Source organism: Chiloscyllium plagiosum, unplaced genomic scaffold (genome assembly GCF_037043375.1).
Source record: "Chiloscyllium plagiosum isolate Xiang-an unplaced genomic scaffold, Cpla_swu_hap1 HiC_scaffold_46, whole genome shotgun sequence".
NCBI lineage: Eukaryota > Metazoa > Chordata > Chondrichthyes > Orectolobiformes > Hemiscylliidae > Chiloscyllium > Chiloscyllium plagiosum.
The window spans coordinates 5,918,570-6,172,972 of NW_028270184.1; the positions used below are offsets into that span (position 1 = coordinate 5,918,570).

Below are 254,403 nucleotides of genomic sequence, written 5' to 3' on the forward strand. Positions count from 1 at the left end.
AACACAAGAACATTTCTTCCAATCATGTGGCTTGCGAACATAAGTTAGCCAATTTTTTTGTCCTCCATCATCTGCTCTTGCTGAAGATCCTAACGAGCATAAGTTCCGTTTTGGAACCCGATCCTTAACATTTAACAGTTGGGTTAACCTAGAAGTTTGAAGGAAGAATCTTGACTCCAGATGAACTCCGTTGCTCTTTTAATCTGGGCGATGCCAGTGCTTTATCAGAGATGACTGCACTGACACACGTACGGTTCTTCCTGTTTGACCTCTTAGGTGGACGTCTGCTGAAAATACCTGAATAGAGTGGATTTGGAAAGAGTTTTTTTTTACACCATTGGAGACTCGAGGACCTGAGGGCACATACTCAGGGTGAAGGGGCAACCCTGTAGATCTGACATGAAGATGCCGGGATTGGACCGGGTGGACAAAATCAGAAGTCATAGGACATACAGTCCAACAGGATTATTTAAAATCGCATGCTTTCGGAGTGCTGCTCTTTCCTCAGGTGAAGACCTGGTGTCATGTGACTTTTGACTTTAGAACTGAGTTGAGGAGGAATTCCTTAGGTCAGAGGATGGCGAAGCTGTGGAACTCATTGCTAGAAGGTTGTGGAGGCCACGTCATTGAGCATATTTAAGACAAACATAAAAAGGTTCTTGATTAGTAAAGGGATCAAAGGTTATGGGGAGAAGGCAGGGAATCAGGTCCAGAAATATATCTGCCATGATGGAATGGTGGAATAGGTTCAATATGCCAAATGGCCTAATTCTGCCCCACATTTATGGATTTATGATAAACTGAGCAGGATAGAGCGGAATTCTAAAAGGACTTAGATAAACTGGTGGAGTTGGTAGATAGTGAGCAGATGGTGTTCAATGAGTGAGGTCATAGAATTAACAGAGCATAGAAACAGACCCTTTGGTCCAACACATCTGCACCAACCAGGTATCCTAAACTAATCTAGTCCCATTTGTCAGCATTTGGCCTGTGTTCCTCTAAATCCTTCTCATCCAGATGCCTTTTAAATAGTGTAATTGTAGGTAATACAAATCAGTAGAAAGAACATTGAAAGACATAATAAAAGGATACTATTCTAAAGGGTGTGCATGAGCAGAGAGAACTGGATGTATATTTGCATATGCCATTAAAGGTTGCAGGACAGCGGAGAGAGCTGTAATGAAGCATATGGCATTCTAGACTGCTTTCATAGGAACATAGGAATTAGAAGCAGGAGTAGGCAATCAGTCCTTTGAGCCCACTCCACCATTTATCATGATCATGGTTGATCTTATCCTGGTCTCAACTTCGCTTTCCTGCCTGTTCCCCATAGTCCTTTATCCTGCTTTTCATCAGAAACATATCTATTTCTTTCTTGAATCATAGGTGCACAGTGTACAAAAGCAAGAGATAATGCTGAATATATGTAAGACACCAGTTAAACCTTAGCAGGAGTATTGTGTACAATTCTGGGTGGCATACTTTAGGAAAGATGTGAAAATATTGGAGAAAGTACAAAAGAGATTTACAAGAATGGATGTGGGGATGAGAAACTGCAGTTATAAGGATAGATTTGAGAAGTTGAGACTGTTTTCTTCAGAGAGGAGGAAACGCCTAATGAGAAGAAACTTCTTAACCCAGCGTGGCGAGCCCGTGGAATTCTCTGCCACAGAAAGCAACTGAGGTCAAAACATTGAATGCTTTCAAGAAGGAGTTAAATATAGTTCTTAGGGCTAAGGAGATCAAAGGATATGGGAGAAAGCAGAGACAGGGTACTGAGTTAGCTGTTAAGGCATGATCAAATTGAATGGCAGAGCATGCTCAAAGGGCCTAATGGTCTACTCTTGCTCATATTTCTATGTTTTCTATGCTAAAAGGAGACTTAATATTTTTGAGGAAATGACAAAGATGATTGATGGGAGTAGGGCAGTGGGTATTATTTACATGAACTTTATTAAAGCACTTGTCCCTTATTATCGGTGGTCCAGAATAAGTCATAAGGGGATCTATGGTGAGTTGGTAAGTTGGATACAAAATTGGCTTGGTCATAGAAGACAGAAGGTAGTTGTGGAGGGGTGTTTTTTCGACTGGAAGTCTGTGACCAGTGGTGTTCTGCAAGGATCAGTGCTGGGACCCATGTTGTTTGTTTTATAAATAAATAATTTGGATGAAAATGTAGTTGGTCTGATTAGAAAGTTTGCAGACAACATGAAAATTGATGGAGTTGTGGATAGTGAGGAATTTGTCAAATGATACAGCAGATATAGATCAGTAGGAAAGTTGGGCAGAGAAATGGCTGATGGAGTATAATCTGGACAAGTGCGAAGTGATGCACTTTGGGAGGTTAAGTTCAAGAGGAAAATATATAATAAATGGCTGGACCATTGATATACCGAGGGATCATGGGGTGCAAGTTCACAGCTCCCTGAAAGTGACCACAAGTTCACTTTCATAGGGTAAGGGTAAAGAAGGCATGCTTGCCTTCATCGGTCAGGACACTGAGTATAAAAGTTGGCAAATCATGTTACAGGAGAAAGCGAGGACTGCAGATGCTGGAGATCAGAGCTGAAAAATGTGTTGCTGGAAAAGCGCAGCAGGTCAGGTAGCATCCAAGGAGCAGGAGAATCGACGTTTCGGGCATAAGCCCTTCTTCAGGAATGAGGAGGGTGTGCCAAGCAGGCTAAGATAAAAGGAAGAGAGGAGGGACTTGGGGGAGGGGCGTTGGGAATGCGATAGGTGGAAGGAGTTAAGGTGAGGGTGATAGGCCGGAGAGGGGGTGGGGGCGGAGAGGTCGGGAAGAAGATTGCAGGTCAAGAAGGCGGTACTGAGTCCAAGGGTTGGGACAGAGATAAGGCGGGGGGAGGGGAAATGAGGAAGCTGGAAAAACCTGCATTCATCCCTTGTGGTTGGAGGGTTCCAAGGCGGAAGATGAGGCACTCTTCCCCCAGGCGTCGTGTTGCCATGGTCTGGTGATGGAGGAGGCCAAGGACCTGCATGTCCTTGACGGAGTGGGAGGGGGAGTTAAAGTGTTCAGCCATGGGGCAGTCCGGGTGTCCCAGAGGTGTTCTCTGAAACGGTTCTGCAAGTAGGCGGCCTGTCTCCCCAATATAGAGAAGGCCACATCGGGTGCAGCGGATGCAGTAAATGATGTGTGTGGAAATGCAGGTGAATTTGTGGCGGATATGGAAGGAACCCTTGGGGCCTTGGAGGGAAGTGAGGGGGGAGGTGTGGGCGCAAGTTTTGCATTTTTTGCAGTTGCACGGGAAGGTGCCGGGAGTGGAGGTTGGGTTGGTGGGGGGTGTGTACCTGACGAGGGAGTCGCGGAGGGAGTGGTCTTTCCGGAACGCTGATAGGGGAGGGGAGGAAAATATATCCCTGGTGGTGGGGTCTGTTTGGAGGTGGCGGAAATGACGGAGGATGATACGATACATTTGGAGGTTGGTGGGGTGGTAGGTGAGGACCAGTGGGGTTCTGTCCTGGTGGCGATTGGAGGGGCGGGGTTCAAGGGCGGAGGAGCGGGAAGTGGAGGAGATGCGGTGGAGAGCAACCACGGAGCATGAGGTAGCGCTGGACTACATCGATGTCTGTATTGGCGCTACCTCGTGCTCCCACGAGGAGGTTGAACAGTTCATCCACTTTACTAACACCTTCCACCCTGACCTCAAATTTACCTGGACCGTCTCACACTCCTCCCTCCCCTTCCTAGACCTCTCCATTCCTATCTCGGACGACTGACTCAACACGGATGTTTACTATAAACTGACTGACTCCCACAGCTACCTAGATTACACCTCCTCCCACCCTTCCCCCTGTAAAAACACCATCCCATATTCCCAATTCCTTCGCCTCCGCTGCATCTGCTCCCAGGAGGACCAATTCCAATACCGAACAACCCAGATGGCCTCCTTCTTCAAAGACCGCAAATTCCCCTCAGACGTGGTTGACAATGCTCTTCACCGCATCTCCTCCACTTCCTGCTCCTCCGCACTTGAACCCCGCCCCTCCAATCGCCACCAGCACAGAACCCCACTGGTCCTCACCTACCACCCCACCAACCTCCAGATACATCGTATCATCCTCCGTCATTTCCGCCACCTCCAAACAGACCGCACCACCAAGGACAAATTTCCCTCCCCTCCCCTATCAGCGTTCCGGAAAGACCACTCCCTCCGCGACTCCCTCGTCAGGTACACACCCCCCACCAACCCAACCTCCACTCCCGGCACCTTCCCGTGCAACCACAAGAAATGCAAAACTTGCGCCACACCTCCCCCCTCACTTCCCTCCAAGGCCCCAAGGGATCCTTCCATATCCATCACAAATTCACCTGCAAATTCACCACAAATTCACCTCCACACACATCATTTACTGCATCCGCTGCACCCGATCTGGCCTCCTATACATTGGGGAGACAGGCTGCCTACTTGCAGAACGTTTCAGAGAACACCTCTGGGATACCCGCACAAACTAACCCAACCGCCCTGTGGCTGAATACTTTAACTCCCCCTCCCACTCCCACAAGGACATGCAGGTCCTTGGCCTCCTCCATCATTAGACCATGGCAACACGACGCCTGGAGGAAGAATGCCTCATCTTCCACCTAGGAACCCTCCAACCACAAGGGATGAATGCAGATTTCTCCAGCTTCCTCATTTCCCCTCCCTCCACCTTATCTCAGTCCCAACCCTCGGACTCAGCACCGCCTTCTTGACCTGCAATCTTCTTCCCGACCTCTCCGCCCCCGCCCCCACCCCTTCTCCGGCCTATCACCCTTACCTTAACCTCCTTCCACCTATCGCATTCCCAACGCCCCTCCCCCAAGTCCCTCCTCCCTACCTTTTACCTTAGCCTGCTTGGCACACCCTCCTCATTCCTGAAGAAGGGCTTATGCCCGAAACGTCGATTCTCCTGCACCTTTGATGCTGCCTGACCTGCTGCGCTTTTCCAGCAACACATTTTTCAAATCATGTTACAGCTGTACAAAATTAGTTTGTAGTATTGTGTGTGGTTCTGGTTGCCACATTATAGGAAAGGTGTGGAGACTTTGGAGAGGTTGCAGAAAGGTTTACCAGGATGTTGACTTGATTGGAGTATATTAACAATAAGGAGAGGTTGGATAAACTTGAATTGTTATTTTTTGGAGACCGAGGGGCAATCTGACAGAAGTATATAAAACCAGGACATGGCTGAATAGGGTTGATAGTCACAGTAATTTTCCCAGGGTGGAACTGTCAAATACCCATGGTGGATAGGGTTAAGATGAGAGGTGGCAATTTAAAGGAGTTGTGGGAGACAAGTCTTTTACATAGAAGGTGATAGGTGCCTGGAACGCACTGTCAGGGGAGGTAATACGATAGCAACTTTTAAGAGGAGGTGTTTAGGCAGACACATGAATAGGCAGGGAATAGAAAGATACAAACCATGTGGAGGCAAATTGGATTAGTTTAGAATGACATCATGGTCAGTGCAGATATACTGGACCAAAGGACTTGTTTCTGTCCTGTACTGTTCAAAGTTCTAAGATAGAAGATTTTAAAATTATGACTAGCCTAGACGGAGTATGGAGAAACTATTAGCACTGACGAAACGATTGAGAACTGGGGGCATGGGTTTAAAGTATTTTGGAATAGAAGCAAATGCAAGGTAAGGTAAACTTATTTGTGCAAGTCGTTAGGGTCTGGAATGAACTGCCTGGTGGTGTAGTGGAGGCAGGTTCAATTCAGGCATTCAAGAAAACACCAGATGATTATTACTTCAATTTAAATGTGCAGGGTTACATGGAAAAGGCAGAAGGTTGGCAATAAGTCAAAATGTTCAGAGCCAGTGTGGACACAACAGTCCAAAAGATCTCCTTCTGCATTGTAACAATCCTGTGCCTGGATTTCAAAAACAATCAAAAGGACTGCTGTTGAGGAAATTATTCCACATGTTCTGCGATTGCCTCCATAAATCTCCATGTCTCTACCTCCTTTTGAGATGTTCCTTTAAAAAACCTGTCTGACAGGCTTTTGGCCAAGTGTCCTGATATCTCCTGAAACGCCTTAGAATATGTTTAATAGCATTGTGTAAAAATACCTGTTGTTGAGAATGGGGATTCAGGGCAAAGATAAAACGCTTTCCCTCTTCATCCTCTCCTGACCTGACTCTGTCTTGAGCCTGTTTGCAAAGCTTAGCAATAGGTACAGACTCATTATAGAGGCTGTGCTGTGTAGATTTAATTTTCATTGGCACCGAACGACAGGCTCTGGGATATCGAACGAGTAAAAAGGAGAGGCAGGCTTCACTTCAGATGAGAAATGTAAAGCACTCAGAAGTCATTGTGTGACTCGATTGGATACTTGGCAGTTTTACAACAAGCGGTGGGGGTTTAAGACTAATGGATGTATCTGAAGCCTTCATCCATCTCCCATCCCCCCCAGCTTCTCGGTTAAAAGGAGTTGCCCCCTTTGTTGGGGAGGCTCAGTAACAGACTGCAGGCTGCCAAGCCTCTGGGGAGATGAGCCACACGCGGGGTCGCCTCCCTGGAGGACGCGCTCATTCACTCGCCACAGTTATTGCCACACTTCAGGCTCTGACCTGTGACCCGGCAGCGTGTGCCGGTCTGGGCTGGACCCTCCCCCTCCTACTAACAATTACCAGCAGACGGTGTGAGCAAAACGGACAGCAAGCCGGCCAAACTGCAGATGGAAGTGGTTGCTGTGGGGGAGGGGCGACTGTGCTAATTAAAGGGGACGGTACGAGCTTTTGTTCAAATCCGCTTTGCTGCTGCACTCAATTTCTGTCTTTGGCGAAGCTCTCATTTTGTCTACCCCTAATTCCAACTGTGCAGGAAAATTAATTTATGTTTGGCTGACCATATTTACATCAACGTTTCTAACTAATCTCACCCATTCTCCCCACTGCTCCCTTCCCTTAGTTTTGTGTTACGCTGGCTTAGTCCCTTCAAAAGGTATTCTTAAATTAACCTCTTCAGACATTTCACAAAACTTGTGGACTCGAAAACAAACATTCTGGCACAGATAGAGTCACTACCATCACACCACAGGACCTAGTCACTTAATGCCTCCAAATTTATTTTCTTAATTTTGCACTTAAATCCCTCGAACTTCGCCCTTTTACCCTTTTCTGCAAACTGTTCCTGTCCCACTACTCTTCTTGCATCTCCCTGCTTCTTCTTTTTTCTTATGCATCCCTGGTTTTCGTTGTTCATACCTCTTAGCCATGACTCAGTGGGTTGCGTTCTCTCATCTCTTAAATGGTTGTGGATTCAAACTCTACCCCAGAGTCTATAATCCATATTGACACTTCCACAGTAGTATTAAGGAACTACTACATTGTTGGAGGTACTGCCTTTTGGATAAGGACTGAAACTGTAGACCCACCTGTTCTCTCTAATGGACATAAACAAATTCCATGCCTCCTTGGAATATTCCTTGGCACCTTGAGGCTCAACCAACATTACTTTAAAACAAGACTGTTATATTTCTTGTCATACAACAGTTCATGAAGTACTTCATTGCCTGCAGAGTACTTTGGAATGCCCTGAGCACATGAATTACACTGTACTTATAAAGATGTCTTTCATTGCTTTTTAACAATACTTGGGGAAAAGCTTACTTCAAATCACAACACAGTCACTATTCTGTAGGTGTACCTGCAGCCACCAGTTTATGGATTGATGATAAAGTTTCCCTTTAAATTGCCTGTCAATACACTCAGGTTAGGTTTACCTGGTTGAGGTGCAAGAGGACATGGTACGATGGCAAAAAATGGAAAGGTTGAGAACTGAATTTTGGGTATCACATCACTCTGCGACATACATAAAAGGATAACATTACCATTTGGGGCTTTAAGCTCAGGCACAAGCATCCTGGGTGTTGGGAGCTGGGGGAGAGAGTAGGAATTGCTGACAAGTCAACAATGAGGACAATCATGACTTAGTTCTAATCTGGTCCTCATTCAGCATTGGTGAACACCCTGTCAAATATAGCCATTAAAAAGAAGTTGGAAGTATGAATCCTGACTATTTTACCTTGCCGCTACACCGCAACCTAACTTAGGTGTACCACAGCCAATTCACAGCCTGAGGGAACCCCTTCCTTCTTTTGAGATGCATGTTATCCTACATCCCACAATCCTGCTCGAAGCATGAAAAGCTAATGTCAGTAAAGAGCAAACCAGATCAGTCCATTTATATCTGACATTTCTACATTATTCTTATTTGAAAATTGTCATGGATATTGTGCCAACCATCACTGAATACAAAGCACATTTCTTGAGCTGAATGGCACAGGTTAGCTGGCCTGCATAAGTGGTGACAGTGATGAGGCCTGCAAACATGAACCTTGCTGCTATGCCTGTTAAACCTTCTAGCATTCTGCAGACCAAGGCTGATGCTCACCTGGGTCTCATTTCCAGTGACCTCCCCTCACTTCATGTCTGTATAGCATAGAACAATATAACACAGGAACAGACACTTGTGTGCCAATGAGGATACCATTTCAAACTAAACCTAAAATAATCCTAATCCTGTAGTAAATGAAGCATTGTTGGACTGTAGCCAAAAGCAGATCAATAAGAACAGAGAGTGAGGAGTGAAAAGCACTTAATCCAGGTTAGGATACAGGACAAAGTGAGGACTGCAGATGCTGGAGATCAGAGCTGAAAAATGTGTTGCTGGAAAAGCGCAGCAGGTCAGGCAGCATCCAAGGAGCAGGAGAATCGACGTTTCGGGCATAAGCCCTTCTTCAGGAATGAGGAGGGTGTGCCAAGCAGGCTAAGATAAAAGGTAGGGAGGAGTGACTTGGGGGAGAGGCATTGGGAATACGATAGGTAGAAGGAGGTTAAGGTGAGGGTGATAGGCCGGAGAGGGGGTGGGGGTGGAGAGGTCAGGAAGAAGATTGCAGGTCAAGAAGGCAGTGCTGAGTTCGAGGGTTGGGACTGAGATAAGGTGGAGGGAGGGGAAATAAGGAAGCTGGAGAAATCTGCATTCATCCCTTGTGGTTGGAGGGTGTGGTGTAAAATTCCAAGCAGTGGAATGTGGTGAAACGGTTAAAAATTATGTCCCAATACATGTGTGAATCTAACCGGAATGGAGGTGTTGCTTAGTCCCGTGTGAATCTTATTACACACCTCCCCGTGTGAATCTTCTTATCTGTATGTAACCAGAATGGAATGTGTTTTTTAGCCTTGCTCTGCTGTTCACATGAATGTTTATATCTGGAAAAGAGTATATCAGCTGGAAAAGTCTCCAGTTCGGTGAGTCTGCTCCGGGGTTGCGTTTAACCGCCGAGCGTGGGTTGTTGGCAACCGCTCTACGAGAACTGACGGCTCCCAGTTCCGGTAACACGTAGAGTGAGTATAAACCAGACCCGTTGTAAGTACGAGACTGGTTGTGGCGACGCTGCAGGGAATAAAACACTTATATTCTAGCAGACTCGCCTCTTGGCTGTTTGTTCTGTGTCAGACTACTTTCCTGCGAGCCTGGTCCTTGACCTTGAGAATTTTTTAAAACAGAGGGTTCCAAGGCAGAAGATGAGGCGCTCTTCCTCCAGGCGTCGTGTTGCCATGGTCTGGCGATGGAGGAGGCCAAGGACCTGCATGTCCTTGGCAGAGTGGGAGGGGGAGTTAAAGTGTTCAGCCATGGGATGGTTGGGTTGGTTGGTGCGGGTGTCCCAGAGGTGTTCTCTGAAACGTTCTGCAAGAGGAGGCCACATCGGGTGCAGCGGATGCAGTAAATGATATGTGTGGAGGTGTAGGTAAATTTGTGACGGATATGGAAGGATCCCTTGGGGCCTTGGAGGGAAGTGAGGGGGGAGGATACAGGACAGCTGAGTTTTCAGAACAACTGAAGGTTACAGATGGTAGGAGCTAGCCAGTCATGCCTAGGGGCAACCAAGGCAGAGGTGAAAGGTTGACAGCAGAATATAGATTGAGGAGGAGGCCACTGGCTACGTTCGGTGTTCCCCACTGGCAAAGTTCTAGAATCATAGAATCTCTGAAGTATGGAAACAGGCCATTTGGCCCAACAAGTCCACATCGGCCCTCCAAAGAGTATCCCACCCAGACACATTCCCCTATCTTATTTAAAAAAAAAATTTCCCCTGACTAATGCACCTAACCTACACATTCCTGAACACTACGGTCAATTTAGCATGGCCAATTCACCTAACCTGCACATCTTTGGACTGTGGTAGGAAACTGGAGCACCCGGAGTAAACACAGGGAGAATGTGCAAACTCCACACAATCACCAGAGGCTGGAATTGAACTTGGGTCCCTGGTGCTGTGAGGCAGTGGCGCTGACCACTGAGCCACTGTACCCCCCAACTGTGTTTCCTTCCCTCCCCCCGCCCCCCAACACACTACTGCCTAACAGCAGTAGTAGTAGTGCTTATTTTTCCCAGGCACTCATGTCGTGTGTGCAGGTGTTGAACACAGTGAAGAACTAAAGGGTGTAAATCTTTGTTTATACTCCCCCACCAGGAAGAAAGGAAACACCAGTGTGGCCAGTGACGAGCAGTGCCCTTCTCGACAAAGGGAAATTCCGCGTGATCAAAAAGTGAAGGGGAGGGCAGGGATTAAATCAAAATAGAGTTGGAGGGGGAAATAAAACACTCCAATCCCTGTGGTGCCCACCTCTCCCTGAACAACTCAAGAGTGTTGATGGACAACGCGTGCTCCTTCTCCAGGGACACCTGGGCTTGAACATAACCACGGAAGCGGGGCAGGCAATCAGTCCCCACCCAACTGTGATGAAACAGCTGATAATGCTAGTGACAAATGAAGCCAGAAAGGGTCAGCCTATGGGAAAAGGCAAAAATAATTGGAGTCAAAATGGAAGGGGGGTGGGAATATCTAAAACTCTAGCTTTTGGACAGGATTGAAGACTTCAGTGAACGGTCATACTACAACAATATCCTGTGCTCTAGTACCAGGGCTCCCCCTAGGGTTGATATAAAACATTACCCACAAGCATGTGAAGGGAGTGAGCACATCAACAAACTATATTTATGTAGCATATTTAGTATATCAATACATTCCAAGGCACTTTACAAAACAAAGAATGACACTAAGCCAGACAAGGATATATATATATATATATATATATATATATATGGCCCCAACCTTAGTCAAAGTGGTAGGTTTCAAGGAATTTATTAAAGGAGAAATGAGAGATAGAGGGGCAAAAGGTGTAGGAAGGGAATTCCAGAGTTGGGACACAAAGAACTGAAGGCATGGTTAATTATGACCTCTTGCACATCTTTGATTTTAATTGTTGGAGCAATGAAAATCAGGGTTGCAGAAGAGGCCATAATTAGAAGAGTTCAAAGATCTTGGAAGATTCTGGGATTGGAGGAGATTGCAGAGATAAAGAGAGGTGAGACCATGGACTCCTTTGGAATTTTAAAGTCAAGACTTTGCTTGACAAAGAGTCTATGTAGGTCAATGTGCACAGGATTGATAGGGAACAGGATTTGGTGCAAGTTAGGACACAGCTAAGATTTGGATGACCTCAAGGTTGGAGAGTAGAATAAGGGACTTCAGCCAGGATTGCATTGAAATAGTAACTCGTGTATGATACAATAAGGTTGAGTGCGAAAGTCAATGCCTTTTGAACATTTACAGTAGGTGATTTCTGGTCTCTAGTCCTTTTAGTAACATCTCTCCTCTGCCTTGCTTCCTTTGCAATAATCAAATTCTTCAACCTGTACAATTTAATTACGAATCAATTAATGATGCGGTTTGTGGTTTTTGAAGGGGTTACTTGCTGCAGTCAACTAACAACCACCACAGAAGGTTGTTGGTTGACTCCAAGTTTTGAGTTCATAATTTGGGACTGATTCCCAATGCAGGGTATATTTTTCAGATGATATATTAAACCAAAGCTCCATCTACCAGGTCAGGTATATAATAATGATTCCACAGGTCCTACTGGAAGAGGAGCCTGGAAGATTTCCTTGATGCTCTGGGACTAATGTTCCTCTCTCAACAAACAGTGCTAAGAAACAAATTAACGGATTCTCTCTGTTGTTACTGTTTTGTGTAGAAAGGCTACTGCGTTTGCTTACACAGCAGCACATAAACTCAATTATTAAAAATTCATTCATGGGATGTGGGCATTGCTGACAAGGCTGGCATTTATTGCCCATCCTCAATTGCAGTTGAGAAGGCAGGTGAGCAGCCTTCTGAAAAATATTGCAGTGATGAGGATGTAGGTAATATATAGATAGTTCCAAGTCAGTTCCAGTGAAAGTTAGAAGAGAAATTGAAGTGGTGGTATTCCTACGTGCCTGCCGTCCTTGCTGTTCTAGGTGGGGGAGGCACTGAGTTTGGAAGTTGCTGTCAAATAGCCTTAACAAGCTTCTTGAGTGCTTCTGATCGATGGTACACTCCTGCCACTATGCATTAGTGATGGAGGAAGTGAACATTGAATGTATTAGATGGGGTATTAACCAAGTGACTTGCTCTGTTCTGGACGGTATAGAGCTTCTTGAATGTTTTTAAAGCTGCACCTGTCCAGACAGGTTGAGCGTATTCTTGATGGTGGAGATTCACAGGGTGAGCTCCTCGCCACATAGCTTCTGATCTGCTGTGTAGCCACAATATTTGTGTACTGGTCCAGTAAAGTTTCTGATCAACAGTAGCCCCTAGGATGTTGCCACTGAGGGCTTTAACAGTACAGAATGCTTTGGGATATCTCCGAGAGGCACAATCCTTTCCTTTCCTAAATTCTTCCTCCTGCCTTCCCTCATTCCTGTCTTCTATCTCTAATGTTCACGCAATCCTGCTTTCCAAAGATTTAAGTAGATAGTTGTCCACATTCAATTGCAATGATCCAACGCATAGTTAACTCACCTCACAGTTTGACCTGGTGACCCTCTGGGAAATATGGGTTAGCACTCTTGGTCTAACTAAACTTGTCAATCATGGTTCAATGTGGCAGCATCCCCATCTCTGAATCAGAAGATTATGTGGCTCAGTCATTCAATAAAACCAGATTAGACATATGTTGATTCATAAGGGAGTCAAGGGGTATAGAGAGACTGGCAATAATGCGGAGTTGCATTTCAATTGAATTTGTCATGATCTTAACAAATGAAGGAGTAGCCTGAAGGGATCAAACCTATTTCAGCTACTAATTATTATGTTCCAGGGAGTGGAGCATATACCCTAGCTTGATATTCCCATTAATAGCACTGAGGATGTGTGCACTGTTGGCAGAGGTGTTACCTTTCACACAATACATTAAACCAGAGTCCTCTTATATTGAATGTAAACAATCCCACGGCCTCTGTATCAAAGAGGCACAAGAAAGCTTACTGTGATATCCTGGACGAACATTAATTCTCACCAACTTCACCATAAACGGATTAGTTAATCATTATGTCACAGCTGTTTGTGGGGATCTTGCTGTGTGTAAATTAATTGCTGTATTTCCTACGTTACAACAGTGATCACAAATCAAAAGGACCTTCTTGGTGGGAAAGTATTTTGGTATGTCCTGAGTAGTGAAAGATCTTACAAAAATCGGTATCTTTCTTTTACTTCACGCAGTAGTTAACATCTAATGAACCTTCTTCCAGATGCTGCTTATCTCTGTTCACATGCCCTGTATTATTTCTACTTGGTCAAAGATGAGGTGCAAATAGCAAAATAAAACATCCAGAGCTTGACCTCTCACCTGCCAGGTAAGCAAAGGTCTCTCTTTTTAAAACTGATAACACCACTCAAAACACCATGAGATATTTGGGGAAAGTGGGTGGCATGCTGTTGAGGTAGAGGACAGAAGTGGGAGTATTACAGGATCGAGCCTCAAGTCTAATTACTCAGCTATTTCAGCAGCTGGAATTCCTCATTCTCTCTCTATAGAGATACATCCCATTGAGAAAAAAGGGGGAGAAGGAGAGAGGAAACACGTGGAGGCTTCACGGTGGCCATGGATACAATACAGTTGCATTGAAGCATGTGCCCCTTCAACTTTCCTTCTCTTTTCTTGCAACTGTCTAGAGTTCCTTTGCATTTGGATTGCAAGCATTCACAGCATCACTCAAGTGCTAATGAAAGTTCAGTGCCTCATTCTCCAGCTGTCCTGTGTGAGTATGTATAAGGACATCTATCTCCTTAACCCTTCAAAGACTAGCTATGGTAATAAAGCCCAGGTCTGTAATTGTGAGGGAAGTATAATCATTTCCTTCACACAGAGCACAGCAACAGACCCTTTGATTCAACCAGTCCATGCTGGACATAATCGTAAACAAGGGTCTAGATTAGAGTGGTGCTGGAAAATCCGAAACAAAACTAGTCCCATCTGTCTACTCCTGACTCTCCAAACCTTTCCTATTTCCTTACCTAAGTGTCTTTTAAACCATGTAACTGTACCCACCTCCACCACTTCCTTAGGAAATGCATTCCACACGCGAATCACCCTCAATGTAAAAAATTTGCACCTTGTCCTTTTTAAATGTCTCTTCTCTTAAAAATGTGCCCACTAGTCTTGACATCATCCATCCTGGGGAAAATACACCTACCATTAATTCTATCTATACCCCTCATGATTTTATAAACCTCAATAAGGTCACCTCTCAACCTCCTATGCTCCACTGAAAAAAGGCCCAGCCTTTCTTTATAACTCAAACCTTCCATTCCTGGCAACATCCTGGTAAATCTCTGCTGAACCTTCTCTAGCTTAATAATACTCGCCCTGTTCTTTATCGTCACTCTTTGCTGGTCCCTCAAATTTGTCCAATCTTCTGACTTACCACTAACCTTCATAAATTTGTACAGTGTTCTTCTCAATTTGATAGTGTTCTTAACTTATATAGTCACTTTCTAAGTGGGATATATTGTTGCTAAGATTTATTAAATATCTTAAGGGTCTGTCACTATACCACTACTGTCGAACCTGGTTTTTCAATTTGTTTTATCTAGTTCTGTCTTTATATTGTCATATTTACCTGTATTTAGATTTAAAATGCTCTTAGAAATGTAAGAAAATCCCCTAATCTGCCTCACGTGCAGTCACCCGTTCATGTCCCTGACCATGGATCAAATAAGAGCATACTCTATGAGATGTGACTGTCACCTGGAACAAACTGTCCAGTTAACCTTGTCCCTGATGTATTGCAGTGCTTGTACCACGGTCTCCAGTTCATGATAGGCCTTGGACCTCACAGTCTCTCGTCGAAATATTATCTTACTGTTAACTAAGCCCCAAAACATAATAAATATCTGCAGCAGTAAGTGGCAGGTCAAAACCCAAACCAATTTTCTTGCAAATTGTTGCATACCTGACATTGAGATCATGTTCATCAGAGCTCAACTTTGATGGTTCGGCCATGTGGTCCACATGTAGAATTTCCACATATCAAAGGTGATATTCTGCAGTCAACATGATTATGGGAACCCATACTATAGGATGTTCCAAACTTAAAAAGCAAGACTTTTCGAAAGCTAATCTCATAAATTGTAAATTGGATACCATTTCTTGGGGAAAATGAGTTTGGGCACATCTGAATGGAGATGTCTCTGTCATCAAGCAATCTAACATTTGAGGAGAATTGAGTCAAATCCTTACAAGAACAACCAAGCACATGGCAAAGCTACACCCTCAACACATCTCACAGTGACTCCACCTATAATATTTATGGTTGAATGTGCAAATGAAGATTTGTTTTAAAGTCACATATGAGATGGCATCAATCTAGATGGTTTACAGTTGATTTCCAACTGAACACCTATCTATCCAAATGATAGGATAATCTATCAACATCATCTCAACATATTTTCTCACACACTTTTTCCCCTTTACAAAATAAGATGGAAGTGGTGAAAAATTTTGCAAGTCAATCAGCCTGTTGGATTGGATCATGTAAGTGGCCGTCAGGTACAGAAGGAGACTTGAAACTGACGTGGAGGTAGGGACACCACACTCGCCAGAAGATCCCCACACTATGACCAACATCTTCCTCTTTAGTAAACGCCCCTCTATATTTGAAACAACCCTAATAAGACCTCTAGTCTTCTCTGGTGAAAAGAAATGGATGTCTTGGAAGTTATCAAGGATGCTGCTAAGTTACATTGTGAGAAGCATATGTTTCACAGGCTTTTAAGTTGAACAGGTCTTTTGGATTCAATGTAATTCTTGTCAGCAGTCCTGTATAACTGTCCTTATACACCCACATCAGAAGGCATTTTGGCTGGTCGGGTAATCTTATCTTTCTGCATTCACAGCACAATAACTATTAGGTAATTGAGCGATTAGAAGATTACTTTTCTAGTGGAAACATTGAAACCTGTTAGTGTGCAGACACAAAACCAAGTTCAAGTTCCCATTGCAGTAAAGTATTTAAGGTTGTGATAAAGCATTAGAAAAGTTAGTTTGAGATCAATTTAATTGAAACCTTGCTGGTGTTTAAAGATTGCATCTATTTTATCAGTCAAAGCGGTAAGTGTGATTTTTTTGTATTTTAATTCTTTATTTTTTGTATTGGATCAGTTTTCACTGTCCCCTGCTGGCACCTTGCCTTCCAATTCAAATTGGAACCCTGCATGTCCTGGGGTTAACATTCATACCAAAATCACAAAGTTATAATAAAAACCATGAGATCGTTATTTGCATTTCCATTTGCAGCAGCTTTCCATACACAAATTTTCTATTTTTACAACAGTGACTATATTTCAAAATAAAACAAAGAATGGTGGATGCTGGAGATCTGAAACAAAACAAAAACTGAAATTACTCGAGAAACACAGCAGGTCTGGCAGCATCTGTGGACAGAAAACAGAGTTGAAGTTTCCAGTACAGTGGACTCTTAAGGTTAACTCTGGTTTCTCTTCACAGATTTTGGCAGAACTTGCTGAGTTTCCCCAGTAATATCATCAAGAAACAAAAGCAGAAATTGCTGGAAAGGCTCAGCAAGTCTGGCAATGTCAGTGGAGAGAAATCATATTTTCTCCAGCAGATTTTCTAATTTTATTTCTGATTTCCAGCATCAAATTCTTTCAGTTTTTACTTAATATCTTTAAGGCTTTAATCAGATTGTCCCCTAACCCAACATCTATAGAAAACAGGTCTAATTTTATAATCTCTGCTCATAACTTTAACCTCTGAAGTCAAGGTATCATTAGGCCCAATATATCATTCCAGAGGTGTGGTTTCTTGTAGATTCACCAAGTCAGGCACTGCCAGGGACCCGAATTCGATTTGACCTTCGGGCGACTGACTGTGTGAGGTCTGCACCTTCTCCCCTGTCTATGTGAGTTTCCTCCCACCTCTGCAGGTTGGGCGGGATTGGCCGTGCTAAATTGCCCCATTGTGTCCAAGAATGGGTCGGCCAGGCAGATTCGCGATGGGAAAGGCAGGGTTATAGGGACGGGGGATGTGTCTGGGTGGGATGCTCTTCGATCGGAGGGCTGGTGTGGGCCGAATAGCCTGTTTACACACCGGAAATAAAAATGCTGGAGATCACGCAGCGTCAGTGCGATGAAGTGTCATTTCGACACGTTACCTTGCTCTCCTTTTCTTTCTCTCTCTCTCTCTATGGGTACTGCCTGACCCGCTATAATCTCCAGCATTTTTTTGTTTGTTTTCAGTACAAATTCCAGCATCCCCAATCCTATTGGGATTCGGAGTGCTGCAAGTCCTCTCCAGCAACCAGCCTCCCTGCCGATAGATGGCAGTGGCTTCTCGCCGAGGAGCGCGGGTGGGGGGGCAAAAGCGTAACATCTTGAGCCGTGGCCCCGCCTTATCCTCTCGCCCCGCCCAACCCCGCACACGGACACCGCTGAATAAAGACAGATCAGGTCGGCCCGCCTCCTTACCCAGTCCGACTCTCCGATTGGCCGGAACGGCCCGCCTCCTTACCAGGTCCGACCCTCCGGTTGGTCAGAACGGCCGTCCATCAATCGGTTAGTCGACGGGCCTCCTCGGTCGACGCATTTCCTGTTCTAAAAGTTCCTGCAAAGCTCCCAGAGAGAAAGAAACACAGCCTTTCCCCAACTGCTCTCCCCACCAAAACAAAACCACCCCGGACGCGGAATGAGATGAAATAAATACTTTTAAAACGTGCAAGTGAACCCAGCCCACAAGCGACGCACCACCCTGTCCCTCCGAACGCCACTGGGCGACTGGCGGCCGGGCGCCCGCGAGCGCGAGCCAACAACCTCCTGGAACCTTCCAGAGTCCGGTGACCGTTACTATTAAAGCGAGGCTGCATTGGCCGTTTTATTTTCAAAATAAATTAAAAAATAAAACACGTCTACGGGGGCCAAACAACTGTCAAGAAAAAAAAAAGAACCACTACGTTTTCTCTTCACCGTTTTTACCCCTTTCCCTGGTTAGAAACTGGACCCATTGAGGAGCCTGGCGCGGAGCGAGCTTGGAGCGGTGAGTGTCTTCTTTCGCTTTCAAATTAGGTTTGATGTTTTTCCTTCAAAAAACTATGTAGTTAAGTGCGTTTGAAATCCTGGTAACCACCCGTTTTCGGTTTCCAGGTAACTCATGTCGCGTTTGTTTTGATGAAAACCGAAAGAACTGCGGATGCTGCAAATCGAGTTTACCTTGTTTTTGGTGCATACACATCCAGTCGTTTTCAAATTTATTTTGTATTTCTTTCAGTTCGCTTTTTTTAAATCTGGAATTGCCATTCTTGTGTTTTTTTTTGAAAAAATTGAATAATTGCACTCTAAACTTAAAGCATCAGCTTTTTCTTTGGCAATGTGTTAATTCTTATTTTGAAAGTTTTGTGTGTTTATGTGATGTTTGTTTGCATGTATTTAGAAGTTCACTTGGCGTTATTTTAATTTGTTTTTAAACTTTTAAAATGTTGACATTTGATTTTACACAAGTTTTACATTTAGAAAAGTCGTATATTTTAAGATAACAATATTGAATTTACTATTTATAAATTGTGTACACTTTACAATTTTCTTACCAATTTTTAAAAGTCTTGCTTCAGATTATTAAGAATTACTGTGTTTGCAGCATGGTATCAGGCCATTCAGCCCATCGGGGACATACCCATGTTTATTCCCTAAAAAAGCCTTCTCCGCACCTTCACCTTGTCTCTAAAACACATTCTTCTATTCTTTCTCCCTCATCCAGCTCCCCCTTTAAATTCATCCATTATGTTTGCCTCAATCTCATCTCACCGTAGCAAAGTTCACATTCTGACCGCTCTCTAGGAACAGAAATTTCTCTTTCCTTCCCCTGTTGAGTTTACCAGTTTTATATGTTGATGTGATGGATATTTTCTTTTTCAAAATTTATTTGAGTTCAAAAGTTCACTAGGTGTTATTTTACTTTGTTTTTAAATTTTTAAAATGTTTACATTTGATTTTACACACATTTTACATTTAGAAAAGTCATGTACTTTGAGATGACCATATTGAATTTCCTGTTTGTAAACTGTGTATATTTTCAAATTACCTTCCAATTTTTTAAAAGTCTTGCTTCAGATTATTAAGAATTACTGGGTCTGTAGCGTGGCTCCAGACTGTTCAGCCCATTGAGGCCATAAAATAACCTTCTTCACTCCTCCTTTATCTCACCCCCAAAAACACATTTTTCTATTCCTTTCTCCCTAATCCAACCCCCCCACTTTAAATTCATCCACGGGGGTGGTAAGGTGGCACAGTGGTTAGCATTGCTGCCTCACAGCACCAGGGTCCCAGGTTTGATTCCAGCCTCAGGCAGCCATCTGTGTGGAGTTTGCACATTCTCCCCGTGTCTGCGTGGATTTCTTCTGGGTACTCTGGTTACCTCCCACAGTCCAAAGATGTGCAGGTCAGGTGAATTGGCCATGGTAAATTGCCCATAGTGTTAGGTGCATTAGTCAGAGGGAAGTGGGCCTGGGTGGGTTACTCTTCGGAGGGTTGATGTGGACTGGTTGGGCCGAAGGGCCTGTTTCCACATTGTAGGGAATCTAATCTAATCACTATATTTGCCTCAACCACATCTTGCAGTAGCAAATTTCATATTCTCATCACACTCTGGATGAAAAGGCTTCTTATCCTTGTTGAACTTAGTAGTAACTATTTTGCCTTGATCAACCCTGATTCTGGTCTCACCTGCAACTGAAAACACATGGATAAAGCCTTTCCAAATCCTAAGCACCTCATTGAGGTTGTCCCTTAGGCTTGCTCCTCATTTCCTGATGGGCATAGTTCCTCTATTCTGGTATAATTGTAAAATATTTAATTTTCCAATCAACTTTGAAATGTACATTATGTTCAAAATTTTTCCCTTTAAAACATATTGAAAAAGCAGATGTACATCCCTGAATCAGCTCATGTCATTTTACAATATTTCATAGATGCACAAATAGGAATAGTTTGAAGGGATATGGGCCAGGAACAGGCAAGTGGGATTGGTTTAGTTTGGGATTATGTTTGGCATGGACAGATTGGACTGAAGAGTCTGTTTCCATGCTGTTTGACTCTAAGCATTTTTATAATGCAAGTTAGGCATTTAAAATTAATTAATTTTTTCCCATTTAAAATTCCAGTTTTTTTCTTTTAAGTAGTTTGATTTTACATGCATTACAAGAGTTTTACTCTGCTCTTACAGGAGGCCATTTGGCCCATTGTACATCTACTGGGTCTCTAAGACTAATGCACCCAGTGCTGCTCCTTTACCTTCTCCCATAGCTTTGTTCATCCTTTTTGATTAATAATCATATTCTCTCTTGAGAATAAACCTACCTCCACTACATTTTCAGGCAGTGTAGTCCAAATCTTTAACCACTTGCTGTGTGAAAAATGTCTCCTCCTGCCACCGTTTCATTTTTTTGTTAGTTACCTCAAACTGTACCTGATCCTTCCACTCATTGGGATCTTCAATTTAGGCTATTTAATTATAAATCCATTTCAATTCTCAGTTGAACTGACATAAACTGCTTTCAATTTTACATCAGTTATTTTAATACAGAATGTTTCCTTTCGTCAAACAAAATCATGTTGCAGCTTTATAGCAAATATTGCTTTTAAACTGAGTTCTGACTTCTGACAATATGGAAGTTGTACCGGGATTTCAATATTCCATAATGGTGCTTGGGTAAAGATTACAAGCTTAAGCTGTGAAGGACATCCTTCACATTGTGTCTTCTGTTGGGACAGAAATTTGTAATCAGACACTATTAATTCATAGCAGTGGAATTGTAACATTTGTAACTGGGGATAGGGTGGCATAATGGTAATGTCACTGAACTAGTAAATTGGAAGTTCAGGGTTATGCTTTGCAGATATGGGTTCAGATCTTACTCAGGCAGTAATAGTGATGATGAAACAACAAACAATTGTCATAAAAAGCTGCCTGATCTCCTGACGTTGTTTAGGGAGGGAAATCCACCATCCTAAACCAATTTGACCTTCTTGCAGCCTACACCAACAGCAATGTGGATAACTCCTAACGCGTCTCTGAAATGGCCTAACAAACCATCTTTTAAAAGGTGAATAGGGAAGGATAACAAATGCTGACCCTGCAAATGATGACTGCATCTCACTAAATAATAAAGTTATGCAGGTCTGACTATAGTTGTAAATTCTATACTTCCAAATGTGTGGAAGTATTTCAATTCATTGCAAAATTAACATACCAGGACTGGAGGATACAGATCTGTCACTGTATGGCACTGGCATACAGCGCTGCTGGGTACAATATTTGGAAGCAGAGGACAAGTTACACATGTGTTATTATATAACTGTATAATCATACTGGTTGGACCCAGACTGTCATTGTGCAGTTATTTTAACTACCTGTTTGGACATGTTATGACATCTCTGGGGCAGATGGGACTTGAACCTGGACCTACTGGCCAGGGTCAGGAGTCACAGGACACCAGGTTATAGTCCAACAGGTTTATTTGAAATCACAAGCTTTTGGAGCACTACCCCTTTATCAGGTGCACACTTCACCTGATGAAGCGGCAGTGCTCCAAAAGCTTGAGATTTCAAATAAACCTGTTGGACTATAACTTGGTATCATGTGATCTCTGATCTTGTCCACGCCAGTCCAACACCAGCACCTCTACACTATTGGCCAGAGGTAGAGGCACTACCACTGTGCAACAAGATCCTTCTCTCATATTGTGTAAACCTAAGATTCAGTATTAGTGAGCATAGATTTGTTTTGTACAACTGTTTGGTGCAAGTGCTTATGGATCGGTTCTGTGTGACTGGTGTAGAGTATTGATGGATGTTTGCTCTGTATAATGGGTATAGTGCTCAAAGTTTGGGAGAAGATTCATCTTCTGGCTGCTGGGTGCAGATTCATCCTTGTATGATCTGGGGTCGTAATACTGGTGGATACAAGTCTGTTCCTGTGCAGTGCTGGTTATGGTGGTTGGTGGAAATAGGCCTAGAGGGTGGAGATCATGGTGCTGGTGAATGCAAGTCTATTGCTGCATGATGGGGTATATGCTGCTGGTGAATACTAGTTTATCCCTGTGTTATGGGGTCACAGTATTGGTGAGTGCAGCAATGTTTCTGTACAATGGTATTGGTGCTGATGGTGCAGGTCCCTCCCTGTGTGAGGGGATCGCATTGCTTATGAGTGCAGGCCTGCCCTATGTGATGGGCATCACATTCTGGTAGATACAGCTCTGTCTCATTACCATGAGGGTACGAACACAGTGCTGGTGAGTACAGGTCTATCCCATTTTGTGTGTGGCTACATTGACCTCTTCAGAAAACTCAGATCTTTGCAGGATTGAGAACTAAAATCCATTTTCTTCCACTTAAGAATCTAATGATAATAACACTTTGAACCTCCATCTTATTGAGTACAGGTATTTCTATATAACAGATGTACATCTTTTGTATTGTGGGTGCACATTTGTATTGTATGACCTAGTGGGCACACATTTGTTCCAGTATGACTGGTGGTGGTGGTGGGGCAGGGGGAAGAGTGCAGTGCTGATGGGCATGTACATGCTCAATATAACTGGGTTGGGTAGTCATGGTGCTGGTGTGTACAAGTCTATCACTATATTATAAGTGGTTACAATGCAGGTGGGAACAGGTCTGTCATTGCATTACACTAGGTGCAGTATAGGTGGATACAGACTGCCATTGTATATTGTTGGAGTATGTTTGTTTTCTATATCTAATGTATGGATACAAATGTATTGATTTTATTTTGACCTTGCAATGATAATTGCACTTTATTTTGAAGGACAATGCCTGGGCAGCAGCCACAGAAAGACAAAGAAAAGGAAGAGGAGAAGGCTGATGAGGAAATGGAGCAGGATTCTCCAGAGAATGAGGAGAGCTCGGATGAGGAGAGCGGCAGTACTTCTGCATCTGAGGAGGAGGGCGAAGACAGCTCAGGTTGGCAAAAGATCTGATTTCAGCCACTTTTTTAAGTACCTTTATTTGAATGTGTGTGGGCGTACACATGTTCAAGATTTTGAATTTCACTACGTATTGTGAATAGAGTCATAGAGATATACAGCATGGAAACAGACCCTTCGGTCCAACCCGTTCACGCCGACCAGACATCCCAACCCAATCTAGTCCCACATGCCAGCACCCAGCCCATATCCCTCCAAACCCTTCCTATTCATATACCCATCCAAATGCCTCTTAAATGTTGCAATTGTACCAGCCTCCACCACATCCTCTGGCAGCTCATTCCATACATGTACCACGCGTGAAAAAGTTGTCCCTTTATGTCTCTTTTATATCTTGCCCCTCTCACCCTAAACCTATGCCCTCTAGTTCTGAACTCCCCCACCCCAGGGAAAAGACTGTCTATTTATCCTATCCATGCCTCTCATAATTTTAAAAACCTCTATAAGGTCACCCCTCAGCCTCCGACGCTCCAGGGAAAACAGCCTCAGCCTGTTCAGCCTCTCCCTTAGCTCAGATCCTCCAACCCTGGCAACATCCTTGTAAATCTTTTCTGAACCCTTTCAAGTTTCACAACATCTTTCTGATAGGAAGGAGACCAGAATTGCACGCAATATTCCAACAGTAGCCTAACCAATGTCCTGTACAGCCGCAACATGACCTCCCAACTCCTGTACTCAATACTCTGACCAATAAAGGAAAGCATACCAAACGCCGCCTTCACTATTCTATCTACGTGCGACTCCACTTTCAAGGAGCTAAGAGTCTGCACTCCAAGGTCTCTTTGTTCAGCAACACTCCCTGGGACCTTACCATTAAGTGTATAAATCCTGCTAAATAATGAACTATTACTGTTGAGGTTGCACAAATTCTGCATTCATACTATATGCTATTCTTTTAATTTACTCATTAATGAAAGGTTCAAATTCCAGATAATTTAATTCATTTAATGAAGCAGTTCAGAGTAAGAAGGGATTTGGATGGTCAGTAGTAGATATTTGAAGATAAAAGGGAAATTTGAATTGCAAGCTGTCACTAAAGGATATCAGAATGGACACTGTAATCAGGCTGAAGAGACTTTTGGATATGGTAGCATCTTTCCTACTGATGGAATTGTATGCCAGCTTTTTTCTTTCACACTCCTCTCATAGTCAGAACATTGTGTTTGAGCTCCACTTCAGGGGATGAACAAATTTGTGTTGACATTCCAATGTTATACGGAGGGAATGCAGTTCTTTCAGAAATTAGATGTTAAGCCAAGTCCCTGCTTTCCTGATATTAAAGTTCCATTGCTCCCTCAACCAAATCCATTCAAAACAGAATAACTGATGCTGCTGGCTCACAATTAGTGTAAATGTAACAGTAACTACATTAGTTCATTTTATTAAACATCTTGAGACTTTGAGAAGCTAGATACATGAAGGAGAAAGGGATAGAGTGGTAGTGCCTGATATGGTATGATGAAGTGAGGCAGGAGAGACTCTGATAACAAGCACTGACAAACCTTGATTCGGTTGTAAGTCACAAGTCTGTGCTGTAAATTCTGTGATTGCGGTAAGGTGATAAAATGAACAAATATAGGACTTTTATCTGGAGTTATTTGGATTGATCTGACCACATATATGTTCCTTTTTGCAGAAATGGACGATGAGGACTGTGAGCGGCGCCGCACAGCGTGTCTGGATGAAATGTCGGATTTGGAGAAGCAATTCACGGATCTGAAAGAACAGTATGCTGATAGCCTCTTTTGAATATATTGCTCCGGTATTGTCCTCTCCTGAAGGTGCTGCTTCCTACTAAGCATGGGCTTCACAATGCTGTCTTGCTCATCACCCACGGGACTATTCTTGACTTGTGAGGCAAGGGTGCAACATGCGTGTGTAACAGTCACTGGATCACAATTTAAGATTGGAAAATCCCTTTAGATATTGGGTGTGGACAAAGTCAGATTGGGCCCTGATGCTGCCCACAGTTGAATAGCCACCCAGCACTATCTAAGTTCCCACGCAAAGACTGGCCATTTGGTTGAGGTGCTGGAGGGTAGAACTCTCACCCCACCAAGAATCAGCATCTTTATGAAAGGAGGGTGAAAACCAGCAGAGATACTTGCTACAGTTTGAAAATTTGGTTGGTAAAAGTTGGGCAGAGGATTTACTCTGAGAAGGTAAATAGAAAATGGAGGATAAAACTGGCAGCTTCTCTTTTGCAGACTGTACAAAGAGAGATTGAGTCAGGTTGAAGCCAAACTGGATGAGGTGATCGCAGGGAAAGCAACTGAGTACTTGGAGCCCCTGGCTGTCCTGCAGAAGAACATGAAAATCAGAACGGAGGTGGCAGGTAATGTTTGCATCACTGACATCCCCAAGCTGTTGGACATGGAAGTCAGCCGCTGTGGGAGAGGGAGGGTATTTTAGAACTATGCTTAGTTGACAAATATTCATTTTAATATCTGTGGAGACATGGCAGTGACAGATTGTGTAAGAGAGATTACAGAAGTACTCAGCACGGAACCATCTTGGAGCCAGAGTCTGTAACTGTACCACAGCACTTGATAACAATTGAATGATCACTGCAGAGAGACATGTATCCAACAATTGTGACAACAGGAAGTTTGTGTTTCTAATGTATAGATATGATGGGAAAGTTGTGTTTGGGAGAGGTGCAAAAGTGAAGGATAGTGTAAGTATCATGCTGATTTCCACTGTGCCCTGAATTCAACCTATCCTCCAGTAAAGCCCAGTAAATTGCAACTACTTAAAGTGTGGACTGGAAGCTTTGCAGCATGTGGTGATGTTTATTTCAGGTGAAATGCTGCTGCTCAAGTTCGAGGCAGGGCTGGATGGTATGCTATGAGATTAGCTATGTCAGATACTGATTTGGTGTTATTGTACATGCTGAAATTATCGCTCATTGGTAAGTTTGATCTTGTCCCAATTCTGCATCTGACAGGAGTATATAAAGATTTGTGTTTGGAAGTAATCAGAAACAGGTATGAGTGTGAACTGCAGGGAGCTCGACAACATCTGGAGGTAAGGACAGGAGGGAAAGCGGGACAACAAAACTGAATCCTCTAATATTTTATTCTAATTTTGCCTTGTGATCATGAGAGCAGTTTGTCAAACTAATCCAAAATCTTGGGCACAGCTGAGAATTGCTTTGATAGTTTCTACTCTTCAATTGCCTTGCTGGAAAACAGTTCCACAAGTGCTTACTACTATCTGGTACATAAGCACTTTGCATTTCTGATTTTTGTCATTCTTTAACAAACAGGAAATTCTAACAAAGTGCTTTAGAGAAGCACAATGGGTCAGGGCCATTGATTCAATGTACATGTACGCGAAGAAAGGACAGATACAGCAAAGATTCAGTAATTTTCAATGCCTGAAATCAACCCATTGCATCACCTTGTCTTGACACCCACATATTTTCACATGGGATATGGACCATCCAAAACATATGGTTCATATAATGTGTTAGTTCATTTGAGGCATATGTTCATATTTCTGTAAGCAGAAACATTTGGAGGTTGTTTGCAGACAGTTTGCCTCTTAAAGGCTAATTTCTCCCCATTCTGTTTTGGTTGTGGGTTCAGAGTGAGAAGCTGTTACTGTTCGATAACATGCGGAATGAGCTATTGGAGCGAATTCAGCGATTGGAGGAGGACAAGCAAAGTATAGACATAACCTCTGGTAAGTATTCCGCAGCTTATTACTTCCTAGTCTACATGAATTTCTACTGCTATCCTGAAGATGTTGGTAGTTGTTGGGATATGGTTTCCATGTCCACTGAGCACCCTCTGGTACCTCACATATGTAAGAAACAGAGAAGACTGTGAAGCTGAACCCTAGGGACTGAATTCTGTGTAAGGTGGTAGAAACATTGTCACTTCAATCTTCATCAGGTGAATTAGAGCTAATCTTGTGGAAGTAACTAAAATACTATCAGAAAGGGTGTTCTGAGTCACCACCAGTTCAACTCCAAACTTTGGGGTAGAAATGCAAAGACACAGACTTTTGACACATTACTGCAGCACTGTTAGAAACTGATATTAAGTTGAGGTTAAAATACAGAGCTAAAAGGGACACTTAACAGGTGGCAGAGCTGCAGGTTTCATGACGAATGAGTGAAATGGGTTGAATGGCTGCTACCTTCAGCACTTACCTGTTGAACATACTGAGCTGATTTAGATAATTGCATTCAATTTAATAATTTTCTTTCTTTGTCAGAATGGTGGAATGAGGAGGTCCGTGGGAAACGGAACAAGAAGAAATGTGACACCTTTAAACCAGAAAAAAAGAAGAAGGCAGCGACTGTGTCTGATATCCTTACATTTTATTTTAATGCCTATTGTTTGGTTACACCATGTTGCTACATAAGGATCATTTTATGATGTTTGATATATGTGCCAGAACCTTCCTGTCAATGAGCGTGTCTATAGGTTCAGGGTAGAGGTATGATTCCCTCTTGTGACCTACCCTCCCTGTGAATCTTGATACCATAAGGTGTGGTTGAGGCAAACACCATAGTGCCTTTAAAGGGAAACTAGATAAACATGAGGAATTAGTAATTAATGAGGTACAGAGAAGGCACAGCAGAATATGAAGGTTTTTTTGTGAAGCTTGAGCACCAGAGTGTGGTCCAGTTGATATGATTCTGTGTTGCACACTCCTATCTCATAGCATTGTTGTTTATATTTTGGAAAATTCCTGTATGCTATTTTTCTTTCTTCCCCTCACCATTTCTCTCTCTTTCTCACTCTTGACTTTTCAGTCCTCTTAGTTTACTTCTCTGCCAGGTATCTATCCAGCTCCATGTTGTTGTCCCTCTCCATTGTGTCCCTTTAATCGATGCTGTTTTTTCTCTATCCACTGCATAAAGTGGTTAATTGAAAACTTACTGTCCCCTGTAGCCACCTTCCTTACCATACAGTGAACTCTCACCAAACTGCTGTGATTATATTGAACATATTAAGTATGAGTTTAATGCCTGATACTTCTGTATTCTTACAGAGAGAAAGACTCTACCCAGTCTCACCTAGAAAGTGTTACCATTTCATCTGGACAGTGAGGACAGATCAATTATTGGATAGCTTAGTATTAGAGGTACTCACGTGCCCAGGATTCACAATTTAACCATGACTAAGACCATAGAGAAGTACGCCATTCAGCCCATTGAGTCTGCTTCACTATGCATTGAGGTTATGGCTAATCTGATATTCCTGAACTTCACTTTCCTGGGCCTTTACCCATAAATGTTGATTCCCTTACTAATTAAAAAAATTCCTCTATCTCAGTCTTGAATATATTTAACAGCACAGTGTTGACAGCTTTGCATGGTAAAGAATTCCACAGATTCGCTACCCTCTGAGAGATTCCTCCTCATCTCTGACTTAAACGTGCAACCCCTTATTCTGTATTTATATCCTCTGGAACTTGACTCTCCCACAAGTGGTAATAACCTTCCTGCAATTATCTTGTCAAATCCTCTAAGAATCTTGTGCTGTATGTTTCAATAAAGTTGCCCCTCATTCTCCTAAATTCCAATGAATACAGGCTTAACCTACCAACCTCTCCTCATAAGACATTCCCTCTGTATCTGGTATCAGTTTAGTGAACATTTTCTGGACTGCCTCCAATGCCAGCGCATCTTTCTCTAGATAAGGGACCTAAAACTGTTCACAGAATTCCAGTTGTGGTCTGTATAGTTGTGGTAAATCCTCCCTAATTTTATATCCCTTACCCTTTGAAATAGAGTCCAGTATTTCACATGCCTTCCCTATTACTACTGAGTTTGGATGCTAGCTTTTTATGATTCATGAACCAGGACCCAAATTCCTCTGCCCACTTGCTTAACCTTGTCTGTGCCCCATTACAAACTCTTTCATGTCATCCTAATCACCTGCCGTCCCACCTATTTTTCCATGATCAGCCAACTTTTCATAGAATCATACAGCACGGAAACAGACCCTTCAGTCCAACCAGTCTGTGTCAAACATAATCCCAAACTAAACTAGTCCCATCTGCCTGCTCCTAGCCTGTATCTCTCGAACCCTTACAATATTCATGTATTTATCTAAATGTCTTTAAAATGCAGTAATTGTGTCCACATCTGCCACTTCCTCCAGAAGTTCACCCCACAAGTGAGCCACCCTCAGTGTAAAAAAGAAAATTGCCCCTCATGTTTTTAAAATCTCTCACCTTAAAAATGTGCTCCTGAGTGTTGAACCCCCTCACCCTAGGGAAAAGGCACCTACCATTAAGCCTATCTATACCACTCATGATTTTATCAACTTCCTACGCTTCAGTGAAAATAGTTCCAGCCTTTCTTTACTCTCAAACCTTCCATACCCAGCAACATCCTGATAAAACTTTTCTGATCCCTCTCCAGCTTAAAGTTCATTCCTAAAACAGGGCGATCAGAACTGGACACAGTATTCCAGAAGAGGATGCACCATTGTCATGTAAAACCTCAACATGGCATCTCAATTCCTATACTCAAAGGTCTGAATAATGAAGACAAATGTGCTAAATGCCTTTTTAACCATCCCATCTATATGTGAAGCAAACTTCAAAGAATTATGTGCCTGAACCCCTAGGTCTTTTTGCTCTACAACACTGCCCAAGGCCCTACCATTTCCTTTAGCACATGCACTTTCCTGATCTAAGTTGTTAATATATTTTATAAATAATTGTGACCTGAGCACTGATCCATGTGGCACTTCACTACTTAGATTTCCAATCACAAAATACCCTGCATATCCCAACTCTTGTCTATTAGCTAGCCAGTCTTCTATTTATGCTAATATACCACCCCCAATGCCATGGGATCTTAAGTAGCCTATTGGCCAGTACTCTATGAAATGACTTTTACATCCACCACTTCCTCCTTTATCTCCTTAAAGAATTCTAGTAAATTTCTTGAGCATAATTTACCCTTCATAAAGCTATGCTGACGGTTTGATTATATTATGTATTTCTAAATTCTCTGTCATTTCATCCTTTATGACATTCCTTAATGTTTTCCCAGTGTCAGATGGTAAGCTGTCTGGCCTGGAGTTACCTGAGTTTTTTTTTGTTTCACATTGTTAAATAAAAGTGTAACAGTTTTCCAATCCTCTGGGACTTTTCTAGGATCCAAGGATTCCTGGAAAATTACTTCCATCGCTATCTTTGTTGCTATTTCCTGTATGCAAGATGCATCCAATCAGCTTCTGGGAACTTGGCAATCTTTAGCCCTGTTAGTTTTTTTGTTTACTTCTGGGACATGGCGTTGCTGGCTGAAGCAGCATTTATTACCCATTCCTAGAAGCCCTTGAGAGGATAGTGGTGAACTGCCTTCTTGCACTGATGCAGTCGGCACGGTGGCACAGTGGTTAGCACTGCTGCCTCACAGTGCCAGAGACCCGGGTTCAATTCCCGACTCAGGCGACTGACTGTGTGGAGTTTGCACATTCTCCCCGTGTCTGCGTGGGTTTCCTCCGGGTGCTCCGGTTTCCTCCCACAGTCCAAAGATGTGCAGGTCAGGTGAATTGGCCATGCTAAATTGCCCGTAGTGTTAGGTAATAAGGGGTAAATGTAGGGGTATGGGTGGGTTGCGCATCGGCGGGTCGGTGTGGACTTGTTGGGCCGAAGGGCCTGTTTCCACACTGTAATGTAATGTAATCAGTCCATTTGCTGTAGGTAGACTCTCATTGCCACCACAGGGGGAATTTCAGTACTTTGACCCAGTGACAGTGAAGTCAGGATAAAAAGTCATCAACTTTTTATGCTGTTCGAATTGTTGTTCTCTTTGATGTTTATTCCAGTTGACACCTTCTATTCTTTTCACTCTGATTTGTATCTCACTTCTGTTGCTCCAGTATCAAGGTGAAGGCTGTCGTTCTCCCTCCAACTTGCTTGATTCCCCCTTCCAAAAGTAGATTAACTAGTTATTCATCAGAATGCCGATAGTAGAATGGCATAATAACTATTACTGTACATCTGATTCTTGTATAAGAAGAGTTTTAAGGTATTTCTGAGATGCAAGGCGCTGTAAAAATGTCCCTGTCGCTGGTGAGTGACTTGGAAGGGAACTTGCAGGGGATAGTGTTCCTGTGTTCTGCTACCCTTGTCCTTCAGCTGGATGTGGTTATGTATTTAGAAGATTCTGGAAGTGCTAGTTTCCCTCACGCTCAAGTGATAGTTATTATATTTATTTCCTTCGATTAGTTTGTAATTTTGGAATGCTGTTAGTATCTTTGTAAATACTGATGCAAAGTATTAATCAAATCCTCAGCCGTTTCCTGGTTCTGCATTATTATTTCTCTGTGAACATTCTCTGCGAGGCCAATGTTCTTTGGCTTCCCACTTTTTATATATCTAATGAAGCTCTTGCTGTCCATTGTGATACTAAATACTGACATGCCAATCTACTTATACGCTTCAGATATTAGTTATGGTGTCATTCTGGTATCAGAAGGCTGAAAATTCAAACTGCAGTACAGGACAATACTGAAGGAGCACTGCACTTTTGGATGTACTGCAATTCAGTTGAGGTGTTAAACTCTGTCTGCTTTCTTGAGTGAATGTGACATTTAAGCTCTCTAGTGGCAGTAGTAATTTTTTTAACATTTAACTTGCGTTGTCTTGTACTTCAGAGTCAGATGTTTCCTAACGGATTTAAGTTGAAGCTAACAGACCACCAACTTTTTATGCTGTTCAAATTGTTGTTCTCTTTGATGTTTATTCCAGCTGACACCTTCCATTCTTTTCACTCTGATTTGCTCCTCACTTCTGTATCAAAATTAAGGCTATTAAGTCATCCTCCAAATTGATTGATTCCCCCTTCCAAAACTAGATTAATTAGATTATGCGCTAGAATGCCAATAGTAGAATGGCATAACAACTGTCACTGTACATCTGATTCTTGAATAAGAAAAGGCTTAAGATGTTTCTAAGATGGAAAGCTGCTGTAAAAATTTCCCCGGAGCTGGTGTTCTTGAGGGACAATTATGACCCTTTAACAGGACAGCTATTCCCCTTTTTCTGAATGTGGTAAGGTATGGAATGGGAATTATAAGTAGCGTCGGCATTAAATGGTTAACATTCTCTGGTCTTAATTCCTTAACATCATTGCACGGCCATACATTGTCTACATGTTGCGAGACATTGATATCTTGGAGGACTGGACTGCAATTAAAAAGGTAAACTCTGCTGTGGATCACTGTACCTATATGTCAATTGTCTGCAATACTTTGGCACTCTCTCCACTCACTTCCCTTTCTCTGCAGTTGCTCCCATTTCCTTTTGCATGTTTCCTTTTCTGTTATGCTTTCAATTGCCTGGACTTTGTTATTTCACATTTCCAGCTATCCTCAGCAGCTTTTTAATCTGTACGTTTTTCATTCCCTTCATGCTTCAAGTTTGCTGTACTCTCCCTGGCAACTTACCTCATCCATTTTGTGCTTACCAAGTTTTGATGTCCTCACTTTCCCATCCCTCTCTAGTTCCTAGCCCTCTGCGCTCCTAAATCTTCGCATTCTCTGTTCCAGCCCAGGTCTTGAAGAGTTCTGCGCGATTTATGCGTTAAGTGGGCAGGACCAGGGTCTGTCTTTGTTTGGAGGGCGTGTGGTGTAGTTCAGCAGTGCGGGAGACTATACAGAATCACTGGGTGAGGTGGGTTTTACAAGACTGTTCCACTGATAGGGAGTCTCCCTTGCTATAACACCTGTTATGAATTTGATTCTGCCCTACCTGTGATAATCCAAATAGATTTCCAGCAATTGCTGCAAGATCATGAAATGTGCATATTCTTCACTGGTGTTGAGAGGAGCTGGGACATTTTGGATTCCACCGTAGTCCCATTGCAGTTCCTGATCAGTTATCTCAGTGATGCTTTTTCCACATGTACAGAGATGCTGAGTTTGCCATCCTGCTGCAGGATGTTGTGTAAAACCAGCAATAAAGCTTACTGCGACTCGTTTGCCCTCTTCAAGTGGTGTGGAGTTCACATTTGCGAAGCATGTGACTAAGTGTGCTGACATTGCAATGCAGCAGAAATTGTAGTCCTAGTTTTGAAGTTGTTAAGGTTTATTGGAAACCTTTACTGCCCTGATGAGTTCCAGAAAAACCATGTCACCATTGTGTCTTTCTGTTCTCTCTTGCGCCGAGCTAGACAACCTAATAAAGATACTTTTGTGCAATCAGTTTACTTGTGCGTTGCTAACTGCATTTTTATAGTTGGAGGTGTTTTTGACTGTGGGTGGGCCCGTGTCTTGATGTTGCTGGTAGAAGCAGTTGAGGTTATGCATTGAGTAGCCTGTCAGTGTTGATGAGTAGAAAGATATGGCAGGTATATGATAAATCTTTATTTTCTTTTAGGCAAAAGCAGTTGTCGCCCAGCAAAAGAGAAAATCAGATGGTAAGTGAGGCAATTTCATTGGGCCTTGCCAAATATGTGCAGTAAGTCCTTCACAAAACTCAACATCAGAGACTGTGAAATTGGGAAAGTCCAAGCTTCTACAGGCTGCATAGAGGAAAGATGACTATGCATAAATCTCACTCTACTATTTCGCTCCCCAGGTACAGGTACTGAAGCAGCCCATGGTAAGAAGGCAAAGACCTCATCTCAAGTGCTAAATGACACAGGTGAGTAGAAATATTGGGCTTTTTCCTCAATCTTCACCTTGCACTTGCTTTCTGTCTCCCTTTTCTTGAACTCAATGTTCTCCTTGCTCTTCAGTCTACCTCTTTCCTCTCTTCCAGCATTATTTTTCTTTCCCTAGTCTCAAAGTACTCCTAAATAAGCATTCATATAGGGCAAAAGTCCCATATGTCTGTATCTTTTTGAGTGAATTGACCCTGCCCTACTTGATTCCTCATTGCAAGGCCCAACCCTACCTTCTTTCTTGGTCACACAACTCTTTTAGTCCAGTTAGCCCTGGCTGTGCCTATTTTGTGTACAGTTCAGAATTGAATGTGACACTCCTGTGATGTTTTGAGATGTGGTAAACATATTCCTTATTGCAAGTTGTAGTCATGTAGTCCAGAAAACATTTTGTTACTTTCTTGATCCCATTGTTACCATCTCCTTCAGTGTTCTTGTGTCTTTTCCTGGAAACTTATTCCACAATTTTTTCCCCCCTTTAATTAGAAATACAGTTGTGAAACCTGATTGGGCCCACCCCTGTCTGACCTGATTTCGTTTTCCCTGTCAAGCATCTCTCTTTTAAGATTGGCAATGTTGTGTGGAATTAAGGGCAGATTGTCTTCCTAATTTTCCATCGTGCCAACCCTGTTGATAATCCTGTGTCCATTTTGCAATGCTGGCACCACAGTGGACAACCTCCAAGTTAGCACAAACTTATTCTGTATTAGGGATCAGAGCTGAATGAGACTCAATTTCTACCTAATGTCCGAAAAACAGAGGAGTCCTCTCTCCCTATCAATACTGCTCTCTGTGTGTCACAGTTAATACAAACTATTTTTCAAAGTAGAGTTTGTGGTAATCTGTCAGTCATAATAAAAATCTTTCGCAAAGATCTTTCACAGCTTAAGAGTATGCAGAAAGTGTGCCAAGGAATTTCTTGTCTGATTTCGAAATGCTGTCCTGTTAAAAAATTGACAGAGCCATAGCCAATGAACCAGACAGGCTGTAATGGTTACTAAAGCATTGATTTCTGGCTGTCATTCATTTTGCTTGGTAACCAAAATTAACCCTGTAGCAAAAATGAGAAAAGAGACTCTGAGGAAATACAGACAGAGAGGGAGAGAATAGAAGAATTTAGAGTCTGTTCTCTCCACAGCTCTACCTAAACAGGAAAAACATTTGTACTTGGCCAAGTGTGAAGATGGAAGATTATTCTATGAGGGAGACTGGTACAGCAAGGGGCAGAGCATCATACTGGAGATAAAGGATGAAGCACCCTCACAGTAAGCACTTTTGCATTCTATATCTCTGTTTGTTTTTCTCACTTTCTTCTCATCCCTCACAGGTTGCTTAATTCTACATGTGTGAAGCTGAACACTGTCAGCAAACGTATTCATGAGGAGAGGGAGCTGAGAGTGATCCTGTCCATACTCCTGACTGATTTCACCCATCACTAACCCAGAGCCCACTGAGGGCAGTTGTAATGGAGATCAGCTAACTTGACACAAGTTTTGTTTCCACATTTGACACTGCAGTTCCCAGCTGCTTTGCTGAGACAGAAGAAGTTGTCTTCAGTAATCAAATATGTTATTTGGTGCTTTACGAATTTGCTGTTTGTCAGTATAAAACCTCTTTCATCTCAGGGGATTGAATCTTAGAGCAACACTTATGACATTTTACCCACTGAACACACCTCTACATGCATTATTTACAGCACAGGTTGATGGGCCTTCAAGAGAACCAGATACTTGTGTTTTTGTTTCCTGGGTCTGAAAGTCCCAGCTTCGATAGCCCTGCAGTTGGATGCAACCCACCTGGCTAAGGCTAAAATCAGCCATGACTTTTGTTCCTGATCCCTGACCAACCTCTGGAAGATTCATGTGAATTGTGGCTGAGGGAGAGGATAAGGGTGGACTGAGATGCTCTCCATAGTGGCAATACCTGCTGATACTCCTTGTGTGCGTTATGGTTCTGGAGGATTGATTGCTGTTTTTGTAGAGCTGTAACCCACCATATAAACCAGAGGCCTTCCTGGCTGATGTGAACCAAACCTGATAGGACAGTTCAGGTATTGGATTGGGTTGATGGAAAGTCTTCTGCCCCACTAGGGTTAGGGCATAGCCACCACTTAGAGTCATAGAGATGTACAGCATGGAAACAGACCCTTCGGTCCAACCCGTCCATGCTGACCAGACATCCCAACCCAATCTAGTCCCACCTGCCAGCACCCGGCCCATATCCCTCCAAACCCTTCCTATTCATATACCCATCCAAATGCCTCTTAAATGTTGCAATTGTACCAGCCTTCACCACATCCTCTGGCAGCTCATTCCATACACTTACCACCCTCTGCGTGAAAAAGTTGCCCCTTAGGTCTCTTTTATATCTTTCCCCTCTCACCTTAAACCTATGCCTTCTAGTTCTGGATTCCCCCACCCCAGGGAAAAGACTTTGTCTATTTACCCTATCCATGCCCCTCATAATTTTGTAAACTTCTATAAGGTCACCCTTCAGCCTCCGACGCTCCAGGGAAAACAGCCCCAGCTTGTTCAGCCTCTCCCTGTAGCTCAAATCCTCCAACCCTGGCAACATCCTTGTAAATCTTTTCTGAACTCTTTCAAGTTTCACAACATCTTTCCGATAAAAAGGAGACCAGAATTGCACGCAATATTCCAACAGTGGCCTAACCAATGTCCTGTACAGCCGCAACATGACCTCCCAACTCCTGTACTCAATACTCTGACCAATAAAGGAAAGCATACCAAATGCCGCCTTCACTATTCTATCTACCTGCGACTCTGCTTTCAAGGAGCTATGAACCTGCACTCTAAGGTCTCTTTGTTCAGCAACATTCCCTAGGACCTTACCATTAAGTGTAGAAATCCTGCTAAGATTTGCTTTCCCAAAATGCAGTACGTCGCATTTATCTGAATTAAACTCCATCTGCCACTTCTCAGCCCATTGGCCCATCTGGTCCAGATCCTGTTGTAATCTGAGGTAACCCTCTTCGCTGTCCACTACACCTCCAATTTTGGTGTCATCTGCAAACTTACTAACTGTACCTCTTATACTCGCATCCAAATCATTTATATAAATGACAAAAAGTAGAGGTCCCAGCACCGATCCTAGTGGCACTCAACTGTTCACAGGCCTCCAGTCTGAAAAACAACCCTCCATCACTTATGCTATATTTTGTGTATTGCAATCAATCCTAAAGCCTGTTAACTGACCTGATCATCTTTGTTGAATCTTAATGACAAATGTAATTCTTTTCTCCATTAGTGCAACAATTACGGCTGTCAGCACAGGAGAGGTCTGGCTCCGCAGGTTAGATGGCAGCAAAACCAAATTGTACGTCAGCCAGCTTCAGAAAGGGAAATATTCTATCCACAAGGCATGACCTTTGACAGGGACCCTCTACCATCGAGGAAAAGCTTATACCTGCAAAAACAGATTATATAAAACGAAAAAGTACTTTTTGATTAGCAGCCTTCTACCTGGGGTATACGTGGAAGACTGGCACTAAGGAAACTCAGTGCAACTTCGTTATGGAGCTTGGCAAAATGATTGCCAAAGTTTAAAGACCATGAGCAAATCAGATTCCCACTTGTGCTTCTAGAGGGAACAAAGTTTGGCAAAACAACCAGCTTTGCAGAGGCTGGTTAAACAGAAGACCCACCCCCCCAACATCCCATGCCTCCTTTCCAGATTGCTCATAAAATTCATGAGTGGTGAAACCAAGAGAATATCTTAGCACTTTCTCTTATCTTTTCTTTTGGTGACCTACTCTGCACTAAGACTCAAATCTGTGTGTGGCATGAACTACAGAGTAATTAAAAATACTAGTTGGAGCCTGTATCCAAATGGTGCTTTATGAATTTGAGTTACATGGCAAAGCTCAACTGTGGATACTGCTTGCAATTGTACAGCACTTTTTAAAAACCGGACCGACTCTGAACTGGAGTCCTAAGCACTAAACCATGGAGATTGTGTAGAATAAAAAGTTTATTTCAAATCTGTTGAAGCTTTAAAAAATAAGACATCTATGAAAATAAATATTTGACACGAAGGCTGCTCTCAGTTCTTATTTCAGTTGAATTACCTCTCTTGAAGTGCACAGTCTCTTTTGCTATATATTCCCTCACTCTTCCAATGTTCCAGGCTAGGGATAGGGCAATCACCTAATATTCCTGTTTCCTGTCTCAGTCAGTGACTCCTGCTTAATATGTGCAGATATCACTTGAGAATAGATGTGGCTGTGGTGTCCTCACCATTGAATAGCCTGCAAAGATGCACAGCAAATCACGTGAAGAATTGACTTGGGTGAGGCATGCACCTTTAAAGCTGTCAGCAACTTCATAATGGGAGGTCAAAGAAAGGAAGTGATATTCCCTTGGTGCAGTGACATTCAGCACCACGGAGAGGGCATGGTGCAGATTAATTCTGCATCAAGAACTGCTGTAATTCTCAGCTGGTGTTCAGATAAGGATGTTCACAGCATGTGGAATCCAGTTGTCATAGACTAATCTGGGAGCAGAGAAACTTCCTGTAGACTGTACTTGCACTGTTAATTCTGATGAGTTATCTAGACTCGACATTAACTTGCTTTCTTTCCATGGATGCTGCCTGACCTACTTTGATCTCCAACATTTAATTGTTTTCAGTATGGATTCAAGTGTCTGTAGTAATTTGTTCTTAAAACAGAAGTGACTTGGTACATTGGAATTGTGTACAGTAGGAGTAAGTGGAAAGGTCGATCCATATCAGTATGGGAAAAGGGAATGGGGATGGCTTGGATTTATTCTGACTTTGACCAACATGGTTCATAATCATTGGCATTCTTTCAATTAGTTTAGATTACTTATAGTGTGGAAACAGGCTCTTCGGCCCAACAAGTCCACACCGAAGCGCAACCCACCCAGGCCCGTTCCCCTACATTTACCCCCTCACCTAATACTATGGGCAATTTTGCATGGCCAATTCACTTAACCTGCACATTTTTGGATTGTGGGAGGAAACCCGGAGTTATTTAGGTGAGTTTGATAATAGCGGGGTTATAGCATCTGCAGATCTAAAAATTACAAGGACGGTAGGAAAGCTTTTCTCTTTTTAGGGAAAGATGCATCTAAAAGGACGGTAGGAATTTCAAATCCATCCTTTCCAATGCAATAGATGTGTCAAAGTATTTTAAGAAAGGGAGCTCTCTCACTGAGTTTACTTTAATGTCTTTTTTAGGCAGGGTATTAACAAGAGATGAGTGAATAACTTTTCTTGCCTCCAGTATTTCTCTCTCCTTTGCACCTTTTTAATTACCTTCTTGATCTATGGATCCCCTTGAAACTGTTGTTTATTTTACTGTTGTGCCTTATCTTTGTCAAACTGTGCTGGCAACTGTCCAGAGAACTTTGGGGTAGACTTAATGGAGCATGCATGCGTGTGCACACAGTGCCTCCCTGTGTGATGTTACAATTCCGTATTCTTTGCCATATCCTACTTTGTGTTCCTCTTAACTGTGCTTTAGACCATGCACTGGCACTGTAGGGAACAATTAAACTTGGCAGATGAAATCTTAAATTGATACTAGGTTTTGGGGTTAATTTTGTGTGAATCCCAATATACTTGGGAGGCTGAATGCCAAATGAAATAAAAAAACTTGGCCTTGATTGAGGTGACTCGCCATTTTGCCAATTCTCTCAATTGTTCTCGGACACATCATGTCTGATAGCTTTCTAAAGGATTCAGTTCACCTAGTGCCACTTCCTATAGCCCTGCAATTCTTTCCTTTCCAAATAATTATTCAGTTCTCTCCTGAAGGCTTTAATTGAACCTTCACCACTCTGTGTATTCCAGATCCTAATTGCACGTAAAGTTTTTTTTCTCGTCACCATTATTTCTTTTGCCTGTCACATTAAATATGTACCCTCATGTTCTTGATCCTACCTCCAATGCAAACTGATTTTCCCTTCTACTATGTCCAGACCTCTGACATCTACTAAACCTAAATTAATTTCTACTTTGCGCGCCAAACTTTGTTGAGGAAGTGCCTTCTTGCTGCACATCAACTGGTTGGCTGGTAAGTTCATTTCTTTTTATTAATTATCTACATCACAGTTCAGTCTGAAGTGGTGGCTTCCAGGCAGATCCCACTCCAGCTCTACCATTTCAATAGCTGTTGGTACACTCAATATGGCAGTTGATGTAAGTACATCTGCTGCCACATACTGAAGTTGCCAGTCTTGAATTCTCTTTCTGGTTGATGAGTGCCTGCATATTTAAATCTCCTCGAGATAAAGATACATGTCACCACATTGAGTGTCCTGCAGTTCTTTGGTTTATCCTATAAACAATAGTGTCCATGTTTTCTAAGTAGCCGCCATATTGAGTGTGTCAAATCCCACTTTTCTTTTAGAAAACACAATCAATATAAAAGACAAATTGGACAAATAAACTCCACGAACTGTGGGTATGAAATGGGATAACAGTAAAATTAGGTGTCTTTCCCATTTTTTTTCAAAATATTAAATGGTGTTTCCAAAAATTAAAACAGGTATTTTCAATGTTAATATTTGATAAGTATTTCCTTTTGAGGATTGGCAGGCCAAAATATGGACGACGAGGATAATCTTTTGTTGATGCGTTGCCCGCCCTGCGGCCTAACTCATCTTCCGGCGTATGCAGATGTTGTGGCGCCTCGTAGGCACAAAGCCCTGATAGCAGGTACACCGGTACGATCCAATGGTATTTATGCAACGTGCATTCTTGCAGAGGAACCGCTTGCGATGTAACTCACGACATTCATTGATATCTGGCAGTCAAAGAGCAATTAAGTCAGTGACTAAGTGTCAAGGACTACACTCTGTCAATGGTACTGTACAAACACTAAATAAATTCCCTCCAGCTGATAATCTTTTAAAACCGGAGGCCAGTGGTCCTGTATACCCTGTTTAGTGTAGGATTGGTGGAGTAGGAAGCCTTACTTTTACCAAGTCCTAGTAGACAGTCAGTTATTGAGTATTCCAGTGTCGTTTTCCATATCCAGAACTGCTTTTTTTACACGATTGAATGGTTACCGGGGTGATTTAGTGATGGGTAGAACAATGTGGTTTTAAATCCCATAAAATATTAGCAATGCTGGATGGGAAAACCTGTTTGTACTCTGATCAGAATTTGAACAACTAGGACATGTGGGAGTGGTGGTGGTGTGGGGGTTTCATCTCAGAAAGACCCCTCTACTGCCTTGAAGGATTCGATGTGAAATGGTGTCCCAGGCTGTGTTAATCTAATCATTCTTCGGGGCACTCTCATCTGGAATTGGCAATTATTAAACATTATTGTGATGCACTCAAACATAAGCATTCGGAACAGGAGTAGGCCACTCGCCTCTTCAGGTCATTTAGTAGTGTCAAGGTTAATCTGATTTTAATCTCAATTTCACATTCCTACAACATCCAACCTTTCATCTCTTGATTATCAAGTGTCTGTATACCTCTGCTTTTAAAATATTCAAAGATTCTGCATCTTGAGGAAGAGAGAGTTCTAAAGATTCTTATCTCTGTCTTTAAATGGGTGGCCCTCTGATTCTACACTCTCCTACCATCTCTTTCCACAGCAATTTTGCTCTCCTAAACTTGAAATAGTTATAAGTTTGTCTAACCTTGTCTCACAAGATAACCTGCTCAATCCAGTTATTAGTCTAGTGGATTAAAGTTTGCAGGAACACAGAGTAATAGATAATCTAACAATATTATTGTCTATTGGGAGGAGAAACTGGGGTATTCTTGAGTATTATGACATAGTATTGGTCTCCTTATTTAAGAAAGAATGCAAATGTACTGGAAGCAATTCAGAGGTTTAGTAGACTAGTATCTGGAATGAAAACAGGAGTTGCTGGAAAAGCTTAGTAAGTCTGGCAACATCTGTGCAGAGAAATACGTTAACATTTAGGGTCGTCAGAACTGGACCCGAAACATTAACTCTAATTTCTCTTCATGGATGCTGCCAGACATGCTGAGTATTTCCATCAACTTCTGCTTTTGTTTCCAATTTACAGTATCTGCCATTCTTTTGGTTTTTATTTATTTAGTATCTGGAATGGGTAGGTTGTCTTACGTGGAAAAGTTAGACAGACTAGGCTCGTATCCTTGAATTTAGAAGAGGAGGAGGTGATTTGATTGAAGCATGCAAGATGCTGAAGGGTTCTGATAAAGTGGATGTGGAGAGGATGTTTCACCTTGTGGGTTGCCCGAGTTCTCCCATGATTCCTAAACACCAACCCCATTTTAAAGTAGAGATGGATGAGGAGAATTGTTTTTTCTGAAGATCGTGAATCTTCGGAACTTTCCTCCTTAAAAGGGCATGTAAGCAGAATCTATGAATATTTTTAAGACAGGTAGATAGATTATTGATAAAAGGGTGGGCATAAATATGAAATCAAATCAGCCATGATCTTATTGAATAACCTATCAACCTCCAAGGGCCAAGTGACCTACTTCTCCCAATCCTAATATTTAGCAGGAGCTTTATTTTTTATCTCACATTGCTACCCCCCGTAGTGGGTTAGTTTAATAGAGTGGTGTATTATGCATTCAGGTATTTTAATAGTTTCACTTGATGCTTGAGTCTGAAAAGCATGCTATATCCCGTGTAAACTTAGATAAAACAGGAAACGATCACTATTTTTACAAGTATTGTTATGCATCCGTGTTATACAGACCTCTGCATTTCCCACTGCTGTCCAGCTGGAAGCCTTTGTAGCATTCACACCTGTTTCGTCCCCGGACACATCTTCCATGCCTGCAGGAACATTCCTCGGAGTCATCATCAGAACTGTTATCTGTAGAGGAAAATAAATCAGAGAAACCCCACACAGCCATGGTTGTGGCTGAATGTACTTTAGTGCCACAGATAATTACTGGGAATCACATTTTCCTAACTACCGTTAGTTCTGAGGAAGGGTCACTCAACCCAAAATGTTAACTTTGATTTCTCTTCAGCAGTTCTAGCAGCATCTTTGAACTTTTCCAGCAACTTCTGTTTTTGTTACTGGGAGTCGTGGGGTTGGGGAGGATGTTTTTGGACGTTACAATGGAAGTTTTCCTTGGGAAGGAAGTTATCAGCATGCATCACTCTCCATCCCGGATCCTTAATGCTAAGGGTGAGGACTGCTGAATAGAGAACACCCCACTATGCGCCTTTGCCAACTGTGGAGGTGGAACTCCAAAAGTGACCCAATGGCAAATGAAGGCAAAGGCATACAGCAACAGCCCATTCAGGAAAGCAGTGTTCTGTCAAAGCTGTGCAGCCATACAGTCACTCCGAGGGTTTTTGCACGTTGATCGGCGTGTTAGCATACGAGCCTCCAGTTTTGAAAGTTGCTGCCATATCTGGACCTTGGATGTCCACATATTGGAATATTACAGGAAACCCCTTTGTGCTGACTGGAAGGACATAAAGGAACTTCCCAAGGTAGCTCAAGTCCCTGAGTGTGCCTCAGGTTCCCCAATGTGAAATTCTATCCAAATGGAATTGCGCTCAGACGGAAGGCCACTGGAAAATTAAGGTACCAGGACTGAATGCTGTTTTAAGTTTCTGGGTGACTTTGGTCATGTTCTGGACACAAATTGATGTTCACCCAGTAAGTTCCTGAAGCATCATCCAGCCTGCTTCTCTGCCACCCAGCACCTTTCTCCAGGACTGGTCACGTGAGCTTGGGCCTGTCCACTTTAAAGAGCTCAGTTGCACATGGAGTCAATGAGATATTGAAATCACTTTGACCCCATGAGAGTGTTGGGGTGTTGGTACACTGGTAGAGCTAATTTGTTGGATGCTCTACAAGGTTCACTGAAATTGGATTATTTAATTATGGGACAAATGGAATGACTGAAGGGTTGCAATGCATAGTCAGCCAAGTCTATAATAAGTTTAGTGTATAACTTACTCCAGCCTTTCAACTTCCTGAGATCTCTGCACTCCTTTGATTCTGGCTACTTGAGCTTTCCTAACTTTCACTGCATTATTACTGGCCATGCCTTCAATTGCCTGGGTACTCGTCCTTTAGAATACCCTCCCTAAACCTCTCTGCTTCTCTTTCCCCTCGTTCTGTGATCCTTCTTAAAACCAACTCTTTGACTAAACTTTTGATCAGCAGTTTTCATCCCTACACTTAGCTCGGATTCAAGTTCTATTTGATCAAGTCCAGTGAGGCACTTTAAGAGGTTTTTCTAAATTGATGGCGCTAGTTAAATGCAAGTTGTTTAATGCGATTGTCGAGGGGCAGAGACTCACCATCGCTACTCTGTGAAACGTCCATCTGTTCATTCTGTCTCGGATCCACCCCTCGGCCTGGCCGCACATTCGGAACCCATCGTGTTATGTTGCACAGGTGAGAGAAGCTGGCTGCAAAGGACAAAAGCTGGTGTTAATGGAGTGAACACCTCCCTTGAATAACCACTGAAAACCTTCCCCATTGTGTGTTGGCAGGAGGTGGCTGATTAGTTCAGGGCCTGAATGTGTAGTGGGGACAGTTCCCAAAAACCAAGCCTGTGATTGGTCGTCACAGGTTTATTTGGAAGCACTAGCTTTCAGAGCCTTGCTCCTTCATCAGGTGGTTGTGGAGCATAAGACGCAGAATTTATAGCAAAGGATTACAATGTCATGCAACTGAAATGACATATTGAAAGTCTTTCATTTTTTAGAATGGGTTGCAGGTTTCAGTTCATTAATATGTAAATCCCAGAACTTCTTTTAAGTCACCTTCTCAAGATAACTTAAGGTTTTATAACAAAAGATGACATCTCCGCTCAAACAACGCATTAAAGGTGTGAGGTTAGAGTGTCTGTATCCCCGTCTTGAGTCAGACTGGCTCTACTTCCAAAGTGGAATTTACAAAATATTTCATGTATTGACTGCCTGAAAGTTGTGCATTTTTTGAGCAAAATCAAATGTATCTGCAAATATAATTCTGCAAATACAAATTCACTTCATAGACTTGTGTTTGCATGTGCATGAGAGAGAGTGTGTGTGCATGTGAGAGAGCGTGTTTGCATTTGTGAAAGCTTGGTAAAGTGTGTCTGTGTGTGTGATGGAGTATAAGCCTGAGAGAGGGTGGGTGGGTATGTATGTGTGGGGGGGGAGGGTGGTTTTGTGTGTGTGTGTGTATAAGAGAGGATCTGCGTGAGTGTGTGAGTATATGTGAGTGTGAGAGAGCATGTATAGTGTAGTGGGGTCACTTGTAGTGTGGCATGAGCAAAAGGTCTTGGTTGAGGCCATCATGGATACCAAACTTAGCGACCAGCCTCCGCTTGACAATGCAAAGTGGCCGAGCAAAGGCTGATAGTCAAATTTGGTACCTATGAGGATAGACTCAACTGGAACCTTAGGTTTATGTCATACAACAGGTGACCCCACTACGTGATACACTCTCTCGTGCACACACACTCTAACATACTCATGCAGACCCTCTTTCATACAAATGCGCTCTCTCAGACACAACCCCCCACACTCCCACCCACACACACACACTTTACCAAGCTTTCACACACACAAACACACACTGTCTCAAGTGCACTCATATGCGCAAACACACATTCAGTCACACTCTCTCTCGGATGAATTAACATTGGCAGAATTAATTTTGCAGATACATTCTATTTTGCTCAAAAATGCACAATCTGCAGGCAGTCAATCCATGAAATATTTTGTAAATTCCACTTTGAAAATAGAACCAGTCTGACTCAAGACTGGGATACAGACAGACTCTGACCTCACAGTTTTAATGCATTGTTTGAGGTGAGGTGTCATCTTTTGTTATAAAACCTTAAGTTATCTTGAGAAGGTGACTTAAAAGAAGTTCTGGGATTTACATATTAATGAACTGAAACCTGCAACTCATTCTAAAAAATGAAATACTTTCAATATATCATTTTAGCTGCATGACACTGTAATCTTTTGCTATAAATTCTGTGACTTATGGTCTTATGCTCCACAACCACCTGATGAAGGAGCAGGGCTCTGAAAGCTAGTGCTTCCAAATAAACCTGTCAGACTAAAACCTGGTGTTGTGTGATTTTTAACTTTGTCCACCCTGGTCCAACACCGCTCCTCCGCATCATGCTGTGAGGGAAAGCCGACCCCCTGTTAGATATCTATCTGATAGGGTGGCGTGAAGAATCCCATACGGTGGCCCATCCCATAAGTGTGCAAGTGTGGATAGGGGAGAACAGATACAAACCCCCTGTCTCATTGTTGAGTGAATGAAACACTGGCAGAGACCTGCATTCCATCGCAGCATATAGAGGATGTACTGTCAGAGAGCCCCATCCAATCATTGCCTCAGGAAGAGATTTGCAAAGGAAGAGCCCAGTCCTAACACCGTGAGGGATTTTGCAGAGGAAGAGGCCAGTCTCATCACTATCTGTGCGAGGGATTGACACAGGAAAAGTCCACTCCCATAAATGTTGGTGTGATAGATGGGCAGAGGAAGAGCCAGTTCCATCGCAGTCTGGGTGAGAGATGGGAAGAGGGAGAGGCCAGTCCCGTCGCTATCGGGGCGAGGGAGAGGCCAGTCCCATCGCTATCTCTATGGCGGTGGGGGTTTGCAGACCCAGGGTGCTGTTTTGACTGTTTTACCACGGTGTGCATGTCAATCTAGGAGGTATCGCAGACACGGAACCCTATCCCACCATTCCTGAAATGACCCTTGAGCGAGGTGTAGGTGAGGGTCTGCTCCCATCAACAGGAAATGCGGTGTGCCCCCTTCTCACCTGACATTCTCATGGGGCACATGCGACAGTCCATTCCCCAGGCCTGCCCGTGCTGGCAGCAACACTCCGAGAAAGTGGTCTGGTACAGAGGTTGACTACATGTGTAATCCTTGCTGATATGCTTCCAGCAGAGGTCGCGGTCCGTGTCTGCCCGGTCTGTAAGCGCATGAGGCAAAACGAAAGAAGAGAGATCTGTTAATGTTTTTCTATTCAAAATCCTTCTCCCCCCCCCCCGCCCATTCTCCCGCTCTGTCTTTACTACATGAGGGCCCTCCTCTCCCTCCCAGCTGACACCTAGAATGCAAACACAGGAGAATAAGCATGTGATTCCTGAGAAATATTGAATATGGGAGGGATGGAGGCAAGATGCTGTTGCAGAAAAGGAATTAATGATTTGACAGTCAAAAATCATTCAATTGTACAATTATCATCTTGTTTTCCTCATTGAAAGAACATCTGGTAATTGATACATTGGATGAATGTGGGATTGGGATAACTGGCAACGGGATTAGATTACATTACAGTGTGGAAACAGGCCCTTCGGCCCAACAAGTCCACACCGCCCCGCCAAAGCGAAACCCACCCATACATTTACCCCTTACCTAACACTACAGGCAATTTAGCATAGCCAATTCACCTGACCCTGCACATCTTTGGACTGTGGGAGGAAACCGGAACACCCGGAGGAAACCCACGCAGACACAGGGAGAACGTGCAAACTCCACACAGTCAGTCGCCTGAGGCGGGAATTGAACCCGGGTCTCTGGCGCTGTGAGGCAGCAGTGCTAACCACTGTGCCACCGTGCCGCCCACACGATGTTTTAACTAGAGTTGATATGGAGGTGTCGGTGTTGCACGAGGAGTGGACAAAGTTAAAAATCACACAACACCAGGTTATAGTCCAACAGGTTTATGTGAATGTACAAACTTTTGGAGCGCCGCTCCTTTGTCAGCTAACTACATGACAAAGCAGCAGCACTCTAAAAGCTTGTACTTTCAAATAAACCTGTTGGAGTATAACCTGGTGTTGTGTGATTTTTTAACTTTAAGTGGAGTTGACAAATGTGATCTCTTTGCCCTCTAACTACTCCAATTCAGCTACAACCTGTAAAGTGGATTGTGATAACTTAGCAGCATTATTTCTAGAGTATTAATCGGGGCACCTGCCTAATGTTCTGGGAGAACCGGGCTTCAAATCCCACCATGGCAGATGGTGGAATTTGAATTCAATACAAATCTGGAATTAAGAGTCTGAAGCGGAGCATGAAATCATTATGAATTGTCACAGAAAAACCTATCTGAAGCACTGCTGCATCACAGCACCAGGGACCCAGGTTTGATTCCAGCCTTGGGTGACTGTGTGGAATTTGCACATCTTCCCTGTGTCTGTGTGGGGTTTCCTCGCTTAGTCCAATGATGTGCAGGTTCGGGTGGGTTGGCTGTGCTAAATTGCTCTATAGTGCCCAGGCATGTGCAGGTTAGGGTGGATTGGCTGTGCTAAATTGCCCATAGCCTGGACATGTGGATTAGACATGGGGAAATGCAGAGTTTTGGGGAGAGGGGGTGAGTCTGGGACGGTCAGTGCAGACTTGATGGGCCAAATGGCCTGTCTCCACAGGGATTCTACGATTCATGTCCTCTTTGGAAAGAAAAATGTTATCCTTCGCCTGGTCTGGCCTACATGTGACTCCTGACCCAAAGCAATATGGTCGACTTTTAACTGCCCTCTGAAATAGCCTGAGGTGAAGACACTCTGTTGTAACAATCACCACGTAGCCTAAAAAGAAGTGAAACCAGACGGACCACCTGGCAATGACCTAGGCACAGGAAACAACCCTGCAATGTTGTGGGTCTACCTACAGCACATGGGATGCAGCAGTTCAAGAAGGCAGCTCACCATCACCTGCTCAAGTGTGACTAGGGATGGGTGATACATGCTAGCCCAGCCAGCAATGCCCATGTCTCTAAAAAATAAAAAAAAAATGTTATGCCCTCTGTATGAGCAAAGGTCAAAACAAGAGTTGGGGGTCATCTAATGAAAGTTCTAGGAGAGCATCAGACCCTGAGTTGGCAACCTTACTGTTGGGTGGCTGCAGTCAGCACCTACCGATAAGGACCACTGGCTGCACGCAACGCCTCTTCACCTTGTCAAAGGTCATTGGTGGAGGGCAGTGGCAGGTGAAGGACCCCTTGGTGTTGATGCATCTTCCGCTGGGGCAGCTCTGAACGTCTTGGCACTCATCCACATCTGAGGGGGCACATGAAAACCGTTCGGACAGGCAAGAACAATTCCAATCCAACAGTCTGGGCATGACTCACTCGCTGAGTGGGCAGTTTAGTGCCTAGCTTCATCAACCGGAACCAGGCCAGAAATGGAAACCACATGACTAGTCATTTACTCTGGACATGTTAATTGGTTGATTGCACTTCCAAGTCATTGACGTTTTTGAGATGTTTTGGAAAAGAAATTCATTCATGAAGACTGAATTCCTGGATCTCTCTCTCATTCAGATGTAAAGTGCTCAGTGGTCTATTTGTCTCATTCTTAGGACATTAGTCAATGTAAAGAAACCCTTGCTTCCTTCGAAAGGAGCACACATATTTGGGAATACTGCCTGTGCTACTCCCCATTGTTTAACCTGTACAGAGTCTTCCACTCCCACTTGTTTACACGATGATGGACTAATGGTTTAATCCAGTGACTCATGTAATGTTCCGGGTCACTTTCGAATCTAACTGTGGAAAATGGTGGAATTTGAATTCAATAATAGATCGGGAATTAAGCGTCTCGTGATGACCGTGCAACTGGTGTCGATTGTTGGGGGAAAGAAAAAGGAATTCCACTGTCTTTACCTGGTCAGGCCCACATGTGACTGCAGACCCACTGTGACCCTTAATGGACAGTTAGGGCTGGGCAATAAATTTGCCTATCCAGTGATGCCAACATTCCGTAAGTGAATTTAAAAACAGTTAATGAAAACAGGGTGCCATGGCAAGAAGTGATTACTGTGGGATTTCAGAATTCTTCCTCACCCAAACACTGAAACAGGGCCCCATCGTAGTAGAAGCCTTGCTTGCAGTAGCACTCAAAGCCAGGCTGGGTATTCATGCAGAATCCTTCCTTGCAGATCTCCTGGCCGAACAGCGTGCACTCGTCAATGTCTGGAGTTGGAAGCAATTGGAACATGATTAAGCTCTTGCTCTCTTAAGCCCGTCCCGATAGAGTACACGAGGTGTCATAATGAAGTGTTGGAAAATGGGATTGGCGTAGAGAAGTCAGTGCAGACTCAATGGGCTGAAAGGTTAAAAAGACTAGATTTGTTTTCACTGGAAAGATGGCGGCTGACAGGAGACTTGATAGAAGTCTACAAAACTATGAGAGGTGTGTTTGGGGTGGATAGTCAGCTGCTTTTCCCCAGGGTAGATGTTTTAATTACAAGGGGGCAACAGGTTCAAGGCGAGAAGGGGAAAGTTTAAGCAAGATGTGTAAGGGAAGTTTTTCACAGAGAAAGTGGTAGGAGCCTGGAACACACTGCCAGAAGAGGTGGGGCAAGTAGGCACATTGGCAACAGTGAAGAGGCATCTGGATGGTTACATGAATAGGGAGGGAATACACACAGACACACCGAATAAGGGCAGAAGGCTAAAATAGAATAGAATCCCTACAGTATGGAAACAGGCCATTTGGCCCAATAAGTCCACATCAACCCTCTGAAGAGTAACCCACCCCCTACCGCTCTACATTTTTCTCTGACTAATGCATCAAACCTACACATCCCTGAACACTATGGGCAATTTACCATAGCCAATTCACCTAACCTGCACATCTTTGGATTGTGGGATGAAACCCACACACTCACGGGGAGAATGTGCAAACTCTCCATTGAACCAGGGTCCCTGGTGCTGTGAGGCAGCAGTGCTAACCACTGAGCCACCGTGTTTTTTAGTTTAGTTAGGGCATGATGATCCACACAGGCTTGGAGGGCTGAAGGGCCTGTTCCTGTGCTATACTTCTATTTTGTTTTTTTTGTTGTTGTGCTGTGTGTCTCTGGGACAGTTCCTGAGGGCAAACATACACCAAGAGTGATAGGCCACAGGGTCAGAACAGCAGGGGGCTGACACAGAACTTCCCCTTTGGTCCCAGTTTAGCAATCCCAGGTAAAGAAGCAAATTGAAAACCCTGCCTCCCCCTCCCTACATACTGATCCCTATGAGAAAGGACTGTGAGCAATTCTCATCCCTTATATATTGACATTGGAGGGCAGTCCACAGGAGGGTCACTAGGCTTAGCCTGGGTGTGGAGGGTTTGGGCTGTACTCATTGGAGTTTAGAGGAATGCAAGGTGTTACTGGAATGTACAAGATTTTTTAGGGGGCTTGACAGGGTACATGGGGACAGGATGAGAGTCGGAGGGCATAGTCTCAGAATAATGGTGACCCATATTAGGCAGAAATGAGGAGGAATTTCTTCCGTCAGAGGGTAGTGAATCTGTGAAATTCTTAACCACAGAGAGCTATCAAGTCTGGGATGATTAAGAATTTTCAAGGCTGAGAACTGGGTTATGGGGAAAAGGCAGGAAAGTGGAGTTGAAAATAATTGGATCACCATGATCGCATTGAATGGCAGAGTAGACCTGAGGGGCTGAATGGCCTACTTTTGCTCCTATGTAGAGTCATAGAAGATTACAGCATGGAAACAGGCCCTTCAGCCCAACTTGTTCATGCCGCCCAGTTTTCACAATTAATCTAGTCCCATTTGCCTGTGTTTGGTCCATATCTCTTCATACCTATCCCATCCTTGTACCTGTTGAAATTTTTCTTAAATGACAAAACTGTACTCACCTCCACTACTACCTCTGGCAGCCTGTTCCAGACACTCACCACCCTCTGTGTGAAGAAATTGCTCCTTTGGACCCTTTCGTATCTCTCCCTTCTCACCTTAAACCCATGCTCTCTAGTTTTAGACTCCTCTACCTTGGCTATCTACCTTATAAAGTCAGAGGTGGACAGCATGGAAACAGACTCTTCGGAACAACTTGTGCTTTCCAACTAGATATCCTAAATTAATGTAGCCCCATTTGCCGGCATTTGGTCCATATCCCTCTAAACCCTTCCTATTCATGTAGCCATCCAGATGACCTTTACATGTTGTACCTGCCTCCAATACTTCTGCTGGCAGTTCATTCCATACAGGTACCACCCTTTGCCTGAAAATCTATGCCTCTCATGATCTCTACAAGGTTGCCCCCTCAGTTTCCTACGCTCCAGGGGAAAAAGTCCCAACTTCTCCTTATAACTCAAACCTTCCATTCAAGGTGGCATTCTAGTTAATCTTGTCTGCACTTTTTCTAGTTTAATAACAGCCTTTCTGTAGTAGGGTGCCCAGAACTGCATGCAGTCCTCCAAATGTGGCCTTACTCGTCCAATGAGTATTCATGAATGTGGGTGTCAAGTGAGGACTGGAACTGGATGTAAAATCCTTTGCAATCAAGCAGCCTGCCCACATCAGAACCATGCCCGAGAAGAGATGGGTAATGACCAGGAAGTGGGCGCAGTATGGAATCAGTGTGGGATTGCAGGAATTCAACTCACGAACCAGATTAACATGCAGTTGAGATCCTCTTCAGTCGAGATTGGCCCTGATCTTACAAAATGGCAGAGTGTGCTCAAGGGGCAGAATGGCTTAACACTTAATTTGTAGATTCATGTACATATTCAACATGCTATAGTTGAAGGAAGATAGGAAGCCCAGTCTCTAAGTTTGCTGAAATTTAAGAAAACAAAGTGTGTAGGACTAAGTTCATGGTAGGTGTACTTCAGTGTGGGAAATCACGGTGTTTTCCACTTCAAACCCAAGAAAGGTAGGGGTGAAAAGCCAAAAGCTATGGACAGACAGAAAGATACGAGTACAGCACAACAACAAGTCACACTTAAATAGCACCTTGTCCTTCATAGGAGCGAAAGCTGGACAGAATGGACAGAGCCCCACCCACAACTGAACGTTTGGCCATAGAAGCTTTGAGGAGGTATCTTCAAGGAGCAAAGGAGAGGTTTGGGGAGAGAATTCTAGAGAGTCTAGGTGGCCGAAGGTGTGACTGGAATGGTACAAGACCAGAAATGGTGGCTCAGTAGTTAGCACTGCTGCCTCATGGTGCCATGGATCTGGGTTTGATTCCAGTCTCAGGTGACTGTGTGTGGAGTTTGCACATTCTCCCTATATCTGTATGGGTTTCCCCCTAGTGCTCTAGTTTCCTCCCACAGTCCAAAGATGCGCAGGTTTGGGTGGATTGGCCACGGGAAGTTGACACAGAGTGTCCAGGGATGTGCAGGTGAGACGGATTATCCATGGGAAATGCAGAGTTACAGGGATAGCGTAGGAAGGTGTCAGTTTGCATAGGATACTCCTCTGGAGGGCAGGTGTGGTCTCGATGGGCTGAATGGCCTACTTCCACACTGCAGGGATTGGATAAAATCAGGAAATGTACAAGAGGCCTGAATTGGACGAGGCTCAGAGATGTGGGATAGTTGCAAGGAGGAAAGAGGTTACTGAGACAGGGAGTGGGAGGGGAAGGGGAGATTACAGAGGGACTTGAAACCAAGAAGGAGAATTTTTAAAACTGAGAGTTTATGGGGCCGGGAACCAATGTAGCTCAGTGAGCCTGGTGGGGTCAGGGACGGGTGAACAGGATTTGGCATGAGATAGGATGCAGGCAGTTCTGGATGGAATTCACAAAATTGTCAAAAAGCTAGAACTCTCTCCGCCCAAACAGAGCTGTTCAGGCCGGGGGTTAATTGAATATTCCAGCCTGTTAAGGTGAGACTTGAGTCCAGGCACACTTGGACCTGAGTGTACTGCGGCACAACAGCCTCATGAAGAAATTGACCAACGCGCCACACTATTAGAGATTGAAACTGTTGGAAGAAGGTTGAAAGGTAGAGTTAAGATAAGTGTGATGGAAGTGAATGGCAGAACAGGCACAAGGAGGTGAATGGCTTCCTGTGCCTGAGGCAGCCTCTACAGGGAATCAAAGTGGCGGCTGACTGTACTCACCTCTGTATGATGGAAGCCCCACTCCAAACAGATTGTCGTCGGTCACCAGGAATCCCTCCCCGTCTGGACAGAGAGACTGAAATTCAGCTGAAAGGAGAGAAAATCGGGAATAGGTGGACAGATTACTAAAGAGCACACAGACTGTAGTTTCTCTGAACCTGGGGAGGCAAGGCTCACAGAACTTCAATCTGGAAAACGTGGGCCTGAGCAAATATCCATCAGTGCAGGAAATAGACAAATCTTTAAAGAGGCTTTTCAAAAGCGGAGGGAACTGTGTCTGTTATGGACCAGACTATATCCTCTCAGAGTATTCTGAGAAGGTAGCCTAGACCCTACCTTTTTCTTAGTTTTGAAGGCAAATATGAAGTCATAGAGACGTGCAACACAGAAACAGATCCTTCAGTCCAACTATTCCATGCCGGCCAGATATCCTAAATTAATCTAGTCCCATTTGCCAGCATTTGACCCATATCCCTTGAAACCCTTCCTATTCAAGTACCCATCCAGATGCCTTTTAAATGTTGTAATTGTACCAGCCTCTATCACTTTCTCTGGCAGCTTGTTCCACACACGCGTGGAACATTTGCATGAAAAAGTAGCCCCTTAAGACCCTTTTAAATTTTGCCCTCTCTTTGTAAACCTATGCCCTTTAGTTTTGGATTCTCCTCCCTGGGGAAAACAGCTTGGCTATTCACCCTATCCATGCTCCGCATGATTTTATAATCCTCTATAAGTTCACCCCTCAACCTCCAACACTCCAGGGAAAATTCAGCCTCTCCCTATAGCTCAAACCCTCCAACCCTGGCAACATCCTTGTAAATCTTTTCTGAACCCTTTCAAGTTTCACAACATCCTTCCTATAGCAGGGAGACCAGAATTGAACGCAGTATTTCAAAAGTGGCCTGACCAATGTTCTGTACAGCTGTAACATGACCTCCGAACTCCTGTACTCAATGCGCTGACCAACAAAGGAAAGCATACCAAACGCCACCTTCACTATCCTATCTACCTGCGACTCCACTTTCAAGGAGTTATGAACCTGCACCTCAAGGTCTCTGTTCAGTAACACTCCCCAGGATCTTACCATTAAGCATATAAGTCCTGCCCTGATTTGCCTTTCCAAAATGCAGCTCCTTGGCCCATTGGCCCATCTCATCAAAGTCTGATGTAACCGTCTTCACTGTCCACTACACTTCCAATTCTGGTGTCATCCATAAACTTACTAACTATACCTCCAATATTCACATCTAAATCATTTACATACAGAACAACCTTGATTATCGGAACGAGGTGGGCGGGAAGTATTTTGTTCAGAAAACTGATTGTTCAGATATCGTTTTTACGGGACCTTGAGATCTTGTTCTGATAACCCAAAATTCGGATAATTGATGTTCGGATAACCAAGTTTGTTCTGTAAATGATGAAAAGCGCCACGTTCCAAATGTGCTGCAACTGGTCAAACTACTCGACGTTAAGCAAAACATAATTTATTTAAATGCTGTAGTTAAAGTACAACCAAAGTGCCGAGCATAGCTGTTCTGCATTTTGTGTTTTTTTTGGGGTTTTTTTTGCTTTTTTTTGGTGTTGCTTTGCACAGTGTTAGGGTTTGTTTTGTATTAGAGGGTAAGTTAATAGTTAGGAGATAGTAGTATTGTAATTTCTGTTTTTCTTTTTATTATACTGATATTTGTTAACGATTGTATTTTTCAATAAATTTATATGTTTGTAAAGTTAAAAAAAATTTGCTAATAAATATATTTACAAATAAAAAGTACATCCAAAGAAAGAGGAGTTTAGAATAACAACTGTATTGGAAAACTTAACAGAATATTAGATATTACTAATTAACTGTTCCAATATGCCAACATATAAATACACCCTTGACAAAAAATGGGAAAATTCAGATACAGATTCTCATATGCAGTTCTCCAACCAGGAGGAAAAATATGAGTAGATTCAGAGAGAGTAGCAGCCAAGAGACATTCACTGAAGCTTCCAACTCTGTTGAGACCCCAATAGCTTCTTATGGTTCTGATAAAACTGAAACCCAGAAATCTAGATTTGAGAGAGCTGGCCACACCCATTCAGATTGTTAAACAAAATCCTCTAGTGGCCTTATTCTAGTGGGATTAACTAGCCAGCTCAGTACCTCTTGTTCAATCTCTCTCTTAAAAGAAACCTGGATGAAATAACCTCTTAAAGCTATAGCATTGTCACAAGCCAGAGATAAATCAAATTCAGCGCAAGTGTAAGGTTCACATGGAGCTGAGGTCACCACCAGGTCAGCCATGGGATCTTACTGAAGGACTAAAATAATGCACTTGGAAATCAGAAATGAGCCATTTAAGGTTGAGATCAGGAAGTACAGTTTTCACTCAAAGGGGTGGTTGAAATTTACAAGACTTGTCCACAAAAGGCCATCAGTTTGTATCATCCTGCTCAGGCATGCCGTGACACACCTCTGAGCCAAGTAGGACTTGAACTTGGATCTTCTGCCTCAGAGGTACGGACACCTACCACTGCCCCATGAAGGCACTTACCCCATCCCACCCCCACAACAGATGGTGGGGATCAATTGAACATGTCAAGATTGATAGACTTTTGTTGGGTAAGTATATTAAGAGATATGGAGTCTAGATGTGTAGATTGAGCTGAGATAAATGATTTGGATGAGAGTATAGAAGGAATGGTTAGTAAGTTTGCGGACGACATCAAAATTAGTGGCATTGCAGACAGTGAAGAAGGTTTTCTAAGATTACAAAGGGACCTTGATCAAATGGGTCAATCGACTGAAAAGTGGCAGATGGAGTTCAATCTGGATAAATGTGAGGTATTGCATTTGGTTCAACAAACGGGCGCAGGACATATACAGTTAATGATAGGGCCTTGGGCAGTGTTGTATAACAGAGGGAACCTAGGGTTCTGTATTTAACTTTTTGAAGTTTGCATCACACATAGACAGGGGGGGTTAAGAAGGTGTTTAGCATGCTTGCCGTCATTGCTCAGACGTTTGAGTATCGGTGCTGGGACATCATGCTGTGGTCGTACAGAGTGTTAGTGAGGCATCTTCTGGAGTACTGTGTCCAGTTATAGTCTCCTCCCTTAAAATAGAGACACATTGTGCTCATCTGAGGGGCAAACAGGGCCTCAGAATGACATCTCCTCTGAAAGACGGCAGTGTCAACAGTGCAGCCCTCCCTCAGCGCTGGTCTCTTCGGAATCCTCTCCAGCTTAATAATATCCTTCCAGCTTCTTAAGATCAAGTCCCACTCCCAGAAACCGGAGCACAAAACGCAGACTTACTCATCAGGTGCTGGTGCTGAAGGAGGGCTGCACTGTTGGCGGTGCAGAGGACATGACAATCTGTTTGCACCTCAGATGAGCACAAAGGGTTCCTATTTTAAGAAGAACAGGGTAGCTCTCCTCCGTCAATAAGTAATGATGCACAAACTCAGGTTGCTAGACTGTGTGTAAAATTGGTCGCCAAGGTTCCTGGCTGCCCTTCAAAAAGTCGGCGTCTGCTGTGGGATGCTCTGAAAAGTCAGAAGAAGTGCAATTCTTTCTTACGTCCTTATTAACCGAGTTGCAAAGGAAGGAGATTTGCCTAGTGCCCATGGCAAAGGTGGGATAGAGTGCCAATGAACTCCTCCAACCCCATCCCCGGCTCTCTCTCTCTCTCTCCAGCCAGAGCCTCACATGCAAAGAGTGGAAGAGCCTCACATTTGCTTATCCCGATATTTGTTGGAATTAGATGAAAGAACGCCCTGAATCTCTTACCTGTGCTGTGCACAGGGCAGGGATAGATCTCACAGTGGTCGCCCCAGCCTGCCCCTAGGGAGCAGCAGCACTCCTCCTTTGTGATGTTGGTTGCAAGGACGCTGTCGCAGAAGATCGTGTCATCGAGGCTGAGGTAACACTCCTTCTTGTCTTCGGGCCTCTCAGGCTCTGTGAGTGGACACAGGAAACTCCAGATGTTAAAAAAACAATTAAATACACCGCTAATTGACCTCTTTTGTAACAATTCTGAACTATCTTCCCCCTTTCCTTAGGAGTAACTGCTTCACAACTCCAGTTTCAGCAAATTGTCCTGCAAAATCGCCCCAAACTCAAATGGTTTTCCTGAGGGATGTTTACCCTAATCCCCCCAAAAATTCAGAATCTTCTACCTGAAGCTATAATGCACTGCAAAATTTACTTAGCATGCTCATAGATTCCTGATGAAGGGCTTTTGCCCGAAACATTGATTTTCCTGCTCTTCGGATGCTACATGACCTGCTGTGCTTTTCCAGCACCACTCTGATCTATGCTCATAGATCTCCCTGTGTAAATAAATTCCCATTAGTCTTCAAAACTATCTATCTCAAACAGTTTTAAAAATACATCACCATGGATACAAAAAATACTTACAAGTTAATCATTAAACCCCTTAAGGCACAGAGAAAACTCATATACCACTAGTTATAGAGTCATAGAAATGTACAACAAGGAAACAGATCCTTCAGTGCAACTCATCCAAGCCGATCAGATATCTGGATAAATCTAGTCCCATTTGCCAGCATTTGGGCCATATTCCTCTAAACGTTCCCTATTCATAATCCCATCCAGATATCTTTTAAATGTTGTAATTGTACCAGCCTCCACCACTTCCTCTGGTAGCTCATTCCATACACACACCACCCTCTGCATGAAAATGTTGCCCCTCAGATCCTTTTAAATTTTTCCCCTCTCACCTTAAACCTATGTCCTCTAGTTCTGGACTCCCCCACCCCAAGGAAAAGACTTTGTCTATTCACCCTATCCACGCCCCTCATGATTTTATAAACCTCTATAAGGTCACGCCTCAGCCTCTGACGCTCCAGGGAAAACAGCCCCAGCCCATTCAGCCTCTCCCAATAGCTCAAACCCTCCAACCCTGGCAACATCCTTGTAAATCTTTTCTGCACCTTTTCAAGTTTCACAACATCCTTCCAATTGCAGGGAGACCAGAACTGAACACAGTATTCCAAAAGTGGCCGAACCAATATCCTATACAGCTGCAACATGACCTCCCAACTCCTATACTCAATGCGCTGACCAATAAAGTGTACCAAATGCCCTCTTCACTATCCTATCTACCTCCAACTCCACATTCAAGGAACTATGAACCTGCACTCCAAGGTCTGTTTGTTCAGCAACACTCCTAGGGACCTTCCAAATTCAAAAAGTTAAGATTAGATTCCCTACAGTGTGGAAACAGGCCCTTTGGCTCAACAAGAGCACACCACCCTCCGAAGAGTAACCCACCCAGACCCAGTTCCCTCTGAATAATGCACCTAACACTATGGGCAATTTAACATGGCCAATCCACCGGACCTGCACATCTTTGGATTGTGGGAGGAAACCAGACCACTGAGAGGAAACCCATGAAAACACGGGGAGAATGTGCAAACTCCACAGAGAGAGTTGCCTGAGGCTGGAATTGAACCCGGGTCCCTGGCACTGTGAGGCTGCAGTGCTAACCACTGAGCCACTGTGCTGCCCCCTAATTCAAAAATAAATGACATTGAAATGTATATAAGTCACACTTACATGACACTTACTAATGCCTTTTCTCCCTTGACACGTTCAGTTGCCACCATTGTCCATACCTACCTTCGCAAGTGTATGTGTCCAGCGACAGGATGAAGCCAGTGTCACAAACGCAGGAGAATGAGCCCTCTGTGTTCTGACAGGCGCCGTTCGGCATGCATAGCGAGCGGTTCAAGGCACACTCATCGATATCTGTGTACATCAGAGTAAGACTGAACTCAGGAGAAACATCATTGCCCAGAGCACAGTGAGAATGGTGAAATCAGTACCACAGGGAGGCGTGCCCCTAATGATTGGGATAAGGTGTGTTGCTAAATTCACAGATAGATTGGAAAGCAGGTTGTGAAGAAGACAAGGATTTTGAATATAAACGTAGATTAATCGAGTGAGTGTGTGTAAAATCTGGCAGGTGGAGCATAACGTGGGCAGATGGGGCAGGCACGGGAGCTATGTATCTGCTTTTGGAAAAGCCCAAATGGTGAGTATTACAGTTTGGGATATATCAGAGCGACACATTGAAGGGTGTGGGGTATATCAGAGAGTGTTACAGTGAGGGGTGTGGGATATATCAGAGTGTTACAGTGAGGGGTATGGTATATCAGAGAGTGTTACAGTGAGGGGTGTGGAGTATATCAGAGAGTGTTACAGTGAGGGGTGTGGGGTATATCAGAGAGTGTCACACTGAGGGGTGTGGGGTATATCGGAGAGTGTCACACTGAGGGGCGTGGGGTATATCAGAGAGTGTTACAGTGAGGGGTGTGGGGTATATCAGAGAGAGTTACAGTGAGGGATGTGGTGCATATCAGAGAGAGTTAAAGTGAAGGATGCAGTGTGTATCAGTGTGTTTACAGTGAGGATTGCGGAGTACAGTCATAGGGTCATAGAGCACAGAAACAGGCCATTCAGTCCACTATATCTATGCTGACCAACAAACCCCAAACTGCACTAATCCCAATTAACTGCACTTGGCCTGTAGCCTGCAATGCCTTGTCACTTTAAGTCCTCATCCAGATGCTTATTAAATGCTGTGGCAGTACCTGCCTCTACCACCTCCTCAGGCACTGCTTTCCATAGTTCTACCACCCCTCTGGGTGAGGGCAATTCACATCCTTCCAATTGTGTGGTGACCGGAACTGCACACAATATTCCATCTGTGGCCTAACCAATGTTCTATAAAGTTGTAACAAGAATTCCCTGCTCCTATACTCTACACCCTACCTAATGAAGGCAAGCATCCTGTGTGCCCTCTACGCCACCCTGTCTACCTTTGCAGACACCTTCAGGGATCTATGGACATATTCCTTTTGGTCCTCAGTACTCCCCAGGAACCTAACATTCATTGTGTAAATCCTTCCTTGACTAGACTTCCCAAAAATGCCTCACCTCGTTATCAGGATTAAATTCCATCTGGGAGAAAGTGAGGACTGCAGATGCTGGAGATCAGAGTCGAGAGTGTGGTGCTGGAAAAGCACAGCAGGTCAGGCAGCATCCGAGGAGCAGCAGGGTTGACGTTTCAGGCATCCCTGATGAAGGGTTTATGCCTGAAACGTCGATGCTGCCTGACCTGCTGTGCTTTTCCAGCACCACACCCTCGACTTAAATTCCAGCTGCCATTGCTCTGCCCAAGTTACCAGCTGATCAATATCAGACTGTAGCCTGGGACCATTCTCCTCACTAGCAACCACACCACCAGTTTATATCAGGCATTGTCACACCATGAGGCATGGGGTATATTGGAGAATGTTACAGTGAGGGGTATGGAGAATGTTAATGTGCTACAGTGAGGGTTGAGGGGTAGATATAACATAGAACGTTACAGCACAGAACAGGCCCTTCGGCCCTCGATGCTGCGCCGACCTGTGAAATTAACCATCTAACCTACACCGTTCCATTACTATCCATATGAATGTCCAATGCCCATTTAGATGCCCTTAATGTCGGTAAGGCTACTACTAGATTTTAGATTTAGATTTAGATTACTTAGAGTGTGGAAACAGGCCCTTCGGCCCAACAAGTCCGCACCGACCCGCAGAAGCGTAACCCACCCAGACCCATTCCCCTACATTTACCACTTCACCTAACACCACAGGCAATTTAGCATGGCCAGTCCACCTGACCTGCACATTTTTGGACTGTGGGAGGAAACCAGAGCACCCGGAGGAAACCCATGCAGATACAGGGAGAATGTGCAAACTCCACACAGAGAGTCGCCTGAGGCTGGAATTGAACCCGGATCTCTGGCGCTGTGAGGCAGCAGTGCTAACCACCGTGCCACCGTGCCTACTGTTGCAGGCAGGCTGTTCCACACCCCTTCTACTCTCTGAGTAAAGAAACTACTCCTGATATCTGTCCTAAATCTATCACCCCTTAATTTAAAGCTACAACCACTCGTGTTAACCTTCACTATCCGAGGAAAAAGACTCTCAGTGTCCATGCTATCTAACCCTCTGATTATCTTATATGTCTCGATTAAGTCACCTCTCAACCTCCTTCTCTCCAATGAAAACAGCCTCAGTTCCCTCAGCCTTTCCTCGTAAGACCTTCCTTCCATACCAGACAACATCCTGGTAAATCTCCTCTGAACCCATTCCAAAGCTTTCACATGTTTCATACAATGTGGTGACCAGAACTACACGCAATACTCCAGGTGCGGCCTTACCACTGTCTTGTACAGCTGAAGCATGACCTCGTGGCTCCAAAATTCAATCCCCCTACTCATAAACGGCAACACATCCTATGCCTTCTTAACAACCATGTCAACCTGGGTGGAAAATTTCAGGGATTTATGCACCTGGACACCGAGGTCTCTCTGTTCATCTACACTGCCAAGGATTTTACCATTAGCCCAGTACTCTGCATTCCTGTTACTTCTTCTGAAGTGAACCACCTTACACCTGTCTGCATTAAACACCATTTGCCACTTCTCTGCCCAGCTCTCCATCTTCTCTATGTCACTCTGTAACTCACAACATCTTTCAGCACTATCCACAACTCTGCCTACCTTAGTGTCAACTGCAAATTTACTAACCCATCCTTCTTCGTTCATATCCAGATCATTTATAAAAATGACAAACAGCAGTGGCCCCAAAACAGATCCTTGCGGCATACCACTGGTAACTGAGCCCCAGGATGAACATTTCCCACCAACTATCACCTTCTTATCTTCTTTCAGCTAGCCGATTTCTGAACCAATTTGCTAAATCACCTTCAGTCCCAAAACTCCGTATTTTGTGTGATAGTCTACTGTGTGAAACCTTATTAAATGCCTTACTGAAGTCCATATACACTACATCAACTGCTTTACCTTCATCCACCTGTTTTGTCACCTTCTCAAAGAACTCAATAATTGATTAGTTAGGCATGACCAACCCTTCATAAAACCATGTTGACTATCTCTAAGCAAATTATTCCTTTCCAGATGATTATAAATCCTATCTCTTATAACCATTTCGAACACCTTACCTTCCAACCGAAGTAATGCTCACTGGCCTATAATTACCAGGGTTGTCTCGACACCCCTTCTTAAACAAGGGAACAACATTTGCTATCCTCCAGTCTTTTGGAACAGTCCTGCCGACAATGATGACATAAAAATCAAAGCCAAAGACTCTGCAATATCCTCCCTGGCTTCCCAGAGAATCCGAGGATAAATCCTATCCGGCCCAAGGTTTTATCTATTTTCAGATTTTCCAAAACCTTTTGCTAAAACATCCTCTTTGTCAACCGCAATCCCACCTAATCTAGTAGCCTATATCTCTGTATTCTCACTAATATTGCCCTTTTCCAACGTGAATACTGACGAAAAGTATTCATTAAGCAGTTGCCCTAGGTCCTCAAATTCCACACACAATTTTCGACTACTATCTTTGATTGGCCCTAATCTTACACTAGTCATTCTTTTATTCCTGATATACCTATATTCCCTTGATCCTATCCGCCAACAACTTCTTATGTCCCCTCCTGGCTCTTCTTTGACCTCTTTTTAGATCTTTTCTGGCTAACTTATAACTCGCAAGCCTCCTAACTGAGTCTTCACGCTTCATCCTCACATAAGCCTTATTCTTCCTCTTGACAAGGGCTTCAACTTCTTTAGTAAACCATGGCTCCCTCTCTCGACAACTACCTCCCTGCCTGATAGGTATATACTTATCTAGGACCTGCAGTAGCTGTTCCTTGAATAAGCTCCACATATCAAATGTGTCCATCCTCTGCAGTTTTCTTCCCCATCCTATGTATCCTAAATCTTGCCTAACCGCATCATAATTGCCTTTCCCCCAGTTATACCTCTTTCCCTGCAGTATATACCAATCCTTGCCCATTGCTATTGTAAACATAACTGAATTGTGGTCACTATCGCCAAAGTGCTCACCTACCTCCAAATCTAACACCCAGCCAGGTTCATTCCCCAGTACCAAATCCAATATGGCACCGTCCCTTGTTGGACTGTGTCAGAAAACTCCCCTGCAAACATTGAACAAAAACTGATCCATCTAAACTACTTGAACTATAGTATTCCCAGCCAACATTGGGGAAATTAAAGTTCCCAATTAACAACTACCCTGTCACTCTCGCTCCTATTGAGAATCATCTTTGCTATCTTTTCCTCTACATCCCTGGGACAATTTGGAGGCCTTTGAAAACTCCCAACGGGGTGACCTCTCTTCTCTTGTTTCTAACCTCAGCCCAAACTACTTTAGTGGATGAGTCCTCAAATGTTCTCTCAGCTGCTGTAATACTACCCTTGATTAACAATGCCACACCCCCACCCTTTTACCATCTTCTCTGTTCTTACTGAAACATCTAAATCCCAGAATCTGCAACAACCATTCCTGTCCCTCCTCCAGCCATGTCTCTGAAAAGGCCACAACACTGAAATCCCATATCAGTGTGTAATGGTAAGGACAACTTATCAGATTGTCTTACGAAGGCAGCCAACATAATCAGATACCCCTCCTACCCTGGTTATAATCTCTGCCAATCACTTCCATCAGGCAGGAGATACAAAAGCTTAAACACATAGAACATAGAACATAGAAGAATACAGCGCAGTACAGGCCCTTTGGCCCTCGATGTTGCGCCGATCCAAGCCCACCTAACCTATACTAACCCACTATCCTCCATATACCTATCCAATGCCCGCTTAAATGCCCATAAAGAGGGAGAGTCCACCACTGCTACTGGCAGGGCATTCCATGAACTTACGACTCGCTGAGTGAAGAACCTACCCCTAACTTCAGTCCTATATCTACCCCCCCTTAATTTAAAGCTATGCCCCCTTGTAATACCCGACTCCATACGCGGGAAAAGGTTCACACTGTCAACCCTATCTAACCCCCTAATCATCTTGTACACCTCAATAAAGTCACCCCTAAACCTTCTTTTCTCTAATGAAAACAGCCCCAAGTGTCTCAGTCTTTCCTCATACGATCTTCCTTCCATACCAGGCAACATCCTGGTAAACCTCCTCTTCACCCGTTCCAGTGCCTCCACGTCCTTCCTATAGTATTGCGACCAAAACTGCACACAATATTCCAGATGCGGCCGCACCAGAGTCTTATACAACTGCATCATGACCTCAGGACTCCGGAACTCAATTCCTCTACCAATAAAAGCCAGTACGCCATATGCCTTCCTCACCGCACTATTTACCTGGGTGGCAACTTTCAGAGATCTGTGTACATGGACACCAAGATCCCTCTGCTCATCCACACTACCAAGTATCCGACCATTAGCCCAGTACCCCATCTTTTTGTTATTCTTCCCAAAGTGAATCACCTCACACTTAGCTACATTGAATTCCATTTGCCACCTTTCTGCCCAGCTCTGCAGCTTCTCTATATCCTGCTGTAACCTGCCACATCCTTCCTCACTGTCAACAACTCCTCCGACTTTCGTATCATCCGCAAACTTGCTCACCCAACCTTCTAACCCCTCTTCCAGGTCATTTATAAAAATGACAAACAGCAATGGTCCCAAAACAGATCCTTGTGGAACACCGCTAGTGACGGCACTCCATGAAGAAACTTTGCCATCAACTACTACCCTCTGTCTTCTTCCATCCAGCCAATTCCTAATCCAAACCTCCAACTCACCCTCAATGCCATATCTCCGTATTTTCTGCAGTAGCCTACCATGGGGAACCTTATCAAACGCCTTACTAAAATCCATATATACCACATCTACCGCTTTCCCCTCATCAACCTCCTTCGTCACCTTTTCAAAGAATTCAATAAGGTTTGTGAGGCACGACCTGCCCTTCACAAAACCATGCTGACTATCCTTGATCACATTATTCCTATCCAGATGTGCATAAATCCTATCCCTTACAATTCTCTCTAAGACTTTGCCCACAACAGAAGTGAGACTCACCGGCCTATAGTTACTAGGGTTATCCCTACTCCCCTTTTTGAACAAGGGAACCACATTTGCTATCCTCCAGTCTTCTGGCACTACTCCTGTAGACAAAGAGGACATAAAAATCAAGGCCAATGGCTCTGCAATCTCCTCCATTGCTTCCCAGAGAATCCTAGGATAAATGCCATCAGGCCCAGGGGACTTATCTATTTTCACCTTTTCCAGGATTTCCAACACCTCTTCTCTACATACCTCAAAGCCATCCATTCTACTTATTTGTGACTCAGTATTCGCATCAACGACAATGCCCTGTTCCTGAGTAAATACTGAAGAAAAGTATTCATTCAGTGTCTCCCCAATCTCTTCCGCCTCCACACGCAACTTCCCACTACTATCCTTGACTGGACCTATTCCTACCCTAGTCATTCTTTTATTCCTAACATACCTATAGAAAGCCTTAGGGTTTTCCCTAATCCTACCGACTAAGGACCTTTCATGTCCCCTCCTTGCTGCTCTTAGCTCTCTCTTCAGGTCCTTCCTGGCTACCCTATAACTCTCAATCGCCCCAATTGAACCTTCACGTCTCATCTTAAGATAGGCCGCCCTCTTACATTTAACAAGGGATTCCAATTCCTTATTAAACCACGGCTCCCTCGCACGACCCTTTCCTCCCTGCCTGACAGGTACATAATTATCAAGGACACTCAATAGTTGCTCCTTGAACAAGCTCCACATATCATTTACACTCTTGCCTTGGAGTCTACTTTTCCAAGCCACATCTACCAACAGATTCAAGAACAGCTTCTTCCCTGCTATTATTAGACTTTTGAATGGATCTCTCAACTATAATGTTGATCGTACTCTCTGTGCACCTTCTCTGCAGCCATAACATGATATTCCCCGCTCTGTTCTATTACCCTAATGCACTTTATATGGTACGAATCATAGAATTCCTACAGCGTGGAAGCAGCCCATTCAGCCCACTGAGTCCACACTGACCCTCTCAAGAGCATCCCACCTGACCCTATCTCTGTAACCCTGCATTTCCCATGGCTAACCCACCTAGCCTGCACACTATGGGGCAATCTAGCACGGCCAATCCACCCTAAACTGCACGTCTTTGGACTATGGGAGGAAACTGGAGCACCCGGAGGAAATCCACGCAGACAGGAAGAGTGTGCAAACTCCATTCAGAAAGTCACCCGAGGGTGGAATCGAATCCAGGTCCCTGGCGCTGTGAGGCAGCGGTGCTAACCACTGAGCCACTGTGCTGCCCCTTAGACTTCTGAATGGACCTTTCAAACTTTAAAGCTAATGTTGATCTCGCTTTTTGTGCACCGTCTCTGCAACTGTATTCCTCGCTCTGTTCTATCATCCTGATACAATTTCTATGGTACGATCTGTTTGTATTGCATGCAAAACAAAACTTTTCACTGTACCTCGGTACAGGTGACAATAATAAATTTTTAAAAATGAGGGATATGGAGGCAGAAGTTCCGGGAACCCTTGGTAGCTCCTTGCTCATGTTGAACTGCTCTAGCCCTCAATTATTACCTTTACACCTTGTGTCATCAAACAGTTGGAAACCCAGATGACATTGGCACGTATAGGATCCTGGCATGTTGACACACTCTCCATTGTTGCAGACTCCTGCTACCTCCAAGCACTCGTTGATATCTGTGTGAGAGGGCAAAACATGAGAAATGAAAACTAAAAGAACTGCGGATGCTGTAAAGCAGAAACAAACACAGAAATTGATGGAAGAGCTCAGCAGGTCTGGCAGCATGTGTGAAGAGAAGTCAGGGTTAATGTTTCGGGTCCAGTGACCCTTCCGGTCAGCAGAGATAGAGAAGAAATTATTTATTCCCTGATTCTCTGTAGTGAAGGATACGAGGACAGGAAAGTATAAGCTTTTATTTGCAGAGATATAAATTACAAGCTTCTAGTTGTTTCTGGTTATAGAAGCAAAATTGAATCCCACAGTTAATGCTCACCATAGACTCATACAGCACGGAAACAGACCCTTCGGTACAACTAGTCCATACCAACCACGTTCCCAAACTAAAGTAGTCCCACTTGCTTGCATTTGGTCCATATCCCTCCAAACAAACAAGGAACGGGAACATAACAGCACAGAAACAGGCCCTTCGGCCCTCCAAGCCTGCACTGACACATTTTGCCCCTCCATACTAAAACTAAAACCGCTCCTATTCATGTACTCATCCAAATGTCTTTTAAACAGTGTAACTGTAGCTACAACCACCACTTCATGTGGAAGTTCATTCCACATGTGAACTCCTGTCCTTGTAAAAAAAAATTGCCCTTGTACCTTTTTTAAAATCTTTCTACTCTCACCTTAGAAATATGCCCCCTACTTTTGAACTCCCCCACCCTAGGGAAAAGACCTTTGCTATCACCATATCCATACCCCTCATGATTTTATAAACTTCCATAAAAAGGTGCTTACAATTAAATTGTGATGAGGATTGGGGGAGGCTAACACAGAGGAAATTAGAATAATTGAATTCCTACAATTCAATTATATAGGCCACTCAGCCCATTGGGTCAGCACCAACCCTCCCACCCAGACCCCTACCCTATCCTTGCAATGGATACCCATGGCTAACCCACCTAGCCTGCACATCCCAGGACAATTTAGCATAGCCAATTCACATAACCTGCACATCTTTGGATTGTGGGAGGAAACTAGAGCACTCAAAGGAAACCCACACAGACATGGGGAGAGCGTGCAAACCTCTACACAGACATCGCCCGAGGGTGAAATTGAACCCTGGTGCTGTGAGGCAGCAGTGCTAACAACTGAGCTACCGTACAGCCCAAAGTAAGCACACAATTCATGTACAAATTAACAACCTAACTTGCCACACCTCTCCTCCTACACTCTGCCCATCCATTTAATTCTGTCTCGCAGCCAGTGTGCAATTCACCCAGAAATTAAACAAAAACAGAAGTGGAGGCAAGTTACCTTCGCAGGAAGTCTGATGGTTAGACAGGCGATAGCCAGGGCGACAGCGACATTGGAAGGACCCCTCTGTGTTCAAGCAGCGGCCATTGGCGCAGAGCTGCCCATCACTGCACTCATTAATGTCTAAAACAAGGTGAACAAAACAAATCAGGACTGGGATGGAGAATGAAAACAAAGTGGGAACAATGCTGGACACAGAGCGTGTCTGTTACTGGAAGGGAAAGGCCTCAGAGTGAAGCCAAATACTGAAGGGACCAAACACAGGCCCCACAGTGAGATGTTTGAGAGATTTACAGAATGGAAGACTGGTGGGGTACTGCAGAAATAATCCCTGGTGGACTCGACATGTTCACCTTCCATATTGCCCTTGACAATCTGATTTGTCCAGTCAAGGTGAAGATCAAAGCAACCCATGATAATTCTAGTGCCCTTTTAATACACCTCCATTATTGCACACTTACACTTTGCGAGGAAACTCTTTGGCCTATAAGTGGCTACCAGCTGTGACTCATTTACTTTGCTCTTCCTTATTTGTAACTAAAGTATAAGACCATAAGATATAGGAGCAGATGTAGGTTAATCAGCCATCGAGTCTTCTCCATTTGATGAGATCATACGTGCTCTGTTAATCCTTAATTCTACTTTCTTGCCTTTTCCCCATCCTAATACTATCCCATTCCGTTCTAACTTCATGTCACAATCTCCTACACCCATGTCACTACTCACCGCTGTACCAATAACATCCTTCATTAACTAAACCACCCTATCTCCTTTACCTTTTTGCCTGTTCCTCTAGTGCATCAAATATCCTTGAACATATCCAAACATATAAATAGAAAGCAGGAATCAGCAGCAGTGCTTCACCTGGAGGTCCACTGAAGATGTTACCTAGCAGGGTGACGAAACGTCTGGAAATGAACCTTCCAGCGCAGCGAGCAAACCTACATTTAAAATATCCTTGAATATTGAGTTTCCCAGAATTGGTAACCCCTAAACCCCTGTAATAGCTACTATCAGGTATTATTAACTTATTTCTGTTTGTACTATCTATCTTGGAAGAAATGTGCGTGCTTACAGACAAAAGAGCTTCAGCTTTGCATCTTTCTGTTTCTGCGTACTTTGGCTGTAATATCCGTTGCATTCCCCTGTGCTGTAACTAACTCCTTTTCCTGTCTAATTCTACGGGCTTGAGATCTAGTCACAACACAGTCAATAAATAATCCAAATGCTCTGGAATGTAACATCAGTTTCTTTTACCTCCACTTATTTTTATGCCACCTACTGAGACTGAGTTTTGAACCAGCAAGACCAGTTCCACAAATAAACTCAATTCCTTTTATAAGGGTTTGTTTCACTGTTCCGGCTACAACCTCTCTAAAGAGTGTTTGCTGTGTCACTCTTTAGTCCAACTCTGCACAATAGGATTGATTTGTAATCTCCAAATATACCTCCAATTATTACAGTATATTCTCCTCCTGGAAGATAGAGAATTACCAGTCAGCATTCGTGACTAACCTGCTCCAGTGTTCCTCAATAACTTTATTGGTGTATTTCTCCAAACACTTCTCCTCTTGAAATAAATTATTCTGAACCTCTAGCGATCTGACTCTAATGAACCGAGGAAGGATTTTCTTTACTGTCCTGAGAAATTTCTCCTTTTTCAGAAGATTATATGTTCTCTTTGTAAAACAACTGCAGTTTCAATACCCATTTCCTTTCCTCGTGTCCTCTTTTCTGAGGATTCCTTGAACTTTGTTGCAAATGCAACTGTTGTCCCATTGAGCACCTAGCAATTGGCTTTGGTACGTCCGGTCTCATTGCAATGGAAACATTATATTTTTTTTGTTTCTAGCCTTTTTGCTTTATTGACTAAAGCCCATTTCTTTATTGACTAAAACTAGCACCTGTTCCACCTCCAGGTTTTCTATTTGTTCAATCTCCTTGTGGACTCCCAAATGATTACCTCCCTGCCTGTTACTGTCTGGGTTGAATATCGAAGGTTTCTGCATCTTAGACACTTAATGCTCAACTAAATAATGTTTAAGGTTTGCAGGAATGCTATTTCTGAATTATTCGATAGTTATGATAAGTGCTTGCTTCGAGTGGAATGGGGATCAAGAGTTTAGCAAAACAGGCAGATGAGGAACGGGTGACAAATATTTTTTAAAAATAGTTAGCTATTCACAAGGATTCCAGGAAGGAGAGAAACCAAACCAAGGAAATTAAGGATGGTATCAGTTGAAAGGACAAAGATTAGGGGTAACGCAGAGGATTGGGCAAGTTTCGAAACCAACAAAAGATGCTGATAAAAAAGACCTTTGAGGGCAAATGAAGAAGTAATGTCAATATGGACATCCAGACCTCCTTCATATATACACACAGGGAGAGAGAGGTTTCAGTGGGCAGAGGCCCTTTGGAGTATGAGGTGCAGTAAATAGCAATACAGAACCTGAAGATGGCAGAGGAGTTGAATAAACATTTTTCATCACAGTGGAAGACACTAATAACATTCCAAAAATGCTAAATAATCAAGGGGCAAAAGTGGGACAGGAAATAAATGCAATTTATTTGATTTGCATTGATCCTGCTAAGCTATATGGCTGTGCAACCATTCAGAGATCCTGTGCATGTCAAGACATTAGCACCCAGTTGCGGAAGTCATTGCTACACATCGATGTCCACACAGTGGGAACAGAGATTACAGTGAGCATAAATGAATATCACGAGAGAAAACGTATCATGGAAACTAAAAGGGCTAGAGGCTGATAAGCCCTCGTTGGGTTGCATCCTAGGATATTAATGGAAATACCCACCAAAATAGTGAAGCTGCTGGTAGTAATGCCCCCATTCAATTCTGGGAAAATCCCTTAGGATTTGAAAATGCTAATGTAATGCATCTATTGAAAAATGGAGCAAGACAGAAAACACAGATAATTATAGGCCAGTTTGATTCACACCTTTCCTGGGAAATGTTAGTATATATTATAAAAGATCCAAGAGCATTTATAAATACATAAAATAATCAAGCAGGATTAGCACAGCTTCATGAAGGGGGAATCATGCCTGACAAATTCATTAGAATTTTTTGAGGAGGCAACAAATAGGATAGATAAAGGAGAACCAATGGATGCAATATATTTGGATTTCCAAAAGGTGCTTGATAAGGTATTGTATTTTAAACTCAGAGCTTATGGTGTTGGGGCTATTATATAAGCATGGAAGGATCAGCTAACAAATAGAAGACAAGATTTGGGATAAGTGGGAGCATTGTCAGGATGGCAATCTGTAATTAGTATGGTGCCACATGGCTACATTTATTTGCTTTCTATTTACATTTGTGACTTGGATAAGGAAAATTAATGGAGCAAGTTTGCAGATGATACAAAAATAGGTGAGAAGACAGTTGATGAGGCTAACACAGAGTCAATGGAAGGATGTAGATGGGTTAAGGGAGTGGGCAAGATCTTGGAAGATGGCAGATAATATGGGAAAATGTGAGGTTAAGCAGTCTGGCAGCAAGGATAGAGGAGTGAAGTTTTATTTAAATGGAGCAAGACTGCAGAAAGCTATAGCACATAAGGATATGGAAGTCCATGTGAGCCAGTCAGAAAAAAACTAGCATCCAAGTTCAGCAGGTAATAGGACAGACAAATGATTATTGGGCTTTATTTTAAAGAAAAAAGCATATAAATAGGGAAGTTATGTAGAAGGCGCTATTTAGACAGATCTAAAATACCGTGAACAGTTTTGGTCCTATTAGCTAAGGTGGTAGTAGATGGAAAATATTCAACCTGGAGCTCAGTGACCAATGGTGTTCTGCAGTGATCTGTTCTGGGACCTCTGCTCTTTATGATTTTTATAAATGACTTGGATGAGGAAGTGGAAGGGTGGGTTAGTAAGTTTGCCAATAACACAAAGGTTGGTGGAGTGGTAGATAGTGTGGAGGGCTGTTGTAGTCGCAACAGGACATTGACAGGACCCAGAGCTGGGCTGAGAAGTGGTAGATGGAGTTCAACTTGGAAAAGTGTGAAGTGATTCATTTTTAAAGGTCAAATTTGAATACAGATTACAGGGTTAAAGGCAGTGTGGAGGAACAGAAGGATCTTGGGGTCCACGTGCATAGATCCCTCAAAGTGTCAAGTTGATAGGGTTGTTAAGAAGGAGTATGGTATGTTGGCTTTCATTAGCAGGGGGATTGAGTTTAAGAGCCTCGAGGTTATACTGCAGCTCTATAAAGCCCTGGTTAGACCACACTTGGAATATTGTGTTCAGTTCTGGTCGTCTCATGATATGGAGGATGTGTAAGTATTAGAGAGGGTGCAGAGGAGATTTACCAGGATGCTGTCTGGACTGGAGGGGCATGTCTTATGAAGAAAAGTTGAGCGAGTTAGGGCTTTTCTCACTGGAGCAAAGAAAGATGAGAGGTGACTTGTTAGAGGTGTACAAGATGATGAGAGACTTAGATAAAGTGGATAGCCAGAGACTCTTTCCCAGGGTGGTAATGGTTATCATGAGGGGGCATAATTTTAAGATGATTGGTGGAAGGTTTGAGGAGATGGAGAGGTAGGTTCTTTACACTGAGAGTGGTGGGTACATAGTATGCACTGCCAGCAGTGGTAGTACAGTCAGATAAATTCAGGACATTTAAGCCAATCTTGGATAGGCACATGGATGATAGTAAAATGAAGGATATGTAGGTTAGTTTGATCATAGTGTAGGATAAAAGGTTGGCACAACATTGAGGGCCGAAGGGCCTGTACTGTGCTGTACTGTTCTATCATCAGTGCTTGGGTCCCAGCTATTCACAATATACATTAACACACTAAACGAGGGATGCAAAACTTTGTCCTGAATTTTGCTGGTGCAGTAACTATAACAAGGTCAGCCAGGTGGACCTCACAGAATAGGAGTTCCCTGACTGGGGTCGTTAACCTCGTCCAATCAGGGAGCCATGGCTGACAAAGATCAACAGGAGCGTTAGGGGGTAAACAAAACCAGATGTTGCTGGAAAAGCTCAGCCACATCTGGCAGCATTTGTGAAAAGAAATCAGCATTTACATTTCGGGTCTGGTGACCCTCCCTCAGAACAGCGTCAGGGGTTCTGTGCACTCTGTGAGCTGGTTCTTAGGAAGCCAGATCTGCATCAATGACAATGCACTTGAGGGTGACAGGATACTAGTTTCTGTGGAGTTATTTCAGCTGACAACACCAAACCCCAGGAGACTGAGAGTAGTTAGTTTGCGTGTAAAGAGTATTCAAGGCAATTTAGACAGTATGAAGTTAGTGGGCAAATGCAGTATTACATGGATAAGGGTGAAGTTATCCAATTTTGTGGGAAAAGCACACTGGCTGAGGATTACTTTAATGGTGATAGATTGAGAAACGTCGACGTACACAAGAATCTGTGTGTCCTTGCACGTCAGTCACTGAAAGCAAACACATCAGTGCAACAAGCTGTTAGGAAGGTACATGGCATGTTAATCTTAATTACAAGAAAATCTGGATACAGAAGCAAGGAACTCTTACCACAGGGCTTTGGTGAGGGCATACCTGGAGTATTATATGCAGTTTTGGTCTCCTTAGCTAAGAAAAGGTAAACTTGCATCAAGGGAATGCAAGTTCATTGAACTGAATCCTGAGATGGTAGGTTTGCAATACTGAGAGAGATTGACCCCAACATTGGACAGTAAAAACGTCTTGGCCGAAAACAACAAATGCTGGAGATCACAGCGGGTCAGACAACCACACTCTCCATGGACAGACAGCAAGCCAACGTTTCAAACCTAGATGACTCTATATCAGAGCTGATGTGAAGTCTGGAGGGGACAATATCTTTGCAATAGTGCTGGGAGGTGGAGTGCTGGGGAAGAAAGGATGCTGATAGTTCAGATGAAGTGATCGGAGCATGAGGATGGCAGAACAATGATGTGTCTAACTGCCAGACTGGAGAGAACACACAGGGAGGGGAGAGAGAACATGGTGACAGAGAATGTAACAAGCAAAACTAAAAGAAATGGAAGGAATAGGTTCAAAATCTGAAGGTGTTAAAGTCCATATTGAGCCCAGAAGGTTGTAAAGAGCCTAGTTTAAAGATGAGATGTTGCTCCTCACTCTGCACTGTGATTCGCTGGAGCATCGCAGAGGTCAGACATATGAGAACGTGAGCAGGATACTGTGTTAAAAGTGGTCACCCAGTCCATATTTGGTTTCTCTAACGTAGGGTAGGCCACACTGGGTGCGAATGCAGTACACAAGATAGGAGGAAATCCAGGTGAAATGCTGCTTCACCTGGAAAGACTGTTTAGGCCCTTGGAGAGTGAGCAGGGAGGCGGTGAAAGGGCACTCATGGAGTGGGCCCCTTGTGCAGTTCTCTACCATGTAAGGCAATGGAGGCCTATGGGAACATAGTGGGAGCATGGCGCTGAAATAGAGGATAGTATTGAATGGTGGAACTGACCTGATGGGCCAAATGGACTGCTCCTACTCCTATTTTCTACATTTCCATATACACAGGTGCCACAGTGAGAGAGTTAATCAGAAATGAACACTACAGGCCCACACTGAGACTTAATATATTGTGAGGCAAACGCAGCAGGTCGCAATGTGAGGCCTGTTACTCAGAAAGAAAAGATAAGCCTCACAGAGGGGAATAAAACAATTAACAAAAAAGTAGCAATGTTTGTACCGATGGTTCATTTCAAAACATAAGACAAGTCAGACCAGTGTGTCACATTTACATTACTGGCTTTTCCTACATGGAGACCAGTTTAGAGATATACCCAGGCCCCATAGAGAGGCCTATTAGTGAGGACAGCTCCGAAGGTTATAATTACCTTGGCAGCTCTTTCCATCAGGTGCAGGTTTAAATCCTTTGCTACAGGTACAGCTGTATGATCCCTTTGTGTTGACACATTTTCCGTTTAAGCAGAAGGATCGGTCAAGGCACTCATCAACATCTGTGATCGAGGAGAGACCAAGAGTATCAGTGACCGCACTGAACATAAACAAAGGCAGCAAAAAGAAAAGAAATGAACTGCGACGCTATGCCTGACCTGGGACATGCAAATGGAGCTTTACTCTGTGTCTAACCCCGTGCTGTCCCTCTCCTGAGGAGTGTTTGATGGGGGTCAGTGTAGAGGGAGCTTTACTCTGTATCTAACCCCGTGCTGTCCCTGTCCTAGGGTGTGTTTGATGGGGGATAGTGTAGAGGGAGCTTTACTCTGTATCTAACCCCGTGCTGTCCCTGTCCTGGGGAGTGTTTGATGGGGGGCAGTGTAGAAGGAGCTTTACTCTGTATCTAACCCCGTGCTGTCCCTGTCCTGGGGAGTGTTTGATGGGGTACAGTATAGAGCGAGCTTTACTCTGTATCCAACCCTGTGCTATCCCTGTCCCTGGGAGTGTTTGATGGGGGACAGTGTAGAGAGGTAGCTTTACTCTGTATCTAACCCCGTGCTGTCCCTGTCCTGGGGAGTGTTTGATGGGGACAGTGTAGAGAGAGCTTTACTTTGTATCTAACCCTGTGCTGTCCCTGTCCTGGGGAGTGTTTGATGGGGTACAGAATAGAGCGAGCTTTACTCTGTGTCTAACCCCGTGCTGTCCCTGTCCTGGGAGTGTTTGATAGGGACAGTGTAGAGAGAGCTTTACTCTGTATCTAACCCTGTGTTGTCCTTGTCCTGGGAGTGTTTGATGGGGGACAACGTAGACTGAGCTTTACTCTGTATCTAACCCCATGCTGTCCCTGTCCTGGGAGTGTTTGTTAGGGACAGTGTAGAGAGGGAGCTTTACTCTGTATCTAACCCCGTGTTGTCCCTGTCCTGGGAGTGTTTGATGGGGGACAATGTACAGGGAACTTTGCTCTGTATCTAACCACGTGCTGTCCCTGTCCTGGGGAGTGTTTGATGGGGATAGTGTAGAGGAAACTTTACTCTGTACCTAACCCTGTGCTTTCCTCTCCTTGGAATGCTTGATGAGGACCATGTAAAGGGAGCTTTACTTTCTGTTTAAAGGTGTAGAGGGAGAATTATTTTCTGTTTAAAAGTATAAAGAGAGCTTTACACTACACCTAGCCCATCTTGTGTGAGAATGGTTCAGTGGCCAGTATGAAAGTGGGATTCCCTCAATCCTAAAACCATCCTATGGTTCTGAACCGTCTCCACCCACTGAAAAGACACACCCTTTTCACCTCGCCCAAGTGATTTTCCCTTGCCTCACGTTAATGAATCCACCTCCACCTCCTTCTCTTCACTGATTGGTCATTGGAGGGGCCAGTACTCACCGTAACACTCTCCAGCCTGACTCCGGTATCCCTCTGGACAGGGAACGCACTCATACGTTCCAGGTTTATTCTTGCATTTGCCCCGTGGACAGGTATTCGGATTGTTGCATTCATTAATATCTAGGATAAAGATCAGAGAACGTAGAGCAGTACAGCACAGAAACGGGCCCTCTGACCCTCAGTGTTGTGCCAAACATGACACCAAATTAAACTAGTCCCTCTGCCAGTCCTTGGTCCTTATCCTTCCATCCCTTGCATGTTTATCTAAATGTCCCTTAAACACCTCTATCATATCTGCCTCCAACACCATGCCCAGCAGTGCGTTCCAGACTCCTACCACTCTCTGTGTAAAAAACTTGCCCCTCACACCCTCTTTAATCTCCCCCCCCGCTCTCCCCCACCTTAAATGCATGCTCCCTAGTTTTAGACATTACAACTCTGGGGGAGAACAATCCTGACTGTCAACCTTATCTATGCATCTCATAATTTGATAGCCTTCTATCAAGTCTCCCCACAGCCTCTGCCGCTCCAGAGAAAACAACCTGAGTTTTTCCAGCCTCCCCTTATAGCTCCTACCCTCTAATTCAGGCAACATCCTGGTAAAACTCTTCTGCACGCTCTCCAAAACCTCCATATCCTTCCTGGAATGTGGAGACCAGAATTGAACACAATACTCGAAGTGCAGCCTCACCAAAGTCTTTGACAATTTGGAATCAGTCAGATGCAAGCAAACCACTGAAATCTTTGAAAGAATCTCAATCCCACATGAAACAGGCAAGTTACTTCCTCATCCTTTTGCTCACAGTGCTTTTATGAAATCTGACACTGAGTAACTCGGTGTTGGACTGGGGTGGACAAAGTTAAAAATCACACAACACCAGGTTATAATCCAACAAGTTTATTTGGAAGCACTAGCTTTTGAGGCGCTGTCTCTTAATGACTATAACCTGGTGTTATGTGATTGTTAACAAACTCTATAATAGCAGGCATAACTGAATCATTCTCTCTAACACCACCCCCCTCCTCGCAGTGTGTACTGTTCATTTACACTGTCATTTATTCATTTCCGTGATAGGTCATCCATTTCTAATTGACCTTGAACTAAGCAGATTGGTAGACAATTGCAGAGGGCAGTTCAGAGTCAACCACATCGCTGTGGGGGTCTGGTGTAGGCCAGGTTAGGTAAGTAGGGCAGATTTCCCTCCTTCAGCACATCAGTGAACCCAGAAGGTTTTGTGATTGCCATCCCAGAGACTAGATTTTAATTCCAGAATTTAATTAATTGAGTGTAAATATTGACTGAAATCATTAGCCTGGGACTGTCGTCCTCAAGTCCAGTGACACTATCACTGTGCCAGAGTCTCCCGCAAAAGAAATCCATTCATGGATACATCATCCATTCCTGAAGTGAGTTTACTAATAACCACTGTGTTCGGCTCATGTACAGGCACTGACGGGGTGTGTGTAGTGTACTGTTTTTGTACAGGCGCTGACAGTGGGTGTGTGTTATGTATTGAAGGGAGTTGGAGGTGAGTTGGGTAAGGTTGCAACTAGTGTTACCTTCGCAGGCTGTCTGATGGCTGACTGGGCGATACCCGGATTGGCAGTGACAGTAGAAGGAGCCTTCGGTGTTCAGACATCGTCCGTTGGTGCATAAGCGACCATCCGCACACTCGTTGACATCTGAAACAGAGCGAGAGGAGTCAACAGGCTGATGGGAACACATGCTGGGTGAGAATGGTACCGGGGTGCACATCCTGGAGGTGGCCACGTGCTGCGGGGGCGCCACTTAGTCATAACGCTTGCCGGAGTAACTCACCGACACAGATGCTGCCCTCCGGGAGTTCCTGTAACTGGTAACCTCGGTAACAGCGGCAGCTGTAGGTACCGACGTAGTTGATGCACTCGCCTTTTCTGGCCCCACAGGGATTGTCCTCACACTCGTTCACATCTGGATGGGAAAGCACAGCAACTTTGCATTTACGTGGTGAGGTGCGGAAAGGCACCTCATCAGGAGCCTTGATCCCCCCACAATTGCAGGTGTGACACTCGCCTGTTTACCTCCTCACTATCCAAGACCCCAGACACATCTTCCAGGTGAAGCAGCAATCCATCTGCACTTCCCCCCGTCTAGTCTACCACATTTGGGAAGATGATAACAGGCAAGAACACCTACGTTCTGTCTCCAAAAATGACCCAGAGTTTCCAGTTACCTGCCACTTCAATACACCACCCTATTCCCTGGCCAACATCTCTGTCCCTGTCTAGTGAAGCTGGAAGAACAACATACAGTCAAACAGTCACAGAGTCATATAACATGGAAACTGACCCTTCGGTCCAACCATGCCAACCCTCCGAAGCACAGGTAGAGACTTCATTCCCCGTTCCTCGACACCATCATGAACCCTCTCAGGGACCCCCGAGTTTACAATCTCAAAGCAGGCTGGGTTGGGGGGTGGGGGTGAGTTCTCCCTGGGCCAACATTAGCCGTTCAAACAATTTCACTGAAGACAGACTGATCTCAACATTTGCCCTTTGAGTGGCAGATTGCCATGTGCACAAAAAATGGCTCTTTCCTTCACTGTGCCAGCTCGCTGCACTCCGAGAGAGCGCTCAGCAGCTGAGCTTGTGAAAGCCTCCACGCAAACACAGGTCTGTCGAGCATTCTCTTACCCACGCAGTGTTTGATATGGGTATGAAGCTGGTAGCCAGTGTGGCAGACGCAGGTGTACCCGGACGGGTCATAGACACACACTCCATGCCCGCAGATCCCCTGATCCACTTTACACGTGTCCATTTCTGAAAGGCAAGAGAGGAGAACGTGACAAAAATGAGACTAAAACAAACAAAAATGCAATCAATTGTCAGCAAGGCTCTCCAGTTTAACTGATCGCTTACATGCTGGTGCCCTGTTCGATTTCTGCACTCTTCTGGGTTTAGATTAGATTCCCTACAGTATGGAAACAGGCCCACTGGGCCAACCAATACACACCAACCCTCCAAAGAGTAACCCACCCAGACCCATTCCCTACATTGTACCCCTGACTAATGCACCTATCACTATGGGCAATTTAGCATGGTCAATCCACCTAACCTGCACATCTTTGGACTGTGGGAGGAAACCAACGCAGACACGGGGATAACGTGCAAACTCCACACAGACAGTCACCCGAGGTGGGAATCGAACCCGAGTCCCTGGTGCTGTGAGGCAGCAGGGCTAACCACTGAGCCATCCTGGGTTTAGGCAAATTCATTTGCAAACACACACCCTTGCCATTCCCATCACTCCACCAGCAGCCTCTGTAGTTCTGCAGTGACACTCCCTTGGATGCACGGGTCCTTCAGTCTCTGGAATTCCTTCTCTAAATCTCTGTGCCTCTCTCTACTCCTTGAAACCAATCCCTCCACCTGAGCATTTGGTTACCTAATGTGGAAATCAGGTGCAGCGGTAGGCCATTCGGCCCTTTAAGTCTGCTCCAATACCATCATCCAACTCAGTCCCTGTTCCTGCTTTCTCCCCCTCCCTCGAGCCCCAAGAACTAGATCCAACTCCTTCTTGGAAACATTTAATGTTTTGGCCCCAACCCCATTCTGTGACAGAGAATCCCACAGGCTCCCCCACTCTCTGGGTGAAGACATTTCTCCCTATCTCAGTCCGAAATGGCTCACCCTGCCTCCTTCTCCTGTGACCCCCTGGTTCTGGACTCGCCCATCATTTTTGTTCATTCAGTCCCCGGACGAGGGTGTCACTGGGTAAGGGTAGCATTTAACGTCCATCCCTAATTGCCCAGAGGTTAGTTAAGAGTTAACCACGTTGCTGTGGGTCTGGTGTCACATGTAGACCTGACTGGGTAAGGATGGCAGTACCCCTCCCCCTAAAGGACACTGGTGAACCCACATGGATTTTCCTGACAATCAACAATTAATCCACGGTCATCATTAGACTCTTAATTCCAGATTTATTTTTTGATTTCACTGTCTGCAATGGTGGGATTTAAACCTAGGTCCCCAGAACATTACCTGGGGTTCTGGATTAACAGTCGAGAGTGTGTTGCTGGAAAAGCACGGCAGGTCAGGCAGCATCCGAGGAGCAGGAGAATCAACGTTTCGGGCCAGAGCTCTTCATCAGGAATACTGATGAAGGGCTCTGGCCCGAAACGTCGATTCTCCTGCTCCTTGGATGCTGCCCGACCGGCTGTGCTTTTCCAGCTCCACACTCTCGACTCTGATCTCCAGCATCCGCAGTCCTCACTTCCCGCTCTGGATTAACAGTCCAGCGGTAATGTCACAGGGCCACAACATCGCTTGGGGTCAAATTTTGTCTGATTTACTCTCCAAATGAAATGCTTCACTGAATCAGAGACAATATACAAATCCAACTTGCTGTTGTTGTGGGTGGCAGTCATTATTATTTGGTTCTTGCCGGTCTGGAATTCTCATCTCCTGGTTTCTATTCCATTCAATGGGACTGAAACTCCACCAACACGGGTTAGAGGTGACTCAGACACTAGAGGCAAGGGAAGGGTTTTCCAGAGATCCATTCAGACACCCCGGGGTGAATCTGGCTGTTCATTGAGAACAGAGTGAGTCTCAGCCCGTGAACTTTTCTGGGCAATCTCATTGAGGTCTATGAGACGATGGAAGTTCTGCGATCCAGGGTGATGGGTCCACTGCCTTTTTGTCATTTATAAAAATGAGTTGGATGTGAATAGAGGAGGAATGGTTGGTGAGTTTGCAGATGACACTAACATTGGTTGGTGCAATGGACGGTGAAGAAGGATACCTCAGAGTAACAATGGGACCCCAATCAGATGGAGTTTAATTTAGATAAATGTGAGGCATTGCATTTTGGTAAAGGCAAATCAGGGCAAGTCTTACACATTAATGGTAGGAGTATTGCCGAACAAAGAGCCTGGGGTGCAGGTTCATGTAGAGTCGCAGTTGGACAGGACTGTGAAGAAGGTGTTTGGTATGCTTGCCTTCATTGGTCAATGCATTGAATATAGGAGTTGGGAGGTCATGTTGTGGCTGTACAGGACATTGGTTAGGCTACTTTTGGAATACCACGTTCAATTCTGGTCTCCCTGCTATAGGAAGGATGTTGTTAAACTTGAAAGGGTGCATAAAAGATTTATAAGAATGTTGCCAGGGTTGGACGATTTGAGCTGTAGGGAGAGGCTGAATAGGCTGGGACTATTTTCCCTGGAGCATTGGAGGCTAAGGGGTGACTTCATAGAAGTTTATAAAATCATGGGGGGCATGGATAGGTTCAAGGTCTTTTCCCCAGGGTAGGGGAGTCCAAAACTAGAGGGCACAAGTTTAGGGTGAGAGAGGAAAGATGTAAAAGGGACCTGAGGGGCAACTTTTTCACACAGAGGGTTGTGCATGTGTGGAATGAGCTACCAGAGGAGGTGCTGGAGGCTGGTACAATGACAACATTTAAGAGGCATCTGGAATAGGAAGGGTTTAGAGGGAGATGGGCCAAATGCTGGCAAATGGGAGTAGATTAATTTAGGATATCTGGTCAGCATGCTCGAGATGGACCGAAGGGTTTGCTTCTGTGCTGTACATTTCTGACTCAAATATTCGCATCCCTGGCTCTGGCCACCAGAGGGCAATGATGCACACAATATGAAGTGCAGCCACTCGATCACAATCCCTATTTGTAATCAGAGCTGTCTGTGATTCAGAGTTGAACATTGAACTTCCCTTTGTTGGAGCAAAACAAGTGAGGTCATAATCCCTTCATTTATGGGAAGGAACTGGAGCACAAGCCCTGAACCTGTGAGAACAGATCCCGAAGCCATACTCACTGATCGTAACATGGCCCAGTAACTAAGCTACGTGACTCCTGTCTTGTCCATTAGATTCCGTGGGTCACCCTCCCATACTTGGCTCAGAATTCAAACCAGCATTCGACTTTCTTCACTGTAACATAGCAGGGTCAGAGGTGACCTGCTAGAATAATGAGGGGTACAGATCGAGTTGATGGTAATTGTCTTTTCCACAGAATGGGAGATTTCAAAACTTGTAGGGCATACTTTTAAGGTGAGAGGAAAGAGATTTAAAAAAGACATGAGGGAAATTTTTTACACAGAGAGTGGCTCATGTGCGGAATGAACTTTCAGAGGAAGTAGTGGACGCGGGTAGTTACAATGTTTAAAAGACATTTGGATAAGGACATGAATAGGAAAGGGTTTGGAGGGATATGGGCCAGGAGCAGGCAGGTGGGACTAGTTTATTTTGGGATTATGGTCAACATGGACTGGTTGGACCAAAGGGTTTGTTTCCATGCTGTACGACGCTATGATTCTATATTTGGATCTCAAAGCGAGTCACTAATGGTTCGGTAATATCCTTTTAGGGAAGGAAATCGGCCATCCTTACCTGGTCTGGCCTACACGTGACTCCAGACCCAATTGCATTGTGATTGGCTCTTAACTGCCTTCCAGACTATAAGTACTAGCCTAGCCTGTGATGTTCACAGCCCATGAATTAATATATACATAAAAAGACAGAGGGAGAATATAATGATTGGACCCAGAGGGATCTCAGTGACTACGAGATCCTCGATTGGGGTTGTTAATCTGGGTCTATCAGGGTGCCCTGGCTGACAGATATAAACTGAGATTTCAGAGTCTCCTCACTTCAGGACACTGACTTAGCTGACTGGTCACAGCCAGTGCACTGTGCTCAAATAAAAAAAGGGTGACCTGGTGACGGGATACCGACCTCTGTGCAGTTATTTCAGAGAATAAATGCTTTCTTTTTGCTACAGTGGAACTTATCTGGATTCCACCTGAACTGGAAAATGTCAAAAAAAATCTCTACCTCTTCCACGGGTTCATGGTATATTATTTCAGAATTTGGGTTGTAAAGTGAAAGAGAATGGATTTTGGTTTTCCAGTTCTGTGAAGGTCTAAGTTTGTTTTAAGAGTTGAAAAGTCATTTATTGAATTTACTTTGTTTCCAATGTTTCACCAGAAGTGTTTGGGGTGAAACTGCAGCCTCACATCACCAGGGACCTGGGTTCGATTCCACCCTCAGGCGACTGTCGGTGTGGAGTTTGCACATTCTCCCTGTGCCTGTGTGGGGGTTCCTCCGGGTGCTCCGGTTTCCTCCCACAGTCCAAAGATGTGCAGGTTAGGGTGGATTGGCCGTCCTAAATTGTCCCATAGTGCCCAGGGATGTGCAGGTTAGGGTGGATTGGCTGTGCTAAATTGCCCCATAGTGTCCAGGGATGTGCAGGTTAGGGTGGATTGGCCGTGCTAAATTGTCCCATAGTGTCCAGGGATGTGCAGGTTAGGGTGGATTGTCCGTGCTAAATTGTCCCATAGTGTCCAGGGATGTGCAGGTTAGGGTGGATTGTCCGTGTTAAATTGCCCCATAGTGCCCAGGGATGCGTAGGTTACGAGGATTAGCCATGGGAAATGCAGTGTGATAGGGGATGTGGGGATTCTATGATTCCTGTGATTTCAGCTAAATGACTAGCAAGATAGTGTTGTAGAATAGTGGGCCCTAGAGGTTCAGGTACATAACGCTTTGAAGTTTGCATCACAAATAGACGGTTAAGAAGGTGTTTAGCACGCTTGACTTCATTGCTCAGTTCTTTGGGTATAGGAGTTGGGATTTTATGTTGAGGATGTACAGGATGTTGGTGAGGCCTCGTCTGGAGTACTGTGTCCAGTTCTGGTCACCCTTTTATGGGAAGGATGTTGATAAGCTGGAGAGGGTTCAGAAGAGATTTACCAGGATGTTGCTGGGAATGGAGGGTTTGGGTTACAAGGGGAGGCTGGGACTTTTTTCACTGGAGCGTAGGAGGTTGAGGGGTGACCTTAAAGACGTTTATAAAATCATGAGGGGAATATATAAGGTGAATAGCAGGTGTCTTTTCCCTAGAGTGGGGGGGTTTCAAGACTAGGGAGCATATTTTTAAGGTGAGAGGAGAAAGATGTAAAAAGGTCAGGGGGGCAATGTTCTTACAGAGCGTGGTTAGTGTGTGTAATGAATGTAGGTATAGCTCCAACATTTAAAAACATTTAGGTAAGTTCATGAATAGGAAAGGGTTTAGAGGGATATGGGCCGGGAGCAGGCAGGTGGGACTGGTGTAGTTTGAGATTACGGTTGGCATGGAACTGGTTGGGCCGAAGAGTCTGTGTCCATGCTGTATGATTCTATACCTGAGCTAAGATATTAGCTCATTTATCTTTTACGACAACCATACAGGGGAAGGATCCAGGTGCAGGGTCATACAGAGAGAAGAGGCCCATAGCAGCAGAGGAAGTGTCCCTAGCTGTGTCCAACACCTTCCAAACACATAACAGCTCTCACCGAGAAGGACATAGGCAGCAAATGCATGAATACATCACTCCCTGCAAATTCCCTGACAAGACACTCACCATCTTGACTTGGAGCTCCATCACCATTCCTCCACTATCATCGAGTCAAAAATCTTGGAACTCTTTTCATACCGACATTATGGGTGTCCCTACCTCCTGCAGGATTGCAACGGTTCAAGAGGGCAGCTCAACACAGCCTTCTCTAGGGCTATCAGGGCTGGGTGATAAATATTGGCCAGGCCAGCAACGCCCCCTACCCCACAAACAAATAATGAGAGTGAGGAGAAAGCAGAAGGACGAGGTGGTGTCAGAGAGGAAAACGTGATACAAGGCTGTTGACAACATGAAGTTAAGGAACCCAAATTAAGCAATAAGTGAGCTAGGTCAGCACTTAAGATCTTAAGGTTCTTAGAATGAGACATGAACAGAAGAAAATAGCATTGGGTAAAAGCATGGACATTTGACAAAAGGAGATTGATAACAGCCATGCCAACGAGACAAGACCCCCTCAAAATATTTTAAGAAGGTAGCCTAGACCCTAATTTTCTCTTGTTTTGAAGGAACATGTAAAGTGTCAACATGACAGGTCAAACTATTTGATGTTAAGCAAAACACAATTTATTTAAACACTGTAGTTAAAATACAACCAAAGAAAGGGGAACTTAAAATAACAACTGTAGTCACTTCTTCTATAACGCGATGGGTACGTTCTCATGCAACCCTGCATTATAGAAAAATCGTGCTTTAGAAACAGCGCTTAAAGTGTTGGTGATGTAATCGCGTTACAGCCAATACATGTTTTATAAGTTCACACTGTAGAAAAACCACCCCCAATTCATCAACCGTGTTGATGAAATGAGTGTTATAACGGAACGACCTGTATTGGAAAATTTAACAGAATAATAGATACAGTAACTAATACTAATTAACTGTTCCAATATAGTAACATCCCATTAACACACCCTTTGGCAAAAAAAGGAAAATTCAGACACAGAATCTCACATGCAGTTCTCCAATCCAGGTGGAAAAAAACATCAAGAGAAAGTTCAGAGGGGGAAGCAGCCTGGAGAAATTCACTGAAGCTTCTCGCTCTGTTGAGACCCAATAGCTTCTGCTTAAAGCTAAACCTAAAACCTAAAACAAACCTGGAGAGCTGGCCACATCCAGGCTACTTCTATTGTCCCAACTTTTAAAAAAACCTAAAGGTCTCACAAGTTGTTTACGTTCTTATAGACAGCTCAGTAACTCTGCCTTACAGCCTCTCTTCAAAAAAACCAAGACAAAGTAACCTCTTGAAAGTCTGACCAAGAGGTTTTAGCATGGATTTCACTGAGGACTGAGTTACCGTTAGGACATTTTTGGGACAAAGGAGTTCAGTCTTTCTTTCTTTGTGTTGTGATTGTTCCATTAGTTTTTATCTCCGATAATGTAGCCTGTGTTTTTCTTTTGAGTTTTATGATCTTTTGTTAACTGTACATTGGCAGTCTCCTGCAAATATGGTCCGTGACTGCTCGCCACAAGAAACAAAAAGGATAATTAAAACTTATGGTCTCTCAGGCCAAATCTCTCTCTGACCTGTCCTGTGTTACCATCAGGAGGATCATACCAAATTGCTGCATTTTTCAGGTTTCAGCCTCTCAATTTGAATTTATTAAGAAACAAGATTGTACAGAAGTTAAGGCAAATGGTAAATCCTCTATATTTCTGTGCTTTATTTCGGAATATAGGAAACTAGTGCAGGAGAAGGCTGTTCAGCCTCAAGCCTGTTCCACCATTCCACTTCACATGACCTGGTGGACCATCTATCTCAAAGCTATGTTCCTGCATTACCCCTCCACCAAACCGGAGATATTTTTAAGAGCGGAAAGTAACTGAACTCGAGGATAGGGGATTTTCAGACTGCAGCTTTGCGAGACTAAGTGGGAACGCGGTGTTAGGGAATAAACAGAGCGAACACAAGATGGAACTTGGTTGGGGTTACATCGGGCAACTGAACTTTGGATGACCTTGGGGAATGGTATCAGGACACTAGCACTAACCAGGATATTGCCACTGAAAATATTGTAATAGTTGAAGTTACTGTAATTGTAGAATCCCTACAGTGTGGAAGCAGGCCATCTGGGTCCACACCTGCTCTCCAAAGAGAATCCCACCCAGACCCCACACGCCTACCTAATCCTTGCACTTCCCATGGCTAACCCACCCAGCCTGCACACACGGATCAAGTTAGCACGGACAATCCACCCTAACCCACACATCTTTGGACTGTGGGAGGAAACCAGAGCACTCAGAGAAAACCCACGCAGATCTGGGAAGAGTGTGCAAACTCCACGCGGATAATTGCCCAAGGGTGGGATCGAACCCGGATCCCTGGTGCTGTGAGGCAGCAATGCTAACCACTGAGCCACCTTACTGCCCACATCACTGGCAACATTTTGATTTGGAATGACGAGGCCCCATCCTGAAGAAGATCCTTTTGCTGCTCTGAGCTGTTGTACTATTTGAGATGGATCCTAAGGCGAACATGCCCTACCCCGAACCCAACAAGATTTAGCAAGGAAAGGGTTACTTACCGATGACTTGGGAAGGGCCAAACTCCATGGGCTGAGGCGGGGCAGGTACCTTAATTGCAGGGGTTGTAGGTCGTGTTTCCAATTCTACTGGGAAGGGAGAAAGCAAAACAAAAGGTTGAACTTTGTGGTGCTGGCATAGAGTCACATCTCAACTATCACAGAGAGACAAGAAAAGCAGTTTAATTCCCATTCTTTCATCTTCAAACCAGCTTGGACTAATCAGAACAAATTCTCATCTCCCCTTTGGTTCTATCAGCTAGAACAGTGTAGAGGGAGGTTTACTCTGTGTCTAACCCCGTGCTGTCCCTGTCCTGGGGGTGTTTGATGGGGGGACAGTGTAGAGAGAGCTTTACTCTGTGTCTAACCCCGTGCTGTCCCTGTCCTGGGGGTGTTTGATGGGGGAACAGTGTAGAGGGAGCTTTACTCTGTGTCTAACCCCGTGCTGTCCCTGTCCTGGGAGTGTTTGATGGGGGACAGTGTAGAGAGACCTTTACTCTGTATCTAACCCCGCACTGTCCCTCTCCTGGGAGTGTTTGATGGGGAACAGTGTAGATGGAGCTTTACTCTGTATCTAACCGCATGCTGTCCCTGTCCTGGAAGTGTTTGATGGGGAACAGTGTAGAGGGAGCTTTACTCTGTATCTAACCCCATGCTGACCCTGTCCTGGAAGTGTTTGATGGGGAACAGTGTAGAGAGAGCTTTACTCTGTATCTAACCCCATGCTGACCCTGTCCTGGAAGTGTTTGATGGGGAACAGTGTATAGGGAGCTTTACTCTGTATCTAACTGCATGCTGTCCCTGTCCTGGAAGTGTTTGATGGGGAACAGTGTAGAGAGAGCTTTACTCTGTATCTAACCCCATGCTGACCCTGTCCTGGAAGTGTTTGATGGGGAACAGTGTAGAGAGAGGTTTATTTTGTATTTAACCCCATGCTGTCCCTGTCATGAAAGTATTCAATGGGATATTGTATTACACTGGCTGACATACTTCACTCAGCATGGAGTGCGACTTGTATCTAAAACTGCCCAGGTTTCAGTAGCATTGAGTGCTGCCTTTGTTCATGAGACCACCATCTGACCAACATCAAGGGACCAGTCTATCCCCTCTGCAATAAGCAGTCAATACTCACCCGGAAATCTTGATGCAAAGGGGATGAAACTGGCTGAGAACGCTTCCTCCCTGAGACTGAAAGTGGGTAACTGCTCGATGAAAAGAGAGAAAACCAATCTTTATAAAATCAGCACAAGTTAGTACCCAGCATGAATTAGTGAATCATGCAAGTTGCCGTCTTCTGACTGGACATACATTATGGCCTTCACTTCCAGTCCATCCTTCCTGAAAATATTGTTTCTATGGATACAGTGGAACCCACTCAATGTGGAGGTTGATGAATAATCACAGTACCACAGTGTTGTCACGGTACAGAACGAGGCCATTCAGCTCATCATTTCTGCACTGGTTCTCTGACCATTTTGATTTTGTATGGATTCCCTGAAAACCTGAGTCACAGTTGTAGAGTCATGGAGATGTGCAAACACAGAAACAGACCCTTTGGTCCAAATCACCCATGCCAACCAGATATCTTAAATTCATCTAGTCCCATTTGCCAGTATTTAGCCCATATCCCTCTAAACCCTTCCTATTCATATATCCATCCAGATGCCTTTTAAATGTTGTAATTGTACCAGCCTCCACCACTTCCTCTGGCAGCTCATTCCATTCACGCACCACCCTCTGCATAAAAACTTTGCCTCTTAGGTCCCTTTTAAATCGTTCCTCTCTCACATTAAACCTATGCCCTCTAGTTTTGGACTCCTCTATCCTGGGGAAAGACCTTGTGTATTTAATCAATCCATGTCCCTCATGATTTTATAAACCTCTATAAGTTCTCTCCTCAGCCTCCAATGCTCCAGGGAGACTGAGGGGAAACTTGATAGAAGTTAAATACATGCTCCTTAGTTTCAAACATTTCAACTCTGGGTAAAAGATTCTGACCATCAACCCTATCTATGCACCTCATAATTTTATAGACTTCTACCAAGTTTCTTCTCAGCCTCCACTCTCCAGAGAAAATGACCTTTTTCTAGCCTCTCCACTTTCTTTGTACACAATCCCAATGGACCAAAACGCCTTCCCTTTGACTCCCATTATACACAATCCCAATGGACCCAAACCTCATCCCATTCACTCCCACTGTACACAATCCCAATAGACCCAACCCCTTCCCATTCACTCCCACTGTACACAATCCCAATGGACCCAACTCCTTCCCATTCACTCCCACTGTACACAACCCCAATGGACCCAAACGCCTTCCCATTCACTCCCACTGTATGCAATCCCAATGGTCCCAAACCCCTTCCCATTCACTCCCATTGTACACAATCCCAATGGATCTAAACCCCTCCCCATTCACTCTCATTGTACACAATCCCAATGGACCAAAACCCTTTCCCATTCACTCTCATTATACACAATCCCAATGGACCCAAATCCCTTCCCATTCACTCCCATTATACACAATCCCAATGGACCCAAACCCCATCCCATTCACTCCCACTGTACACAATCCCAATGGACCCAACCCCTTCCCATTCACTCCCACTGTACACAATCCCAATGGACCCAACTCCTTCTCATTCACTCCCATTATACACAATCCCAATGGACCCAAACCCCATCCCATTCACTCCCACTGTACACAATCCCAATGGACCCAACCCCTTCCCATTCACTCCCACTGTACACAACCCCAATGGACCCAAACGCCTTCCCATTCACTCCCACTGTACGCAATCCCAATGGTCCCAAACCCCTTCCCATTCACTCCCATTGTACACAATCCCAATGGATCTAAACCCCTCCCCATTCACTCTCATTGTACACAATCCCAATGGACCAAAACCCTTTCCCATTCACTCCCATTGTACACAATCCCAATGGATCTAAACCCCTCCCCATTCACTCTCATTATACACAATCCCAATGGACCCAAATCCCTTCCCATTCACTCCCATTGTACACAATCCCAATGGACCAAAACCCTTTCCCATTCACTCCCATTGTACACAATCCCAATGGACCAAAGCCCTTTCCCATTCACTCCCAATGGATTAAAATCTCTTCCCATTCACTCCAGCTGCTGCTAGGATTGGGGTTAGAGAGTCAGAGTCAGAGAGGTGTACAGCATGGAAACAGACCCTTCAGTCCAACTCGTCCATACCAGGTTGATGCTGAATCCAAATGGATTAAATTCCTTCCATTTTGGGCTGACTGGTTTGGCTTGGAATGATTTAAAGTGGGATAATTGAAAGGCAATCTGTGCTTGCAGCTCCTGGGATCCCAGTCTCATGTTGATGGCTCTTGTTGCCAACCAGCTCCCTGAAACACCTCAGAATGACAGTCACCTCTGGCCTTTCCTCCCTCTTTGCTCCAGAACCTCGCCCCGGCACGCCTCACATCAAACCAGTGATGGAGAGGAGGGAGGTGTTCAAACACTCGCTCTCCGTGGTGCTGAACGGTCCAGCATTTCCCAGGATTTGGACTCTTCCCACATTCAATCTTTCCTTCCTAACCATTGCCAGCTACCTTCATGGATTCTTATCACTTTGCCAAAGAACCTCTGTTGCTGTATGAGCACCTGTTCACTGCACTGGCATCAGATCTGAGCTCATTCAATGTTCTGCTGACTGTATGCTCACTCACACCAAGCCTCGTTCAAATATCACTCTTCCCTCCCTCCACCAACTTCACCCATGCCTCAAGTTTCAGATTCACATTCTTGTTTTCAATTTCCTCCTTGGCTACACCCCCTCCGTATCTTTGTCACCTCCTCCAGTCCCTACACCCCTCTCCCTATCTCTGTAACCCCCTCCACCCCTATCCCTATCTCTGTAACCCCCTCCAGCCCCTACACCCCTCTCCCTATCTCTGTAACCACCTCCAGCCCCTACACCCCTGCCTATCTCTGACACCTCCTCTGGCCCCCTACATCCCCTCCTTATCTCTGTCACCACCTCCAGCCCCTACACCCCCTCCCGATCTCTGTCACCTCCTCCAACCCCTACACCCTCTCCCCATCTCTGTAACCCCCTCCAGCCCCCTACACCGCGTCCCGATCTCTGTCACCTCCTCCAGCCCCTACACCCCCCCCCCATCTCTGTCACCTTTTCCCACCCTTACAACCCTTGTTATCTTTGAATCCTTCTCTTCCTCCTATAGGCCTCTGAGATTTCTGTTCTCCTCCCAAATCTGGCCTCTTGCTCACTGGTACCCCTCCATTTTCCAACTTTGGGAGCTGTGCCTTCAGGCGCCTGTGCCCTACGCCCTGGAATTACCACATAAATCCCTCGGCCCTGCCATTCTCCCTTCAGATGCTCCTTCAAACCAACCTTCTGGTCCAAGTCTTCACATTACTTTGTATGTCATGCTTATCAAAGGGGTTATATAAATTCAAGTTGTCGTTGTTGTTCAGCCCTCGGACAATGATGAGAAGTGGGAGGACAGATAAAGAAGAAATGCAAGAGAGAGAAAGGAACAGGAAATGAGAGGAGGAAAGGTAAAGGGAATATGGGAATGATAGAGGAAAGAACAGATGGAATGAGAAAGTGAGGGAAAAGAGGGACCTGAAGACTTGAGAGAGAATGAAAGATTGAGAGAGAAAAAGGATGAGAGAGAAAGAGATTTATAAACCGAGATCCAGGCCTCCGGCTAGTGCAAGGCTGATGAAAAGTGACCTTCTTGCTTCAGTTTCCATGGTGACCTGGCTATCATGTTTGGAACCGAGGTTCATGTCATGTTCATGAATTTCTGAATCCAACTCTTGATCCTTCACTAATTTACCGTCCCGACTGCAAGCAAGTGAACGCAGAGGCAAGTAACAGGAAATATTTCACAGACTTTCTACTCACCATCGCAACTGTGGAAGCTACAAGAGGAAGAAGAGAGACACTGTCACTACAGATTAAAGACAGGCATCGTTACTATAGGCTATAGACAGGCACAGTTACTACAGGCTATAGACAGGCACCGTTACTATTGGCTAAAGACAGGCACAGTTACTACGGGCTATAGACAGGCACAGTTACTACAGGCTATAGACAGGCACAGTTACTACAGGCTAAAGACAGACACAGTTACTACAGGCGATAGACAGGCACAGTTACTACAGGCTATAGACAGGCACAGTTACTACAGGCTAAAGACAGACACAGTTACTACAGGCTATAGACAGGCACAGTTACTACAGGCTAAAGACAGACACAGTTACTATAGATTAAAGCCAGACACAATTATTACAGGCTAAACACAGGCTAAAGATAGGTGCAATTACTACAAGCTAAAGACAGATGCAGTTACTGCAGTTAAGAGACAGGCATGGTTACTACAGGTTACATACAGGCAGAGTTACTACAGGCTAAAGCCAGGTGCATTTACTACAGGCTAAAGACAAACACAGTTACTACAGGTTAAATACAGGCAGAGTTACTACAGGCTAAGGACAGGTGCAGTTACTACAGTCTAAATACAGACACAGTTACTGCAGTTAAAGATAGGCACAGTAACTACAGGCTAAAGACAGGTGCAGTTACTACAGGCTGAAGACAGATACATTCACTGCAGATTAGAGCCAGACACAGTTACGATAGGTTAAATACAGGCATTGTTACTACAGGCTAAAGACAGATAGTTACTACAGGCTAAAGAGAGACACAGTTACTACAGGCTAAAGACAGATACAGTTACTACAGGCTAAAGACAGATACAGTTGCTACAGGCTAAAGACAGACACAGTTACTGCAGTTAGAGGCAGGCACAGTTACTACAGGTTAAAGACATGCACAGTTGCTACAGGCTAGGGACAGACATGGTTACTACATGCTAAAGATAGGCACATTTACTACAGATTAAAGACAGGCACAGTTACTACAGGCTAAAGACAGACACAGTTACAACAGGCTAAAGACTGACACAGTTACTGCTGAATAAAGACAGGCACAATTACAACAGGCTAAAGACAGGTACACCTACTACAGAATAAAGACAGGCACCGTTACTACAGGCTAAAGACAGGTATACTTACTACAGAATAAAGACAGGCTCCATTACTACAGGCTAAAGACAGGTATACTTACTACAGAATAAAGACAGGCTCCATTACTACAGGCTAAAGACAGGTATACTTACTACAGATTAAAGACAGGCTCCATTACTACATGCTAACGACAGATGCAGTTACTACAGGCTAGATTCAGACACAGTTACTACAGGTTGGATACAAGTAGAGTTACCTCAATCTAGGTTAAAATACTACATTTTAATAATTACTACAGACAAGAGACAGGCTCAGTTCTTATAGTGCTATCACTGGGCATGCGGAATCACAGATACATCAGCCTGTCCCACTGCTGGGTGTGTGAGGGTACCATAGATATAGTTGGTTGTCCCACCACGGTGTACATATGAAGCACTGACACTCCTAGCCTGTCTTGTCCTGGTGTTCTCCTGAGAACAGCCAGTGAACAGGATACAAATGGAGATCACAGTCCTTTATGGTGAGTAACTTAGAGTGAGATGCAGTTACCTTTCAGGTACATACCATGCCCTTGGTGTACCCATTCTGGAAGAACACTCATTCAACACCACAAACATTGGAACTTAAGGTGAGGCACAGTTAGGAGACCTTAGATCCCATCTCACTGGTTCCTGAATTAAATCTAACTTCACAACCTGCCTGGATTGAAATCTGAGATGTCCACTATTGCTGCTACACTGAGCCGAGACACACTGAATCCTGGCAGTGTAGAAGCAGGCCATTCAGCCCATCAGGTCCACACCAACCCTCCAAAGAGTATCCCACCCCAGAACCAGATCCCTACACTCCTCCTATAACCCTGCATTTCCCATGGCTAGTCTGGACACCATGGGGTAACTTAGCATGGCCAATCCACCCTAACCTGCACCTCTTTGGTCTGTGGGAAGAAACCCACACAGACACCAGGAGAAGGTGCAAGCTCCACACAGACAGTCACCCGAGGCTGGAATTGAACCTGGGACCCTGGTGTTGTGAGGCAGCAGTGCTAACCACTGAGCCACCAGCGATGAAGCTCCAGAGATAGATTGGTCAGTGTAGTCATGGAGTCATACAGTATGGAAATAGACCCTTCAGTCCAAGCAGTCTGTGCCAACCATGATCCCGAACTAAACTAGAACCACCTGCCTGCTCCTGGCCCATATCCCTCCAAACCCTTTCCTATTCATGTCCTTATCCAAATGTCTTTTGAATGTTGTAACTGTCCCCATATCCACCACTTCCTCGCGAACCACCCTCTGCATAAAAAAGTTGCCTCTTACGTCTTTTTAAAATCTCTCATTTCTCACCTTAAAAATGTACCCCATCTTAAGATGTGCCAATCTTCCAAAGAAAAAGACAACTACCATTAACCCGATCTATACCCCTCATGGTTCTATAAGGTCACCTCTCGACCTCCTACGCTCCAGTGCAGAGGAAAGCTCTCACCCAGCAATACAATTACAGCTCTTACGAACCCTCGACGTTATCCTTGGGATCTGCCTCAGGCGTGGCCGCGGGAGGCATAGTGACCGGCACTTGGACAATCCGGGCCTTGCCGTCAGGATCGATACGGAGCAGGATATTGCTGCCAGGCGGGATGCTGATCTTCTGGTGGGAGCTGGAGAAATGGTAACCCATTCCGGCCGGGCACGTCTCCTGGAATTCCGCTTAAAGAGACAAGACGAGTCAAGGGTAAGGATTCGCAAGGATGGCAGATGTCAAAACAGACGCTAGTCCAATCCAGGGCCGGTTCCGCGGAAAATGGCAGGAAGGACATTGGGATGTTTTGGGAGTGGTTGGAGCCAATGCCACTGCAAGGGAAACTTAAATAACCATTTGAAGGGTGAGGTAGAGAGAGGAAGTGGAAATAGTTTGTGTCATGGTCACACCAAGTGACTCCTCACCTGTGAATTGTAGAAAGCTCCTTTAGCTCCCTTTGTGCTTTTGAATATTTCAATTTAAAGTAAACCAACAGCTCAGCTTTATGCCTTAAACAATATAAAGGCTAGATTCTTACGCAACGGTTGCTGCAAGTTTTTCAGTAAAACATGATACAGTTACGAGCTAAAATATGGATACATGTAGAGTACTACCACCAATGGGGGTATCCTCCATCAGTACTATTTATCAGTTACTACATGATGAAGTATCGGGAGATATGGACAATCTGCTTAAAACATGGGATCAGGAATTGGGACTAGAAATCTCTATAGAAACGTGGAATGACATTTGGGAAAATGCCAGAAGAATCACCATCTGTAACAGAACTCAGGCTATCCAGCTGAAGATGCTTCATAGGGCCCATATAGCACCGGATCGATTGGCAAAATTTAAGGCAGGAGCATCTCCAATGTGTCCCAAATGTAAAATAGAGGTGGGCACTCTTGTACATTGCCTATGGACCTGTCATAAGATCCGTAGATACTGGACTGAAGTAGCAAGTGCCCTGACAGAAATTTTAGGAACAGAAATTAAAGTGGACCCCGTATCTCTCCTTTTGGGCTTTTCGAACTTATCCTCCCTGGATATGCACAGGAAGAGACTATTTTCTATTCTCTCTTTCTGTGCAAAGAAAAATATTTTGGTAAACTGGGTGGCTGAGAGCCCCCCTGGACTTTCAAATTGGCACAGATTAATTATGGAATGTATTCCCCTTGACTTCCTTACAAATATGATGCACCGAAAGACCGAATTATTCCATAAAATATGGCAGCCCTTCTTGAATTATATGAATACAGATATTTCGGCTATCCTAACAAGGGCTTTTATTTAATTGAGATTGCGAACCTGGCTGGTCCGGGGCCCCTTGGGAGAGGAATCCCGCACGAATACGGGTTTTGTTACATTTGATGTTAACACATTTCGAGTGTGGATCTCACTACCCAATTTCTATGTTATCCATTGTTTTTTTTCTCTTTCTCTTATTTGAATAATGTAACAGACTTAATTATACACTCTGGTTAGTTGTAGGTTAGATTAGTAGTTAGTTGAGTTTTGTTTTTTTCTCTCGGTATTTTTCTTTTGTTAAATTTTGGTTATTATTTATTTAAGATTTAATTGTATATCAATATTTGTACTTGAGAGTTTTGTTTATTTTTGTAATCTTGTAAAAATGTTAAATTTCTAATAAAAATATCTATTAAAAAATGGATACAAAGATTAAACATACGTACAGATATTAGAATAAAAGCGAGATCAGTTTGATATGACTGCAGCTTTGACTCTCTCTTTCCAAGGTGAATGGGTTGAAAATCCCACTAATCCCACACCCTTCCTGGGATTGATACAGGGCTATGGGGAAAGAATGGGGCAGTGGGGTTAGTTTGGGATTGATACAGGGCTATGGGGAAAGAATGGGGCAGTGGGGTTAGTTTGGGATTGATACAGGGCTATGGGGAAAGAATGGGGCAGTGGGGTTAGTTTTGGATTGATACAGGGCTATGGGAAAGAATGGGGCAGTGGGGTTAGTTTGGGGATTGATACAGGGCCATGGGGAGGCAGTGGGGTTAGCTTGGGATTGATACAGGGCTATGGGGATGCAATGGGGTTAATCTGGGATTGATACAGGGCTATGGGGAGAGAATGGGGCAGTGGGATTAGTTTGGGGATTGATACAGGGCTATGGGGAGGCAGTGGGGTTAGCCTGGGATTAATACAGGGCTATGGGGAGAGAATGGAGCTGTTGCATTAGTCTGGGATTGATACAAGGCTATGGGGAGAGAATGGGACAGTGGAGTTTGTTTGGGGATTGATACAGGGCTATGGGTAGGCAGTGGGGTTAGTCTGGGATTGGTACAAGGCTATGGGGAGAGAATGGGGCAGTGGGGTTAGTTTGGGGATTGATACAGGGCTATGGGGAGAGAATAGGACAGTGGGATTAGTTTGGGAATTGATACAGGGCTATGGGGAGAGAGCGGGGCAGTGGGGTTAGTTTGGGGATTGATACAGGGCTATGGGGAGAGAGTGGGGCAGTGGGGTTAGTTTGTGGATTGGTACAGGGCTATGGGGAGAGAGTGGGGCAGTGGGGTTAGTTTGTGGATTGGTACAGGGCTATGGGGAGAGAACGTGGCAGTGCGGTTAGTTTGCGGATTGATACAGCACTATGGGGAGAGAGTGGGGCTGTGGGGTTAGTTTACAGATTGATACAGGGCTATGGGGGTGAACCACAGACAGTACTCCAGGTGGGGTTTCACCAGTGTTCTATACAACTGAAAAAGGTTACTTTCCTCCTGTCTCTACTCCTCTTGTGATAACAGCAAACAGGCCATTTGCTCTCCAAACTGCTTGCTGCAGATGAGGTGTAATCTCACCCTGGAGGTGAGGTGTGTATTTTCTTCACTGGGTTTGGAATCTTAGGAATTCTCTGTCCAAGGTGGTAGTTGCTGAATATATTCAATATTGAGATCACCAGGGAATCTAGTCACATAGGATAGGGAAAGGAAGGGGCATTGAGGTTCAGCTTTACTTGCGTACTTACTGAATGGAACAGGAGCAGACTGGATGGGCCGAATATTCCACCCCTGCTCTTATTCCTTTATTTGACTTTGTTTATCCATCGGATGGGGTATCGCTAGCAAGTCCCAGCATTTGTTGCTGACCCCTAATTGCCCTTAAATGGAGTGGTTCAGTGGGCCGTTTTGGAGACCAGGCCTACATCCAACCACATTACCATGTGGTCTGGAGTCACAAAACTAGGAAAGGGCTGCAGATTTCCTTCACTAAAGTACAGGCTGTACAGGACATTGGTGAGGCTACGTTTGCAATATGGCATTCAATTCTGGTGCCCATGCCGTAGAAGAGACGTTGTGAAACTTGAAAGGATTCCAAAAAGACTTACAAGGATGTTGCCAGGGTTGGAGGGTTTGAGTTATCAGGAGAGGACGGAATGAGCTGGGGCTATTTTCCCTGGAACGCCAGAAGCTGAGGGGTGACCTTATAGAGGTTTATAAAATCATGAGGGACATGGATAGGGTGAATAGCCAAGGTCTTTTCCCTGGGGTGGGTGAGTCCAAAACTAGTGGGCAAAAGGTTTAAGGTGAGAGGGGAAAGATTTAAAAGGGATGCTTTTTTCATGCAGAGAGTGGTGCATGTATGGTATGAGCTGCTAGGAAAAGTGGTGGAGGCTGGTACAATTACAACATTTAAAAGGCATCTGGATGGGGACATGAATAGGAAGGGTTTAGAATGATATGGACCAAGTGCTGGCAAATAGAACCAGATTAATTTAGGATCTCTGGTCAGTATGGATGAATTGGACCGATGGGTCTATTTCCATGGGATACATCCCTAAGTGAACCAGATGGCTTTTAACAATGGTTAACTTTATTAAGTTGAAATCTCACCATGACCCTTGGCGAGATTCTACCTCATACTTCCTTAAACATTAATGAGCTTCGGGATTAATAGTCCAGTGAAATTAGCATTCTGTTACCACTTCCCACCAAAAGGTCAACACTTACCCCTGAGCCTATCCAACAAACTATTTGGACATTATCACATAGCTGTGTTAGGGAGCTCGTTGTACACAAATTGGCTGCTGTCTACCCTACATGACAACACTGACGCTATTTCTGAAAGGATAGAGCACTTTGGGAGGGCACACTGTGTGGTCAATGGCATTGTGTAAAGGTGAGACCCTGTTTATTCAATGGGACTGAGGTTAATTCGCGGTTTGCTGGGTCCAGGGGAATAGGCCGGGGCTAATCACTTACCAGCTCCGGGGTTAGGGCAGGGATCACAGCTGGAACCCCAAGCCTTGCCCACTGTACAGCAACAGAGTTGTTTGGTCAGCTCCCCACGCAGAGGGTAGGTACAGCCCTCGTCAGCATTGACCAGCAGGTAACATGGTCCCTTCTCAGCAGGCTTCTCCATCACTACATCAGAGAGTGAAAGAGGGTTTACTTAGTCATACGCTGATTCAAAAACTGCAAATGTATCCCACACCACACGTCACTCCATATATATCCCACACCCCCGACACTCCATATAATATATCCCACACCACCCGTCACTCCATATAATATATCCCACACCACCCATCACTCCATATAATATATCCCACACCACCCGTCACTCCATATAATATATCCCACACTCCCGACACTCTGATTAATATATCCCACACCACCCGTCACTCCATATAATATATCCCACACCACCCATCACTCCATATAATATATCCCACACCACCCGTCACTCCATATAATATATCCCACACTCCCGACACTCTGATTAATATATCCCACACCCCGACACTCCATATAATATATCCCACACCACCCGTCACTCCATATAATATATCCCACACCACCCATCACTCCATATAATATATCCCACACCACCCGTCACTCCATATAATATATCCCACACTCCCGACACTCTGATTAATATATCCCACACCACCCGTCACTCCATATAATATATCCCACACCACCCATCACTCCATATAATATATCCCACACCACCCGTCACTCCATATAATATATCCCACACCCCGGACACTCTGATTAATATTTCCCACACCCCGACACTCTGATTAATATATCCCACACCCCCGACACTCTGATTAATATTTCCCACACCCCGACACTCTGATTAATATATCCCACACCACCCGTCACTCCATATAATATATCCCACACCACCCATCACTCCATATAATATATCCCACACCACCCGTCACTCCATATATATCCCACACACCTGACACTCCATATAATATATCCCACACCACCCGTCACTCCATATAATATATCCCACAACCCCGACACTCTGATTAATATATCCCACACCACCCGTCACTCCATATAATATATCCCACACCACCCATCACTCCATATAATATATCCCACACCACCCGTCACTCCATATAATATATCCCACACCCCCGACACTCTGATTAATATTTCCCACACCCCGACACTCTGATTAATATATCCCACACCCCCAACACTCTGATTAATATATCCCATACCCCCGACACTCTGATTAATATATCCCACACCCCTGACACTCTGATTAATATATCCCACACCCCCGACACTCTGATTAATATATCCCACATCCCCGACACTCTGATTAATGTATCCCACACTACCCGTCACACCATATAATATATCCCACACCCCCGACACTCTGATTAATATATCCCACACCCCGACACTCAGATTAATATATTCCACACGCCGACACTCAGATTAATATATCCCACACCCCCGACACACCATATAATATATCCCACACCCCCAACACTCTGATTAATATATCCCACACCCCTGACACTCTGATTAATATATCCCACACCCCCGTCACTCCATATAATATATTCCACACCCCCGACACTCTGATTAATATATCCCACATCCCGACACTCTGATTAATATATCCCACACCCCCGACACTCTGATTAATATATCCCACATCCCCCGTCACTCCATATAATATATTCCACACCCCCAACACTCTGATTAATATATCCCACACCCCTGACACTCTGATTAATATATCCCACATCCCCCGACACTCTGATTAATATATCCCACATCCCGACATTATGATTAATATATCCCACACCCCCGACACTCTGATTAATATATCCCACATCCCCCGTCACTCCATATAATATTTCCCACACCCCCAACACTCTGATTAATATATCCCACACCCCTGACACTCTGATTAATATATCCCACATCCCCCGTCACTCCATATAATATATCCCACACCCCCGACACTCTGATTAATATTTCCCACACCCCGACACTCTGATTAATATATCCCACACCCCCAACACTCTGATTAATATATCCCACACCCCCGACACTCTGATTAATATATCCCACACCCCTGACACTCTGATTAATATATCCCACACCCCCGACACTCTGATTAATATATCCCACATCCCCGACACTCTGATTAATGTATCCCACACTACCCGTCACACCATATAATATATCCCACACCCCCGACACTCTGATTAATATATCCCACACCCCGACACTCAGATTAATATATTCCACACGCCGACACTCAGATTAATATATCCCACACCCCCGACACACCATATAATATATCCCACACCCCCAACACTCTGATTAATATATCCCACACCCCGACACTCTGATTAATATATCCCACACCCCCGTCACTCCATATAATATATTCCACACCCCCGACACTCTGATTAATATATCCCACATCCCGACACTCTGATTAATATATCCCACACCCGCGACACTCTGATTAATATATCCCACATCCCCCGTCACTCCATATAATATATTCCACACCCCCAACACTCTGATTAATATATCCCACACCCCTGACACTCTGATTAATATATCCCACACCCACGACACTCTGATTAATATATCCCACATCCCGACACTCTGATTAATATATCCCACACCCCCGACACTCTGATTAATATATCCCACATCCCCCGTCACTCCATATAATATTTCCCACACCCCCAACACTCTGATTAATATATCCCACACCCCTGACACTCTGATTAATATATCCCACATCCCCCGTCACTCCATATAATATATTCCACACCCCCGACACTCTGATTAATATATCCCACATCCCGACACTCTGATTAATATATCCCACACCCCGACACACTGATTAATATATCCCACACCCCGACACTCTGATTAATATATCCCACACCCCTGACACTCTGATTAATATATCCCACACTACCCGTCACACCATATAATATATCCCACACCCCGACACTCTGATTAATATATCCGACACTACCCGTCACACCATATAATATATCCCACACCCCCGACACTCTGATTAATATATCCCACACCCCTGACACTCTGATTAATATATCCCACACCCCCGACACTCTGATTAATATATCCCACATCCCCGACACTCTGATTAATATATCCCACATCCCGACACTCTGATTAATATATCCCACATCCGTGACACTCTGATTAATATATTCCACACCCCCGACACTCTGATTTATATATCCCACACCACCCGTCACTCCATATATCCCACACCCCCGACACTCTGATTAATATATCCCACACCACCCGTCACTCCATATAATATATCCCACACCACTCGACATTCTGACTAATATATCCCACACCACCCGTCATTCCATATAATATATGCCACACCCCCGACACTCTGATTAATATATCCCACATCCCCCGACACTCTGATTAATGTATCCCACATCCCCGACACTCTGATTAATATATCCCACATCCCCCGACACTCTGATTAATGTATCCCACATCCCCGACACTCTGATTAATATATCCCACACCCCTGACACTCTATAATATATCCCACACTCCCTACAGTGTAATATATCCCACATCCCCCGACACTCCATAATATATCCCACACTCTCTGATATACCCCACACCCCTCACTGTAACATTCTCTGATATACCCTCCACCCCTCAGTGTAACACTCTCTGATATACCCCACACCCCTCACTGTAACACTCTCTGATATACCCTACACCCCTCACTGTAACACTCTCTGATATACCCCACACCCCTCACTGTAACACTCTCTGATATACCCTACACCCCTCACTGTAACACTCTCTGATATACCCCACACCCCTCACTGTAACACTCTCTGATATACCCCACACCCCTCACTGTAACACACTCTGTTATACCCCACACCCCTCACTGTGACACTGTCTGGTATACCCTACACCCCTCAATGTAACACTCTCTGTTATACCCTACACCCCTCAATGTAACACTCTCTGTTATACCCCACACCCCTCACTGTGACACTGTCTGGTATACCCACACCCCTCACTGTAACACTCTCTGTTATACCCCACACCCCTCACTGTAACACTGTTTGGTATACCCACACCCCTCACTGTAACACTCTCTGATATACCGCACACCTGTCAGTGTAACACTCTCTGTTATACCCCACACCCCTCACTGTGACACTGTTTGGTATACCCACACCCCTCACTGTAACACTCTCTGATATACCCTACACCCCTCACTGTGACACTGTCTGGTATATCCACACCCCTCACTGTAACACTCTCTGATATACCGCACACCTGTCAGTGTAACACTCTCTGTTATATCCCACACCCCTCACTGTGACACTGTTTGGTATACCCACACCCCTCACTGTAACACTCTCTGATATACCGCACACCTGTCAGTGTAACACTCTCTGATATACTGCAGTTTATAATTCTATGCTTTCAAACAATCAGTTGCAGTAGCCCAGTTTGCTTTCTCTTCCGTTGTCCCTGTGATGTGGCCAATGGTTATCTCCAGTTCTGATCAGCAAACCTTGAACACACCAGCCCCTGAAGCAGAATCTGTCTGCTGTGACGTCCCTCACCTTGGGGGAAAGTGCATTCCCTTGCTCTGAGCCCTGGCCCTCTTACCGATACAGTGCGTCCGCAATGGACCCATCACGAAGCCAGGCTTACAAGCACAACGGAAGCTCCCCTGTGTGTTGAGACACTCTGCATTCTGGCAGACTCCCTGGATCAAGCACTCGTTGATATCTGGAGGGGAGGGGGAGAGACAGGCTTACAAAACAGAATGAGCAACAGAGGAAGATACGGGGAAGGGAAGTGGAGAAAACAGAGAGGTGGTTAGCACTGCTGCCTCTCAGTGCCAGGGACCAGGGTTCGATTCCATCCTCGAGCGACTGTCTGTGTGGAGTTTGCATATTCACCCCACAACTGTGTGGGGCTCTCACTGGGTGCTCTGGTTTCCTCTCACAGTCCAGGGATGAGCAGGTTAGGGTGGATTGGCTGTGCTAATTTGTCCCATAGTGTTCAGGGATGTGCAGGTTAGGGTGGATTGGCCGTGCTAAAGTTTCCCATAGTGCCCAGGGATGTGCAGGTTAGGGTGGATTGGCCGTGCTAGATTGTCCCATAGTGCCCAGGGATGTGCAGGTTCGGGTGGATTGGCCATGCTAAATTGTCCCATAGTGCCCAGGGATGTGCAGGCTCGGTGGGTTAGCCGCGGGAAAATTATCTCACGGGATGTGGGCAGCACTAGCCAAGGCAGAATTCGTTGCCCTTCGCTGTTGGCTCAGTGGGCAGGTAAACGTCAACTTTGTTGCTGCAGGGTCTGGAATCCCATGTAATCCAAAGGAGGGTCAGGACTGCACATTTCCTTCCCTGAAGGGCATATGTGGGTTTTTTTTTACAGCAATCGACGATAATTTCATGGTCACCCATCACGCAACAGGGACAACCCCAGTGGAGTTGCTAATGGGGCGAAGACTCCACACTAGGTTAAATCTGATCATCCTGGACCGGTGGGGGTGGGGGGCTTTCAGAAACACCAACGCCAGACACTAGGCTCCTCGAAGCAGAGGAGGCAGTTTACGTCAGGGGACAAAGTTTGCTGTCGAAATGATTTCACCGTCACTGAATGCACTTTCAATTCCACATGGATTAACTGCACGTAAATTCCATTGGCTGATGTGGTGGGATTCAAACCCACATCAGCACAAACCTCTGGATTAATAGTCAACTGATAGTCCCCACATTCAGTCGTTGCGTTTCGAGTGCAGTGGCGGATATAGAAACTGGGATAGCAGCTGCTCATTCTCCAGTTCCCAACTTATTCATTTCTGTGGGATGTGAGTGTCCCTGCCTGGGCCCAGCATTTATTACCTCGGACTCTAGTTGCCCCCTTGAGATAGTGGGAGTGAGCTGCCTTCTTGAACCGCTGCTGTGGGTTGACCCACAATGTCGTTAGGGAGGGAGTTCCAGGATTTTGAACTGCCGCACTAAAGGAACAGCCGACATATTTCCCAAGTTGGAATGGTGAGTGGCTCAGAGGGGAACTTGCAGGGGGTGGTGCGCCCTCGTCCTTCTAGATGGAAGTGGTCATGGGTTTGAAGATCTTTGGTGAATTTGTAGATGGTACACACTGCTGCTACTAAGCGTTGATGGTGAGGGGAGTGTGGATGTGGTGTCAATCAAGCGGGAGGCTGCTTTGTCCCTCGATGGTTCAAGCTTCTTGAGGGTTGTTGATGCCCCCCATCCAGGGCAAGTAGGGAGTATTCCCTCGCACTCCTGACTTGTGCCTTGTAGATAGGTCAGAAGGTGAGTTACTTGCCACAGTATTCCTAACCTCTGACCTGCTCTTGTTGCCACTGTGTTTATGTGGCGGGTCTCGTTGGGTTTCTGGTCAATGATAACCCCCCTGGATGTCTAAATTAGCCCCAAAAACTGAACCTACGTCTTTCTCAGATGTCTTCAAATAACATAGAACACAGAACAATACAGCACAGAACAGGCCCTTCGGACCTGTGAACTATTCTCAGCTCGTCTCCCTACACTATCCCAAAATCATCCATGTGCTTATCTAAGGATTGTTTAAATCTCCCTAATGTGGCTGAGTTAACTACATTAGCAGGTAGGGCATTCCACGCCCTTACCACTCTCTGAGTAAAGAACCTGCCTCTGACATCCGTCTTAAATCTATCACCCCCCAATTTGTAGTTATGCCCCATCGTACACGCTGACGTCATCATCCTAAGAAAAAGACTTTCACTGTCTACCCTATCTAATCCACTGATCATCTTGTATGTCTCTATCAAACCCCCTCTTAGCCTTCTTCTTTCCAATGAGAACATTTCCAGCAGGAGAGGATTTCAGAGGGTTAATGCTTTGAGTCTGATAAAACACTTCTATTTCTTTCTCTTCGCAAACGCTGCCAGGCCTGCTGAGTTCCGCTGGCACTTTCTGTTCTGTTTTTAATGTGAAGTCTGCTTACCTTGGCAGTGGGTGCTGTTGAGTCTCTTGTAGCCTTGGGGGCATTCCACCCCACTGCTGATGCCAGTTTTTGGGTCAGCCAAGTCTAAGAGGGGGAGAAAAATAAAACAGGTTCAATTGTGCACTAACAACCAGAAGCCTGAAGTTTGACTCGCTCCCTGCAGCCAAATCTATCACACAAACTTAGGAAATGGCATCAGTTCTGGTCACCCAGTTACAGGAAAGAAATTATCAAGCCGGAGAGAGTTCGGAAGAGATTTACCAGGATGTTGCCGGGTATGGAAGGTTTGAGTTATAAAGAAAGGCTGGGACCTTTTTTCACTGGAGCGTAGGAGGTTGAAGGTGACCTCTATAGAGGTTTACAAAATCATGAGGGGGATAGATAGGGTGAATCACAGGTGTCTTTTCCCTAGGATGGGGGCATTCAAGACTAGGGGGGCATATTTTTAAGGTGAGAGATTTAAAAAAGACACAAGGGGCATTCTTTTAACACGGGGTGGTTCACGTGTGGAATGAACCTCCTGAAGACGTGGTGGATTGCGGGGACAGTTACAATGTTTAAAAGACATTTGGATAAAGACATGAACAGGAAAGGGTTTGGAGGGATATGGGCCAGGAGCAGGCAGGTGGGACTAGTTTAGCTTAGGATTGTGGTCAGCACAGACTGGTTGGACCGAAGGGTCTGTTTCCATGCTGAATGACCCTATCTCTAAGTCGGCCACTCAGCCCCTCAAGCCTGTTCCACCATTCAATAAGTTCATGGCTGATCTGTTTGTCTCTGTTTTTAAGTTTCAGACTTCCAGCGGACTGAGTATCTTGCTTTGGTAGTCCCGCTCTGCAAATCCTTTTGGTGCTTTACTGTAAATGCAAAAACCCCGTCACTTTCATAGATTCCCTTACAGTGTGGAAGCAGGCCATTCGGCCCATTGAGTCCACACTGACCCTCTGAACAGCATCCACACAAACCCATCCCCTTACCCTGTCCCTACAACTCTGCACCGTGGGCGGCACGGTGGCACAGTGGTTAGCACTGCTGCCTCACAGCGCCTGAGACCCGGGTTCAATTCCCGCCTCAGGCGACTGACTGTGTGGAGTTTGCACGTTCTCCCCGTGTCTGCGTGGGTTTCCTCCGGGTGCTCCGGTTTCCTCCCACAGTCCAAAAGATGTGCAGGGTCAGGTGAATTGGCCATGCTAAATTGCCCGTAGTGTTAGGTAAGGGGTAAATATAGGGGTATGGGTGGATTTCGCTTCGGCGGGTCGGTGTGGACTTGTTGGGCCGAAGGGCCTGTTTCCACACTGTAATGTAATCTAATCTAATCTAATCTAATCTAATCTAAAAAAATCTAATCTAATCTAATCCCTGAACACTATGGGCAATTTAGCACCCCTAATCCAGATAATCTGCGCATCTCTGCTCTGTGGGAGGATACCCACTCAGGTATGAGGAGACTGGCTCAGGTAGACAGCTCCTCTGCCTCTGCCTTAAAACCTCTGCTTAAACAAAAAAACAGAACAAACTAACCTCTTAAAACCATAATACTGTTACATGCTGGCTGTCCTAATTGACAAGGCTAGCCTCGATAGAAAGACTGTTGTAAAGACTGGGTCTGCTTACTTTAGTGGTTTTTAAACTTGTGGACTGAAATGAGGAAGAACTATTTTAAAACCAACGTCTTTAAAGGATTGCTGTACGTTTTGAAAAGCAAGTAGCCTGACGTTGTGTAAACTGTTGATTGAACGAGCAATAGTCGAAGTTTTCGTCTGGACCCGAGGGGTTTGTATGGATGTTGCTCTCACTGGCAACAAGAAATCAATTGGTCTATGGACTAGTGACCAGTATATTGATGAGGAAGACCTTTTGCCTGTCAACAACCGAGTGATTGGTTCTCAGGTATTTGAACAGCTTGGGGATGGGAACAAGATACAGAGAGAGACGATTTATTCACCACCAGCTCAGGAGATCTGTCTATACTCCATAGTCAAAGTCCCAAGTTAAGCCTGAAAAAAAACAGGTTATCTTTCCGTCAACAGGTATTACAAGCTGTGACTCTTAACTGATGCTTTTTTTCTTAATGTTTTGTTTCCCTCCTGGGCTACTGAAATTGCATGTGAATTTGCCCTTTGCCAAGATTAGTAAGCTTGCAGACAATACAAGGATCAGTGGAGTTGTGGATAGCATGGCAGGTTGTCAAAGGATACTAGGGGAAAGTGAGGACTGCAGATGCTGGAGATCAGAGTCGAAAAGTGTGGCGCTGGAAAAGCACAGCAGGTCAGGCAGCATCCAAGGTGCAGGAGAGTCTACGTTTCGGGCACTGTTATGCCTGAAAGGTCAACTCTCCTGCTCCTCGGATGCTGTCTGACCTGTTGTGCTTTTCCAGCACCACACTTTTCAACGACAGCTGTCAAAGGATACTGTGGAATATAGATTAGTTGCAGATATGACAGAGAACTGGCAGGTGGAATTTAAACCCGGTAAGTGTGAGGTGCTGCACCTTGGGAGATCAAATGTTAAGGGAAAGCATACAGTTAATGGCAGGACCCTGAACAGCATTGATGCACAGAGGCTCTTGGGGTACAGGTCCATCGCTTCCTGAAAGGGGCCACGCAAGCAGAAAGGGTATTTAAGAAGGTGTATGGCATGCTTGCTTTTATTGGGAAATTGAGTACGAGAGTCAGGATATCATGTTGCAGCTTTATCAGACTTTGGTTCAGCCACACTTGGAGTAATGTGTTCAATTCTGGTCACTATATTATAGGACGGATATGGAGGCTTTGGAGAGGGTGCAGAAGAAGTTTACCAGGATGCTGCTTGGATTAGAGTGTAGGAGCTGTAAGGAGAGGCTGGAAAAACTTAGGTTGTTTTCTCTGGAGGCTGAGGGGAGACTTGAGAGAAGGCTATAAAATTATGAGATGTATCGATAGGGTTGATGGTCAGAATCTTTTCCCCAGAGGTGAAATGCCTAGTTCCTAATTTCCTCTGAGGTTTTGCTTATAACAGTGTCCAAGTCGGACATGATGTTGCTGTTGCCAATGTAGGGTTGGGAAAAGGGGGGAGAATTGGTGAGACTGACCCTTGCATCCCTTTCACTGCCTCACCTGTTCACAAAAGGTATCAAGCATTAATTGCTCAAAGGGTCTGGGCAGGTAATAGTGAGGACCATGCGTGAGTGCAGACAGAACCAAGGTCTGACATTTCCCAGTTAGGTCCCGTGTTGGCAGGCAAACATGGGACTGCCTTTAGCACTGACAGAGGCTGTGCGTAGAACTGTGGGCCCAGCCTTACGGGTGACAAAAAAAGTAAAAACATCCGTTGGAGCCAATTAAACTGAAGGATGTTACTGCTGGGAATGGCAGGAATCAATGGACCGTGAAAATAGCCTTTGCAATGGCTCCTGTCCAAACCTCTCAGTTCCCAGATTCAGGCTCCCACCCACTCACTCTGGCTCCGACAAAGTTATTCTGTTATTCCAACCCAAGATGCTCTCCCCCATTTACTTCCTTGCCTTTGGCAGAAAATTAATGCTGTTTTCATAACTGGGACCAACAGACCCCAGGCTCAGACTGTGGCCTGTCACCAGTCCAACAATGTTACTGAGTTTAGGGCTCTCCCCAACGTTTCCACTCCTCACCTCCACTCCCATTCCAGAAAGTCGGACACAAATCCGAGTTGGCATTCCCGCTGCTGGGACTGAGGGAGCACCACGCTGCTGGAGGGTCAGTGCTTAGGGAGCATCACACTGTCGGAGGCTCAGTGCTGAGGGAGCACCACACTGTCGGAGGGTTAGTGCTGAGGGAGCACCACACTGTCGGACAGTCTGTTCTGAGGGAGCGCCGCACTGTTGGAGGCTCAGTGCTGAGGGAGCACCGCATTGTGGGAGGGTCAGTGCTGAGGGAGCGCCACGCTGTCGGAGGGTCAGCGCTGAGGGAGTGTCACACTGTCGGAGGGCTAGCGCTGAGGGAGTGCGGCACTGTCAGAGGGTTGGCGCTGAGGGAGCACTGCACTGTGGGAGGGTGAGTACTGAGGGAGTGGGCACTGTCAGAGGGTCAGCGCTGATGGAGCGGACACTGTTGGAAGTGAGCGCCGAGGGAGTGCTGCACTGTGGGAGGGTCAGCACTGAGGGAGTGCTGCACTGTCAGAGGGACAATGCTGAGGGAGTGTCACACTGTTGGAGGGTCGGCGCTGAGGGAATAGGCACTGTTGGAGCTGATAGTGGGACATCACCACAAAGAAAAAATCTCTTTGTGTGTCTTGCCTAGAATCTTGAGCCAGAGTCTCCTGGGCCCTGCATTGTGAGTTAATGGGAAAGGATTTTCCGATGTCTACCTCTCCTGAACTTCATGTTATGTTAGGCCTGGTGAAGGCCTTCCTCCTTTGGCCATGTTGGATTGGAACAATTGGCCCGACCTGGATGTGTTTTCTTAGGTCCACTGCTGCATTGCCTCTGAGCCCTAATCACTTCCAACGCTCGTATCAAATTGCTATGGCAACCCGGTTACTGGTTAGCTTTGGAATTCACCCCATGGCGATATGCAACCTCCCCACCCTCACGTTTGCCAGCTCTGTGCATGTGCCAATTGGAAGAGGTCTGTGGGTCCACATTGAACAAAGCTATTCAACCCTCTCAATGCATTTGCTGCTCTCCTACTCCTTTCCTCCATCGGGTACAGTTCCACAGATCTCCATTCCCCACTCTGATATCCTTTCATAGCTTTGAACTAAACTGGGCATTTTCCAACAACACCTGTAAATGGGATGTTGTTGGACCACGCTCGGAACACTATTCACAGTCCTGACAGTCATCTCTTCCAATAAAATATATCTTCTCTTTCCTGTGTGTCTACGTGTGTTTTTGTGTGTGTGTCTGTGTGTGTGTCTATGTGTATGTATGTTTGTGTGTGTTTCTGTATGTGTGTGTGCCTGTGTCCCTGTGTGTCTACATATGTCTGTGATGTTTCTGTGTATGTCTGTGTATCTGTGTGTATGTCTGTGAGCCTCTGTGTGCATGTGTATCTGAGTGTGCGTGTGTGTATATCTTTGAGTCTGTGTGTCTGTGTCTTTGTGTGTGTGTGAGTCAATGTGTGCGTCTGTCCATACCCAACTTTAACAAAAATAATAGAGTTAAATAAAAGGAAAGTCAATCAACCAAGCTCAGGGAAACGAGATGTCAAGACTATTGTTACAGATTGAGGATAATAACTCCACCAGCTTTGATTTGGTGAGGCCTCCAGGAAAGGCCTATCCCCAGGAAGTAAAGATTTTATCTCCTGCTGTTGGCTTTATAGAGTATAGAGTCAAGCTGCACGGAAACAGGCCCTTTGGTCCAACTCTTCCATGGCCAGCCCTCTCCTCACTGAGCATCTGTCACCCGCTCACAGAGGGATGATTAAACATTGATGAGGAACCAGGGTTGACATCTCTCCCTCACTTCCAAGCTCTGGGACTCTGGTCAGCTCAAATGTCAAGGCCTCTCATTCAGGAGGCCAGGGCTGACCCTAAACTGAGATTGCTACACTCTGTCTTGAACGGCAAAACGGTTTCCCTATCCCACAAGCGGGGGAGACTTCAGGGAAAAGCACGGGGGGCCACAGGAAGAGGGAAAGTCACATTTGGACTCAGTACCCCCAGGCTGGAGAAATCAAACGGGGGTATTCTGCCCAAAGTAGACCCCCCTATCTCTCTATCTTGGATGCAGTGCTCCCTGCTGCAAGTTGCCAAGGCTGTGCGGCCTAGCGAATCGAATGACCCTTTGGCCCACGCTGGATGGGAGGGAGCGGGGAGCCGCTGGCGAGAAGACTCCAGGTCGGGAAGCAAAAGGCAACAGGATCACCGCTGACAGCGGGGAAAGGTTAACCTGATCCAGCCACACACGCCTGTCTCTCTTCAGTTCTCTCTCGAGCCCGCTCCGCCATCGATCTGGGCCACACCCAGTCAGGCTCAACATCACTGGAAAACAAACTTAACGGCTTAAATATCTCTCTCTCTCTCCCCCTTTTCATTCTTACGCAGCCCTAATGACTTGGCTCTGCTCGGTTCGAACACTGTGAGAAAACAATTTCTCCTTTCCTGACAACGACTCAAAGGGCCTTTTGTCTGGGCTGCAGGCAGCTGCTTTCCAACACTTTCCAACTGTTTCCAACGTTGTTGTCTCTCTCTCTCTCGCCTCCTCCCACACCGAGCCCCCTCTGTCCCCCTTCCTGCCCCTGAGAGAGGCAAAGACCTCTCACTTGTTGGTGCTCCAAATGGCCTGGTTCCATCAGCGAGTTATCTCCAAGGGAGGGTAAATGCTGGGTTAAGCATTGAGTAGCGGGGGGTATGAGGACAGGGCACAGCTCCTGCCCTTGCCTAACCCCCCCACAGGGGTGCAGATTATGGCGGGGTGGGCTCAGGTATCCCGCACATCTCAGGAGCATCAATCTGGGACCTGGACAGACTGGTGCCCCTCTCTGCACGCAATGCACTTCCAGAGGAACGGTGGGGAGATTGCTGCGCAGTCTTAATTTTTTTCCCTCCCTGTTGTCTCCGAGTTTGGCATGGATTCTGCAGACTTTGTACTGAAGGAATCTGTCGAATTTATTTAATTGTTGTTCTTGGCAAAGGGCCTTGATATTTCATGGCGAGCAAACCGTCCAGGAATTTTTAACCATCACACTCCCCGAGACACTCTATGCGGAGCAGTGTAACACTCTCTGATACACCGCACACCCCTCACCGTAATACTCTGATATACCCCACACCCCTCACAATACAGTCTCTGATATACCCCACATCCCTCACTGTAAAACTCTCTGATATATCCCCAACTCCTCACTGTAACACTCTCTGATATATCCCCAACCCCTCATTGTAACACTCTCTAATATATCCCAAATCCCCTCACTGTAAAACTGTCAGATATACCCCACACCTATCACTGTAACACTCTCAGATATACCCCACACCCCTCACTGTAACACTCTGATACACCCCACACCCCTCACTGTAACACTCTCTGATATACCCCATACCCCTCACTGTAACACTCTCCGATATACCCCACACCCCTCACTGTAACACTCTCTGATATACCCCATACCCCTCACTGTAACACTCTCCGATATACCCCACACCCCTCACTGTAACTCTCTCTGATACACCCCACACCCCTCACTGTAACACTCTCTAATATATCCCAAATCCCCTCACTGTAAAACTGTCTGATATACCCCACACCTATTACTGTAACACTCTCAGATATACCCCACACCCCTCAATGTAACACTCTGATATACCCCACACCCCTCACTGTAACACTCTGATATACCCCACACCCCTCACTGTAACACTCTCTGATATACCCCACACCCCTCACTGTAAAACTCTCTAATGTATCCCAAACCCACTCACTGTAACACTCTCTGATATATCCCAAATCCCCTCACTGTAACAGTTTCTGATTTATCGCACGCCCCTCACTGCAACAGTCCCTGATATACCCCACACCTATCACTGTAACACTCTCAGATATACCCCACACCCCTCACTGTAACACTCTGATATACCCACATCCCTCAGTGTAACACTCTCTGATATACCCCACACCCCTCACTGTAACACTCTCTGATATACCCCACATCCCTCACTGTAACATTCTCTGATATACCCCACACCCCTCACTGTAACACTCTCTAATAGACCCCACACCCCTCACTGCAACATTCTCTGATATACCCCGCACACCCCTCACTGTAACACTGTCTGATAGACCCCACACCCCTCACTGTAACACTCTGATATACCCACAACCCTCACTGTAACACTCTCTGATATACCCACATCGCTCAGTGTAACACTCTCTGATATACCCCGCACCCCTCACGGTAACACTCTCTGATATACCCCACACCCCTCACTGTAACACTCTCTGATATACCCCACACCCCTCACTGTAACACTCTCTGATATACCCCGCACCCCTCACAATACAGTCTCTGATATACCCCACACCCCTCACTGTAACACTCTCTGATATACCCCGCACCCCTCACAATACAGTCTCTGATATACCCCACACCCCTCACTGTAACACTCTCTGATATACCCCACACCCCTCACTATAACACTCTCTAATATATCCCAAATCCCCTCACTGTAAAACTGTCTGATATACCCCACACCTATCACTGAAACACTCTGATATACCCACAACCCTCACTGTAACACTCTCTGATATACCCACATCCCTCAGTGTAACAATCTCTGATATACCCCGCACCCCTCACTGTAACATTCTCTGATATACCCCACATCCCTCACTGTAACACTCTCTGATATACGCACATCCCTCACTGTAACATTCTCGGATATAGCCCACATCCCTCACTGTAACACTCTCTGATATACGCCACATCCCTCACTGTAGAACTCTGATATACCCCGCACCCCTAACTGTAACACTCTCTGATATACCCACATCCCTCAATGTAACACTCTCCAATATACCCACATCCCTCACTGTAACACTCTCTGATATACGCCACATCCCTCACTGTAGAACTCTGATATACCCCCCACCCCTAACTGTAACATTCTCTGATATAGCCCACATCCCTCAATGTAACACTCTCCAATATACCCACATCCCTCACTGTAACACTCTCTGATATACGCCACATCCCTCACTGTAGAACTCTGATATACCCCGCACCCCTAACTGTAACACTCTCTGATATACCCACATCCCTCAATGTAACACTCTCCAATATACCCACATCCCTCACTGTAACACTCTCTGATATACGCCACATCCCTCACTGTAGAACTCTGATATACCCCCCACCCCTAACTGTAACATTCTCTGATATAGCCCACATCCCTCAATGTAACACTCTCCAATATACCCACATCCCTCACTGTAACACTCTCTGAGAAACCGCACAACCCTCAATGTAACAGTCTCTGATTGACACCACACACCATACCCCTCACTGTAACACTCTGATATATCCCACACCCCTCACTGTAACACTCTGATATACCCCGCCTCCCTCACTGTAACACTCTCTGATATACACCACATCCCTCACTGCAACACGCTCTGATAAACCGCAAGCCCCTCACTGTAACACTCTGATATACCCCACACCCCTCACTGTAATACTCTCTGATATACCCCGCACCCCTCACTGTAACACTCTGATATACCCACATCCCTCACTGTAACACTCTCTGATAGACCCCACACCCCTCACTGCAACATTCTCTGATATACCACACACCCCTCACTGTAACACGCTCTGATATACCACACACCCCTCACTGTAACATTCTCCGATATACCCCACATGCCTCGCTGCAACACTCTGATGTATCCCACACCCCTCATTGTAACATTCTCTGATATACCACACACCCCTCACAGTAACATTCTCCGATATACCCCACATGCCTCGCTGCAACACTCTGATGTATCCCACACCCCTCACTGTAACATTCTCTGATATACCCCACATCCCTCACTGTAACACTCTCTGACATACCCACACCCCTCACTGTAACACACTCTGATATACCCCGCACCGCTCACTGTAACACTCTGATATACCCACAACCCTCACTGTAACACTCTCTGATATACCCACTTCCCTCAGTGTAACACTCTCTGATATACACCGCCTCCCTCACTGTAACACTCTCTGATATACCCCACACCCCTCACTGAAACACTCTCTGATATACCCCGCACCGCTCACAATACAGTCTCTGATATACCCCACACTGTAACATTCTCTGATATACCCCGCACCCCTCACTGTAACACTCTCTAATATATCCCAAATCCCCTCACTGTAAAACTGTCTGATATACCCCACACCTATCACTGTAACACTCTCAGATATACCCCACACCCCTCAATGTAACACTCTGATACACCCCACACCCCTCACTGTAACACTCTCTAATATATCCCAAATCCCCTCACTGTAAAACTGTCTGATATACCCCACACCTATTACTGTAACACTCTCAGATATACCCCACACCCCTCACTGTAACACTCTGATATACCACACACCCCTCACTGTAACACTCTCTGATATACCACACACCCCTCACTGTAAAACTCTCTAATGTATTCCAAACCCACTCACTGTAACAGTTTCTGATTTATCGCACGCCCCTCACTGCAACAGTCCCTGATATACCCCACACCTATCACTGTAACACTCTCAGATATACCCCACACCCCTCACTGTAACACTCTCTGATATACCCCACATCCCTCACTGTAACACTCTGATATACCCCACACCCCTCACTGTAACACTCTCTAATAGACCCCACACCCCTCACTGCAACATTCTCTGATATACCCCGCACACCCCTCACTGTAACACTGTCTGATAGACCCCACACCCCTCACTGTAACACTCTGATATACCCACAACCCTCACTGTAACACTCTCTGATATACCCACATCCCTCAGTGTAACACTCTCTGATATACCCCGCACCCCTCACTGTAACACTCTCTGATATACCCCACACCCCTAACTGTAACACTCTCTGATATACCCCACACCCCTCACTGTAACACTCTCTGATATACCCCGCACCCCTCACAATACAGTCTCTGATATACCCCACACCCCTCACTGTAACACTCTCTGATATACCCCACACCCCTCACTATAACACTCTCTAATATATCCCAAATCCCCTCACTGTAAAACTGTCTGATATACCCCACACCTATCACTGTAACACTCTCAGATATACCCCACGCCCCTCACTGTAACACTCTGATATATCACACACCCCTCACTGTAACACTCTCTGATAAACTCCGCACCCCTCAATGTAACACTCTCTGATATACCCCACACCCCTCACTGTAACACTCTCTGATATACCACACATCCCTCACTGTAACACTCTGATATACCACACACCACACACTGTAACACTCTGATATACCCACAACCCTCACTGTAACACTCTGATATACCCACATCCCTCAGTGTAACACTCTCTGATATACCCCACATCCCTCACTGTAACACTCTGATATACCCCGCACGCCTCACTGTAACACTCTCTGATATACAACGCACCCCTCACTGTAACACTCTCTGATATATCCCTCACCCCTCATTGTAGCACTCTCTGATATACCCCAAATCCCTCACTGTCACACTCTGAGAAACCCCACACCCCTCACTGTAACACTCTCTGATATACCCCGCACACCCCTCACTGTAACACTGTCTGATATACCCCACACCCCTCACTGCCACACTCTGATATACCCCAAACCCTTCTCTGTAACACTCTCTGATACACCCCACACCTCTCACTGTAACACTCTCAGATATACCCCACACCCCTCACTGTAACACTCTCTGATATACCCCACACCCCATCACTATAACACTCTCAGATATACCCCACACCCCTCACTGTAACACTCTCTGATATACCCTGCACCCCTCTCTTTAACACACTCTGATAAACCCCACACCCCTCACCATAACACTCTCAGATATACCCCACGCCCCTCACTGTAACACTCTCTGAAAGTGAACCTGAGTGTTCTATAAAAGAGGTGGCGATTGTGACAGGTGGGACAGGTTGGCACCAGGGTAGGTACTGATGCCTCGGGAGGGAACATGAAGATGACACGATGACCAGAAGTGATGATAAGTCAGCAGAGGCAGTTCACAGGGGGAACACGATAACCATAATAATGGAGCTACTGAGACACTGCTCATGTCATCAGTTAGTGGCATAGCTATTGTACATGAAGCTTGGTTGTCAAGTCCTCGTCACCCACAGCCTGTGTCCTTCCATCAATTTTATTGAACGTCTTAACAACGGCGAGTAAAACTGGTGGAGGCCCCAGCTGGTTCGAGAAACCTGGCTGTGTTTTCGCTCATTGCTCGGACACAGTGTACATCAGGTACTCAGAGAAAGGAATGCCTTTTCACAGAGGAGCCACAGGAATGTGTTTGGCATCCGGGCTAACCCAAGGATGCCAGGAACCAGCACGTGGTAAAAGGCTAAGGCATTCCTGTGGGCGCCCGTGCACAGTTTCCCCTCAGGATCGTGATGTTGCATGTCACCATCGGCCAAGCCAGAATGGTCAAACACTGGCATTTCACAGCTCGCCCCTCAATGAATGGATTTACCTCTCTCTCTCTCTCTGTCTCTCTCTCCTCCTCTGTCGTTCCCAAGCCCCATCCAATTCCTTCTCATTCCACAGAATCCCAGAACGATCCATTTCTACTGTGCAGCCAACCTGGACAAAACTGCTGCACCCATCAAAATACGATGGGGGTGACCTCAGTGAAGACTTCCCCTCCCCTTACAGCAGCCAACCCACTCAAAGCACCGTGGTTAATGTTTTCGAGACCAACGTTCGGCAAATTCTCACATATTTATAGGGGTCCACAGCACAGGATAAGGCCCTTCAGCCCATCAAGTCTACCCCAGTCAAAGACAACCACCTCACTTTTCTAAACCTGGAACTCCCTCCCCAGTGGCATCATGGGTCAACCCAGAGCAGGTGGACTGCAGCGGTTCAAGGAGGCAGCTTACCCCCACCTTCTCAAGGGGACAACCATGGACGGGCAATAAATGCTGGCCCAGCCAGCGACACCCAAATCCCACAAAAGGTTAAATCTTTTAAAAATTTCCCAGCACTTGGCTCATAGCCTTGGCTTCACAAATTATCACCTAAATCTCTCTTCAATGTATATGAATAGAAAGGGTTTAGAGGGATACAGGCCAAGTGCTGGCAAATGGGACTAGATTAATTTAGGATATCTGGTCAGCTTGGACGAGTTGAAACGAAGGGTCTGTTTCCATGCTGTACATCTCTATAGCTCCATGTAATGATGAGTTTCTGTCTCTCTCATCCTCACAGGCAATGAGTCTCTCTCATCCTCACAGGAACTTCAAGACTAGGGAGCATATTTTCAAGGTGAGGGGAGAAACATTTAAAAAAGACATGAGGGGCAAATTCTTTATACAGAGAGTGGTTCGCGTGTGGAATGAATTTCCGGAGGAAGTGGTGGATGCGGTTACAATGTTTAAAAGACATTTGGATAAGGACATGAATAGGAAAGGGTTTGGAGGGATATGGGCCAGGGGGGACTAGATTAATTTAGGGTGTTTGGTCGGTATGGACGAATTGGACCGAAAGATCCACTTCCATGCTATACATCTCTATAACTCTCACAATGTAAATGGGATTGTTGCATGTTTATCAGGAGCCCTGAGAAATGGTACCTTCAAGCAGTTTATTAAACATGAAAGCTGCACTAACACCTGTCAGATGGGACAACTCTTGCTGCCTTCTGACGCGGATGCCAGATAATCCCATATCAAAGAAGAGAAAGGGAGTTCTCCAGGGTGCCCTGCAGCCAAGATGGATCTGTCTGACCCAAGATCAGGCAAGTAGGAACCATCTGTCCATTAGTTCCACTTGTGGGTTCTTGCTGTGCACCGTGGTGCTTCTTACAATATGACAGCGGTAGCACTTTCAAGACTCCTTCTCTCAAAAGCGCTTCGGGATGTCCTTGGGTTCCAGATGGCGCTACATAAATGCAAATCTTGCTTTCCTTTATGGAATTGGCGGGGGGATTCACAACTTAGACAACCTTTGTATTCCTTCACCTGCATACCTGACCTGACACGCGGAAAATTCTCCAAATCGAATCGGTGGTTTCAGTTCAGCACAAGTTCCGCCTCCCCTCGCCTTCAAGGATCTCAGTGAGACAGGCCAGTTCTGTGACAGGAATGAAGGGCTCCTGCCTGAAACGTCGACTTTCCTGCCTCCCAGATGCTGCCTGACCTGCTGTGCTTTTCCAGCACCGCTCTAAACTTGTCTCTGATCTCTAGCATCTTTCGCTCAGTTCTGTGACAGCCAAGGGGCACGTGTGGCTGGAGTTACTGCTCGCGTTTAATTGTCTGAAACCAGTACTCACTGCTAGTCAAGCTTGGGTAACAGAAGCCAAGATGTAAGGAGCCATGGCCTTTTGGGGATTACCCAAAGTAACGATGGCATTACCAACAATTCCAGAGAGGGGTAGGCACTGCTAAGTCACACTAGTATGCCCTAGCTGCTTTACAGAAGACAAACATTTCTGACATTGAGTCACATAACAAGGAGTTGTTTAAAGGAAGAGAGAATTGGAGTTGGAGTTGGAATTAGCCTTTATTGTTTCGTGCACTCAAATGAGTGCAGTGAAAAGTTTGCAATGTCGCCTTTTGGTACCATCTTGGATACAGAGTACCTAGGTACAGGTAGTTCTCCTATAATGTTGTTCCCCTTGCTATGTCTTGTTATAGAAAATTGTGCAACAGAAGTAATGGGGCTTAAATGCCAGGCTGGTACAAGCGCAATTTCCCAGTGTAACTGTCGTATTCCTGGCTTCTTGTGGAGTGGAGTTTACACAGAATCTGCCTCTCTGCCATTAAACTCTGTGAAACTTCCAGAAGTTGGGCAGGAATGGCTAAAGGGATGGGATGCTCTGAAATGGCCAGGAGTTCTGACGGGACTCGGGTTTCAGAGAGAATGAGGCTCTCAGATCCTCCCCCTGCCCTTCAAACGGAGACTGGGTGAACGTAGATCAGGCAGAACTTGGGGATGGACTGGAGTGGGGAGAGATGAAGGGGCTGGACACGGCTGCATTTGCACCTTCTTTTGCTCCCTATCTCTCTCTCTCTCTTCCCGCTCCTATGCCTCCCAACTCCGTGCATGATCCCAATAAGCATTCCAGCAAATATATTCCAATGTTCGCTTCCCCTACTTTAGTTGCAGACAGAAGCAATAAAAAAACAAATACACACACACAGACGGCAACCTATTGCAATGGATAAGCCAGCAGAATAAATCTCATCTGGCTGGTAATACAGGGGATGGAATTGCACAACAGCAAACAGGACTTCACCTTATAATAAAAATGGTGAGCTAACATAACCAGGTTAAAAATCACACGACACCAGGGTTATAGTCAAACAGGTTTAGTTGGAAGCACTAGCTTTCAGAGTGCTGCTCCTTCCTCAGGTGGTTGTGATGAAGGAGCGTCGCTCCGAAAGCTAGTGCTTCCAAGTAAACCTTCCAAGTTGGACTATAACCTGGTGTCGTGTGATTTGTAACTTTGGCCACCCCAGTCCATCACTGGCATCTCCAAATCATAACATAACCAGGAGATTTAGAGTATCCAAAAAAATGGGTGAGCAATTCACAAATCGCATTTACGAAATGCATGTTACAGGAGAACTACCTGTACAGATACTTTAAGCGTTTGTTACAGAATTGAAAGAGTGACAGAAGTAGCTTAGCACAGGAATGCAAAGTCTTAAAAAGTTGTCAAATTAAAGGCCTTTTCACTTGAGTCTGTGTCCACCATGTTTCAGGGGTGGGGGGTGCTTGGTGGGAGGTCTATGCTTGGAAGTGTACAGCCTCAGACCCTGGGCGGCTGAATGCATCGGAATAAGTGATGGAAACCGGAGAATGCTGAAGGGATTAACACTGGAACATACACTCAGTCAGATGCAAAATCTCAGGAGCAAACTGCAGGCGCTGCACCGAGCAAACTGGTTACCTCAGGAGCAGTACATAGACTGTCCAATCCCAAAAGGCTGAGCTAGTTACAGCTTAGTAACAGCGGCCCCAGTGCAGAGAGGGGATAGTCCACGCTGATGTCATAACCACTCCCCTCCCCCCCCAAACACCCACACACACATGCACGCACACACACACATGCATGCATACACATATAGGTTTGTGGGGTGAATTTGTACTTGCAGAATTACATTTTACTTTGCTCAAAAACTGCATGAATCCATATAAGATTCTGTAAATCCGTTTTTTAGATCAGAATCATCCTGACCATTGTGGCACGGACAGTCTCACACAGGGAAGCTCACACCTTCAATACATTATCTGGGCCAACATGACAGCAATTGTTAAAGTTCACTTGAGAATGTAACTTTTACAAAAGTTTTACGATTTACATAGGAAAGAAGTGAAACCACATAGTCATTCTAAAAGATGAGAGACTTAACAAACAATCCTGGTCTTATTAAATATATCATTTCAGTTACATCACACTGTAAACCTTTGCTATAAATTCTGTGTCTTATGATCTTACTCTCCACAACCACCTGACGAAGGAGCAGTGGTCCAAAAGTTAGTGTTTCCAAATAAACCTGTTGGACTATAACCTGGTGTTGTGAGATTTTTAACTCTGTACGCCCCAGTCCAACCCCGGCATCTCCAACTCATGATCTGATGGGACAGCAATGTACTCACGGTGCTGGTGACGACACTTGTTGCAGTTACTGAACCCCCAGGACGCTCCCACACTTCCACAACAATCTTCCTCTTTGGTCAGACCCGGCAGTGGCTTACTGCACTGTGTGAATAAAGAACAAAACCACAGAAATGGATTGTTAAAGCACACCGCTCCCCAGTGAGCAGACACCTTGGCGCGGAGCTTTCCATTTATAAATTACAAAACTACGAGGTGAAGGGTATTCTGATGGAAACCGTAGTCAAAGTGTAAAGTGACACTCTCACCTCTCCCCCGACACACAGCCACTATCTCTTCACCGACCCCAACCCTTACCCCACACCCCACCCCATATTGCCCTGTAGGGCCCAGGGATGTGCAGACTGGGTTAGACCAGCTGTGGGAAATGCAGTGTTCCAAGGAAGGGGGTGGGATCTGTTTGGAATGCTCTTCAGAGGGTCGGTGCGGAATGGATGGGCCAAACGGCTCACTTCCACAACATAGGGGATTCTATGGACAGTTCGGTTGCGGAGCCAGGTCTCCCAGCCTAGACCTGCGCCATGCTCAGCATCCAAACCACCACTCCCCCACCCTACTCCGCCCCGCACCCGGTAACCCATTCCTGGATGTATCGCTACTTGGTAAGGCAACGGTACCATTCAAGATCGGAGACGGTTACAGGGAGTGGTGAACTCGGCCCGGACAATCACAAAGGCCAACCTCCCATCTTCAGATTCCATCTACCAGGCCCACTGTCAGGGAAAGGCCGCCAGCATTCTAAAAGATCCATCCCACCTGGCAATGTTTTTCTACCATTAGGGAGAAGGTACAGAAGCCTGAACACACACAACAGCCAGTTTTGAAACAGTTTCTACCCTACTGTTGTTCGAATACTGAATGGACTCACAAACTCTTAACATTCGCCTATACTGATGTTTTTTGTTTTTGCTGCTGTTTATCTATTATTTACTATCTATGCTACTTAACTCTGTGATTTGCCTGTATTGTTCACTGTGCCTCGGTACACGTGACAATCAATTTAATTCAATTCAACTTGCATGAGGGGTGAGGCACCATTTGCCCGAGTGACGCTAAGCTGGCGAGGGGCAAAATCCATCCAGCTGGTCTTTTGTTTTTTGGCCGCAGGGCATACCAGCTTCACCAAGGCCCCACCTCACCCCAGACCAGGAGAGGGTCTTGCAACTGCACACGTTTGCTCACAAAATGTGGGCGCCGCTCGAATTCAGTTGCACGCCCCTAATTGTACACGGGAAGGTGGTGGCCAGCTGCAGCCCTGAGCAGGAAGTGTGGTGGTTGGGAGGGGAGCAAAGAGCGCAGGGTGGGGAGTGCCATTCAGGGGAGGGAGTCACAGAATTCAGACCCAGTGACAGCAAAGGTAAGGCCCTTACATATCCAAGTCAGGATGGTGTGTGGCTCAGAGGGGAGGTGGTGTTCCTGTATATCCGTTGCCCTTTGCCCCAAGAGGGGATTTTGCAGACCGAAGGTGAGCTATGGGATCCTGCTCCCTTTGAGTCGGGGTGGTATTTGTTACAAGTCCAGACCCATAGTGTTCAAGTTAAGATATGAATTACGTTAAACTAAGGTGAAATGGAGTGAGTTGAATCTGAAGTTGTTGGTTGAAATAAGAGGGAAATGTTGCAACAAATGAATGTTTTGCACTGAGGATTGGCACCCAGAACGTAAAATAAAGAAGGGTTTGTTTGTTTAAATTCTGAGTTGACTCCCAGTCACACATGGGAAAAGGTTTGAGTGCTCCTTTTTGGAGTAGACACAGAACAGACCTTTCAGTCCATGCCACCGAGAGATCCTAAATTAATCCAGTCCCATTTGCCAGTATTTGCCCACATCCCTCTAAACCCTTCCTATTCATTTACTCATCCAGATGCCTTTTTAAACGTTGTAATTGTACCAGTCTCCACCACTTCATTCCATACACACACCACTCTCTGCATGAAAAAGTTGCCCCTCAGGTCCCTTTTAAATCGTTCCCCTCTCACCTTAAACCTATGCCCTCTGATTTTGGACTCCCTTACCCTGGGAAAATGACCTTGACAATTCACCCTGTGCCCCCCCATGATTTTATAAAGGTCACCCCTCAGCCTCTGATGCTTCTGGGAAAGTAGCCCAACTCTATTCAGTCTCTCCCTGTAGCTCAAACCCTCCAACATCCTTGTATATCTTTTCTGAACCAAGATTTCCTTTATTTTTACACTCCATTCTCTTTGAAATAACAGTCATCATTCCATTTGCCTTCTTTAATAACTACTGAACTTGCATGCTAACAGTTTTTTTTAGTATTTATGCATGAGAGTCCCAAATTGTGGCTTTCTGCAGTCTTTCTCTGTTTTATGAAAATCCAGCTCTCCTGCAATTCTTGCCAAAGTGCACAACCTCATATTTTTCCACACTGTATTCCATCTGCCCACTCGCTTCACTGGTCTAAATCCCACTGCAGGCTGTTTGTGTTATCCTCAGACCTTGTCCTCCCACCTATTTTGTAATCTCAGCAAGAGCACATTCACTTTTCTCATCTGCATTCCCTCTTCCACCATCGTTTCAATGAATTAAAAATATCAGGAATCTGACACATAGCTCAGATGTTTAATGGGAAACTGGACAAGCACACAAAGCAGTAAGGAACAGAGAGATAAGTTCTTTTTCATGGGAGCCAGGGAGAGCTAGCCATTTGGATACAAGATTGGCTTGAAGGTAAGAGAGAGAGGGTGGTGGGGGAGGATTGCTTTTTGGACTGGAGGCCTGTGACCAGTGGTGTGCTGCAAAGATCAGTGATGGGGCCACTGCTTTTCGTCATTAATGTAAATCATTTGGATGTGAATATAGGAGGCATGGTTAGTAAGTTTGCAGATGACACCAACATTGGAGGTGTAGTGGACAGCGAAGAAGGTTATCTCTGAATACAACAGGATCTTGGTCAGATGGGCTGAGGAGTGGCAGGTGGAGTTTAATTTACATAAATGTGAGGTGCTGCATTTTGGAAAGGTAAATCAGAGCAAGATTTATACACTTAATGGTAAAGTCCTGGGGAGTATTGCTGAACAAAAAGATCTTGGAGTGAAGGTTCATACTTCCTTGAAGGTGGAGTCACAGGTAAACAGGATAGCACAGAAGGTGTTTGGTATACTTGCCTTTATTGGTCAGTGCACTGACTATAGGGGTTGGGAGATCATATTGTGGCTGTACAGGACATTGGACAGGCCATTTTTGGAATACTGCATTCAGTTCTGGTCTTCCTGCTGTCGGAAAGATGTTGTTAAACTTGTAAGGGTGCAGAAAAATATTTACAAGGATGCTGCCAGGGTTAGAGAGTTTGAGGTATGGGAAAAGGTTGGGACTATTTTCCCTGGAATGTCGGAGGCTGAGAGGTGACCTTTTGGTGGTTTATAAAATCCTGAGAGACATGGATTCGGTGAATAGATAAGGTCTTTTTCCCAGAGTAGGGGAGTCTAAGACTGGAGGGCATTGGATTAAGGCAAGAGAAAAGGGACCGGAGGGGCAACTTTTTCACGCAGAGGGTAGTGTGTGTATGAAATGAGCTGCCAGAGAAACTTGTGGAGGCCGGTACGATTATAACATTTAAAAGGCATCTGGATGGGTACATGAAAAGGAAAGGTTTAGAGGGATATGGGCCAAATGCTGGCAAATGCGACCAGATTAATTTAGGATATCTGGTCGGCATGGACGAGTTGGACTGAAGGGTCTCTTTCCATGCTGTAAAACTCTATGAATCTATAAGTTGGCTGAGTGAGATGTGGTTTGTATGGAGTGCACTGAGCAGATGGACTGAATGGCCTGCAGTTTCGATGATCGGAAACCGATGCTGGGTGAGGAGGTTCTAATGAATCCCAACATACAGTGCGACTCAGGCCGGCACAGGAAGGAGCTGAGCCAGATACCCAGGAAGGGCACCAGCATTGGTGGGAACAACGAACTCCGGAAGCAACGAACCCTATCCCAGAGAGGAAGGGATGAGAGATGATCTCAGATCATGACCGTAACCCACCAGCAAATTGAAAATACTCACAGTGCAACCGGAGGAGCCATTTTGGCAAAACAAAATGGAAATTTAGAACATTCCAACAGCAAGTGTCCTCACTGTTGAGGAGATGGGTGGTAACAGATGTGTGGTTTGGAATGACATGCCGAGCATTTAACCGAGGCAGTCCCTGACATGCCTCAGTGGTGTGCGCGCACTCACCTCTGACTCAGCGAATTGTGGGTTCGAATCACACGCAATTCCCTCACGGGCATCACTGGCTAGGCCACCATTTGTTGCCCATCCCCAGTTGCCCAGAGGAACAGCTGAGAGTCAACCATGTCGCTTTGTGGGTCTGGGAGTATTGGAGGAACTGTGGGGGAGGGGTGGGGAGCAAGTTGATCTCGAGGCTGAGATTCTGAGATTGGGAACGTGCTCCCTGGAAAAGTGGGCATGGGCTGATCCCGCCAAGGGTTTTGGAAGGGTTGGAGTTCACCAAGGGTGTGTGTTTGTGTGTGTGTGTGTGTGTGTGTGCGCGCGCGTGCAGGTGTTGTGTTTGTGTGTGTGTGTGTGTGTGTGTGTGAGAAAGTGTTTGTTTGTGTGTGCGTGTGTGTTTGTGTGTCTGTGTGCATTTGTGTGTGTGAAAGTATTTGTGTGTGTCAGTGTGTGTGCATGTGTATGTGTGGTTGGGAACTCTGTGGACAGTGGGTAGGTTGTTAACTGGAAGTCATAGTCCTAATATTTCTGTGTTGGTTATGTCAAGCTAAAAACAGCAAAGAAATAAATTATCTCAACATAGGAACGCCAGATTTAGGCCATTCTGCCCCTATTAGTCTGGTTATGGCCTCAATTACACTTTCCTCACAACCTAGTGCCCCTGATGTAACCTCCCTCCTGCCATCACCAGCAGCTGATGGTGCTGCCATCTGCAGGTCATTGGCTCAACTGAGTGTTTAAAAACCTGTTAATTAGCTCGGCAACATCCAGGACAAAGCAGTCCTATTGGATGGCGCCAACATCCACTCCCTCCACTACTGATTATCAGTTGCAGCAGTGTGTGCCCTCTGTGCAAGATGCACTCATCAAGGCTCCTTTAACAGCAAACTCTGGCCACTCTCATCTTGAAGGGCAGCAGACAAACGGGAACACCAGCCCCCTGAAATTTCCCTTCCGAGCCACTCACCATCCTGACTTGGAAACATATCGGCCGTTCCTTCACTGTCGCTGGGTCGGAATTCCTGGAACTCCCTCCCTACAGCCAAACCCATTTACAACCAACACACCCAGGGCTATGGCAGTATGTGGGCCTGAACTCGACCAAAGAGCCAGCCCCGAGCAGCCCGCGTGACCGCTGACCGCGCCGATTCCCATGAGAAGGAAAGGAGTGCCGCTCACCATCTTTGGCAAGGTTTCCTGAAAGCAGCGGCCCAGTTTCTTCTGTGAGGTGGGGAGGGTCCTGGGTGGGTAATGGTTGACTTTCTGCACGGGTTGGTGGTGGACCAGGATCGGCTGGTGCAGTAGGTTCTTCTGCTCTCCCAGGTAGCTGCCCAGGCTGGAGACCCCGTGGATCTGCACCATGGCTTCCGCAGGATGCTTGACGTGCAGGTTTATGACAGGCTGTGGCTGTGCTGGAATAGCGAGGGACACCATCATCAGTTATTGCCTTGGGGGAGATGGGGAAATTAAAATAGTGACGTTTCGCTCTGGTCACATTGGTGAGGCCACCCAAGTCTGGGGCACATTGCGTCTTCTTATTGAAGGAGGACTGTCTGGGTAAGGAATCTGTACGCTGTAGATAGAGGCTGTTCAACCCATTGAGTCTGCACAAACCCTCCATCGGATATCTCACCCCAATAATTAGACGTTAACCGTGGCTCATCTGCCTGCACTTCCCTGGACAGGACAGGGTAACGTTTAGCATGGTCAATGCACCTAACCTGCACATTTTTGGCCTGTGAGAGGAAACTGGAGCACCCAGAGGGCACAGACATGAGGACAATGTGTAAACTCTGCACAGATAGTAGCCCAAGGGTGGAATTGAACTCAAATCCCTGACATGGTGATGCAGCAGTGCTAATCACTGAGCCATGGTTCTCCTGAATTTTCAACTGAATTTATTAGCCTGTATTATATTGTCCAGAGCTCTAGTAATCAATTAACGAATCAGTTAGGGAGGTGTTGGCCCTAGTATTATCACTAGACTGTTAATCCAGAGACCTAGGTAATTAGCTGGGTTCAAATCCTGCCATGGCAGATGGTGAAGTTTGAGTTCAATTTTAAAAATCTGGATTTAAATGTCTACTGATGATCATGAAACCATTGCAGAAGTTGCTGGAAAAGCTCAACAGATCTGTCAGCATCTGTGAAGAGAAATCAGAGTTAATGTTTCAGGTCTGGTGACCCTTCCTCAGAACTGGAGAAGAGTCACCAGACCCAATCATTAATTCTGATTTCCCTTCACAGATGCTGCCAGGCCTGCTGAGCTTTTCCAGAAATTTCTGTTTTTGTTTCTGTTTTACAGTATCCACAGTTTAGATTAGATTAGATTACAGTGTGGAAACAGGCCCTTTGGCCCAACAAGTCCACACCGACCCGCCGAAGCACAACCCACCCATACATTTACCCCTTCACCTAACACTACGGGCAATTTAGCATAGCCAATTCCCCTGACCTGCACATCTTTGGACTGTGGGAGGAAACCGGAGCACCCGACACGGAGGAAACCCACGCAGACACAGGGAGAACGTGCAAACTCCACACAGTCAGTCGCCTGAGGCGGGAATTGAACCCGGGTCTCAGGCGCTGTGAGGCAGCAGTGCTAACCACTGTGCCACCGTGCTGCCCACTTTTGGATTTTAACCAATGAAACCATTGCTGATTATTGGAAAAGCCCATCTGGGTCACTAACGTCCTTTAGGGAAGGAAACTGCCACCTTTACCTGGTCTGGCCTACATGTGACTCCAGACCCACAGGGATGTGGCTGACTTTTAACTGTGTACTGGGCAATTAGGGACAGGGCTATAAATGCTGGCCTAGCCAGTGATGTCCACATCCTGTGAGTGAATAAATTTATAAAAATGGCCACATAAGATGGATAAAAAAACACACTTAAGAGCTACTTTGGATGGTATAGTGGCTCAGTGGTTAGCACTGCTGCCTCCCAGCGCCTGAGACCTGGGTTTGATTCCAGCTTCAAACGACTGTCTGTGTGGAGTTTGTACATTCTCCCTGTGGCTGCGTGGGTTTCCTCCGGGTACTTTGTTTTCCTCCCACAGTCCAAAAATGTTTAGGTTAGGGCAGGTTGGCCATGGGAAATTGCCCCGCTGTGTCCAGGGATGTGCAGGCTAGGTAGGTTAGCCACGGGAAATGCAGGGGTACAGGAAAAGGGTGGGGGGCTGGGTCTGGTTGGGATGTCCTTTGGAGGGCTGGTGCAGAGTTGATGGACCGAATAGCCTCTCTATGATAGCTGTCCAATGGCTCCTTCACCTGTATGCATGAATTTCTAGACAAGAGAAGGACAGAGGTCTGCCCACTCTGCTTTCTATCTACCCTGCCATCACACGGTACAACAATAATGGAGGTGTTGACAATGTTGAGTCAAGAGACAATGGGGGGTGAGGAAGGCTCCAGAGGTGCATGGCTTTGGGAGCTGAGCTACAATTCCCTTCTGGAGTTACAGGTTTGGGTGGGATGCTCTTCAGAGGGTTGGTGCAGACTCAATGGGCTGAATGGCCTCTTTCTGTACTATAGAACATAGAACATAGAACATAGAACATAGAACATGGAACAATACAGCACAGAACAGGCCCTTCGGCCCACGATGTTGTGCCGAACTTCTAGCCTAGATTAAGTACCCATCCATGTACCTATCCAAATGCCGCTTAAAGGTCGCCAATGATTCCGACTCTACCACTCCCACGGGCAGCGCATTCCATGCCCCCACCACTCTCTGGGTAAAGAACCCACCCCTGACATCTCCCCTATACCTTCCACCCTTCACCTTAAATTTATGTCCCCTTGTAACACTCTGTTGTACCCGGGGAAAAGTTTCTGACTGTCTACTCTATCTATTCCTCTGATCATCTTATAAACCTCTATCAAGTCACCCCTCATCCTTCGCCGTTCCAACGAGAAAAGGCCGAGAACTCTCAACCTATCCTCGTACGACTTCCTCTCCATTCCAGGCAACATCCTGGTAAATCTTCTCTGCACCCTCTCCAAAGCTTCCACATCTTTCCTAAAGTGAGGCGACCAGAACTGCACACAGTACTCCAACTGTGGCCTAACCAAAGTCCTGTACAGCTGCAACATCACTTCACGACTCTTGAATTCAATCCCTCTGCTAATGAACGATAATACTCCATAGGCCTTCTTACAAACTCTATCCACCTGAGTGGCAACCTTCAAAGATCTATGTACATAGACCCCAAGATCCCTCTGTTCCTCCACCTGACTAAGAACCCGACCATTAACCCTGTATTCCGCATTCTTATTTGTTCTTCCAAAATGGACAACCTCACACTTGGCAGGGTTGAACTCCATCTGCCACTCCTCAGCCCAGCTCTGCATCATATCTAAGTCCCTCTGCAGCCGACAACAGCCCTCCTCACTGTCCACAACTCCACCTATCTTCGTATCATCTGCAAATTTACTGACCCACCCTTCGACTCCCTCATCTAAGTCATTAATAAAAATTACAAACAGCAGAGGACCCAGAACTGATCCCTGCGGAACTCCACTTGTAACTGTTGGGATTCTACAAAATCTGCCGTATGGGTTTCCTCCGGGTGCTCCAATTTCCTCCCACAGTCCAAAGATGTGCAGCTTAGGGTGGATTGGCTGTGCTAAATTGCCCCATTGTGTCCAGGGATGGACAGTGAGTTAGCCATGGGAAATGGAGGATCACAGGGAAAGGATTGGTGGCTGGTTTTGGGTGAGATGTTCTTCGATTGGCCGAATGGCCTCTTTCCGCACTGTCGGGATTCTATGATAGATTCGCTCGATCATTTCACTGACAGAGTTGGGATCTCGCTCCGTGTGCTGATCTGAGGAAACCTTTGAATACAATATTTTTGCAACATCGCTTCATGTGGGTCGACCCACTGAAGCCTGACCTGACGGAATACTGCGGACCCTTTCCGCAAATGAGGAAAGAAAGAGAGTCCAATACCTTCCGGTCTGTGATGAGGTCCTCTAGAACTCACGATTCCGTAGCTGTACTTACCCGGGGAATGGTCCCCGGGACCCTGCGAGTCCGGGGTGAGCTGGAGGGTGAAGACCGAATGTTTGTAGGCTTCAGAGGCCTTGTCTGGGAGCTGCTCGCCTGCCTGCGGCTGGTGAGGCTGGCCCTGCCCGCTGACCGCAATCTGGCAGAACTTGCCGGTGAAGTTGGACGGGCAGTGGCATCGGTTCCTGGAGCTGCATTGCCCTCCGTTCATGCAGGGGAGCGGGCACACCACTGGAAATTCAACAGAAGAAAGAACAATTAGCCCTGAGATAACAAAATCTGATCCTTCTGTTCCTTAACGGCAGACCTCTGTTCTCTGCAGTAAAAGTGAAGAGCTACTTGTAGAAAGTCTAAAAATTAGCTTTTGGGGATGATAGCTAGACTGAGAGGGGGCTCCTTTCTCCAGACTAGGGAAGATCACAGCCTGAAAGATTTTGTTGAATTTCAAACGGGTACAGTCAGATAGACACAAGGAAGATGTAGGCCAGACCCAAACTTGGATAACATAACATTGTGCAGTGGTATAGTCACTGGCTTAACAGCGAATGGCCCGTATCACACTGAATAAACACTGACTCTGTACGGTTACACAGTGAGTGACCCTTATCCTGCTGAATAAACACTGACTCTGTACAGTTACACAGTGGGTGACCCTTACCCTGCTGAATAAACACTGACTCTGTACGGTTACACAGCGTGTAACCCTTGCTCTGTTGAATAAATACTGACTCTGGACAGTTACACAGTGACTGACCCTTATCCTGCTCAATAAACCCTGACTCTGTACGTTTATACAGCAAGTGACCCTTACCCTGCTCAATAAACACTGACTGTGTACGGTTACACAGTGAGTGACCCTTACCCTGCTCAATAAACACTGACTCTGTACAGTTACGCAGTGAGTGACCCTTAACCTGCTGAATAAACACGGACTGTGTACAGTTACACAGCAAATGACCCTTACCCTGCTGAATAAACACTGACTGCGTACAGTTACACAGTGAGTGACCCTTACCCTGCTCAATAAACACTGACTCTGTACAGTTACACAGTGAGTGACCCTTACCCTGCTCAATAAACACTGACTGTGTACAGTTTCACAGCAAGTGACCCTTACCCTGCTCAATAAACACTGACTCTGTACGGTTACACAGTGAATGACCGTTACCCTGCTGAATAAACGCTGACTCTATACAAGGTGTTGTCAAACAGGAAGACCTAAGGGCTCAGATAGATAATTCTTTGAAGTTTGTGTCACAAGTAGACAGGGTGGTTAAGAAGGTGTTTGGCACCCTCGCCTTCATTCCTCAGACCATTACATACACGTATTTGGACGTCATGTAGTGATTGTACAGGATGGTGGTGAGGCCACTTGTGGAATATGGCGTACTGCTCTGATTGGCCTGCTATAGGAAGGATATTATTAAATTGGAACGGGTGCAGAATTGATTGATAAGGATGTTACCAGGACTGGAGGGTTTGAGTTATAAGGAGAGGCTGGATAGGCTGGGACCTTTTTCACCAGAGCATAGGAGGTTGAGGAATAACCTTACAGAGGTTGAGAAAATCATAAGTGGCATGGATAAGATGAATAGCATAGGTCTTTTCTCGAGAGTAAGGGTGTTCAATACTAGAGGGTGTACGTTTGAGGTGAGAGGACAAAGGTTTAAAAGAGACCTGAGTGTAACTTTTTCACACACATGGTGGTGCGTGTGTGGAATGAGCTGTCAGAGGATGTGGTAGATGCAGGTGCAGTTACAACGTTTAAAAGACATTTGGACAGGAACACAAATAGGAAGGGTTTAGAGGGATATGGGTCAAATGCTGGCAATGGGACTCATTTAGCGAGGGAAACTTTGTCAGCATTTGACAAGATGGGCCGTCGGGTCTGTTTCCATGCTGTATGACTCTATAACTCTATTAGAAATACTCCATATCTAACCCTGTGCTTACCTGACCAGGGAATGTTTGATGGCGACAGTGTAGAGGGATCTTTACTCTTTTTCTAACCCCGTGCTGTCCCTATCCTGGGAGTGTTTGATGAGGGACAGTGTAGAGGAAGTTTTACTCTGTGTCTAACCCCGTGCTGTCCCTATCCTGGGAGTGTTTGCTAGCGGACAGTGTAGAGGGAGCTTTACTCTGTATCTAATCCCATGCTGCAGCTGCCCAGAGAGTGTTTGACACCTTGCCCACGAAACGGGAAGCATTTTAGACTGAACACTGACCTCCTTCGTAACAAATCGTACAGAGTCAGGTAGCAGTCCTGCTCCCCAGTACAAGCTGCTGCTAGCTTTGAGCAGCTGTGGCCGCTTGTGGTCTGAATCCAGAATGTTTGCGGTAATTGGAAAACATTTGTAACAAGAGCTCCTCCAGTCAGAGATGTAATCCAAGGAAGGATTCCAATGAACCAGATCATTCTTTGTCCAGCGTCTTCAATCTGTCTTGCTGATTCGGATCCAACCCTGAAGCCTCTGATCCTGATCCAAGAACAAGTTGATCTGCACTTTTTCAAGTATTTGAGTCTGAGAATGTGGGAGGGTACATTTTTCATTTTCCATTCCTTTATTCTCTAGATGGGGGCGTCACTGTGAAGGTCAGTGTTTGTAGCATGTTGTATTTAGAGCTTATACCTCTCCCCGCTTATTATGAGCTGCTGCAATCAATGTTCCATCAGTGCTGTCAATCTACGGCAGTTCCAGATTTCACCTTCCCTCCTCCCCTCCCCCCACTCCCCAATGATGACTGAATGCCAGCATCACAGGATGGTTGGGGCGCAGAAGGAGGTCAATGCATCAGTACCAGCCCCTCAAATGAGCAACGCACCCCAGCGCCAATTTCCTGTCTTCTCACCCATCTTTTCATTTTCAAAATGGCTGCCAACACCATCTTGAATGCCTCCCAGATGTTCACCACGACCCCTGTGAACGCACATCTCCTCCTGTCTCCGTGGGAACAGTTTCTCCGCTGCCTGCCCTGTCTCTACCTCTTGTAGAATCCCCTATAAAAGCAGGCCATTCAGCCCATCACCGGGGCTCTGAAGAGCATCCCACTCAGACCCACACTATCCCACTAACCATGCATTCCCCATGGTTAACTCACCAAACCCGCACATCCCTGGACACTACGGGGCAACTTAGCATGGCCAATCCACCCTAACCTACACACCTTTGGACTACTGGAGGAAACCAGAGCACCCGAAGAAAATCCACGCAGACACGGGAAGAATGTGCAAACTCTACACAGACAGTCACCCGAGGGTGGTATCAAACCTAGGTCCCTGACGCTGTGAGGCAGCAGTAGTGTCCATTGAACCACCGTGACACCCAAAGTAGCTCTTAAGTATATTTTTTTAAATCCATCCTTAGCCTCACTTTTAAAACAAGAAGCATTGAAGGTTTCCCAGTTGTACTAGGCATTTGGATCAAAGTCTAAGGGGTCATGTAGGATCCTATACCTATTCCTGGGGCAGCTGTCACCCTCAGGCAGCCTGCTCTAGGGGTTAGAGGTCGCGGGTTTAGAATGTGCTGTTGAAGGTGCCTCGGCCAGTTGCTGCAGTGCACCATGGGAATTGTGGGCAGTCCATCATCAGTCAGCCATTTCAAGAGCAACCTCTTTCACCTTCGCTCTGAATTAATATCCATTCTAAGAGGAAGAGCCCTTAGGAACCTTGTTAGGATCACTTGCTTCTTTTTGTCAAATCCATTCACAGGATGTGGGTGTCATTGACCAGTCCGGCATATATTACTCATCCTTAGTTGCCCAGAGGGCAGTTAAGAGCCAACCACATTACTATGGGTCTGGAGTCACAGGTAGGCCAGACCAAGTATAGGGTTCCCTTCCATAAAGGAAGTTAGTGAACCAGATAATGGGCTTTTTCTGACAATTGCCAATGGTTTCATGGTCATCATTAGCACCTTCATTCCAGATTTTTATTGAATTCAAACTCCACCATCTGTCATGGCGGGATTTGAACCCAGGTCCCCAACACATTTACCTCGGTCTCTGGATTAACCCAAAATGAAGACCTGTGGTTGCTAGAAACCTGAAGCAAAAACAGAAAGTGCTGGAGAAACTCAGCAGGTCTGGCAGCAGCTGTGGAGAGAGAAAGCAGAGTTAGTGTTTCAAGTCCAGTGACCCTTCTTCAGAAATGTTCCGGACGTCAAATGTTGACCGCTTTCTCTCCACGGATACTGCTAGACCTGCGGAGTTTCTCCAACAATTTTCTGTTTTCCGTCTCTGAATTAATAGTCTGGTTGTAATACCACTAGACCACTGTTCCCCCTTGTAGGTAGGTAGTTAAGTCTTTAAAGTGAAGGTGCTGTCAGATCAGGATGAATCACACAACACAGAAACACACCCTTCGATCCAACCAGTCCATGCCGACCATGATCCCAAACTAAACTGGTCCCACCTGCCTGCTCCTGGCCCACATCTCACCAAACATTTCTTATTCGTGAACTTATCTCAATGTTTTTTAAATGTTGTAACTGTACCTGCACCCATCATCTCCTCTGGAAGTTCATTCTAGACATGAACCACTCTCTGAGTGAAAATTGCACCCCATGTCTTTTTAATGTCTTTCTCCTCTCACCTTAAAAATGTGCCCCTTAGTCTCCCAATCCCCCCACCGTAAGGAAAAAACACCTGCCATTCACCTTATCTATATGCCTCAGGATTTTATAAACCTCTAACAGGTCACCTCTCAACCTCCTACGCTCCAGTGAAAAAAGTCCCAGCCTATCCAGCCTCTTCTCATAACTCAAACCCTTCATTCCCTGCAACATCCTGGTAAATCTCTTCAGAACCCTCTCCAACTTAATAATATCCTTCCTATAACAGGGCGACTAAAACTGGACACAGTATTCCAGAAGAGGCCTCACCAACGTCCTGTGCATCCTCACCATGACGTCCCAGCTCCTACACTCAAAAGGTCTGAGCAATGAAGGCAAGCGCGCTGAACACCTTCTTAATCATCCTGTCTGTAGAGATGCAAACTTCAAAGAATTATGTACCTGAACCACTAGGTTCTACAACACTATCCAAGGCCCTGTTTTTAACTGTATAAGTCTTGTGTTTGTTTCTGTGTTGAAAAATGCAAGTGTAGGAGGTAATGGATGAAGGGATATGTTGTGGACTAATGAGAAGGCAGCAGAATTTGGGATCAGGCCAAGTTAATGTAAGGTGAGAGTCATAGGATACCAGAATAGTTCAATTTAAAAGTAACAAAGACATGAATGGGTGTTCCAACAACAGAGGAGCTGAGGTAGGGTTAGAGTGAGGTGGAAATAGGCTGGAGAAGGAACTGGGGGGTTGTTAGTTGAAAACAGCCCTTAATTGGAGTCTGTTTTCAGTTTGAGAAACCTCAAGGCTGGCAGTCCCAGAAATCCAGTCAGTTCGTAGCCCTAATAAGGCAGCATTTGCAGCAAGTCAGCCATGTTGTCGCAGGCTAACGAGGCCTCCAAGAAAAAGCGATAAGGGGAAATTAGACAAATCATTACATCCTGAAAAGTGCTCTTTCAGAGACTGCACTCCGGAAGGTTCCTCGGAGACCAGGGGCTAATGAGACCTCTGCGGCAGAAAATCTCTGACAGAAACAAAGCCATTTTCCCAACGCAGAAGTTAGCTGTAAAAAAAAAGAGGCCTACCGAGATTCCTTTCAGTCACCCACAAAAGCGCTCACTGATCCAGGCAATGTCAAAGATCAGGCTTTCAGGTAAAACACAGGCCAAGTTTTTTTTATATACTATTAAACACTTTCACTGTGAGGAAGTACTTAATTGACAGGAAGCAAGGGTAACTGAAAGACACACAGAGTACTTAAAGCTCTTTGTAGCGCAAATTAAAATCCATAATTTTCTGGCATTGGGACGAGGAGCAAATCTGTGCCTCAGAAAGAGTGCCTTTGAAATGAAGAATTCACGTCCCAAAATAACAAAAGGGTAAGTCAAACCCATTGACATCTCATAGCCACAAAGCAGAATGGTGAGGGAGGGGATCAATTAGGCCTGGATTCACTTGTTTAGAAGAATGAGATCTGATTATAATGCACCAATTTCTAATGGGGCTGGACAATTTGATGCAAGGAGGATGTATCCCCTGAGTCATAGATTAGATTCCCTACAGTGTGGAAACAGGCACTTTGGCACAAGTCCACACCGACCCTCCGAAGAGTAACCCACCCAGACCCATTCCCCCACCCTATATATACCCCTGACTAATGCACCTAAAACTATGGGCAATTTAGCATGGCCAATCCACCCTAACCTGCATGTCTTTGGATTGTGGGAAGAAACTGGAACACCCGGAGGAAGCCCATGCAGACACAGGGAGAACATGCAAACTCCACACAGATAGTTGCCCAAGGGTGGAATCAAACCCAGGCCCCTGGTGCTATGAGGCAGCAGTGCTAACCACTGAGCCACTGTGCCGCCAGGAATTATTTTATTTATAGATCAAAGGAGATACAGCAAGAAATGTTTTGTTGCCACAATCTGGCACCATTTTGAAATATGTAAAGATTAAAAAGGAAGTACTGAAATAGAATTCATCTTCACTGGGCCGAGACCCAAACACAGCTCCAGGGCTCCTGCAAGATGGCTCTCAAGGAGTCATGGAGTCAAAAAACACAGAAACAGACCCTTTGGTCCAACCAGTCCATGCTGACTATAATCCCAGCCTAAACCAGTCCCGCCTGCCTGCTCCTGACCCATTTCCCTCCAAACCCTTTCCTATTCATGTACTTATCCAAATGTCTTTTAAACGTTGAAGTGTACCCACATCCAGTAGTTCCTCAGGAAATTCATTCTGCACACCTCTGTGTAAAAAAAGTTAAGCATTATTTCATAGAATAAGCAGAAAAATAAAGGAATAAGGTAAGTATCAAAAGGGACAACTTTTTCATACAGAGGGTGGTGCATGCATGGAATGAGCTGCCAGAGGAAATGGTGGAGGCTGGTACAACGATAACATTTAAAAGGCACCTGGATGAGTACATGGATAGGAAGAGTTTAGAGGCATATGGGCCAAACTGCAGGCAAATAGGACTAGTTCCATTTAGGAAACTTGGTCAGCATGAATGAGTTGAGCCAAGGGCCTGTTTCCATGCTGTATGACTCAAAGGGCTTCCCACAGCCAGACTGTGCAACCACTCACTGAAAGTGGACATCCCCAATAACACATCTCCAACTCTCCTTTTCTGAGCTGAATACAGACATAGAGAGGCGATGCTTCAGTTACACAGGAAGACAACATCCAGAGTACAGTAATGGTCTCCACGTTGAATGCAGAATGTATATGTTGGAGACAGTTCAAAGAAGGTTGGCCAAACTACTACCCAGAACAAATGGTTGGGTAGCCTTCTGAGGAAGCATTGGACAGGCATGGCTTGTCATGGCATGACACTAGTGAACCAGGCTGGCTTTCCCCAACAATCAAATCATCATTGGACTCTTAATTCTAGAGATTTTTTGCTAATTTCAATTCAAATTCCACTATCTGCTGTGGTGGGATTTGAATCCGGGTGCCCGGGCATGATCTGAGCCTCTGCAGTAATAGGCCAGCAATAATACCACTAAGCTACCGCCTTCTCATATAACAAATGTCGGAGGTTGAGCTATCTCTGAATTCCAGAAACTTCCAATAACGTTGTCACAAATGGATCCATTTGTGGATTGCCTTCTTAAGAGACACCATGTGCCTAGGTTGATCTAGTGTTAATCCTGAATGAGCAAGGTGCTATCTGGACAGTAGATCCAAATTTCCAAATTTAATGTAGACTGTGTCCAACTGAGATTTTTTCGGCCATTTTATTTTCTATTACGCTGAGGCCCTTCTTCCTTTTGCACTCTGTTCCCAGACCAAGAGAAGCGCCCATACCTTCTTTACCTTTTAATTTGAAAATAGCAGGTCGCTACTTCCACGTTATTTTGTCACTAGATCAAAAGATTAGTGTTTCCGATTCCTGGAAACAGGACCCAACCACATTCCAGATGGCCAACCATGAAAGAGGTTGTATTTTGGGAGGGCCGGGAGCTCTGCTAGATACATATGTGGTTGAAAAGTGGCAACAAAATGATTTAACAACATTTCTGATGCAGCTGTAAATTTCTAAACCTTCTGTGTTGAGGCCATCTGGATTCAATAAATACAATAACTGGAGCCAAATAAAATAAACAAGGTTGTGAAACATTATTTGGTATTTTGTAGGTTCCTTGACAGTGACTGAAAGGGCCATTGATGGCTCTGATGACCATTCGGGTGGTATCTTGGGGATTTGGCATGATGCACACGCACAAAGAATTAAAATTTCATGTTGGTCATGCCAGGGTACGCTGAGATGCACGCTCCGCGTTGGCCACACGGCCTGGCATGAGGTTTCCCACCAACTGGGTGTTTTATCTGATGTGGCAATGCTGATGTCATCTCCCATAACATAAGAAACGTGGCATAAACCGCATGGTATTGAAGGGTCCAACAGATATTTATTACAGTAACTACAGTGCGCAAAGCTCCCATCCCTCAGGCACATAGGTGCCAGGCTCATATAAGCTTCATGTTTACAGCAGACAAATATCCTTCCAGTGCAGTGTCATGCTTCAAGTGATCCAGGGGTATGTGTGAGTGTGAGAGAGATGGTGTGTGGGCGTGAGAGTGAGGGTGTATGTGTCAGTGCGAGCTTGTGTGCGTCAGTGTGAGTGTGTGTTTGAGACTGTGTTTGTGTGAGAGCATGTGTGTTTCTGGGTGAGTGTGTGTGGATATGTGAGAGAATGGGTGCAGGTTTGTGAGTGTATGAGTGTGTGAACATGTGTGTGTGTGTAAATGTGTGTGTTTCTGGGTGAGTGTGTGTGTCAACGCATGAGAGAGTGTGTGCAGAAGTTTGTGTGAGTGTATGAGTGTGCAAATATGTGTGTTTGTATGTGATCATTTGTATGTGTGTGTTTCTGGGTGAGTGTATGTGAGTGTGAATGTATGAGAGAGACTGTGTGTGTGCAAGTTTGTGTGAGTGTGTGAATGTGTGTGATAATATTGTGTTTCTGGGTGAGTGTATGAATTTTGAGAGAGACTGTGGAAGTTTGTGTGAATGTGTGTGATAATAGTTATGTGTGTGTGAATGTGCTTCTGGGTGAGTATTTCTGTGTGCGTGTGAATGTGTGAGAGAAATTGTGTGTCCGTGTTTGTGTAAGTGTCTGATTTTGTGAATCTATGTGTGTGTGTGTTTGCGTGAGTCTGAGTATGAGTATGAGGGGTGTGCATATATGTGTGCAAGTGTGTGTGTGTGTTAGTGTGACGGTCTGTGCTTGTGTGTGTGAGTGAACGTGAGAGTGTGCAAAAGTGTGTGTGAGAGACACAGCGTGAGAGCACATGTGTATGTACACACTCGTGCAAAATCTCAACCACAACAGTCTTCCACTCCAGGAGTGGACAAAGTTAAAAATCACTCAACACTAGGTTATAGTCCAACGGGTTTTTTTGGAAGCACTTGCTTTCGGAGTGCTGCTCCTCCATCTGATGAAGGAGCAGCCTCCAAAAGCTAGTGCTTCCAAATAAACCTGTTGGACTATAATCTGGCGTTGTGGGATTTTTAACTTTGTTCAGCCCAGTCCAACACCAGCTCCTCCACATCATGACATTCCTGGAGAGCTCAGGGGAAGGCGCTTCAGATAAACATTACCCCTTTTCATAGAAGTGATAATAAAACAAGCCCCCCACAGGTGGGCCTCAGTGAACCCAGCCACCATTGTGAAGATGAACTGGGGTCATCCACGCTGGAGCAATTCTCAACCAACAACCATCGAAAAGAGATGCCCACGTTGTTGCAATTTGTTGGACGTTTGCTATGTGCTGATTGGCTGCCTGTTTGCTACATCACAAGAGCAAATACTTCATTGGCTGCGACACTTTGGGTGCTAGCGAGGTGGCGAAAGGAGCTGGGGAATTGGGACTCCACCTCACTTTGCCCGGGGGGTGTGTGTGTGTGTGTGTGCGTGGTGGTGCCGATGGGGTTCCTGAGCATCCCTACCCCGGTATGAACCGGAAGATGGAGGAGCATGAATAGCTACGAGACTGGTTAACTGGGACTCACTTGGCACGAGGGAGCGAAAGGAAACAGGAAATGGAAGAGATTATAAAGTCAGCTCGGGACCATTTTGATTCCAGCCCAATCAGTTCAGAGCAAAGATTACGTTGGCAACTCCGTTGCAATTGGAGCCACTATCAAAGGCCCTCAGTTTTATCACGGAACACAGCACCTTCCGGAACGTTCCACCAATTCCTTTCTGCGCTGTTTACCTTTGACAGAATGTGAGTGACTCTCTGGGTTCAGAATGGATTCCACATATTCACACAGCAGAACCACATCAAGTTCCTGAGGGATGTCAGCTCAGCGAGCGAAGACCTACAGCAAGCAAGAGCTTTGGCCTCAATGTTTGCCGCAAATGTTTCCAGGGAGATACCGGTCAGGAGTGAGCTGCAGGGTTGAGCTTAAAGCTTGAGGATCCCACTGATGCAGTGAAGAACGAAATCATTGGATTAAAACTCTGAGCAGAGCCTTGGGATTGTAATTTGTACATTACATAGTGATGTGCTGGCTTTTAAAAGTAATATCATGTTGCATTTAGCCTTTCATTTGCCTCACGTAACCTCTGTTCCAAACAGTCTGCATTCCACACCGAAAGGAGAGATCACAAATGTTTCTTAAAACATAACTCCAGCTCATTTAATGGCGGCGATGTAGAGGAAGCTTTATTCCATATCTAACCCCATCGCTGTCCCTTTTGTGGGAGTGTTTGATGGGGACAGTGTAGAGAGAGCTTTACTCTGTATCTAACCCCATCGCTGTCCCTGTCCTGGGAATGTTTGATGGGGGACAGTGCAGAGGGAGTTTTACTCTGTATCTAACCCTGTGCTGTCCCTATTTTGGGAGTGTTTGATGGGGGACAGTGCAGGGTGAGCTTTACTCTGTATCATTTTCTTTCACAATTCAGTCACAAATCTCACCTAGATCCTTAAAGGTTCTGATGCAAGTCTATAGGTTGTATACCTATATACTAGATGGCACGGTGGCTCAGTGGTTAGCATTGCTGCGTCACAGAGCTAGGGACCTGTGTTCAATCTGACCCTCCTGTGGAGCTTGCATGTTCTCCCTGTGGCTGCATGGGGTTCCTCTGGTTGCTCCGGTCTCCTCCCACAGTCCGAAGATGTGCAGGTTAGGCTGGATTGGCCGTGCTAAATTTCCCCATAGTGTCCATTGATGTGCAGGTTAGGCGGATCAGCCATGGGGAAATGTAGGGTTATAGGGAGCTGGGTAAGGGTGGGGTGCTCTTCGAAGGGTCAGTGATGGACCAAATGGTCTCTCTCTCTCTCACTGTAATGGATCGATATCTCAAACAGGCCCTGACCTGAAAACATCGTCCTGGTTTCAGGAGCAGAAAGAATGAACTGCAGATGAAGCTTGGGATATATCGTTCTGGCTGAAGTGAGAGCAGAGGCCCATGCCTTAAAGCACTGATCTATAGAAATGGCTTGCGCAGGCACTTTGGTAGTGAGGTGACCGTAGCTGTGACGGTTCCTGTTCAGCCAGCGCCATTCATCACGCTCTCCCCCCCAACTCCCCCACCACCACTGTTGCGGACCCTTAAGGAGCTAAGACCACACAACAATGGAGTCATGTGGGAATGCTGCAGGGATGGAAATGTCACCCTTCAGGTGAGGTCAAAGGTCAGCCGGACACCTGCGCGGAGAACAGGTCATTTCCCTGAGCGATCCTTCCTTAGTCAGTACCCTACTATAAAGGTGAACCACCCGTGCGTCTGAAAACTGTTCCCAGAACTACTCGTGTAGAATCACAGAAAGAGGCCATTCGGCCCATGCCAGCTCATTCGAAGAGAGTAGTAGAGACCAGAAGCCTCACCTGTGCAAGCACTTGAAATGTTCTCTTATTTAAGACTGGAACGTGGGATTGGTGTCGATAGGCTAGCACAGAATCGATAGGCCAAAGGGGTGTTTTCTGTACCAATGTGATTCTACTTTGTATGAGATTCCAGCTTATTCCAAATCTCCGTCAGCTCTGCAATTCTATTCAAGTCCAAAGACGAGTCATCGGGGATTCGAAACGTTAACTCTGCTTTCTCTCCACAGATGCTGCCAGAGCTGCTGAGTTTCTCCTTTTAGCCCTCTCTGCTTTGAGAACAACAGCTCCAGTTTCTTCACTTTATCCCAGAACTGCAATCTTCTACCATCTTTGAATCCCCGACAGTATGGAAACAGGCCATTCGGCCCAACAGGTCCATGTCAACTCTCTGAGCAGCACCCACCCATCCCTGTAACCCTGCACTTCCCACGGCTAACCCACACATCCCTGGACACTATATCACGGCCAATCCACCCTAACCGGCACACCTCTGGACTGTGTGAAGAATCCGGAGCACCAGGAGGAAACCCACGCAGACACGGGGAGAATGTGCAAACTCCACACAGACAGTTGCCCGAGGGCGGAATCGAACCTGGGTCCCTGGTGCTGTGAGGCTGCAGTGCTAACCACTGAGCCACCGTGTCGCCCCTATGAATGTTTGCATTTTATGCCCCTCTCTATGTACCTCTGTCAAACTCTGTGCGCAGTAGGTACTTGGAATGCGGGTGACACCTACTCAAGGCAAAAATCAGCATATGGTTTCTTTTTTAGTCATGAGGACACTGTTGTGTGAAACTTCAGAAAGATTTAATAGGCAGTGTCGTGACACACCTTCCTTGGGCACTGAGTGGGACTTAAACCGGAGTTTCTAACTTAGAAGTACGGACACTACCACCCCCCAAGGCCATGTGGTCTCAAGCCTTACTCCCCGAGTTACCCTTCTGCTTTCTGCTCTGTGACTGCCTCTACACCCACCCGTGATCCAGCAGTCTCCCCCACCCGTGATCCAGCAGTCTCCCAGTGCGCAACAATGGATTGTCCACGATTGTCTGATCAATGACCCAACAGGTTTCACAGAAGAACATAAGAACTAGGAGCAGGAGTAGGCCCTCTGGCCCTTTGAGCCTGTCCCGCCATTCAATAAGATCATAACTCATCTTGTCATGGACTCAGCTCCACATACCCGCTCTCACCGTATCCCTTAGTAGAACATAAGAACTAGGAGCAGGGAATGGAAACAAAGGGAAACAATGTGCAAGGATAACGTTGGACATTATTTCTTTTCAAATTGATTCAAACACTGTCCCTCCTATTTTGCTCTTCTGAAGTGACACCAAGGTTAAGAGTTAGAATACAAGGGTTAGATGTGCTGCTGAGACAGTATAAGGCTCTGGTCAGAATGCATTTGGAATATTCTGAGCAGTTTTCGGCCCGGTGTCTAAGGAAGGAATGTTGTGGGAGGTCCAGAAAAGGATTATGAGAATGGCCCTGGGGTGAAGGCCTTGTCAAATGAGGACTCTGAATCTGTATTTGGGTCTGTATGGTGTTTAGAAAGGTGGGTGGGGGGGAGGGGTTATGGATCTGTTTGAAACTTACAGAATACTGAGAATTCTGGATAGAGTGAATGTGGGGAAGATGCTTTCACCAGTAGGAGAGTCTAGGACCCGAGGGCATAGCCTCAGAGTGAAGGAACTGAGATGAGGAGGAATTTCTTCAGCCAGAGAGGGGTGAATGTGTGGAACTCATTGCCACAGAGAGCTGTGTAGGCCAAGTCACTGAGTGTCTTTAAGACAGAGATAGGTGGGTGCTTGATGGGTTCAAGGGTTACAGGTGATGGCAGGAAATTGGGGTTGAGAAACACATTAACCATGATAGAGTGGTGGAGCCTAATTTTGCTCCTATGGAATTTCTAGCTTGTTTGACCCCTCCAAGTGTTCAAACAGCCCAATTCTGCAGCCCCTTTATACCTAGGTCCTGACCCAGCCCTGCCTAACTTTATTCTCCTCCATAAGAGGGCTCTCCCTGCACATTTCTATCTTAACCGGGTCCATCAAACTCGTTAATATTTCATTGAACCAAACTCTCATTCCAACGAGAAGTTTTCAAACTTTCTTCACAACATAAGTCCCAGGAATGAGTTGTGAACTTTCTCTGAAACGCATCAAAAGCAACTGTACTCATTTCACATGTAAGGAGATCAAAGCTGTACACACTCTTTCAGATGTGGTCTCACCACGGCCCTGAACAGCTGCAGTGAAACCTTCCTACCTGTATATTCCATTCCCTTTGCAATAAACACCAACATTCCCATTCCATTCGCCTTCCTGATCACTTGTAGGGTCATTCAGCACGGAAACAGATCCTTCGATCCAAACAGAATCCCAAACTAAACTAGACCCACCTGCCTGCTCCTGGCCCATGTCCCTCCAAACCCTTTCCTATTCATGTACTCATCCAAATGTCTTTGAAATCTCATAACTGTACCCGCATCCACCACTTTCTCTGCAGTTTGGGGGTGGCATTTTGGTTCAGTGGTAAGCACTGCTGCCTCACAGCGTCAGGGACCCGGGTTCGATTCCTGCCTCAGGCGATAGTCTGTGTGGAATTCGCACATTATCCCCATTACTGTGTGGGTTTCCTCCCACAATCCAAAGATGCGCAGGTTAGGTGAATTGGCTGTGCTAAATTGCCCACAGTGTTAGGTGGCTTACAGGGATAAATGTAGGCATCTGGGTGGGTTACTCTTCAGAGGGTCAGTGTGGACATGTTGGGCCAAAGGGCCTGTTTCCATACTGTAGGGAATCTAATCTAATCAGTTTCATTCCACACACGAACCAGTCCTTGTGCAAAAAAAAAATTGCCCCTCACGTCTTTTTTAAATCTTTCTCCTCTCAACTTAAAAAATTTGCCCTCTAGTCTTGAAATCCCCACTCTAGGGAAAAGACATCTGACATTCACCTTATCTGATTTTATAAACCTCTATAAGGTCACCCATGAACCTTCTACTCTTTCCACCCAGATAATGTTCTTCTACAACAACTTCCATCAGGCAGAAGATACTGATGTTTGAGCACTGGCACCAACAGGTTCAAATACAGCTTCTTCCTAATTGTTACTGGATTAATGAAAGGACTGTCTAATTTCAAATAACGCTGATCTGTCTTTGCACACCTCCCATGCTGTGTAGCCTGTCTGCCTCGCTATCATCTGTATGTCCTTGTTTGCTATGATCTGCCTGTACTGATCGCAAAACAAAACTTTTCACTGTACTTAGGTACACGTGATTATAATAAATATAAGCAAATCAAATCAGTGAATTAGGTCCCAGCCTATCCAGCCTCTCCTTATAACTCAAACTCTCCATTCCTGGCAACATCCCGGTAAATCTCATCTGAACCCCTTTCTAGTTTAATACTATCCTTCCTATAACAGGGAGACCAGAACGGGACACAGTACTCCAGAAGAGGCCTCAGCAATGTCCTGTACAATCTCAACAAGATGGCCCAACGCCTGTACTCAAAGGTCTGAGTATGCCAAATGCCTTCTTAACCACCCTATCGACATGTGACGGAAACTTCAAAAACATTATGTATCTGAATCCCTGGGTCTCTCTGTTCTATGACACAGCCCAAGGCCTTACTTTTAATTGTATAAGTCTTCAATAGAATCCCTACAGTGTGGAAATAGGCCATTCAGCTCAACAAGCGCACACCAACCCTCCGAACATCATCCCACCCTATCCCTGTAACCTTGCATTCCCCCTGGCTAATGCACCTAGCCTACACATCCCTAGACACTATGGGACAATTTAACATGGCCAATCCAGCTTAACCCGCACACCTCTGGACTGTGGGAGGAAACCTGCGCAGACATGGGGAGAGTGTGCAAACTCCACACAGAGGGTCGCCTGAGGGTGGGATTGAACCTAGGTCCCTGGCACTGTGAGGTAGCGGTGCTAACCACTGAACCACCATGCACCACCACCCTTTGTCGTTGCTTGTTTTATCAAAATGCAAGTGTGGGTTAAAATGTCGTGCGCAGGACTCCCCAGATCTTTCTGCATTGCCAGGAGAACTGCAACACCGCTCCATTTAAACAGTCACATTTCAACACGGGATAGTCACTAAGAAATCCACCAGGGGAACTCTCTTTACCCAGGGAGTAGCGAGAATGCAGAATTCTTTCACGGGTTGGCAAGATCAGCATTTGGCACCCACTGCTAACTGCCCTTGAACTGAGTGGCTTACTTGCCAATTAAGAATCAATTAAGCATCGTTGTGGGTCTGGAGTCACGTGTCCATCAGACCAAGTAAAGATGGCAGATTTCCCTCCCTAAAAGCTCGCAATGATCCAGAGAAATATTTACGACAACTGACGACAGTTGCTATGCAACACACCCCTCCTCAAACAAAAAGAGTGGAACGGAATCTTTAAAACTTTTTCAGGCAGGCACAGATGACTGAGGGGAACAAAGATTGTTGGGGAGATATGTAAGAATGTAGGGTTGAAGTTGAGGCCGTGATTTTATTGAATGCCAGGCTGGAAGGGCCTACCTTTGTTCGGCTAACTTTAAAAAAAAAACAAAATTCAGGATTTATTCACTGATTTCAAATTTCACCATCTGCCGTGACAGGAATTGAACTCAGCTCCTCGGAGCTCAGTCTACTGCCAACGCCACTACATCACCAGCTCCCCATGAGGTACAGAAGGAAGTGTAGCTGTACTGATCGAATTAAATTGGAAACGATGGGAGGACAACTCAATGGAGCATAAACATTGGTTTCTATAAGATTCATATCTATGCTGCACATTTTAAACTGTTCTTCGATGTAATAATCTCTATTTCAGCTCTCCAGTTTCAGAGCTGCATTCAGAGCCTGAAGTTGACCAATTCCTATTTTGTTCAGAAGAAAAAAGGTAGTCAAATTTTGGCTTCAAGGTTTTAAATCTGGGGATTCGAACGATTATTTTCCACACAGCCTCCGAACCTCCTTGTAACATTTAACTATTGCTTGGATGGGCACAGTCTTATGGCAGGTTTAGGGCATGGTATGAGCCCAGGTATTTCACCATCTGCCGTGGAGGGTGTTGCACGTTGGATGGCAGTGAACACCACAACCAAAATGCTCCCTTTTACCCGTCAGCTCAGGGCTGAATAATCTGGGGTCAGATTCCCTGCAGTGTCAGAGGCTGAGGGGTGACCTTATACAGGTTTATACAATCATGGATAGGGTGAATAGCCATGGTCTTTTCCCCAGTGTAGGGGAGTCCAAAACTAGAGGTCACAGGTTTAAGGTAAGAGAGGAAAGTTTTAAAAAGAGACCTGAGTGGCAACGTTTTCAGGCAGAGGGTATATGAAATGGTCTGCCAGAGGATGGAATGGAGGCGGGTACAATTACAACATTTTAAAGGCATCTGGATGGGTGTAAGAATATGAAGGGTTTAAAAGGATTTGAGCCAAATGGGACGAGATTATTTGATAAATTGGACCAAAGGGTTTGTTTCCATGCTATATGACTCTATGAAGGCAGAAGTTGAGGGTAGCTAACCCAGTGACAACATCAGAACTCCAAAGATGTGACAGACGATGCACTTTGGTCACTAGAACATTGAAAGGCAACACAGATTTAGGATTATAGTGCTATTACAGAATCATCAAAACCCTATGGCGTGGAAACAGGCCATTCGGCCCATTGAGTCCACATCAAACACTGAAGGGCATCGCACCCAATAGCCCTGCATTGCCCACAGCCAATCCACCTAACCTGCACATCTTTGGACTGTGGGAGGAAACCAGAGCACCTGGAGGAAACCCCATGCAGACACGGGGAGAATGTGCAGACTCCACACAGACAGATGCCCAAGTCTGGAATGAATTCTGGTCCCTGGCACTGTGAGGTAGCAGTGCTAACCACTGAGCCACTGTGCTAATGCAGGAGCAGGGAACCGGATGAACAGATACGTACACAGATCACCGAGGATGGCAGGATAGGTGGAGAGAGCAGTTAACAATGCACACAGCTTTATTAATAGGTGTATGGTGTGCAGGAAGATGATGATGAATTTGTAAAATACACTTGTTAGAGTTCAGCTTTTCTTTTAATTTATTCACAAGTGAGAGCATCACTGCCAGTATTCATTACCCAGAGGACAGTGAAGAGTCGACCACATCGCTGTCGGTCTGGAGTCATATGTAGGCCAGACCAGGTAAGGACGGCAGACTCGAGAGTGTGGGGCTGGAAAAGCACAGCAGGTCAGGCAGCATCAGAGGAGCAGGTGAATCAACGTTTTGGGCATAAGCCCTTCATCAGGAATAAGGTTTGTGGGTGGGGGCTGAGAGATAAATGGGAGGGGGGGGTGGGGTTGGGAAAACATAGCTGGGAAAGTGATAGGTGGATGAAGGTGAGGGAGAAGGTGATGGACGTATCTGGAGGGTGATGCCGAGTTAGAGGCTTGGGACTGGGATAATGTGGTGAAGAGGGGAAATGAGGAAGTTGTTGAAATCCACATTTATCCCAAGGCGGAAGATGAGGCGTTCCTCCTCCAGGCGTTGGGTGGTTACGATTTGCCGGTGGAGGAGGCCCAGGACCTGCATGTCCTTGACAGAGTGGGAGGGGGGAGTTGAAGTGTTCAGCCACGGGCCTGTGGGGTTGGTGGGTGCAGGTGTCCCAGAGTTGTTCTTGTTCCCAAGGGTGGCAGATTTCCTTCCCTAAAGAACATCAGTGAAACGCATGGGTTTGCCCCTGACAATCCATTCATGGTCATCATTAGACAATGAATTCCAGATTTGTTTCGCTTGTAGAATTCAAGTTCCACTATCTGCCAGAATGTGACCTATATCGCTGGATTAATGGTCCTACAATAATACCACTGGGCCATTGCTTCGTCTGGAGTGCTGCATACAGTTGTGGGCACGATGTGAACACGTTGGACAGAGAGTACAGAAGCGATTCACTAGGACAGTTCCAGGGATGAGAGACTTCAGAGATTGAAGAACCTGGAACTATTCCCCAGGGAGAGAAGAAGGCCGAGAGGGAGACTGGATCGAGGTTTTCAACATCCTGAGTGAGCTGGGTGCGACAGACCGGGGGAACAAACAAATGTGCTTATAACAGAAAACAAAACAAGAGAGCATAGATTTAAAGTGTTGTGAAACAAGGATGACGTGAGAGAAAAAAAAACATTTTCACCCAGCAAGTATTTATAGAGTCATTGAGTCCTACAGCACAGAACTTCAGCCCAAACTGGTCCATGCTGACCAAAATGTCCATCCACGCTAACCCCATTTCCCTGCACTTGGCCCATAACCTTCTAAATCTTTTCTATCAATGTATTTGTCCCATCGCCTTTTCAATGTTGTTAGTATACCCGCCCCAAACACTTCCGCTGGCAGCTCATTCCTTATGCGTACCAGCTGAGTTGCCCCTCAGGTTCCCTTTTATTCTTTCCCCTCTAACCTTAAACTGATGCCTTCCAGTCCTCGATTCCTCGACCCTGGGAAAAAGACTTGAGTGCATTCACCCTATCAGTGCCTGTCATGATCTTATACGCCTCCACAAGATCCCCCCTCAGTCTCTTACGCTCTAAAGAAAAAAGTCCTAGCTTGTCCAACTTCTCCCTATAACTCAGACCCTTGAGTCCTGGCAACATCCTTGTAGGGTGGAGATGTGGTGGAGGCACGTTCAATTAAAGCATTCGAGAGGGGGCCAATGGTAGATTATTTGGACGGAAATGGGGTGGGGGGGGGGAAGGGGGAGGCAGGGGATTGACACGAGGGGATAGAACAGACACGAGCTCAATGGTCTCAATGATGCAGTAACGTACTAAGGAGAGTAAATTCAAATGGAGCAGAAATCTGACTGATTCCTGAAAATGGGTTAAATTTGTCCTCTGGTCCCCACCCGTTCCCCACCCCATCCTCCCACAATGTATTTTCCTGCCAGACCCCAGGTACAATAACAGCCTGTGTATTAATCAGCTGCCCTGTGCCACTGACAGCAATGCCGTGTCGCAGTAGGTTCCAGGTAATTGGCACTGGCCTCCCCACTAGCAGCTAAGGACAAAAGCGGGTTCTGTGAGTCTTGGCAGTAAACCGCGGAGCAGGGGCAGGACTGAGGAGTCTTGTCGTTTTGTGACTGCAGGGTCAGTTCATTAACTCGAAATAATAAAAACGGAACATGAGCGTTTGGGAGCCAGAGGCAAGCAACATCTTCCAGATGTTACAAATAGGTCCCACAAGGTAGCAAACAATACCATAAATAAGGAGATTATAAAGGTTTTGCCAGCAATATTTTGGCTCTTTATCGAGGTTAACCCCTTCCCTGCTGAACGGACATCAACTGTAACATATCAAAACTTAGTGAATGGGCACAGGCAGAATGAGTAATCCTCACCCTGTTGACTGTGCAGTGACTAGGTCAGGTTACACAGAGAGAAACTGTGACCCTGAGTAAACTGTGACTCAGTACAGTTCCTGTGAGTCAGCCTCACTCCACTGAGTACGAGTCATGCACAGCATGAACTGGAATGTACTGCCTCAGGAGCTGGTGCAAGCAGGTTTAGAGGCACTTGGAAGGAATTTAGTGGTTATTTGAGAAAGACGGCCATGGGGAGAATCAGGAAAATGGGCTCAGTTGGAGAGTTGGAGCATAACACAGTGGTTTAGATTAAGTTAGATTAAATTAGATTACTTACAGTGTGGAAACAGGCCCTTCGGTCCAACAAGTCCACACCGACCCTCTGAAGAGCAACCCACCCAGACCCATTACCCTACATCTAACACTACGAGCAATTTAGCATGGCCAATTCACCTAACCTGCACTTTTTTTTTTGGACTGTGGGAGGAAACCGGAGCACCTGGAGGAAATCCATGCAGACATGGGGAGAATGCGGAAACTCCACACAGACAGTTGCCTGAGGTGGGAATTGAACCCGGGTCTCGGTTCTGTGAACGAATCCTTTAGGTTGCCGAATGTACAAGTTCAACTTGCAGTTAGATTTTCCTTACCTAGCTGAGTAAGGAACAACTAGATTGATACAGTAACTGTGTAGTTAAGGTCATAGAGTCATACAGCAAGGAAACAGACCCTTCGACCAACCAGTCCATGCCAAACATAATCCCAAACTAAACTAGTCCTACCTGCCTGCTCCTGGCCCATATCCCTCCAAACCTTTCCTATTCATGAGCTTATCCAAATGTTGTAAGTGTACCCATATCCACCATTTCCTCAGGAAGTTCATCCCACACATGGACCACCCTCTGGGTAAAAGGTTTGCTCATCGTATCTTTTTTAAATCTCAATCCTCTCTCCTTATAAATGTGTCCTCTCGCCTTGAAGTCTCCAATCCAAGGGAAAAGACAACAACCATGAACTCTATCTGTACCCCTCATGATTTTATAAACTTCTATAAGGTCGCCTCTCAACCTCCTACGCTCCAGTGAGAGAAGTCCCAGCCTTTCTTTATAATTCAAACCTTCCACACCTGGCAACATCCTGGTAAATCTCTTCTGAACCCTCTCCACCTTAATAGTATCCTTCCTACAACTGGGCGACCAGAACTGGACACAGTACTCCAAAAGAGGCTCAAAGAGATGTACAGCATGGAAACAGACCCTTCGGTCCAACATGTCCATGCTGACCAGATATCCTAAATTAATCTGATTCCATTTGCCAGTATTTGGCCCATATCCCTCTAAACCCTTCCTATTCATGTACCCACCCAGATACCTTTTAAATGTTGCACCAGCCTCCACCACTTCCTCTGGCAGCTCATTCCATACATACACCACCCTCTGCATGAAAATGTTGACCCTTAGACTCTTTTATATCTTACTCCTCTCATCCCAAACCTATGCCCTCCAGTTTTGGACGCCACTACCTTGGGGAAAAGACCTTGTTTATTTACCCTACCCATGCCCTTCATGATTTTATAAATCTGTATAAGGTCATCCCCTCAGCTTCCGATGCTCCAGGGAAAACAGGCCCAGCCTATTTAGCCTCTCCTTGGAGTTCAAACCCTCCAACCCCAGCAACATCCACGTAAATCTTTTCTGTACCTTTTCAAGTCTCACAACATCTTTCCTATAGCAGGGAGACCAGAATTGAATGCAATATTCCAAAGGTGGCCTAACCAATGTCCTGTACAGCTGCAACATGACATCCCAACTCTTATATTCAATGCACTGATCAATAAAGACAAGCGTACCAAATGCCTTCTTTACTGCCCTGTCTATTGGAGACTCCACCTTCAAGGAGCTAGGATCCTAAGGTCTCTCTGTTCAGCAACACTCCCAGGACCTTACCATTAAGTGTATAAGTCCTGCCTTGATTTGCCTTTCCAAAAAGGAGCACCTCGCATTTATCTAAATTAAACTCTATCTACCATTCCTCTGTCCATCGGCCCATCTGATCAATGTCCCATGGTACTCTGAGGTAACCTCCTTAAGTGTGCACCAATTATGGTGTCATCTGCAAAGTTACTGCGTTCTATATTCACAAGCAAATCGTTTGTATAAATGATGACAAGCAGTGTATCCTTGCGGTACACTGTTGGTCATGGGCCTCCTGCCCAAAAAATACCCTTCTGCCACCACCCTCTGTATCCTACCGTCAAACCAAATAGTGCTTGGTGAATAAGCAACAATTAAAATTCTACATTAGCAGTGACCATACCCTTACAGTGAGTGACCCTTACTTGGCTGAGTAGACCAGGAACTCTACAGGCTAAGACTGTGAGTAACCCTCAGCAAATTGCGCTTTATACAGCTACACAGGGAGTGACTGACCCTCCCTCTGAATAACCAGGGATTGTTAGCAAGCAAACCTTATCCCCTTCTGATCAAGAGAAATAACGTGCTGGAGTTCAAATCAACAACATTGGAGGCGAAATGAAACGGGCACTCACATGTAGAGAAAGGGAGCTCAAACCAAGAGTAAGAACAGACTGAAACAGTATACTTTTGACCATTTCACAACTATCAATGATCCGGATACTAAGCTGGAGGGGAATGCTGTCAAAACTGGCAGACGTTACTCAAACAGGAGGAGTCATTAATTCTTTCGGAGAGCAAAGAAAGCTGCAACAGGATATTGATAAGAGTGGCAGATGGAGTTCAGTGTCAGTGAGTCTGAGGTGATGCATTTTTATATAATGACCGCAGTCATTATATTTCAAACGGAGGGGGAGTCATGAGGCTGTGAACAGCTTCTGTCTCACAGGAGAATAAAGGTTGATCAAGTGGGAACGAGAAACGCCAACAGTACTCAGAGGTTGTGGAGTTTAATCCACAGTCTTGTCCTTCCCTGGTTAAAGATGTTTCTCCTGAAGTCCTCAGTTTTATTTACATTTTTATAGCCCCTGGTTGTGGTCTACCCCACTACTACCCCATCAAAAGCTTTTCATGATCTTGAAGGCCTTTATCAAGTCAATCCACAGTCTTCCCTTTTCTAAAAGCAGGACTGTAACTGAGGGCAGAAACATGATTCTGAGCAAGAGTCACTGGACCCAAAATGTTAACTCTGCTTTCTCTCTCTCTCTCTCTCTCTCTCTCCCCCCAAAAACCTGCTGAGTTTCTCTAGTGATTTCCATTTTCGTTATGGAATTATGGAGAAGGCCATTCGGCATATCGAGCATATCCCGCCATTCAACATGCTTGTGGCCGACCTCCATATCTGGTGTTGGAGGGGGTCCAGAGGAGGTTTAGTGGCTCAGTGGTTAGTGCTGCTGTCTCACAGCACCAGGGGCCTGGGTTCGATCCCACCCTAGGGTAACTGTCTATGTGCAGTTTCCATGTTCTCCCCATGTCTGCGTGGGTTTCCTCCCACAGTCCAAAGATATGCAGGTTAGGGTGGATTGGCCATGGGAAATTCCCCCGTAGTGTCCAGGATGTGTAGGTTAGGTGGCTTAGCCATGGGATATGCAAGATTACAGGGATAGGGTAAGGGGTTAAGTCTAGGTGGGATGTTCTTTGGAGGGTTGGTGTGGACTTGATGGGCGGAATGGCCTACTGACACACTGCAGGTATTCTATGATTCAGTGATCCCAGGACCGAAAGGTCTTGTCACATGAGGAATGGTTGAGGTTTCTACTCACTGGAATTAAGAAGGAATGGGGGGGCGGGGATCTGATTGAAACTTACAGAATACTGAGAAGCCTGGCTGGGGTGGAGGTGAAGAAGATGTTTTCACAAGTAGGAGAGACTAGGATCCGAGGGCACAGCCTCAGACTGAAGAGGTGATAGAGCTGAGGAGGAATTTCTTCAGTCAGAAGGTGGTGAATCTGTGGAACACATTTCTGCAGAGAGCTGTGGAGGCCAAGTCATTGAGTGTCTTTAAGACAGAGATAGATTGGATCTTGATTACAGGAAGAAGACAGGAGAATGGGATTGAGAAACAGATCAGCCATAATTGAATGGTAGAACAGACTAGAAGGGCCAAATGGCCTAATTCTGCTCCTATATCTCACAGGGGAATATTACTGATATCATTTCCTTCAGGACTCTTTCTCTCTGTCGCTCTTTTCTATCTCTTCCCTTTAATCGCAGCAGGATTTCCATTTCCAGAAAGAACTGTGAGCCCAGATGTTGGGATTTCGCAGCTCGTAAAATTAAAGGCAAATTACCCTGACGAACAGCCACTAATTAGGAAGTGGGGTTGGCTGGGGGCAGAGCTGAGCAGAGTTTCGGAGTCCCACACTGTGTGAGTTATTTACGCTGGCAGTAAAAGGCTGCCCTGCCCGAAACAAGATGGGTCTGAACCCTCCGTGTGCGCTGTAAATCCCCCAGCCGCTGGGATTACCAACTCCCGCTGCTAACCTCTCCCAACCTTTTAACATGGAAGGTAAAACCAGACATCGGCAGGGGGGGGGTCATGCTGATTGATTTTAAAGCAAGCCAGCATGGGCGAGTTGGACCAAAGGGTCTGTGATGGAACGGAACGGAGTGGCACTCCTATAGCCCGCAGAAGCGAAGGACTCGATTCCACTGTGCTTCCCAACTGGACTCTGTCTCTCCTCACACACCCTGCTCTTCAACCTCTGGCCTTGGCTCAGGCTGAAGGTACCGGCCCTACTCTCAGCAGGTCAATGCCAAACCAAGACTGACAGCAGTTATGGGGAGGTGATGGGGCCTAATGGCATTATCACTGGACTATTAATCCAGAGACCCAAATAACACCTCAGGGACCTGAGTTTGAAAAACCACACCCCCAAGGCAAATGGTGGAATTTGAATCCAATAAAATATCTGGAATTAAGAATCTAATGATGAGCATGAATCCATTGTTGGAAAAACCCATCTGGTTCACTAACCGCCCTTTAGGGAAGGAAACTGCCATCCTAACCTGGTCTGCCCTGCACGTGACTCCAGACCCACAGCAATGTGGTTGACTCTTATCCACCCCCTTGGGCAGTCAAAGCTGGTCTGGCCAGCGACACCCTCATCCTGTAAATGAACAAGAAAACCTTCCTGGCTGCTGTTGCCCAAGGGCTTTGGGACCCCAGAACAACCATGTGTTAATGGCACACTGTTACCTCACACTGGGCATAAATTGCAATCCATGCCGACCATGATCCCCAAACTAAATTGATCCCAGCTGTCTGCTCCTGGAAATTATCCCTCTGAACCTTTCTTCAGCCAGAGAGTGGTGGGCCTGTGGAATTCATTGCCACGGAGTGCAGTGGAGGCCGGGACGTTAAATGTCTTCAAGGCTGAGATTGATAAATTCTTAATTTTGCAAGGAACTAAGGGCTACGGGGAGAGTGCGGGTAAGTGGCGTTGAAATGCCCATCAGCCATGATTGAGTGGAGGAGTGGACTTGATGGGCTGAATGGCCTTACTTCCACTCCTATGTCTTATGCCTATTCATGTAGTTATCCAAGTGTCTTTTAAATGTTGTAACTGTACCTGCATTTACCACTTCCTCTGGAAGTTCAATTCACACACAAACCACCCTCTGTGTAAAAAGATTTGCCCCTTGTGTCTTTTTTAAAACTCCCTCCTTAAAAAAAGTGCCCCCATCCCCCAACCAAGGGGAAAGATACCTACCATTAACTCTATCTATACCCCTCATTATTTTATAAGCCACTGCACGGTCAACTCTCAATCCCCTGCACTCCAGTGATAAAAGTCCCAGCCTTTCTTTACAACCCAGCCCTTCCATACCTGACAACATCCTGGTAAGTCTCTTCTGAACCCAGGGAGGGGTTTGCAGGGAACATTGGAGTCCAATAATCAAGGTCTGCAGAACACAGGGGTGTCCACAACACGTGGACTGAGGTGGGATGGAGAGGCTACAGTGTTGGGTCATAGACCTGCTGTGCTCTGGTCACTGGGGAGGTGCACACCGTAGCTAGAAGCGAGACCTCTGTTTCATTGAGACCCGGGTGCTGAGGTCAATTGTGATGCCCATTTATGATATCTCCGCCCCCGAGCCCCAGTCCTAAGTGAGACCAGTAATAGATGCCTATCCCTATTGAACACAATTATTTGAAGTTTGCTTTACTTGTGGAGAGGGTAGTTAAGAAGGTGTCTAGCACGCTTGCTCAGTCCTTTGAATAGAGGAGTTGGGACATCATGTTGAGGTTGTACAGGACATTGGTGAGGCCTCGTCTGGATTACTGTGTCCAATTCTGGTCATCCTGTTACAGGAAGGATATCATTAAACTGGAGAGGGTTCAGAAGAGATTTACCAGAAAATTGCTGGGCATGGAAGGTTTGAATTATAAAGAAAAGCTTGGACTTTTATCACTGGAGCATAGGAAGTTGAGAGGTGACCTTGTAGAGGGTTATAAAATCATGAGGGGTATAGATAGAGTTAAAGATAGTTGTCTTTTACCTGGGATGGGGGATTTCAGGACTAGAGGGCACATTTTTAAGGTGAGAGGAGAGGGATTTAAAAAAGACATGAGGGGTGAATGTTTTACACGGAGAGTGGTTCACATGTGGAATGAACGTCCTGAGGAAGTGGTGGATGTGGGTCCAATTACAACGTTTAAAAGACATTTGGGTAGGTAGATGATTAGGAAAGGTTTGGAGGGGTATGGGCCCGGAGCAGGCAGACGGGACGAAGTTAGTTTGGGATTGTGGTTGGCATGGACTGGTTGGACCAAAGGGTCTGTTTCCATGCTGTATGACTCTGTAAAACTTGAAACATTGACCTCCTCACCTGCCTCTCTCTCTCTCCCCACAGATGCTGCCAGGGCTGCTGAGTTTCTCCAGCATTCTCTGCGATGATCATGACCATTCTCTCGCTACAAAGGTGTCCTTCCGACTCTGCGCTATTTACGGGCGGTGCCTTGAACAGCATCAGTATCACTGGGGTGATAGTCCACTGGGGAAGGCTGCACTTCAAACTCTGCATAGCCACAAGGCAGGAAACGTCTAACCTCAGAGTCTCGACAGACAGAGCCGCACCCTTCCATGGGGAGCTCCAGTTTCAGTCTATCACGCCTGTCTCATCTGCAATGACAAACTGCTTGCTAAGGGCAAAGGCTGCCTCACCAGTGGGCGAGGCCACCACACGCCGACCTGAGCTGGGTGCTGAAATTCTTTTGTAAAGCTGGGATATTCGGATTCCTGAATAAACGATCAATGAATAATTGGTGACACGCCAAATGCCCATCACTCCTGACATCTCCTATAGTTCAGACTGGCTATTGTTTTGCAAAGGAAGTCTCGCCCTGTTTAAGAGGGGAGCCGCACGGGCTCGCAAGATTGCTATGACGTGGAGGGAGGCCATTTGGCCCCTCGTGCCTGTACTGGCTCTCTGTGTGTTTTAACTTTGTGCTATTATCTGGCTTTTTCTCTATAACCCTGCCCATTGTTTCAACTTTGAATAAACATCGAATGCCCCAAATGAACACGGCCAAGCCACACATCCAGGCAATTCATTCCAAGCTCTGTACTAAAGGACTTTCCTCCCCTCACTTTGCATTTGCTTCTCCTACCAAACGCTTTAAATTGTGCCCCTCTGGTCCCCGATCCGCCTCTGAAACTGCGGTTTCTCCCACCCACTCTGTGCAGAGTCTTTGTGAACCCTGTACCAGATCTCCCCTCAACCTTCGCCTCTTTAGCGAAAAAAGTCCCAACTTCCCCAATCTATCCGCATCAGTAGAGATCCTCGTCTCTGAAACTATTCTCGTAAATCTCTCCTGTACTCTCTCCGATGCAGTCACGTGACTCCTGAAGTGTGGCTCCCCCCAGAAGCATACACAATAGTTTTACACAGCAAATAAGATGGCGGCGGAGTAGGACATTGCAGCCTGAGCTTGTCAGCTCCACCCACTCTTCTTCTTCATTTCTTCTTCTCTTTATCTTCCTCCTAGTGTTTATTTTCTTCTTCTTCCCCTTCTTCTTTTCTTCTCGTTGACTCCCAGCCTTTGATGATGACTCCCAGCTTCCAGTGACATCCAATGAAGAGTGACAATCCCCGGCCTCCAGCGAGCAACAATCCCCGGCCTCAGGTGAGGGACAATCCCCAGCTTCAGGAAAGGGACAATCCCCAGCCTCAGATGGGAGACAATCCCCGGTCTCAGGTGAGGGACAATCCCCAGCTTCAGGTGAGGGACAATCCCCAGCCTCAGGAAAGGGACAATCCCCGGCCTCAGATGGGAGACAATCCCCGGTCTCAGGTGAGGGACAATCCCCGGCCTCAGGAAAGGAACAATCCCCGGCCTCAGGTGAGGGACAATCCCCAGCCTCAGGTGAGGGTCAATCCCGGCCTCAGGAAAGGGTCAATCCCCGGCCTCAGGAAAGGGACAATCCCTGGCCTCAGGTGAGGGACAATCCCTGGCCTCAGGTGAGAGACAATCCCCGGCCTCAGGAAAGGGACAATCCCCGGCCTCAGGTGAGAGACAATCCCCGGCCTCAGGAAAGGGACAATCCCCGGCCTCAGGTGAGAGACAATCCCCGGCCTCAGGAAAGGGACAATCCCCGGCCTCAGGAAAGGGACAATCCCCGCCCTCAGGAAAGGGACAATCCCCGGCCTCAGGAAAGGGACAATCTCCTGCCTCAGTTGAGCGACAATCCCTGGCCTCAAGCAAGGGACAATCCCCGGCCTCAAATGAGCGACAATCCCCGGCCTCAGGTGAGAGACAATCCCCAGCCTCAGGTGAGCGACAATCCCAGTCTTCCAGCGAGCAACAATGCCCGGCCTCCGATGACGACTCCCAGCCTGGAGCAGTGGCCTCCCAGAGCAACCTCCTGGTGTGGCGTGTCGCCGATGCAGTGTGGAGCCAGGGCCCAGTGTGGATTGGAAACGAGGTGCCAGTGTGGTCTGCTGTACTGAACTCTTTTCTGTAATCCTAGATATTTTGTTTCTGTGCCAAATCTTGTAACAAAAGAAGCTGTGCTGAGGCACTTTTGCATCTAAGTTGTTGCTGTAATTGGCGACGTATAAACTTTTTACCAAACTAATTGAGTACTGTATATCTGACAATAAAGGCTATTCAATTCTAATTGATTCTATTCTGAACTCTAGCTGAGATCTGACCAGTATCCTATGTAGGTTCATCTTGACCTTCCTGAACTCCATGTCCCTATTAATAAAGCCAAGAATGTTGTGTGCCTTACTAACCCCTCTCTCTCTGCCTGTCCTGTCAGCTTTAATACAGTCAGGAACATGTCTTTATCCCTCAGACAGAAAGCTTGGGGTCAAGACCCATCAGTTCCAGAGAGATGTCGTAAAATGTTCTAACAGGTTAATTTAAAATATCCCCCATGAGTCTGTCTGCTCTATTAGAATAGAATCCTTTGTTTGATACCCTTTGAGGGAGCCGCACATTCAACACCTGAAAGACACATACTCTTAGCCTCAGGACCTCTGCTGGAGAGGGAGCTCAGTCGATGGAGTATTTTCTTTCTCTTCTTCTCTCCCGGTCTCGCCACAACTCCCGGACTCCGACGACTCCTGCCCTCAGCGCAAACACAATGAGGGGTCCTCTCGGTCTGGCAAACTGGCCTCCGTGTCTGGCGTAGAAGGCCCCCCTGGCCTGGCGTGGCGATCTCTAGGCCTGGGCATGGCCTCAGCATGGACTCCCGGTCTTGAGGCGATTCCGGGAGCAATCCCCCTGGCCTCATGTGAAGCCTGACACAGTCTGCAGCCAAGGTCTGTGCAGCCTGGGGGCTGGTTTGGGTTGGAAGGGCCATTGCCCTGAACTTTTATTTCTGCAATGCTGGACTTTTTTTTCTCTGTTTGCAACTGCAGACACTGTACCTGAGTAGCTTTATACCTCAGACAGTGCTGTAAGTGACGGTGGGTAAGCTTTGAGGACATGGGACGCTAAAGCTAATTCAATTCAATTCAAACAGATAAATGTGTTGACCCAGAGAATGGTGAAAATGGGTACCTCATGCAAGAGGCACAGAATATAGATGCCATTAAGGAGAAACAAGACAACAAGTGGGAAAGAAGTAGGAAGATAGACTGTTGAAGTGATTTTGAAAGGGCCATGTAAAACTCAAGACCAGCAGTGACTGACTGAACCAAATTTCTATGTAAAGGTGTGACAGGAGGTGAGGCATTATCAGGCATTTAGTGACTGGGTGTCTGCAGCACATTTTGATACTAACCAGAAAGCAGATTATACTAAATTTCAAGACTAGGGGGCACATTTGTTAGGCGAGAGGAGAGCGATTTAAACATTTTTACACTGTGGGCAACGCTTTTACACTGAGGGTGACTCACCTGGTGAAGTGGTGGATGAAAGACATTTGGATAAGGACATGAACAGGAAAGGGTTTGGAGGGATATGGGCCAGGAGCAGGCAGCTGGGACTAGTTTAGTTTGGGATTATAGGCTGGTTAGGCCGAAGGGTCTGTTTCTGTGCTGTTGATTCTATGACTATGATATTGTGTAATGTGACATGGTTCCTTCACGATATCAGAGTAAAGGCACTCTGGTATGATTGAATTTTACATTCAGTTTCAAAATGGGCAGATTGGGTCTAGAACTAATATTTAAAGCTAAATATTTTTGTTTAGGTACGGTGTGGCCATTTATATAACATTTCAGTGTCTTTTTCAAGTAAAAGTACTCGTGACAATAAATTTCTATTCCATTCCGTTCTAAAAGCATGTAGGCAGCTGGAAGAAAGAGTTTAATGTGAGATGTGCCTTCAGTTCATTGAGGGACCTTCTCCCTCATTCCACCCACTGTGCTCTGTCTTTCTCACAGACAGACACCCCCAATCCCCTGACCAGGCTGATAATATTTAAGATACACCTTCCCCCTCGCCCCCCCCCCACCTCTCCGCCCACACTCCCTGCAGCCAAACCACATTTCCTTTAGAACTGGGGAGGGAGAGTGTGTGCAGAGGGTGGGGGGGGGTTGTCTCGTGAAACCCAACTCCCAGCAGACATGCCTCACCAAGAATGCCGTCACTAACACTAAAAACAGGCCATGCCCCAGCTTTGGACTGGAGGCATTGGACAGATGCAAATATTTGCTGATTGTTAGACACTCGATACTGTCAACTGATATTCAGGAGAGCATGAATGAGATTCCGTCCTCCAGCCAAAACAACTTCATTCTCTGCCCCACAAACACTCCTGCCTCAGCTTTCCTGAACTCTCACTGAGATACTGCTTCAACAGTGGATGGCCTTTCTTTATACACAGACATGTTCACTTTAAACATAGACATGTTCACTTTATACATAGACGTATCCACTTTATACACAGATGTGTCCATCTTACACACAGACATGTCCACTTTATACACAGACGTGTCCACTTTATACATAGACATGTCCACTTTAAACACAGACATGTCCACCTTATACACAGACATGTTCACTTTACACACAGACGTGTCCACTTTAAACACACACATGTTCACTTTATAAACAGACGTGTCCACTTTATACACAGACGTGTCCACCTTATACACAGACATGTCCACCTTATATACAGACGTGTTCACTTTATACATAGACGTGTCTACTTTATACACAGACATGTTCACTTTATACAGATGTTTTCACTTGATACACAGATGTGTCCACCTTATATACAGACATGCCCACCTTATACAGAGACGTGTTCACTTTATACACAGACATGTCCATATTATGCGCAGACATGTTCACTTTATACTTAGACGTGTCCACGGTATACACAGACGTGCCCACTTTATACATAGACTGACCATTTTATATATAGACATGTACAAAGGCTTTGACAAGGACATGTTTAGAAGAGGATTAAGCTGACATACAAAGTTTATAGATTCATAGAGTCTTACAACATGGAAACACACCCAACCAGTCCATGCGAACATAATCCCAAACTAAACTAGTCCCACCTGCCTGCTCCTGGCCCATATCCCTCCAAAAACCCTTTCCTATTCATGTCCTTATCTAAACATCTTTTAAACGTTGTAACTGTACCCTATCCACCACTTCCTCTGGAAATTCATTCCACACACAAACCACCCTCTGTGTGAAGAAGTTGTCGCCTTTTTAAAATCTTTCTCCTCTCACCTTAAAAACATGCCCCCGGTCTTGAAATCCCCCACCTGAGGGAAAATATACCTGCCATTCACCTTATCTATGATTTTATAAACCTCTATAAGGTCACCCCTCAACTTCCTACGTTCCAGTGAGAAAAAGTCCAGTTTCTCCTCCTGCCTTCCATTCCTGGCAACAACCTGGTAAATCTCTTCGGAAACCTCTCCAGCTTAATAATGTCTTGCTGGGCGCAAAGTACAGAAGCTAGGAAACTGTGCTGGTCTTTATACAACATTGTGCCAGCCCTCAGCACTGCACCCCTTATAGAGTAAGGATACCAAGGCTCTGGACAGGGACTTGGATGGAAGTAGAGGAGCTTTACGAGAATGGACTGCCTGTTGTTTCCCCCAATCCTCAGTTCCAAGGTTGGGCCATGTGTGCGTAACTTCTCCAGTGGTTTACCGTTGCCTTCTGCAGGATGGGGTTGACATGCAGCCTAGAAAGATTGACAGCTTCTGGTGGGTGTCAAACATCAGAGGTCAAAGGGTGAGGTCATTTCGGATATGCTATTCTGTAGTCAGTTTCATTCCAAATTGCATATTGCAAGCCTCCAACGTAATTGACCACTCACTCACCTGATTATCTCTTAATTAAGGGATATCCATCATGTGTTCCCTAGTTCCAATTACTCCCTGCCCAAACTTTCTAGGTAACAACAGCAATGACTGTGTCACATGGCTTTGGTGCGAACAATGAAAGACCTCAATCATGTGAGTGAACTGGGCTTGTCCTCCTCAGAGGGGCCAAATAGCCTCCTTCGCTATTGTATGAGTCCATCTTGAACTAACTGGCCCTCATCCACAGATGTCAGCCTAGATAATGAGTCACCTCTTTTATACTGATAAAACCTAAGGTTATTTTAGGGCAGCTATTCTGGGATTTGCGTTATGAATCACTTGAAACCTACATCTCCATTCTAACTGATTAAAGATTTAACATCTACCTTAGGTTTGTTCAACGCATTCACGAGTTGTATGACCCTTTGACCTTTTACTTAGAAATTCTGTGTCTGATGTTTCATCTCTCACCAGCACCTGAACAAGGAGCAGGAGGCTCTGAAAGTTTGTGATTTCAAATAAACCTGTTGGACTTTAACCTGATGTTGTGTAATATTTGACCCTGCCCTACCCAGTCCAACATTGGCACTGTCACATCATAGATAGATAGCCAGCAGCAGTGGTGGACTCTCCCTCTTTATGGGCATTTAAACGGGCATTGGATAGGCATATGGAGGATAGTGGGCTAGTGTAGGTTAGGTGGGCTTGGATTGGCGCAACATCGAGGGCCAAAGGGCCTGTACTGCGCTGTATTTTTCTATGTTCTATGTTCTATAATGAGTGGGGTACACGGTGGCTCAGTGGTTAGCATTTGTGCCTCACAACGCCAGGGACCTGAGTTCAATTCCACCCACAGGTGACTGTCTGAGTGCAGTTTGCATATTCTCCCCTTGGGGTTTCCTCCAGGTGCACTGGCTTTTCTCCCACAGTCCAACGATATGCAGTTAGGCTGACTGGCTATGCTAAATTGCCTCATAGTGTGTCCAGGGATGTGTAGGTTAGGTGGATTAGCCATAGGAACTGCAGGGTTACAGGGATTGGATAGGGGCCTAGGTCTGGGTGGCATGATCTCTGGAGGCATGGTGCGGACTGAATGGCCTCTCTCCGCATTGAGGGATTCTACAAGAGTTGGGCCAGCTACATAGTGGGAATGGGCAGCTCTAAGTCCCTTCCATGCCCCACAAACCCCCTCTCCCAGGGTACTGAGGCCAACACATCAACAACTGCTGGGCTGAAACCAACCAAATCCACCACAGACTGGAGACAGCACCTGGGAAATTTGGGTCTTTCAGAGATATCATTGTCAGTACAAATTAAGCGACAGGATTGAAGATTTCAACAAAGTTGTCAGATATTAATTCAATGCAACCCTCATACCGAAATTGTTGTAAGGAAGTGCAGGAAAAGGGATTAGCAATGAATTGGCTACTCTCAAAAACAGTCTTGTCAAATTATTGCATTGGAAGTCATGGACATTAAGGGAATCCGATCCAGAGAAAGTACATTCCTCAGAGGCTTATTGTGACATTGTGAATGAAATACCACACCTGACATGATTAGCACAATGCAAAGTCCCTGCATTGTGCAAGGTACAGAACCTCCCACCAGTGTTCAGGAATCACTAATGGGAGCCACTGTCTACAGGCAAGGGAGATGGGAAAGGAAGGCAGCTTTGCAGAGAGCTGCCGTGATAATATTTCTGGTTGCAATGCATCAATTTTAAAATTTAGGATTTGAAATCCACACATGGAAGAGTTAGGATGCCATGTTGCAGCTGTACAGAACCTGCCTTGCTGTGTTCCCCCAGCCTCCTGTCCGTCCCTCCTGATGCTGCCTGGCTTGCTGTGTTCTACCAGCCTGTTGCCTGTCTACTTTGGATTCCAGCGTCTGCAGTTTTTTTGTCTCAGGATATTTATTAGGCCACCTTTGGAATATTGCATTCAAATCTGGTCTCTCTGTTATAGGAGAGATGTTGTGAAACTTGAAAGGGTGCAGAAAAGATTTACAAGGATGTTGCCGGGGTTGGAGGGATTGAGCGAGAGGGGGAGGCTGTTTTTGCTGGAGAGTTGGACGCTGAGGGGTGACCTTGTAGAGGAATATAAAATCATGAGGGGCAAGTATAGGGTGAATAGACAAGGTTTTTTCCCTGGGGTAGAGGAGTCCAAAACTAGAGGGGCATAGGTTTAAGGTGAGAGGAGAAAGATTTAAAAAGGACCTAAGGTGCAATGTATTCACGCAGAGGGTGGTGCATGTATGGAATGAGCTGCCAGAGGAAGTGGTGGAGGCTGGTACAATTAGAGCATTTAAAAGGCATCTTGATGGGTATATGAATAGGAAGGGTTTGGAGGGATATGGGCCAAATGATGGCAAATAGATTTTTTTAGAATATCTGGTCAGCATGGACATTAGATTAGATTAGATTACAGTGTGGAAACAGGCCCTTCGGCCCAACAAGTCCACACCGCCCCGCCGAAGCGCAACCCACCCATACCCCTACATTTACCTCTTACCTAACATTATGGGCAATTTAGTATGGCCAATTCACCTGACCTGCACATCTTTGGACTGTGGGAGGAAACCGGAGCACCCAGAGGAAACCCACGCAGACACGGGGAGAACGTGCAAACTCCACACAGTCAGTCGCCTGAGGCGGGAATTGAACCCGGGTCTCTGGCGCTGTGAGGCAGCAGTGCTAACCACTGGGCCACCGTGCCACCCACAAATGTTGGACTGAAGTGTCTGTTTCCATGCTATATGACTCTATGACATGACTTCACCCGTCTTTTCCTCTGTTATATTGCCCAGCATCACAACTCTCCAAGGTATGTCCATCAGAGACCCTTCAAATCTTGCCTCCTCACCGTCAATAATTACAATCACTCCACTAGAGACACACAGTGCCCTCAGCCACCTGAGCCCCACGCCCTAGCATTCCCTCCCCAAACCTCTCCAATCTCTATCTCCGTTCACATGTTCCTTAGAACCTAATGATTCAAACAAGTTTCTGTTGTCTGTCCTAAGCCCTGAACGACAGAGAGCTTTACTCTGTATCTAACCCCACACTGTCCCTGTCCTGGGGAGTGTTTGATGGGGGACAGTGTAGAGAGAGCTTTACTCTGTATCTAACCCCACACTGTCCCTGTCCTGGGGAGTGTTTGATGTGGAACAGTGTAGAGGGAGCTTTACTCTGTATCTAATCCCCTGCTGTCCCTATCCTGGGAGTGTTTAATGGGAGACAGTGTAGAGAGAGGTTTACTCTGTATCTAACCCAGTGCTGTCCATGTCCTGGGAGTGTTTGATGGGGGACAGTGTAGACGAAACTTTACTCCGTATCTAACCCAGTGCTGTCCCTTTCCTGGGAGTGTTTGATGGGGGGACAGTGTAGAGTGAGCTTTACTCTGCATCTAACCCCATACTGTCCCTGTCCTGGGAACATTTGATGGGGGACAGTGTAGAGGGAGCTTTACTCTGTACCTAACCCTGTGCTGTCCCTGTCCTGGGAGTGTTTGATGGGGACAGTGTAGAGAAAGTTTTGCTCTGTATCTCACCTCATGCTGTCCCTGTCCATCAGACAAAGCCCTTGAGGGTGAGGAGGCGCTATATTCTAGAGATTGTAGGCCCATTCTACTCAGTCTCGCTTAACCTATGCAAACTGATTGAATCACAGAACGGGCTCGAGGGGGCAGACTGGCCTACGCCATTTTCTATGTCCCTGAGACAAACATTCCACTGTAGCAGAGGTCACTGGATGTAACATTCGCGTGAGTACATTCTCCAGGCAATAGCTAACCACAAATTGCTCAAATAGTTGAGGTTGCAATGCCCATTGAGACTGGCAAGCTATCGTTGCCAACATGCTCACACTTGTAGCTCTCCCGCAGTGTGCTGCAGGAAGTGCACGCTGGGGTAGAATGCTGGAGCCTGTGGCCAGCGGTGAGGATAGGGTCAACAGGGCTGGGGATATGCGTTGGCCTGTGGAAGAGAATCATTTTAATTAGACCCCTGCTCCACTCTCCACTCCCCCACACACATCCCCTGGATGTCTCCGCGGGCCACAGCAGATTGCAGGGAACAGTTTTCCACACAAAAGTGCTGATTAAGTGGTTGCTTGCAACTTCCGATGCTCAGGGAGTGTTATGGCAGCTCGTGGAATGCATGATCAATGCAGAAATTCACCAAAAATCCTCAGACAAACCCATGGCCACTTTCATTTAGAAGGACAAGGGCAGCAGATACATGGGAACACCATCCCTTGCAAAGTCCCCCTCTGAGCCACTCATCATCCTGACTCGGGAAATATATCAGCTGTTCCTTCAGTGTCGCTGGGTCAAAATCCTGGAACCTCCTCTCTTATGAATTTGTGGTTCTATGTGGACTGTAATGAGGCAACTCACCACCACCTTCTCAAAGGCTAAGCAGGGACAGGCAATAGATACACAATGCCTACATCCCATGAAAACACTGGAGGCTGAGGGGTGACCTTATAGAGGTTTATAAAATCACGAGGGTCATAGATAAGGTGACTAGTTTTTCCCGAGTTCAAAAACTAGAGGTCATAGGTTCAAGGTGAGAGGAGAAAGAGACCTAAGGGGCAACTTTTTCACTCAGAGGGTGGTGCGTGTATGAAATGAGTTGCCAGAGGAAGTGGTGGAGGCTGGTACAATGACAATATTTAAAAGGCAGCTGGACGGGTATATGAATAGGAAGGTTTAGAGGGATGCGGGCCAAGTGCTGGCAAATGGGACTAGTTTAGGTTGGGATATCTGGTCAGCAAGGACGAATTGGACTGAACGGTCTGTTTCTGTGTCGTATGACTCAGTGACTCTATGAATGATTAAAAATAATCAAGCTCGACGCCAATTGTGAGTTCTCTAACCTATTTATCAAAAAATATTATTTTTAAATATAGCTTGGTGGCAGAGTGAGTCAGTTCGTGTTGACTCTGAATCAGAAGTCTTTTCGGGAGGTAGGGTGGGTCCTAATCTTATTCTAAGACTTGACACTTTCCATTCCATAGAAAAGGAGTGCTGTACTGAGGAAGGTAGGAAAACAAGAGAGTCTTCAATGGTGTGCTGTGACTGCTGTTTATCCTCAATCAATGTTGAAGTGAAATGGAAGTTGGAAGAACAGCCTTGCTATCACTAATAGTCCCCATTTGTAGCTACTCATTCTCCTAAACTGACTGTTATCCACTCCTTTGTCTGTCCGACTGTTCTTCTCTCTCTTTGGGGTAGCTCTTAACCCCACCACCACCCTAATTTCTACATAAAATAGCAACTTTTTCCGAGCTACCATCAGCGCTGAGGACCTGAAACATTAACTCTGATTTCTTTCCACAGATGCTGCCAGACTTGTTGAGCTTTTCTGGCAATTTCTGTTTTTGTCCAAAATGGAATGGATTATCCGGTCAGTTGCCCCAAACACAGCTGCAGCTCCAACAACACTCAAGAAGCTCGACACCATCAAGGGACAAGGCACCACATCCACAAGCATCCACTCCCTCCACCCCCAATGCTCAGTAGCAGCAGTGTGTACCATCTGCAAGATGCACTGCAGCAACTCCCCGAGGCTCCTTAGATGGTACCTTCTGAACCCACTTCCATCTAGACGGAGAAGGGCAGCGGATACATGGGAACACCGCCCCCCCTGCGAGTTCCCCTCCAGGCCACTCCTCGTCCCGACTTGGGAAATATATCAGCTGTACCTTCAGTGTCGCTGGGTCAGATTCCTCCCTCACACATGAACAAGGAACAAGAGATGGCCATTCAGCCCATTGAGACTGCTCTGCCATTCAACAAGACCATGGCTGAAACAGAGACAGCAAGTGCTGGAGAAACTCAGCAGGTCTGGCAGCATCTTTAGAGAGACAGAGAATCTCTAGAATCTCTCGTCCGGTCTGATTTTAACTTTGATTCTGTACTCCTGCACGCCCCCAGTAACCTTTCACCCCCACCTCGGTGATGGTAGCACCGCCACCTTCTTCAGAGGCCATCGAGCATGAGCAACAAATCCCCTGACCAAATAAAGAAAGAAAACATTGCATCGTTCCTGGTGTGATCCTGCTGTGCACAAGTTCACATTTCCTAGGGGTCGGAATGGTGAGCTCTCCGGCTGCAAAGGCGGGGGCGAGATCGTGCTGGGCGCTACAGAAATGCAAGCGCTTTGGTGTGTTTTAAAATATCGATTGGTTTGTTAGTAGTTCTTTTAAATTCTTCCCTGTTTGAGTTAGATAAATAAATTGCTACTTGTTGATTGTAGAGTGAGTGAAAGAATTTCAGTGCACTTAACCACCTCCGTTTTATAACAGATTACGCAGTGAGGTGCTTCTTTCGAGTATTTATGTTTTTTAGCTCTCGGCGGGGTGAGGGTCATCTGGGATTTGAACCCAGGACCTCTCGCAATGTGTACTATTTTTCCATTTTGCCGTTTGAACTGTCAACAAAATATTTGCTCAGGTTGATGTATGAGCAATGCAAATTAAAAAGGAATAGAATTTTGCTGCAAAATGGACAGGGGCATGACGTTTACTGGCAGCCGCTAAGTCCCCTTTGGCTGTCGGCGAGTGAACTGCGCTGGACAAGCCTTCCCCCTCCTACCAACCACACCCCAAACGGCAGCCTTAAGGTGACAGGCTGGATTAACAAGGCACACTGCATGGCACTGCTCCCAGAGCCTCAGATTCCCCTGTGAGCAACGCGCAGGGGGGTCAGTCACACATCTTCTTCTGGAACGTGCCTTTGCGAAGGAAACCTGGAGGAGAGGCAATGATTTTTGTCGAGGTTCCCCCCGAGCAGCTCCGTGACTCTACGGACTGCTCCTCGGAGACGAACTGCACCCGGAGGAGCGTCAACTCTTTTCTCCCTGAAACCTCCCAGAGTGAGGAGGTGACCCCGACCGAGTGTTGCAGAAGGCACATTCCAGGATCCAAGACTACGGGCTGAGGGATGCACTAAAGCTTAGAGCAGCTACTACCAAGGTGTAGTGGGGAAAGACCACTGTCTGAGGTCTTTCTGCTGAAGTGGGGGTCTACTCAGTTACCGGAACCTCCCGGTGCCTCAAATATATAATCTTGCACAAGGAAGAGGTGCCTTTGGTTTGTCTGGTTGGATTGTTTGTTCCTTCATATGCAGAACCAAATTGCTTTAGACATTATGTATGCATATAAAGATATTTTTATTAATAAAGCATATTTTTGAAATTTAAAAAAAATTGCGGGAGACCCTAGAGTGGGCCAAGGATGCAATATCAGGTATCAGCTGGAGCTCAGTGGCCTTACGATGCCCTCCATGGTTGAATATCCCTTTTGTTACCCATCCCCCTCTGCTTCAATCCATTCCCAACTGTCTGTTTCACAACATGTCAAAGGATGGAGTGAGATTGTTTTAAAAACATCCCAAATAAGAAAGCATGTGTCTGCGTGGGGTTTCCTCCGGGTGCTCCGGTTTCCTCCCACAGTCCAAAGATGTGCAAGTTAGGTGAATTGGCCGTGCTAACCTGCCCATAGTGTTAGGTGCATTAGTCAGAGGGAAATGGGTCTGGGCGGGTTACTCTTCGAAGGGTCGGTGTGGCCTGGTTGGGCCGAAGGGCCTATTTCCGCACTGTAGGGAATCTAATCTAATCCAAACAAATGGAATATTGTTCTTTATTGCGAGAGGGATGGAGTTTAAAATCAGGGAGGTTATTGTGCAGCTGTATAGGGTGCTTGGGAGGCCACACCTGGAGTACTGTGTACAGGTTTGGTCTCCTTACTTGAGAAAGGATGGACTGGCCCTGGAGGGGGTGCAGAGGAGGTTCACCAGGTTGATTCTGGAATTGAGAGGGTTGGGTTATGAAGAGAGATTGAGTCGACTGGGATCATATTTATTGGAATTTAGAAGAATGAGGGAGGGGAATCTTATAGAAACAAATAAAATGTTGAACGGAGTGGGTACAATAGAAGCAGGGAGGTTGTTTCTACTGACACTAAAACTAGGGGGAATAGCCTGAAAGTAAGGGAGAGCAGAGGAGCTGAGGAGGAACTTCCTCATTCAAAATGTTGGGAATCTGTGGAATTCCCTGCCCAGTGAAGATTACCTTGTGGAATGCTTTTACGGCAAAGGTAGATGTTTGAACAGGAAAGGGAATTTAGGGTTATGGTGAGCAGGCGGGGAGGTGGTGCTGAGTCCACAAAAAGTTGTGCCATGATCTTATTGAATGGCGAAGCAGGCTCGAGGGGCCGAATGGCTTACTCCTGCTCCTAGTTCATACATTCAAAAATTTTTATTCCGGAGTATATAAAAAGCTGCTTCGTTTTTCTGAATTCAGCCCTTTGTTGGCCGTCCCTAATTGCCCCCTTGAACAGAGCGGCCATTTTCGGGAATGGTTAAGAATCGGCCACATTGCTGCAGGTCTGGAGTCACGTGTACACCAGGTTTGGGGATAAATTTCCTTCCTTTATTACTGCTAAGTGTTTTTTTATGATCATTGATGACAGTTGTCACGGTCGATTAGCTTTCAATTCCACAGCTGACAGACGGGATTTGAACTTGTGTGCCCTGGAACAGCCTACGCCTCCAAGTAATATTAACCCTGGGTTACATTAGGCTTGCAGTAAAATCCAATTTGCCTCCAGGCCACAGAACTGAACGTTAACAGGGCGAGCCCAATAAATCAGCAGGTTGTGGGTCTGAATTCCTAGGCATTCCTCCCAAAGTAATTTTAAAAATCTTCGCAAGATTAAGTCATGCAGACTAATCAGACACAAGATAAGACCCTCTGCTGCCAGCAATCGTAGTCACTACGGCTAAAAATATCCCAATGTGATCATTAAACCTCTTATGTCTCTCTCTATCTCTCTCTCAACATTGTCGGGATAGTTCATTGTCATAGAATCCCTAAGGTGTGGGGCGGGCCCATTGAGTCCACCCTGACCCTCTGCAGGACACTCTACACAGACCCACACGATCCCTGTAACCCTGCATTTCCCATGTCTAATCCACCTGCACATTCCTGGGCACTATGGGTAATTTAGCACGGTCAATCCACCCTAACCTGCACATCCATGGGCACTATGGGTAATTTAGCACGGACAATCCACCATAACCTGCACATCTCTGGGCACTATGGGACAATTTAGCACGGCCAATCCACCCTAACCTGCACATCCCTGGACACTATGGGACAATTTAGCACGGCCAATCCACCCTAACCTGCACATTCCTGGTCACTATGGGACAATTTAGCATGGCCAATCCACCCTAACCTGTACATCCCTGGGCACTATGGGACAATTTAGCATGGCCAATCCACCCTAACCTGCACATCACTGAACACAATGGGAACAATTTCCCACAGCCAATCCACCCTAACCTGCACATCCCTAAACACAATGGGAACAATTTACCATGGCCAATCCACCCAACCTGCACTATAGGAAGAAACTGTGCACTTGGAGGAAACCTCACACAGACACCAGGAGATTGGGCAAACTTCACACATACAGTCACCCGAGCGTGGAATCGAACCCAAGTCCCTGGTGGTCTGAGGCAGCAGCGCTAACCACTAATTCACTGTGCTACTCCTAGATGCTGTCTGAAAGCTTCTGCTAAGCCAGGAACACGGTTACTGATGGACTGGATGATGGTAATGGCCGGTGTGCCCCCAGCATGATTCCGTAAGTGAGCAACACAATCATTTTCCCTTGTTTCCCTGTGTGCAATGGGGGAAGCAGGTGGGGGGAGGCCAAATTGACTCTTTCTGCTCCTTAATCACACGCTTCTCCATCCTGTTGCCTTTCACTCTTCTTCCTACTCTCCCTGCCAATCTGCGCTCTATCCCTTTCCAATCACCCACTGCTTATAGTCATAGAGTCATTCAGAACAGCACGGAAACAGACCCTTTGGTCCAACCAGTCCGTGCCAACCATAATCCCAAACTAAACTAGTCCCACCTGCCTGCTCCTGGCCCATATCCCTCCAAACCCTTTTCTATTCATGTCCTTATCCAAATGTCTTATAAACGTTGTAACTTTACCCGCATCCAGCACTTCCTCTGGAAGTTCATTCTTCACACGAATGACTCTGTGTAAAAATGTTGCCCCTCGTGTCTTTTATAATCTCTCTCCTCTCCCCTTAAAAATGGGCCCCCTGATCTTGACATCCCCCATCCTAGGGAAATGACAACTCCCACCAGCTCCATCTATAACCCTCATTACTTTATAAACCTTTATCAGGTTGCCTACGTGCGCTCCATTTTCCGAACTTTATTCTACTCCTCTGGATCTTTTGCCCCGGGATACTAGAGAATGAGTTTTAGCAGGAGGGTTCATGTATGGGGAATACCCCATGGCCTCTCTCAATCCTTAATTTCACCTTTAGCTTCAGAAAATTGGGTCCAAGGTATTAGCGGTGTGGCTACGTTGCACACAGAGTCATTGTGGACCTCCAAAGTGTCAGTAAAGTCACAAAAGATGCAAAGAGCTGCACACCCATAGGCAAATTACATAGGCAGAGCCACAACCAGACAGATACACCCACAGACAGATACATGCAAAGGCTCTCACACACAGACACAGACAGACACAGACACTCAGACACAGATACACACACAGAAAGACACAGACAGACACGCACACACAGACACACACACATATACACGTGCACACACAGACACACACAGATAGACAGACACGCACACACACAAACACATACACACGTGCACACACAGACACTCACACACAGACAGACACACAAACACACAGACACACACGTGTGCGCGCACACACATAGACAGACACATACAGACACAAACACACACATACACAGACAGACAGACAGACAGACACACACATACGCTCACAGACACACACATGCAAAGGAACACAGCAGGAAGCTGGTGGAATGGCAGTAATCTTATCAAACTCACAATCGAAACACTAAGATTAATGGTTCGCCGGATACAGGTTAAATCACAGCATGGCAGCTTTATATTTAACGAAAAAACTTTCAGAGTAAAAACCTGTCTTGTGTTTAGAAAAATGAGGAGGCGAGGGGGATCTCAGAGAAACACGTAAAATCCTGATGGGATTGGATGAGCTAGATGCGGGAAGAATGTTCCTGATGTTGGGGATGTCCAGAACGAGGGGATCACAGCCGAGGAATAAGGGATAATCCTTCCGACTGAAATGAGGAAGAATTTCTTCACTCAGAGAGCTGTGAACCTGTGGAATTCTCTCCCAGAGGAAGCTGTGGTTGCCGGTTCATTAGATATATTCAAGAGGGAGCTGGATGTGGCCCTTGCGGCCAAAGGGGTCAAGGGGTGTGGAGAGAAAGCGGGAGTGGGATACTGAGATTGCATGATCAGCCACGATCATATTGAATGGTGAGGCAGGCTCAAATAGCCAAATGGCCTACTCCTGCACCTATATTCTACATTTAAAAGCCCATCTGGGTGACTGATGTCCTGTAGGGAAGGAAATCTGCCATCCTCACCTGGTCTGGTCTACATGTGACTCCCATAGCAATATGGCTGACCCTTAACTGCCCTCTGAAACAACTTGAGCAAGCCACTCAGGGGCAATTATGAACAATGAAGAAAGGACATTTGTATGTACGCATGCAAGTCTACTTAGACACACGGCATTTGCACGTCAATACTGAGTGAGAACATACACAATTGGAAGGTACTGAGCCATCAGTGTGTGCTAGCTGAATGATGTCAGGTCTGTTGACTTGATTGTGCAAGCTCGCTCACTCTTAACCCCACCTCGGGCATGGTTCCAAACGCATTTCCCAGCCTCAGGAGGACACCAGATGGGATCTCTCCTGCAGCTGTGCCGAATGGGAGTGGGATTCACAGTAACCAGAGACGTCACTGAGTCAGAACCTCAGTCAATCCATTAACCCACTCCTGGCCAAAACAACCATGAATTCGCATTAAAACACCAGGCAATTGAGGTGCGCTTGTTGCTATCATCAATTTTCCTCTCTCCTTGTACCGCCTAGCCCCTGAAGCACTCCCTCCCCCAACAGCCACCCCTGTAGAACACAGAACCAGGAGGAGGCCACGACAGATCCCTCAATCCTACTGTTTTCTTATTTCATTCACAGGATAAGGGCATCGCTGGCTGGGCCAGCTTTTAGTGCCCATCTCTAATTGCCCAGAGGGCAGTTTAAGAGTCAGCTACATTGCTGGGATCTGGAGTTACATGTATGCCAGACCAGATGAAGATGGCCTAAAGGACATTAGTGAACCAGATGAGTTCTTCTGACAATGGATTTGTGGTCATCATTAGACTCTTAATTCCAGACTTTTACCAAATTCAAATTGCACCATCTGCCACAACAGGATTCAAATTCATGTCCCCAGAACATGTCTCTGGTGAAACAGTTCAGTATATTTTTATTCTAGGTAAAAACTATGACTGCAGATGCTGGAAACCAGATTCTGGATTAGTGGTGCTGGAAGAGCACAGCAGTTCAGGCAGCATCCAAGGAGCTTCGAAATCGACGTTTCGGGCAAAAGCCCTTCATCAGGAATAAAGGCAGTGAGCCTGAAACGTGGAGAGATAAGCTAGAGGAGAGTGGGGGTGGGGAGAGAGTAGCATAGAGTACAATGGGTGAGTGGGGAGGGGATGAAGGTGATAGGTCAGGGAGGAGAGGGTGGAGTGGATAGGTGGAAAAGGAGATAGGCAGGTAGGACAAGTCCGGACAAGTCATGGGGACAGTGCTGAGCTGGAAGTTTAGAACTAGGGTGAGGTGGGGGGAGGGGAAATGAGGAAATGTTTGAAGTCCACATTGATGCCCTGGGGTTGAAGTGTTCCGAGGCGGAAGATGAGGCGTTCTTCCTCCAGGCGTCTGGTAGTGAGGGAGCAGCGGTGAAGGAGGCCCAGCACCTCCATGTCCTCGGCAGAGTGGGAGGGGGAGTTGCAGAGGTCCCCAACAGTACCCTTCCACCGACACTCTCATTCGTTTGGCCAAACTGGTCCTCACCCTTAACAATTTCTCCTTCGAATCCTCCCACTTCCTCCAGACCAAAGGGGTAGCCATGGGCACACATATGGGTCCCAGCTATGCCTGTCTCTTTGTTGGCTACGTAGAGCAGTTGATCTTCTGTAATTACACCGGCACCACTCCCCACCTCTTCCTCCGCTACATTGATGACTGCATTGGCGCCACCTCGTGCTCCCGCGAGGAGGTTGAGCAATTCATCAACTTCACCAACACATTCCACCCTGACCTTAAATTTACCTGGACCATCTCTGACACCTCCCTCCCCTTCCTGGACCTCTCCATCTCCATTAATGACGACCGACTTGACACTGACATTTTTTACAAACCCACCAACTCCCACAGCTACCTGGATTACACCTCTTCCCACCCTACCTCTTGGAAAAATGCCATCCCGTATTCCCAATTCCTGCGCCTCCGCCGAATCTGCTCCCAGGAGGACCAGTTCCACCATAGAACACACCAGATGGCCTCCTTCTTTAGAGACCGCAATTTCCCTTCCCACGTGGTTAAAGATGCCCTCCAACGCATCTCGTCTACATCCCACACCTCCGCCCTCAGACCCCACCCCTCCAACCGTAACAAGGACTGAACGCTCCGGTGCTCACCTTCCACCCTACCAATCTTCGCATAAACCAAATCATCCGCCGACATTTCCGCCACCTCCAAACAGACCCCACCACCAGGGATATATTTCCTTCCCCACACCTTTCCGCCTTCCGCAAAGACTGTTCCCTCCGTGACTACCTGGTCAGGTCCACGCCCCCCTACAACCCACCCTCCCATCCTGGTACTTTCCCCTGCCACCGCAGGAACTGTAAAACCTGTGCCCACACTTCCTCCCTCATCTCCAGCCAAGGCCCTAAAGGAGCCTTCCATATCCATCAAAGTTTTACCTGCACATCCACTAATATCATTTATTGTATCCGTTGCTCCCGATGCGGTCTCCTCTACATTGGGGAGACTGGGCGCCTCCTAGCAGAGCACTTTAGGGAACATCTCCGGGACACCCGCACCAATCAACCACACCGCCCCAACTCCCCCTCCCACTCTGCCGAGGACATGGAGGTCCTGGGCCTCCCTCACCGCCGCTCCCTCACTACCAGACGCCTGGAGGAAGAACGCCTCATCTTCCGCCTCAGAACACTTCAACCCCAGGGCATCAATGTGGACTTCAACAGTTTCCTCATTTCCCCTTCCCCCACCTCACCCTAGTTCCAAACTTCCAGCTCAGTACTCTCCCCATGACTTGTCCGGACTTGTCCTACCTGCCTATCTCCTTTTCCACCTATCCACTCCACCCTCTCCTCCCTGACTTATCACCTTCATCCCCTCCCCCACTCACCCATTGTACTCTGTGCTACTTTCTCCCCACCCCCACTCTCCTCTAGCTTATCTCTCCACGCTTCAGGCTCACTGCCTTTATTCCTGATGAAGGGCTTTTGCCCGAAACGTCGATTCCGAAGCTCCTCGGATGCTGCCTGAACTGCTGTGCTCTTCCAGCACCACTAATCCATAATATTTTTATTCTACCTTGGCTCTGTAAGAATTTTTAAGGCCCTTGATAAAAATGAATATCTAACCATCTTTGCTTTGAAGTTTACAAACTCCTCAATCTCAAAAGCCTTTGTTAGGAGGATGGAATGTTCCAAACGTACAATAAATCTTCACCTGACAAAGCACGTCTTGATATCGCTTCTTGGGTTGGGATGTCTGGTTGGCATGGACGGGTTGGACCGAAGGGTCTGTTTCCTAGCTGTACATCTCTATGACTCTAATTTTAAGATTATTACTCTCGCCATGGATTCCCATCCCACAGCAGAGCAAACATTTTCCCTCTAATCAGTGGCATCGAGTTAATTCTCTGGGAATACAAAGCACAGCAGCTGATGGGATTTAAATTCATTAGATTCGGAATAGAAAGTAATCTCGGCAACAGTGACTGAGAAAATGATTACTTCCAAATGTTTATGGAATGCAGGTGTTACTGGAGAAGGTGGTGATGAGCTGCGTTCTTGAACGAATGCAGTCCGTGCGGTGTATGGATTCCCACTATGCTGTTAGGAAGCGAGGAGGTGAGGACTTTGACACTGCAGGAGCAATCAATGCATGAGCAAAATACCTGGGGGAACTTTTGAGATTGGCTCAGTGGATAGTACTGCTGCCTCACTGGGACTCGGGTTCGATTCCACCCTCGGGCAACTGTCTATGTGGAGTGTGCACGTTCTCCCTGTGTCTGTGTGAGTTCCCTCCAGGTGCTCCGGTTTCCCCCCCACAGTCCAAAGATGTGCAGGTTAGGGTAGATTGACTGTGCTGAATTGCCCCCTAGTGTAAAGGGATGTGCAGGCTTGATGCATTAGGAATGGGGGTGTTTATAGGGTATGGGGGGGTGTCTGGGCAGGATGCTTATGGAAGAGTTTGCGTGGACTCAATGGGCTGAATGCCTGCTTTCACTCTCTAGGGATTTTAAGTTGGGATGGTGAGTGACTCAGAGGAGAGATTTCACCTGTCCCAACATATCTGCTGCTCTGGTCTATCTAGGTATGCAGGTCGCGTGTTTGGAAGGTTCTGTTGATCACTTGATTGTACCATCTGATTTACTAAATTCCTTGAAAGAAGGAAATCTATTACTCTTAACCCACAGCGATGTAGTTGACTCTTTCTGAAATGGCCACTCAGTTCAAGGGGCAATTAAGAACGCGCAACAAATGCTGGTGTTGCCAACGGCGCCCGCATACATTGAAAGAACGACGAAGGGAAAAAAGTCCTTTGATGATTCCCACATCTCAATGTATATCACACCTTAATCTCCGAGACTTGTGGGAACATGGTCCGTATCTCAATGGGACCGGCCTACAATTTAACCCCATCAGTCCCAGTACCATTATAGTGAGGCTGAATGATCCTTCTCAGACAGTGGCCATAGCATGGAGCCTTTGCTGAGGAGCGAACTGGGCACAGACATCCAGCAGGAGGCAGCGGAGTTCAATCACCAAGGGAATCTCAGATTCCCAACACAGATTACAGGCAATTCTAAATGTCTGTATCGTCATTTCATCTAGGGACAGTGAGATCAGAGTGTACCAGGGATCGTTCCTGAGGATCTGTAAGATCAGAGAGTACCAGGGATCGATCCTGGGATTCAGTGAGATCAGAATGTATGAGGGATTGATCCTGGGGATCAGTGAGATCAGGGCGTACCAGGGATCAATCCTGGGGATCTGTGAGATAGGGGTGTACCAGGGATCGATCCTGAGGATCAGTCAGATGGGAGTGTACCAGGGATCGATCCTTGGGATCAGTCAGATGGGAGTGTACCAGGGATCGATCCTGGGGATCAGTCAGATGGGAGTGTACCAGGGATCGATCCTGGGGATCAGTCAGATGGGAGTGTACCAGGGATTGATCCTGGGGATCAGTGAGATAGGGGTGTACCAGGGATCGATCCTGAGGATCAGTCACATGGGAGTGTACCAGGGATCGATACTGGGGATCTGTCAGATCAGAGTGTACCAGGGATCGATCCTGGGGATCAGTCAGATTGGAGTGTACTGGGGTTGATCCCAAGAATGAGTGAGATCAGAGTGTACCACAGGATCAGTGAGGTAGCGGTGTACCAGGGATCCATCCTGGGGATCTGCGAGATCGGTGTGTGATGAACTACCATTTTGTCCTTATTCGTTCACGGAAGCTGGTGACAAGTCCAGCAGTTACTGACTACCTCCCACTGCCCTTTGAGGAGGCGCTGAGCTGACCCCTTGGCACACCCGCAGTGACGTTAGGCAAAGTGTTCCAGGATCTTGACCCAGTGACAATGAAAGACCAACAGTATGTTTCCAAGTTTGGATGGTGCCTGGTTTGAAGTGGAACCTGGGGATGCCTCTGTTGACCAGAGTTGCAACTGACACAATGGTCCAAAACCTTACACTGTATCATTCCCTGATATCTAATCATGGCTCAAAGAAACAAGAGGCCACAGATTTCTGCCAAGCACTCATCAGGACTGACACATGAGAAAAACCAGGAAGGAAACAGTCATTTATAAGTGAGCAAGAAAAGATGGTGGGGAAAGGTTGGAGTTAGGTCAGGATGGAGATACAGCAGGAGCAGTTGGCTCTCTGATCTTAGTTACACTGGTTACATATGTTTGCCGAGCTGGGAATTTGTGTTGCAGACGTTTCGTCCCCTGTCTAGGTGACATCCTCAGTGCTTGGGAGCCTCCTGTGAAGCGCTTCTGTGATCTTTCCTCCGGCATTTGTAGTGATTTGTATCTGCCGCTTCCGGTTGTCAGTTCCAGCTGTCCGCTGCAGTGGCCGGGATATTGAGTCCAGGTCGATGTGCTTATTGATTGAATCTGTGGATGAATGCCATGCCTCTCCCAAGGAGGCTCCCAAGCACTGAGGATGTCACCTAGACAGGGGTCGAAATGTCTGTAACACAAATTCCCAGCTCAGCGAACAGAACCACAACAACGAGCACCCGAGCTACAAATCTTCTCCCAAACTTTGAACTGGTTACATATGTAGCAACTCTCATTGATTAGGGCACAGGAATGGAGTTGGGATTGGCTGATTCCACAGCACTTTCTCCATTGAAGTGTTACAGCCAATCGGCCCATGTGTTCACGCTCTTCAAGTGGACTTTGTTACTTCGTGATAACCTCCTGTCTCTTCCCCATACCCTTGCCCGATATTTCCATCCAAAAAGACCATTCTCTTGAACGTCTTAATTCCACTTGCCTCTACCACATTTCGATAAATATTCCTTTTGCTTAGGGTCCAGGTATGTGAGTCAATTGTACATATCGGCACGGCACAGTGGTTAGCGCTACTGCCTCACAGCGCCAGGGACCAGGGTTCGATTCGACGTTTGGGCGACTGCCGGTCTGGAGTTTGCAAGTTCTCCCCGTATCTGCGTGGGGCTTCCTCCGGGTGCTCCCGTTTCCTCCCACAGTCCAAAGATGTGCAGGTTAGGGTGGATTGGCCATACTAAATTGTCCCATAGTGCCCAGGGATGTGCAGGTTAGGGTGGATTGGCCGTGCTAAATTGTCCCATAGTGCCCAGGGATGTGCAGGTTAGGGTGGATTGGCCATACTAAATTGTCCCATAGTGCCCAGGGATGTGCAGGTTAGGGTGGATTGGCCGTGCTAAATTGCCTCATAGTGTCCAGGGATGTGCAGGTTAGGGTGGATTGGCCGTGCTAAATTGCCTCATAGTGTCCAGGGATGTGCAGGTTAGGGTGGATTGCCCATGGCAAATTGCCTTGTAGAGCCCAGGGATGTGTAGGTTAAGTGGATGAGGCATGGAAAATGCAGGGTTACGGGGATAGGGTAGGGGCTTGGGTCTGGATGAGATGCTCTTTGGAGGTTGGTGCAGACTCAATAGGCTGAATGGCCTCTTTCTGCACTGCAGGAATTCTATGATAGTTGTCCAATAGCCTCCTTCATCTGCACACATGAATTGTTGGAGGAAAAAAAGGGCAGAGATTCACTCACTGTGTTTTCTACTGTACTGGCTGTCACACAGTGAACTGAGAAAGATTTAAAAAGGGCAACTTTTTCACAGGGGGTGGTGTGTGTGCAGGATGCGCTGCCAGAGTAAATGGTGGATGGGGGTACGATTATAACATTTAAAAGACATGTGGATGGGTATATAAGCAGGTAATGTTTAGAGGAATGTGGCCAAACACAGGCAAATGGGACTAGTTTAGTTTGGAAAACTTCATCAGCATGGAGGTCATGAATCATTGACGTGTACACAATGGAAACTGACCTTTTGGTCCAACTCATCCATGCCGACCAGATATCCTAAATTGATCCTGTCCCATTTGCCGGCATTTGGCCCATATCCCTCTCAACCTTTTCTATCCATGTCCTCATCCAGATGCCTTTAAATGCTGTCATTGTACCAACTTCCATCACTTCCTCTGGCAGCTTGTTCCACACACGCCCCACCCTCTGTGTGAAAAAGTTGCCCCTTAGGTCCCTTTTCATAGAAGCTCTACATTGTAGGAGCAGGCCATTCGGCCTACTGAGTCCACACCGACCCTCCGAAGAACATCCCATCCAGACCCACACCATCACATCCCTGTAACTCCAGATTTCCCATGTCTAATCCATCTAGCCCATACATTCCCGGACACCATGGGCAACTTAGCATGGCCAATGCACCTAACCTACACATCTTTGGACTGCGGGAGGAAACCCCATGCTGACATGGGGAGAACATGCAAACTCCACACAGATAGTTGCCTGCCCGTGGCACTTACAGGTGACAGCGCTAACCACTGAGCCACCGTCTTTCCCCCTCTCATATGTTGGTCCAAAGTGTCTGTTTCCGTGCAGTGTAACTCTATGACTCTCCAAGAATGGAATTGTCAGTGACCAAAGAGTCAAGAGATGAGGGGCGTGGGGGAATCTGCAGAGGTGTGCGACTTTGGGAACCACAAGTTACAATGTTATGGGCTCCTCCTGAGTCTGCTACACTGCTCCCGCACCACATATTTTTGGATGCAGACTGAGATGAATTGAATATCATCTTCTGCAAGGAATCAATTGATGGTGTGGAGTCGCAATGGCTACTTTGCTACAACACCCTTTGTGGTCGAAATAAGAAGCAGCCCTTCCAGAGAGGAAAGAAAAGTATGGGAATAAACTAATTCAATGGAGGTTATTTGTGTTGTGGATTGTGAGACTCTGCAATAATACTAACAGAGTTATTCAAAGGCTGCACTTTAAGCTGCCTCCAAAACACACACTCATACACACACACTTCCACACTCTCACATACACACACACACGTGTACACACACACAGATATACGCACTCACACACATTCGCACATACACACACATACGCGCGCACGCGCGCACGCGCGCACACACACATGTGTGCACACAAAACACAAAAATACACACTCATACACAGCCACAGCTAGGCACACACACTCACACATGCACACACACACACATACATATGCATACACACACTCATTCGTACACACTCACAATCACATACACACACGTGTGTGCGCACACACAACACATGCACACACACTCACACACAGCCACAGATCGACACATATATACACAGTCACAAATAGATACACACAGTCACAAGTACACACCCACACACCTAGATACTCTCAAGTACATACACACTCACAGATACACACACACATATACACTTTCACACGTCCACTCACACACATGCATACACACACACACTCTCTCACACGCAGACGCAGGTACACAAGTTCAGCCAGTACGTAGAAAAAGTACTGCACGAGATGGCAAGGACACCCAGATTCCAGAGAAACACTTGGCCGTCTGCTTCCTAAGTGTGGCATCCTGCTGTGATCCGGAGTTAGCTGTGCCCCCCCCCCCCCTCCTGTTGAGCTGATGGGCAGGGCTTCTGATTGGCACAACCCCCCTCTGCCCACATCCGTCCCCACCCCTATCAGCTTACAGCGCCAAAACAAAACAGACCCAGCACTGTACTCCACACTAGCCTTGACCCCAGTCAGGTTTCGGATCTCAACACTTGTAAGGGCACTGTGCATTCCACTAAATAAATGTTAGTAAATAAAAAAAAGCATTCATTGCGTGCCGAGCTTAAATATAGACTACACTTTCTTCAGTACTGTCATGAGCCGTGTTGGACACTGTTCCTTCAATGCCAAAGTCTGGGACTAAAGCCAACCAGGACAACTCTCCTCTGTCTCCTCGTTGTTTGATAACGGATCCCCTAACCTTTCTATCACTTCCATTCAATGTATTCAATATGAACCACACAGATCAACAACTATGTCCCACCTGACACGTGTCATAGAATCCCGTCAGTTTGGAAGCAGGCCATTCGGCTCATTGAGTCCACACTGACCCTCTGAAAACATCCCAACCAGACCCAACACCCTACTCTATCCCTGCATTTCCCACAGATAATCTACCTGGCCTAGCACACCAGCGGACACTAAGGGCAATCTAGCATGGCTGATCCACCCTAATCTGCACACCCTTTGGACTGTGGGAGGAAACCCATGTAGACACGAGGAGAATGTGAAAACTCCACACAGACAGTCACCCGAGGGTGGAATCGAACCCTGACCCTGGTGCTGCGAGGAAGCAGTGCCAACCACTGTGCCATCGTACCACAAAACAACATCCCACTGATACAGCACCCACCCCAAAATGATCTGCAGGGATATCAGGATAATGCAGGAATCATTTAGCTGGCAGATCTGAATGAATTGGAGGCCAGGCTCAATGGGCCAAATGGCCTCCTACTTCATGCTTTCCAATACCCCAAGTAAAAGAGACCTTGGAATGCAGGTTCATAGCTCCTTGAAAGTTGAGTCACAGGTAGACAGGATAGTGAAGAAGGCTGAAAAATGTGTTGCTGGAAACATTGGGACTGAGATAAGGTGGGGGGAGGGGAAATGAGAAAGCTGAAGCTTCCTCATTTCCCCTCCCCCCACCTTATCTCAGTCCCAACCCTCGGACTCAGCACTGCCTTCTTGACCTGCAATCTTCTTCCCGACCTCTCTGCCCCCACCCTCTCTCCAGCCGATCACCCTCACCTTAACCTCCTTCCACCTATCACATTCCCAAAGCCCCTCCCACAAGTCCCTCCTCCCTACCTTTTATCTTAGCCTGCTTAGCACACCTTCCTCATTCCTGAAGAAGGGCTTATGCCCAAAACGTCGATTCTCCTGCTCCTTGGATGCTGCCTGACCTGCTGCGCTTTTCCAGCAACACATTTTTCAGCTCTGATCTCCAGCATCTGCAGTCCTCACTTTCTCCTAGTGAAGAAGGCATTTGGTATGCTTTCCTTTATTGGTCAGAGCATTGAGTATTAGGAGTTAGGGGTCATGTTTCAGCTGAACAGGACATTGGTGAGGCTACTTTGGAATATTGCATGCAGTTCTGGTCTTCCTATCAGAAAGATGTTGTGAAACTTGAAAGAGTTCAGAAAAGATTTACAAGCATGTTGCCAGGGTTGGAGGGTTTGAGCTATGGAGCAAAGCTGAACAGGCTGGGGCTGTTTTCCCTGGAGCGTTAGAGGCTGAGGGGTGACCTTATAGAGGTTTATAAATCATGAGGGGCATGGATAGATTAAATAGACAAGGTCTTTTCCCTGGGATGAGGGAGTACAGAACTAGAGGGCATAAGTTTCAAGGGTGAGGGGAAAGATATAAAACGGATCTAAGGGGAACTTTTTCACACAGAGGGTGGTGCATGAGCTACCAGAGGAAGTTGTGGAGGCAGGTACAATGACAGCATTTAAAAGGCATCTGGATGGGTATATGAATAGGAAGGGTTTACAGGGATATGGGCCAAGTGCTGGCAAATGGGACTGCATTAGGTTAGCATATCTGGTCGGCATGGACGAGTTGTACCGAAGGGTCTGTTTCCATGCTGTACATCTCTATGACTCTATAATAATGAGAGCATAAACCAAAAATGCTAGAAATTGCTCAGCAGGTCAGGTACAATCTGTGGAGACAGTAACAGAGCTAAAATTTTGGGTCAATTGTCAGAAACGTTAGCAATTGTTGATCTGCCAAGTAGAACATACCTAACCAGCACATGGTGTGGCAGTTCAGTGGTTAGCACTGCTGCCTCACAGCACCAGGGTCCCAGGTTTGATTCCAGCCTTGGGTGACTGTCTCTGTGGAGTTTGCACATTCTCCCGTGTCTGTGTGGGTTTCCTCTGGTGCCCTGGTTTCCTCCCACAGTCCAAAGATGCACAGGTTCAGGAGGATTGGCCATGGGAAATTGCCCATAGTGCTCAGGGGATGTACATGGGCTGTTAGCCATGGGAAATGCAGGGTTACAAGGGTGAGTCTGGGTGGGATGCTCTTCAGAGGGTTGGTGTGGATTCAATGGGCCAAATGGTCTGCTTCCACGCAATATTCTATGTGCATTATCCATAATAACCCATCACTTAGACATGTCATTTGACTTTTCCCCAGCATTTACAAGGAGTTGGTGGCATAGTGTTAAGGTTAGTAATCCGGTGATCTCGGCGAATACTCTGGGATCAGGTTTGGAACCCTGCTGTGGTGTCTAAGTCAATTAATATATCTTAACAGTGAGGACCACCATGCAATTGTCTGTTGCCATAAAAATCCATCTGATGCATTGGAGGGAAAGAAATGGGGCCTATAGGTAACTCCAGGCCCACAACAATGGGGGAATGCTTAACAGCCTTCTTGAAAATGGTCCCTCAAGTAGGGAACAGGTCATAAGACATAGGAGCAAAAAATAGGCCATTCGGCCCATTGAGTCTGCTCCGTCATTTGATCATGACTGACAAGTTTCTCAACTGCCGTCTCTCTGCAACCTTTGATCCCCTTGACAATCGAGAACCTATCTGTTTCTGTATTTAAAATACTCCACAGCCTTTTATGGCAATGAATTTCATAGATTCACCATTTTCTGGCTGAAAAGGCTTCTCCTCATTTCTGTTCTAAAGGGTCTTCCCTTTACTCTAAGACTGTGCCCTCGGGCCCTAGTCTCTCCTACCAATGGAAACATCTTCCCAATGTCCGCTCTGTCCAGGCCATTCAGCGTTCTGTAAATTTCAATTAGATCCCCCCTCATCCTTCTAAACTCCATCGAATATAGACCCAGAGTCTGCAAACGTTCCTCACATGTTAAGATTTTCATTCCTGGGATCATTCTCATGAACTTTTTCTGGACTCGCTCTTGAGCCAATAAATCCTTCCTGATGTGTGGGCCCAAAATTGCTCACAGTACTCTGAATGTGGTCTGACCAGAGCCTTTTAAAGCCTCAGAAGTACATCCCTGCCTTTATATTCTAGTCCTCTCGAAATAAATGCCAACTTTGTATTTGATTAGAAACAGGCCATTTAGCCCAATCAGTCCACAACAGCCTTCTGAAGAGTAACACCCCCCCCTACATTTACCCCAATTAATGGACCTAACACTGGGGGACAATTTAGCATGGCCAATTCACCTGATCTGCACATCTTTGAACTGTGGGAGGAAACCGGAGCGCTTGGATGAAACCCACGCAGTCACAGGGAGAATGCGCAAACTCCATACAGACAGTGGCCCAAGGCGGGAATCGAACCCGGGTCACTGGCACTGTGAGGCTGTGGTGCTAACCATTGTGCTGCCCCTGACTATCAACCCGACCTGCAAGTTTACCTGAAGAGAAACCTGGACTAGGGCTCCCAAGTTCCTTTGCACTTCAGATTTCTGAATTTCCTCCCCAGTTAGAAAATAGTCTGAGTGCTGACCTTGCCGGTAACACCTATATCCCGTGAAAGAACAATAAACCTTTAATCCATCTCACAATAACTGATTGCTGAATGCTAACCAACACTTCTAAATTTGCAACCACATAATTATCAGCTTTCATAGATGTTGAGTGCAACACACACCATCAGCACCAATCTTGACTCCTCAAATATGTCAACGCCTGTACAACCTTTTTAAAAATTCGCCTATGGCACTTGGGTGTAACCAGCAAGGCTAGAATTTAGTGCCCATCCCTAATTGCCCTTGAGAAGATGGTGGTGAGCCACCTTATTGACAAGTGGTAATCGGTGTGGTGAAGATACACCCACTGTACTATTACAGAGGGAGTTCGAGGAACAACAGGGAGTCAAAACTTCCAAGTCAAGGTGGTGTTTGAGCTGGAAGGGAACCTACAGGTCCCCCATGTGCCCCACTAGTCAATCCCCCATTATCCTGGGGGGTTACCATTGGCCAGAAACTGAACTGGACTAGCCACTGTGGCGACAACAGTAAGTCAGAAGCTGGGAATCCAGCAGCAAGTAACTCATCTCCTGACTCCCCAAAGCCTGTCCACCACCCATAAGGACCAGGGGCATGGAATATCCCTCACTTGCCCTGGATGGGTGCAGCCCCAACAACACTCAAAATCATTCACGATAAAGCAGCTCCTGCTTGATTGGCACCACGTTCACAAGCATCCATTCCCTCCACCACCGATGCTCAGTGGCAGCAATGTGTACTATTTTACAAGATGCACTGTGGAAATTCACCAAAGATCCTTAGAATGCACCTTTAGACCCACAACCACTTTCATCTAGAAGGAGAAGGGTAGCAGATACAAGGGTAACACCACCCCCTGTAAGTTCCCCTCCGAGCCACTCGTCATCCTGACTCGGAAATATATCATCCATTCTTTCACTGTCGCAGGGTCAAAATCTTGGAATTCCTTCCCTAAGGACATCGTAGGTCAACCCACAGCTGATGGACTGCAGCAATTCAAAAAGGCACCACCTTCTCAAGGGACAACTAGGGACAAGCAATAAGTGCTGGGCCCAGCCAGCGATGCCCACATCCCATGAGCAAATAAAGAAAATACAAACAGATAAACAGATGAAGCTTTATCTTGGATAGGTACGGCTTGAAGTTCAACTCATCCAGGCAAGTGGAGACCACTCCATCGTACTCCTGACTTGTGCCAGGGGCGCAGATGAACTTCTGAGAGTCTGTGTGAACTTTTTGAATTGAATTGAATTGAATCGAATTGATTGTCACATGTACCGAGGCATAGTGAAAAGCTTTGTCTTGCGAGCAATATAGGCAGATCACAGAATTAAATAGCATAGGTAAGTAAATGATAGGTAAACAGCAGCAAAAACAAAAACTCAGGTACAGGCAAATGCTAAGAGTTTGTGAGTCCATTCAGTATTCTAACAACAGTAGGGTAGAAACTATTACGAAACCGGCTGGTGCTTGTGTTCAGGCTTATCCCCGATAGTAGAGGTTGTAGAAAAATATTGCCGGGTGGGATGGATCTTTGAGAATGCTGGCTGCCTTTCCTTGACAGTGGGCCTGGTAGATGGATTCTATAGAGAGGACATTGACCCTTGTGATTGTCCGGGCCGAGTTCACCACTCTCTGTAACGGTCTCTGATCTTGAATGGTACAGTTGCCTTACCAGGTAGAGATACATCCAGACAGAATGCTCTCGATGGCACACCTATAAAAGTTGGCAAGGGTATTCGCCATCATGCCAAATTTTCTCAGCTCCCTGAGAAAGAAGAGACGTTGTTGGGCCTTTGTAACCAGTGCGTCCACATGAAGAGTCCAAGAAAGCTCTTGACCACTCCCAAGAGCTTGACACTCTCCACTCGTTCCACCTCTGTGCTGTTAATGTGTAGGGGGGCATGAGTAACATCCCGCTGAAAGTCAATAATGAGTTCCTTAGTTTTGCTGGCATTGAGAGCTAGGTTGTTCTCAGTGCACCATTTTTCCAGGTTTTCCATCTCCCATCTGTAGTCTGTTTTGTCACCATCTGAGATTCGACCGACTATGGTGGTGTCATCAGCAAACTTGTAAATGGCATTAGTCTGGTATTTGGCAACGCAGTCATAGGTATACAGTGAGTACAGTAAGGGGGTTGAGTACGTAACCCTGGGGGGCTCCAATGTTGAGTGTTAATGACAATGAAATATTGTCCCCAATCTTCACTGATTGTGGCCTGTGGGTCAGGAAACTGAGGATCCAGTTGCAAAGAGTGGGGCTTAGTCCGAGATCACTAAGTTTAGTAATCAGTCTCGAGGGGATAATAGTGTTGAAGGCTGAACTGTAGTCAAGGAGTAGGATTCTTACATAGCTGTTCTCAGTGTCAAGATGTACAAGGGAGGAGTGAAGGGCAAGTGATATGGCATCTGACATGGATCTGTTAGTCAGTGCTGTTTGGTTTAGGAACCAGGCCTCATAGCATTCCCTTAAAGCAAATCTGTATAATTGAGAGACAACATGCAAACTATGGTCTGGAGTAAGCCACTCAGCTCCGAAGGTCTGATCTACCATTCAAAATGAGCATAGCTGATCTCACCTTAGCCTCAATGGCACATACCTGCCCTCTCTCCCTAACCCTTACATAGAATCCCTACACTGTGGGAAGCAGGGTACTCAGTCCATTGAGTAAACACCAATCCTCCAAAGAGCATCCCAAACTGCTCTACCCCATAACCCTATGGCTAATCCACCTATCCTGCACATCCCCTGGACACTGTGGGCAATTTAGCACAGCCAATCCACCCTATCCTGCACATCCCTGGACACTGTGGGCAATTTAGCACAACCAATCCACTCTAACCTGCACATCATTGGAGGAAATACACATGGACACAGAGAGAAAATGCAAACTCTACACAGACAGTCTCCCAAAGGTGGAATTGAACCTGGATCCTAGGTGCTATGAGGCAGTGGTGCTAACCACTGAGCCACCATGCTGCCCTAAATCCCTCACTAATTGAAAATCTATCTCCTCTTCAAATTCAGTCAGCATCCCCATGTCCACCTCACTCTGGAGGGGTGTGTGTGAATTCCACACTTTCATCCCCCTTTGAGAGAAGTCATTCTTCCTCAGATTTGTTTTAAATCTGCTGGTCCCTTATCCCGAAACGATGACCTCTCATTCTCGATTTCCCCCACACAAGGCAAAATCCTTTCTACCTCTACTTTGCCAATCCCTCTTTAGCAACTTGGATACCTCCATTAGATCTCCTCTCGTTCTTCTGAATAGAGTCATACAGCACGGAAACAGACCCTTCGGTCCAACCAGTCCATGCTGACCATAATCCCAAACTAAACTAGTCCCACCTGCCTGCTCCTGGCTCATATCTCTCCAAACCTTTCTTATTTGGGTAGCACAGTGGCTCAGTGGTTAGCACTGCTTCCTTACAGCACCAGGGTCCCAGGTTTGATTCCAGCCTCAGGTGATTGTCTCTGTGGAGTGTGCATGTTCTCCCCGTGTCTGTGCGGGTTTGCTCCGGTTTCCTCCCATAGTCCAAAGATGTGCAAGTTAGGGTGAATTGGCCGTGCTAAATTGTCCCATTGTGTTCAGGGATGTGTAGATTAGGTGCGTTAGACAGGGGTAAATATAGGGTAGGGGGAATGGGTTGGGTGGGTTACTTTTCGGAGGGTCAGTATGGATTTGTTGGACTGAAGGGCCTGCTTCTACATTATGGGGATTCTATGCTTCTTGCACTTATCCAAATGTCCTCTGAACATTGTCACTGCACCCGCATCCACTACTTATTCAGCAAGTTCTTTCCACACGTGAACCATCCCTCATGTCTTTTTTAAATCTCTCCCCTCTCACCTTAAAAATGTGCAACTTAGTCTCGAACTCCCACATCCAAGAGAAAAGACAACGACCATTAACTCTATCTGTTCCCCTCATGATTTTATAAACTTCTGTAAGGTCACCTCTCAACCTCCTACACTCTAGTGAGAGAAGTCCCAGCCTTTCTTTATAACTCAACCCTTCCATTCCTGGCAACATCCTGGCAAATCTCTTCTGAACCCTATCCAGCTTAACCATACCCTTCCTACAACTCAAACGAGTATAGGTCTAAGCTACTCGATTTGTACTTACAAACCCCTCAGCTCTGGCAACTATCTAGTGAACCTCCTCTGAACTGCTCTCCAGTGAGAGAGAGAACTTACGCCCCATCAGTCCATTCTTGAAGTGTTAGCACAAACTTCGCCTAAGGACTCTACTCCGTCCAAACCAGCACACGATGGCAGTCTGTCTAAATATTCTCACTGTATCCTGGGACCTGTATTTACACTCGCAAATTAAACACTGTTCCTACACGGACAGGAGCTATTTCTGATTCTGTGAGCACAGCACTCTTCAGGATTTAGTTTCCTGTTTTCTTTTACATGGATATATAAACGTTCTGTTTACTCCTGCTGTGTACTTTCCCTCGCTGTTTGTATGTCGTTTGGGTCAAGTAAATTGCACACACTAAAGGCTTCCTGTCTTCGTAGGGTTTTTATGGCTCACCCACGCAAACAGCTCCTTGGAAAACAGATAAACATCGGAGTTCTTTGGTTACGCCAGGGATTTTCCACAAGATGCTTGACCGTGCTCCGGGCAGTTCAGCAGGAATAATCGACTCCAAAGTGCGGGACCAGAGGTGCTCGTTTTCTGAAAGGTTAGGGCCACTTTCTGATGAGCCGCAAGTAGGGTGACATGGTGGCTCAGTGGTTAGCACCGCTGCCTCCCGGTGCCAGAGACCTGGTTTCGATTCCACCCTCAGGTGACTTTCTGCCCACATCTGTGCGGATTCCCTCCAGGTGGTCCTGTTTCCTCCCACATTCCAAAGATGTGCACTTAGGGTGGATTGGCCATGCTATAGTGTCCAGGGATGTGTGGGTTTATCATGAGAAATGCTGGATTACAGGGTTTGGGCTCGGGTGGTATGCTCTTTGGAGGGTCGGTGTTCACTCAATGGGCTGAAGGGCCTTCGCTCACACTCTAGGGGTTATATGAAGAGACTTTCACTCAAAAGTGTGAAATCTTCTGCCTAACAGCTGTGTGTTATCAGGAACATCTGAGATGGTAGGAGTAGGCCATCAACCCATTGAATCTTGATCTGATAACTCCATTTTCCCCCATAACTGATTCATTGAGTTAAAATGAGTCTATTCAGCCCATCCCCCTTGCGCTGCTCCCACTTGGGGCTTTGAAGTCCAGACACACTGCACCTGTTTTCAAATCCCTGTCAAAACCATATTATACTCCCTGCCACTTTTGCTGCCCAGTAGATTCAGGAATGATGTCAAAGATTGGAGAGACCACATTTGGAGTACTGCTTGCAGTTCTGGTTGTCCGACTACAGAAAGAGTGCAGGAAATATTTACTAGGATGTCACCTGGTGCCGTCAGGATTCAGTTATAAAGAGAGGCTGGGACTCTTTGCCCTGGAGCATAGGGGACTGAGGGGGTGACCTTACAGAGGTCCATGAAATCATGAGAGGCATAGTTAAGGTAGACAATAGACAGCTTTTCCCAATGGTAGGGGAGTCCAATACTAGACAGCACAGGTTTCAGTTGAGAGGGGAGAGCTACAAAAGGGTCCAGAGGGGTAATTTATTTCACACAGAGGGTGGTGAGTGTCAGGCTGCTAGAGGTAGTGGTGGAGGTGAGAACAATTTTATCATTTAAGAAACATTTGGACAGGTACATGGATGGGATAAGTATGGAGGGATATGGATCAAAGGCAGGCAATTGAGACTAGTTTAAATTGTAAAAACTGGGTGTCGTGGGCAAGTCGAACTGAAGGACCTGTTTCCGTGCTGTAAACCTCTGTGATTGGAGAGATATATATCAAAATAACTTGCATACTGCATCTTTCACTACAATAGGACACTAAAGAGATTCACCCCCTGCCTCGACGCTCCAGGGAAAATAGCCCCAGCCTATTCAGCCTCTCCCTATAGCTCAAACCCTTCAAGCCTGGCAACATCTTTGCAAATCTTTTCTGCACCCTTTCAAGTTTCACAACATCCTTCTGATCACAGGGAGGCCAGTATTGAACGCAACATTTCAAAGATGGTCCAACATCTGTGGGAAGAAAGCAGATTCCAGGGACTTTCCATCGAAAGATCTTATTGCTTGAAAGATCATGACAGGAGAAAGGTTCAATGTCACAGTTTAAGCAAGTAACATTCCAAACAAGGAATACTGACATCGAGTCAAGCATGAGTGAGTAATGTGTAAATGAAAAGCGAAAGAACTGCGGATGCTGTCAATCAGAAACGAAAACAGAAATTTCTGGAAAAGCTCAGCAGGTCTGGCAGTATCTGTGGAGAGACATCAGAGATAACATTTCAGGTCAAGTGAATCTTCCTCAGAACTGGAAATTGTAAATTAATCAGACTCAACTGCCCATGAGATAAAGTTCACTGCACTCCCTCCACCCTATGCACATGTGTCCAACAAGAAGAGGGTTTATGCGGCTACAGGTAGGACTATCACGAGCTCTGGCCTACAGTATAAAGCTGTCCACAATCCTGCATAAAACACTATTTTTAAGATGTACCATTATAGAGTCATAGAGTCATACAGCATGGAAACAGGCTCTTCAATCCAACCAGTCCATGCCGAACATAACCCCAAACTAAACTAGTCCTTCCTGCCTGCTCCTGGCCTATATCCCTCCAAACTTTTCCTATTCACGTACTTATCCAAATGTCTTTTAAACATTGTAATTGTACCCACATCCACTGCTTCCTCTGGAAATTCATTCCACACGTAAACCACTCTCTGTGTAAAAAATGTGCCCCTCATGTCTTTTTTAAATCTTTATCCTCTCACCTTAAAAATGTGCCCTCCAGTCTTGAAATCTCCCATCATCGTGAAACGATATCTGCCATTAACTCTATCTATACCCCTCATTATTTTATATACTTCAATAAGGTCACCTCTCAACCTCCTACGCTCCAGTGAAAAAAGTCCCAGCCTATCCTCATAACTCAAACCTTCAACATAACCCAGCAACATCCTGGTAAATCTCTTCTGAACCCTCTCTGCTTAATAATATCCTTCCTATAACAGGGAGACCAGAACTGGACATAGCACTCTAGAAGAGGCCTCAGCAATGTCCTGTACAACCTCAACGTGACTTCCCAAGTCCCGAGACTGGACTAGGCATATAAACACTGTGGATGTGAAACAGGTCAGAGGTTGGAGATTCCACAGGGAGTAACTCACCTCCTCACCCACCTCAGCCCGTTCAGAGCTTGACACCACCACCTTCAACACTCACGGGCACACCCAAAGGAGTAGCTGTAAGGATCATCCAGAAGATGCACTGCAACAATTCACCAAGGCTCCTTCCAAAACCCTGACCATTGCTGTTTAGAGAGACAGGGGCAGCAGATCCACAGAAACACTGTCCCCTGCAGGTTCCTCTCTGAACCACTCATCAGCCTCATTTGGAACTTTATTGGTTTTCCTTCGCTGTATTTGGGACAAACCCCTGAAACTCCCTCCTGACAACATCATAGGTGCCCTACACCTGCAGAGCTGAAGGAAAGCAGCTCACAACCAACTCATCAGGGGCAATTAGAAATGAGCAATAATTATCGGCCTATCCAGCTACAACCACATCCTATTGATTCCTCTACACCCAACTAGTGATTTATTTGATGGTGACAGTATTAAGAGAGCTTTACATTCAGATTAAAAGAGTAGAGGGAGCTATACACTGTATCTAATCCTGTGCGTCCCATGTCCTGGGAGTGTTTGATGGGGACAGTGTAGAGGAAGCTTTACTTTTACATTACTTCCTGTTTAAAAGAGTAGATGGAGCTTAACTCTGTTTCCAATCTGAAATGAACTGTCAGAGGCAGTGGTAGAGGCAGATACATTTACAACATTTAAAAGACATTTGGACAGTTACATGAATAAGAAAGAGTTAGGGAGATATGGGCCAAACTCAAGCAAATGGGGTTAGCTTAGTTTGGGAAAGCTGATCAACATGGACTAGTCGGGCCGAAGGGTCTGTTTCCGTGCTCTATAATGAATCTATAATGCTCTGGGTGTTTGGTTCTTGGGAAGAGACATTTCTTGTGCCTTCTCTACATCATCTTGCCAAGCAAACAATTGTAGAGAGTGAGATATCTTTATGAGTGAGAGCTTTATGCAAAAAGAAATGTTACACATGTCCTTTTCAACTTCAGTCTCAAATTGGTCAAGTTAAACACTTCGCAACTGAATGAACTGCAAAATTCTGAATTTCCCACTTTTCTTCAAAGTCTTACACTCCACAAGCACCATCTACTGTTTTTGAACCCTTGTTACTTCTCTCCTATTTCACCCAACACTGGAAATAATCTGAGTTACTTCCCTGAGTTTTGAACTTGGCTTCCTTAAATTTGTTATCAAGAAACCATGAACTATTTGCCTGGTTTAGGTAAGTCTCTGAGATCCCCGGATGTTTTACCAGTAAAAATCTGCATTTATTTAATGCCTCTAATGCATAAAAAAATCTTATGACACTTAGGAGACCATGGTGACTCAGTGGTTAGCACTGCTGCCTCCCAGCGCCAGGGACCTGGTTTCGATGCATCCTTGGGCAACTGTCTGTGGGGAGTTTGCATGTTCTCCCCGTGTCTGCGTGGGTTTCCTCCAGGTGCTCCGGTCTCCTCCCACATGTGCAGATTAGGGTGGATTGGCCGTGCCAAATGGCCACACAGTGTTCAGGGGATGTGCAGGCTAGGTGGGTTAGCCACCGGAAACACAGGGTTACAGGGATTAGGTGGGATTGTCTTTGGAGAGTTGGTGTGGCTCCATTGGGCTAAATGGCCTGCTTCTACACTGTCGGGATTCTGTGATACTTCAAAAGTGACACTGACCTACGATGAAAACATAAGAACAGCTATCCCCAGATCTAAATTGTTCAGAGAAGTCAGCGACTTTAAGTAGAACAGAGTTGAGGAGAAACTTCTTCACCCAGAGTGTGGTGGTTATATGGAATGCTCTGCCCCAGAAGGCAGTGGAGGCCAAGTCTCTGGATACTTTCAAGAAAGAGTTAGATAGAGCTCTTAAGGATAGTGGAATCAAGGGTTATGGGGATGAGGCAGGAACAGGATACTGATTGTGGATCATCAGCCACGATCATAATGAATGGTGGTGCTGGCTCGAGGGGCCGAACGGCCTACTCCTGCACCTATTGTCTATTGAAAGGTTGGAGAGATTTAATGAGGGAAGTCGCAAGATTACTGCCAAGGTACGGTTACCAATGGCGAAGTGATGGAAAGTGAGGGCATACTCGAGGCCGGAGGTGCGGGAATGCAGGGATCTTGAAAGGTCATAGGTGTCGGAGTAGGAAATATTTGAAATGAAGTTTGAGAAACACAGCACTTTCTCTTCGCCCATCCTCATCCTGTCAGTGTGAGTTACAATAGGACAGACCACTGCAGGAAAGCTGAAAGGTTGACATGGTTAACTCAACCCCCTTCTTATCGAATTTGATTTAAAATCTATATCCACGAGACAGTAGCTAACTACATCTCAATAGTAATGGTGCCCACCAAGGACAAGACATATATTTAAAAGAAGGTAGAGTTTATAGAACAAAGAGATCCAGGAGTATTGGTTCAAAGCTCCTTGAGAGTGAAGTCACAGCTAGACAGGGTGGTGAAGAAGGCATTCAACATGTCAGCTTTCACCACTCAGAGCACTGAGTTGGGACGCCTTGTTGCAGCTATACAAGACATTGGTGAGGCCACATCTGGAATACTGCCTGTAGTTCTGATCGCCCTACTAGAAAGCATACTGTGGTGCTGGAAAAACACAGCGGGTCAGGCAGCATCCAAGAAGCAGGAATATTCACGTTTCAGGCATGTGCCCTGATGAAGGACCTATGCCCGAAACGTCAATTCTCCTGCTCCTCGGATGCTGCCTGGCCTGCTGTACTTTTCCAGCACCACACTCTCGACTCTGATCTCCAGTATCTGCAGTCCTCACTTTTTCCTAGAAAGGATGCTGTTAAACATCAAAATATTGCAGAAAGGATTTACTAGGATGCTACCTGCACTAGAAGATTTGAGTTGTAAGGAGAGGTTGGTATGTTTTTCCTGAGAGTTTAGGAGATTGTGGGGGTGATCTTATAGAGTTCTATAAAATCATGAGAGGCATAGAGAAGGTAACTAGAGGACACAGGCTTTAGGTGAAAGGGGAGAGACATAAAAGGGTCCCGGCGGGGAGGTGGGGGGCAATTATTTTCACACAGAGGGTGATGAGTGTCTGGAACTGGGCTGCCAGAGGTAGTGGTGGAGACGAGTACAATTTAGTCATTTAAGGATCATTTGGACACGCGCATAGATGGAATAGGTATGGACTGATGTGGACCAAACACAGGGCAAATAGGACTAGATTATTGTGAAAATTGGGCTGCACGGACAAGTTGGGCCGAAGGGTCTGTTTTCATGTTGTAAACCTCTATGACTATAGAGAAAATAAATGAGAACCATAGAAATTATCCAGCAGCAAAGGAGGCCAATCGGTCTATCTTATCCATGCTGACCCAGCAACAGGCTGATGCCCTTTCTAATCCCTGCCTGATGGAAGAGGTTGGGAAGAGGGCATTACCGGGGTCTTTAATGATGTCTCCACAGCAATGAGAAATGTAAATGGACGGGAGGTTGACTTCCATGATGGTCCAGGTTGTGCACACAACCATCTGTAGTTCCTTACGGTCCTGGGCACAGCAGTTGCTGTATCAGGTCATTATGTAGCTGGACAGTATGCTTTCAGTATGCATCTGTAAGGGGTCTGTACACAGTCTGTACTCTGCCCATTATGGACAACTCCTGGAACATGTCACTTGATTTGATCAATCACTGGGACGTCCGGCTTACGACAAGCTGTCCCATGCCACTGTTATGCAGTAGCTATTAGAGTGATATTTACATTAACAAGCTACTGTCATTATTTCAACGCTCACCCATCACACAACTGAGCCACGTTGCATGTAAACTTCACAGCCAGCGCTATATCAACTGTATGTCTCAATGATTGGTCTGATCAAATCAAAGATATTAAGCTACACAGGACCCAGAAGAGATTTACCAGGATGTTGTTGGGTATGGAAGGTTTGAGTTATAAGGAAAAGCTGGGACCTTTTTTACTGAAGCTTATAGATGTTTATAAAACAATGAGGTGTATAGATAGAGTTAATGTTAGGTGCCTTTTCCCTAGAGTGGTGAATTTCAAGATTATTTTTAAGGTGAGAGGAGAGAGATTAAAAAAGACATGAGGGACAATTTTTTTCCGGAGAGGGTGGTTCACGTGTGGAATGGACTTTCTGAGGAAGTGGAGGATGTAGGTACAGTTACAATGTTTAAAAGACATTTGGATAAGTAAACGAATAGGAGGGATATGGGCCAGGAGCAGGCAGGTGGGACTAGTTTAGTTTGGGATTAAGATCGGCATGGACTGGTTGGACCGAAGGATCTGTTTCCGTGCTGTAGGACTCTATGACATTAACTACACAGTTGCTGTGTCAATGTAGTTGGTCCTCACTCAGCTGACTCTATGTATTTCAATCAGGGACAGGAAGCCTCTAAATAGCCGCACACATGAAGAATGTATTCTTCTGATTTGATTTATTATTGTCACATACGCAGAGATACAGTGAGAAGTATTGTTTGTATACCATCCAGGCAAATCGTACCTTATGTAAGTACATGAGGGTAATATAAAAGAATGTAGAACATAGTGTTGCAATGACAGAGAAGGTGCAGATAAAGGTCAACTTTAATACAAGTGAGGTCAGTTCATAAGTCTTATTCTCATCAATCATTCCTGTTCTCCCCTATTAACAAGTCTCAATGGATCAAGCCCTTTCCCATTCACTCCCATCCAACACAATCCCAATGGACCAAACCCCTTCCCTTTCACTCCCATCGTACACAATCCCAATGGATCAAACCCTTTCCTATTCACCCCATTGTACACAATCCCAATGGATCAAACACTTTCCCATTCACTCCCATTGTACGCAATCCCAATGGACCAAACCCTTTTCCATTCACTCCCATTGTACACAATCCCAAAGGATCAAACTCTTTCCCATTCAATCCCATTGTACGCAATCCCAATGGACCAAACCCTTTCCCATTCACTCTCATTGTAAAAACCCAAAATGGACCCAAATCCCTTCCCATTCACTCCCACTGTACACAACCACAATGGACCCAAATCCCTTCCCATTCACTCCCACTGTACACAACCACAGTGGACCCAAATCCCTTCCCATTCACTCCCACTGTACACAACCACAATAGACCCAAATCCCTTCCCATTCACTCCCACTATACACAACCACAGTGGACCCAAATCCCTTCCCATTCACTCCCACTGTACACAACCACAATGGACCCAAATCCCTTCCCATTCACTCCCACTGTACACAACCACAATGGACCCAAATCCCTTCCCATTCACTCCCACTGTACACAACCACAGTGGACCCAAATCCCTTCCCTGTTCACGCCCATTGTACACAACCACAATGGACCAAACACTTCCCTGTTCACTCCCATTGTACAGAATCCCAATGGCCCAAACACTTTCTCATTCACTCTCATTGCACATAATCCCAATGAACCAACCCCTTCCCATTCACTCCCATTGGCCACAATCCAATGGACCAAACATCTTCCCATTCACTCCCCTTGTACACAAATCCCATGGATCAAACACCTTCCCATTTGCTCCTATTGCACACAATCTCAACAGACCAAACACCTTTCCATTCAACTCCATTGTACACAATCACAATATACTTAACATCTTCTTGTTGCTGTCTACAATATAGCATCCCCATTGAATCAAACTCCCTTTAAATTCAGTCCCCTGTCTAGAATCTAAGTCAATAAATCCATCTCTGATTCACAGCCATCCCTCACAATCCCCCATCCAAGTTAAAAATGTTCACCACGTATCTGGTGCTGTGCCAGTTAATGGCTTGCCAGGTTTCACTCAGGGCATTTGTGTAAGATCAGTTTCTGTTTGCTGTGAGTCATCCAGTGAATAATTCCTTGGGCTGTAGGACAGAGACCTGCAAGTTGGCAGCTCCCATCTACAGGTTAGAGAAATCCAAGACAAGCAGGGCCTGTGTTGGAAAATTTACTTAAGGGTTCAACTGTGTTTTGTACCATCTGCCCATTCAAACCAGTATCTAATGCAAGCAGTCGACCAGACAACTCTCAGTTCAGTGTCCAACCCACCACACACCTAGCCAGTAAACGTCCAACTCCCTCAACACAAAACTTATTCTCATTCATCGGATATGGATATCACAGGCTAGGCTAGCAGTTACTGCCCATCCCAAATTGACCTTGAGAGGTTGATGGTGAGCTGCCTTCTTGAACAGCTACAGTCTGTTTGGTGTTGGCCCACCCACAGTGCTTTGAGAAGGTAAGTTCCAAGAATTTGGCCCCATGAGAGTGACGGAATGATGATATAATTCCAGGTTAGGATGGAGTGTGGCATGGAGAGGAATTTTCAGGAGGCAATGTTCCCATGAATCAGTTGTCCTTGTCCTAGGTGGTAGATGTCATGGGTACTGCCTAAGGGTCTGTGGTGAATTTCTGCAGTGCACTTTGGTGGTGGTGCACACTGCCGTCGCTGTGTGTTGGTGGTGTATGGAGTGAATAAGTGGTGGAAAGCGAGCCAATCTAGCAAGCTGCTTTGTCCTAGATGGCCATGGAGTCATAGGGTTGTACAGCATGGAAAAAGACCCTTCAGTCCAACTTGTCCATACCGACCAGATATCTTAAATTAATCTAGTCCCATTTGCCAGCATTTGATGCATATCCCTCTAAACCCTTTCTATTCATATGCTCATTCAGATGTCTTTTAAATATTGTAATTGTAACAGCCTCCACCACTTCCTCTGGCAGCTCATTCTACATATGCACTACCCTCTGCTTGAAAAAGTTGCCCTTTAGATCTCTTTTATATCTTTCCCTTCTCTTCTTAAATCTACATCCTCTAGTATTGGACTCCCCTGACCTGGGAAAAAGACCTTGGCTATTTAGTCTTTTCGTGCCCCTCATCATTATATAAACCTCTATAAGGTCAGCCCTCAACCTCCAACACTCCAGGGAAAACAGCCCCAGCCTATTCAGTTTCTCCCTACGGCTTAAACCCTCCAACCCTGGCAAATCTTTTCTGTACCCTTTCAAGTTTCACAATATCTTTTCTATAGCAGAGAAAGCTGAACTGAACACGGTATTCCAAAAGTGGCTTGACAACTATCCTGTACGTTCTTAACATGATATCCCAACTCCTATACTCAATGCACTGACCAATAAAGGTGTACCAAACACCTTCTTCACTACCCTGACTACTTGTGAGTCCACCTTCAAGGAATTATGAACCTGCACCCCAATGTTTCTTTGTTTGGCAACACTCCCTAGGACCCTACCATTAAGTGTTGACCTTCTTGAGTGTTATTGGAGCTACACCCATCCAAGCAAGAATGTTCCATCTCATTCCTGACTTGTGCGTTGTGCCTTATGGATAAGCTTTGAGGAGCTAGGAGATGAACAAGGAATTCCCAGTTTCTGACTTCCTCTTGTAGTCGTGGTCACCATCCCTTCCTTCATTTTCAGCAGCATCCAGTTTTTAGTGAACTTGCATTTCAATAGCACCTCTCACAACCTAAAACAATGTGCTCCCAATGAAACATTTGCGTGGTGCAGTCGCTGTTCTAATCTAGGAAACACAGCAGTCCATTTTGGGCTGATTAGAGTAGATTTCTACAAAATACTATCTAGAGTCCAACCCAATCCTCACTCACCCTGTCCAGCATCTGGTCCACCTTGCCTATCAACAGAGTCCAAAGGTGCGCAGGTTAGGGCAGATTGGCCATACTAAATTGCCCATAGTGTCTGGGGATGTGCAGACTCGATGGGTTAGCTATAGAAGATGTAGGGTTACAGGGTTAGGAAAGGGGTGGGAAGCTCTTCGAAGGGTTGGTGTGGGCTGTATGGGCTGGATGGCCTGTTTCCACATGGTAGGGATTCTAATCAGATGGATGTAGAGCAGGAGTAGGCCATTCAGACCCTCGATCTGCTATTTAACAAGATCATGGCTTGTCTCATTGCAACCTGAAACCCACATTCTCACCTACTCCGATAATCTTTTACCGCCGTGTTTAACAAGAGTTTATCCATCCCTGTCTTAAAAAGATTCAAAGATTTTTGTTCCCACCACCTTTCAGGAAGAGAGATCCAAAGTCATGGAAATCTGGTTCAAAGCACAGATTTGTAAAGCAGATCTTATATACTTAATGGTAAGGTTCTGGGGAGTGTTGCCAAACAAACAGACCTTGGAGTGCAGATTTATAGTTACTTGAAAGTGGAGTCACAGGTAGACAGGATAGTAAAGAAGGTGTTTGGTATGCTTGCCTTTATTGGTCAGTGTATTGAGTATAGCAATTGGGATGTCATGTAGCATCTGTACAGGAGATTGGTTGGTCCACTTTTGCAATACTGCATTCGATTCTGATCTCCCTGCATGGGAAAGATGCTATTAAATAGTCATAAGGATGTTGCCAGGGTTGCAGGGTTTAAGCTATAGGGAGAGGCTGAATAGGCTAGGGTGTTTTCCCTGGAGCACCAGAGGCTGAGGGGTGAACTTACAGAGGTTTATAAATCATGACCTGTAAGGATATGGTGAATAGCCAAGGTCTTTTTCCCAGGTTAGGGGAGTCCAAAACCAGAGGGCATTGGTTTAAGATGAGAGGGGAAAGATGTAAAAGGGACATAAGGGGCAACCTTTTCACGCAGAGGGTGATGTGTGTATGTAATGAGCTGCCAGAGGAAGTAGTGGAGGCTGGTACAATTACAGCATTTAAAAGGCATGCCAGATGGATATATGAAAAGGGAGATTTTAGAGTGATATGGGCCAAATGCTGGCAATTGGGACTAGATTAATTTAGGATATCTGGTCTGTAAGGACGAGTTGGACTGAAGGGTCATTTTCCTTGCTGTAAATCTGTCTCACTGAATAAGGAGAATACCTTTATGTGCAATACCTTGTTTTATGATCCGAAGTTCTAGATTCTCCCCTGAAAGGAAACATCCTGTCCACCTCCATCCTGTCAAGATCCCCCAGAATGTCATATCTCAGTCGATTATGGCCAAGTAATTTTTGAACACAACATGGTTCAGATATAGAGTAAAGCACATTTACACTGAACCTATCAAAAACTCTCAGGACAGGGATATCACGGGGTTAGATACTGAGTAAAGCTCCCTGTACTCTTTCTCCATCAAACACTCACAGGACAGGGACAGCACAGTGTGAGATACAAAGCAAAGACTCCTCCACCCTGTCCCCCATCAAACGCTCCCAGGACAGGAACAGCATGGGGGTTAGATACAGAGTGAACAGCTTCGACTCTGTCCCCATCAAATACAGCCCTGATGTAGAACTCATAACCAGCATAGGAAATGAGCAGAACGTCTTTGCTCATACAGACGTAAAAAAAAGGTTTTATAAACCCCGTATTTCGGGTAGATTGTGCAGAATGCAACTAAGACGAAATGTTGCTGTAGTGAGGTGAGAGTGCCTGTTTAAATAGCATTTAATTCTAAAAAAAAACAAATTAACAACTTAAAAATGCATGTCTCGCCTCACTTAAGAAATAATCAGCCACATAAAATGTTTATGAAGATGTGAAGCTGTGACTAACACTTTCACTCAATGCCCAGGAGATGTTGCTTTTGGCCCTGATCTGCTGTATCATGTGACACTTATTTATTTATGCAATTCTTCAGCAGTTTCACTGTCTGTTCTCTTCCCTGATTCAACTGAGCAGCTTACATCGAAAGATGAACAGACAACGCAGCTTTGTTCAAGATGTGCCTTCTTAATTCCATCTCAGTCACCCAGTATCCCAACAACTTTAAGGAATACTGTTGGCTCTTTCCAGCCTCTTCAGGTTAATAGTAGATATTCTTGACAGTGGGGTCGTGCTCACAGACCACTTTCCTAGTGTTCGGCCCACAGTTTAAATAACCTGATGACTGGGACTTATTAAAACGTGAATCCACTTTCACAGTAGGATCCGGACGTACACTTTTTACAGCTTGTTAAATCAAATCTCATTACTCATTGGGAAACAGTGAGCGATTTGGCCGTCACAATGTACACTGCTGTGTCCATTCCTCATCACATCTGCAGACCCCTGCAGTCATGACCCACTGCACTGTCTCCTGAGCTGTTAACTCGTTCCTCGCCAGTGACTTCAAAACACTGGAATTCCTCACAATTTACAGAATTCCAGATGGAAGGAATGAAAGAACTGCGAATGCTGTTAATCAGAAGTTGCTGGAAAAGCTCAGCTGGTGTGAAGAGATAGCAGAGTTCACGGTTCGGGTCTGGCGACCCTTTCCTCAGAACTGTTCTGAGGAAGGAGTCACCGGCCCCGAAAGGTGAACTCTGATTTCACTCCTTGGTCATCGACCAGACCTGCTGAGCTTTTCCATCAATTTCTGCTTTGGTTACAGAATTCTGGAACCTTATTAGTATCACCTAACCATTACACAGAGTCATAGAAAACACCATGAAAACAGACCCTTCGGTACAACTCGTCTATGCCAACCAGATATCCTAAAGTAATCTAGTCCCACTTGCCAGCACTTGGCCCATTTCCCTCTAAACCCTTTATGTTCAAGTGCCATCCAGATGCCTTTTAAATTCTGTAATTGTACTAGACTTCACCACCTCCTCCGGCAGCTCATTTTATATATGCACCAGCCTCTGCATATCTTTCCCCTCCCATCTTAAACCTCTACTTTTGGATTCCCAGGGAAAAGATCTTGACTATTCACCCTATCCATGCCCCACTTGATTTTATAAACCTCTATAAGGTCATCCTTCAGTTTCTGACACTCCAGGGAAAATAGCCCAGCCTATTCAGCCTCTCCTGATAGCTCAAACCCTCCAACCCTGACAACATCCTCACAAATGGGGTGGCACAGTGGCCTCACAGCACCAGGGTCCCAGGTTCAATTCCAGCCTCGGGTGACTGTCTGTGTGGAGTTTGCACGTCCTCCATGTGTCTGTGTGGGTTTCCTCTGGGTGCTCCGGTTTCCTCCCACAGTCACAAAGATGTGCAGGTCAGGTGAATTATCCATAGTGTTCGGTGCATTAGTCAGAGGGAATAGGTCTGGGTGGGTTACCCTTTGGAGGGTTGGTGTGGACTGGTTGGGCCGAAGGGCCTGTCCCCACACTGGGGAATCGTAATAATAAATCTTTCCTGCATCCTTTCAAGTTTACCAACATATTTCCTATAGCAGGGAGACCAGAATTGAATGCACTTTTCCAAAAGTGGCCTGACCAATGTCCTGTACAACCACAACATGACATCCCAACTCCTATTCTCAATGCACTGACCAATAAAGGCAAGATGTGGAGGTGCCGGTGTTGGACTGAGGTGGACAAAGTTAAAAATCACACAATACCTAGGAGCAGTGCTCCGAAAGCTAAAACTTTCAAATAAACCTGTTGGACTATCACTTGATGTTGTGTGATTTTTAACAATAAAGGCAAGCGTACCAAATGCCATCTTTACTACTGTGTCTACCTGTGACTCCACCTTCAGGAAACTATGAACCTGCACCCCCTCTCTCACAGGAATTAGGGCAGAGGTAATCTGATGTTCACTTTCCCTTTGAAGACCTCTCCACGTAAACAGTGGAGAAACTTAAATAACTTTTATTCTTACAAAAAGAAAACCCAGACATTTGCTGCTTATTTGAGAAATTCCCAAACACATCACTCAGGGAAAGAAAACAGATTACCGGATTAAAAGGCTGCCCACTTTCTGGCAGTAGCGTGGGAGCAGGCTGTGGAATGGTACATGACAAAGGCAGGGAACCCAGAGCGAGAACACGCACACACAACAAAACAGCATAATTACCACATTTACCTGACTTGGGACAATGAGACTGAAATGTTATATTCTGAGACTTTGAGAAAGTCCCAAAGCCTTGAAGCAACTTTGCCATAATCAACGATTTTTGCTGAGAACCAGGTTTTGTTCAGTCACATTTCATTACTGTGGACTAATGGCCAACTATTAAACCCTTGCTGAGTCAAATTTCAAGGCTCCTCTCCCACTCTGTGAACATACACATTAGGAGCTGAAGTAGATCATTTCAGCAGCTGCAACCTGCTCTCCCATTCAGTGGGACCGTGGTCAATCTGCTGGTGTCCTGAATTCCATATTCCCATCTATCCTCAAGAACCTTTGAACCTCCTGCCTAATAAGAATTTATCTACCTCCATCTTTATAATCAGTCAAAGGCCCTGTCTCCACTGCTTTTTGCGACAGAGTCTCGAAGTCACTCCGCCTTCAGAGAAAAGAAACTCCCTTATTCTGTCCAAAAAAGGGTGATCCCTAATTTTAAAACTATACCCCTTCCTGCTGAACTCACTGGCATTGTTGGCACAGTGGTTAGCACCGCTGCCTCACAGTGCCAGGGACCCGGGTTCAATTCCACCCTCGGGTGACTGCCTGTGTGGTATTTGCATATTCTCCCTGTTTCTGTGTGGCTTTCCTCCCACAGTCCAAAGTTGTGCAGGTTAGGCAGATTGGCCATGCTAAATTACGTACAGGGTCTGGGGATGTGTAGGCTAGATGGATTAGTCAGTGGAAATGCAAGATTTTGGAATAGTTTGGGTGAACTGGGTCAATGTGGACTCAATGGGCTGAATAGCCTTTTTCTGCACTGTAGGGACTCTACATAAGAATCTTCTACATAAGAGGAAACACCCTTTCTGCATTCTCCTTGTCAAGACCATTACATTTTGAGCTTCAATCAAATCACCCTTCATTCCACTGCAATAACCCTAATCCTAATTCTGACCCTAAACAAGCCCAGTTTGTCCAATCTTTTCCTTATCAGACATCCACTCATTCCCAGGTATCAATCAAATAAACCTCCTCTGAACCATCTCCAATGGTATTCACGTAAATAAGGAGACCAGATTTTAACAGACTGCACGAAATCCTTCAGCTTTCTCCAGGTTTGAGTCCCTGATTCTTACTGGGATATAGATCCAACAGAAAATGTCCACTTCTTGTAGCTCACCCAAGCAGTTTCTCTCCAATGTATAAGCCCAGTGTGAATTCCATCATCCACTTGACTGGGCATATAGTCTAAGCTGACAGTACCAACACTACCAGAGGAGTACAATTCCATGAAATCTAGGGTCCCAACCACCTTCTTTGGGAGATGTTGAAAATCCTAAAGTGTTGTTTCTGATAAAGACTGGTGACTGCTTTGTAGGCCTCTCTCACCAATATTTCAGCCTCGGCCAAAATTCACTGAATAAGTGACCGACAGGCAGCACACCACAAAGGAACATGAACAGGAATGAAAGTAAGAGCCAGTCAAAGAAGCAGAGTTGATGTAAGTGCTATCTTAAAAGGAGATGGGAGAGGCATTTAGGAAGGGAATAACTTGAGGCTGTACAGGATGTTGGTGATTCCTCTTCTATGGTACTGTGTCCAGTTCTGGTCACCCAGTTACTGGAAAGATATTGTTAAGATAGAGAGGGTTCAGAAGAGATTTGATTAGATTAGTTTCCCTACAGTATGGAAACAGGCCCTTCGGCCCAACCAGTCCACACCGACCCTCCAAAGAGTAACCCACCCAGACCCATTTCCCTCTGACTAACACTATGGGGCAATTTAGCACACCCAATCCACCCTAACCTGCACATCTTTGGACTGTGGGAGGAAACCGGAGCACCCGGAGGAAACCCACACAGAATGTGCAAACTCCACACAGACAGTCACCCAAGGCTGGAGTCAGACCTGGGACCCTGGTGCTGTGAGGCAGCAGTGCTAACCACTGAGCCACCGTGCCAGCCCAGGATGTTACCAGGTATGGAGGGTTTGAGTTATAAAGAAAGGCTGGATAGGCTGGGACTTCTTTCACTGGAGCGTAGAAGGTTGAGGGCTTATGCTGAACCTCTGAAGGCACTGCATTCCCTCGGTATTGGCACTGTGAGTGTAAGTTTAAGACTATGAACTTTGGTTGTCTGGAGTTGGACTCAAAACAACAGACCCTGTAAACTGTGGACAGAGAAGGAAAGTCAGCCGGCATTCAGCATTCAATACACAATGATACCTGTTGGGAAATGAGGTGCACTGATCAGTTTCTACAGTATATCCCCCACAGTAGATTGGACTGTTGAAATTCACAGTCCAGGCTTACACTTGAGTGAATTCCTATTTTGAATGGGGCAGGGGAAGGATAGGGAAAGCACCCTGAATGAGTGAGTACATTCAAGAGGGATGGGTTGGAAACTGGGATTCAGGAATACAAAATATTGGTAGAAAATTGAAGATAAACTGCACATGTAAAAGCTTGAGGCGATGGGTGACTCAGTGGTTAGCAGTGTGTTAGCACTGCTGCTTCACAGTGTCAGGGACTGGATTCAATTTCAGCCTCGTGTGACAGTCTATGTGGAGTTCGCACATTCTCCCCGTGTCTATGTGGGGTTTCCTCCGGGTGCTCTGGCTTCCTCCCACAGTCCAAAGATTTGCAGATTAGAGTGGATTGGCCATGTTCGATTGTCCCTTGGGATGTACAAGCTAGGTGGATTAGTCATGAGAAATGTGGAGGTAGGGTTGGTGTGTCTGGATGGGATGCTTGTTGGAGGGTCGGTGTAGACTTGATGGGCTGACTGGCCTGTTTCCACTCTATAAGGATTGTTTGATCCAAGGCAAAGATGTATTACACTAAATAAGATATATTTAGGTGCTACTGATCAGGTCCGATTTGTGAGAAAAAGTTCATATATTATTAAAAATCTCGTGTACACACACAATTTCCTGGCTAACACCCTGAATTTTAGACACACATTTATAGTGGAGATGCCATATGTAAACTATTGTCTGCAACAACGTAGTTGCAGACATTGGCCAACAGGGAGTGCTGTGAGCAAACATCTGTTTTGTCTTTCTCTCTCTCAACTGACTTGGCCAAACATGTACAACAGAAAGACCTCACTTTCTCAAATTAAGTTCATGACAAGACTTTCATCTGAGCCCCAGATCCAACCACCCCTAATCTAAATGGATGTAATACTGCAGGTGCAGCAGAGTGCTGCACTGTCAGAGGCTCCCCTGTTTTTGAGGGCATTAGAAATAATAAAGCAAACATTTTTGGCCATCAGTTCATTTAGAATCACGGAATCCCTACAGCGTGGGGCAGGCCATTCAGCCCATGAAGTTCACACCAACCATCCAGCCAGCCCAGACCTTCCCCCTACCCTATTATCCTGCATTTCCCATGGCTAATCCACTTAGCCTGCACAACCCTGAACACTATGGGGCAATTGAGTTTGGCCAATCCAGCCTAACCTGCACACTGTTGGACTGTGGAAGGAAACTGGAGCACCTGGAGGGAACGCACACAGGTACGGGGAAACATGCAAACTCCACACAGTCGCCTGAGGGTGGGGTCAAACCTGGATCCCTGGCGCTGTGAGGCAGCAGTGCTAACCACTGAGCGCCACACCACCCCCACTTGTCAGTCAAACATCGCAGCCAGAAATAGACGGACTGGTCATTCTCTAGCCTCTGGAGGCTACAATAACAAATGACAGCCACAATGCCTACATAATTATAGTCAAAAGCCTTCGAACTGTGATTCATTCTCAGGAGCACTTTAAAATGTTTATTTGCACAAGCTCTTTTTTTCCTCCTTTGCTTTTTGAATTACAGCTACTAAGTTGTTGAAAGCAGAGATTACCAGACCTCTTTCCCTCCATCTGCCTGTTGGTCTGTACCCACATTCCTGTCAAGTGCTCCATGCCACACTAATAGAGGTAATTATTCTGCAAATATAACTGACCCCTAGGAGCCAAAGCACAGCACAGCAAGGTTCCACATCCACCCAGTGCTGCGTATAATTCTATTTGAAGCGAAATGATCCAAGGAATCATGATTTAAAATAATAATTACATGACGTCAATTTTATTTTCAATTTACACAATCACACTGTTGAACACTGCCTGCTAATCCGGGGAAATACTGTCAGAGTTGGGAACTTAACATTTTCCATTTCAGACCGTATCAAACAATCAGGTTAGATACAGAGTAAAGCTCTCTCGACACTGTTCCCATCGCACACTTCCAGGACAGGGGCAGCATGGGGTCAGATGTAGAGTAAAGCTCTCTCTACACTGTCCCCCATCAAACATTCCCTGGAACAGGGACAGCACTGGGTTAGATACAAAGTAAAGTTCTCTCTACACTGTCCCCATTAAACACTCCCAGGACAGGGACAGCACGGAGTTAGATACAGAGTAAAGCTCCCTCTACACTGTCAATTTCAAACATTTGCAGGCAAGTGCTAGATACAAAGTAAAACTCCCTCAACACTGCCCCCAACAAACATTCCCAGGACAGGGACAGCAATGGATTTGATAAGAGTAAACCTGTCTCTATCTACACTGTCCCCATCACACATCCCCAGGAGAGGGACAGCATGGCGTTATTGCAGAGTAAAGCTCTCTCTACACTATCCCCATCAAACACTCTCAGGACAGGGACAGCACAGGGTTAAATACAGAGTAAAGCTCCCTTTACAATGTCCCCATTACACACTCCCAGGATACCAGGATGGGAGGGGAGGTTAGACACAGAGTAAGATGTATAATGATTGCTTGTCTTGCTGGTTATCCTACTTTTACAAGGATTTGAAGACAGCACAGAGGAAGCAGATGTGATTTAGTCGGATCGATTCAGAGATGTGATGCGTTCGTTAACTGTTTTATTAAAAGTATAAAGAAACTGAAGCTGAAGAATGTAGGTTAGGGAGGAGAACATTAGAAAGTGTTCACAATTTTGAGTCGAGTCAATAGAGATAAGTTGGGAAAAAGCAAGTGGAACCACTTGGCTTTCTGTTGAGGATGGTCACCAATAAGGCAGAGAGAAAGCTTGGGAGAATGTCGTTTTCTTTAGGTAAAATATGCGTCGGGACATGGGTTACTTGACCATAAACTGCGGATGTAGCAAAACTCATAAGAGGTCTTACATTGGAAGTGGATAAATATTTGAAAAGCAAACATTTCAAAGGGTATGTGGAATGAGCACGGAGATAGGAACATGTGGCTAGCTCTTTCTAGGAGTTAGTGTAGGATGAAGTGAACTAAAAGGTCCACTGTGCTGTAAAATTCTCCCGTTCTCTGATACGAAACAGCGCCACGTCAAAAGACTGTGGGACAAGTTGAGTTCTATTTTACCAAACATACCTTTTGGTGTTTGGTTAATATTTTAGAAATTCCCTCGCAACCCAGGGTAAGTCGGACGTCTGGGCCAACACTGGACAGATGAAACCGCAGAGCTGGAGACTGGGCCTCTCGCCAGGCAGAGCAGCGTGGGTTCAAATCTCAGACCCAGAGGAACGGGGCACAATCCAAGCCAGCAAAGTGACCTGAGGGGCAACGGTTTCATGCAGAGGGTGGTGCGTTTGTGGAATGAACTGCCAGAGGAAGTGGTGGAGGCAGGTACAACTTACGTTGCTTTGCCAGAGGAATGGCAAATAAAGATACCTTGGTGTTCACTTCAGAGTTCATGAAAAGCTGAGTTGCAGGTAGATACAATGGTGAAGGAGGCGTTTGGTATACACGTCTTTATTGGTCAGTGCATTGAGTATAGGGATTGGAAGATCATATTGCGGCTGTACAGGACATTGGTTAGGCCACTTTTGGAATACTGCATTCAATTCTGTTCTCCCTGCTATAGTGAAAGATGTTGTTAATATTCAGAGGCTTCAGAAAAGACTTACAAAGATGTTACTAGCGTTGGAGGATTTGACTACAGGGAGAGGCTGCATAGGCTGGGGCTATTTTCCCTGGAGTATCAGAAGCTGAGGTCACCTTTATAAAATGATGAGGGGGCAAGGATAGGGTGAACAGCCAAGGTTTCTTCAGGGCAGGGGAGTACAAAACTAGAGAGCATAAGTTTCAGGTGAGAGGGGAAAGATTTAAAAGGGACCTAAGGGACAACATTTCCATGCAGACAGTGGTGCCTATATGGAATGCGCTGCCAGAGAAAGTGGTGGAGGCGGGCACAATTGTAACATTCAAAAGGCAACTGGTTGGATATTTCAATAGGAAGGGTTTACAGGGATATGGGCCAAATGCTGGTAAATGAGACTGGATTAATTTCGGATATCTGGTTGGCATGGACGAGTTGGATCTGAAGGGTCTGTTTCCATGCTGTACATCTCAGTGTGGGTGGAGAAGAATTCTGCAGGCCTTTAGCAATGAGATCTTTCACATGTTCCTGAGTGGGAGGGAGGGCGGTGTCCTTAAAAGACCACAGCCTCCTGCAGCAGGCCCAACCTTCACCCACATCTCACCACCAGTGTACCACGAGCCAATGTTTAGCCCTCAAGTAACATCCACTGAACTAAAACAAATCACCCGGTTGCCATTTTGTTGGATCTTGCTATGCATCCTACATTCTGACAGTAATGTTGTTTCAATAAGTACCTCATTGGCTGTGGGGTACTTGTAGGCGCTCCAGGGGCAAATCATAGAATCCAGTGCGGAAGCATGCCATCCAACCCATATCAACCCTCCAAAGAGCATCACACTCAGAGCCACCCCCTTACCCCATCACCCTGCATTTCCCATGGCTAATCCATTAGCCTACACATCCGAGGACAATTTAGCACAGCCAACCTGACCTAATTTTCACATCTTTGGATTGTGGGAGGAAACCCACACAGTCGCAGGGAGAATGTACAAACTCCACACAGAAAATCGTCTATGTCTGGAATTGAACCCTGGTCCCTGACGCTGTGAGGAGCAGTGCTAACAATTGAGCCATTGTGCTGCCCGAAGTACACCTCTCCCTTCCCACTGTCTTATGTACTGATTTACTTTATGTACTTACGTATATTATGTACTTGTGACACGATGATTATAGCGAAGTTTCTCACACTATGGCTCAAGCTCGAATACAAATGTAAGGAGATGGCCTGGTGGTATCATCACTGGACTATTAATCCAGAAACCCAAGTAATGTTCTGGGGAACTGCGTTTGAATCCCATAATGGCAGATAGTGGAATTTGAATTAAAGAAAAATCTAGAATTAAGAGTCTAATGATGACCATGAGTCAATTGTTAGAAAAGCCCATCTGGTTTACTAATGTCCTTCAGGGGAGGAATCTACTATCCTGACCAGATCTGACCTTCATGTGACTCCAGACCTACAGCAATGTGGTTGACCCTGGGCAATTAGGGATGGGCAATAAATGCTGGCCTCCCCAACGATGCACTCATCCCATGAATGAATGTAACAACAGGGTAAGCTAAGCAAGTATCCCATCATCAAGAGTATGCCACAATCCATGATGAAAGACAGGGGAAAAGAATCAGATTTTTAAACTGATGTGCAAATGAAAAGTGACAAAAAAAACTCTTTCGCTGGGCAAGTAGTCTGGGTCTGGAATGAATTACTTGGAGGTAAGTTCAATTGAGGCATTCAAGGGGGGCATTGGATGATTATTTACATATAACTGGTGGGTAGGGATATGAGGAAAAGATAGGAAATTGGCACTAGAGGATAGAACCAGTGCAGGCATGATGCGCTGAATGGCACTATAACAAGGGTGGCACAACGCCAGGGACCGAAGTTTGATCCCACCCTCAGACAACTGTCTGTGTGGAGTTTGCACATTCTCCTTGTGTCTGCGTGGGTTTCCTCTGGGTGTGCTGGTTTCCTCCAACAATCCAAAGATGTGCAGGTTAGGGTGGATTGGCCGTGGGAAATTGTCCCATAGTGTTCAGGGATGTGTAGGTTAGGTGCATTAGTCAGAGGTAAGTGTGGAGTAGTAGGGTAGGGGAATGGGTCTGGGGGGGTTACTCTTCACTGGGTCAGTGTGGACCTGTTGGGCCGAAGGGCCTGTTTCCACACTGTAGGGATTTTATGAATTTCATTCATCTATGAATTCTGTGATTCTTTGATCACCCTCGGCCGAGGGAGCCACCCTGGCTCAGGACATGGGGAGTGCTCCTCCACTCTTAGTGAAAGTTTAATCCTCAAGGTTGGGGGGAGGGGGAATGGACACGAAAATAGGGAGGTCACATTGACCCCAGCCAGCACAGGCTTTGGACTCATGATGTGGGCCTGACTGAATTAACTGACCAGCCAAAGTAGCTGCCCATCAGCTTCCTGTCGTAAGTGCGCACCTTCACAGTATGAGGCCATCACTAGATTTGTCATCCCACAGGGCGGTTAAGAGTCAACTGCATTGCTGTGGAGTCTGGAGTCACATGTAGTCCAGACTGGATCAAGGATGGCAGAGAAGGGCAAAATTTTTACACGGAGGGTGGTTCGCATGTGAAATGAACTTCCTGAGGAAGTGACGGACGCGGGTAAAGTCACAACATTTAAAAGACACTTGGATCAGTACATGAATAAAAAAGGTTTGGCGGGATATGGGCCAGGAGCAGGCAGGTGGGACTAGTTTAGTTTGGGATTACTTTTGGCATGGACTGGTTGGACCGAAGGGCCTGTTTCCTTGCTCTATAAAGAACATCCGCATACCAGATGGGTTTTTGACCAACAGTCAGCATCATTAGACTCTTCATTCATGATTTGTATCAAAATATGGACTTGAACTCTAACCCCAGGACACTAAACGAATCTCTGGATTAACAGTTCGGCGATAATGCCAATAGGCCATCACTTCCCCAGTGCCAACAACCTTCATCATCTAGGTTAGACGTGGACCGTAAACTGGTATTTTATCTGGGGAGTGGGGGGGAGAGGGCAAGAGGTGAATGGTGCTGCCCACACGCACAAGACACTGGGAGCATTAGCCCTAGGTATGAGTTTCAAAGATCACAGCATGCCCGAGCTGCTAACAGCAGTCTGATTCATTGACACAGGCAAAAAGGAAAAGCTGTACAAAACCCCACCCTTTTCCCACGACCTGTTCAGGCAAGTCCCCGGATGATATCAGAGAAGGACATGGGCGCAGGTTATCAAGTCAGGAGTTAAGGAAATTGGTGTCACTGCTGCTTTCCCCTCAGGTACATTGTGATTTGTGTTTTCCGTGAGCTGAAACTGTATCGGCATCGGAAACTGGCAATGATTTTCCAGCCTCCAGAACACTTTTCAAAATCCAAATCCTTTCACAGAGCAACTTAAAGCAGTTTAAGTACAGGAGAGCTCCAATCACTGTCACTGACACGGCAACAGACAGGGCATACTACAAGTCCACAGCTGTGACAGTGAGAGTGTGAAGAGATTAAACCTTCTCATGCTGCGTAGAGAGTTGCACAGAGTTCTTCAAGTCAGGACTTCCCCAAACCAGAGGGTTGGGGACCCTGAGTGGAGTCACGAGTTGAGATTTCCATAAGGCGCAGGGGCAGATGCAGGCCATTCAGCCCATTGAATCTGCTCCACCATTCAATACGATTGTAGCTGATCTGATCCTCCCCTGGTCTCTGAGCCAGCAGTGGTTGAGTCTATAATCGGTCTCCCATTTCTCATAGAGGTCTCGTGGAAATGGTCAAGCCTCAAGATGGAGGGTGGGGGAGAGGGGTAAGAAAGGTTTGGCAGTTTTGGAGCTGCCTTAATTTCCATCAGGACAAACAGATAAAGGTGAAAAGCACTCCTCCTCACCACTCCCCCAATCCAGGAGCATCAACTTCCCATTGTACTACCAAGTGGGAAGCCCTGAGATGATCAGACTATTCCACCACAAACATGCATCACAGCCAAACTAGATCTTTCTCCTCACTCTTGGTGGGGGGAAGTGTTTTAGATTGCAATACAGAACATGGAATCCTTGCTTGGTGATCTCCACAACACCCAACTGTGCCACCCAAACTGTGCCCAGTCATGTCCCCACCAGTCAGTAATCTGTGTCATGGTCCCAATATCACACAAAAGCTTCATTTGGAAGTATCTATAGAGGCTAGGGGCACATGAGATCATCAACAAACCAAAGCAGAAATAAACTGAGGGGGTAGGGGCAGAGTAGAGTAGACAGAAGGAGTAGGGGATGTGGCTGGATGGCCTCTTGCAGTCCCAGTCAAATTGCCTTAAAAACTGAACTGCCAAGGGATGGAACAATGGTCCCTCTCGCCTACGGGCTGGACAAAAATAAGGCCGGCGTGGTAACTCAGTGGGTTAGCACTGCTGCCTCACAGCGCCAGGGACTCAGGCTCAATTCCAGCCTCGAGCGACTGTCTGTGTGGAGTTTGCACATTCTCCCCGTGTCTATGTGGGGTTTCCTCCCATAGTCCAAAAACGCGCAGGTTAGGGTGGATTGGCCATGTTAAATTGTCCCGTAGTGCCCAGGGATGTGCAGGTTAGGGTGGATTGGCCGTGCTAAATTGCCCCATAGTGTCCAGGGATGTGCAGGTTAGGGTGGATTGGCCGTGCTAAATTGTCCATAGTGTCCAGGGATGTGCAGGTTAGGGGGACTGGCCGTGCTAAATTGTCCCATAGTGCCCAGGGATGTGCAGATTAGAGTGGATTGGCCATTGTATATTGTCCCATAGTGCCCAGGGATGTGCAGGTTAGGATGGATTGGCTGTGCTAAATTGTCCCATACTGCCCAGGGATGTGCAGGTTAGGGTGGATTGGCCATTGTATGTTGTCCCATAGTGCCCAGGGATGTGCAGGTTAGGGTGGATTGGCCGTGCTAAATTGTCCCATAGTGTCCAGGGATGTGCAGATTAGAGTGGATTGGCCATGCTATATTGTCCCATTGTGTCCAGGGACGTGCAGGTTAGGATGGATTGGCCGTGCTAAATTGTCCCATAGTGCCCAGGGATGTGCAGATTAGAGTGGATTGGCCATTGTATATTGTCCCATAGTGCCCAGGGATGTGCAGGTTAGGGTGGATTGGCTGTGCTAAATTGTCCCATACTGCCCAGGGATGTGCAGGTTAGAGTGGATTGGCCATGCTAAATTGTCCCATAGTGCCCAGGGATGTGCAGGTTAGGGTGGATTGGCCGTGCTAAATTGCCCCATAGTGTCCAGGGATGTGCAGGTTAGGGTGGGTTGGCCGTGCTAAATTGTCCCATTGTGCCCAGGGATGTGCAGGTTAGGGTGGATTGGCCGTGCTAAATTGCCCCATAGTGTCCAGGGATGTGCAGGTTAGGGTGGGTTGGCCGTGATAAATTGTCCCATTGTGCCCAGGGATGTGCAGGTTAGGGTGGATTGGCCGTGCTAAATTGCCCCATAGTGCCCAGGGATATGCAGGTTAGGGTGGGTTGGCCGTGCTAAATTGTCCCATAGTGCCCAGGGATGTGCAGGTTAGGGTGGATTGGCCATGCTAAATTGTCCCATAGTGCCCAGGGATGTGCAGGTTAGGGTGGAATGGCCGTGCTAAATTGCCCCATAGTATCCAGGGATGTGCAGGTTTGGGTGGGTTGGCCGTGCTAAATTGTCCCATAGTGCCCAGGGATGAGCAGGTTAGGTGGCTTAGTCATGGGGAAATGTGGAGTTACAGGGATAGGGTGGGATGCTCTTCAGAGGGTCAGTGCAGACTTGATGGGCTGAATGTCCACACTGTACCGGTATAATATTTTAAAATTTCAAAAGTACACTTTTTTCATTTTAAAAAAGTGTTTGTACACACACAAATGGTTCTGTCCAGTAGCAATCAAGGAAACAAAAACACTGGAGCTTGACTCTAACCAAACAAACCATCTCTTCCACACGTAAGAGCACAGATGCGCGCTTCTGAGGCACTCGGAAGGTCCGAGAACTGAGGGTGACCCCCATTTAACTTCAGCAGGACGACAGTAACCGCAGGGAGGTGGACGGGATAGGGGGTAGTGATTCGCTGTGAAACTGTCATTCCTGCTAACCCTCTCCAGTCTTCCTATCCCTACCGACTATCTTCGGGCAAGACTGCCCCTGGACTGGGGAGATATCAGAGAAAGCTTGGAACGCAGCAGTGGGGGGGGAGTGGGGTGGGAGAGACAGGGGCAGGAGAGAGAGAGGGAGGTGTCAGTTAATGCTGTCACTTACCCACTCGGAAGCCAGAACCCGTCAGGGTATCAGCAACATGTCCATTCTCACTGATCAGGGTGGTAGTGTTACCCAGTTGGCAGCTGTCTTGGCACTGACCCTTCAGGCAAGTCCGCTGGCAGATGGTCGGCGTGAAGACCACCTTGAACCGTTCTTGCCATTGGTCGTTAGCTCGGACAGAGACCCACGCTAGACAAGCCAGTCCTAGACCCACCAACAAACCGAGAGTCTTTGAATCCATGGAACGCATATCAACATCCCCGGGTCCAGGAGAGAGAGGGAGGAGGTGGTTCTCTCTCTCTCTCTCCTTCTCTCGCTGCTGTCTTCACAAAAACTCCCCAACAACACACTGCACTCACAGAATGCTTGGTTTGACTAGAACTGTGGGACTGGCTCCAAATCTTACATTGGAAAGAAAGGGGGTGTGTCCTGGATTACACTCTGTTCCAAAAGAGACAGAAAAAAATATGCATTGCAGAACAAAAACAAAAAAAAATCCAAAGACGGTTTCAAATTGCAAAAAAATTTTTTTTTTAAAGTGTGTGTGTGTGCACTTTTTTGCAAAAAGAGCAGACCCCTAGACGTGATCTGGCAGTGGGCCAGGATAATTTTTTTTTAAAAAAAAGGGTATTGCTGCGTTACTGAAGCTGGGATTTTGCAAACGCACTCCGGGGTCAGCTGTATATTGTCAGTCCTTCTTCCTGGAGCTCGGTGGATTTAGCACTGGATTTCCAGGTCAGGTTCCATGCAGTACTCTCCACTACGCCACCCACACTGACACCGTTCCCCTCGACTGCCCAGAAGTTTCCTCCTCCCGGAGCGATCCCAACAAACTTCAGTCCCCCAAACTAAAAAAAAACAAAGGGATGTAATAGCAGCTCCCCTGGTTTCCTCAGCAATTTCTAGTTTTCAGAGTTCCCTTCGGATGCAGAAAAAGAAAACAATCCGTTGCTTTGATTTAGAATTGCATTTATTTGGACAGATTATAGCTCCGGTTCTGTCAATTTATCGCTTTATAAATTGAAATGAAAAAGTATCTATAGAAATAATCATATCAGTGGAGACAACGCCACAGCCGTCAGCGGCAGGAGTGTGCAATTTCAGCGTGACAAGTTTACATAGGTACGTTTCAGTTTAAATATGGGGAGTTTACAGGAGGTATGCTCAGGTCTTTAATATGTTAGGATAGAATACTAAAATTCAAAATTAAAATACAGATTATTTCTCTGGGGAAACAACCATAGAATCCCAACAGTGTGGAATCAGGCCAATCGGCCCGTCGGGTCCACACCAAAAGCATCCCACTCAATCCCTGTAACCCTGCATTTCCCATGGCTAATCCACCAAGCCTGCACATCCCTGGACACTATGGGGCAGTTTAGCATGGCCAATCCATCCTAACCTGCACATCCCTGGGCACTATGGGACAATTTAGCACGGCCAATCCATCCTAACCTGCACATCCCTGGACACTATGGGACAATTTAGCTCGGCCAATCCACCCTAACCTGCACATCCCTGGGCACTATGGGACAATTTAGCATGGCCAATCCACCCGAACCTGCACATCCCTGGGCACTATGGGACAATTTAGCATGGCCAATCCACCCTAACCTGCTCATCCCTGGGCACTATGGGACAATTTAGCACGGCCAATCCACCCTAACCTGCACATCCCTGGGCACTATGGGACAATTTAGCACGGCCAATCCACCCGAACCTGCACATCCCTGGGCACTATGGGACAATTTAGCACGGCCAAGCCACCCTAATCTGCACATCCCTGGACACTATAGTGCAATTTAGCACGGCCAATCCACCCTAACCTGCACATCTCTGGGCATTATGGGACAATTTAGCATGGCCAATCCACCCTAACCTGCACATCCCTGGGCATTATGGGACAATTTAGCACGGCCAAGCCACCCTAACCTGCACATCCCTGGACACTATGGGACAATTTAGCACGGCCAATCCACCCGAACCAGCACATCCCTGGGCATTATGGGACAATTTAGCACGGCCAAGCCACCCTAACCTGCACATCCCTGGACACTATGGGACAATTTAGCACGGCCAATCCACCCTAACCTGCACATCCCTGGGCACTATGGGACAATTTAGCACGGCCAATCCACCCTAACCTGCACATCCCTGGGCACTATGGGACAATTTAGCCCGGCCAATCCACCCTGACCTGCACACCTTTGGACTGTGGGAGGAAACCAGAGTACCCGGAGGAACCCCACAATTGTGGTGACTTCACAGTTTGAAGGGGCACAGTGCTTTACTTCTCTATTTATGAAATTGAAAAAAACTATTGTCATACCTATTGGTTTATTTCAAAAAGGCTAATTAGCCTTTATCATTCCCTACAAACTGCAGACAAAAAAAAGGACAGAATCTCTTTTAGAAGTCTATCCCAGTTAGCACAGTGATTTGAACCTGGATCTACTAGAACAGTATCCAGGTCACTGCACTGCTAGCCCAGTGGCAATACCACGAGACCATCACCTCCCCACAAACTATCAATGGTATAATGGATTAATGGAACATAAAAGGCATTAAAATATTCGACCAGTTATGATCATATTAAATGCCAGGGCAGGTTTGAATCGGAGAATTGACATGGCGTTGAGGGAGGGTAGTCAACCATCATGCTCACACTGGATGTCTAGCTTGAAGGTGACTCCTGTTCTTATATTCCTATGTTCCTAAAATGGTTAGCGCAGATTCTCTCAGGAGCTTCCCAAAGCAGGGATCACTCACTCAAGTCTACGGACCTCCATTGAGATGGGAGTGGGGGATGGAAGGACCATACAGCAGACCTTTGGGGGAAAGGGTGCACAGCTAGGCTGTGGCTTAATCCATCCAACTGGGCGATGACATTATCTGGACATACCAACATTACATGCAGCATAGGCGGCTCCGTGGTCAGCACTGCTGCCTCACAGCGCCAGGGAGCCAGGTGTATGCCTGCTGTTAGGACAGCAATCTCTTCCTCAACGTCAGCAAAACAAAGGAGCTGGTCATCGACTGCAGAAAGTGTAGTGGAGGGCATGCCCTCGTCTGTAACAACGGTGCTGAGACAGAGATGCTGTCAAGTTCCTGGGAGTGATGATCACCACCAAACTGTCCTGGTTCATCCATGTTGACACTACGGTCAAGAAAGCACAACGATGCTTCTACTTCCTGAGGAGGCTAAGGAAATCTTGCCTGTCCACAATGACACTTGCCAATTTTTGTAGATGCACCATTAGAAAGCATCCTATCCTGATGTATCACAGCTTAGTATTGTAAAACTCTGACCAAGACCACAAGAAATTACAGAGAATTGTGAACACAGTCCAGTCCATCACACAAACCAGCCCCCCCACCCATTGATTCCGTCTATACTTCCCGCTGTCTTGGGAAGGCAGCCAACATCATCAAAGACCCCTCCCATCCTGACATATACTCTCCCAAACTCTTCCATCAGGCCGAAGATACAAAACTTTAAAAACACGCGGCAAAAAATTCAAGACAGTTTCTTCCCCACTGTTATCAGGCTTATGAACGGACCTCTCGTATATTAAAGTTGATCTTTCTCTGCACCTTCTTGGGTGGCATGGTGGCCCAGTGGTTAGCACTGCTACCTCACAGTGCCAGGGTTCAATTCCATCCTGAGGTAACTGACTCTGTGGAGTTTGCATCTTGTCTGCTTGAGTTTTCTCCCAGTACTCTGGTTTCCTCCAATAGTCCATAGATTGTGCAGACTGGGTTGATTATCCATTGTGTCCAGGGATTAGATTAGATTATCTACACTGTGGAAACAGGCCATTCAGCCCAACCAGTCCACACTGACCCTCCCAAGAGTAACCTACCCAGACCCATTTCTCTCTGACTAATGCACCTAACACTATGGGCAATTTTAGCATGGCCAATTCACCTGAGCTGCGCATCTTTGGATTGTGGGAGGAAACTGGAGCACCCGGAGGAAGCCCATGCAGACATGGGGAGAATGTGCAAATTGCAAACTGGTAATCACCCGAGGCTAGAATCAAACTCGGGTCCCTGGTGTTGAGGCAGCAGTACTAACCACTGAGCCACCATGCCACCCCACAGGGGATATGTAGGCTAGGTGGATCAGCCATTGGAAATGCATGGTTACTGGGATATGATGGCTCTGGGTGGTATGCTGTTTGGATGGTTGGTGTGGACTCGATGCACAGCTTTCACACTGTAGGGATTCTTCTTAGTAGCTGTAATACTGCATTCTGTTCTATTATCCTGAGGGACTTACATAAGGTATGATTTGCCTGTATAGCACCCAAAACAATACTTTTCACTGTATCTCAGAACATGTGACAATAATAAATCAGATCAAGTTTTGAGGTTTGGCTAATAATCTAGGCACAAATCCTGCCATTGCTTCTCAATGATGTCCACACCCAGCAATGTAGAATTTTAAAAAAATATAATCCCTGCCCCTCCTTCACTCTCTATACCTTTACTCACCCCTCCTGAGATTGCAGGATCATTTCCTCTCCCGGGTCTAACTTCCCACCACCAACCCCTGGTGTGGGTTACCAAAAATGTGGATAAAGTATCTACAGGATGAGACCAAATAGACAAATGAGTCTTTCACATCCCAAGTCGTCTTGCAAATTGGATGCACATTGAAACCATCCAGGATTATCTTCAAGTATCAATCACGGATTGATACAGCACAGGATGAGACCATTCAGCCCATGGCGTTGATGTTGGCCCTTTGGCGAGTTATCCAAATCATTCCACTCTCCTCCTCTTTCCCCCTCCCCAGACCTTGTAAAATGGTATTCCCTTATGAGTAAATGCCCAATTCTCTCTGGAAAGTTAACGTTGAACTTTCTGTTTATTTACTGGAGCGTTGGAGGTTGAGGAAGGGTCACATGACTCATTAAGTCTGATTTAGAATAGAATCCCCAAAGAGTGGAAACACACCATTCAGCCCAACGAGCCCACATCAACCACTTGAACAGCATCCCCCCCCAGACCCATCCACATCCTCGTACCCTATCCCTGTAACCCTGCATTTCCCATGGCTGACACACCTAACCTACACTAAGGGCAATTTCCCATGGCAAATCCACCTAACCCACATGTCTTTGGACTGTAGGAGGAAACCAGAGCACCCAGCAGAAACGGGGAGAATGTGCAAACTCTACACAGTTGCCCAAGGGTGGAATCGAACCCCTGTTCCCTGGCACTGTGAGGTAGCACTGAGCCACTGTGCCTCCACAGATACTGTCAGACCTGCTGAGCTTTTCCAGCTATTTCTGTTTTTCTACGAGGTTGAGAGGTCTATAAAATCATGAGGAGTACAGATAGGGTTAATGGTAGGTGTCTTTTCCCTTAGGTGGGGAATTTCAGGATTAGGGGGCATACTTTTAAAGTGAGAGGAGACAGATTTAATAAAAGACATGAGGGGCAATTGTTTTGCACAGAGGGTGGTTTGCATGTGGAATGAACTTCCTGAAGAAGTTGTAGGTGCAGGTATAGTTACAACATTTAAAATACATTTGGATAGGTACATGAATAGGAAAGGTGTGGAGGGATATGGGCCAGGAGCAGGCAGGTGGGACTAGCTTTATTTGGGATTATGTTCGGCACGGACTGGTTGTTTCTGTGCTGTACGACTCTATTACTCTATAACAACTCACTCGCATTAAAATAAAACTTTCGCCCCGGGGTCCCTGCAGAAATACTTTGCGCCTCTTTGAATTTGACATGAAAATGATGTCTCGACTCCATGAGTCAGTCAGATGTTAAACGTTGACTCTGGAGAATGTAGCTGTACCCGTCTCTATGGGGAGGCCTCACTGATGTTACACTATGTGCAGTATAACTTTGTAGATGGTCGATAAAGTTTAGTTTTACACGGAGGAAGGTCTCGATACAGTTCCATAGTTACAGGTCAAGCACGGAGCAAGCAGGTGGTATATAAATCTCAGACGCATCAGCACAATGGGGGGGGTTTCTGTCTCTGTGTTACACTCTGCACCCCGTTGGGCCCAGTACATCATTACTCCATTCTGAAGCCTCTTTTTCTTGGCTCACAGCTTGCACAGAAATTCCCAAAATGCATACTCTTTCCGTGCTGAGAACAGATGAGGAAAACATCTGAAAAATAAGAGATCTGTGACGGAGACTCAGGCCTGTAATGACAATTTGCATTCATTTGTATCTTTACGGTGATAAAACATCCTGAGGTCCTTTTAGGGAGGCACAAGTCAGGAGTGTGAGGGAACAATCCTTACTTGCCCCTGGATGGGTGCAGCTGCAACAACACTCAAGAAGCTCGACACCATCCAGGACAGAGCAGTCCCCTGCTCAATTGGCACCAACACGCACTCTCTCCACCACTGACGCTCAATAGCAGAAGTGTGTACTGTCTATAAGATGCACTGTAGAAATTCACCAAGGCTACTTAGACAGCACCTTTCAAATAAGTGACCAAAACCATCTAGAAGGAGAAGGGCAGCAGATGTATGGGAACACCATCTCCTGAAAGTTCCTCTCCGGGTCACTCACCATCCTTGACTTGGAAATATATCGTCGTTCCTTCAGTGTCACTGGGTCAAAATTCTGGAACTCTCTCCCAAGTGGCATTGTAGGGGGACATACAGGGCAAGATGTTCAAGAAGGCAGCTCACCACCACCTTCTGAATGGATAATTAGGGACAGGCAATTAATACTGGTCCAGCCAGCAATGCCCATAATATGGATAAATTTAAAAAGAGATCAGGCCAAGTTTGATTCTCGATCAGTGGTGCTGGAAGAGCACAGCAATTCAGGCAGCATCCGAGGACAGGCAAAATCGACGTTTCGGGCAAAAGCCCTTCATCAGGAATAAAGGCAGAGAGCCTGAAGCGTGGAGAGATAAGCTAGAGGAGGGTGGGGGTGGGGAGAGAGTGGCATAGAGTACAATAGGTCAGTGGGGAAGGAGATGAAGGTGATAGGTCAGGGAGGAGAGGGTGGAGTGGATAGGTGGAAAAGGAGCTGGGCAGGTCGGACAAGTCCGGACAGGTCAGGGGATCGAGTTGCTGGAGGTTAGAAGCTAGGATGAGGTGGGGGAAGGGGAAATGAGGAAACTGTTGAAATCCACATTGATGCCCTGGGGTTGAAGTGTTCCGAGGCGGAAGATGAGGCATTCTTCCTCCAGGCGTCTGGTGGTGAGGGAGCGGCGGTGGAGGAGGCCCAGCACCTCCATATCCTCGGCAGAGTGGGAGGGGGAGTTGAAATGTTGAGCCACTGGGCGATTTGGTTGATTGGTGCGGGTGTCTCGGAGATGTTCCCTAAAGCGCTCTGCTAGGAGGCGCCCAGTCTCCCCAATGTAGAGGAGACCGCATCGGGAGCAACGGATACAATAGATGATATTAGTGGATGTGCAGGTAAAACTTTGATGGATGTGGAAAGCTCCTTTGGGGCCTTGGATAGAGGTGAGGGAGGAGGTGTGGTCGCAGGTTTTACAGTTCCTGCGGTGGCAGGGGAAAGTGCCAGGATGGGAGGGTGGGTCGTAGGGGGGCGTGGACCTGACCAGGTAGTCACGGAGGGAACGGTCTTTGCGGAAGGCGGAGAGGGGTGGGGAGGGAAATATATCCCTGGTGGTGGGGTCTGTTTGGAGGTGGCGGAAATGTCGGCGGATGATTTGGTTTATGCGAAGGTTGGTAGGGTGGAAGGTGAGCACCAGGGGCGTTCTGTCCTTGTTGCGGTTGGAGGGGTTGGGTCTGAGGGCGGAGGTGCGGGATGTGGATGAGATCCGTTGGAGGGCATCTTTAACCACGTGGGAAGGGAAATTGCGGTCTCTAAAGAAGGAGGCCATCTGGTGTGTTCTATGGTGGAACCGCTCCTCCTGGGAACAGATACGGCGGAGGCGGAGGAATTGGGAATACGGGATGGCATTTTTGCAAGAGGTAGGGTGGGAAGAGGTGTAATCCAGGTAGCTGTGGGAGTCGGTGGGTTTGTAGAAGATGTCAGTGTCAAGTCGGTCGTCAGAAGCAGCTTTGAGTCCACATGAATTGGTCAAAAAGGTAGCTACTTTGCATCATTGTAAAGGAGAGGGACACAAGGTGGATTGAGAAGAAAATTCCTGAACTTACAGCCTAAGTGGAAAAATATGGCTGCCGTTGGTGGGAAGAATGCCTGTCAGGCAAGATGGCAGTGGAGTGGGGCACCTGACTAGAGCCTGTCCCTCTGATCACTTTTCTTTCTTCTTTTCTTGTTTTTCTTCTTCCTTTTTCTTAGTTCTTTCGTTTCTTTCCTTTCTTTACTTACCTTCTGGAGGGAACTCGGTCGTGGAGTCAGTGACAGCGGTAGCTGGGGAACTCTGATGGTTGGCTATGAGGCAACTAGTCTTGGTTTGTTGATGGCCGGAGTGGTACCAGAACAGGACTCTGCAGCGAGGCAGCTAACGTGGCGACAGAGCACAGCAAACCCAGCTGGGGCCCAGCGCAAACCTGGACGGCAACCAGTAGCTAAAGATGGCGGCAGCGGCAGTCGGTCACGAAGGATGGCGGCAGCAATAAAGTGGCAGCCGTGGTTGAAGCCGAGCGAGTGGCAATGAAGCCTGGCGAGCCTGATGGAGATCAGCAGTGGCAAAGGCTGCTGGCCTGCCCGGAGGGGTGTTAGCCCAGAGAGGGTGGACGAGCCAGTGCTGGGGAAAGCGAGCCCTCTTGGGGAAAGCCCAGTTTGGAGTGTCTGCAGGCCCATGGCTTAAGAAAGGACTGAAATGTTTGACATTTTAAACTTAATTTCTCTATGTTTTATACTAAGAAAACCGTAATGCTGAACCTTGTAAAACTTATTTCTTTATTTTTCGCCTTCTGTCACTAAGATTTTGTACCCAGGTACTTTGTATCTAAGATGGCGCCTTGTCATAGAGTTGCTCAGCACGGAAACAGCCTTCGGTCCAACTCGTCCATGCCAACCAGATATCCTACATTAATCTAGTCCCATTTGCCAGCACTTGACCCATATCCCTCTAAACCCTTTCTTTTCATATACCCATCCAGATGCCTTTTAAATATTGTAATTGTACCAGTCTTCATGTGGAGACATTGTGTACTTTTCACTGTATTCTTGTACCCTGTACTTAGGCCCACACGACACTGAAACCTCAATCTAAATCTAAAATCTAAACGACCAGGGTGGAGACATGGGGATGGAATGAGGTGAGGTCAGAATCAGAAGATAATCGGTTCTCACTTACAGTGGAGAAAGTTATAGACCTGGAGGGGAGGGTCTTGCTCTGTGGCATAAGGGAGGCCGTGACGGACATGGACACAAGAATAAAAACTTTAATTTGAGATTCTCCTGGATTGGGAGAGTGGTCAGCTAGTAGCATTTTCAACTCTGAGGCAGGGGGTTGACTTCAGAGACTGGGTGAGTGCACCACATTCAGAAATACACTGCTTCAGATGGGGCATTGAGTCAAAACTCTGTCCGCCCTCTCTGGTGGAGGTTAAAGGCCAGCATTCAAAGAAAGGCCATGCAGTGACATACAAACATGGACAACGCAGTGGCTCAGTGGTTAGCACTGCTGCCTCACAGCACCAGGGACCTGGGTTCGACCCCACCCTTAGGCGACTGTCTGGGTGGAGTTTACGCCTTCTCCCCGTGTCTGCATGGGATTCCTCCCACAGTCCAAAGATGTGCAGGTTAGGGCGGTTCAGCTGTGATAAGTTGCCCCATAGTGTCCAGGTATGTGCAGGTTAGGTGGGTTCGGCATGGGCAATGCAGGGTTACGGGACAGGGTAGGTCTGGGTGGGATGCTCTTCCGAGGGTTTCTGTGGAATTGATGGGCCGAATGGCCTCCTTCCACACTGTAGGGATTCTATTAATGTACAGATCAGGAGCAGGAGGCTCCTGCTCCACCATTCAATAAGATCACAGCATCCTTGTTCCTGCGTACCTCCACCATCCTTTTCCTCACTTGTTAGTCAAAAATCTATCCAGATCAGCCCTAAAAATGGTCAATGGCCTCACCTCTACCACTCTCAAAGACTCGTGACGAATGTATAAGAAAAAGTCTCCTCATCTCCACCTTCAACGGGAGACCTGACATTTTAAACCGTGTCCCCCAATTCTAGAGTCTTCCACAAGAGACCACAACCTCTCAACCTCGACCCTGACAAGTCCCCTCAGGATCCCACGTTAAAAGATCGCCCCTCTTTCTTTCAAACTCCACTGAATACAGAATTGACCTTTCCTCATAAGACGAGCCTATTGTCCCAGGAAACAAATTGTTCTTCCAAGGGCCAACTATTCTCTGACAACCAACACGTGCAAAATCGAAAGGCTCAAATGGACTCATATGGCTCATTCATTCCACTTGGGGAGGGGTGGGGGTGAGGGTGGGGGGGGGGCGGGGGGAGGTGCGATTTCGCTTGTGCACCCACATAACAAATCCTACACTTCAAAACAAAATACTTTTGCATTTACAGCGTTCTGTAAATTAGCCAAGAGACACTACAAGGCACTGAGGAAATATATTTGCCTTGCCAGAAACACACACATCCCACGGTGCATGGAAAAACAAGAGATCCTCAGCGTGAAATTGGAAATTGTCAGTGAATAGCTTATCACAGAGCTGCTCATGGATATATTTGCTTTCTTATTCATTCACGAGATGTTTAATCCAGCATTTACTGCTCAATCCCAATTGTCCAGAGGGCAGTTGAGAATCAATGACATCACTGGAGTCACATGTACACCAGACCAGGTCATTTGATTCGATTCCCTACAGTGTGGAAACAGGCCCTTCGGCCCAACAAGTTCACACCGACCCTCTGAAGAGTAACCCACCCGGTCCCATTTCCCTCTAACTAATGCACCTAACACTACGGGCAATTTAGAATGGCCAATTCCCCTGACCTGCATATCTTTGGACTGTGGGAGGAAACCTGAGCACCCTGAGGAAACCCACGCAGACACGGGGAGAATGTGCAAACTCCACACAGACAGTCGCCCAAGGCTGGAATCAAACCTGGGACCCTGGTGCTGTGAGGCAGCAGTGCTAACCACTGAGGCACCGTGTCATCCAAAGATGGCACTTTCCTTCCCTAAAGGTCAACGGCAAACCAAATGGGCTTTTCCAACAATCAGCAACCACCCATGGTCACCATTACACCCTTCATTCCAGATTATTTTAAAAATTGAGCTCAAATTCCACCATCGGCTGCATTGGCATCTGAACATGTGTCCTCAGGACACTACCTGGGTCTCTGGATTAACAGCCCAGTGATAATACCACTAGGTCATTGCCTCCTCCGTGTCCAGAGGTCACAATGGTGGCCATGTTTGCTACAAAACAACAGTGACTACTCATTTCAAGAAACTATGAGATGGCAATGAAACATTTAGAGGCTCTGCTGAGGCCATCACTCCAGGAAATGTGAGCTTTTCTTTGAGCGCAACAATGCCTGGTCCTGAGACAAGAATGCGTCTGTCGCCATCGCAAGACATTTTGCATTGATGAACCATCTTAGAACATTCTTAAATAAACAAATCACTCCAGGCACTTGATAGGAGCGATTACCAAAACAAATATGACACCTAAGGACATGTGCAGGTTAGGGTGGATTGGCCGTGCTAAATTGCCCCATAGTGCCCAGGGATGTGGAGGTTAGGGTGGATTGGCCGTGCTAAATTATTCCATAGTATCCAGGGATGTGCAGGTTAGGGTGGATTGGCCGTGCTAAATTGCCCCATAGTGCCCAGGGATGTGCAGGTTAGGGTGGATTGGCCGTGCTAAATTGTCCCATAGTGTCCAGGAATGTGTAGGTTAGGGTGGATTAGCCATCCTAAATTGTCCCATGGTGTCCAGGGATGTGTAAGTTAGGGTGGATTGGCCATGGGAAATTGTCTCGTAGTGTCCAGAGATGTGCAGGTTAGGGTGGATTAGCCATGCTAAATTGCCCCATAGTGTCCAGGGCTGTGCAAATTAGGTGCATTAGTCAGGGGTAAATATAGAATAATAGGGTAGGGGAATGGATCTGGGTGCGTTACTCTTCAGAGGGTTCTATGGATTCTATGTAACATGGTCAGCCAGGTGGACCTTATAGAACATGAGTTCCCTGATTGGAACTGATTAATCTGGTCCAATCAGGGAGCCCTGGCTGACAGATATAAACAGGAGAGACTGATATTTCTGTTCACTCCAAGAGCTGCCTCTGAGGGAGCTGGATCAGTGTCAAGCACTCTCTACCTGTAAATAAAGGGTGACAGGATACCAGCCTCTGCAGAATTATTTCAGCAGGAAGGGTGACCAAAGGTTAGTCAAAGATCTAGGCTGGAATAAGCAGGGGTATGTTGTAATGTCTCTGGTCAAGTAACCCAGAACCTCAAGTTAATCTAATGGGGTACATGGGTTCAAATCCTACCATGGCAGATGGTGAAACTTGCATTCAATAAAAAAAAATTGCAATTCAAAGCTGGTCTAACTGTCAATTGTTATTCAAAAACCTATCTTTAGGGAAGGTAGAAGGAAATCTGATGAAGTGTTATCTAGACTCGAAGTATTAGCTTGCTCTCTCTCTACAGATGCTGCCTGACCGGGTTTCGAGCATTCAGTGTTTTCAGGAAATCTCCCATCATTCCCTGGTCTGGCCTACAAGTGACTCCAAACCCACTCCAACATGGTTGACCCTTAAATGCCCTCTGGACAATTAGGGATAGGTAATAAGTGCTGGCCCAGCCTGCATTCCCATGAATAAACAATGAAAACCCATATCCCTACTGAATTCAACCAACAGTTTGCACTTTCATTGTCTCTGCAGTGGTTACAGGATTTGGCCCAGGTCCTGTTACTTGTCTGCTCTTGCCTGAGCTCAGACCATGTTAGATTGGGTGTCTGGCTTGGCCCAGAAGAACTGAAGCCTCCGTGGAGCCAACAATATAAATTCCAAGGCTGAGGTACTTGGCTCTGCTGTGAATCCCTTACTACTGTTACTGATTTTCTTTCTCTGTCTGTTGCTGAGCGCCAAAAGCCAGGAGCTGTTCGAGGGCTAAACTCTCTGAGACTTGTCTCAGAGTGAGGTGACGGGGCTCTGCGCACAGCAATCTGTGAGCCCCCTAATCCTGCCTCTGTCCACGGGAGGAGAGGCACCGCCTCAAAAAGAGGGACAAAAACATGTGACTCTGGACTCACTAATTCTGTCATTGCTATTTCCCCTGTCTGGACCCTGAGTTTCTCTTCCTGCCTCCCAGCATAACTCCTTCCCATTCCTGTTGGACTGTTTGCTTGCTGATGCAAGGGATGTTGAGTAAAGCCCTCTCTCCACTCTGATGCATTGTTGGAGGGTGTGAGATACAGGGAGAGGTTGGGGCTATTCTCCTAGGAGAGTCGCAGGCTGGGTGGTGACCTTGCAGAGATTTATGGAATCATGAGGGGCATGGATAGGGTGAGTAGCCAAGCTCACTTCCCCAGGATTGGGGGAGTCAAAACTAGAAGGCATAGGTTTAAGGTGAGAGGGAAAAGATTTAAAAGGGACAACTTTTACACGCAGAGGATGATGCCTGTATGGAATGAGCTGCCAGAGGAAGTGGTGGAGGCTGGTACAATGACAACATTTAAAAGGCATCTGGATTGGTACATGAACAGGAAGGGTTTAGGGCCAAATGCTGGCAAATGGGACTTGATTAGGATATCTGGTCGGCATGGATGAATTGGACCAAGGGGTCTGTTTCTGTGCGGTACACCTCTATGACTCTAATATGGCTTGCATGTCTCCCAAGAATTCAGAACCAAGTTGTGACACATTTTCTATAAAGTCCTTTGGAGCCATGAGCCAGAGGTGTATTTTGATCGATATCTAACTGCGCTGAATTGGGAGCACAGACAACAAGCTAGAAATTCAGTGAATTGGGGGATATCCACCGAACCACTCAATTAACACTGTCAATTTAGTTCATTTACTGCGCAACCAAACAGATTGGTCTCTTTAACCGTCATAGTCCCACCAAATGACTAGAAGTGGTTGATCCAAAGCTAACAATTACTTCACCCACATGACCAATGCTGGATACATTGCCGTTTTGCTTAGCAACAGTTTTAACAACATTACTTCTAGTCTTTTGGCAGTACAGATTCTGAGCATTGTTGTGGTATATGAATTTCAGTGCCAGAGTGATGTCAGGAATGAAAGGCTCTATATTACAAAGCCTGATGGATTGCAACAAACAGCATATTCCTTGAGCTGCCCACAACAAGTAAGGTACTGTATGTACCCAAAGTACATTGTATTTGCAAAACTACTGTCTATCATTAAATGCGATTCCAAAATTGTACAGCATTTATAGAGTCATACAACATAGAAACAGACCCTTCAATCCAACCAGTCCATGCCAACCATAAGCCCAAGCTAAACTAGTCCCACCTGCTTGCTTCTGGCCCCTATTTCTCCAAACCTTTCCTTTTCATGTATCTATCCAAATGTTTTTTAAACATTGTAATTGTACCCACATCCACCACTTTCTCAGGAAGTGTAAGGACTTTGCATTTATATAGCACCTTTTGTACTACAAAGCTCTTTACAGCCAGTGAAGCGCATTTTGAAGTTTAGGATCATTGTTATTCTCCATAGTGGAGAAATATGAAGGGTCATCTTAATATTTGCAATAAGTTGTACTGTTGTTAAAGATAGACATTTCATCATCCACACAACAGGTCAGTTTGCAAAAAAATCAGTTTATGGGGAAAAATAAAATGATATTTTTCAAAAGGAAAGTGCTGATTGGTTGGAAAAAGGATTCTGATTGATACAGGTGTCGCACTAGTTAATGATGAGTGACAGTTAACTGACAGACTCTCTTCTTTGGAAACAAGTAGAGCAAGATTGAATAAGATCTTTAAAATTATGAAGATGTATTAACTAAGACCTAAGGTTCCACTTATGGACCATAAAGCAACAAGGACTGAAGATTATCTGACATAAGATATCATTGCCCTGGAATATTAACTCTGTTCCTTGCTCTACTGATCTTTTCTGTTTTCAAATGCATAGGGATGACAGGGATGGAAGGGTATACTGAGAAGACTAGATGAGGAAGAATGGGATGATAACAATGACAATGGTATTGGTTTTTTTATTCATTCACGTGATGAGGGTGTCACTGGCTATAGCAGCATTTATTCCCCATCCCTAATTACCCAGAGTGCAGTCAGGCGTCATCCACATTGCTGTGGGTCTGGAGTCACATGTAAGCCAAATCAGGTAAGAATGGCAGTTTCCTTCCCTAAAGGGCATCAGGGAACCAGACAGGTTTTCCTGACAATTGTCACCATAAGACTCTTAATTCCGGATTTTTATTGAATTCTGCCATGTCAGGATTTGAACCCGGGTCCCCAGGACATTACCGTGGGCTATGGATTAACAGTCCAGCAATAATACCACTAGGCCATAGCCTCCCTATTGAAGCAAGAGATCAGTCATTATCTACAATGGTGGGTAGGATTGAGGGGCTGATTGGTCTACATCTGCTCCCTATGTTCCTAAATGCTACCAGAGATCATTTAGGCCAAATAGCCTGTTTCTGTGCTGTAGACGTGATGCAATATAAGCAACAGAGCTTCATTTAGTAGCTAGCTGTGGCACAAGATGACATTCGGTCATTAGCCTCCTGGAAAAATGGCAGTGGCTTAGGGAGAACATCGAAACAAATTTCAAAGACTCAAAAGTATTCCGACAGCTCACCTGTTTCCTCACAGTGCTCCCTCCCCCCCCATACCTCTCCCACCTCCCATGAAACTTAACCACTATTGAGTTGACTCACCTACAATGATTTACCTCCACCAGCGGTTTGCAGAGGTCTCCTGCTAAGCATTCCTTCTGCTCAGTCAACCCAGTCCCAGGCGCATAACTTGAATGTTTTGCAAACACAACAGGACTTTCTTCAGAGGCGGTGACCTATGAGGTTAAGACCAGAGTGAGAAAGAGTCAAAACCATTTCACGATTTTTCATTGAATCATGCCAACAGAAGTTTGAGAGAAAAAAGCTAGTACACCAGGTTAAAGGTAGTCGCCAGGTTAAAGGTAGTCGCCAGGTTAAAGGTAGTACGCCAGGTTAAAGGTAGTACACCAGGTTAAAGGTAGTACACCAGGTTAAAGGAGTAAATTCACTCCTGTCTGGTACTGTAAGGTTCATTTGCATCTCAGTGTCAATTCCTATCCACTTAAAAACTAGATTCCCTCCAAGATGGAAACAGGCCCTTCGGCCCAAAAGTCCACACCGACCCTCCAAAGAGTAACCCGCCCAAACTCATTCCCCTACATTTACCCCTGACTAATGCATCTAACACTATGGGCAATTCAGCATGGCCAATTCACCCTGACCTGCACATCTTTGGATTATGGGAGGAAACCAGAGCACCCAGAGGATACCCAATCAGACACGCGGAGAATGTGCAAACTCCACATCGACAGTCACCCAAGGCAGGAATCAAACCTGAGTTCCAGGTGCTGTGAGGCAACAGTGCTAACGACTGAGCCACCGTGCCACGTCAACAGATAAAACACAATGATTCATAGAGTTGTACAGCATGGAAATGGACCATTCAGTCCAACTTGTCCATGCCGACCAGATACCCTAAATTAATCCAGTCCCATTTGCCAGCATATAGCCCATATCACTCTAAATCCTTCTTATTCATGCACCCATCCAGATGTCTATCAATTGTAATTGTACCAGCCTCCACTTGTCTGGCAGCTCATTCCATATGCACACCAACCCATATGAATGAGTTGCTCCATAGGTCCCTTTAAATCTTTCCTCTCTCACCTTAACCCTACGCCCTCTAGTTTTGGACTCCCCTACCCTGGGGGAAAAAACCTTGACTATCCGAGCCCCATCATGATGTTATAATTCATGCTGCTCTCGTATTATACTGCCAGTGCGTCTCTTATTTAACAGGAAATGTGGTGGTTTAGAACTAAGTGGCAAAAGCCACAAGAACATGGGTTCAAACCCCATATGACAGATGGTAAAATCTGAATTAAATAAAACATCTGGAATTAAAAATCTAGCCTAATTTAACCACTGGCAATTTTTGTTAAAAAAACTGGTAACCTTTAAGGAAGGTTACCTTGTCTGGCCTACACGTGACTCCAGACCCACAATGAAATGTCTGCCTTCTGAGCAATTAGGTATGGGCAATAAATGCTGGCCTGGACAATGATGCCCAAATCCCATGACTTATTAAAAAAAATGCTCCTGTACATGTACAGTAGGTAAGTGAGTGTGATTCACACCTGTCTAGTACTGTGAACAGGCTGTGCATGTTTGTGTCAGTTCTTGAATACGTACAATATAAGTCAGATAAAAGAGAACGACGGGGTGAAGTGATGTTGTTGAAAGGGTCTGTTGAAACTTTATTGCTGGAACAGCACAGCAGGTCAGGCAGCATCCAGGGAACAGGAGATTCGACGTTTCGGGCACAGGCCCTTCTTCAGGAATGAGCAGAGAGTGTTCAGCAGGAGAAGATAAAAGGTAGGGAGGAGGGACTTGGAGGAGGGGAGTTGGAAATGTGATAGGTGGAAAGAGGTCAAGGTGAGGGTGATAGGTCGGAGTAGGGTGGAGGCGGAGAGGTCAAGAAGAAGACTGCAGGTCAGGAAGGCGGTGCCGGGCTGGAAGGATCCGGCTGAGACAAGGTGGGGGGAGGGGGGATGAAGAAACTGGTGAAGTCCAAGTTCATCCCCTGCGGTTGGAGGGTTCCCAGTCGGAAGTTAAGACGCTCCTCCTCCGACCGTCGGGTTGTTGTGGTTTGGCGGTGGATGAGTCCAATGACCTGCATATCCTCGGTGGAGTGGGAGGGGGAGTTGAAATGCTGTGCCACAGGTTGGTTGGGTTGGTTCGTCCGGGTGGCCCAGAGGTGCTCCCTGAATCGCTCCGCAAGTAGGCGGCCTGTCTCCCCAATATAGAGGAGGCCACACCGGCTGCAGCGGATGCAGTAGATGATGTGGGTGGAGGTGCAGGTGAATCTGTGGCGGATATGGAAGTTTCCCTTGGGGCCTCTGTTGCACTTGCACTGGTCTTGACCATTGTAGGTCAATTTCTATGACACAATATTGTCTTGCGATGTCAATGGATGCTATCAAAATCTGAGTGGCTTCTGATAGGAACACCGTAGAGCAGTGTCTAGTGTAAGTATGGGGATTCACCCAGAGCACAATCTGAAATCCTAGAAACCTGCCTGTCCTTCAATACGTCCTTCACTCTGTTGAACCAGTTCAAGGTGAGAGGGGAAAGACTTAAAAAGAGAGGTAACTTTTTAACACAGAGGGTGGTGCGTGTATGGTACGAGCTGCCAGAGGAAGTGGTGGAGGTGGTACAATTACATTTAAAAGGCATCTGGATGGGTACATGAATAGGAAGAGTTTAGAGGGGTGTGGGCCAAATGCTGGCAAACGGGACTGGGTCAGATTGGGATGTCTGGTTGGTGCGGACAAGATGGACTGAAGTGTCTGTTTCTGTGCTGAATGACCCGATGACACATGGGGCGATTTAGTGATTAGAGCTTTCCATTTGGCCTCAGGAAGATGAGGGGGACATCCAAGTCTTGATTGGTGGCATCACTGAATTGGAGCTTTTAGGCACCATGTAGCTCCTTTCTTGGACCCTGTAAAGAATATCCTCAAGGAGATGGTCATCTTCTAAACTGCCAGTGGAAAACAACGACCAGATAATGTGTCTCAGGGATGTGGGTTGAGGGTTAAATCTTGGCCCCGGGTTCTGGGAAACCTAGACTAAAGACCATAGGTCTTTCCCGAGGGCAGACAAGGACCGCGCTTCAATATCTCAACTGAGAGATGGCACCTCCTGTGGTGCAGCCATGCAGAGTCAATCTGGATCAGAAGCCTCTGGGATAGGAGGCCGAAACCAGTTCAGGTAACACATTACTGCAGAAAGGGGAGAGAAAGTCAAGGGGGGGGATTTGGTGTTCAAAATCACAGGAGACTTTCATTGGGTACAACAAGCAGAAAGTTTATCTGGTCGCAGAGAGGGAAAATGTTTTCAGCAGCAAATTGCAAAGTCCTGGCATGGTGGTCAAAACAGTCTTTCAGGATGGAATATACAAAATACAGAAACATCTACAGGGCTTATGGGAAAAGAGCAGGGGTGTAGTGGTGAAAGACCAGTTTGCCAGACTGTTTCCTGGGACTCCTGATGAATCAACGTTTGTCCGAAACGTCGATTTTCCTGCTCCTCAGATGCTGCCTGACCAGCTGTGCTTTTCCTGCACCACTCTAACCATGATTCTTGGGATGGCAGGACTGGCATATGAAGAGAGACTGGATCAGTTATGACTGTACTCACTGCAGTTTAGAAGGACAAAGGGGGATGGATGGATGGTTAGCACTGCTGCCTCACAGTGCCAAGGACCCAAGTTCAATTCCAGCCTCAGGCGAGTGTCTGAATGCCTTTGGACATTCTCCCTGTGTCTGTGAGGGTTTCCTTCCACAGTCCAAAGATGTACAGGTCAGAGTGGCTTGGCTGTGCTAAATTGCCCCATAGTGTCCTGGGATGTGCAGGCTAGGTGGGTGAGCCATGGGAAACGCAGGGTTGTAGGGATGGGGTGGATCTGGGTGTGATGCTTTTCGGAGGGACACTGAGAACTCAATGGGCCAAATGGCCTGCATCTACACTGTGAGGATTCTATGATCTCATAGAAATCTATAAAATTCCAACAGGACGAGAGAAGGTAAACAGGGCAAGGATGTTTCCAATCACCAGGAACAGGGGTTGGGGGTGGGGGTGGGGATGTTGCAGTCCAATGATTACAGAGTAGGCCATTTAGGACTGAGATGAGGAGAAATGCCTTCACCCAGAGAGTGGGGAGCTTGTGGAATTCTCTGCCACAGGAAAAGCGGGTGAGGCCGAAACATTGAATGTTTTTAAGGAGTTAGATATAGTTCTGAAAGTATTCAAAGGGGAAGGGGGCAAAAACACCAACAGGGGACTGAGTTGGATGACCAACCTTGATCCTATTGAATGGCAGAGCAGACTCGAAAGGGCCGAATGGCCTAATCCTGTGTTGTATTTCTCTGTTTCGATGAATGGGACTAATTAACAATTCATCCAAAAGGACCAGTAGAGCGACTATAAGCTGAGTAATCTCCTTTCATGCACTATGATTCTGTGATTTCACTTACAGTCCATGAAGAGAGGGGATGCCAAGACAGTTAACAAAAATAGGCCCCGAGAACATGGACGGTCCACGGCTCTGGGAGATTTTTGCAGCCCAGGATGTCGTGTGCAAACATCCCACTGGGGGTCCTACGGCTGACCTCCATACTGCCAGAACGCTGCTAAACACACTCCCTCAATGTGAGAAATGAAATGCTTTTTGGTTCATTTCTTTCCCCTCCCTCTATAACTTGGCAAGCTGCTCCAAATCTCAGAGGACAGTCTTCTACCAGTCCTTGGCAGGGACAGCAGGCAATTATTGCGAGTCCATCTCTTGCTTATTTTGAGGCTAACCGTTGCCAGGGAGACCAGTTGGAAAATCAAGAGACCATGGGACAAGCATCCTCCTGTCATTCAAAGATAGAGAGCAGGAGCTGCTGGCCAGACTGCGTGTAGTTTAAATTTGTGCTTACTTCAAATGTCAAACCTCTCCACAAGTATCTGCAACTGGACTTCCTCAAATGCAGGATAGTGACTTCTGGGTGATAGTGTCTCGCCTGTACAAGTGCCTGCACTTTTAATTCAGTCTCCATTAATATCACCGAGTCAGAAATCCAACGTCTAGCTTTCAAACCAGATAAGAGCCTCCAACCTTATGCTAGCAGCCAACTGCAGGGAAGGACATGAGGTCACAGGAGCAACACATCTTTTGATGTTTAAACCGGCAATCCAACTTGGCAAGTGACAGGATCAGGTCGGAAAACATTTACAGTACAGTTTGAAGTACCAATCCAAACAGCTTTCTCCAAAGCTTCCTCTCCAAATGGGGATTCTCAGGCTCTGGGACTGAATGATAACATTTAGTTTTGAGAAATGAAGCTAAGGATTGGTGACTGTTTTTGTTACCAAACTTGACCCATGATCTGGGGGGGCAGGTGCAGAATAGGGTTAGATACAGAGTAAACTTCCCTGTACACTAGCCCCTTCAAATGCTCCCATGACAGAGCCAGCACAGAATTAGATATAAAGTAAAGCTAACCCTCCACTGTCCCACTCAAACACTCCCAGGGCAGGTGCAACACAAGGTCAGATACGGAGTAAAGCCCCCTCTCCACTGTCCCAATCAAATGCTCACAGGGCAGGTACACCAAAAAGTTAGATACAGAGTAAAGCTCCCTACAAACTGTCCCATCCATCACTCTTAGAACAGGTACTGAACGGGGTTAGATGCAGGGTAAAGTCAACACTGCCCCGACAAACACTCCCACGATAGGAACAGCATGGGATTAGATAGAGTTCTCTTCCTCCACTGTTCCAGTCAAACAGTTCCAGGGCAGATTAGATAAATAAAGCTACCTCTACGCTGTCCTTGTAAAGCACTGGGACAGGGACAGCTTGAGGTTAGATACAGAGTAAAGTTACCTCGACTCTTACAAACTGAAAGTAAAGCTCCCTCTAGACTGTCCCAATCAAACATTCTGAGGACAGGTACAACACAGGGTTAAATACAGAGTAAAGCACTCTGAGGACAGGGACTGTAGAGGGAAAGGTTTCCCCATAGCAAAAAATTCCAAAATTAGAGTGTGCCTTACTTCACTGCAAACCCAGGGCCTCAATGTATGAAACTGCCAAGTACTTCTCATTAGTGATGGTTCGATGTCTTCTAGAAACTGGGTAATTTCATACAAAATGTTTTGCAACAGCTGAAAGAGGAAACCTTTATCTCTCATTGAGGGGTGGTTTTGAACAACAATGGAGGAAAGGCTGGTTCAACCATTGAACAGCCCTGTCCGCCACCTTAATGTTGAAATAACTAATTGTTCAAATGAATATAATTCCCTTTGCCCAAAGCTTGTGGTAAGCTCTTTGGCAAGTATTTGTTTTTTGTTGCTCTTCAGTATTATTTGAGGGAGAAATGTTCGTCAGGTCGTAGGACCAACCTCTCCTGTAAGGATTCTGCAGAGATCTTTTATCTTAATTTGCGAGATCAGGTGGACTCTTTAACTGATTCTCTTCAGCTTTTTTCCCTTGTAAACAATGACATTTTCTTATGTGAGTACAGGTATCCCCCCACTCTTCAAATGTTCACATCACGCAAGTTTGCTTTTATGAAAGACCTACATTATTTACCTGTTTTCACGAATCCGAAGAGGATTTTCACTTTTATGAGAAACCGCTCTACTTTCCCCCATATAAATTATGCACCTTTGCTTTACGCAATTTCCGGCTTATGAAAAGTTTCCTGGGAACGCTCTACTTTCGAATAGCAGGGGCTACCTGTACTCACAAAACTTGGAGCTTAGACTTTCTGAGCTTTTAATAATCTACAGATTCAAAAAAAATTCCCTGGTCTGGAAGCTACACCATCTAAACTTTTCTACAGCAGCAACTGACCAGCTGTAAGAAAATCTCCTTTCTAGGACAGATATGTCTCTTACTTCTGACCCATTAGGTCTCATCCAAACCACACTAAAAACATTCATCGTCTGGGTTTTCTAAACTAATATTAATCCTTAATTATTCTGAAGTGATAACAAACTAATGGCCTTCCGTGTTTAGTCTACCTGTTGTAAACCACCCACAGTATAAGCAATTCTCCATTAGCACCTCAGGGGTTTGCAGTCATCTGATCTCTAACTCTCACTGGACCAAGTCACTGCCTAATCCAGTTTAAACTTCACAAACTAACCAACACCCATTGCTCTTATTTTGAAATCCAGTCCCTAAATATTATTTTTCTCTCCAAGCAGTTACTGCAACCTTCATGCTTAGTCTCAAGATAGTTTCCAGGTTGCGTTGCATCAGCCTTTGGAATTTCACCAGATGTCTGACGACATGATCTCCTGCAACGCCAAATTGAGCTCTACCCAGAAACCAAGTAGTAGGAAGTCTATTCTCAGCTACAGCCTTGAGTTAGGGAACTTGATGACACTGCTAGTCTAAGCAGTCCAAGCGTGAGCCATAGAAATGTACAGCATAGAAACAGACCCTTTGGTCCAAAACGTCCATACTGACCAGATATCTTAAATTAATCAAGTCCCACTTGCCAGCATTTGGCCCCTTTCCCTCTAAATCCTTCCTATTCATGTGCCCATCCAGATGCCTTTTAAATGTTGTAATTGTACCAGCCTCCACCACTTCCTCTGGCAGTTCATTCCGTATATGCACCACTCTCTGTGTGAAACAGGGTGCCCCTTCGGTCCTTCCTTTTACATCTTTCCCTCATCTTACATTTATGCCTGCTAGTTTTACACTCCCCTATTCTAGTAAAAAGCCGTTGGCTATTCACGTATTCAATCCCTTCATGATTTTATAAGCTTCTATAAGGTCACCCCTCAGCCTCCAACACTTCAGGGAAAATAGCTGCAGCTTATTCAGCTTCTCTCTATAGCTCAAACCCTAGCAGCATCCTTGTAAATCTTTTCTGAACCCTTTCAAGTTTCACAACATGCTTTATACAGCAGAGAGACCAGAATTGTTACAGTATTCCAAAAATGGCCTAACCAATATCCTGTATGGCCCCAACATGGCCTCCTAACTCCTATACTCAATGCACTGGCCAATAAAGGCAAGTGTACCAAACACCTTCATCACTATCCTGTCTACCTGTGATACCACTTTCAAGAAACAATGAACTGGCACTCCAAGGTTTCTTTGTCAGAAGGTAGAAAAGCCACCGATGCAGTCAGGCAAGATGGGTTAGCTCTAAGAGAGGTAGGAGCAGTAAGCAGGTAGTGCAGGAGTCTCCTGTGGCTATCCCCATCTCAAGCAAGAGGACAGCTAAGACACTGTCCTATGGCTGAATGGAGAACGAAGACAATCTTTGCAATAATTTGCTCTGCAAGACATTTCAGATGTGTTCTTCACAGACTGGGTTGCTATCATTAGAGAAGCATTTCCTTCAGCATTATTTTCCCAATCCCACCACCTGCTTATTGGCACTAAAGTTGATTTTCCTGTCTTTCGTCTCTCTGAGCTTTTTCACCATGTCGTGGAGGGCACAGGCAGACAAGTGAAGGCTTTGACAGACCAGCTGGACACTTCCCACCTGTCAATCTTCATGGTTATAGTAATAGACTTTTTTTTCCCCTTGAACGTTTTAAGGTTGAGTCACAGTCCATAGTTGGGAGCATTCTCCCAAAATTGTAGAAAAGCATGACAAAAATAAAATCCTTCTTTATGACATATTCTCTTTCTTTATGTGGGAAATCACAAAATGTTGGTTTGCAGATGCAGCAGGTAATTTAAAAAACAAATTGAATATTGTCCTTCATTGCTGGAAGGATAGAATTTAAAAATCAGTAGGTAATGCTGCAACTATATAAGGTACTGGTGAGGCCACCCCTGGAGTACTGTGTACACTTTTGGTCTCCTTACTTGAGAAAGGACGTACTGGCACTGAAGGAGGTGCAGGGAAGGTTCACTAGGTTGATTCCAGAGTTGAGAGGGTTGGCTTATCAAGACAGATTGAGTAGACTGGGACTGTACTCATTGGAATTTAGAAGGGGGCAGTAAATTGCACGGCAACTTACAAAAACATATAAAATTATGAAGGGAATAGATAAGTTAGAAGCAGATAGATTGCTTCCACTGACAGGTGAAACTAAAACTAAGGGGCATAGCCTCAAAATAAGGGGGAGCAGATTTAGGACTGAGTTGAGGTGGAATTTCTTCGCCCAAAGGGTTGGGAATCTATGGAATTCCCTGCCCAGTGAAGTAGTTGAGGCTACTTCGTTAAATGTTTTTAAGGCAAAGCTAGTTAGATTTTTGCTTAGTAAAGGAATTAAGGGTTATGATAAGTGGGCAGCTGAGTCCACAATAAGACCAGCTATGATCGTACTGAATGGCTCAAGGGGCCAGACAGCATATTTCTCCTACTTCTTATGTTCTCATGATGTGTACCCGGTAAGGAGCATCCTTCCACAAAGAGCTCTGGTTGCTTCTGTGTACATGAATGCTTCAGCCAAACTGATAAAAGATTACAGACACTAGTTTGCACATTCTACTTAATTCTTAATGCAGACTACAGCGTCCCGCAGGACAGTCTGAGACACAACAACAGAGCAACAGGGAAGCCTTGGCAATTAGTTGCATGGATGCATTCCTTAGATATCTAGGCTTAGTTATGAAAAATAAGCTGACTGGCAAAATCTGTGGCAAATCTGAGACTTGGAAGAAAGAAGTAAGGGAAAGGATCATTTCAGGTCAATGAAGTTGGTTCCAGGTGGCACATAGCATGCAATAGGCATCATTGCATTATGCGCCTTCTTGTTTATCAAACAGGTCTGTTTCTGATGCGAGACATTACCTCACTGCACAGAGTGCAATGACCAGTCACCTCCCATTGAGTGTAAGTAGACCAAAAAAGTTCAAATTTAAGGCTGTATTTGCTGACATCAAAGACCACGCATATTAGCAGTGGTCTCTTATAAATATAATTACAAATAACAATATACTTCTTTTTTTAAACAGTACATCAGGGTAAAGAAATGAAGTGCAAAACAAAGTATAACGTGCATTTTAAATTTTAGAAATTGGTTTAATATCATGTGCATACCTATTGCAGTGGTCAGTGTGCATTAGTCATAAATACCAGTTAAACATACAATTTTAACAAAGGAGGATATTATGACAATAGTGTTTTAGGTAAAGACAAAGGCACCATTGTCCCAGAGGAGTATAGGGTTGTTCCCTCAACACAACTGACGGTGAGTTTACTGAGGGTCACCATGCCTCAGGTGAGGAGCAAGGTTGAGAGCGTGGGAACCTTTGCTACAAACTCATGCTGGTCATGGTAGCCTCATTCCTGATGAAGGGCTTTTGCCTGAAATGTCTATTTTCCTGCTCCTCGGATGCTGCCTGACCTGCTGTGTGTTTCCACCACCACACTCTTGACTCAAATTTCCAGCATCTGTAGTACGCACTTTCGCCTATAAACCCATGCTGTTGGCATCACTCTGCATTGCAAACTAGTGGTCCTGAGTTAACCAATCCCCGTAACTGTATTTTACAGTGAATATTTAAATAAAATGTGAAACAAATTACAATTTTGCTTTAAATATTTGATTATCATAATATTATGTGCATGTGCGTGCACTGCAGTGCATTGATTTCAGCTAACAGATCCTAAATTTAACTGATTTTTCTCTGGTCTACAGTGCAGCCTCTATGTTACAATTTTTGATTATTCACTCTATTTTTCTTATCAACCTGTTCAGAGATGTAATTACACACCTCTGGAGCAAGTGGGACTTGAACCTTGACCTCTTACTTCAGAGGTAGAGACACTACCACTGCATCACAGAGGGGGTCCCCCTGTTTTGGAACATAATAGCAGGAGACACTTATCCCGAAGTCCAAACTCATAGTCATAAGTGCAAGATACAATCATCAGTAATAGGAACCCAAGAGAAACCAATTCTGCTGACAGTGGTGACAAAGAGGAGTGCAATATGGCAAGTTGTTGTCAAAATGAGTAGCATACATAGATTTAAGTGTAAGTGGGCTAGGTACAACGGAAGATGGAATAGGATTTTTCTGTAAAGTTAGACACAAGCATGACAGGCTATACCTGTGGAACATAAACACCAGCATGGACACATTGAACTCAGTGGTCAGTCAGATACTGCCGAATTACAAAACTTTTCATTTCGACGTTCAAGCAGTGCTGTCGCCATACCCACCGGACAAAAACACAATTTATGGGACTGAATGCAAATTGGTTGCTATTTCATCCAACATTAACAACAGTGACAACACTTCAGAAGGTACTTAATTGGGTGTAAAGTGCTTTCAGTTCATGAAAAGCACTGGAAAATCCTATTTTGCTAGAACCCCGTTTTTCTATTCAGCAGGGAATGGTACAGGAGATGGATGAGGGACTATGTGCAGGCATATCATGTCAGTAACTTAAGCAAGCCGTAGGAGGTGAGTTACAGGTCACTCAGTGAGTGCAAGTTGTGTGGTAACGCACAGAATTGCATATGTGCTGTAATCTGGAATTGGATAGTTATGGTAAAGGCTGCATTATTCACACCATCATGTGGCTGACTAGGAATCTTTCCTGCTTTCTATTCAGTTGCTCCAGCACTTTCTGACTTTGATTGACTGTTGTCACTTTTGCTGAGATATGGTGAAAAATGTTGTTTTGTGTGCCTTGCAGGCAGATTGTACCATACAAAGTGCATCAGGATCACAGAACAGAGTGCAGAAAAGAGTGTTACAGCCACAGAGAAGGTGCAGAGACAGATCAACATTAACATTTGAGAGGTCAATTTAAAAGTGCGAAAATAGCAGGGAAGAAGCTGTTTTTGAATCTGTTCATACTTGTTTTCAAACTTTTATATTTTCTGCCCAATGTAAGAGGGTGGAAGAGAGTACAAGCGGGGTGGGAGGAGTCTTTGTTTATGCTGGTTGTTTTCCCAAGGCAGCGAGCAGTATAGATGGAGTCAATGAATGGAAGATTGGATTACATGATGGTCTGGGCTGTGTTCACAACTTTTGGTAGTTTCTTGAATCTTGAGCACAGCAGCTGCCATGCTATGCTGTGATGCATTCGGATAGCATGTTTTCTGTGGTGCATCTATAAAATTGGTAACAGTCCTTGTTGACATACCAAATTTCCTTCGTATCATGAGGAAGTAGCAACGCTGTTGTGCTTTCTTAATCATAATGTCGACGTGGGTGGATCAGGACAGATTGCTGGTGATCATCACTCTCAGGAACTTGATGTTGTCAACCATCTCCACCTCAACTCCGTTGATGCATACAGGGTCATGCCCTCCATTCCACTTCCTGAAGTCAATTACCAGCTCCTTTGTTTTGCTGATGTCGATGGACAGATTGTTGTTTTTACACCATGCCACTAAGTACGGAATCTCTTTCTTGTACACTGTCTCGATGTTGTTTGAGATCTGACCTACATTGATGATGTCATCAGCAAACTTGTAAATGGAATTGGTGTGGAATTTGGCCACACAGCCATGAGTGTATAAGTAGTATAGTAGGGGGATGAGTACACAGCCTTGTGGAGCACCAGTGTTGAGGATTATGGTTGAGGAGGGGTTGTCACCTATTCTTACTGACTGCAATCTATGGGCCAGGAAGTCAGGGATCCAGTTACTTAGCGGGGAGCAGAGATCCAAGCCTAGGAATTTGGAGAGGAGTTTGTCTGGAATTATGGTCTTGAAGGCAGAACTGCAACCAATAAAGAGAGTCCTGATGTACATAGCCTTGTTATCCAGATGTTCCATGGACGAATGTAGGGCCAGGGAGATGGTGCCTGCTGTAGACTGGTTGGGCCGGTAAGCGAATTGCAAAGGATCACGCCATTTTGTTAGGTTGGAGTTAATATGAGCCATGACCAACCTCTCAAAGCACTTCATAATCATGGAGGTCAGACACACCAGGCAGTTGTCACTGAGGCACACTGCATGATTTTTTTTTGATGGTGGTCTTCTTGAAACAGGTGCGGATTTCAGATTGTAGTAAGGAGGCAAAAGATGTCAGCAAATATGCCCACCAGCTGATCCATACAGAATCCAAGCCAGGGATTCCATCTGGACTAGTTCCTTTGTGGGTTCACTCTCAAGGAGGCTAATCTCATGTCTGCAGGGGTGACAGTGGATACGGTGCACCCAAAGCTGTTGGCATAGGTGACATTGTTTCACTGACCTTCTGTTCAAAGTGAGAATGTAACATATTGAGCTTGTCAGGTAGGGATGTACTGTTGCCCATGATACCGTTCAACTTTGCTTTGTAGCCCATTATGTTGTGTAAATTTTGTCACAAATGGCAACTGCATATCTGGTTGGTCTGGGTCGCCAGCCTAGTTTGGTATATGCTTTTGGCATTTCTGATGGCCGTGCCTGGATTTCCTGTACAGGTTAGGGTAGCCCCACTTGTATGCCTCAGACCTGGAATCAGTAAAGAATAGATTTCCTGGTTCATTCATGGTTGCCAGTTGGGGAACATTCAGATTAAATTCTTCAACATGCAGTCTTCTAAGCACTCACTGATGAAGTCTGTGATGTTTGAGTTATACTCATTTAGGTTGGTCGCTGAGTTCTTTGAATCAGTCCACTGATTCTAAGTAGTCCTGTAGAATCCCTTCCATTGCCTCAGACCAACATTGCATTTATTGCTGTTCTGGCCCTCATGTTTCAATTTCTGCTTGTAAGCTGGGAGAAGTAGAACAATGTTGTGATCTAATTTTCAAAAATGCAGACAGGGGATGGAGTGGTAGCCATCTTTGATGGTTATATAGCAACGGTCAAGGGTGTTCAGACCCGTTAATGGTATTTTAGCAGCACATTCTTGAGGTGACCTGGTTGAAGTCATTGGCTACAATGAACAACACCTTGGAGCACTCTGTCGAGAGTGTGGTGCTGGAAAAGCACAGCAGGTCATGCAGGATCCAAGGAGCAGGAGAATCACCGTTTTGGGCATAAGCTCTTCATCATGAAAGATGGGCTAATGCCCGAAACGTCGATTCTCCTACGCCTCAGATGCTGCCTGACCAGCACCACACTCTCGACTCTGATCTCCAGCATGTGCAGTCCTCACTTGCTCCTTGGAGTACTCTGCCTCAACACTGTTTGTAGTGTTGTATACTTCAAAGTGCACTCTTCACTTCCACATGGGGTGAGATACAGATCTCAGTCAAGGTAGCAGAGGCGAACTCACGCAACAGCCCATAGGGAGAGTGCTTTACTGCAAGATATTCTAGGACCAGGGAGCAGTAACTCACCAGAGTTGCCACATTCGAGCACCAAGAGTTGTTGATTAGGAAGCAGTCCCCACTACCCCATGCCTTGCCTGAGGACACTGAGTGGTGCATTCGGTGAACTGAGAAACCCTGAGTGTTTTGTCTCTCCAGCTCCTACAGCATGCCATTGGTAGGCTTAATAGAACTAAAGCTGATACTTAACTTCACATTCCCGAATACACCTGCCTTGACACTTAGAAGGGATTACACTTTCATTTTCCTTCAAGACTATAAACTGGAAAATGAAAGTGGGACTGCTTTATCACTAAAAGTAGCAACAGGAGTTTTTGTGGCTATCTTCCCTGGATCTCTGTACGGTCACCCCCTCAGCCTCCAGAGGTTTATAAATTCGTGAGGGGCATGGATAGGGTGAAAAGCCAAGGTCTTTTTCCCAATATTTCTTCGTCACTAACACTCAATCTGGAGCCCTCCCCAAGGGTGTGCACTCAGCCCCCTACTGTACTCACTGTATACCCATGACTGCATCAACCAATACCAGACTAATGCTATTTACAAGTTTGCTTATGACAACACCATAGTCGGTCAAATCTCAGGTGGCGATGAAACAAGACTACTGACAGTAGGTAGAAGACCTGGAAAATGGTGCATTGAGAACAACCTAGCTCTCAATGCCAGCAAAACCAAGGGATTCATTACTGACTTTTGGCAGGATGTTACTCATGCGCCCCCAACACACTAACAGCACAGAGGTGGAACGAGTGGTGATCAACAAGCTTTCTTGGACTCTTCATGTGGACACATTGGTTAAAAAGGCCCAACGTCTCTTCTTCCTCAGGCAGCTGAGGAAATCTGGCATGATAGCGAATTGCCTTGCCACCTTTTCTAGGTGCGCCATCAACAGCATTCCATCTGGATGTATCACTACCTTGGTATGGCAACTGCACCATTCAAGATCAGAGACGGTTACAAAAAGTGGTGAACTCAGCCTGGAAAATCACAAAGGCCAACCACCCATTTACAGAATCCATCTACCAGGCCCGCTATCAAGGAAAGGGCACCAACATGCTCAAAGATCCCCCCCAACCTGACAATGTTCTTCTACAACCTCTACTATGAGGGAGAAGGTACAGAAGTCTGAACATGCACCAGCCGGTTTCGTAGATTTCTACACTCCTGTTGTTTGAATACTGAATGGATTCAAACTCTTAACATTGACCTGTACCTGCGTTTTTGTTTTTGCACTGTTTACCCATTATTTACTTATCTACGCTACTTAACTGTGTGATCTGCCTGTATTGCGCACAAGACAAAGCTTTTCACTGTGCCTTGGTACACGTGACAATAAATGCAATTCAATTCAGGGTAGGGATGGCCAAAACTAGACAGCAAAGATTTAAAGTGAGGGGGGAAAGATTTAAAAGTGACCTAAGGGCCAACTTTTTCACGCAGAACATGGTCCATGTTTGGAATGAGCTGCCTTAAAAAGTAGGAGGCTGGTACAATTACAACATTTAGAAGGCATCTGAATGGGAATATGAATAAGAAGGGTTAGAGGGATATGCACTAAATGCCGGCAAATGGAACTAGAGTAGTTTAGGATATCTGGTCAGCATGGAGTTGTACCAAAGGGTCTGTTTCCATGTTGTAGAATTCTCAGACTCTAACTTTTAAAAAATTCAATTGGGATTGTGTGTGTAGACTTTAGATGTATAAGGTTGTTATTTCGATAGAGTAGAAATGGATATTTTGGGATAGTTTTTCTTAACTTAAAAATAAAACTCCTGGTACCACGTTAATGACAGCCTTTGGATGGGTCCAATTGTAGCTTGCTACAGCTCTATAAGTGCATTTGCTATTTGTTGAAGAATAAGTTTGTCATTTTCCTGTTAATGAAGATATTCCTAATCAACCTGATTAAAAGAGGTTATTACACACCTCTGGACTTCTGGGTTGGACTGGAGTCTAGGCATCCTGGCTCTGAGGTAGGGACACTACTACTGCATCGCAACAGTCCTCCAAAACTCAGTATTTAAAAAAAAACCATTAACCTATTCAGCTGTGTTATGACACATATATACAGCATGTGGGACGTGATACCTGGACACCTGGCTCAAAAGGTAAAAGCACTACCACTTTGCTGGTGAATTACAATTGCCCTGAGTATTGGCCCATCAGGCAAATTGATTGTGGGCCTCAAGTATCAGTGCACCCTTTCCCAATTGAGTTGTGACACTACTAAGTCCCAGTGTGGACTTCGAAGTTGGAACTTCTGGCTCTGAGGCAGGGACACTACCCACGACACTACAAAGTCTCAACAAGCCATAGGGTAACGCCAATGACTGGCTGAAGGGGTAAGATGAACATCCAAATATGTACACCCCAACATATCATAGCCTGGCATTGACCCTCTCTGCTGCTTTAAATAGATTGAGACATTGATCTGGTTGGTGCATACTTGACTCACTTCTACACAGAGGCCCTGTTGTTTTGTCACCCCCTACAACAGATGGAACAAACAAACTATTCTGCTACTGTTATTCCTGCCAAAAGATCTGTTGTCATTTGCATGCAATGCATGTCAGAATTGCGTTCTCAATACATTTTGGATTTTACAGTATAGTTACAGACAACAATCAACCAATGATGCATAGGTCAACCCCTCATTCTTTCATCTTTCCAACTTCCCACCGGATCAGATCTCTGTGGTACTTCTGACCTGAGAAAATGACCAAAATGTAGACATTCACATATGGTCACTTAAAGGATTAATAGTTTCATTTGTCTGATGATCTACATGTGGCATTTTTTATTCAATCCACATTTTGAAAGCCTCCAATTTTCTTCCACAGCTCTTTACTTATTGTGCAGGTTTCTGAGGCAGACAGGAAAGTGGATAGAGCACAGCTCCTTACAGATTGCCAAGTCTGATGAACTCCCAAAAAAAGACTCAACATCCATCTGCCAAGTCAATTCAGGGGCTGCTGGCAAGCCAATATTCCAATCTTATCGAAAGGCTTGTATCGTCATCAAGGACTTTGATCAGTACACTTATCTCATCTTTTGAGCAATCAGAAGAAACAGACAAGTTTAGCCTGGTATGTGCTCTGAAGTCGAAGTGTCACAGGCCAATACAAACAGTCTCTTCCCATTTATTGCCTACATTGTCAGTGCGGATGCGTTGTAGCCTGGACGCACTGTACCTGCTCTATTATTTTAGGCAGTGCCTCTGTTTTGGTTTCATTCAAGTCAAACAGAGATGGAAGGAATGTCGTGGGTTCCCAGGCATTGCTCACATATTCCATAGCTGAGGTTATTGTCTGGAACAAGTCCCAATAATTGGGCTCCCAAGTTAACAATAACATAAGGGGGCCTGGGCTTTTTTTTTCAGGGAAGACGTCTGTCTGAATCAGTTGTAGATCGCTAAAGGTCAATTGAAGCAACAGGGCCAACTGAAAAAACAATTAATTTTCCTTTTCAAAAGCTTTTTCTCTTTGGTTGTGTACTGTTCTCAGCTTAGTCCTGAAAATGTTGCTAGGTTGAAATACTGCTGCAGCAGATGGATCTCGTGTTGAATTCATTAAAAAAATACCCACCATATCCAATATATTCCAGTTCCACAATGCTATTGGAAAAAAAAAGATTGCACATCTGCATGGAGGGACAAAGACTCCAGCAATCCAATACCCTCAAGAGTAATTCCAATTACCACTTGTCCATCTGAAGAGTAGCAAAGAGGTCTAATTCAGACCAATCTACTAACACAGCTGGCTGTGTTTACATGGAGTGCTACAGACAGAACACACCAGACATCAGCACTTGCCTTTGCATAGTCTGTAGCAGAGGATCATGCACCTACTTGCCAAAGGTCAGGTGTCGTGGTAATATCACTGGCCTATTATTTCAGGGGTCACTAGTTCAAATCCCACAAGGCAAATAGTGAAATTTAAATTCAATACAATAAAAATC

The 254,403-nt window shown here is 45.8% G+C and overlaps 2 protein-coding genes and 1 long non-coding RNA gene across 5 annotated transcripts; 1 reads left to right on the plus strand and 2 right to left on the minus strand.

Annotated features, from left to right (window-relative positions):
- Positions 1 to 18,008: 18,008 nt before the first annotated feature.
- On the plus strand, positions 18,009 to 38,043 carry LOC122543848 (breast cancer metastasis-suppressor 1 homolog). Its single transcript, XM_043682675.2, has 12 exons — positions 18,009 to 18,387; positions 23,173 to 23,327; positions 24,987 to 25,077; positions 25,558 to 25,685; positions 26,298 to 26,377; positions 26,941 to 27,037; positions 27,575 to 27,667; positions 32,465 to 32,529; positions 33,707 to 33,746; positions 33,908 to 33,973; positions 35,131 to 35,257; positions 37,257 to 38,043. Exons 2-12 carry the CDS (start codon positions 23,177 to 23,179, stop codon positions 37,372 to 37,374), a joined length of 1,056 nt encoding a protein of 351 aa, XP_043538610.1. The 5' UTR covers positions 18,009 to 18,387; positions 23,173 to 23,176; the 3' UTR covers positions 37,375 to 38,043.
- ltbp3 (latent transforming growth factor beta binding protein 3) lies at positions 37,826 to 220,928 on the minus strand. Of its 3 annotated transcripts, none has more exons than XM_043682670.2 (27): positions 220,569 to 220,928; positions 132,200 to 132,487; positions 128,424 to 128,656; positions 123,034 to 123,136; positions 106,737 to 106,820; positions 104,381 to 104,503; positions 99,665 to 99,826; positions 95,429 to 95,620; positions 92,791 to 92,807; positions 89,010 to 89,079; positions 87,881 to 87,964; positions 79,642 to 79,767; positions 78,788 to 78,919; positions 78,529 to 78,651; positions 76,969 to 77,088; positions 75,527 to 75,649; positions 68,694 to 68,816; positions 67,262 to 67,384; positions 59,417 to 59,545; positions 57,563 to 57,730; positions 53,786 to 53,872; positions 49,769 to 49,897; positions 48,843 to 48,983; positions 46,736 to 46,891; positions 44,259 to 44,369; positions 42,688 to 42,807; positions 37,826 to 40,779 (listed from the first exon to the last, which is right to left on the minus strand). In XM_043682670.2, exons 1-27 carry the CDS (start codon positions 220,816 to 220,818, stop codon positions 40,628 to 40,630), a joined length of 3,669 nt encoding a protein of 1,222 aa, XP_043538605.1. In that variant the 5' UTR covers positions 220,819 to 220,928; the 3' UTR covers positions 37,826 to 40,627. The 3 variants fall into 3 exon arrangements, with proteins under 3 accessions (XP_043538605.1, XP_043538604.1, XP_043538606.1); XM_043682669.2 differs by having other exon boundaries at positions 87,881 to 87,967; XM_043682671.2 differs by having other exon boundaries at positions 87,881 to 87,967; positions 132,254 to 132,487; positions 220,569 to 220,927.
- A 5,670-nt stretch (positions 220,929 to 226,598) lies between these two features.
- Positions 226,599 to 240,694, minus strand: LOC148136200 (uncharacterized). Its single transcript, XR_015754635.1, has 3 exons — positions 240,562 to 240,694; positions 236,361 to 236,494; positions 226,599 to 226,709 (listed from the first exon to the last, which is right to left on the minus strand). It is a non-coding gene; the product is annotated as an uncharacterized LOC148136200 (long non-coding RNA).
- Between the last annotated feature and the right edge of the window lie 13,709 nt (positions 240,695 to 254,403).

Coding starts and splice junctions, on each gene's coding strand:
- LOC122543848 (XM_043682675.2), top strand. CDS start 23,177: ATGCCTGGGCAGCAGCCACAGAAAGACAAAGAAAAGGAAGAGGAGAAG. Junction 33,747..33,907: donor GCAAAAGAGAAAATCAGATG/GTAAGTGAGGCA, acceptor TTCGCTCCCCAG/GTACAGGTACTGAAGCAGCC. Junction 35,258..37,256: donor AAGGATGAAGCACCCTCACA/GTAAGCACTTTT, acceptor TTTCTCCATTAG/TGCAACAATTACGGCTGTCA.
- ltbp3 (XM_043682669.2), bottom strand. CDS start 220,818: ATGCGTTCCATGGATTCAAAGACTCTCGGTTTGTTGGTGGGTCTAGGA. Junction 87,968..89,009: donor CTTTGCATCAAGATTTCCGG/GTGAGTATTGAC, acceptor CTCCCTTCCCAG/TAGAATTGGAAACACGACCT. Junction 44,370..46,735: donor GTGCCCCATGAGAATGTCAG/GTGAGAAGGGGG, acceptor TGTCCTTTGCAG/CCAGCTTCTCTCACCTGTGC.